Here is a 288,358-nt window from a genome sequence, read left to right on the forward strand (position 1 = left end):
ATGGACTAAACCTCTGAACCCAATTAAAATGTTTTCCTTTCTAAGAGTTTCCATGGTCATGGTGTCTCATTGCAGCAATAGAAACCCAAGAATGTGAATTTGAGGCCACTCATACAAAGGGTATGCTTTACAAAAAGGCAAACTAATAGGATAGTGCAGTTCACAGAAGAATCTCCAAATCCAATTTCTTAGTTTGTTAGGGTTTCTGATATTTTCTTTTGATTTTCTTTTGGAGGAGAGAGAGGGTAGAAAACATTTATTTTAGTTGCTATATTTTCAAAATATACACTGTGGCTAGAATTTCTGTTCAGAATTTGAAAAACATGAATCTGTGCATTTATTTATCTGTTTTTCCTTGTATTTTCCTTTTCTTGTATTGAAAAGTATTTGTTTCATACAATACATCCTTATTATGTTTTTCCATACCTACAACTTCTCTTCCTTTCTTCTACTCTCTCTTGAGAAGACAGACAAAAATATAAGAAAAAGCACTTAAGAAACACACACACACACTCATCCCACAAAACAGAAATCATAATATACAAGCAAAAGACCAAAAGTGCCAAACAAAGCAACATGATACCAAAAGTCTACAAAAATGCCCTTGATTTCATTTGTATTGGCCATTTGCTACTGGGCATGCAGGCTACCCTGAAGTGTGATTAACATGCTCAATGGGACTCCATGGAGAAAACTAATCCTTCTTTTACAAGCAGACATTAAGTGTAGATTGATTCTTGGTTAGAGTTTCTATCCACTTTCCCTTCCCAGTGCTTTTACCCCCTGTCTTGACTGTGAGTTCAAATGCACATTAGTCCTTTCCTTGGTGTTATCCAACCACTTAGGCTTCTGAAATCTTTCTGGCCTTTCTTCAGCATAGTTCCATGGGCTTTGGCAGGAGGGTTGACCAAGACATCTCATTTAGGACTATGCTCCAAAATCTCTCACTTTATGCATATTGCCCGGTTTGGGGTCTCTGTGTTAGTTCTCATCTATTGCAAGAGGAAGCCTCTCTGATAATGGTTGAACGAGACACTGATCTGTGAATATATCAGAATGGCATTAGAAGTCATTTTATGGATGACATTTTTAACACAACAGTAGCATTTGGTTTTTCCCTGTCCCTGGGCTATCTAGTCACAGGTTTTTGGCCATCTAGGTAGTGTCAGGCATAGATTCTATCTCATGTAGTGTGCCTTAAATCTAATCAGATATTGATTGATTACTTAAACAAATTTTGTGAGGTGATATTTTGTTTGTGTTCTAACAAAGCTTGTCTGAAGGTCAGAACGTGGAGCTAGTCATTAGTTAACCATAGAGGTCTGGAGGTCTGTATAGACAGGAGACAGGAAATAATATTGCTGGGTGGGGGGAGATGGGAGCTTGACCTATTCGGTTTGAAGATTCAGTAGAGGTCTTGCTAGTGGCTGGCTCCTCTAATCTTTCAGCATTTACCCTAGTATCTGACTCTGAGATTTTATTATGAAGACCAATTAGAATTTGCCCTACAATTTTGTGTCACTATTGCACTAGCATATGATACAGGTAGGTCATCACTGTAGATCAAATAATTTGTAGATGGCTTGGCATTTACCTTTCTCCTCCTCTGGTAACACAAAAAGTATTTCAGTACCATGAATAGACGTAAGAGGGTCTAGGTGGACACCAACAACACTTTTTCATGTTCAATGAGTTATGTAGATGTTTTCTTCAATAGTAGGGTCTTACCATCAGTTTCAGGAGACCAACTTATAGTCTTGGCAACAGCCAGGGTTGTTTGGGTTGTTTGGCCATGAGGCCCACTTGTCCAACAATTTAATTAGATGTAGCCCATTTCTGGCACTGGAGGTTTCATTTGGTGTTATGAGATGTCTAGTTGGGAATTTGTCTCTCATTATTTGGTGATTCCTTTAGGTTTCATATATACGTGTGTGTGTGTGTGTGTGTGTGTGTGTGTGTGTGTGTTTTTTAAAAAGTTTCTACTGTATAAGGTTTCCATATAACTTCAAAAGGCCCTGAATTTCTTTCCTTTCTATTCTCTTCCTTACTCCCCCTTCCACTCCTTTATCCCCACCCATCTCTCCATAACTATACATTCTATTCCCCTTTCTTTTGGAAGATTCTCACCCCCCCCCAGTTCCTTATTCTATACCTATCCTCTGTGGTTATATTGATTGTAACACACATATCAAAAGCTTAAAATTTAGCATGCTGTGGGAACTCCTTCAGCCAATAGCCTTTAAGGTACTGGCCCATTTTGAGCATAGTTTCATGTACTATAAATGAAGGTAAAAAGTGTGCATGGGCCACTTGGCTGCTGAATTTGGTTCCAGTTCCCAGCACATGCAGAGGACTGTGAATTACTACTATTTCTTGTAGTAATAAGGGCGGCGGGGCTGCGTCCCCAGCATCCCAGCTGCCTGGCTAACTTATGCCCGAAATAACAACACACAAACTGTATTCATTTATTCACTGCTTGGCGCATTTTCTATCTAGCCTCTTCTAGGCTAATTCTCACATATTAATTTAGCCCATTTCTAATCATCTGTGTAGCGCCCCTAGGTGCGCTTACCGGGAAGATTCTAGCCTATGTCCATCCTGGGTCGGAGCTTCATCACGTGCGTCTGCCTGGGAGCTGGGAGCATGGTGTCTCTCTCAGGCGTCTGCTCCCGAGAGGAGGGCTGTGGAGTCTGAGCTCACTTCCTCTTCCTCCCAGTGTTCTGTTCTGTTTACTCCTCCCACCTATCTTCTAACCAATGATGGCCAAGCAGTTTCTTTTTATTTAACCAATGACCTTCCTCCATCAATTTCTGTGAGTTTATCCCCTTTGCTATACTCCATTCTGGGCTGTTTTGGAATTCTTTTCTACACCAACACTAGTATCCCACATATTAGAGAGAAGCATACAATATTTGTCTTTTGGGGTCTGAGTTCCACATTCAGGATGATATTTTTCTAGCTCTAGCCATTTACCTGAAAATTTCATGATTTCATTTTTTATGGCTGAGTAATATTCCATTTTATAAATAAATTACATTTTTTATTCTTTCATCAATTGATAGAGATCTAGTCTGTTTTCTATTTCTGACTATGATAAATAGAGCAGCAACAAACATGGATGAGCAAGTATTTCTGCAGTAGGATATAGACTCCTTGGGGTATATGTCCAAGAGTGGTAAAGCTGAGGAACCACCACACTGCTTTCCATAGTGGTTGTACAAATTTGATCTCCCACTAACAATAGATGAGTGTTCCCCTTTCCCCACATCCTCACCAGCAAGCTGTCATTTGTTTTATTGAACTTGTTCATTCTGACTGGCATAAGATGAAATCTCAAAGTAGTTTTGATTTGCAGTTCCTTGATTAAGGATGCTGAACTTTTTGCTTCAGTGTTTCTCAGCCATTTGTCTTTTATCTTTTGAGAACTATCAGTTTAGTTTTGTACCCCATTTTTAAATAGGTTGTTTTCTTCTTCCATTTAGTTCTTTATATATTTTAGGCATTAATCCTCTGCAATCAGAGGCTTCTTGTTCATTTCCTGGCCACCCAGACCTGAATAATCACATGAAAACTATATTAATTACAACACCGCTCGTCCAATGGCTTAGGCATATTCCTGGATAGCTCTTATATCTTAAATTAACCCATTTATATTAATATGTATATCACCATAAGGCTGTGGCTTACTGGAAAGGTTCAGGCATCTTTCTCCCTTGGCAGTTACATGGCATCTCTCTGACTCTGCCTTCTTTCTCCATGCACTCAGTTTAGTTAACCTGCCTAGCTATATTCTGCCCTACTATGGGCCAAAGCAACTTCTTTATTAACCAATGGTAATAAAACATATTAACAACATACAGAGGGGAATCCCACATTAATCCTCTATTGGGTTTATAATTAATTGATAAAAGTCTTTTTTCATTCTGTAGCCTGTTGCTTTGCCCAAATTACATTTTCCTTTTCCATACAGAAGATTTTCAGTTTCATGAGGCTCCATTCATTAATTATTGGCCTTAGTGAGAAACTTCTGGATCTTTAATTATTTCTCTAGCACCGTGTCCCAATAGTACACATTGTATATTAAGGTAAGATTTGTACCTCATTCAGCATCATATCCCAAGTCCATAAAGCACATCTCATACAAAGTAGGTAGTCAGGAAATAGCTATCTAATCAGCAGTTAATAACTGGCAGTTTATAATTATCTAATCAGTATTTTAGTAACACTGGCAGCATACTACTTAGGAAAGGCAAGACTGTGAAATATTAGGGCTAAGTGTCATAAGACATCATCCTGTTCCACATTAGCAGTTTGCTTTGCTAAGGATTTAGTTAATAATTTCACTTGTTGAGCTCCGTCCTTTGACTGATGGCTATATGAATGATGATGTCTCTCACTCACACATTTCTCCAGCCTAGATCTAGCTCTGGACTAGCAGGTAACTTTAGGGATGTTATTGACATTTCTAGTTAAATATCTCATAGGTATCCAGAGACAACATTGAAATTATTCCCAGTATCTGCTGACTTTGAGAGTAATCATGAGAAAACCGGTCTATAGTATAGTTTATAAATTACATACATAATCATTGTTCCACTTTGGCTTCCAGGATAATACATGTTCAAATTACACAAGCTGGTCTATATTCTGTCTTATTTTAAACTAGTACATATTTTCTAATCTAATTTGTATTATCTAGAGCTTTTTGTTTAATTTGCCACTTGCATTTTCCTGCAAGCCTCTTTACTACCTTTGTGGAATTAAGCATAACTAAAAGAATCTTATCTTTTTTTTTTTTTACAATGTTCACTTCTTCCATCTTCTATTTCAGTTTATATAACTCTCTGTGTTGCTGGGTCTATGTTTAATGTTTTCCTTGATGTGATCCTTTTCTTTCTTCTATCTTTCTGATCCCTTGCTTATAATTGATGATATTGCCAGAAATTTTTCTAGAAGATATCCTTGTTGCTGCTTCTGTCCAGTTCTAATGTCTTCATGAATGGCTCTCTAATTTGTAGAAAATAAATCCAGACTGCATCACACTGAAGCCAACATATCCTCTAAAGATATACCTCTGCATGGGTCTATCATCTTTAGTTGTTCTGAATAGATCCTCTTGTGCTTGTCTTGAATATCCTATGCTAGTCATCATTTTCAGGCATCCTCATGAACTCTAACTCTTTTTCTTTCTGTAGAGACTTACTTTTTTTTCCTGTTTGAACCTCTTGACCTTTAGATCCTGAATGTAAGTAATAACTCCTGGGAAGTGTTTCAGTATTCATGTTCCGCTTTCCAGGTAACTATAAGCTTGTGTCAAGTTGGCAAAATACTATCCAAGACAACTAATAAGTCATTTCATTAGCCTATTGATTTTGAACTCAATGAATGTTTATGTTGTTGCTGCTGTTAACTTTTCCTCTTGAGTTATAAAACTAACTTACCAACCCCCCTTTTCAAAGTATGGTGGGTATTTTTGTTTAAGTTTTCACTAATGGGGAAATATTTGCATGTTTCTTTTTTATTTGTTGTTTTCTTTTTGAGTTTTGTTTGTTTCTTTTTATTAACATTTTTCCTTTATTTTACATACTGAACAGTTTTCTCTCCCTCCTCTCCTTCTGTTCCCTCCCCTAACTCCCATCTATCTCCCTCCCCATCCACTTCTCCCCAGTCTCCATGAAAGGGGTAGGACTCCCATGGGCTTGAACATAGCATGGCATATCAAGTTTAGGTAGGCCTGAGCTCCTCCCCCTGTATAAAGGCTGGGCAAGGTAATCTAGCATGGGAAACAGGTTCCCCAAAACCAGCTAAGCACCAGGGACGGGTCCAGATCTCAGTGCTAAGAACCTTACAAACAGACCAAGCTACACAACTGTCACACGCATGCAGAGGGCCTACGTTGGTCCCATTAAGGCTCCCTAACTATTGGTCCATAGTCTATGTGCTCCCACAAGCTCAGGTCAGCTGTGTCTATTAGGTCCTCCTTCATGACCTTTACTCCTCTGGCTTGTACAATCCCTTCTCCTTTTCTTCAGAAAGACTCCCAGAGCTCAGTCCAGTGCTGGGCTGTGGATCTCTGCTTCTGCTTCCACCAGTTATTGGATAAAGGCTCTCTGGTGACAATTAGGGTGGTCGCCAATCTGATTTCAGTAGTTGGCCAGATCAGTCATCCTACCCACTATTGTTAGGGGGTCTTAGCTGGGGTCGTACTTGTGGGTTCCTGGGAGTTTCCCTGATACCAGGTTTCTCCCTAGCCCTCCATCCTTCCCGCCTCGCCTGAAATGCTTCCTCCACCCAGCCTGCCCAAATCACTTCCTCATTTCCCATCCCCCACTCCTTGCCCAGAGTTTACCCAGTATATCTTTTCTATTTCCTTTTTCCAGAAAATCCAAGAGGCTCTTTGAGAGCCTCTTTGTTGTCTAGCCTCTCTGTATCTGTAGATTGTAGGTTGCTTATCCCACTGTACATTCCTCTAATAACCACCTATGAGTGAGTACATACCATGATTGTCTTTCTGGGTCTGGGTTACCTCACTCTGGGTGATTTTTTTTTCTAGTTCCATCCATTTGCCTGCAAGGTTACTGTGGTCATTACTTTTGACATCTGAGTAGTACTCCATTGTGTAAATGTAACACATTTTCTTTATCCATTTTTGGTTGAGAGGCATGTAGGTTATTTGCAGGTTCTGGCTATTATGAATAATTCTGCTACGAACATAGTTGAACAAGTGGTATGATTGAGCATTTTTTGAGTATATGCAAAATATTGGTATAACATAAGTCTTGAGGTAGGTTGATTCGCAATTTTCTGAGAAACTATCATATTGATTTCCAAAGGGGCTGTACCAGTATGCACTCCCACCAGCAGCAGAGGAGCCTTCCTTTTACTCCATATCCTCTCCAGCATAGTCTGTCATCGGTGTTTGTGATCTTAGCCATTCTGACAAGTGTAAGAACTCTGTCTGATGTGGCATTAGTGAAGATCTTTTCCCACTCTGTAGGCTGCCTTTTTGTCTTATTAACTGTGTCCTTTGCCTCACAGAGCATCTCAGTTTTAGGAGGTCCCATTTATTAATTGTTGCTCTCAGTGTCTGTGCAACTAGGGTTATATTTAGGGAGTGGTATCCTGTGCCAATGCATTCAAGACTACTTCCCACTTTCTCTTCTATGAGGTTCAGTGTGGCTGGATTTATATTGAGGTCTTTAATCCATTTGGATTTGAGTTTTGTGCATGGCGATAGATATGGATCTATTTGCATTCTTCTACATGTTGACATCCAGTTATGCCAGCACCATTTGCTGGAGAAGCTTTCTTTTTTCCACTGTATAATTTTGACTTCTTGTTAAAAATCAGGTGTTTATAGGTGTGTGAACATATCAGGGTCTTGGATTCTATTCCGTTCATCTGAATGTGTTTTTATGCCAAAAACCAAGCTGTTTTTTCTTATTGTAGCTCTATAATAGAGCTTGAAGTCAGGAATGGTGATACTTCCAGAAGTTTCTTTATTGTACAGAATTGTTTTAGCTATCCTTAGTCTTTTGCTTTTCCATATGAATTTGAATATTGTTCTTTTGAGGTCTATGAAGAATTGCATTGTGATTTTGTTGGGGATTGAATTGAATCTGTAGATTGTTTTTGTTAAGATTGCCATTTTTACTATGTTGATCCTACCTATCCATGGACATGAGAGATCTTTCCATTTTCTGGTGTCTTCTTCAATTTCTTTCATCAAAGACTTAATGTTCTTGTCATATAGGTCTTTCACTTGTTTGATTAGAGTTACCCCAAGTTATTTTATATTTTTGAAGCTATTGTAAAGGGTGTTGCTTCTCTGGTTTCTTTTTCAGCACATTTATCATTTGTATATAGAGGGGCTACTGATTTTTTTGAGTTAATCTTGTATCTTGCCACTTTACTGAAGGTGTTTATCAGCTATAGGAGTTCCCTTGTAGATTTTTTGGGTCACTTATGTATACTCTCATATCTTCTTAAAATACTGAAAGTTTGACTTTTTCCTACTCAATTTGTATCTCTTTGATCTCCTTTTGTTTTCATACTGCTCTAGCTAGAACTTTGAATACTATATTGAGTATATATATGGAGAGAGTGGATGGCTTTGTCTTGCTCCTCATTTTACTTTGTGTTTCTCTCTGTTTAAGTTGATGTTAGCTGTTCGCTTGCTGGTTTTTATTATGTTTAAGTATGTTCTTTATTTTATTTTATTTTTTAGCATAAAGGTAAAATATTTATTACAGAGAGGGAGAGAGGGAGAGAGAGAGAGAGGAGGAGAGATCTAAGTAAGTTCTTTTTATCCCTCATCTCTCCAATAATTTTATTATTAAAGAGTGTTGGATTTTGTCAAAGAATTTTTCAGCATCTAGTGAGATGAAAATAATTTTTCTTTTAGTTTGTTTATTTAGTGATTTATATTGACAGATTTTTGTGTGTTGTATGCATCTCTGGGATGAAGCCTACTTGGTCATGGTGGATGATTTTTTAAAAATATGTTCTTGGATTCAGTTTGCCAGTATTTTATTGAGTATTTTTGTATCAGTGTTCACGAGAGATATTGGCCTATAATTCTCTTTCTTTGTTGCATCTTTGTGTGGTTTGGTTTCAGAATAACTATCTGTAGTCTCATAAAAAGAAGCTGGCAGTGTTCCTTCTGTTTCTATTGTGTGGAACAACTTGAAGAGTATTAGTATTATTTTGTCTTTGAAATTCTTCACTGAACATCAGGCCCTGAGCTTTTTCTTTCTTGGGGGGGATGGTTAATGACTGCTTCTATTTCCTTAGGGATTATGTGTCTATTTAAATTGTTTATCTGGTCTTGATTTAATTTTGGTATGTTGTACCTATCAAGAAAAAATGTTTATTTTCAATTTTGTAGAATACAGGTTTTTGAAGTATGACCTAGTGATTCTTTAGATTCTCCCATTGTCTGTTGTTCTGTCCCTTTTCATTTCTGATTTTGTTAATTTGGATGTTCTCTCTCTGCCTTCTGGATAGTCTGGATAAGGGTTTGCCTGTCTTGTTTGATTTTCCTAAAGAACCAATTCTTTGTTTTACTGATTCATTATTTGCTTCTATTCTGTTGATTTCAGTCATGAGTTTTTTTCCTGCCAACTACTTTTCCTGGTTCAGTTTGTTTCTTTTTGTTCTAGAGATTTCAGGTGTGCTTTTGCATTGCTAGTTTGAGTGTATCTCCAAAGTATTTATGTAGGGACTTAGTGCTAAGAACTTTCCTCTTAGTGCTACTTTCATAGCATCCCATAAGTTTGAGTACTATGTGCATTCATTTTTATTAAATTCTTGAAAGTCTTTATTTTTTATTTCTTCCTTGAATTCGGTTGAGAATTGTTCAGTTTGTAGGTTTTCTGTAGGTATTTTTTTGAACTTCAGCTTTAACCCATGGTGATCTGATAGGATACAGGAAGCTATTAAATTATTTTGTATATGGTGAGCCTTGCTTTGTGACTGAGTATGTGTTCAGTTTGGGAGAAGGCTCCATGAGAAGAAGGTATACATTGTTTTACAAATGTGGGTGCCCTTGTATTTGGAGCATAAATGTTCAGAATTGAGACTTCATCTTGATGAATTTTTCCTTTAATGAATATGAAATGTCTTTCTCCATCTCTTTTGATTTATTTTAGATTGAAGTCTGTTTTATTAGGTATTAGGAAAGTTACACTAGTTTGATTCTTAGGTCTACTTAGTTGGAAAATCTTTTCCCAACCATTTACTCTGAGGTAATTTGTGTCTTTGAGGTTGAGGTGTGTTTCTTGTATGCAGCAGAAGGATGGATCCTGTTGACGTACCCACTGTGTTAGTCTGTGTCTTTGTAGAGGCAAATTGAGTCCATTGATATTAAGAGATATTAATGACTGGTGATTGTTAATTCTGGTTACTGTTGGTTTGTTGGTGGTTGTGATAATGTTTGTATGTTTCCCTTTTGGGGGGTTTGTTGGTGTGAAGTTATCTATTGCCTGTGTTTTCATGGGTGCAGCTAACTTTCTTGGGTTGGAGTTTTCTTTCTAGTACTTTCTGTAGGGCTGGATTTGTAGATAGATATTGTTTAAATCTGGTTTTGTCATGGAATATATTCTTTTCTCCATTGATGGTGATTGAAAGCTTTGCTGGGTGTAGTAGTCTGGGCTGGCATCCATAGTCTCTTAGTGTCTGCAAAATGTCTGTTCAGGACTTTCTAGCTTTTAGAGACTCCATTAAAATATTGGGTATGATTCTGATACATCTGCCTTTATATGTTACTTGGCCTTTTTTCCTTTGCAGCTCTTAATATTATTTCTTTATTCTGTATGTTTATTGCTTTGAATATTATGTGATGAGGGGACTGTTTTTTGGTCCAATTTATTTGGTGTTCTGTAAGTTTCTTGTACCTTTATAAGCTTGACTTTCTTTAGGTTGGCAAAGATTTTTCTATGAGTTTGTTGAATATTTTTTCTGTGCCTCTGAGCCTCTATCATCTTCATACAATTATTTTTAAGAAGGTTATTTTCTTATGCTTCATCTTCATTGGGATGTTCAAGTCTTGGTGTTGTAAGACCACTGGGTTCTAGTGGTGCCATTTTGCCCTGTATGTTGTTGAATGTATTCTTATACTGGCATTTACCAATCTCTTCTTACAACTCTTGTAGGTGGCATTTGTGCCTATAGGTACTGCTTTTCTTCCAATTAGTATAGGTGTCACTTGTGCCTATAGGATCTGCTGATGTTGCCAGAGAGGGCTGTCTGCAGGGAAGATGCTGGGGTAGGTATGGTGGGTGGCTGAGTGGGTCTTGTGGGAACAGAGTCCCATGGAGTTCCACCAGGTTTGGGGGTAGGACCAAGCTGCCTTGCTGGAGCTGAGGTGGGAGGGCAAGGGGCACATGGTGTACCTAGGGTTTCAGATCTAGAGATTTGGGCAATTTAACTGGGAGACCACTCATTCACCTGTTCTTCCAACTGGTATAGGTAGAGCTTGTGTGTATCAGGGTGGTTGATATTGCAGGAAAGGGCTATTTCTGGGGAGAAGAAGAGGGTAGGTGTGGTCGGGTAGCATAGTGGGTCTTGTGGGAACCAAGTCTAGAAGGTGGTAGTAGCGCTGGTGCAGCCTGGCTGAAGGGCTCTCACTTGCTGGTTTGCTTCTGATGTCTTCACCAAAGAAGTGGGATTCCACCAGGTTTGGTGGCAGGGCCCAAATGCCTTACTAGTGCTGAGATGGGATGGGGAGGAGTAGAGGATGTGCCCTGGGGCTCAAGGCCTAAAGATTAGGGCAGTTTAGTCACTCATCTCTGCATGTTCCCTTTTATTCAGATTATATGAAAATCAGAGGCATTAATTTGACAAAGTACAAATAAATTACTGTTCTACAATTTTAATTGCATGGCTTCAGAAAAGTGTGTTAATATATCTGTATTTCATTAAATTTTACTTTAAATAAAATTATCAAATGGGAATTTGCCTTTAATAATTTCTAAAGTGGAAGAGATAGGCAAGTGGATGGGGCTACATTGCCAAGTGACTGCTTTCAGAAAACAGGTCAGGAAAATGTTATTACTTTGCAAATCAGACCATCTTTTAAAAATCATCCTGTTTCAGTTTTCCATTTTACTGTTATGTGAGTTCTAAATGTAAGATTTTTATAAGATAAGTGAGTAAAGCATTATTAGAACCATATGAAATTGCTTAGTTTCAAAATAACCACTTAATGTTTTGGTGTGATCTTTCTAATATTTTTTCAATGAAAACATTCATTTTAAAGCTACAGTCATACTACAGTTACCATTTTAATAAGATTTTAATTTCTATACTTTGAATACTTTTATTTAGGTAAGTATGGACTTGAGTCATCAATTCTGCTGAATCCATGGAGTGTATGTTTTGGACACATGTAGCACCAAAGTGTTAGATAACAATTTACTATTGCAGAGCATTCTGGTGATTTTTTTTTTGTTTTAAATTCTTCACTATTTATAAACACTGCTATCCATATCTTTATGTATACGTTTTATGCCTTTTCTTATTAATATTTTCACTTTATTTCCTGTTGATGTAATAAAATGCTCTGTTGAAAAAAAGCTCAAGGTTGAAGCGGTGTGTTTGACTCACCTGTTCCAGGCTAAACTCCATCGTTGTGGGAAAGTAAAAGGAGTCGGAAATTGGATACGATCTTCATATTTCACTCATAGTTAAGAGCAGAGAGAAATAAATGAAGCTATACATGCTGGTAATCAAATTACTTTTTCTACCTTTCCACACTACAATACCACCTGTCTAGGGAATGATGCCACCCACGGATGGTGTGCGTGTCTTCCTAGCTCATTTATTGATGCTATGATAACCCCTCGAAGAGATTTTTGGAGGCTAAACTTTATCTAGGAAAACCCCTCACAGGTATGTCGGGTGGTCTGTCTCCTAGGTGTCAGGTTGACAATGTGATAGTTCTAGCATAGTTACTAAAAACCACTTTCTCCACATAGGGTTGCCAGATTAAAAAGTATGAAGTTAATGTGAATATGGGAAATCTGGCCCCACCACGCGTTGGTCATATGGTGGTGTGGGCAGGAGAGAGATGATACCCCTCTCCCCACTCTTGCTGCGTGTGGTGGGTGGGAGAGCTGTCGCTGCTCTCCCCAACTGCAGTATTTGGGAGAGTGGCCCCTGCACTTCACCTGGGCAACACAGTAGTGCTGGCCCTGAAGGTGTAGGTGCTGGTGGTGAGCTGAGCCTGAGGGTACGAAATCAAGAGAACCAGTCTTGCCCCTTGCTCATCCTGCAAAGGGTGAATCAGTAGGGGCAATGCAGGAGAGCTCACCCTGGTGGAGAGGACAGGGGAGAGCTGGTGGGCTGACCAACCCTGAATCAATAGGGGCAATGCAGGAGAGCTCACCCTGGTGGAGAGGACAGGGGAGAGCTGGTGGGCTGACCAAACCTGTAACAACCTAGGCCCAGAACCAGGGTTATGAGTTGGTCCACACCAACACTCATCCCATCTATGATGTGCTGGAGCATGTGAAAGAAGCAAATCTTGCTGTTTCAAATCTGCAGAATCTCCCCAACATAGGGCAACAACAGAATACCCAAGAGGAGCCCCAGTGGGGCCCCAGCATTGATGGTGTAACAGAAACCAGAGGCCTTGAACCAAACGAAGGACTCTTTGCAATGAACACTTGGAAATAGATCTGTGGATGTAAGGGTGTGCTGTGAGACTCGCTGTTACACTACAGATTCCATGACAAGACTTCTCTTTTCTTAAATTTCTCTTAAATTTTATTGTGTTTTATTTTGGAGGTTGCAAGGGTAGAGGGCAGGTATGAAGAAACAGGGAGATGAATGGGATGGAGCTGCATGATGTGCAAGACACAAAGAATATATAAAAAGAAAGTTTTTTTTTGTTGTTTTTTTTTTGTTTGTTTTTTTTTTTAAGCGTGAAGTTACCTGATCTGAGAAGCGCATACTTTTATTCCCAGCTAGCCTGGGCAACTTAATGAAACCATGTCTCAAAACAAAAGGTAACCAACAAAAATTATCCAAAAGTTGATTAAAGATATAGGTCAATGGCAGAGTTCTTATCAACCATCACTTTGCCCTATGTTTAATTACTAAAATACAAAAATATTTCAGAAAACTTGTTAGATTATAAAACACAAATGATTATGTCATATGTTGTAATTAACGTCAAAGATAAAATGATTAGTTTGACCTGTAGACCGGAGAGATCCAAAGGAATTGGGTGGCTTCACTTCATTAAAAGCAAGTTTTTTCATGGCCCAAGGGAAAACTCTCATAATCTAAAAGATTGGATGGTGTCTTTTACAGCACAGAATTACAATCCTGCGGAGAAACCTAAGGATTAGAGCGTTCTGAAGTTACCATGGAGACAAGAATGCAAAGGTTGGGTGACAGCATAAAAGCAGGGCCTTTACAGGGCCAGTTCAAGCAGCTTCGAAAAGGAAATGTAATCCAAAGTAAATGATGAATGTTCCAAACTTCTTATGCTAATCGGACATAAAGACTATACAGTTTTCAGGTGACCATTTTTGACCAAGATGCTGGATATTATAAGCAAAACAAAACTACTACACATAAGAAAAGACTCTAGTGGTTTTTAAAGTGATCGAGTCATGGCCAATGGAATACGAATAGAAGGGATGTATGCTACATCTATCCTAGTTCTTAAATCTTCCTATAACTTCCCGTGTTTTGTCTTTTTCAAAAAACATTATTTTATTTCTGTGAGTGTTTTGCAAGCAAGTGTGTTTCATGTGCGCTTGGTGCCCAAGGAAGCTAGATGAGTACAATTGAGCCCTGGAACTGGAGTTACAAATGGCTGCAAGTCATTACACGGGAAGAGCAGTCAGTGCTCTTAACCTCTGAACCATCTCTCCAACCACTCTCTCGTTCTTTTTGTTTTAATGGAAACATCATATGATTAAGAATCCTGAATTTTTAAGTATTAATAACTCTATGAAATATAATCTTCTGACAAATATGCTCTAGGTCTTTTATTGAGTCTTTTTTTTTTGCAGTTGGTTTGGTCGTTGAGCTATCCTAACATACTTATACTTCAAATAACTCAAGTATCTCTCTCCTAGTTAAGGCTACTCTGATGGTCTCAGTTTGGCTTTCTACCTCTAGGATAAAACACCATGACCAAAGCAACTTGAGGGAAAAGGGTTTATTTCAGCTTCCAGTTTGTAGTTCATCACCAAAGGAAGTCAGGATAGGATTTGAAACAGAACAGGAACCTGGAGGCAGGAGCTGATGCAAGGCCATGGAGGGATATAGAACCCAGGACCATCAGTCCAGGGATGGTACCACTTACAGTGGACTGGACACTCTGCCATTGATCACTAATTAAGAAAGTGTCTTCCAGTGGGATCTCATGAAGGCATTTCCTCAACTGAAGCTCCCTCCTCTCCAACTTAACATAAAATTAGCCTGCAGGTGGTTGGCTCTTTATTGGGTCCTGTTGGCTAGTTGGCCTCACAGTGCACCTTGAAGAGGAATTTCTTAGTGAAATAGTCAGCTCTGTCTTGAGTTAAAAAACGGTGACATGCTAAAGATGGAAGTGCTTTTAAGCGTAGCTCCACCAGACACTCCCTGACCTCCTCTTTGACTAGGAGGACTACAAATATTTGGTTATTTCCTCTCTAGTTACCCACAGTTGTACTGTGATTCCATAGAAATATAATTTAGGGATCGGGTTCACTAAGTTCCTCCACTCTCATCTAGTCCTCTCTCAAAATGAGTCAGTAATAAGACAGAGAAACATAATGCAGTAGAAAGAATAGTGTGTATTTGGGTGTTCAATTGGTTTTGTTTCTTTGTTTGCTTTTACAGCTTTTTGCCTTGGGCAAGTCACTTAGCACCTCTCTGAGACACAATTGCATTAAGTCAGTAGAATGAGGATAATAATAACTTCTTGGAGTACTTCATATGGCTGCTCTGAGAATGAAAGGAGGTAATGAGCATCACACCTTGTGGACATCATTAAAGGACTGTGCAAATGCAGGTGCAGGGTGTTATAGCAAACACAGATTGTTATTACTACCGAGCTCCTCTCAATGTAACTCCTTGGGTTGGTGCTTGGGTGCAGGAATGGAATTAATGGGAAACAGAAAGATAAAACACGGTAGTCATAACGGTTCTTATTCTTTGCTGACTTTCTGAAATACCTATGATGTCTTGTTAAAGGTCATGCAGCTATCTCTTCTACTCCAGGGCTATACATTGTTCGGTTTGCTGCATGTGAAGACAGAGTGGAGGGACATAAATATAGAGCATAGCAAAATGCTTTCCAATTTCTGTGTGTCAGATTTACCTACGAACTTTGAGAAGAGTTCATGCTGCCATCCTGTTGTACCCACTCTGAAACTCCCAGTTCAGAATGTGTGAATGAGATCTGGGAATTTGCCTTATTGGTTAATTCCATTGGTGATGTTGATATAAGGTGCTACATGATCCCAATGAGCAAGTTATTTATAGTCCTTGAGGATGGCATTGTTAAGGGGGCATCATCAGTTCTTTAGTAGGCCTGCTCTTGAGAGGTTCTTGATTATGTCAGAATTATTTTCTAGTTTGATACTAAAGCCACTACTTAGGCTTTTAATCAACTCTTCCTCCCAGTCACATGTCATCATGAAGGACTATAAATTATTTGCTCATCTGGATCATATATCACCTTATATCAACATTACTGTGGGATTAAGGCAACACTTTTTGAGTCTTTACAATATTGGTTTATGAGAGTATTTTTAATGCCATTAGTTTTAATTGTGTTTAGGTGTGTGTGTGCGTGCGTGTGTGTGTGTAGGTATACACATGTGAGTGCAGATGATGGTAGAAGTCAGTGGTGTATATTGCTCTGGAGAGAGAATTGTCAGCTACTTGACATGGGTGCTGGAAATAGAACTTGGGTCCTCTGGAAAAGCATCTGGGACTCTGAACCTCGGAGACATCTCTCCAGCCTGTATGGTTTTAATTTTAAAAATACAATGGAATTAGCTAGAAGTCTGAACAAAAGGTCAAAGGTTATAAACCAGTCAATATGTCTGGGAGAATTTATTTTTCATTCAGTTAATATGCTTCAGTTCAGAGAGAATACTTTCGGCTGCTGTTGGTTACAACTTAGAACAGTTCCTGTGGGTATTATGTTATAGTTATGTCCACTCTGAAAATAGATGCCCTTCATATTACTAATTAGAATAGGTTTCTTCGGTCTTCATTAGCTAGCAATGACATTTCGGACTTGAGTTCATTTCAGTTGTTGGCTTCACCCCTAAAGAAAAGAAATGGGTCAAATGTGCTAGTTTCCTCTGCATACAGACACGAGATTCATCCAGAGGATCCCTCACACTCTGGGCCGGCTTGTGGCCTCTTCCGCAATGATTCCGGTATATCAATAGTAGAGAAATGTTTTCTTCAAGCAAGTTTTCTTTATTATTCTGCTTTCAAAACTGCTTTATTAAAGAAATAATTATAAAATTACATACTTCATAACATGCACAATAAATGGCTCTTACTATTATTAGCATGTTTATGTGTCCACAACAATGATCAATGTTTATGCCTTTGATTACTTTAAATTCCCCAATCCCCTACAGTGCTAGCCATTAGGAATTTCCTTATACTTGTGTGGATTTCCTATTCTGGTCATTTCATATACATGGAATTACAAAAGAAGTGATTCTTGGTGATTAGTTTCTTTTATTTAGCAAAGATTTTCAAGGCATATCCATATTGCCACAAGTTCCAATGCTTCATTTTACACACACACACACACACACACACACACACACACACACACAAATATATATAAAGTATAGTCATATTAACTGTATTATGGACTTCACTGAAAGTTCCACATCCATATAATGATTTGTTCATATTCCTCCCCCATACTACTTTTCTTGCCTTTGCCTTTTACTCCCTTCTCTAATTGTCCTTCTTTTGCTTTCAAGTCATATTTTTGCAGCTTCAACACATTAAAAATTGATGCAATGCTTGTCTTTGTGAGCCTGGCTCATTCCACTTAGTTATTTCCATTTATTTTTTTCTGCAAATGACATGATCATATCATATTCTTTATGGACGAATAACACTCTATTGTGTATACACGCCACATTTCGTCTGTCAATTTTTTCTATTGACAGACACCCAGGCTGTCTATATTTTGGCTACTGTGAGATAGTGTGGCAATAAACGTGGGCGTACAGGTACCTCTGTTGTATTTTTACTTTTCCTTTGGTTGTGTATTCAGACACGAGATAGCTAGATTGTACAAAAGCTCTATTTTAGCTTTGTTGAGGAATCTCCACACTGTTTTCTGAAGTGATTGGTGTACTTTATGTCCATGCCAACAATGTAGATGGTTTCTTTTCTGCCACATTCTTGCCAGCATTCTTATTTGTTTTTATAATAACCACTCTGACTGTTGTGATACAGACTTTCAACATAGCTTTGGTTTGTATTTCTCTCGTGCCTATGACTTCTGTATAGTTCTTTTCATAAATTTGCATCTGTTTGCATGTGTTACTTATTATTGATTGAATGACTTATTATTTTGCCAGCTTTTGAGTTCTTTGTATAGTTCGAATATTAATACTTTGTCAGATGAATATCTGATAAAATATTCTGCCATTCTTTCGGCTGTCTTTTCACTATGATAATCATTTTCCTGGCTGCTTTAAAGCCTCTGAATTTTATATAATCCCATTTATCAATTCTTATTTTTCTTCCTGTTTTCAAGTCCTCTGTAGGACTTTCCTGCTACAATATCTTCAAGTATTTTCTATATGCATTCTTCTAGTAATTTCAGAGTTTCAGGTCTTAGATTCTGAGTTGACTGTTGTATAGGGTGAGAGAAACAATCCAGTTTTGGACTTCAACATGGGACAATCCAGTCTTTTTAGCATCATTTGTTAAAGAGGCTGTCCTTCCTTCATTGTAGATTTTTAGGAACCTTTGTCCAGAATCACTTGGCTATAACTAACTGTGTAGGACTACTTTTGGGTCTTCTATTCTGCTTCACTGATGGCTCCATGTCTGTCTTTGTATGACTGCAATATCTTTTGATTACTATAGCTCTGTAATAATTCAAACCAGGTATTGTAATACCTACAATACTGTTTTTATCTGATCTGGTTTGCTTTGGCTATTTCGGAGACTTATGTGCCTCCACATGAATATTGGAATTTGCATTCTGTTTTTTGTGTATTTCTGTGAATTTTGATTGTAATTGTATTGAATCTCTACATTTATTCAGGTAATATAGACATTTTCATTATATTAATTCTGAAGTCCTCAAAACTGAAAAGTCTTCCATATTCTAGTTGTATCTTTGTTTCCTCTCTTTAGTATTTTAAAGTACAGACTGTATGTGGTGCTGGCCTGGGTCTGAAAAAGCCTAGGATAAAACCAGACTCACTGAACATAGCGGACAATGAGGACTACTGAGAACTCAAGAACAATGGCAATGGGTTTTTGATCCTACTGCACGTAATGGCTTTGTGGGAGCCTAGGCAGTTTGGTTGCTCACCTTACTAGTCCTGGATGGAGGTGGGGGGTCCTTGGACTTCCCACAGGTCAGAGAACCCTGATTGCTCTTTGGGTTGACGAGGGAGGGGGAGTTCATTGGGGGAAGGGAAGGGAAATGGGAGGTGGTGGCGGGGAGGAGGCATAAATCTATAATAAATAAATAAATTAATAAAAAATAAATAAAGTACAACTGAAGGGCAGAAATGATAAATCATATAATAAATTCGTTTATACACTTGAGGGTCTATCTGAATGGTTCTAAAGTGGTTGCATCAGTTGACATTCCTACTTCTAGTATATGGGCAACCCATTGCCAACACTGGTTATTAAACTTCTTTATAGTAGAGACAATCTGGTGAGTATAACATGAATCTTGATATAATCTTGGGTATAATTCACATTTCTCTGATGATTACTGTTTTCATGTTTTATTGGACAATTACATATCTTTTTACAGAAATAGCTACCAAGATTTTAATAAGGTTATTTATCTTTTGCTCCTGGGTTCTAAGTGTTCTTTAGACATTGCAAATGAAAGTTGTCTATGAGATATATGATGTATAAGGCACTCTTCTATCCTGTGAGTTATAGCCTCACTTTCTTCAGAGAATTCTTTGGAGCATGGATGTTTCTAATTTTTATGCTATTTGATCTATATTTTTCTTTTGTTCCTTCTGATTTTGATATTATATTTGCCTAATATAAAATTATTCATGTCTAAGTTTTCTTTCAATAATTTTATAGCTCTAAATCATATATTATATATATGTGTGTATGTGTGTATGTCACACACACATATATAAACAGACACATATATTTATATAAATGTTATATATATATGTATATATATGGACAGAGAATGTGTTGGTGTCCCAGTTCTATTCTTTTGTATGTGGATTATTCAGTGTGTCTCTCTGTGTGTCTCCGAATGATTTTTTAAAAGTCTACTTTTCCTTTTGAATCATATTGTCATTCTTATGGAAAATCAGATGATAATGCATGTGAGAAATTATTTCTAGACATGCAATTCTATCCCATTGATCTGTCTAAGGATCTATCTATCCTTAGTCTAGGACCACATTTTGCTCATTATTGTTGCTCTGTAATAAAATATCTTGGCTTCAGGAACTGAGTCATCCAATTATATTATTTTTCAAGATTGTTTTGGTTATTCTGAGACCTTTGTTTTGCCACATAAATTTTAGGATAAGCTTATTAAATTCTCACAAAAAAATCAGCTGGGATTCTGTTATGAATTACATTGATTCTGTAGATGAATTTTGAATGTGTTGTTCTCTTAATAATATTATACCTTCTGTTATGAAATATCATTGCATTCATTTTGTCTTTCTTTAATTTCTTTAAACAATATTTAAAGAGAATAAATTTTAAAACACCTTTTAAAATTTGTTTTAGACAGCATCTCACTATGCAGCCCTAGCTGACCTAGAACTCACTATGAGACTTGGCCACCCTCAAACTTACAGAGTATATCCACCTCTTCCTCTTGAGTGCTGGGATTAAAGACCACCATGCCTGGTCCAATTTTAGACTTTTGCTAAACATTTTCCTTTTTATTCATTTTTATAATATTATAAATGGAATTGGGGTTTTTTCAGTCTTAATTTTAATGTAACATTTCACAAATGGCCTTTTGTTTGAACTTCAGCTTGGAAATTTGAAAATCACAAATGATTACAAACACATAAAATGTCCCAGTTCTGTTTCAGAGTGTTCTTCAGATAGGGCAATGTCCTTTCACATCTCAAGGCTAAGAATGTGGCTAACAACAATATTGTTTCACAACAACTAATCTTCAGATTCAGAAAGCAGGTAAAGTCTGTTTTCAGAGCCGCATCAGAGCTCACCAGAATTGTCTTAAGGCATGCCAGCCTATTTGTGGCAATCAATGGATGGGAAAACAGCAGTACCAGTAAACAAGGTAGTTTGTGGCTTGAAGAAAGGGTAGAAGTCAGTCCCGGAGCCAGGAAAAAGTCAATAGAAAGAGAACTGAAATGAAATGAAGTCTGAGATGTTCCTTAATTGCTACCAGTTCAACTAGGAGACCTTCCAGTTTCTTGAGGGACCCAGGTTTCTAGGATCTGGCAGTATTTGATGAGAAAAGTAGACTCATTAGGTGATGTTTAGCCCTGTGTAGCCACACTCTGTTTGGCCTCTGTTTCTTTCTATCTCTAGCTACATCAGTTTAGTCATAGTAGCAAATAACCATGCTGAGGAATTACAGGAATTTGACATCATACAATTTGTGGAAATAGATTAAATAGCACATATATGACTACTGCTTCTGAGTCTGATACTGGAATTTGAACTCTAGAGGCTGGAAATCAGCAATCAAAAAAAAAAAAAAAAACCATGGAAAGAAACATAAATTAAAACCTGCCAAGATTGAACTGGAATTGCGAAGATGGGCTGTAACCATCCAGAGCTTTCTCTAAAAACTATACAATACAACCCCACTATTGATGGCAGGGAGATTCTGTAAGAACTGGTATTGTTTGTCACAGGGATAAATGCTTATTTGTTGTGGGAGTTGAATCTTTCATACTTCCCACCATGAAGATGAGGCAGCAGATGGAGGTAAAAGTTGAAAAATGTCTTATACCCTATATGGATGATTCAAGAGGAAGATGACTACTTCATCTATATTGTCTTCAGTTTTAAAACAGGTCTGTGGTCCAAATCTACACAGGGAAGGAAATTCAAAGAAGTGTGGTTTCCAGTTTAGCTAAATTGACTCAGAACAAAAGCTATGTTGCTTTTGTATTAGCTTTCCATTCCTATAATACACATCTGAGCTAATTAGCTTGTGAATAAAAGTGGTTTGTTTTGGTTCAGTTTTAGAGGGTCCATTCTATGATACCATTGTTTGGGTGCCTGCCATGTGGGGCCATGCTTCCCTGCTATGATGGACTCTTCCCCCTCTGGAATCATAAGTCATAATAAATTCTTCCATAGTTGATTTTGGTCATTGTTTTTATTAGAGCAACAGATAATAACACAAATAATAATAATACAAAGAAGTAGAGTCCAACACAAAATCCAATACAAAGCAGTAGGATCCAATACAAAGTAGAAGGATCCAATAAAAAGTAGTGGGATCCTGCTCTAGGACACTGGTCTTGTATCCTGTCACTTGTATTATTTTAATAAAATACTGACTAGCCAGTAGCCAGGCAGGAAGTTTAGGCAGGGTGACCAGGCAGGAAGTAGAGGCAGGGTGACCAGAACAGGAGAATTCTGGAAAGATGAAACAGTCAGTTTGCAGTTGTCACAGAGGAAGCCACACACGGAGGAAGCAAAATGAGAATGCCTCCGTGATGAAAGGTACCAAGCCACGTGGCTATCACAGACAAGAATTATGGGTTAATATTAATTATAAGAGTTATAAGAAGCCTGAGCTATTATGCCAACTAGTTTATAATTAATGTAAGCCTCTGTGTGTTTCTTTGGGACTGAATGGCTTTGGGACTGGGCAGGATAGAAACCTCTGTCAACAGGATACAATACAAAGTAGTAAGATCTAAGACAAAGTAGAGGGATCCAATACAAAGTAGAGGAATCCAATACAAAGTAATGGGATTCAATACAAAGTAGTGGGATTCAATACAAAGTAGTAGAATCCAACAAGACCCTCCTAGGTTATGACTTCAATGACCTTCAGACTTTCCACTAGACACTCTTCTTAAAGGCCCTGCCTCTTCTTAGTAGCTCAACCTAGGGCCCAAGGATTTAGCACTTGTCTTTAGGGACAATTCAAGATCCAAATACAGCCACTTGTCAAAATAGATCATAACTCTCGATGAAGAAATTATCTTTCAAGTAGCAGTTGATGTAATCAATGATGTAAAAAACAAACAAACCAAAAACCAATCTCGACTCTGTAAGGTTCCTGTTCCCGAGAAATGGCTAAGAGCAGAGCAGCATCGAGCCTTTCTTGCTTCCACGTGCCTCTTTATAGCTGAGATCTCAACTGCAGCTCGAAAATGCAGTTCTAGCTTAATGAGATACCCTAAATAATTAAAGAAATAAAGCTGAAATAATGCAATTTCTCAGTTCAATGACATAAAATAGGTCTATAACTCATGAGACTAACCCTTTATGTTTTCATGGATTGTGGTACAGATTCATACATTTTTACTACAAACAGTTCTCCTGTGAAAATTTCCCCTTAAGTAATGGGAAATGGAGAAAATAAAAAGGGAGAGAATTGCTTTGCATAAAAACTGGTCTTCCTTCACGGATATAACACCAACTTTCTAAATTGGACTAACAGAGCAAACAAGCATGGGATTACTGCTACTCATCTTAAGGCAGCTTCCTTAAGGTGGTAACTTAGGAAATATGTATACTGAAAAAAATGAATGTACTCAACATTACCTTTCTCATTTCCTTGTTTCTTTTCTTTGTGGTCATTGTTAATGAATAGCAATATAAAATACCACCACAGCAAAAATTAAAAGTATATAGCCCTGGTTTTGGATGATTATATAAAACTAGTGTAGGGTTTGAAAGGATTCCAAGAATGAAAAGAATTATAGGCTAGCCTTGCAAATTGTCAGATGCCTTAGGCCAAACATGATTTATAAGTGCAGCCGAGGATTCAGAATTCAGTTTATTTCTTATTCTACCCTAGGATTCCATCTCTCTTCTAGTAGCTGATACAGCCTCCTTCCATACACACAAAATCTTCTCTGTCACCAATAAGTTTAAAAGAGAAAGGCAGAACTTTACAAAGCTTAAATTCAAGAAATATTTTAGGCTTATTTCCATGAAACAGCCTGGAAGAGTTTTCTCAACAATCAATCCAAGCCTATCTTGATGTTTGTCAGAGTGAAAAACACAAGTAAAATCATAATTTACTGATTTAAAAACAAATATATATTCTTCACTAAAATCTATAACAACATAAAATCTAATTCAATATCCTTGGATAAAACTGATGCTTTATTTTCTACAATAATATTTTCTCAAGTACCAATTTGTTCTTAGTAATACAAAATAACTTAAAACCAGAACTTTGTTTTATCCTTTTACTGAATGGACATTTAAAACATTTAAACATTTAACCAGTGGTTAAACTTTAGTTTTATATGTTTTCCCATTGGACAAAGCTTCTACATTTTTGGATATTAAGTTGTTACTTTAACCATGAAAATCTGTTTAGAAAGTTATGCCTATTTAGAATGTTTCTACTGAATTGTAAGACTTCTTTTAATGAACAACTATTTAAATATGTTTACTAAATTTGGTCTCCTAAGTTAAAACACACACACACACACACACACACACACACACACACACACACACACACAGAGAGAGAGAGAGAGAGAGAGAGAGAGAGAGAGAGAGAGAGAGAGAGAGAGAGCTTTGTAAAAGACTTTTAACTATGATGACTAAAATTCAAAATTAGTTACAAAGACTTTCTCAGAGGATAAAGAACAGATGATTTTATCAATTTTTTAAAAAAATGTATCACATCAAAGATTCCATTCTAATTGAAAGATTAGGACTGTATCTGATCTGGACAGTATCCAGGCACTTCTAACTCCCTCCTACGTGATGAAAGTTAAGGCAGTGAACTTTCTCACTTCCTCACATTATCTGATCCCATGTGCATGGACTTTGAAAAAGCTGGATGATATTCATCTTCAATGCCACGGATGACAAGTAACCTCAACATTTGTGCTTCTTAAATATTTTTTAATTAGATTTAATTTGTTTATGGTATATTTTGAAGTGATAAAATAATAGTAATTTCCATTTTAATGAAGTTATAAATGAAGATATTATGTTCTTTTGTTTGATCATGTACTCTTGGGTTTTTGTCTTGTTTTGATTGGTTGATCATGCCCTTTTGTTCTGACTGTTTGCTGATCCATTCGAAACTAGTGTTTAAAAGATTCAAGTGTTTTCCACCTGGCCTGAGCTAATGGAGTTCACTGACTCCAGACTGACAGCAGGGGAGCCTGCATAGGCCCAAACTAGGCCCTCTGAATATGGGGGACAGGTGTGTGGCTTGCCCATTGGCATTGGGACCAGGACTTACCCCCAGTGCTTGAACTAGTTTTTTGGAGCCCATTCTCTTTTCAGGAATACCTTGCCCAGCCTAGATATAGGGAGGAGGGCCTTGGTCCTGCTTTAAAGTTATGTGATAGATTTTGTTGACTCCCCATGGGCAGCCTTACCCTCTCTGAGGCATGAATGGGGGCTGGGTGGGGGGAAGGGTGGGAGGAGGGGAGGGAGTGGGAACTGGGATTAGTACATAAAATGAAAAAAGATTGTTGTAAAATAAAAAAGATTCAGGTGTTTTCATAGTGTGTGTATTTATGTATGTGTATATACAGTATATACACATTCATATATATATATATATTCTGATTATTCGGTATAATTTGGATAAAACAAAAAATATAATTTTTAAATAGCCAAAGATTTGGGCTAACTTTCATCCAAATTATACAAAACACATCAATATTTAAAACAACATTTATGATATTTTATACCTTAAGCACTGGTGTTTATTAATTAATTAGTATCCAAAATGCCCTATAGTGCAACTAGCAGTGATTAATAATTAATTAAATAATCTTACTAATAGAAAAGGGTGTGACAATACTAAAGTGATTCCTTCAAAAGTTCCATTTTTAACCATTTAAATTAAATTAATTTTAACCAATTAAAGCAAGACAGTTCATAGAGTACAAATAACTGTAAATATTGGGAGAAAACATATAGTCAATCCAGTAAAAATATGTAAATTTTGGTTCTTTTAAATATGTTTTTCTTTCATCTGTTTCCTTCACTCCATTTAGGGCCACACTGTGTTCTTGATTGCTTAATTTTAGGTTTAGTATGTGTCATATGTAAATGTTATGTCCGATACATAATGATAAAAACATTTAGACCTAGGTCATGATGGCGAGTAGTTTTGATATGATCCAAGAATTTCATTCTTGATGGCCTTTACCAGTGTCCTCTCTCCTGAAGACTGTTGTCCTGACCACCATGCAGCATCTGCTACATCAGATTTTAGAAAATGAGCCCTCCTAGCTATGAGGGAACAAATCATATTTTATAAATAATACATCCCATCTCCATGCACAGAATGTGGCACTTGTCCTACTGGAAAAGCAGTGAATGGCACCTACTGGAAAGACTGTGTGCCTGCAGACACGGAATGACTAATTAGAACTGCAGCACTGTGGAGAAGTTGGAACATTGCAGGTCCAGTGGCTGTTTATGTTGGGTTAGTTCTAGCCCTACAGAATGGCCATTTCTTGCCCATCTATGTCACAACTAATATCCTGTGGCTAATAGATAAAAGTCTTTGGAATTTATTAACTTAGCAAACCCAGTGGCTTCCACCAACCTAAAAGCTAAGAATATCATCAAATAGCATCTTTGTCTATAGAAAAATTTCCCCATCTTGCTCTCTGATGTACACACCAATGTATCTTAAACTTCCTTAACTTATGACTTTCTTTATTCTGTAAAACTATACCATTTCATGACAGTGTTTCCCCATTGGAACATGGAATTTGGGGTAATAATTCCTGGGTCATGGTCACTCGAAATGACTCCAGAACAAATTATATATTATTCCCTTAAAATTATAACATACACTTCTCAGGCGTAAATATTTAGTCTAACTGAATATTTCATTTTTTTTAAAATGAGGTTTGGTTTTCAGTTTAAAGATCAAATTTGAGTCAAAAATAAAATTAATCTGCTAATCACATTGCTAGGGTAATATTCCTAACATTTGTCCATGTTCATGTTACCATCATCAAGATCAGTAGTGACTGGATTTGAGTTTTCTTGTGGCTGTAAATCATTTTTAAAAGTTCAATTTAAAGGAAGTTTCAGTTGATAGCATAGATTTTTTTAGAATTTAATTTTATATTGATAGAGCAAGACAGAGAGAGATGGGGAGGGAGAAAGCGAGAGAGGGAGGGAGGGAGGGAGAGAGAGAGAGAGAGAGAGAGAGAGAGAGAGAGAGAGAGAGAGAGACTCATGTGTGCAAGAGCTCACAGAAGCCAGAGGAGGGCGTTGCATCCTCTGGAACTGGAGTTACAGGCAGGCGGCTGGTCCTCTGCAAATATAGTAAGTGCTCTTAACTGCAGAAACCTCTTTCTAGTCCCGTAGATACTTTTTAAATGATTAATTTAAAAAAAATAATATGAGAACAAGAAGGTAATGCTCCCTGTTTGCTTTGACATTGCAAGGAAGAGAAATAAACTAAAACATGGTCTGAGTGCAAATTTAATCTCAGGTTCAAGTTTTCAGGCTTAGTTGTGTGACTAACTAGTCACAACCTTATATAATCCAAAGTCTGTCACTGAGTTTTCTCATCTGGAAAATATGAGATGGTTACTGTCTTAACAAAATTTCTATGTTCTTATGGCCCAGGGAAGGATAAGAATGTTCTTTGCCAGTGACCAAGCATCATTTAAAGGGGAAGCTTTAAAGTGTGAGGCTGACCACGGATGGCAAAGTCATGGAGAATAGAGGATATCATGGTGAGCAATTCTCCTTGCATGGTTTTCTTTAATCCAATAGTTCTCCACTGTAGCTGCAGAATGTGGAGTCTAAATATATGATGCCTAATCCCCTCTATAAGTTGCTCTCACGTCATTTGTCCAGGCCTGTGCAGCTTGCAGCCCACACTCTGCCTGCATCCCAGGACAGCTATCAGTTCAGCTAAGAATGGTTCTTGGGAGGGGTTTTGATCTAGTCTTGTTACCTCACAGCTGCTTTTCTCCTTTCAGATGACAACCTCATACTGTAAGATCAAAAGGTTGCACACCTTGACAGAATGTGGCTTGTGTTCCTAAGTTTCGAAATGCTTCTTGTGACTCTAAAGGGATGCTAAACTCAGGAAAGACTACAAGGTATCATGAGTAAGGACTTTTGCACGTGTGCCTTCTGCTTATGTCTTAGGATACTTGTGTAGGCTAAATGCTGACTGGTAAAGATGTCACCCCTAAAACTTAAGTAAACCCAATAACAGGAGGGGAAGGATTTAAAATAGGACTGGATAACCTGAATGTAAATCTAAGCTATATCACCCTTATGCTACATGACATTAGGCAGTTCATGTCTATGTCAATGTCCGGAACAATATGAGAGCCATCATTTTTATGCACTGACTGTAGACTACTAATTATACATTGTCCAGCTATCTAGCACATAATAACAACCTAAGGTAGACACAATTATACTGTCTCACAGCAAAGGAGACAATGCTGGGGAAAACCCCTGAGCTTTTAGCTTTGGATGGAATTGAATTTCCATCTCAGTTTTGTCCTCCTAACAATACGGTCACCTTAAGCAGTTTACTTAGCATCATATTAAACCATACAATGGAACTATTATCATCTCTTTCTGTAGGATTGTTGTGGATTACAGATAATGGACTTGAAGAGCTGGCATAACTTCTGACATTACAGCTTAATAAAAGCAGCCACTGCCATTTTCAGCCATTCACATCTCAACCGATTGTGCTTCCTGCTATTAAGATTAAGCACTATTGAACTTGGAACTTAGCATTATTACGATACGCTCAAGATTCAGTATAAGGTCTGTCTTATTAAAAAATGTAATTTTCACCTTGAAGTCTATTGATAAATATCCTAGACAGGATTCAGGCAACCTCCCTCTGGGCACTGGCTCAGCAACTAGCATGGACAGGTCAATTAACTTTTCTCGGTTTCAGTTGTCTGCAAATGCGAGATTTGAAAAAGACGATGTGTAAGTTCTCCTCTGGCTCAGACATGTGATAATTGTATAAAGCTTGGTTCTGAAAAGAAGATTGCTGTATTTTCCATTATAGAAAATAACAGTTTTTTTTTTTTCTGCTTTGGGTACTTTATCCTGACTTAGTAAAAATCAACTCAGTCTTTCTCAAAAGGAAAATCATGAATGCAGTGGAGGGAGGTGCTGATAAAGATGGCCTTAAAACAGGAGAGAAAGAGTCACAGTAGATAGTCAGGTTTGTGATTCCTTTCTTTTCTCCCTCTGCCTTCACACTGTCCTATTTATTTTTTTAGGGCAAGAGATGAAAGTAGGTTGGACAAGGAGCGGATGGGCAAAGGGGCATCCTGCAGCTGTCATTTCCTTTCATGGCCCCCTTAAACCTAATGACAGAATGAAGGAAAATCCAAGAGAGGTGGGGAGACTGCCTGTGCCTGAGGGTCCTAAGCCCTTTCATCTTTTCTTTCCCTCTGCTGAAAAAATCTGCATAGTGACAAACACTAATACTACAATCCTGAGCAGGCTACTCGGAGCAGGCTCTACTCAAAACCCATGATTTTTAATCTCTGAGGCTTGCAGGAGTTTGTGTATGTGTATGTGTATGTGAGGGAGGGAGGGAGGGAGGGAGGGAGGGAGGGAGGGGGAGGGAGGGAGGGAGGGAGGGAGGGAGGGAGGGAGGGAGAGGGGGAGAGAGAATGTTTCCTAAAAGAGATAGCAATTGCAGTCCCTGAGGGATGCACTATGGGACTGTCTGAACTAGTCCCAGAAAGTTCAAATGGCATTCCCTCCTTCAACAGTTTCTTTGAAGGCCTGAAGCTCTGTCATACAAGACAATATTCTGCCAACTGAATGTCCAGTTGAAGTGGCAAAGAAATCGCTGGGTTCCTTAGCAGGCCAGAGTTTGCTTTTGTTTAAGCACTGACCAGTCAGCCACCTAGCTTCTCTCTGGGTTATGTGGACTTGGGTCTGTGTTTTGTTTTGTTTTGATACTGAATGCGGTAAACGGGAATGCTCTTTGAAAGGGGCCCCCAGAGCTCCCAGTTTCTTTATTACTTTGTGAAGCTTGTGAACTGGAGACTCTAGCAAGTAGGTGGCTCTGGTCATTTGGAATAACATCCACTGCAAATGATTACCCTTGACCTCTTTGCCCCAGACTGGACTGGCAGTTCAGTGCTAGCAAAGTACTTTTTCAAAGCTCAGTTTCCCTGCAATTAAAAAATGTGGCATCGAAAGAGCTGTGAAGTAAACAGCAAAGCCAACTGGCAGATTCTCCCCCTCCCCAGCACCATTTCTCTCTATAGGGCTCTTGGGACTTGTCTTCCCAGTCCCTTCACAGGCCCCTGACCAATTTTCTTAACTTTCATCATTTTATTTTTTTTTCAATTTTAGATAGGTATGAAATTCACATGCTAACAGCATGGAAAAGTTGTAAGAGTGTTTGGTGTAGAGTCTACCTTTTATTCTTATCCTCTAGCCTCTGTGAGTTCCCCTCTAGAAGTTCCCAATGCCACTGGTTCCTTATAAATGCTCCTCAACATACCACACACTTATACAAGCAGATATGTATATGGGTTATATTTTTTACTCCTTCATAAACCTTACTGGCAACTTATTATACATAGCTGGGCCCTGTACATGATTGATTTATGTGTCTCAGAACTTTTTCAATTGTTAATACTTTGGATGGATTTCATTGCTTTTTATACCCGCGCAGTACCTCATGTGTTCAGAGATGTCCCTCTCAATGTTCCCACTATGTCACTATGTTTTACCAGCTATGAGGAAGGATAGCTTTAAGTTTGAGAAATTTGCTTGTAAGACATTGCTGCAAGGAGAAGCATCACTGTGGTTTCCTCTTAACCTGCTCAGGTAACTAATATGATATCTGTGCCGTGTCCCAGGGGCCCTAAATTTGGTGCTGACCTCCCTATAGCCTGAAGCCTGCACGCCCCTCACTTCTCTGCCACCAAACTCTTGATGCCTGGGATCCATTTTATTTCCTCTGGTGAGACGGCTGTATTTCTAACCTCTTAACCTAGAATATTTTATTAGCAATACATACCTTTATATAGTTCGAGCACTATGCTCTGGGAATGATACAAATCTGTTTTATCATTTCTAGGTCACTAAGACTGTGGCATCTCACTAGGTTGGAACAGCAAATAATTGCCACGCTATCCTATTCCCCAGTGTCATGCATGTGTGTCATCTTGCATCTGTGTTATACCAGAAACACATCGCAGATTATAGGAAAATTCTGGTGAGAGAACATACATTTATTCTAGGAGCTGGGATAATGCCATTTATTGTATGCAACTGTGCATATTGGGAGCTTAGCATGTATACTGGGGCCCAGCCTGAGCTTCGCAGGGCAGGAACCATCTGTCTTATTTATCTTGTTTTCTTCAGTGCCTGCCACAGTGATTGGCATCTGGTAAACATTCGCTTGACACTAAAAGATTAGAACATTTGAAAAAAAATGTTATATTCTATCAAAGAAGCAAAATCATAAGCAATTATGCAAAATAATGAATTTATTGCAGAAATTTCACCTCACACAATCTGGGAAGCTTGTGAAGCAGTTTTTGTACAGCTATTTATGGCTGGTAATAGGTCTGAAGTCATCAGGAAAGGTAATTGGGAAGGAGAGGTGAGAAGTAGGGGAGAACAGGGACAAACTGGAATTCAAAAGGACAAGCCAGAGATCTGATATGCATCACAGCAGCTCCAAAGCCCTCAAGTTTATTTTTCTTTGTGACACTGAAGATTGAAACTAGGGCCTGGAGTCGAATAGGCAAGCGCTCAGTCACTGAGCGACATTTCCACTCCTTCCAAAGAATTCCATTTCAGTGATACAGCGATGTGGAGGAGAACTTGGGGTCCTTCACACAAAGCTCAACTCAGAATGGGTGGGGAACACAGCTGCAGCCAAGAGACTGCAGATTTGACTGCTATTCCAGAAGCTACCCGTGATTTCACAAGAGTCAGAGAAGCTTTAAAGAATCTAGAAAGAAGCCGGGCAGTGGTGGCGCATGCCTTTAATCCCAGTACTCGGGAGGCAGAGGCAGGCGGATCTCTGTGAGTTCGAGGCCAGCCTGGTTTATAAGAGCTAGTTCCAGGACAGGCTCCAAAACTACAGAGAAACCCTGTCTCGAAAAACCAAAAAACAAAAAAAGAATCTAGAAGGAGCCAGAGAAACTCTGGGCTACCCAACAAAGGAGTATGCAGCCCTGTATTGTTTTCCCTGCCACATCTTATCCAAAATATCTAGAGTAATTCAAGGTAACAAAACAGTATGCAGGAGGGTGAATGCCGGGAAACATGGGCCCAGGTTGGCTAAGTTGACACCTATCTACTATTGGATAATGTTAACTTTCTTTAGCTATCACTCAAAATTGGGAGTTCTGAAAGGAAACATTCACAGACTGTAAATTAGCCTCCCAAATAATCTTTAGTATCTACAGGAACACAAAGACGAATACTATTTCTACTACTCCCTAAAGATAGTATTTTTAGTCTCATAGGAAACCCATGAATTTTCTTGGAATATGATAAAACACTTCCCCTGGAAGAATCTATTTCATAAAGTACAAGTATTCGTTTCAAGATTCTATCACAGAGTTCAGTTCACGTAGGAGGGAAAAAAAGACATGTTTCTCAAGTAGCTGTTCTTCTCAGTTCAGAACTTCCCCCCATCTCAATGAACAAAGTTAAAAAGAAATGTTATAGATGAATTAGTTTCTGAATTTACATTTATATTAATCTTAAATATTCTAAAAACTCTAGAATAGTCAGATCTCAGAGACTGTAAATACTTTTAAATGGAGCTATTTTTCATCTATTCCAAAGTTGCTCAGCTCCCTTCTATTCTGACATGTTGACAGAAACAGCAGTAGCTAGTTCTGAGTCCATTCCTAAAAGAGCCTTGTATCTTTTATTTGCCCACTGACACTCTGCCATCCTATGAAAAGAGCTATTCTGGGTAGTGTGACCCTTTGCTCTGGGTCCTACTGTAATTAAACATGGGATAGAACTGTTTCAAATGGCCGAAAGATATGCACAGAGAAATTAAAACCAATGAATTTTCACATAATTTGTTGCATAATACTTTTGGGTAAGTATCTATTTCAATTGCATTTTGCTATGGAATAGAGATAATTTGTGTCAGGAAGGCGTCGATTTCACAGAATCTAGAATCACCTGAGAGATGGGCCTTTGGGCATGCTGGTGGGGATCATCTTGATTACATTGACCGAGGTAGGAAGACCTGGCCATGGTGGGCCACACCAATCCCTGGCTGGCATCTTGGACTATATAAATGGTGAAAGAGAACTAAGTAGCAACATGCACTCCTCCCTCTCTGTTTCCTGATTGTAGATGTGAGCCAATTTCCTTCTGCTTTGACTTCCTTGCCACAGAAGACTGCACTTTGAACTGCAACCTAAAATCCACCCTTTCTCCCTTAAGTTGTCTTTGTCAGAGTATTTATTACAGCAGTAGCAAAAGAAGCTAAAGTAGCAACTATCACCATTAAAAAACCACAAGACAAAATGACATTTTATAATTTGCAATAAGAATTTGTTTCCCATAGTCCAATAAATAAAGAAGTTCAATAGGAAAGCCTCATCTCTCCTGTGCATGGTACAGCTGCAAAGGTAATGGAAGTTCCAGTTCCAAGACAGCTCACCCATTTGACTGGCAATTTGCATCTGGCTAGCAGCTGGAGCTCACTAGGATCTTTCTATAGGGACCTCTTTTTAGGTTGCTAGTTTCCTCACACATGCTGGCTGGGTTCCAAGAAGGAACATCTTAAAAACAGGAAATAGGAAGTTACCTTTAATGCATTATATCAATTAAACACTCACTGTTTTCAGGGGCAGCAGAGAATATAGAGTCCCTTTGAAGAATGTATTCTCAAACTGCTACAGTGTTTAACTAATACAGATACCCTTCTGGTCTAAACCTTTCTCCCAGCTGTGAAACATGTGTTTCAAAGGAGAGGAAAAAAACAGACCATGAGAAAGGCATACAGGGTTTGAAGAAACACTGTTGTATTGGTTACTTTTCTATTGGTGTAACAACACACGATTGCCAAGGAAACATGTAAAAAGGGGGGGGGGGTTCTTTGGGGCTTAGGGGTTTAGAGAGTCAGATTCCATGATGTTGAAACAAAGACTGAGAACTCACATCTTGACCTGCAAGTAGGAGTCAAAGAGAGGGAATATTGAGAATGGAGTGAGTCTTTTGAAACCGTAAAGCCCATCTGCAGTAACACATCTCTTCCAACAAGACCACACCTCCTAATCTTTCCCCAATACTTCCAGCAACTTGGAAACAAGTGTTCAAACATAGCCTATGGACATAATACTCATTCAAACCACCAAAATTACAAATCTCACATCTATCTTCTTCAGAGTTTCCCGGTGTCTAATATGGGAACAAAGCAAACCCAAGACCATTGCATGAAAAGAACTTTGGAGTTAAGAAAGTAGGAATTTGAAAATCTGGGTCATTGTGATGTCATAGACAGAAAAATAACTTTAATCAGGTAATCTGGCTATGCCCCTATTTCTCACTGCCTTACTATGACTTCTAGCACCTTTCTTAACTTCTCTGTGACTGAGGTCCCTCATCAGTAAAATGAAGTGAACAGGGTGGTACTTAAGATTTCTTTTTGTCCTGACACTTTATGAATCATTGTCTTTTTTATGATTCTGACATCTAGATGATGGCCTGGACTTTCTATATTTAACTTTCCAGAATCTATTTTTGCTGCATGTCCTCGATAATGAATGGGATTCCTTAGTAAAACTAAACCTTACAAGGTCTGAACAATAATGAATTTCAGAATAACAGCGGCCAAGCTGACTGGGACAGCGATCCTAGTGACTATTCAATTCTCCCTGTGATTAAAAGAAAATGGAAACCTTTTCTACTTCCACTTGAGCATGGAATATAAAGCTAATATTTTCAAAAAGAATTTTACTAAAATCTGGGAAACAAAACAGATGAAAGTGCCTCCCCCCTCAAAGCAGTGTAATTAATACTCCACTTCCCAAATTACAGGAAATAAAAGCAATGAATTATTTTACTGTGCTGAAGTCTTTTGTTTTTTAGGGGTCTTTTTTGCTGTAATCTTCTTACGCTAAGTAGCTACCTCCTGTCCCTGTGGTCCAGTGTGTTCAATGTGATCAGGCCTAGGTTCAAATACCATATCTGCCTTTTTAAACTATGGCATGGGCTGTTAGCTAAGCCTTGTTTTAATTTTAAAAGATGAGAATAATGATATACATTATTCACAGCTGTTGGGGTTAAATTAAATGGTGTAGGCAAAACAATGGGCTTGGGAGCTCCTCAAAAATAGACCCATGTTTGTTGAGGGAGTGCAGAAAATATAGGGAGGAAATTGAGGAAGTAAGAAAAGACAAAGTAGCCAAGATGGTGAGAGACTATTAAGACTGCTGCTGCAGCGAGGCAAGTTGAATGACTTTGAGAAGCTCTGGGAACTCATAAACAATCACAGTTGATATGGGATGCCCCTCTGTATGCTGTGAATATGGTTTATTACCATTGGTTAATAAAGAAGCTTCTTTGGCCTATGGCAGGGCAGAATAGAGCTAGGTGGGAAAACTAAACTGCATGCAGGGAGAAAGAAGGCAGAGTTAAGCAGACGCACCATGTAGTCACCCAAGAAGCAAGATATGAGCAAACCACGAGCATCGTGGTAAAATATAAAAGAATAGAAATGGGTTAATTTAAGATGTAAGAGCTAGCTAGGAATATGCCTAAGCCATTGACCAAACAGTGTTGTAATTAATGCAGTTTCTGTGTGATTATTCAGGTCTGGGCAATGAAAGCACAGCCTCCATTTACGCACAATCCAGGACAAAAGTATATGCCCATGTCTGTGAGTCATGATCAGGGGCTACTCTTGGGATTAACAGTTCCCCAATCATTACAACACACCATGAGAAGTAGAAGGGCTCTCTGGACAAAACTATCAGGTTGAGCTTATCCGGAGCATGTTAATTCACAAAGTCTAAAGAGTGAGATTGGTGCATGGACAGAATCTGTTATAAAAATTCTCATCAAATATCAATTCGTGGTTCCTAATACACATTGGGAGCACTAAGCTTGATATCCATTATTGCATTACTTGCATGCTTTCTGCTCAGAGAGATAGCCCCATTTCACAATTTAAAAGTCAATGGTGACTAACATAAATTTGTTGAACTTGGTTTTGCTTCTGTCCTACTACCCCAGTCCCAGGGTCATGAGCCTGATACAGCTGAGCTAAACCTGAAGACTGACTCAATAAATCCACACAAAGCACTCCAAGGCACAGTTCTGATAAATACCCAAGAGTTCTATGTACTTTTTCCATCGGTTTGTTTTTGAAACAGGCGTCCTCATGCACCCCAGGCTGATCTGGAAAGCATAACTCTCTTGCCTCAGTCTCCTGAGTGCTGTGGTCAGAAACATGACATACCATGCCTGGCCAAGAATTTCGCTTCCAATGCTAAGCAGTGGGAAGTGTACCATGGCTGCTCTCTTGTCCATGTGAACTTCCAAATGCCTCTGTGGACCCCCATTCTTGCCTGTGCTCCCCTTATACATTCTTTTCTGCTCTCTCTCCCTTGGTCTTCATAAAAGCCATGCAGCCTACTACTACTATGACCTCCTGGTGGTCAAGGTACAAATATCAAATAGATGTCTGGTACAAGGACTCAGTAGCTCAAGGTGCTTGCCATGCAAGCTTGGCAACGTGTGTTTGATCCCTGGATGCACATGAAGTTAGATAGTGAGAAGTAACTGCACAAAGTTGTCCTCTGACCTCCATATGCACTGGACAGCATGCCCCCCTCCACACACACTGTGTGTGGAGAATAGATCCTCAGCTTAACTCTAACAGTTTGCTGGGTCTTCCTGGTCCATGGCATTTTTTTTTCGTGAATGTTAATTTTTTCATACTCCCGACTTTTTCCTGGACCATTATTCTCAGCAAATAATTTTGCTTTCAAATTTACAAAGAAATAATAGGCCACTGATCAAAACTTTGTCATATGTCTTGTCTTCAATGCAGTCTTCATCCATTTTCCAGATGTGCTGAAGGAGGCTATCAGTTGTGTCTCCCTATTGTCTGGATCCGTCCTTTCTGACCTCAAGAATCTTACTTCTTAACCCTGTCTTCTTTCTCCTAATTTGAAGCTTTCCATGACCATTTATCTGCAAGCATGCCCCAAACCTAAATCATTCGAAGAAGATAAATAAACATACAACAAAATGGTATCTCAATCCCACCGCTTGGTATTTGGCCTTTTAATAGTAAAGTCTGGCCTTTGTCCCTGCCTTCTGGGAAGTAAGCTCTAAACCACTGGAATTTCTGGAGTGACAGGAATGTCTTTGCTGTGAGAGGTAGGTCCCTGAAAAGAACTTCCAAGGTGGGAGAAACTGGAAAATGATTTCAACCATGTGCACAATCAATCAACCAATCACACCTCAATAATGAAGCCCTAATACAAACTCTGAACACCACAGCTTGGTTAGTTTCCCAGTGGGCAACACTCTAAATATTTTTACACATAAATACTGGGAAGGCAACACGCCCTAAAGCAGCTGAAACTTCACAGTTAGAAATTGCCTGTCCCTGAGTCACTCCTCTCTCTCTCTCTCTCTCTCTCTCTCTCTCTCTCTCTCTCTCTCTCTCTCTCTCTCTCTCTCTCTCTCTCTCTCCCTCCCTCTCTCTCTCTCTCTCTCTCTCTCTCTCTCTCTCTCTCTCACACACACACACACACAACTTTGGTTTATTTAAATTTAAATTCTTTCTAGATAATGAACCATAGCTGAATATAATAGGTATCAGTGAGTTTTGCTAGCTTTTCCAGTGAATATTTGAAACTCCAGGATTCTTTTGGGAATCCTCTAAACTTGCAGTTGGCACTGGATCACCTATGAACTCTTCCCATGAAATCTGCAGTTCAAGGGAGTCTGCTCTTTGCACTCAGATTCAATGTTATCCTCACATCTACTCTGAAGTGTTTCCTCTCATTAATTTTCTTTCTTGTTATGTAACTTCAGTTTCTCCTCAAATTTTCGCCCTTTTCTTCCAAGCTTATAAAGCCTTAGTGCCTGCAAATGGAACTGTTCCTCCAAATGCAGAAAAGCTTCACTGACTTACTAAAGAAGCTTGAGTTCCTTCACATTTAAACTTCTGCTGACATTAAATTCCCTGTGCAACAACTATTCAGCTCTTGCTGACCTTTGGAGAACTCATTGTTTATACTTTGCCCCTTTCAACTCATTGCTCATCGCTCCTCTAGTCTGTCTCTCAGTGTCTCTCTTCTGCAGTTATCCAGATCAATACAGACTCCTGATAGCTCTTACTGTCCTTATGATGATAAAATTATTCTTTCAACAGTAGCCCCTACATTCAGTTATCAACTACTGCTACACTGGCATCAGCATCTTTTTTCTTTTGCTATCCAAACATCTATATTGCTACTTCTCTGGTTTGAGCTTTTACTATTTCTCAGCTGGAGATTCTGAGTCTTATGCTGTCTTCTAGCTTTCAGTATTGCAGTGTTAAAAACGCACTCAGTCTTCCACCACACCTGAAAGTGTTATCTATCATTACATCTGACCAACTATCTCCCCTGTGCATGGAAAATAAAGTTTGAGCTTCTGAGTATGGCATATAAAGTCCCGTATGATCCAACCCTTGCCTGTCATAAAACCTTTCATCATTTCCTACCTCATACTTTGTTCTTTAAAAAGCTTGGAGGCACATATATACAAAACACACAGTCTATGACTTTTAACTATATACCTTTAAGAATACTGTTTCTCCTGTCATCAACCTTTTTCCCTTCTTACTTCACTTAAGGATGCTTTTCTCAAGATTTAACAATACTCTGACAATATCCCCAGATATTATTATGTTCCATCTTATTGAAATTACCCATCTACTTTCCTCTGCCCCCACTAGATTATAAAATCTATAAAATCTTTAAGGACAGGTATCCTGTCGGAACAGTTAGAAAAGTACCTGAGGTCTATTGAGGCCCTAACTTTTAGGAAAATGATTATGGAGAAATTGTATCTCTAATAGTCATTTAGTTATTCTTAAGTGGTGACTCTTACCCTCACAAAAGGGTCCTGCTACAATAGGACTGAGATAATGCAGTTCACTGTGGTGGCGGGTGATTTCCATCTCAAATGGCTTTATTGTGAAATGCCTTATAGTGCTTTCACTCTAAATTGATATTATTTTGGCAGGAACTGGTTTAGGAATGTATGTTCATATGCATTTAAATTTTATTGCTTAAATGTTTAGTTTTTATTCCTAGCAATGTCTTTTTGAGAAAAAGTGTCTCAAAAATTTAACCAAAAATATGAAAAACAATTTATTACATAGTAATAGTCACCATGAAAATATTCACAATATAAGAAAGCTTAAATAATTGTTAAGTAAACTATATTGCACATATGAAACTTCTTAGGTTATGCCATTTTCAGTAAAAATTTAAGATATAAAATTTTCTTCAAATTCCATATAATCTTAACTAAACAAAAATCTTTCAGTAAAAGCACAGGAAAGAAATGGTGGTTAACTGTGGTTATAATCTTCTCATTTTATTGTTCAAATTTTCTACAGTTAGCACACATTTTTTATAAGAATAATTGCAGCTTTTGTTTTGCTCTGATTTTTGTTTGGCTGTCATTATTGTTGCTTTAAAAAACTACCTTTCTCATATGAAATAAGAGGTAGGATGAACTCATTTAATTTCAGTAAATCAGTTTCAAGCAAATGTGAACTGGGTTTTATCCAAGAGTTGAAATGAAGCTGCAGATAGAATGGATGTACTGAGGTGTCTACCAAGACAAGCGAATATCACAGAAACTACACAGAAGGATCCGAACTTCAGAAACTAGTTCATCAGGAAGACTCACCCTCCGAACATATTTCCATTTCTTCACTGTAGAGGTGATGACAACAGAAACACAAGACTCACTCCGACTTGAACCGTTTGCATTTCTCATAATAACCCTTTGTTTTTATCATTGGCTTGTTAGTCCTTGACATCTACATTCCCTTGATTTACAGTGACTCACCTCTCTTTCCTACCACTTACTTCATTTCTCTCTTAAGCATGACCCAGTGGATCCAATCTACTTTTTTTCTAAGACTGGGGAATGGTGAGTTTGTTAGCATATATGCATAGACATATGCTTGGGGTTGCCCATCGAGTCCAGAAGAGTATGTCAGACATTCTGGAGCTGGAGTCATGGAGTTATAGTCAGTCCTGAGTGTAGTTTTCTATGTATTCTATTCTCTCCTCTCCCCTCATTTCCCTTCTTCTCTCCCCTCTGCTCCCTCCCTCTCCTCTCTTTCCCTTCTTGCTGGTAAGCTGTGTGCCTGTGAGTGTGGGAATATGGGTGACAATCAATGCAGCTGAAGTCAGGGAACAACCTCAAGTGTTCATTGTTGACTTTCACCTTATTTGCGACAGGGTCTCTTGCTCACACTAGGACCGAGGGGCCGCCAGCTTCTGGGACTTTGCCTCCTGTCTTCCCCTAGAAGTACCAGGATGAGAGATGAGTACCATCACACTTAGCTTTACATGGATCAGAACTCACCTCCGCAGGCTTTACACACTGAACCATCTCCCAGCCCAATTGCTTACATCTTTTTTGTCTCATGCCTTGTCATACTTGCCTCATTTGAATTTGGAGCATATCAGCCCCATTTCTTCTATGAATGAAAATACATAGTTTTTGTTGTTTTTTACCTTATAAACAGATATGGGTAAATTACAGTCCCCACTCTAAAGGTTCATAATAAGAAAAGCCAGTCAATATATATCCAAGATGAGAAGACAGTGGAGCCTAATGTTCTTCTGGGACATCAGAAAGGCTTCTCTGTAGAACTAGCAAAGGGATACCTCCTCTGTCATGATTTACAGAATTCTATTGTTTTGCTAATATAGAACTATGAGGAGTTAAGAGAACACTTTTAACCCACCGTCTTAATTTATAGGTGGGGACATGGAGCTACTCGGAACATCCATGATACACTCAAGGTTTCATAATGAATTTGTCAGAGGCTCAGAACTAAAACTCAGGCCTTATTAATACCATAGCAACAGTTTCTAGCATCTACAACTCAATTTGCTAAAGAGAAGACAGCTGTTTTCTTAAGAGTTTAAGTGCTACAAGATCTCCAACTTCAACTAATGAAACCAGGTTCTGTTTTGGAGAAAGATTTAGGGACCCTGAGAACTACTTTGACCCTGAGGTTATTCCCAAAGGATGTGTTGGAAAAGCAAATAAGAGTCAATTACTATTTTGACTTAAATTAGCTGGGGAAAAATTGAAACCATTGCCTCCTTTCATCTCTTAAATGCTGTTGACGAAAGGAGAAGCTGATTAGAGCTCTTAGTCTGGAATGCTGAGCAGCTCTGGGCAAGAATCCTGCATTCCAAGCTGACCCTGCCCCACCAGGAACAACAGGGTATAAACAGGCATTGATCACACATTCCCAAGTCTTTACTACCCCTTGGCAAACAGAGTGTGTTTACTAAGATCGCTATAAAAGGTATTTATCTAATTAGAGAGTGTTTCCCCTTTTTACTAGTGAGCAATTAGACCATACTTTAGTACATTAAGGAGTTTTTGTAAATCCAACTGCAAGCATATAAATTCTGTAATTGTGTAATTGTACATTGGGCACAAAACCATGTTTTCTCTTCTATTTTGGCTTGACCATTTTTAAAAGCAATTTAGGGTTTTCTAAGCTAATGCTTATGTAGTGAGTGTTTTTAAAGCTTGGGGTAATACATATAATTTAGCCATTCTTCGGTCTTAAATCTGAACCACAAAATGACATAAATTCTGCACAAACATATCAGCTACTTATTCTGTCCTTTATCTCAAAGCCTGGAGATAATTCGTTTGTTTTGTAATTTTTTAAAGTATGGCAGCAATATCATATTATTCATTAGCATAGAAAGCATAAAACTATTATGACCAAATAATTTCACACACCTTCATTTAAGCTGCATACAATTGAATTTATCTTAATTAAATTATGTTTGTGCTACATGAATGGTGAAGAAAAGTAAAGATCATGAAAAACTCTATATTCAATAAAAATAGTTAAAGAAAATAAAAAATATTCTAAGATGAATCAAAGCAAATAAATGAATGTGAAATATAAAAAGGAAAGTTCATATCAGTTTGAATATCAGATTGTTAAGCTAAATATGGTAGTGGGTCCAATCATATGCTATTGCCAATATTTGGCCTTCTTTTTTTCTTACTTAAAGGTAGAATTGTAAGCACATGGAATGACAACAAAGGGAGAAAAGAGGGGAGAGGAATAAGAAACAGAAACTGAGAGCATGATCACAAAGTACCCTAGCAACATTTTGTAATTCTTTACTTCATACAAGTAACATGTGCTAATAAAACGTAATGCCCAGTTAAAAAAGAAAGGACTAATAACTCAGTGAAATTTTCCTAAATTGAATCATACATAAAAAGTAACAAGAAACTTTATCCATTACATAATTGACATGCTTTATTATTTGTTTTACTACTTATTCCAATAGCTAAAACTCTCCTTTTTCTTCTGAGACAAATAGGTGTGCTAAATTGTAATTCAAATTTTAAAAAATAGAAATACATAAAACTACTGACTTTTCATATACTCTAAGAAATATTTAACTGCACTGAACTAGACAATAACGAACCCACCCCCTGTTCGATCAGATGATAATAACACCACCAAGAACGTTACCACTGATTGAGTATATATCATGAGTCACCCATTTAACCCATTTTACACAGACAGGATCTCAATTGATTTGTATACCATAGACATAAGCAGTGATGTGCTAGTAATTGACTTATGAAGAACTACTTTAGAAGGCAAAATGTCCTAATTTGTCATGTTTTATGGTCTCTGCAGTGTAAATATTTTTGCCTTAGTTGAGATCCAGCTACTAACTAGGAAGAGACATGTAACAGTCTGCTACTATGTAGTACTTCCGCTGTTCCAGCTACGTTAGACAGAAATCTAAATCATTTCAAACACAGATTATAGTAAAATAATTCAAAAGTGACAAGTATTGAATGATTATTATTTTTATTTTAATAGAATTTTTCAGTGGAATTTTTATAACTATATTTGTAATAGTGGCTAGGTTTAAAAGCTAGTTCACAAAATTGCTGAACATTTACCTTTTCATGGGTCCTACCATATATGAGACTGACTTTGCTGTCTATTTTCACTGTAAAAAGAGGACTATTCATACACAAACGTTAAGTAACTTGTAAAAGTTATATGGCAATAAATTTAAGTTATGATTTGCCAGACTAGAAACTTTAGTCCTCAACTTTGAAAATAGCTTTCATATAATCTAAAAAGCGCATTTTTAATTGTAGATAAATTGGTTCCAAGCAAGGCTAACAGTAAAAATCAGTTTGTATATTTAAAGTTATGTCTTTTGGGAGAGGGCTGGCTGGGAGAAAAAAGGCAGATCCTTGGTGGAAGGTTTCTGTTTCATGACATTGTCTAAGATCGGAGGAACTAGTGATTGAAAAGGAACAAGTCAGAACATGAACACACTAATCTATTCTTAGACATCAGCCAGGCTCACTGAAGGGTGAAAGCCCTATGGGAGGGCCTTACCAGTTCAGAACATTCGAGGAATGTTCTGTCTTCTTGATCTGTCTGCAGAGGAGTCCCTGGAGACTGTGACAGGTATGACAGACCACACATTCTCCCAATTGTTTTTTTTTTTTCAGGTAAAGGAAGTAAAACCCTCTATGATCCCTAGATAATTGCGCTCTCTCTCCCTCTCTCTCTCTCTCTCTCTCTCTCTCTCTCTCTCTCTCTCTCTCTCTCTCTCTCTCTCTTTTCTTTCTTTCGGTCTCAGCATGGATGAACATAAGAGGACAACTTGCAAGAGTCTTTTCTTGCCTTCCACATTGCTGAGATAGGGTCTCTCTTATTTCTGCTGCTCTCTGTACTCTCAGGCTAATGGGCCCATGAGTTCTGGGCAATTTCTTGCCTCTACTTCCCATTTTCTCATAGGAGTGCTGGGAATACAGATCTGCACCACTGCATCAGGATTCTTATGTGGGTTCTGAGAATTGAACTTGAGTCTTCAGGCCTTTATGGATGGGGCTTTTAAACACTTAGTCATCTTCCTGACCCAATAGCTATATTCTTATTACAGAACAGCTGTGTGTCTGTTTCCCAGGGCAGAGTTCAAAGCAATTTTTTATTCTGAAAATGATTTCTTTGGAAATAACTTCTATTATCAATTCTTGTTTTATAATGGGCTTCAAAAAATTCATTATGATACTTTTTCAGTATTTACATATTGCATATTACACATTCAATATTTACATATTCAGTATTATATAAACTATAAGCTAAACTGTTGAACTATTTTAGAATTGAAAAATAGAAATAGCCTTTTGCATAATAGACAATAAAATAGTAAGTAGCCTAGGGAAATTGTCCTTAGAGTTTTTGCTTCAAACTGAGAGACCTTTCAGATATACATGGTATTTTACTATTATGTTTTATGGTTACCCCTTATAACTTGTTATTATATATAAGAACATATTACAATTTGATAATTCTATCAAATTCATGTGTGTCCATCCAGAATTTTCTTATTTTTATTTTTGTATGTCATATGCATACATATGTGTTCATATTTATGCAAATGTGTGTGCTGTTGCTCACAGCTGTATATGTTTATGGATGCCACAGATTGATGACAGAGCTGAGATCAGGTCTTTCTGTATGCTACTGAGCCATCTCGCCAGCCCTGACAATTTTAACTTTGCAAGCATATACTTTCTGATCTTTACAGCATCATAGTACATAGTAGCCACTTCAGATAACATCCTTTTAGAGCTGGTAAAGGCTCTTAGGTTCACTTAACATAAACTACAAAGGGCTGGGCAGTGGTGGTGCATGCCTTTAATCCCAGCTACAGAGAAACCCTGTCTCAAAAGACCAAAAACTCAAACCGAAGCAAACAAACAAAAACCAAAAACTACAGAGAAATCCAGGATCAAAATGAGGTTAATACCTTACACATAAACTTCTTAGTAATTTTGAACATGACATTTATATGGTATGTGAAATATCACCTATTTGTAACATAAACAATGTTCTTGTGGGCAATTTAAGCCTCCTAGAAATAATTTTTCAACCTGGCAAAAGAAATGACATCAGTGAAATAGTCATGTTCTCTTGATAGGTGGCAAAGCCTTAGGTGGGTGGAGACCCACCGATGAGACAAAATGAGAAAGCACAGGAGCTTCTAGCTACATATGTATACTTTAAATTTTAGGTTACCTAAACATCCAGTTAAAATTTATTTCTTCAATTCTGCTTTTTATATTTCATATTTTCTTTTTTCTTTTTGGATTTTCAAGACAGGGTTCTCTGTAGTTTTTGGTGCCTGTCCTGAAACTAGCTCTTGTAGACCAGGCTGACCTTGAACTCACTGAGATCTGCCTGCCTCTGCCTCTTGAGTGCTGGGATTAAAGGCGTGCACCACCATCGCCCGGCATTTATTTATTTATTTATTTATTTATTTATTTATTTATTTATTTATATTTCGTGTTTTCAATAGCCACATATGACTGTCATCTTAGAGAGCAGAGAATACATAGATACAATTTTTCTATCCTCTCCGATTATTTTTGGATGCCACTGGAAGGTATTTTGTTTTGTTGTTTCTTTGATGCTGGAATCAAACTCAAAACCTGGTATATGCTGAACAAGCTTTCTATCACTATATCTCAACATCCAGACTCAAAAGACTGTTAAGTCCATTTGCTTCATTGTCTTCCAGTTTCGTTAGTCTTCTCAACGATTAAGATCCTTTCTTCAGTCTTCATTGAAATATGCGTGGGTATTTCAAGGATGAGTAAATGCTTTCGCCATTAACAGTTTGTTCAGTTCTTACATTGCACCATTGCATCCTTACAGAAAGTTAGTCTATTTGTCTCTGCTCCGAGCCTATATCATTCTCGTTCTGTTTGGGGAGTCAATATGCAGGAAAAGCATGAAGGAGAAAAGCCCCGGATTTTGCATTTCGATACCAATATCTTAAACTTTCATATTTTTGCTTAACTTTCAACTTGTGAATCCTATTTTTTATCACCAACTCCCCAATTATTCCACTTGGGCAGTTGAGAATAGGGAACCTGAAATGACCCTATCCTTGAACAATACTGACGAATATCTTGCATATCATCATAGAACCTTCATCTGGTGATAGATGGAGATAGAGACAGAGACCCACACTGGAGCACTGGACTGAGCTCCCAAAGTCCCAATGAGGAGCAGAAGGAGGGAGAACATGAGCAAAGAAGTCGGGACCACGAGGGATGCACCCACCCACTGAGACAGTGGAGCTGATCTATTGAGAGCTCACCAAGACCAGCTGGACTGTGACTGAAAAAGCATGGGATAAAACTGGACTCTCTGAACATGGCAAACTATGAGGGCTGATGAGACGCAAAGGACAATGGCACGGGGGTTTGATCCTACGTAATGTGATGGCTTTGTGGGAGCCCAGCCAGTTTGGATGTTCACCTTCCTAGATATGGACGGAGGTGGGAGGTCCTAGGTCTTACCACAGGGCAGAAAACCCTGACTGCTCTTTGGACTGGAGAGGGAGGGGGAAAGGAGTGGGGGGAGGGGGAGAAGGGTGGGAGGAGGGGGCGTAGGGGGGGAGGAGGGGGAGGGAAATGGGAGGCTGGGAGGAGGTGGAAACTTGTTTTTTTTTTTCTCCTTTTCTCAATAAAAAAAAAAAAAAGGTATAGCTTTGATGAACTCAAGCCCTTCCCTTTTTCTCTCTCCCTAATGTCCTAGCCAGGGTTTTTTTTTTTTTTTTTTTGAAAGATTTAGGAAGAAGAGGTATATGAAGGCAGGAAACTTCTTCAAGCTTGATGAGGTCCTCAGCATATTCATCTTAACCAGAAGGAAACAACAATAATCACGACCATTTTAAAGTCTTTTTTTTCCCTCCAGGAGCCCTTTTCATTTTGACTACTTTGGCCTGAAGGACCAAGGTTAGGCTTGGCCATCTAAATGCCACAGTGCTTCACTCTGAAGCAGTCAGCCCTTTCTCACCCTATAGTGAAACACCAGTAGAGTTTACAAGAAGGGACTGGTGAGTTAGTGGGGCAGGCTTACTAGAACTATTGAGATTTCAAAACCAATCTCTATGGCTTCCTTCTCCTGCCCCCTTCCATGCTCCCACTCTTTACTGTGCAGTAAAACTGTAAAGTTCGAACCGACTGATTTAGAAGTTCCTCCTTAGTGCTCAAATTGTTTGGCTTGCTCATTCCAGGGGACAATAATGCTTTCAGCTCAAAGGAAAGCGAACCCAGGCAGTTAGCTGAATCAACTGGTCTCTCCTGGTAGTAAAAGTGCCTTGTGACTTTCAACTGCACTCTCCTTCAAATTGCAGTCTTCTTTATTGTCTTTCCCTCCTTGTTTATGTAGCTGTCAGACTTAAAAGAGGAAAGGGTTATGTTTTGTTTGTTAAAATATGGATCCTGTGTCTAGGGCTGCAGCTAGGTTGATTGCTTGCTTAGTATATATGAGGTCTTGTGTTTGATTCCCAGCATAACCAACCAAACAAACAAACAAACAAGGATTTTGAAAGCACATGAGGAATTCTTAAGGAATGTGGAGTTTTTTTTGGGGGGGCGGTATGGAGAGTTTATTTAGTGATTATTGGGAGGTCATGGGAAGGTAGGGATATGGGATAAAGACAGAGACAGAGACAGAGGAAAGAGGAGGGGGCAGGAGGGAGGCAGAGGCTGCATCTTCAGCAGAAGATGGACGGAGAGAGAGAAAAGAACAGTATGATTCTTTACAAACCTCCAGCTCATAGAAATTTCATAGAAACACTTGACACCCCAAGTGTTTCTCTCAATAACAATAAAAGCTGTCTTTTACTGCATGACCGTTTCATGCCAGACATATCTACATGACTCATTATACACATTATCTCACTTACTTCAACTCTGAGACTGTCTCCAGTCAAATGCTGAAAGGGCCCAGAGAGTCCCTAGTAATTTGCACTGACTCATACAGCCAATATTTTAGAGCCAGGATTAGCACAAGACTTCATCGATTGCTTCAGTCCATCTGTTTTACACTATGTCATTAATTTTCAAATTATGTTCCAAAGGAATCCTAAATGTCTCCGGGAGCTGATCATTATCTTGAGGAGGGGGAGGCAAGAAGGAACAAGTATAGATGATGGGCTGTACCCCTGTTTGTCTCTTCTTCATTCTATTCACCTGCCAGTTTTAAGTCTTGATGCCATTTCTTTAGTTATTTTATGTTCTGGGATTCTGTGAGGCCATTCTGACACCACTACAGCCACAGAACTTCTGTGTATGGGAATTGACCATGCAACCAAAGACTGGCTAACAAAAAGCAAATCATTTTGCATCATTATGTTGTCCGGGCTATATAGACTCAGAAATGTTCTGGTAGAAGCTGATTATTCAGAGGCTTGGGAAGGAGAATCATACCGAAAATGAAATAAATAAATAAATAAATAAAGCTATCTGGACCACGCTCCTGCTTGCTTCCTCTCAAAAAGTGAATTAGGTTTAGACAAGATGATCATTTGATGTGTGATGGCCCTAGGCTGAACAAAATATCTTCTTTCATTTCCTTCCAAAAGGATCATTTTCTCAATCAAAGGTAACAGGCCTGACTTTCAAAGAGAGGATTATTCACCTTTTTCTCATTTATTAAGAACCTAGAGAATTCACAGCTGCTTTTTTTTTCTATTAGGTATAACTACTTAGAAACCTGAACAGAGATCAGTTTCAATTTGTATTTTTTTTTTATTTCCTACAGTGTTCTTTAAAAGAAGTGAAGACATTCCTTAAAAGATTTTTTTTACTTTTCTCACACATTCTTTAAGAGTTACATGTGCCCCCCATCATTGGAACAGTTAAAGAGAACTCTGGAAGATATGACCTCCAGTGTTTTAGAGACTACCATCCTGGAACAACTGCCGTTGTGATGGGATTCAGAGCATGTCACCAGAAATGTTTCACCTCTGCATATTGAATAGTTTGAACGGAAAGAACTAGTAAAAACCACTGAAGCTTCCGCTGATGTTTCTTGTCCCCTTCTGAAGCGGCTTCTAATAGCTGGGAGAGGTTTTCTGGCTTTCCCCTAAAGGAAACCAAAAGATATTCTTGTGAGATGTGGTTTCCTTATACTCAGAAGAGAGCAGTGTCCTTATTGATGGATGGTCATGGAGGAAGAATCTGAACAAGAAGGTCTTCCTAATTTTTCTTAGTCTATCAATCATACCGTTCTTAGCCTGGTATACACACCCACAACATCAAATCCAGTAGAAAAGCCACTATAATTTAACTCTTTCGTTGAGTCGTCACATCTTTATAAAGTTTCCCAAGTCACACAAGGTAATATTCATAAATTTTTAGGTTTTCTATTGTTGATCTGTCTTTCGTTCTACAGATGTCAATCATGAATATAAGACTGGCAGATAAAAGAATTATTTTTCTCCCTTACAATTGCCAAGTGACTTAGAGCAAGTTGCCTTTGGGGAATCTGCTTGTTCAATCCATTTACTAAGTAACAATCATGATATTAATCCAAAGTCTTTTATGGATAACAAGAGAGGAAATTAGAGATACTCAAAAAATTGAATGATTTCTTGGCAAAGACATTATAAAACAGATTCCAGCACAGAATATGAAATCATAGCTTTAGAAAGTTAGACTCCTGTTGATTTTGGCATCCTGTATTAGACAACCTAAGATTTGGATACCACCCAGTAATACCCAGAGAGAAGATGAGATGAGACATTTAGCTCACGGGAGTAGTTGGCTGTTTGTTTAGGAGTGACTCTGACCGGTATATTCAGGAATTTATTAAGAGCAGAAAGCTACCAAATAGAGGGATCTATAGGGTTTTGTGTGGTGTGAGATTCTCAATCTTATGTGAAACTGAAAATACATTTTGAAGAGACAGGGATATAATTTATGTAATGTGTGTTCATGGTGATTTTGCGGGATGGTTATTTCAAAATTCCCTCTAGGGAAAGAGGGAGGGAAAATGGCGAGGCACTCTGGAGGGAATGAGTGGTCACTGAAGAAAGTCATCAGCCTGGCAACCTAGTTTGTCAGTACTGTCATAGGAATATCAAAGAGACAACCTTGCAGTGTTGCCTGCTTCCAAAGATGCTCTGAGAACATCATAAGGCAGGGAACTGACAGACTATAAAAGCAGCAACACTCCTTTCTTTGAACGACACTTTGTAGGGCACATTTTTAAAAGCTATGTGAAACCTGGTTGTAAGACTAGAGCAGTAGGTGTGTATATGCTTTCCCGTATGCAGGAGTGTGTGTGTGTGTGGGGGGGGGGTACTCAATGCCACAGAAATAGTGATATAAAGTCTTGCCACTTGTCTTTTCAGTAACAGGTTAGCTAAATGACTGAGCAAAATTAGACACCAGTGCCAATGAATGAGTATACTTCAGTGTGGAATATTGTGGATAATGAACACAGGTTCACTTACACTGACTACTTATAGTTTTCATCTGATCCTCAAAAGAAGTCTCACAAGGTAGAAAAAAACCCCTCAAATTTCTGAAGATAGAGTTACTTGCTCATACTGACCAGCTTGGGATTACAATTGAACACGTAAATGTCTGGATCCATATTTCAGAACCTCTATTATTTTATTAATAACCTTGGAATATCAAGGAGGGAAGACATAGGAAAGTTGGTAGTAAAGCTAAAATGCATGGTGGCATAGGAAAGTTGGTAGTAAAGCTAAAATGCATGGTGGCATCAAAAAGTATAAGGTTTCCTTTGCTTTAGTACTACAGAATTTGAAAATTGTTCTAAGGCATTCCCTCATTTACCATCAGAAAAGAAAAATAGGTTTTATTTATAGGCCTACAAAAAGTATTAATTTTATTGAAAATTAAAATCCATATTTAATAATCATAACCTATAATGAAGATTTGACTTTCAGATAATTATTCTTTGCTTAACCCTGGCTAAAGAATCAATATTCCCCCTGCGCGAAGGGGCAAGGAAAGCAAAATCATCAAGAACCAGCAGCAACTTAATTTAATATCGTTTCTATTTCAGTACAAAACACTCACTTTGCCCAGTTTTTAATTTAAGTTCAGAGAACATTTTCTTCATGAGAACAAAGAGTACTTTAACTCCTTTTGAAGACCGGGAAGGTATCTGATACAGTAGAAAGACTGTTTGAAAATGGACAGAACTGACCCGTATTTGACAAGTTCTCAGTGAGCTGTACTTCATCCTCAGCTCTGGCTTATCTTCAGGAGTCTGAGAAAACTATATGGCAGAAAAACCTAAAAAGAAAATGGAGGGTTTGTGCTTTGAGAGTTCTGCCTTATGGATAAGGAAGTGAAGTTCCTCTCAGAGGAAGTGACTTGCTGGCTATTATGCAAGGACTGAGGAATTAGGACTGCCTCATTCCTTCCTCACCCGACTCCTCCTAGCACCTCTCTATATGAAAGCCAGGTCCATAACATCGTGAAAGAGCACTTGGTTTAGAGATTGACATCCCAGGTTTCAGTATCCTTCTCCAAGAACTATACATGGACTCAGGTGAAACAAAGGCTCTTAAGAATCTCTGATTTTACAAATTGTAATTAAAATTCTCATACCTGCTATATCATAAGGGTGCTGAAACTAGTAAAACAGCACATAGGCAAATGCTTTGAAAACTTGAAGTTCATCAGGAGACTAAAGCAGCTGTGATAAATGGTGATGATAATAGTGATGATTAAGTCCCACTTGCTTTAAAGTTCTAGTTGAAAGAAAGAGCCTCCATTGGAAGAAGGGTTACAAGTTGTGAAATGATGAGATGTGAGCTTTGATGCATTTTAAAAGATAAAGGCATAGTTGGCAGAGCTGTAGACTATGATAGGATGCCCAGTTAAATTCAAATTCCATGTAAATAGAAGATAGTATAAACACATTCCAAATATTACAGGAGACATATTTTATGCTGGCAAAGGATTTGGAGTTTATATTCCAGTGGGCATTCACAATTTTTACTAACTCTACCATAGAACCCCAACAATGGGAGAACATCTTGGTTTCGTTTGTGTTGTCAGAACAAAAAATGCCATGAAGTCATTTATAAGCATCAAAAACTATTATAGGTAATTGTGGAGTCTGAGACGGCCAAGACCAAAGTGCCAAGAGCTTTAGTGTCTGTTGAGGGCCCAGTCTGTGAGTTCAAGATTGTGTTTCTTTTTGTGTTCTCATGAGGTAGAAGAAGCGAACAAATCCCTTACACTTTTTTTTAAAGTGTCATTTAAGATAGCTCTGAACCCATGTTTTACTGATTTCTCTCGAGGTTCTACCTAATACTGTCATACCAGTGGCTGAGTTTAATACACGGATTTTAGGGGGTAGGAGATACATTAAGATTACAGGAAGGGAATTCTGAGAAGTATAGAAAAAGGTATGTGAACAAAGGCTTAAAGTAATTTATTAGCCTTTATTGTAAGCTATGTGGGACTGTTAAGAAGCAAAAGCAAGAAGACTATTTTAATGTGAGATGCCTTAGAAAACAGAACCTATAAAATAAACTACTGCTTTTAAGGCAATTATCTCCCTGTATGGTGGCAAATGCCTATATTCCCAAGAGTTGTGAAGGTGGATCAGCAGTTCAAGACTAGCTTTGATTAAATAAAGAGTTCAAGGCTAGCTAAAATCATATGAGACCCTGTCTTGAGAAGAATTAAAGAAAGCAATGAAAGAAGTAACGAAGAAAGGAAGGGATGAAAGGAGGGAGGATGGGAGGGATGGACAAACAAGCAGTAATTTGTGGAGGATTTGAGGTCAATTAGTTTGGTGGGCAAAGGAAGACATTGAGAGATACTAGTTTCACTGACACCCCTATACCATATCTCCTAGAAGAGAGGGAAGGACCATTTATCCTACAGCTTTCAGCCTTATACCCATTAAGAGTTGTCCCTGGAGAGGGGAGTAAAGTTTATTACAATCTGCCATTCCAATTTGAGAATTTAATATAATTCAAAAAGCAGTCCATAAAGAGAAAAGTTCTCTCCCCACCTTTTTGTTAGGCTAAAATCAGGGCATAACCCCCCCCCCCCCCATTTGAAGGTGCTTCCCCTCCCCTCTCTCCTAGCAGGAAGAAAAGACTCTTAATCATAGGATTGTTAATCACCAAGATAACTCAAGGCTCTTATCAGCTCAAAAATAACATGCAAAACAAACCTTACTAAATAACCTTTATCTTTCAATAGGCCTTGGTATTTGTCTTTGCACAATTTACCAAGTCTAGATACTCAAGTCCTTTCCCTTTGTCTTGTCACTGCTCCTCAAACTCATTACCTTTTGTTCAAATTATATTTAAGCCCGTGTGTTTGACTGCCTCTTTGTGGTTTTCAGTTCCTTTTCTATGAGATCTTTATGCCATGTAAAAATATTAACATCAAATAAAAAGTGTCTTTTCTTCTATTAATCTGTCTTTTGTCTGCTGAAATTGCAGGGCCCTGTGTGTGAAGCATAAAAAGGTAGAGGAAAGGGGTTTTTACCTACCCCACAGTCTTATTAACTAACACTCACACACTGAAGCTACAAACCCTCTTCAGATGAACTATTTCTGAAAGCTTCAGAAAAAGCTCAGAGGCAGTAAGAGAAGCTCAGAGCCCCTTATATGTAATGCGGTGGCAAAACTATGATCCCTCACTTGCTACAGATGGTCTAAGAAAGGGATAAAAGAGATGGATGAGTTGTGATGTCAGGTACCCCCAGCATCTACAAAGAAGGTCACTCCATGAAGCCACTGGCATGGTACAGAAATGATATACTCATCTTAGAATAGGATAAACTATTATCCATTGGCTCCAAATGACTTATATTGAGCCTTGTGGCTCTAAAAGAATGGTGCAGCTCCTGCTACCTAGAATGTAGTGTTTAACCGCTATTACATGGGTGTACTTAGAATAATACCAAATGGGCCAGTGAGATGGCTCAGAGAGTAAATGTACTTCTTGCCAAATTTGATGACCCGAGTTTGATCCCTGGACCCACATGGTGAAAGGAGAGAACTAACTCTCTCATATTGCCCTCTGACTTACATACGCACAAACACACACACACACACACACACACACACACACACACACACACACACACACACACACACACTGTGGCTTGGCCATCACCACCATACACATAATAAACAAACAAGCCAAACAAATGTAATAAAACACTACCAAAATAAGGATAAGTACCAAAAAAAATAAAAATAAGAAAGAACAAATAAATCAACTGGAAAACAAAACCAGGAGTTCATAAGCATCTTCAAGAACAACCAATGGGTGGCAGGACATGCAGGCAACTAGGTAAATCCAGGAAACATTCGCAGATGAAAATCATGGGACCAACTCATGTATCTGCTATATGCAAACGCTATGTGCAAGGTTTTACTTGAGAAATTTAGTCAATGATAGTTTTACTAAGATGAATGTGGGGAGAGGAAACTGATCCCCTGGGATATCTGAGGTCTAGAGGAAAACAAACCTCACTTCCATTGTGAAACTTCTTAGTACCAAACATGACCTGTTTGGATTAGTTACAGTAACTATAAGGCAGTTGAGATAAGAAGCTTGAGATACCTCTAGTATCTCAAACTTTGTGAGTAATTCCTAAAAATTATTTATTAGCCTTCCTAAGGTAGTCAAAATATCTTTAGTGCCTGAGTCTACTCCTATGTAATTCACTTGACAGATGGTATAGACTTATTTGCTCCTCGCATGAGGTAACATGACATCCATTTATCTCTATATTAGAATTCTTACAGACAAATAACTGGTCTTTCTTGCTTCCTCAGAATTTGATACAGTACTATGTAGGAAGCCTTTAGTAAACATTTGTAGTTGATGAAACGTCTAGTGTCTACAAGTATCGTCAAGTTCTGAAAATGCTATTAAACAGGATTAATGCTTTTTTAAAATTGACTAGCCAGTCAAATTAGATCAATCAAGAATTGTGTCCTGTCTTTCACAGCTGACAAGCAAATGGGAACCCAAGTTTTTGAATGAGGACAACTAAAGGGTAACAGAATAAAAATATAACTAGAAAGTCAGAAGTAAGTTTGCTTCAGAAAGAATGATAAAGAAATGTTTCTAGATGGTCTTAAGTTGGATGCAGTCAGGTCCTCCAAAAATATCTAGAGGTCCTGGAAGATGAAGAGCTGATGTTTGGTGTAAACACTGCTACCAGAAGTAGTCTGAGAATCTAGGAAGCTTAGAAGAAAGTCAGAACACGGCAGGGCATGGTATTTATACAAACCCAAGGCAGCATCACCAACTTAGAGAATACCCGTGACTCAAGACTAAGAGTGAGCAAAATGACAGGAAAGGGGACTGAGATGAGAATCGGATGTGAATGAGAAGCTGATGGAAGAGTTTTAAGAGGCAGAAAGTCTTGGAAGTTCAGCTGATTCTTTAGTAAACACCAAACCAGCTTGATGACATTAAACATGGCAGGTAAAGCGTATGAGTGATACATGGGTGTTAATAAGTTTAATAGCAGAATATGACAATTCAGTTATTAGCCCTCAGCAATCAGCAAAGGGAAGTTAAGTAAAAGCAAACATGGCAAAAATACATGGGTGGAATCACCAGTATAAGCTGCTGACTACCGGAAGTTATCAGTCTCCAAGCTGTATTTTATATGGGTATAGGGCAGACATCTGGTCTTTGAATGGTTCCAGTAACCATGTGTAATAGATTCTGCGATGTACCCTACCATCCAGCTTCTCTCTAATGAAGAGCTTCTCTCGGTTGCTGAGAGTGCTGTCGGTGTCAGGGTTTGTCTAAGCTTTTCAAGGTCATGTTATACCCAAAGAGACACATTCCAGTGACTTAAAAAGATGAAGGCATTAAAAATTCTGGTTCTCTTGGTCCACCTTTTGACCCCTGGCTCTCACATTGCTTAGTTTACAGTTTCACTTCTACCTGGATCTGCTTCTTTCCTCTGTCTTCTCCAACATACTTCTTAAGAAACCTCCCGTGAACCAAACTCCCTCCTAGTATCTGCCTCTCAGAAAAATCTTTCTGTGGCCTCACACAGTCTACATCATCAGTTAACTGTCTGTAAGTTGCAGACAGATGCATGGATCTCAACAGCTTCGACAAGGGCCCATTGTAATCTCACATTCCATAAAAGTCGAAAACTTTTAGGACTAGTTCGACCTGAGTCTCAGGGTTTTTCTCTTTCTGCTCTGCCATCCTCAACATGGTGGCTTGGGGGCTGATCTTGGTACTTTTCATAGTCACAAGATAACATCATGTGTTGGAGTGAAAATATCCTGCAGAAGAAAAAAGATACACTTCTCATGTGGATCCCTTTTAAGAGCCAGACACCCTTCCTCAGAAGCCATCTGGCCAACCTTTCCTTAGTTATTGGCCAGAGCTGATGCTCACACTTCTCTCCAAACAAGGCACTGGAAAGGAAGTGAGATATTTGAGATTTTCAGATACCATTTAGAATCTGCTCTTGAATCCTCTGAAGGATGGATGTAGCCTTAAAGAATTCAGGGTAACTATATCGCCCCAACCCTACAATGTGTTTATTCAACATTTTCCTTCCAAGCAAATCATTTTATATAACCTAAAATCTAGGTTAGGTAGCTGGAGGGAACTGTTATTTTTATATAAAGCACCTGGATGGGCCTTCTGTGAATCTTCTCGCAAGGACAATGAAATGATGTGCTTTGGCCACAGGGTGTGAGATGTGTGTTCTTGTTCTCTAACCACCGGTGAACTGAGCACTGGGCACCGGGCATGTGTGTAGTCTCACTAGGGCTTGAACTCAGTACAAACCAGCAGTACCTCACATGCCACATTAATTTAATTGACTTGAGAAAACACAGTTGTGATGGCCGATTTCAAAACCAGCCAGTCACAACAGGACACAGACTGTATGTAGTTATACTTCTCTGAGGGACCTGGAGCAGTGGGCTTGGGTTTTCTGGAGAAGGAATTAGAATGGTAGCTGTGAGGCACTGGGGTAGGATGATTAAGTAAGAAGCAACTAATAGGCTCAGGATTTCAGTTTTGGAAGATTAAGAAAAAGTTCTGTGTGATGGTAATAGTTGCACAATGGTGTGATGGTTCTTAAGCACTGCTGAATTGTACCTTTAAATGGGGAAAGTAGTAAAACTTATCTACTTTTTTTAAAAATCAGGATGAGAAGAAGCAGGGACAGGTGATGTAGCTCAGTGGAAGATCGCTTGACTAACACATGCAAGGCTGGGTTCGAGCTCCAGGACTTAGAAGAAGTATTTTTAGAGAATGACTATGGGAAGAAGACCCCAATAGCTTGGACTTATGGCAGTTTTTACAAATGGAAATATAATTATACCTTTTCCTTCCTCCCTCTCCTTCCCCTAGCCCTCCTCTCTGACTCATCTCAGATTCATGACCTGTTTTTTTTTTGCTCCAGTTATAATTGTTGAATACACACACACACACACACACACACACACACAAATAAATAAATGAAACATCAATCTGCTGAGTGTGCGTAGCACTGCTTGCACATATATGATCTCAGGGCTTACCACTGGTATTAAATAACCAATTAGGAGGCTTGTCCCTGGAAGCATCTCTTTGCAGCATACAAAGACCATTATAGAAAGCCATAGTTTGTCAAAATGTAGTCATTTTTAATCACCCACTAGAATTCCTTTGGCTTATAAATATTTACTTCCAGAATATTACACTGTATTATTTTTGTAAAATAACTTCGAATCTTTTTAAAAGGTTATTTTATTTTATTTTTTGTGTTTGCCTGCATGTATGTATATACACCACATGTATTCCTGGTGCCCACTGAAGTCAGGAGAGGATGTAAAATCCCCTGGAACTTGAACTAACAATGGCTGTGGGTCACCGTGTGGGTGCTGGGACCCAAACTCATGTTTTCTACCAGAGCAACAAGTGCTCCTAACCATTGATTTTAATCACAATATTAAATGGCTGTGGCTCTAGCTCAATATATAGCAACATTACTTCTAACAAGAAATTTGATTTGAAATGGTCAACTATTTTCTAAATGGTGATTGCCTTAATAAGAATTGGACCAATTCTAGTTGAGAAAACAAGATGCATGGCTACTTTTCTTTTTTTTTAAATTTATTTATTTATTAAGGATTTCTGCCTCGTCCCCGCAACTGCTTCCCATTCCCCCCCCTCCCCCGATCAAGTCCCCCTCCCTCATCTGCTCGAAGAGCAATCAGGGTTCCCTGACCTGTGGCACGAGCAAGGAACTCAGGACCACGAGGGGTGCACCCACACACTGAGACAATGGGGATGTTCTATTGGGAACTCACCAAGGCCAGCTGGCCTAGGTCTGAAAAAGCATGGGATAAATCCGGACTAGCTGAACATAGCAGACAACGAGGAATACTGAGAACTCAAGAACAATCGCAGTGGGTTTTTGATCCTACTGCATGTACTGGCTTTGGGGGAGCCTAGGCAGTTTGCATGGCTACTTTTCTAAGTTGATATCTTACCTATATACAGATTTGTGTTATTTTCTGATTTAGGAGAGTTAATAAACTGTGTTGGGGCAGTAGCGATCAAAATTGTATGTGCATATTAATGTATTTTGATAGCTTGACAAAGAATAACACAAATCACATCCCTAACCAAAGCATTCCAGCTTGTCTCCTGTTAAACAAAGAATATTCCCCTGAAATATTTTTAGTTACTTAAAGCCCAAACTTAATGTTAATTTATTAATGTTGAAAAAAACTTACATTGGGGAGAGAGTGTGTAAGACTATATAAAGGTAATTTCCAAGGACATTTTTTAACTTCATGATTCTATGGTATGCTGGATATCTGAAAATGACTCATTAACAAAGCATGTAGAGATGCATCTTAAGGAAATTTCAACACCATTGTGATTCATATCAATACATTATTTCTCACCAGCTATAAATTCAGAGTTCATTATTGTGAAGTCAAATGTCCCTATAAAAGTGATCTGTCACACTTATTTCCTTTATCCCCAAATGACACCTCTGGAACACCTGAAATGCGACATGACCTGCACAGTAAATTTCATTGGTGCCCATTCATATCTTTTTGTATTAAGTATTCACATCAGTAATGTCGTATGGCAAGTGCATGGGATCTTCTGCTGGAGGGCTTCCCCCAAGTTGCAAGAATGTGCCCATCTCTTGCATGGGGCAGACTGAGAGTGCCAAATAATTACGATTCCTACTCTTCACCAATGATGATTGGAGGTGGCGAATAAATATCTTAGCTTCCATTCTCCTGGAGTAGCTGACTCTTAGCTGTCCTTTATCCTATATCCCAGAGGCTCCCACTATGAATGAGCTCTGTTGCCTATATCAGGAATATCCTCACTAACACTGAAATATTTTTTAATCTTCTTTCTCTCATTTCTCCACTCCCTTACTAGGATGTGCTGGCATAATCTCCCAAATAATTCACTTTTATGCAAATCTGTGTCCTTAGGTCTGCTCTAAGGGGGCTGGGTAGAATTCATACATGATAATAAGTAATATAGAAATGGTATCATTGGAGTCCAAGAAAATGTACACTGGAATGAGACTTGGTATCACAGTAAGTGAGATCTCGGAAGTATTCACTATGAATTTCCATTACGCAAAGCTTGTTGGTTTTCTCTGTGAGCTTCTTCTACTTCCTCAAAATTATGGTAATTCCTCATTACCTCATCTGTAGATCTTGACTCGGATTTGGAAATCCAACTTCTTCATAAATTTGAATTACTCATAAGGTTGATTCATCCATGGCCTATCATGACCCTCCCACTCCTCTCTTCTTCATGAATTTTTCAGTCTCAAGGTTCTCTGTTAATCATAGAAGCCTAATTTTATTTTCTGCTCTAATGGGGAGAGTGAAGATTTTACTCTATTCAATTTTTGAGCAGACAGTAAGTGAGTGATACATAGTTAGATATCATCTAATGCAAGGTAAGACATACGACACTAAGAGGGGGAACTATTAATAATTCAACTACGGCATGGCTAGAAATGTGGCTCGGGGCAGGGCACTTGTCTAACAGATGCAAAGCCCTGGGTTCAATCTGAAGCTCAAAGTAAAATAAACTTGGAAAATATAAGTTACTGCTATTCTGGAAAATTTATGCTGGCTTCACTGATATTGGATTCATTAGGAGTCTAATAAGACATGGCCTCTAAGTATGTGCATGGGTAGGAATAGTAGCTGTCATATGATTTGTCCATATAGGAGTCTGGTGGTTTGTTAAGGAAATGAAATGAAAATATGGCCCTTGTTAAGTTATAAAACACTCCCATTGTAGGACTTCAAAAATTCTTTTAATTATCAGTAATCATGGTAAGCCCCTAAAACTCAACATGCCAGAGATCAAATCATTAATCTCCTATAATCAAATGGCTTCTTACTATACTCCTTATTCTAGTGAATGACATAGTATACTTTCAGAAATCCTCAGAAACAGATATTATCCTAGACATCTAGTTTCTGACTTAAATTTGTCCTTACTGTCATACTCTATAAATTTGATCTTCTAATATACCCTCAATTGTTTTCCTTCTCTCTGTCTATCCTAGGACCAAGATAGACCAGACTGTACTCATTTCTTTCCTGGATTATGGTACAAATTTTCTGTCCTCTCTCTATTTCTTGAAATCTTTTAATCCATTCTCCATAGTTAAAACACATTTATATTTTTTAAAGCTAAATATGGCTTTCTTATTTATAAATAAATATTTATAATAAGTAGTAAAAATATTGTAACTAGTAAAAATATTTCAGACTATATTATCCTCTGGATAAAAAATAAACTACTTTGCATGGCCTGCGATGCCCTATGTGTTTGGTCATTTCCTAATTCCTTCTCTAATCCCATGACATCTCAGATACTCTTCTTAGAAATTTAGTTACCATGTTTTACCATAACATGACTTTTGGTTGTGCTGGTAAATTTGTTTGAAACACACTTTCTGTCTAAAACAACTTTTTTGGTTAGTAATTGATTATCTTTCAGGCAGTTGTTCAAGAGTTGGTTCTGTCCAGAAACTAAACAATTCTTATTCTAGACCACCTCCTTCTTCTCCTCCTCTTGCTCCTCCTCCATTTCTTCTTCTGGAACTAGTTTCATGTAACATTCTTTTATAATTTTTTCCTTTTGTTGAAAGTGGATTCTTTTCTCATACAATATATCCTGATTATAATTTTCCCTTCCTCTACTCTTCGACATTCCTCCCCCATCCCTTCCTCTCCAACTCCTCTCCTTTTATGTCACTCATTAGAAAAGAACCAAACATGACAATATAAAACATAATAAGCTAAAGAAAAAAATCTATCACATCGAAGATGAACATGGCAGTCCAACAAAAGGAAGAGTCCTAAGAGCAGGAACAAGACTCAAAGATCAACTCATTCTCACAGTAATGAGTCCCATAAAAATAATAAGCTATCAGTTACAATATATACACATAGGACCTGATGTAGACCCATGTAGGCTCTGTACTTCCTGCGTCAGTTTTTGTGAGCTCATATGCACTTTGCTTCGTTGATTCAGAGGGCCTCATTCTCCTGGTGTCCTCCATCCCTTTTGGCTCTTAATATCTTTCCACCACCTCTTCCAAAGGATTCTCTAAGACCTGATGAGAAGGATTTGATGTAGACATCCCATTTAGACTCTCTCCACATTATGTCCGGCTGTGGGTCTCTGCATCTCTGTTACCATCTGCTACAGGAGGAAACCTCTCTAGTGATGACTGGATAAGACACAGACCTATGAGTATAGCAGAATATCATTAGCAGTCACTTTATTGATACCTTTTTTGTAGTGTTTGATTTTTACCTAGGTTTCTGGGCAATCTATGTCTCTAGTTCTCGGTTACCCAAGCAGTTAAATTTTGTAAGCAGAGGTTGCTCATTCATTTCCGGTTGCCCACACATGAGGAATAATCACACAGAAACTATATTAATTGAAACACTGCTTGACTTATAAGCTTGAGATTATTATTAACTCTTACATCTTAAAATTAACCCATTCCTATTATTTTATATTTTACCACCAGGCTTGTGGTTTACTGGTAAGATTCCAGGGTATCTGCCTTCTTTGGCAGCTACATGGCTTCTCCTAGACTCCACCTTCTCTCTCTCTCTCTCTCTCTCTCTCTCTCTCTCTCTCTCTCTCTCTCTCTCTCTCTCTCTCTCTCTCTCTGTATATATTTGGATTTCCTGCCTGGCTTATACTGCTAAGCCATTGACTGAAACAGCTTTATGTATTAATCAATAAAAGTAACACATATACAGAAGGGCATCCCACATCAGTTCCAGGTATGAGTTGTTTCTCATGGAGTGAGCCTTAATCAAATAAGATATTGATTGGTTACTCCCACAAGTTCTGTGCCACCATTTCCCTAGCATATTTTGAAAAGCAGAACAGATTGTAGGTCAAAGGTTTTGTGACTGGATTGGGGTCCAAATTTTTCTTTCATGTTATCACTTTTTTTAACAGCTGAGTAAAGTCCACTGTATAAATTTACCACATATTCTTTATCTAGTCTTCTGTTGAGGGACATCTAGGTCATTTCCAGTTTCTAGCCATTATGAATAAAGCCTAAATGAACAAGGTTGAACAAGTGTACTTTGGGTGTATGACCAAGAGTTGTATAGCTGGACCTTGAGGTAGACTGATTCTCAAGTTGCTAAAGAATTGCCACATTGATTTCCATAGTGGCTGCACAAGTTTTCACTCCTACCAACAATAGAGGAGTGTTCCCCTTGCTTCATATCCTTGCCAACATGAGCTGTCACTTATGATTTTTGATCTTAGCCATTCTGACAGGTGTAAGATGGAATCTCAAAATAGTTTTTATTCACATTTCCCTGAAGGCTAAAGATGTTAAACATTTCTTTAAGTATTTCTAGGCAATTTGAGTTTCCTCTATTGAGAACTCTGTTTTGATCTACTGTACTCCATTTCTCAATTGGATTGTTTGGTCTTTTGATATCTAGTTCTTGAATTCTTTGTATATGTTGGATATTAGTCAGCCATTGGATGTGGAGCTGGTAAAAGTCTTTTCCTATTCTGTAGGCTGATGTTTTGTCCTATTAATGGTGTGTTGGGCCTTGCAGAAGCTTTTCAGTTTCATAAGGTCCCATTTATTGATTGTTGATTTTAGTGCCTCCACTATTGGTATTCTGTTCAGGAAGATGTTTCCTGTATTAATGATTTCAAGGCTATTCCCCACTTTTTTTTTCTATGAAGTTCAGTGTAACTGAATTTATGTTGAGGTTTTTGACCCACTTGTACTTGAGTTATGTGCAGAGTGATAAGCATGGATCTATTTGCATTCTTCTACATGCAGACATCCAGTCTGACCAGCATCATTTATTGAAGATGCTTTTTTCCACTGGTTTTTTTTTTGGCTTCTTTATTTAAAAAAAAAACAGGTGTCCATAAGTGTGTGAAAATATGTCTGGGTCTTCAATTCAATTCCATTGATCAAGGTGTCTGATTTTGTGCCAATATCATACAGTTTTTTATTACTACAGCTCTGTAGTACATCTTGAAATCAGTGATGCTGATATTTCCAATAGTTCTTTTATTGTCCAGTACTGTTTTAGCTATCCTGGATTTTTTTTTTGTTTTAGGATTACTTACATATACTGTGATATCATCTACAAATAACAATATTTTGACTTTTTCTTGTTCAATTCATATCCCCCTGATTTCCTTCAGTTGTCTTATTGTCTTATTCAAATACTATATTGAATAGATATGAATAGAGTACACAATCTTGTTTTGTTCCTGATTTTAGTGATATTGCTTTGTGTTTCTCTCCATTTAATTTGATATTGGCTATAGATTATAGTAAATTGCCTTTATTATGTTTAGGTATGTTCCTTACATCCCTAATCACTCCAAGTCTTTTACCATGAAGAGGCGTTTGGTCTTGTTAAATGCCTTTTCTGCATCTAATGTGATGATCATGTGTTTTTTTCTTTTAGTTTATTTATTTAGTCAACTACATTTGCTGATTTTCATATACTGAAACCATTCCTGCATCTCTGGAATGAAGCCCACTTGATACAGAGAAAAATCTTTTTATGTGCTCCTGGATTCGGTTTGTAAGTATTTTATTGAATAATTTTGCGGCTATGTTCATGAAGGAAATTGCTCTGTGATTCTGTTTCTTTGTTGAGTTTTTGTATGGTTTTGGTATCAGGATGACTGGCCTCATACAATAAATCTGGCAGTGTTCCTTCTGTTTCTATTTAGTGGAATATTTTGAGGAGTATTGGTGCTAACTGTTCTTTAAAAGTCTGGTAGAATTCTGTGCTAAATATCTTGAGCCAGATTCTTTTATTTGTACTTTTTAACAATAGTGTTTTCCTTTATCAGCTGAAATCATTCTTCTGTATGTCTGTTATACTACTTGAATGCCCCAGTAATTCTAATCTCTGTGAGAATGAGGTCATGGAAAATTTTTATTTTCCAAAGATAATAGCAACAATACCTTTTATCTTACGTAGTTTTCTATACTGTAACCTTGTGACTTTCCCCATCACGAGGTAGATGCTGATTTCTGACTGCTTTGGCTAATAGAACATATCAAAAGTGACATTCTGTGACTTCCAAGACTGTAATAAAATCAGAACTACTGCCTCTTTCTTCACTAGTGCATTTGCACATTTTTTTACTTTGAACATTGAATTTTAATGTTATAAAAAAAATAAGCTAACCCAAGGATTCTAAGCTGTAATGAAGTTCAGGTATAGGTGATAGCAGATTTGGTCTTCATGTTATTCCAGCCAGGCACCTCCTCATGTTAGCATGTTTTGTTTTTAAAAAAAAAAAAAAAGAAAAGAAAATCTGCCTTGTCTTCATTTCTGGCTGTTCTAATTAAATGCTGAATGATAATGTGTATAAAAGAAGTTAAGGCAAAGAAAACTTCCAAACCCAATAGGGGCAATTCAGCAGTGGTTCACTGTGTAATAGCTCAATCTGAGGAAAGAAAAGGTCAGGCTGAATTGGAGCAGGTCTTTGTGAAGTATGGAGGAAACCAATCTGACAGGAAACGAAGATCTTGGGGAAGGTCATCAGTAAAGCAATAAGCTCTCACCTGAAAGCAATTTAGGAAATACCTTTGTTATGTGGTATAATTGTGTGGCTATCACATATAGAGAAATGACTGTGGAAGTCTAGTCATCTTCTATACACAAAATTAAGGGAAATTCTAGAAATTAAAGTCTACCTTCTGCTTTTTAATGCAGTTTGCTTTATTCTTTCTAGATTATGAGTCTATTTAAAAATGAAACACTCAATATTTATTACTGAATTGTGTTGTAGCTGGGTTTCCTATATGCTACCCCCACAAATAATCATATGGAAACTGCTACAGAAAATGACAGTGGGGTTTGCAAAATCATTCAAGAAACAAGAGGCTGCCACATATTCTTGTCTTTTTATCTTTGGCTCCACATTTTTTTTCCATTTTTCTCTAGACATGTTTCTTGTCAATTGCTTTCCAACATGAGAAGCTATCTAGCTGGAGATACTGATAGAGGCTTGGGTGTTAAAAGGAGGGAGGAAAGTTCCCATTCTTTTTCTAGTTTGTTCATTTCCTTTGGCATCAGATAATTTTCCTTCTGTGGTTCTGGGTCCTTTCAGCAATTTTCTCACTCCCTGGTCTCATATGTCCCCATCACGGATGGCCATCAATAACCTGTTTCCAGTTTCTGCTGGATTTCTATGACTCCTGACCTCTGGCAGGCAGTACCATTTCTGCCCTGGCCTCTACTAACACTGCCATTCTTCAGCAAAAATCTCTTGAGTTAGCTCCTCTTCTTTTGTTTGCTTCCTTGCATGTTGATCAGTTCTGTGGAAAAAACTCCCGAAATTGAATTCTTCTTATTTGAAATGGCTAATATTGTTTGTATTTTCTTTTTCATGAGACTTTCTGATACAGGTCTTAACAGAGGAGCAGCCCCATAAAATGAATCCTCAAAAAGAAACACCCAGGTTAAACATAATACTCCTCCCTAGGAACAAAAACGGAGTGAGCTTTGATCCTGGTTATCATGACACAGCCAGAACTTTAAGGAAAATCTGTTGCTACTTGAAATGATAAAGTTCAGAAATATACTTGATGCCATAGACTAGGTGTGAGTATATTTGTGTGTTATCTATTTTAAATGAGCTTTTAGTTTATACTGCATTAAGGCAACTCATAAATGCTTGGTCTTTTATTTTCTTCTTAAACTAAAGAGATTTTTTTAGGTGAAAAATGATAGTATTAGGAGGACTTTATTTTTAGAACACTTACGGCCTATTCTTTATTCCTATTTTTACATGAGAAAAATCCTGGCCCCTATATCTCAGACATGAGCTGTAAGAGGTATATAAGAATAGGGAAAGAACCAGCACGGAGGCCTGATCTTTCGGCGCCAGGAGACCCAGCATTGGGGTGAGTTTCTGGCCCACGGCGCCAGCCTGGGACGGGGAGCTCGGGGGTTTCTTGGCCCCCTGTCCTGCTTGGGCTCTCTGCAGGGCCTCTACTCCCCGGGTGCTGCCTCTTTCTTCCTGGCCCACCCAGCTTCCGTCCAGAGCCCTCCCCACTTCGCCCCCACTACCCTCTTTTGGCGCGTGGCATCGCCCAGCGCAGCCTATCTGGGCGCTGGGTCCGAGTACCCGGGGCTCCCGGGCGGGCAGCAGTTCCTTTGTTTCTGTGGCCTGCCTGCACCAAGCGGGGTAGGCGCTTTGTCTGCGAGCTGCCCAACCAGCACGGAGGCCTGATCTTTCGGCGCCAGGAGACCCAGCATTGGGGTGAGTTTCTGGCCCACGGCGCCAGCCTGGGACGGGGAGCTCGGGGGTTTCTTGGCCCCCTGTCCTGCTTGGGCTCTCTGCAGGGCCTCTACTCCCCGGGTGCTGCCTCTTTCTTCCTGGCCCACCCAGCTTCCGTCCAGAGCCCTCCCCACTTCACCCCCACTACCCTCTTTTGGCGCGTGGCATCGCCCAGCGCAGCCTATCTGGGCGCTGGGTCCGAGTACCCGGGGCTCCCGGGCGGGCAGCAGTTCCTTTGTTTCTGTGGCCTGCCTGCACCAAGCGGGGTAGGCGCTTTGTCTGCGAGCTGCCCAACCAGCACGGAGGCCTGATCTTTCGGCGCCAGGAGACCCAGCATTGGGGTGAGTTTCTGGCCCACGGCGCCAGCCTGGGACGGGGAGCTCGGGGGTTTCTTGGCCCCCTGTCCTGCTTGGGCTCTCTGCAGGGCCTCTACTCCCCGGGTGCTGCCTCTTTCTTCCTGGCCCACCCAGCTTCCGTCCAGAGCCCTCCCCACTTCGCCCCCACTTCCCTCTTTTGGCGCGTGGCATCGCCCAGCCCAGCCTATCTGGGCGCTGAGTCCGAGTACCCGGGGCTCCCGGGGGGCAGCAGTTCCTTTGTTTCTGTGGCCTGCCTGCACCAAGCGGGGTAGGCGCTTTGTCTGCGAGCTGCCCAACCAGCACGGAGGCCTGATCTTTCGGCGCCAGGAGACCCAGCATTGGGAGAGTCAACATTGGGGAGAGACAGCGTTTGGTAGGCAAGGAGACCTAATCCGGTAAAAGAAGATCCATAGGGAGCATTTGGAAGAAGAGATGGGCCTACGTCAAGGCAAGAATTCGCCCAACAAGCTGAAAAGCAACATGAAGCTACCAGAAACAAGCGACCTCACAACGGGAGGACAAGAACCCCTTAATCAAGAGGAAGGAGAAAAGATTGACTTCATGAAAGTGATTGACACCCTTAAACAGCATGTAAAAAACGCCCTTATAGAAATGGATGAGAAATATAACAGAAAGTTTGAAGAATTGAATAAATCAGTGAATGATACCCTAGAAAACCAAGGAAAAACAATCAAACAGATAATGGAAACAGTTCAAGACCTGAAAACTGAAATGGAGGCAAAGAAGAAAACACAAACAGAGGGCCGTCTGGACATGGAAAATCTAGGTAAACGAATAGAGACTACAGAAACGAGCATAACCAGCAGAATACTAGAGATAGAAGAAAGACTCTCGGATTCTGAAGATACCATAGAGAAAATAAACACACTGATCAAAGAAAACAGCAAGTCCAACAAACTCTCATCACAAAACATTCAGGAAATATGGGACACAATAAAGAGACCAAACCTAAGAATAATAGGAGTAGAAGAAGGAGAAGAAGTGCAGCTCAATGGTCCAGAAAATCTATTTAATAAAATTATAGAAGAAAACTTTCCCAACCTAAGGAAAGATTTTCCTATGAAGGTGCAAGAAGCATACAGAACACCGAATAGGCTGGATCAAAAAAAAACATCCCCTCGCCATATAATTATCAAAACACAAAGCATACAGAATAAGGAAAGAATATTAAGAGCTGCAAAGGAAAAAGGCCAAATTACTTATAAAGGTAAACCTATCAGACTTACACCTGACTTCTCCATGGAAACCATGAAAGCCAGAAGGTCCTGGATAGATGTACTGCAGAAACTGAGAGACCATGGGTGCAAGCCCAGATTACTATACCCAGCCAAGCTTTCATTCACTATAAATGGAGAAAATAAAATTTTCCAGGATAAAAACAAATTTAAACAATACGCAGCCACAAATCCAGCCTTACAGAAAGTAATTGAAGGAAAATCACTAACCAAGGAGTCCAACAATGACCACAATAACTCAGACATCTAGAGACCCTTCACCAACACAAAACAAAGAAGGGAAACACACAAACTCTACGACTAAAAAAAAATGACCGGAGTTAACAACCACTGGTCATTAATATCACTTAATGTCAATGGACTCAACTCACCTATAAAAAGGCACAGGCTAAGAGATTGGATAAGAAAACAGGATCCAACATTCTGCTGTTTACAAGAAACACACCTCAACCACAAAGACAGGCACCTACTCAGAGTAAAGGGCTGGGAAAAGGCCTATCAAGCAAATGGACCTAAGAAACAGGCAGGTGTGGCCATACTAATCTCTAACAAAGTTGACTTTAAACTTAAATCAATCAGAAGAGATGGAGAGGGGCATTTTATACTCATAACAGGAACAGTTCATCAGGATGAAGTCTCAATCCTGAACATCTATGCCCCTAATATAAAAGCACCCACGTACATAAAAGAAACATTGCTAAAATTCAAGGCCGCCATCAAACCGCACACACTAATAGTAGGAGACTTCAACACTCCTCTCTCACCAATGGACAGGTCAATCAGACAGGAACCTAACAGAGAAATAAGAGAATTAGTGGAGGTAATGAATCAAATGGACTTAACAGACATCTATAGAACATTCCATCCAAATAGGAAAGAATATACCTTCTTCTCTGCAGCTCATGGAACCTTCTCGAAAATCGACCACATAGTCGGTAACAAAGCAAACATCCACAGTTACAAAAAAATATTAGTAACCACCTGTGTCTTATCAGATCACCATGGATTAAAGTTAGAATTCAACAATAATGCTACCCCCAGAAAGCATACAAAGTCATGGAAACTGAACAGTCAACTATTGAACCATAGCTGGATTAAGGAAGAAATAAAGAAAGAAATTAAAGTCTTCCTGGAATTCAATGAAAATAAAGAAACAACATACTCAAACTTATGGGACACTATGAAAGCAGTCCTAAGAGGAAAGTTCATAGCACTAAGTGCCCACTTAAAGAAAACAGAGAAAGCTCACATTGGAGACTTAACAGCCCACCTGAAAGCTCTAGAAAAAAAAGAAGCAGACTCACCTAGGAGGAGTAGAAGACTGGAAATAATCAAAATGAGGGCTGAAATCAACAAAATAGAAACACAGAAAATAATACAAAAAATCAATGAAACAAAAAGCTGGTTCCTGGAGAAAATCAACAAGATTGACAAACCACTATCCAAGCTAATCAAACGGCAGAGAGAAATTGCAAATTAATAAGATCAGAAATGAAAAGGGGGACATAACCACAGACACAGAGGAAATTCAGAGAATCATTAGATCTTACTACAAAAGCCTATATGCCACAAAATTGGAAAATGTAAAGGAAATGGATACTTTTTTAGATAAATATCATATACCAAAGTTAAATCAGGACCTGGTGAACAATCTAAATAGACCTGTTAGTCGCGAAGAATTAGAAGAGGTTATCAAAAACCTCCCTACCAAAAAAAGCCCAGGACCAGATGGTTTCAATGCGGAATTCTACCAGATCTTCCAAGAAGATCTAATACCTATACTCCTTAATGTATTCCACAAGATAGAAACAGAAGGGTCATTACCAAACTCCTTTTATGAAGCCACAATTACTCTGATACCAAAACCACTCAAAGACTCAACCAGGAAAGAGAACTACAGGCCAATCTCACTCATGAATATCGACGCAAAAATCCTCAACAAAATACTGGCAAATCGAATCCAAGAACACATCCGAAAAATTATCCATTATGATCAAGTAGGCTTCATTCCTGAGATGCAGGGCTGGTTCAACATACGAAAATCTATCAATGTAATCCAGCATATAAATAAACTGAAAGAAAAAAACCATATGATCATTTCATTAGATGCTGAAAAAGCATTTGACAAAATTCAACATCCATTTATGTTAAAAGTCTTGGAGAGATTAGGGATACAAGGGTCATACCTAAATATAATAAAAGCTATATACAGCAAGCCGACAGCTAACATCAAATTAAACGGAGAGAAACTCAAAGCCATCCCACTTAACTCAGGAACACGACAAGGCTGTCCACTCTCCCCATACCTCTTCAATATAGTGCTTGAAGTTCTAGCAATAGCAATAAGACAACATAATGGAATCAAGGGGATTCGAATTGGAAAGGAAGAAGTTAAACTTTCGTTATTTGCAGATGATATGATAGTGTACATAAGCGACCCCCAAAACTCCACCAAAGAACTCCTACAGCTGATAAACAGCTTTAGTAATGTGGCAGGATACAAGATCAACTCCAAAAAATCAGTCGCCCTCTTATACACAAAGGATATGGAAGCAGAGAGGGAAATCAGAGAAGCTTCACCATTCACAATAGCCAAAAACAGCATAAAATATCTTGGGGTACATCTAACCAAGGAAGTGAAAGATCTATTTGACAAGAACTTTAAGTCATTGAAGAAAGAAATTGAAGAGGATACCAAAAGATGGATGGACCTCCCTTGCTCTTGGATTGGTAGGATCAACATAGTAAAAATGGCAATTCTACCAAAGGCTATTTATAGATTCAATGCAATCCCCATCAAGATCCCATCAAAATTCTTCACAGATCTGGAGAGGACAATAATCAACTTTATATGGAAAAACAAAAAACCCAGGATAGCCAAAACAATCCTATACAATAAAGGATCTTCTGGAGGCATTACCATCCCTGACTTCAAACTCTATTACAGAGCTACAGTAATGAAAACAGTGTGGTACTGGCATAAAAACAGAGAAGTCGACCAATGGAATCGTATAGAAGACCCGGATTTTATCCCACAAACCTATGAACACCTGATTTTCGATAAAGGAGTTAAAAGTATAAAATGGAAGAAAGAAAGCATCTTCAACAAATGGTGCTGGCACAACTGGATGTCATCTTGTAGAAGAATGAAAATAGACCCTTATCTATCACCGTGCACAAAACTCAAGTCCAAATGGATTAAAGACCTCAATATCAGCCCGAACACACTGAACCTGATAGAAGAGAAAGTGGGAAGTACCCTACAGGAGCTGGGCACAGGAGATCGCTTCCTATGTATAACCCCAGAAGCACAGACATTAAGGGCAACATTGAATAAATGGGACCTACTTAAACTGAGAAGCTTCTGTAAAGCAAAGGACATAGTCAATAAGACACAAAGGCAACCTACTGATTGGGAGAAGATCTTCACCAACCCCACAACAGACAAAGGTCTGATCTCCAAAATATATAAGGAACTCAAGAAACTAGACTTTAAAATGCTAATTAACCCAATTAAAAAATGGGGCACTGAACTGAACAGAGAATTCTCAGCAGAGGAAGTTCAAATGGCCAAAAGACACTTAAAGTCGTGCTCAACTTCCTTAGCAATCAGGGAAATGCAAATCAAAACAACTTTGAGATATCATCTTACACCTGTCAGAATGGCTAAAGTCAAAAACACCAAGGATAACCTTTGCTGGAGAGGCTGTGGAGGAACGGGTACCCTCATCCATTGCTGGTGGGAATGCCATCTTGTGCAACCACTGTGGAAGTCAGTGTTTCGGTTTCTCAGGAAATTCGGGATCAACTTACCCCTGGACCCAGCAATACCACTCCTGGGAATATACCCAAGAGATGCTCTATCATATGACAAAAGCATTTGTTCAACTATGTTCATAGCAGTATTATTTGTAATAGCCAGAACCTGGAAACAACCTAGATGCCCTTCAATGGAAGAATGGATGAAGAAAGTATGGAATATATACACGCTAGAGTACTACGCTGCGGTAAAAAACAATGACTTCTCGAATTTTGCAGGCAAATGGATGGAAATAGAAAACACTATCCTGAGTGAGGTGTCCCAGACCCAAAAAGATGAACATGGGATGTACTCGCTCATAATTGGTTTCTAGCCATAAATTAGCGCCACGGAGTCTACAATAGGTGAACCTAAAGAAGCTAAGTAAGAAGGTGAACCCAAGGAAAAACATATAGTTATCCTCTTGGCTAAGGGAAGTAGACCCAATTGCCAGGGAGAAAATTAGGAGCTTGGGGGTGGGGTGGGATGGGGGTAAGGGGAGATGGGGAGAGAAAAGGTAGAAGGGAAGGAGGGGGGATTTGGGGAATCAGGAGAATTGGGATAAAGGAAAGGTGGATAGGGGAGCACGGAACCACAATTCTTAGTTAAGGGAACCACTTTAGGGTGAGCAAGAGATTTGACCCTAGAGGGGCTCCCAAGTGCCCAACATGAGGTTCCCAGTTAGTTCCTTGGGTAGCTGAGGATTGGGAACCTGAAATGACCCTATCCGAGAGCAATACTGACGAATATCTTGCATATCATCATAGAACCTTCATCTGGTGATGGATGGAGACAGAGACAGAGACCCACACTGGAGCACTGGACTGAGCTCCCAAGGTCCCAATGAGGAGCAGAAGGAGGGAGAACATGAGCAAAAAAGTCGGGACCACGAGGCGTGCACCCACCCACTGAGACAGTGGAGCTGATCTACTGGGAGCTCACCAAGGCCAGCTGGACTGTGACCGAAAAAGCATGGGATAAAACCGGACTCTCTGAACATGGCGAACAATGAGGGCTGATGAGACGCCAAGGACAATGGCACGGGGCTTTGATCCTACTTAATGTGCTGGCTTTGTGGAAGCCTAGCCAGTTTGGATGTTCACCTTCCTAGATATGGACGGAGGGGGGAGGACCTAGGACTTACCACAGGGCAGGGAACCTGGACTGCTCTGTGGACTGGAGAGGGAGGGGGAGAGGAGTGGGGGGAGGGGTAGAAGGGTGGGAGGAGGGGGAGAAGGGTGGGAGGAGGGGGAGGGAAATGGGAGGCTGGGAGGAGGTGGAAACTTGTTTTTTGTTTATGTTTTTTTTTCTTCTTTTCTTAATAAAAAAATTATTTAAAAAAAAAAAGAATAGGGAAAAAATGTACTAACATAGCATGAACATCTTTATTTGAAGCCCCATGTTTTGTCACCTTATTACATTAAAGAAGTCTCTTTTACCTACATGCCTTTTAAATGTAGGAATGCAGAGTGAACAGCTTTTCAGCTGAATCAGTGAAATAACTAGTTTTGAGAACTATATTCATGGCCAAGTGTCATGGCTCATGCCAATAATCCAAGAGGTTCTCTGGAATAAAGCAAACAGGAAAACTATATCCATGTGGTCCTAGATGATAATATAGTTACAAAATGTTCGCTAAAGAACAATATCCAGTGGATAGGTTTTTTTTTCAAATTAAAGGGTTAAATATTTAGACATACCCAAATCAGGTTTCTTGAGCATATGATAAAATGGTATCCTTTATATCAGGAATAGGGCATCTTTTCCCATCATTGGGCCTCAGTTATCAATTCTGAGTCATGACAAATTATTTCACTTTTATTGCAAAATGACTTATAAACAACCTAGATCCCAGAAGATTGTTTTTGCCAGCTACTTTAAGTTCATTTAGCTATCTTCCTTATTTAATAAAATCACTATCTATATGGGCCTTAAGAAAAATCCCTTCCCAAACAGGTAATGTTGGCCAATAGCCCATGAAATTGGAGCATTTGTAATGTATTACATGACAGAATTTGTTTTTAGTATGGCTCAGAGTTTTGTTCAACTGTAACTGCCTCTAGTTTCCTTAATCTTCTCTTTGAAAAATCAGACTACAGGTATGCTGGGGTGTAGGAATCAATGAAAATGTCCTGTGGACTATTCTTAGATTAGTCACTAATGTTATTTAATAGAGGATGAGGGTACAGTGTAAAATTATATTTTATGTGCTGTAATATTAAATATTTATGTATGTGCAGGAGTCTTTCATACCTCAGATAAGAGCAGCAATAGGAAGTTCCTATCAATCTATTGCCTTCAAGGTTAATGAGAAGGAGAAAGGAAAGGGAAGCCTGCTTCTCTGTTTGCTAAAGGTGATGTGTTATTTAAAGTTTGAACATTCAGTATCAGATTTACAAATACGAGAAAAGCTAACAAGGCTCAGTGTGGGGTTTGAATGAGAATGAGAATGTCCTCCAAAGGCTAATATAGGAAGAATTAGGAGGTGTGGTCTTGTTGGAGATGTGTCACTGCAGATAGGTTTTGAAGTTTCAAATGCCGATGCTATGCCCGGTCTGTCTTTGTCTCTCTCTCTTTTCTCTGTCTCCTGCCTGCAGATCTGAATGTAAGTTCTCAGCTACTACCCCAACACCACACCTGCCTGCCTGCCGTCATGCTTCCCATACGGATGGTCATGGACTCACCCTCTGAAACTGTAAGGAAGCCCCCACATAAATGTTTTCTTTTATAAATTGCCTTGGTAATGGTGTCTTATCACAGTAATAGAACAATAACCAAGATACTGAATGTATGTTGAGAAACTGACAACTGCCCTAAATGACAATTTGATGTCTAAAAACAATCTTGAGGGTTTTATCATAAAAATAATCTTACAAATATGATAGACCCTCAAATATTTAGCACATCATTAATAAGACACCAGTTAAATTAAATATGGTAACTTATTTCTAATTTAGATCCTCCAAATCTATGCTGAATAAAATTGTGGTCACTCAACACATATAGCTAGTAAACAGTGAAAGGTGCCTTTACCTCCTATTTCCTCTATCCCTACATGGCCATACATACCTGATTTTGAAGATATAATAAGAAGAAAATGTAAAATATTCTATTGATAATTTTATTTGGTCCTATATTGAATGACATTTTATATACAAGGTTAAATTAAATATATTATTGAAATTAATTAATTAATTTTTTTTTTTTACTTTTCACGTGCGCATGTGTGCATGCAGGTGCCTATGTGCACGCACTTGAGGAGGCCAGGGGATGATATAGAATCTCTCTCTCTATCACTCTCCACCTTATGTTTTGAGACAGATTTTCTTACTGAACTTGGAGCTTGCCGATTTGGCTAGACTGGCTAGTCAGTCAGCCTTGGGGTCCTCCTGTTTCCACCTTCCAATACTGGGATTACAGACGTGGACTGCCGGACCCTGTTTTTGACATGGGTGCTAGGGAGCTCAGGTCTTCATACTTGCACAACAAACACAACTTGCGCATAATACCCATGGAGCCATCACTGCAGCCCTTCTTCTATCTTTTGCTGTGACCAATAAAAGATTTTAAATTATATACACAGCTCATGTTTTTGCCTTGTATTTTATTTCTAGCGATAGCACTGCTTGAGAACTAAAGCTTGGGGAAAAGATCTGTATGCCATTGATTTATTGAAAGAAAACTTTCTAGAAAAACCACTGATAAAAGACTGGGAAGAGAAGGATAGGAACCGGAGGCAGGGGAATGATTCAAATGATGGCTCAGTCTCAGCTTGGTCACACGAGACCTTTTTATTTCAGAGTTTGTCCCATGTTGAGGCTAATGTAACTGGGTTTTCAGCTCGTTCTCTTTGTGAATCGGTCTTTGGCTACAGGGATATCCAAGAGCACACACAACACTGGGCATTCTAACTCTTCTGTACATTGGTGAAGTAATTCCAGTAGCCTGATAGCTGGATACCCCACCAAAGAGTACAAGTTCAAACCATTGGAAGTAAAACATACAGGAAGTTATAGGGATCTAAGGGAATGAATACAGTCTATTCACAGTATAGTTATGCTTTATGTGAGAAAGCACTATATGATGGTTTTGTAGATTTGGACATAACATACAGTAGTTGAAACAACAATTTTATTAGATGTCACAGACAGTGTGATACTAGTTCATCCAAAATTGAACACATATTTGTATCTATAAGGCTGTTAAGAAAATCTCATCCTAGAGCATTTAGGTTTTCTAAATTTTGAATTATGTGTATGTGTGTGCATCTCTGTATCAATATGTATATGCTAACGCAGTGCCTATGGAGGCTAAAGGAATCAGATCCCCTGGAGCTGAAGTTACAGGTAGTTGTGAGCTGCCTCATTCTGATACTTGGAGAGCAATAAGCTCCCTTCCATGCTCAGCCATCTCGCCAGTCCTAGTGTTAGTTTTCTGAGGGACCTCCATGTAGATCTTACTTTCCTAGTCACTGGATTAATTTATATTCCCACCAACAGTACATGAATCCTGGCCAGCATTTGTTGTCTTCTTTATAATAGCCTTTCTGACAGGCAAGATAGAACCTCAGTGTATTTTTGAATTGCATGTCACTGACTGCCAAAGGTGTTGAACCATATATATATATATATATATATATATATATATATATCATTTGCTTTTTAACCTTTGACAACTGTATGTTTCTTTCCCCAATTATTGGTTAGATTATTTACTCTTTTAGTGTTTAAATTTTTAATATTGTTGTATAGTCTAGACATTAATCCCATGTCAAATGAAGAGCTGGTAAAATTTTCTTCTATCCTGCCTCATTTTACTGATTATTTCCTCTGCACTACAGAAGAAGCTTTGTAATTTCATGCAATTCCATCTACCAGTTCTTGCGATGACCTTATAAAAACAATAATAAAATTTAAATTTATATTGTAAAGGCTGGAGAACAATGACTACTCTTCCAAAGGACCAGAGTTCACTTCCTAGCACCCACATGATGGCTCACAACAGCCTATAACTCCATTCTCAGGGGAATTTGATGCCACCCTTTCCTTGTTTCTCCAAGAACTGCCTGCATGTGATACAGAAACCAACATGCAGGAAAAATATACATACACATAAAATAATAAAGTATTTAAAATTAAAAAAATAAATCTAGATTGTAACATTTTAGTGTTGTTTTGTTCTTTGTATTTTAAATTGAGTGAAATGTCTCTATAGGTATTTAAATGATCATATTTGTTCTTTGATTGTGTTGAGACATAAGGACTTCCAGACCTGTTAGAAACCATTGACAGAGCAATAAATAATTTTGCTGTCTTAAAGATAAAGTAAATATACAGTCATATGTATATCAACAGTGAGAAATCAAAAGTGAAAAACATCAAAAAGAAAAGCTGTTCATAGAGACCTAAAAGTGATTTTGTTTTTTTAAGAGCTAGTGGTCATGAACTATAGTAAAGTAACTAGAGCAAAAGGTCTTTGCTAGAAATTCTAAAAGTCATTCCTGATTCTGTGACATCTGTGACATCTTGCATTAAGAGTGATAAAAATAAAAAAATCAAATGTCAGGGCATTTTTGTTATTGTTTATGATTTTGTTTTCACCCAGATATCTAAGTTCCCTAAATATGGAGTAGGCTGAGAATTTTAATATATTGCAATTTGCTGATCGCACTACCTCACTAGGTCTCACAAATACTTCTTGCATAAAATCCTTTCCTTAAATAGTTCAAACAATCAGTGTTAAAAATAGAACAGGGCGAGGATGAAAGTTGTCTCTATATGCTGACTTGCTCTTAAAAACTTTGTTAAACTTTATGCAGCTATACAATAGTTATATCCCAATATTTTTATGTCATTTCCACTCAATTTTATAAGAATGCATATTTCAAAGCTGTTTTTCTAATGTAGATTCTAGAACTTAAGTAGATCCTTTGTTCTAAATAATAGCAATTTGTTCCTTTGTTTACAAACAGAATTCAATAGAGCTGATTAGTCATGTAGGAAGTAATTTAGAATATATATTGTTTCTCCACAGCAGAAATAAAAGAAATGTTTAGTTACATTTGTGATCTTTGTTTTTGTGTTATGATCTTAAAGGGACTAATTTTGAATTATGTAACTCTTAGAGCAAAACAATGATTATATACCTATTTAACAAGATCAGTACAGCATGAGTGCTAAATGACACTTGGAAATAACATTTATTGGGTGACTCATTTTAACATTGCTCATTTCGAAGTTGAAAAGAACTTACACAAGAGAAAATGAGCTCTGTAACAGATGCAATTGATGTTCAGAATCCTGGCCTTTAGCACATATTTTCTGTGAGTGCCAAGGCCTAGCCAGTGACAAACAAGAGCTGGAAAATGACCTAGCTTCTTTGCTCTATGGGGGTGGAATAGAAAGTAGGCAGCTTGGAGGATTATTCTACATTGGCTTTAGAAGCTCCTTGGTGGATGTGAACGCCACAGTTCTTGAACGACAACTTGTTTGATAAAGAACCCTGCATCCACCTCTCTCCCTTCTTTGCGTCAATTCTCACTCTCCTAGTATGGCTTCCGGATTTTCTCTCACACTATATGATAACCTTGAACAACTGATACAGTCTTTTCTTGATAGGATCGCAAACTGAGACCACCTCCCAAAGGAAAATCAATAAAAAAAACAAATCTCGTAATGAGTTCAGATGGATCACTCTACAGCTTCCCAGAGCTTATGTGATAAAGTTTTCCCAGGACATCCATTTCCCGTGAGCTCTGCTGTCTCTTATCCAAACATAAAAAGATAAAGAATAAAAATATTATAGATTTTCTTTCTTTCTTTCTTTCTTTCTTTCTTTCTTTCTTTCTTTCTTTCTTTCTTTCTTTCTTTCTTTCTTTCTTTCTTTCTTTCTTTCTTTCTTTCTTTCTTCCCAAAGCTCTCGGTACTTGAAAGCTCTCCAGTTTAGGAGTACATAATCTTGATTTTTAAAAATTTAAGCACATACTTTAAAAAGTGAGTAATTTTGAAGTAAAGTTCTCAATACCTTTGCCAAACAACAGCTTGATGACTCAGTTTTGACAAATAAAAAGATACTCTGCAATCCAAGTGTGTACATTCACAATAAACAATTGCATAGCTCAGGAAGGAGGAGGTGTTTTTTTTTTTTTTTAACAAATGAACAGGCCCACTTAAATGAGTGTGTTAACAGTCATTAGTAACCTTTGGCATTTCATTTGAACTTACATATGTTTGTCAGTGGGACTGCATTAATATTTGAACATCACATTAGACAAATGTGGATGCAACATACTGGGGAACAAAGTAGAAGAACTATCATTGGCTGTGTCTCAGTAAATCAGGAATGCCAAAGAGTCTAGATACGTCTGTGTCCTTCCTCAGTTACAGCACACAAATGAAACTCATTGTTGTGAAAAAAAGAGATCTATGCAGACCCCAAATTGATCCCTTCAATTCCTTTCTTTGAATTTGAATGGCCCACCCATATCCCCCCCTTCATTGTTTTTGCAACATTCACCACTGGAAATATAGGGTATTATTCATATGTCATCCTAAGTATACTTTAATCATACCATAAAATAACAGGTGTTATGAACATGAGAATTCTCTCATGGTAGCAAAAAAAAAAATCCATCAGTGACCTAAATATCTATCACAAAGTAAATCACGGTCTATACATGCAATGAACTGGTACACACAATGAAATAGTATGTCATAAATAAATGCCAAAAACACTGCTTTAAGGGAAAGAATTCAGATGTAAAAGGTTGTATACTGCCTGTTCTATTTAAACAAAATTCTAGAAAAGGAGGATCTAATCAATAATAGAAACACATCAGTGGTTGCCAAGTGTCAGGGGAGGATTAATTGTAAAGAGTCATGAGAGAAAATGCTGATATGTTAATTGTGATTTTGCTTACATAAGCTAACATATGTCCACTTTCATTGAACTTGGTATTGGAGTTAGCACATTTGATTGCATGAAAATCAATTTCCAATAAAGTGCATTTAATACAAAACTTTTCTGAATGTTCAATCACAGTTTTATTTAACAATCAATTATTGCTTTGAAGTAAGTGGGACATAAAAACAGAAAGAATTGAAAAGTTATATTTTGTCAGGATTTAGACAGAATTGAGTGCTTGTTTGCATAAGAGAGACCTAGAGAAGGCCTGAGAATTAAGAGATAATTGATACTAGAAAGAATGAATTTGGAATAAAAGATAAAAAACAAGATGGGTATGAGGGAATGAGCAGAAAGGAGGTGAGGAAAGCAAAAGTACATTTAACCTACCACAGAAGTTTGCCTTATAACAAACTATCCTCTGTTATCACTGTATGGCTATACCCAAGGAAATCACTCTACCTTGTATGGATAAGTGAAGAAGGGCAAAGGTATCAAAACATGTCTCAGTAAATCAGGAATGCCAAAGAGTCTAGATATGTCTGTGTCCTTCCTCAGTTACAGCACACAAATGAAACTCATTGCTGTGAAAAACAAGATCTATGCAGAGCCCAAATTGATCCATTCAAATCCTTTCTTTGAATTTTAGTTGTATGTTTAGGTCCATTTTTTTCTTTTGCTGGGGGTGGTAGAGCTAAGCTATACCAGTATTTGCCAAATATCAATGGACATTGGAATCACCCACACAATTAATAAATAAGCAGATACCTTGGCCTCACTGTAAGAATCTTGATTCAGGGATTAAGGAACTGAAATCCTGCATTTCCAACCAGCTTATCACATGGAGCATACTGATGTCAAGAAGCCATGCTTTGAGTAGGCCCTATTTAAATTTCTAGCAGGATTCCCAATCAAAGACCAATGTCCAGACTTAGTTATTGCTGAAGTTAGTTTTGTTTTCATAACTAGACCATGAAGGTTCATGAGTTTTGTAGTAAAGAGCTTCAAAGTCTAAATTCAAGTGATTTTTGAATTTGTCCCTTGTTCCAAATTTGGACTGTCTTGAAAGAAAACCCCTAATGATTTGTTCATGAGAAAATGTAAATGAGCATGTGAAAATATATCTTGCTCGCATATCATTTCAATCTTAGAAATTTCCCAGTGTCATCTGGCAGGGTGGTTAGCCCCCTCTAATCTTGTATGTAGTCAGAATATGAGCTGACTGAGCCCTTTCAGATGTAAGTTAATGGTTTAGCAGTCTTAAGAATATGCAATTAATGAGTTTACCATAGTGACATTTTTAATGTTAACATTACCAACAACAGATGGGAAATGTCTGTATTGGGTGTCTGTTTCCAATTAAGATCTTTAATTTATGATAAATGAATACATTTCAATCACGTCTGCCTTGCATTCAATGTCTGCTTGGTTGATCAACAAGAACTTCTGGGAATGTTTTGGTACATAATGAGAGACTGAGTCAGTCCACAGCAACAAGGTTTACTGTTTTAATAATTTCTTAAGCATTAGCAGTAAGCCAAAAAGGAACTCAGTAAAAGGTAACACCTGCTTTATTTCTATGTGTGTATGTAAAAATTTGGGAAAATAATGAGCAAAAATATCTAAAGATATTGCCATGTTTACACAAACTTCATGAGCATTTACATGCTTTCTTCTTGTCTCCGAATCATGCATAGAATCATTTAGATGGAATTATTGCACAACGACGCCTAGTTTTTTTCACTTTTGCCGTCCTAAGCTCTATTTTCCTTGTTTTCATCTAGTCTTCTTCAGCTAAACTAATGCTTCATATCACGTCATCTCAAAATTTAGTGACTTAAAACAAGAAGATTCATTTTGTTTACCAACCTGCAGTTTTGGCAAGACTTGTCAGGGACAGCTGGACTCTTCCTCTCAGCACTAATTGGGGCATTTCAATGACTGGAGGCTGGAGTCATCTGATGCCTTGCTCACTCAAATGGCTCCTGATCCATGCTGCTTGCTGGCTGAGACTCCAGTTTAGGCTGTTAGTAGAAACATCACATGTGACTTTTCCCTGTGGCCTGGACTTCCCCAAACTGTGATGACTGAATTTCCAAGTATAGATGGCTCCTAAAAGTAAGTGAGTGGGATCGGTATAGCATATTATAATCTATCTTCAGAAGTCACATAGCATAACTTCTCCCACTTAAAAAAATAGTTGTGTAATAGTCTATCAAGTGAATATAATAAGTTTAACATTTAACCTATGCTTCCATTTAGCTTGTTTGTATTGTTAGACTGTCATCAATGGTTTTATTTTATAAAACCTACAGAAATTGCTATATATTGTATTCCACCAGCTTGTTTCCAAATGAGAATTTGTGTTAATGCATATAGCATCTTGTAAAGGTCCTTTGATTTTTAAAGGTCTGATATAAATAGACCTTAATGGGGAAAAAAGCTTTACAATAAATAGGGCTGCCTTAACAAATGATATAGAGATGAGGAAGCATTTGAAAATTGACTTCCAATGGCTCCCTCAAAGGCTGTTATTAAGCTTCACCAATGATGTCCATGCTCGCAAGTCCTGCCAAAGTATGTGGTTAAATATGAATGATAACTCATTTTCGGATAGAATAAACTCCTCTGTCAGATATTAATAGATGCAGAACAATTCATATTCCAAACATGTCTTTTCTTGCATCTTTTAGTCTGTAATTGCTACAAAGGATGCTCCAGCAGAAGGAGAGCAGAGAGAATATCTGATTCTTGATCTGCCCCAGAACAGACTGCTGATTCCAGTAAGTTCCGGCTACCAGGAGGCCTTTTAAAAAGTTTATAAGGTTGGGGATAATAAAGTTAGTAAAGTGCTTGCCATGAAGGCAGGAACACACACACACACATACATGAACATGCACACACAGACAGAGAGAGAGAGAGAGAGAGAGAGAGAGAGAGAGAGAGAGAGAGAGAGAGAGAGAGAGAGAAATTCAAAAGCACTGGGTCTCTGGGCATGGAAGCCTTTAGCAGGGGCTCAAACATCCAGGCTTAATAATAGTACTAAACATACCACAGTTGAGAAAACGTTCAAGAATTCCCACAGAAGTAGTCTCCATAAAGACATTCAGATTAGAAGAGTCATTAGCAATCAGTGAGGTAGTTTCAAAACTGTTCCAACGTCTAATCTCTGTGGATTTTCATGACAGCTGATCCTCAATCATCTCTCCTGATATAGTAGTAGCATTTGAAATAATTTACCAATATTTCTATCTAAAACATTTCCTTTACATTGATTTCGGATCACTAAACTCACCTAGTTTAGCTCTTAAGTTCTGACTGATCTTTTTCTGACTCCCATATCCACTGCTTTTCAAGGCTTCTAGCCCTTGTAATCCCCCAAACTCAGACTTTACTGTTTGCTCTCACCTCTCTCAAATTGTCTAGTGTCACAGACTTAAATACCATTTAAAGGCTTTTGACTTTCATATTCATGTTTCTATTCAAGATGTCTTGCCTGAACTTCAGAAGCACATACCCTGCTTACTTAGCTGTCATCTCCAGGTGAATGGCTAAGAATACATCTTATTATACCTAGTGGTCCAATACCATTCAATCCTATCTAAATTCCATCTATTTACAGTATCCCCAGTTTATTTGATGACTGCACCGTTTCTCCAGGTGCCGAGCAGGGATACTTTAACACCATAGTTTACTTTTCTTTTTCTGGCCTTCTGTAGCTAGCTCAAAGTGACACAATTAAAGTTAATGGTATACATCTTTACCAACTGTGTACTCAGTGATGTTACAATATAGATTGACATTAGCTATGATAGGAGTGTGTGCATCATGGAAATCGATGAACTTTACACATTACATATTAGAATATCTACACTCGGTATTGCCAATCTGATTGGTAAATATTTCTAAGACACTAATGCATAAATATCCCACCTAATTCCTCAACAAAGCCTGCTTGATCTGACTTCTCCCAAATATATTCACATACATAAACTAGTGCCTATCTCCCATAGATATCACTCTGTATGGAGTCAAACAAACTTCCATGCATAATTAACATATAATATCCAAAATGGTTTCTCCACTTGTGCTCTTTCCCCAACAGTGTATACTCCACATGATAATGTGATTGATTTTGCTAAAATGAAAGACAAATCATCACTGTGTAGTCAAACACTTCTTATACACAAGGCTAGGAACATATAGGAAAAATGGGTTTATGAAGCTCATATTTAGGGAAACTGGAATATCAAACAGATTAAAGGCATGAACCACCACTGCCTGGCTCATATTTAGATCTTTTCTGACATTTTCCTAAAGCTGTAATCCAATACACACACACACACACACACACACACACACACACACACACACACACAAACACACACACACATGCCCAAACACAAACACAGTGTACCTGTAGAACTCAGAGACAAGCTCGAAGATAATGTATGGAAAAAATATCTCAAAATGAGTATATAATGGCAAAAGAGGAAGTCAAAGGGGCACTGTTTGAAATTGCCATCATTTTCTGACAATGGGTTCCATTTTAGCAAGTGTACTTCCCTGTGTGATGTTTTGTGTATTGTATTTCAAATATAATTCGATTTGCTAAAATGTGCATTGCATGAGCAACAGTAGTAGTAGTAATGGTAAAGTATGAAACACGCCATTCCAATCCTATACTCTAATTTCATGTATGGTAGAAACAGAATAACCTAGGTGAAGTGGCATGCCTAAAGTTTCACAATTGAACCTCATACCTCCCAAGACTAATCTCTAATGTAGCCTAAGCAGAGAGGAAGGAGGGGGAGAGCATCAATAGCTGTAGTTGGGATAGCACTAAGTACTCTGCCATTGGTATCCCAGTGGGATGAAGAATTTGGTACGAAATAAACTTCTTGAGAGAAATGTTAATACAACTCCCAAATTATAATTAATGGCATGATTAGGAGCACGGAAATAGGCCTATTGCTCAATGCTAATTAGATGAAAATATCTGACTCCTCTAATTAAGAAGACAGAACAGTAACCGACTATGTAAGTAAACAAAATTTTACAAGGATTTTAAATTTTAAAAGTTTTAGCCGGGTGGTGGTGGCACACAATTTTAATCTTAGTACTCCGGATGCAGAGGCAAGAGCATCTCTGTGAGTTCAAGGCCAGACTGGTCTACAAGAGCTAGTTCCAGGACAGCTAGGTTGTTACTCAGAGAAACCCTGTCTCAAAACACAAACAAAATTTAAAATGAAGTATATTACTATGTTGTATGACTGGAAAGAAATGGTTATATGAATAAGGATCAACATGACACATCTTTAGTGATCAGATAATTCAGACAAAATGAGAAAGTCAATGGATCCTCTAAGCTTTGTACAATGTCTTTCATTTTGCAGTGAATTATAGCACTGGTCAATTAGTGATGATACTCTCTAATTTGCCTAAAAACCTAAAAATTAGTTGTTTTATGGCACATCTTACCTATAAGTCAGTTATTTCACAAGATGAATTCTTAAAAAGATCTCTTAGTGCCTGTGATGCAGAGGCAGGTGGATCTCTGTGAGTTCAAGGTCAGCCTAGTCTGCATAGTGAGTTCCAGGTCAGCCAGGAATACAAAATAGGACCCTGTCTCAAAAAAGAAAAACAAAGACATAAACAAAAAAGATAGGTTTTATAAAAATATTTAAAAGTTACTAATGACTGGTTTGGTTTGTATCCTAATGATTTCTCTTAATTCTTTTTTTTTTTAGTTTTAAAAGATGATTGAACTTACAGTTATAAAAGTATATGAGTTTTTTTCAATATAATAATCAAATTCTCCTACTCTTCACATATTTATTATTACTTTCAAGAAACCTCTTAAAGAAAAAAATTGCTTGTTTAACTCTTTCACATTAACTTCAGTTTAACTTTTTACAATATTCAATTAAAACCACAGTTAATTTCCAGGCAAACTACTACCAATTGTCTCTGTATGGCAGAATTGGGAATGATATTAATTTTTTTTTCATTTCTCAAAATTTCTTAATACTGATCAATATTCCAATCAGTGTTTCTTATTTTAAATAACTTAAATTAACATAAAAAGCCAATTCATGGGCCAGTGTGGTGGTACTGCAGGTAAAGGTGCTTTCTGCTAAGCAGAAATCCCTGGGACTCACACGATAGTGTAGGCTGAGACTGCTCATTCATTTTGTTTCCCGGATGCCCAGACCAGAATAAACACACAGAAACTATTAATTACAACATTGTTCAGCCTATTAGCTCAAGCTTCTTATTAAGTAGCTCTTACACCTTAAATTAACCCATTTCTATTAATCTATGTATCACCATGAGTCTGTGGCTTACCAGGTAAGGTTCCAGCATGTCCTTCTCCTTAGGCAGATACATAGCATCTCCTTGATTCCGCCTACTTTCTCTATATATCTCTATTTGGATTTTCTGCCTGACTTTGCTCTTCTAAGCCATTAGCCAAAACAGCTTTATTCACTAACCAATGGTAGTAAAACATTCACAGCATATAGAGGGGAATCCCACATCACGATGGAAGTGATTGAAGCAGAGAATCAACTCTGCAAGTTGACCTCATTCCCGGCAGGCACTGCATGTGTACACACACACACACACACACACACACACACACGATGTGGGATTCGCCTCTGTATGCTATGAATATGTTTTATGACCACTGAATAATAAGCTGCTTTGGCCTATGGAAGGACAGAACATATGTAGACAGGAAATCTAAACTGAATACAGGGAGAAAGAAGGCACAGTTAGGGAGACACCAGGCAGCTGCTGAAGAAGAAAGATGCCAAAATCTTTTTGGTAAGCCACAGCCTTGTGGTGATACACATATAAATAGAAATGGGTTGCTTTAGGATATAAGAACTAGCTAGAAATATGCCTAAGTCATTGGCCAAACAGTGGTGTAATTAATATTGTTTTGTGTGATTATTCACATCTGGGTAGCCAGAAAATGAAGAACACTCTCTGTTTACAAATGGCACCCAAACATTTGACAAGAATATCCACATAAAGCCTAAGAGAACTTAAAAAAAAAAGGGCCTCTAGACTCACAGAAATAGAGACAATTGGAGCTTCTTCATAGGTGCATTTTTTTCAGATAGGCTCTACTTGCTGGTGGTGAGCAGAGGCATGAGTCCTTTAAGAGTAAGTTTTCTAACTCAGCCTTAGCAGCAAAAACTGTTTGGCTCTATTCGATTCCGTTGGTCGACTTCTCTGTTTTTATGCCAATACCAAGCTGTTTTCAATACTGTAGCTCTGTAATAGAGTTTGAAGTCAGGGATGGTAATGCCTCCAGACAAACCTTTATTGTATAAGATTGTTTTGGCTATCCTGGGTTTTTTGTTTTTCCATATAAAGTTGATTATTGTCTTCTCCAGATCTGTGAAGAATTTTGATGGGATTTTGATGGGGATTGCATTGAATCTATAGATTGCTTTTGGTAGAATTGCCATTTTTACTATGTTGGTCCTCCCAATCCAAGAGCAAGGGAGGTCTTTCCATTACAGAGCTACAGTATTGAAAACAGCTTGGTATTGGCATAAAAACAGAGAAGTCGACCAATGGAATCGAATAGAAGACCCTGACATTAACCCACAAACCTATGAACACCTGATCTTCGATAAAGGAGCTAAAAGTATACAATGGAAAAAAGAGAGCATCTTCAACAAATGGTGCTGGCAAAACTGGATGTCAATCTGTAGAAGAATGAAAATAGATCCATATCTATCACCATGCACAAAACTCAAATCCAAATGGATTAAAGACCTCAATATCAGTCCGAACACACTGAACCTGATAGAAGAGAAAGTGGGAAGTACTCTACAGCACATGGGCACAGGAGACCACTTCCTATGTATAACCCCAGCAGCACAGACACTAAGGGCATCATTGAATAAATGGGACTTCCTGAGGCTGAGAAGCTTCTGTAAAGCAAAGGACACTGTCACTAAGACAAAAAGACAACCCACTGACTGGGAGAAGATCTTCACCAACCCTGCAACTGACAAAGGTTTGATCTCCAAAATATATAAAGAACTCAAGAAACTAGACCGTAAAAGGCTAATCAACCCAATTATAAAATGGGGCACTGATCTGAACAGGGAATTCTCAACAGAAGAACTTCAATTGGCCAAAAGACACTTAAGGTCATGCTCAACTTCCTTAGCGATCAGGGAAATGCAAATCAAGACAACTTTAAGATACCACCTTACACCTGTCAGAATGGCTAAAATAAAAAACACCAATGATAGCCTTTGCTGGAGAGGTTGTGGAGAAAGGGGTACACTCACCCATTGCTGGTGGGAATGCAAACTTGTGCAACCACTCTGGAAAGCAGTGTTTCGGTTTCTCAGGAAATTCGGGATCAACCTACCCCTGGATCCAGCAATACCACTCTTGGGAATATACCCAAGAGAGGCCCTATCATACAACAAAAGTATATGCTCAACTATGTTCATGGCAGCATTGTTTGTAATAGCCAGAACCTGGAAACAACCTAGATGCCCTTCAACGGAAGAATGGATGAAGAAAGTATGGAATATATACATATTAGAGTATTACTCAGCAGTAAAAAACAAGGACTTCTTGAATTTTGCATACAAATGGATGGAAATAGAAAACACTATCCTGAGTGAGGTAAGCCAGACCCAAAAAGAGGAACATGGGATGTACTCACTCATATTTGGTTTCTAGCCATAAATAAAGGACATTGAGCCTATAATTCATGTTCCTAGAGAAGCTAAATAAGGTAAATCCAAAGACAAACACATAGGCATCCTCAGGAATATTAACCTTCATCAGGCGATGAAAGGAGACAGAGACAGAGACCCACACGGGAGCACCGGACAGAAATCTCAAGGTCCAAATCAGGAGCAGAAGGAGACGGAGCACGAGCAAGGAACTCAGGACCACGAGGGGTGCACCCACACACTAAGACAATGGGGATGTTCTATTGGGATCTCACCAAGGCCAGCTGGCCTAGGTCTGAAAAAGCATGGGATAAATCCGGACTAGCTGAACATAGCGGACAATGAGGAATACTGAGAATTCAAGAACAATTGCAGTGGGTTTTTGATCCTACGGCACGTACTGGCTTTGTGGGAGCCTAGGCAGTTTGAATGCTCACCTTAGGAGACCTGGATAGAGGTGGGCAGTCCTTGGGCTTCCCACAGGTCAGGGAACCCTGATTGCTCTTCGAGCAGATGAGGGGGGGGGACTTGATCGGGGGAGGGGGAGGGAAATGGGAAGCGGTTGTGGGGACGAGGCAGAAATCCTTAATAAATAAATAAATTAAAAAAAAACAAAACAAAAAAAAACAAAATAAAAAAACAAAACAAAAAAAAAAACTGTTTGGCTCCTTTATGAGACAGCTTCCTGGTTTGTATTGGTGGCACAAATGGCTCTAGCTCTTTCTGGAGGTTTTGCTCCAAAGTATTTATGGGGTTTGTGAGCAGCATGAAGCAAGTTGCTTAATGGTGACAACATAGACTTTCTGGGTCCCTGGAGCTGGGACAGTGAACATGGCTCACAGAGCTGGTGGTAAACCATACCTCCACCATGTTGAAAGGCTGAGAGAGGCAGAGTCAGCATCCAGTGCTACAGCAACCACACTGCTTACCATTTTTAAAAAATGCTCCTTGTCAGAAAAGGATTTCAGATACACAATAGGACAGATTCAGACATAAAAGACCTTTAAAGGAGATACAGTGTGTTTAAAGAATATATATATATATATATATATATATATATATATATATATATATATATGTTTGAGAGAGAAAGAGGGAAAAGAATATAGGCATTTATAAAAAGAAATAAGCAGTTTAAAAGAACAAAGTTTTCAGAGAGACAGTAAAAATACTATAAAACAAATAAATCACATAAAAAGGAAAATACACAGTCTGGATTATGCATATTATTGCGTTCCCTTTGAATTTTTTTAACTGAGGAGAGACACTTGATTCTGGGGCTGCTAAGCTAAACCAACATAAAAGTACCTTGACTTCAAATTTTGAATCTAAGGATATGTTACTTTGAAAAAGAAATTTTGCTTTTGTTTCTACAGAAGATGAGAACTTATGGATTTCTTGCAAGCTAATGTGGTTTGATAGAACAAGACTCCTTGAAAAGTCTCTTTGAACCCTAAAAGTACTTCACCCAACAAACAGCAGGAAGCTGTTTTTGGAAAACTATGCCCAAATTCCCCAAAATGATTATTTATAAATATTTATTTTCATTTTAAAATGGTTGGTTATAAATGATTAATGGTCACAGTCAATATCTAAAAAAATAAAAAAGAAGGAGGATATGATGTAGAAATGAATACTTTGCATTGGTATGGATTTTTGTCTATTAGTAAAATATATCTTTCTACTCTTGTTTAAAAAGTAATGTATAATTAAGAAATACAGATTAATAGATAGTCATCTATAATAATAAAACTTTTAATTATGTTAGCTAGCTTTTCTAGATATACAGAGATATATTTCAGTTAGATAGATAATCTTCAACGCTTCAAAAATCTACAGAATATGACATTTAAAAGGTTTTAAGAATTTAGACTTTTCTCGACAGTGAGACATGTCTGCTTCTGGCAGCACCAATTACTTCAGAGATGTTGAAGGGCATCAAAGAAACTCATTATGGAATTTGCCTTCAAAATGACAAGGCTAGGCATTTGGGCAAGAAACTTCCCTTGTCTGGACTGCTTAATGGTATGCTGGATGAACTGGACATATAGGACCCACATAAAAATGCTGAAGTTGCCTAAAGAAAGTGAGACAGGTCTTCAGGGTTCCTGCTACAGGAAAGAGTCTGCGAGACATTCTGCAGGACACAGAAGAAAGTGATTGACAAACTTCCAATGTAGGCAGAACTGTCTTTGAAATTTCCTGCTTTGTGGAAAAGTCTGCTGAATACTATGAGTCTGTGGGCTAAAGATTGGATGCCCCAATGATACAGAAGAATTCTGGGTGACTGTCCAGACAGCAAGATGTCTCTGTCAATTCTAGAGTTTTGGAAGATGCTTACACTGTACATCCTATTTACTTAGGTAATATTATATCCTTCTAGGGTCTTTGATAGAGTTGAAAACAGATAGTTATAGTTTTCCTTAGTTATGATAAAAGATAAATTAGATAAGAAATTTTAGACTCACAAAGAAATATTGCAACTGTAATTCTTGCTTGATACCTGTTTTGTTATTTGCAATTTTCTGATGTTAAAGTTAAAATCTTCCTTTATATTTAGACAGAAAGGGGAGATGATGTGGGATTCCTCATCTGTATACTATGAATATGTTTTTATTATCATTAGTTAGTAAAGAATCTGCTTTGGCCTATGGCAGTACAGAATATAAGTAGGCAGAAAAACTAAACTGAATGCATGGAGAAAGAAGGCAGAGTCAGGCAGATGCCATGTAGCTGCCTAAAGAGAAAAACGCCAAAACCTTACTGGTAAGCCACAGCCTCATGGCAATACACAGATTAATAAAAATGGGTTAATTTAAGATATAAGAGCTAGCCAGAAATACACCTAAGCTGTTGGTCAAACAGTGTTGTAATCATTATAGTTTTGTATGGTTACTCAGGTCTCGGCAGCCAGAAAATGAAAGAACAGTCTCTATCTCCATTAATACACACACATATACTTCAAAATAAGTAAATGAGTAAATGAATAAATATCAAAACATCAATTAAATTAAACAAAAATATCAGGATGGACTGAAGAGATGGCCCAGTGGTTAAGAGCACTTGTTTACTGGTGGAAAAAATAAATCTGCAGTTCCTAGCACCCACATGGTGGCTCACAACCATCCATAACTCCAGTTACAAGGGTTCCAACATCTCTTCTAACCTCCTTAGGCACCAGGCTCATAAGTGGTATACATATATAAACATAGGCAAAATGTTTAATACATATAAAATTTAATAAATCTAAAAAATATTTTAAAATATTGGCATATATGTGCACGTCAATATGAAAATGAATTTTAATATTGTTTGCCACTTCAGGTTTTATTTGACAAATAAAATCTACCCTTCAGATAGTAATATAGATAGTAACAGAAAGCAGTATGTGTGGGGTAGGGATGCTTTCCTTTGTTAAGAAAGCTTAGTGATGTGGGAATGATTTCTTATTAATAAAGAAACTGCCTAGACCCATTTGATAGGCCAACCCTTAGGTGGGTGGAGTAAAGAGAACAGAATGCTGGGAGAAAGAAGCTGAGTCAAGGAGTCGCCATGATTCTCCCACTCCAGACAGACGCAGGTTAAGATCATTCCTGGTAAGCCAGCTCGTGGGCTACACAGATTAATAGAAATGGGTTAGATCAATATGTAAAAGCTAGCCAATAAGAAACTGAAACTAATGGGTCAGGCAGTGTTTAAAAGAATACAGTTTCCGTGTAATTATTTCGGGTAAAGCTAGCCGGGTGGCGGGACACAGCCCGCCGCTCCGTATTTCACCAGAGTGGCGCCCAACCAGAGTGGCTCCCAACGTGCTAATGAACTCCACGTAAAACCTGAGAGAGCTTAATTTTTATCACAGAAAAAAACAGAGTTTAACACAGCTTTTGGCTGTTTGTTGGTGGCTTGCTGTAGAGAGAGTTCCTGAATCAGCAACAACAGCAGAAAAAAAGCTGCGTCATTTTAAAGTGTGACTTTCTGGGCTGTGCCACCAATGCGATCTCTGTCTGGATCCTGCGGGAGACAGAGCTTTTGAATGGAGCATTTGGAGTAATGTGCTAAGGCTTGCTTGATGGCAGTGTGGCCTGCTGTGTGCCTGGAACTGTGTGTGGCTCAGGGGCACCAAATGGCTCTGAGGCAGGAGCTGCTCGGCTCCGCCATGATGAACTGTGCTGGTCTCAGGCAGGAACTACCGTAATTACCATAAAAACAGCTCAGTTAAGGTTTAGACTGGGCAGGAAACAGGCTGTACCTTATTACCGTATTACCTGTACATGGTGCAACTTAAGTTTTTAAGAACTGCTTAACATTTTAAGAAATGCTCCTGGATAGTAAAAAAAAAAAATTACAGATTCACAATAAAACAGATTCAGACATAAAAGACCACACTGTTGGATGAATGTACGTAGACTTGGGAGAGAGAAGAAAGAGAATATAGAAAATAAAGTTAATGTTTTTTTTTAAAAAAGGTAAAGTCTTTAAAGAGACAGAGTACAGATAGTTAAGAGATTAAAAGAAATAAAGAAAAATAAGCCATGTAAAAATGGAAAATTCACAGAGAGTTTGGATTATGTATATTGTGTTTTCTTTAAAATTTTTGACTGTGAAGGAGCTAAGTACAGAGAGACATTTCATTACATGGGCTGCTAAGATAAACCAGAATGGATATAAGGGTATTACGATTTCAAAATTTGGGTTTAAGAATATGATGCTTTGGAGAGGGTCTTCTTTTGTTTTCACAGAGGACCAAACCCTGTGGATTTCTTCTATTACAATTTGGTATGATAGACCACGCCCTCCTGAAAGGTTGTTGTGAACATCTTCAAAAAATTACTTCGCTCAACTGCCAACTGAGATGAAACTAGCACACAGGTTATACCATGAAAGACCTCATTAACGACGCCCCCATTCAGCAGGAAGCAGTTTGGAGAGAAAAAACTGTGCCCATGTTCCCAAAATATTGTTTATAAATGTTCTTTTACATTTAAAGGGGGAAATGATATAGGTATGAATAATTTGAATTGGTGTGGATTTTAAGGTCAATTTTGTTATATGTATATGTATTTCTGATATTGATTAAGGTATTGTGATTGTGTAGTTCTTTTAAAATGTAATGTATAATAGGAAATATAGGTTGCTAATGGATAATCATCGATGATAGTAAAGTTTGTAGTCATGTTACTTAGATTTTCTAGATATATAGAGATATATTTCAGATAGGCATTCTTCATATCTCTCAAAGGCTACAGAATATGGCATTTAAAATATTTTAATAACTTAGGACTTTTCATGACAATGAGACATATCTGCTCCTGGCGGCACCAATCTACTTCGAGAGGAAGATGGGCATCAAAAAGGATCCTTATGGAGTTTGATAGCCATTTGGGCAAGAAACTGCTCTTGCCTGGACTGTTGCATAAACCGGACACAGAGAACCTGCAGAGAGAGGACTGCTGAACTTGCCTAAAGGTGAGATGGTCTTTCGGGGTTCCTGACTCATGAAAGAGTCTGCGAGACATTCTGCAGGATACAGCAGAAAGTGACTGAACTGTCTTTGGAATTTCCTGCTTCATGAAAATGTCTGCTGGATACTATGGGCCTGAAGGCTGAAGATGGATGCCCCAACGGTACAAAAGAACTTTGGGTGACTGTCCAGGCAGCGAGATGTCTCTGTCATTTCTAGAGTTTTCTTATTTCTTGTTTACTTAGGTAGTATTATATCCTTCTGGAGTCTTTGATGGAGTTGAAGAATGAATAGATAGTTATAGTTTTCCTTAGTTATGATAAAAGATAAAATAGATATAAATATTGTAACTGTAATTCTTGCTTGATAACTGTTTTGCTATATGTAATTTTACTATGTTAAAGTTAAAGCCTTTCTTTTTTGTTTAAACAGAAAAAGGGGAAATGATGTGGGAATGATTTCTTATTAATAAAGAAACTGCCTAGACCCATTTGATAGGCCAACCCTTAGGTGGGTGGAGTAAAGAGAACAGAATGCTGGGAGAAAGAAGCTGAGTCAAGGAGTCGCCATGATTCTCCCACTCCAGACAGACGCAGGTTAAGATCATTCCTGGTAAGCCAGCTCGTGGGCTACACAGATTAATAGAAATGGGTTAGATCAATATGTAAAAGCTAGCCAATAAGAAACTGAAACTAATGGGTCAGGCAGTTTCTTTATTAATAAGAAATCATTCCCACATCAGCTTAGAACTTTCCTTTCCTGCCTAAAAAATCTATTAAGATCAGTGCTGTGATGAGCTCATTTGCCTTAATAGCCACAAGATTGGAGGAAACAAAAGCAGCAACAGCTTCAGGGACTACTAATGCCACAATGAAGCGAAGAATGCCATGGACTGTCCCAGCTCTCTTGTACAGACCTATACTTGATGAGAAATTCTCAGGGAGCGCCTGATTTCAGCAAAGCAAGCTTAAAGGGCTGATACTGATTCCCAAAGAGATTCACCTAGCATTTCTCTTTTTTGTTGTTTATACGGGGCCAGGAATTGTCCCCAGGTGCATGGGCTGACTTTTTGGAGCCCATTCCCTATGGTGGGATGCCTTACTCAACTTTGATGCAGAGAGGAGGCACTTGGTCCTGGTCCTGCCTCAACTTGGTACCACAGACATTGTTGACTCCTCATGGAAGGTCTTATCCCCTCTGAGGAGTGGATGGGGAGGGGTGGAGGAGAAGGGGAGGGATAGGGAATTGGGACTGGTACATAAAATTTTTAAAAATTTAAATAAAAAAAATGAATACATGAAAAAAGTAATTTATGGCCTGCTAACAGCAGAGAATGGACTTAAGATGTATGTTTCAATAAGAAACTATGGAAGACCAGAAACCCCAGAGCCTTAAATGAATGCCCTTTAAAAGAAGAAATTTTTGGTATAGTAGTCCACATATGAGGAAGGTATCCTGCGATAGCTATGTTACATAGGCAGTTATTGAACTTACGCTGTTACTATTTTTAAAGAAATATAAGAATTTGTTGAAAAATCATCACAGAAAAGTAGAGCAAAAAACACAGAACCATTAAGTACATTGTTTGATCTCCAACATGCCCACCATACAGCCTTACCTTTGCCTTGATCTTCAGGAGTTTTGTTTGTTATTACTTCTATGTTTGGTTTTGGCATTTAATGCTTTATAAATAATTTATTTTTCTTTTTTGCTTTGCTTTTAATCTTGTTCCCTTGCTGTTATCTTTAAGGATCACACAAGTCTATGTCTGACACTTCCGATTACTAATAACAATATATTTCAAGGTTTTGAAGACTGACAGACAGAAGTAAAACACTTTTTAACAAAAGCATAGGAGATAAAAGGAAAATTGGTAAACTGGCTTTCACCAAAATAAACCTTTCTTCTGGTTAAGGTGCTTTCTTTTGCTTTGTGCATTGATGCCATATTTTGCAAGAATGATTTTGCTGCAAAGTTGATCTTTCTTCCTCTGTTAAATTGTTTTTAAACCTCTGACTTCTGTCAAAATTCAATAGAATATATTCGTATTTGTTGTATATCTACTTTGTTCCATGTTTTATCTCTGCTCTTTGTTACTATCTACCCTTAACATCACAGAAGGCAAAGATTCTCCATTAGACAAAATCAAATTAAAGCTCAGTTTCTTATTGATATATATATATATGTATATATATATATATATTTGTGATTTTTGTTTAACTGAGTGTTTGTTTGTTTGTTTGTTTTTTCGAGACAAGGTTTCTCTGTAGCTTTGGTGCCTGTCCTGGAACTAGCTCTTGTAGACCAGGCTGGCCTCGAACTCACAGAGATCCACCTGCCTCTGCCTCCCGAGTGCTGGGATTAAAGGCGTGCGCCACCACCGCCTGGCTAATTGAGTTACTTTTACTTACTAGCATGTTACTTGAAATTATGTCAGATATGAAATTATATAGGCTAATAAATTTCTTGATTATAAAATTAATAAGTTAAGTGGTGAGTATGTGTCTATTATTCTACTAGCACCGCAATGTTTGGTTACTGTAGCAAGCTTTAACACTAGGGAGAGTTAGTGTTCATACTTTGCTCTTTTTAAAAAAGTTAGTCTATTGAAGTCTATTACTTTGCCCTGTAAATTTTACAATAGCCTTGTCTGTTTCTGTAAGAATAAAATACTTGCTGGGATTCTGCTAGAAATTTCATTAAACTCAAGTGTTTGTTCAAGAATTGACATTCTCCCTATGTTGAGTCTTTCAGTTCATGAACATGGTAAGTTTTTTCCCTCATTTCAAAGGTCCTATTTGATTCATTTCACTAAAATTTTATAATTTTAAGGATACAAATGCTCTAGGTTTTGGTAACTTTATAACTAAATATTTTATATTCATGAAATAGTTGTAAATGCCATTTGATTTTTTTAAATTTCATCTTTTGTGTTGATCCTTTGTCCTGTAGCCTTTCTATAATTGCTAATTATTCTATGTGGGGCTTAAGTTTGGGATATATATAAATATATATGTTGTAATTGGAGCAGCAGGGCTACATTCCTGGCACCTGGTGCCAGCATGGCTAGCTTTACCCGAAATAATTACACGGAAACTGTATTCTTTTAATCACTGCTTGTCCCATTAGTTCCAGCCTCTTATTGGCTAGCTCTTACATATTGATCTAACCCATTTCTAATAATCTGTGTAGCCCACGAGGTGGCTTACCAGGGAAGATCTTAACCTGCGTCTGTCTGGAGTGGGAGAACCATGGTGACTGACTTGACTCAGCTTCTTTCTCCCAGCATTCTGTTCTGTCTACTCTGCCTACCTAATTTTCTGTCCTATCAGAGGCCAAGCAGCTTCTTTATGACTTAACCAATGAAACAATAGATAGAAAGATGACCCTCCTCCATCATATATATATATATAATATATTATATATATAATAATATATATATTATTGGAAATTCCTTAAGTAGTTATAACATCTATGAAGAAGGATAGCTGGATTTCTTTCTCTTCATTTTACTTCAAACTTATGAGAAACAATAATCCTCACTTCCTAATAAGAGCAATAGAGACTTAGAATATCAAAGGGAAAACAATGGGCATCAATCAGCCTACAATGGCTGGTTCCAGACTGAGCCTGTTATAGAACAGTCTTTAAACCCCAATGCATTACCCTTCCTCTCTTTCCTCTTTCTGAGTAATCTTATGTGCCATCTAGGACTTACCTTTCCCTCTGTAACTTACACATGTCTTTTTATCAACAAAAATACATGTGTAGTTTCATTCTATATTATTTTGCATATAATGTTTATTTTAAGGCTTTTCAGGCATGTGACCCTTCAGGCAAGTTTGACTATTGATGGATTTCTACTCTAAACTTCTAGTTTTTGGGGGGTACCTTAGCAGAATTGGGGGAAAGGCACCTAAACTAACAGGCATTAGCAGGGGTCTGTTGCTTTCTAACTAATCTGTAGCTGAATTTAACCTGGCTCCAAAAACTTCATAAATGAACCATCAAATTATATTTCTTACAATATTCTTGAACAAAACCTAGAACTGTTTTTAATATGGTAGTTTTCAGTATTTTCAGTACAATTCTATGTAGTATGAAGAGAGGCTGCTTGTTGGTTCCCAGCCACTTAGCCCCAAAATAATCACACAGAAACTATATTTTTTTAAACACTGCTTGGTCAATTACTTAAGCATATTGCTAGCAAGCTCTTACATCTCGAAATAATTCATGTCCATTATTTTACAGTTTATCATGAGGCGTGTGGCCTACCAGCGGTTTCTAGCATCTGTCTCTGGCAGAGCTACATGGCTTCTCTTTGACTCCACCTCCTTTCTTCCAGCATTCCATTTAGTTTTCCCTGCCTACCTAAGTTCTCCCATATCAACAGACCAAGGCAGTTTCTTTATTCATTAATTGTAATCACAGCATACAGAGGGAAATCCAACATCAATTCTAACTGCATTTTCAAAACTTATCTTTATACCCACAGATAAGTATAGCTTTTATCCCTCACCAAAGAAACTTCTTCTTTGGAACAGATGCAGATTATTATTGAAAACCACAACTTGTTTAAAAAAAAAAAGAGAGGACAAGTATCATGAAGTGCCCAGACCCAAAGAATACAACTCCTTCACCTAAGGCTCAGGGAAAATGTATAGGGCAGAAAGATTGTAAGAGCCAGAAGACCCAGAAATCACCAATGAGAATGTGTCTCCTAGATATGACAGGCAACTATACCCCTGGTACCTCACTCAACAATGTGACTGTCTAAACAAGACCTGAACAAAGATGACACCAACAGACATGCTAACCTGGAAGAGGGAAATCTCAAGACAAAGAATTACAGGCATCTAAAGAATGCTGAGAGTGGATGAATAGTCTCCTCCCCCTCTCCCAAATTGGTTATATAACACTAAATGGTCACCCTTGAAATCGTATACATACAAGTAATACCAAACATTAAACAGACTTGGCAGTATTTATTTATTTATATATTTAGGGGTGTATGTGTAAAAGCCATGATTTCAAGAGGGAACAAGAAAGGTACGTGGGAGGGATTAGAAGGAGGAAATAGAAAAATGGCATATTGTTGTAGTGTTTAATTTAAAAAAAAACACATATATACATATATATTTCAAATATAGAGAGAGAAGTAATCAAAATGTATAGCTGCTTACAACATGGTTAAGTAGAAAAATAAAAATGTAAGTTTTCCTTTTTTCTCTTCTTTTAAATTAAACTTGACATTTTCATACATGTTTACAGTGCATCCTATCTCCTTCTACTTTCCTACCCTCCCTGTCTCCCTCCCTCTTAAATAAACCCCTTCTCCTCCCTAGTAATTCCTCTTTAAACTAGTTTTTTCCTAATAATTTTTTATTACTTTATAAATAATACCATTCAAAATTTCCACTTCCTCCCCCCCTTCCACTCTCCTACTCACCTTCCCCACCCCAGTCCTAAGAGAGGGCAGGGTACCCTGCCCTGTGGGAAGTCCAAGGCCCTCCCCACTGAATCCATGCTTAGGAAGGTATGCATCCAAATAGAATAAAAACCCAAAAAGCCAGTATGTGCAGTAGAGACAAATCCCAGTGCCATTATCATTCGCTTCTCAGTGTGCCCCAATTGTCAGCCACATTCAGAGGGTCCAGTTTGATCCCATGCTCGTTCAGTAATCCCTCTTTCATATTCATGTATTAAGTATTTGATCCCCTATTGCTGAATTCCTCTGCCAATGATGCAATAAGCCAAATCAGACTGAATCAGTAAGTCCAGATTTAATAAACAGGGCAAGGCAAAGCACTCCCAGGTGCCCTCAAGAAGGCAGGGGACCCGTACACAGGGCTCACACAGCAGATCTATGGGGCGCATCTTAAATAGACAGTAGGCGTGGTCTGGAGTAGCCCTGGGAAGGGACTAACTCATGGGGAGTTAGCGGCCTCAAGAGGCCGCTGTTTGGTGAGCTTTCTGAGGGGGCAGTTTCTGGGGCAGAGAGAAAAGTGGGGCTTCCACCCAGTCGTCATGGTTTTATTTTGTTTCGAGATTCAGTGGGGTTAACAGGACTATCTGTGTGAATGTAGGTTTGAAATGTTCCATTGGAGCTTTATGACGCAAGCATAATCGCTCAGCTGATAGTAGTGACTCCCAGTTCCCAGCATCTCTCAGGAGCCATTAGTTCAACGGGAGTAGGACTTCTTGAGCGCCTCCCCCACCCATGGTTGGCTGTTGAAAGAACTATTATTATGTGTTTCCCTGCTCCCCTATCCAACCCTCCTATATCCCAATCATCCCATTTCCCCAAGTTCCCCCCATCCTCCCCTTCTCACTTTTCTCTCCCCCTCTCCCCTTACCCCCATCCCGCCCCACCACCAAGATCCCAGTTTTTTGCCCAGCAATCTTGTCTACTTCCCACAGCCAGGAGGGTAACTATATGTTTCTCTTTGGGTTCACCTTCTAATTTAGCTTCTTTAGGATCACAAATTACAGACTCAGTGACCTTTATTTATGGCTAGAGACCAATTATGAGTGAGTACATCCCATGTTCATCTTTTTGGGTCTGGGTTACCTCACTCAGGATAGTGTTTTCTATTTCCATCCATTTGCATGCAAAATTCGAGAAGTCATTGTTTTTTTACCGCAGAGTAGTACTCTAATGTGTATATATTCCACACTTTCTTCATCCATTCTTCCATTGAAGGACATCGGGTTGGCAAGAGTCTCGAACCTAGAGTGGATCCCAGATGCCCTGGGCGATGTCCCCAGTTAGCTCCTTGGGCAGCTGAGGATAGGGAACCTGAAATGACCCTATCCTATAGCCATACTGATAAATATCTTGCATATCACCATAGAACCTTCATCTGGTGATGGATGGAAATAGAGACAGAGACCCACACTGGAGCACCAGACTGAGCTCCAAAGGTCCCAATGAGGAGCGGAAGGAGGGAGAACATGAGCAAGGAAGTCAGGACTACGAGGGGTGCACCCACCCACTGACACAAGTGGGGCTGATCTATTGGGAGCTCACCAAGGCCAGCTGGTCTGTGACTGAAAAAGCATGGGATAAAACCGGACTCTCTGAACATGGCGGACAATGAGGGATGATGAGAAGCCAAGGACAATGGCACTGGGTTTTGATCCTACTTCATGTTCTGGCTTTGTGGGAGCCTAACCAGTTTGGATGTTCACCTTCCTAGACCTGGATGGAGGGGGGAGGACCTTGGATTTTCCATGGAGCAGGGAACCCTGACTGCTCTTCGGACTGGAGAGGGAAGAGGAGAAAAGTGGGGGCAGGGGGAGAGGGGCGGGAGGAGGGGGAGGGAAATGGGAGGCTGGGAGGAGGCATGATGGAGGAAGGTCAATGGCTAATAAAGGCACTGCCCTGGCCCATTTTATTGGTTAGAGGATAGGTGGGAGGAGAAAACAGGACAGAACGCTGGGAGGAAGAGGAAGTGAGGTCAGAGACTCGACAGCTCTCCTCTCGGGAGCCGACGCCTCAGGGAGACGCCATGCTCCGCTCCCGGGATGAAGCTCCGACCCAGGATGGACTAGGCTAGAATCTCCCCGGTAAGCGCACCTTGGGGTGCTACACACAGATGATTGGAAATGGGCTAAATTAATATGTGAGAATTAGCCTAGAAGAGAATGGGTCAAGCAGTGATTAAAAGAATACAGTGTCCGTGTAATTATTTCGGGGCATAAGCTAGCCGAGCAGGCGGCTGGGGTGCTGGGAACGCAGGCCCGCCACTCTTATTACTTCACAGGCGGAAATTTTTTTTTCCTTTTCAATAAAAAAAAAAAAAGACCTATTCTTGTACAGGTTTAATGCAGGCAATCCAATGCTCTTTGTCATGTCAAAACCTAGCATTTCTTAGCTCTTTCTATCTTCTGGCTCTGAGATTTCTTTTTCTTTTTCGTTTTTTCCCCCCAAGACTGGGTTTCTCCGTGTAACAATTCTGGCTGTCCTGAAACTCGCTTTGTAGACCAGGCTGGTGTCAAATTCAGAGACCTGCCTGCCTGCCTCTACCTCCCATGTGCTGGGATTAAAGACGTGCACTACCAATGCTCAGCCAGTTACGGAAACCCTTAATCAGGTCCCAACTCTGGCATTCTTATTCAGCAGTGGTGAGATAACAGATTAGAAGATGCTAGCCATTCAAAAGACGGTTTCTAGTAACAGATCCACTAGGAGGGTACAGAATACATGGAAGGCAGGGCACATGGAGATTTGCAGTAATCTCTCAGGAGGTGAAGTAAGAAAGGACACAAGCCAAATGCCTTTATTGTGCTTTACACAAAAAGGAACGAGCAAAGCATAGAAGACAAGTTTAGGATTGAGTGGATGTTTGGGTTGGCTCGGGTGCATAAAGATTGGTCCTAGTCCTCTGATGCTTGTCTGAAGAATGATTAAGGTAGTGTATTCTTGAGTCTAGTAAGAGTGTGGCTGGGACTGCAGTTAGTTTGCATGCAAAAGAAATCTTTCACTAGCTCTCCATATTGGCTAACCACGTTAGTGCTCCCAGAGTCAGCGAATCCCCAAGGTTAGGGAGATAGAAGACAGAAACTAGAAAGTACAGTTGTTTCCAGCAGCTCCAGCATGAGTTGTGAATGTAGAGATTATCCTTGCCTTGTTTTTGATCTACAGAGTGGTAGACTTGCAGATACTCTTTTATGAAGGAAGTTTCTCTCTCTCTCTCTCTCTCTCTCTCTCTCTCTCTCTCTCTCTCTCTCTCTCTTGTTTAATGGTTCTCAAGCTTCCTAATGCTGTGGCCTTTTATGCAGTTCCTCATGTTGTGGTGACCCCTAACAATACATTTATTTTGCTGCTACTTCATGCCTGTCATTTTGCTAACGCCGCGAATCATAATGTAACTATCTAATATGCAAGGCATCCAATATGTGGAGGTTGCAACTGACAGACTGAGAATCACTGTTCTAGTTGGTTGTGGATTAAGTATGAATGGATGCTAGAGTTTGTTGAATATTTCTCTGCAAAAATTAACATGATAATCTTTACCTTGTTAACAAAGTGGATTCCATTGTCTGAATTTTGAATGTTGAAAGACACAAAGAAACATCAACATTTGAAATAAATCCCTTTTTACACATATCTGAATTCAATTTATTGATGTTTTATTAAGGATGTTGCCTAAATTTTCTTAAGAATTATTTGTCTATAGGCTTTTTTTTCCCCTCACCTTTCTACACTGTGACTGGTTTTGATGTCACAGTAATCCTAGGCATGAAACATGAGTTGTAAAATGTTCCATTCTTTAGAAGAGATTATATAAATTGGCATTAATTCCTCTTTAAATATTTGCTAAAATTCTCTAGTGAAACCATCTGGCTTGGAGATTTCTTTTTTGGAAGATTTTTAATAATTAATTCGCTTTCTTCCATGTTTATTAAATGAATCAAATTCTCTGTTTTATCTTGCTTGATTTTGATCATTTGTAGTTTTTGAAGAACTGGTCCATTTCCTTCTAGGTTTTAGAATTCTTTTGTGGTCATAAAATTTTTAATAATATTCTCTGCTGGATATATAATAATATCTCCTTTCTTTTCTTATGTTGGTGAGTTTTGCTTTCCTTCTTTTATTTATTATGTGTCTTGAATTTTGTTAATCTTTTTCTAAGAAATAGCCCTGTAAACTTTAAATTTATTCTTATTATACTGTTTGCTTATATGTGATTGTGCATGTATAAATGTTCAAGAAGTATCTTTACAGATGTACATGTTACTGTGCAGATATGGAGGACAGAGGATAACTTGTAGAGTTGGCTCTCTACTTCCACTTTTACGTAGATTCCAGGGATTGAACTTAGGTTATCAGGCTTGTGCAGAAAGTGCGTCTACCTGCTGAATCATCTCACTCGCCCCAGGCTTTATTTTAATTTTCTGTGTTATATTCAATTTCATTCACTAATGCATCTGTAATTATTACTTACCTCTACACACTTTGGGTTTATTTTACTCTATTTTTATGGTTCCTTGAGGTAAAATGTTAGGTTATTGATTTGAAACATTCCCTCTTTTCTAATGTAAGTATGTGTTTCTGAGCACTGATTTAGCTGTATTCCCAAACATGACCTTATGTTACCTTTTTACTCACATTATACTAATGTTACATTACCTTTTATGTAATATTAAGCAATATTATGTATGCATAGAGCGTTTTGGCTATAGTAGACAACCTCAGAGTAATAAGGTTTTTTTTAATTTTTATTTTTATTTTTATTTTTTAAATTTATTTATTTATTAAGGATTTCTGCCTCGTCCCCGCAACCGCTTCCCATTTCCCTCCCCCTCCCCCAATCAAGTCCCCCTCCCTCATCTGCTCGAAGAGCAATCAGGGTTCCCTGACCTGTGGGAAGCCCAAGGACTGCCCACCTCTATCCAGGTCTCCTAAGGTGAGCATCCAAACTGCCTAGGCTCCCACAAAGCCAGTATGTGCAGTAGGATCAAAAACCCACTGCAATTGTTCTTGAATTCTCAGTATTCCTCATTGTCCGCTATGTTCAGCTAGTCCGGATTTATCCCATGCTTTTTCAGACCTAGGCCAGCTGGCCTTGGTGAGTTCCCAATAGAACATCCCCATTGTCTTAGTGTGTGGGTGCACCCCTCGTGGTCCTGAGTTCCTTGCTCGTGCTCCGTCTCCTTCTGATCGTGATTTGGACCTTGAGATTTCTGTCCGGTGCTCCAATGTAGGTCTCTGTCTCCTTTCATCGCCTGATGAAGGTTAATATTCATGAGGATGCCTATGTGTTTGTCTTTGGATTCACCTTCTTATTTAGCTTCTCTAGGAACATGAATTATAAGCTCAATGTCCTTTATTTATGGCTAGAAACCAAATATGAGTGAGTACATCCCATGTTTTTATATATGAAAATTTAGAAACTACTGCTGAAGTATATTTCTTGTGAAGTGTTTCCTATGTACAGATTTTAAGATATTTTACTTAAGTGATTTTATTCAACAGTATGTATTGGCTTTGAATGATTATTTACTATGATATACAATGTTTTAATTCTGTCACAATCTTCTTATGTATGTAATTTTAATGACTAATTAGAACATCCTAGTGTTGCATAAGATATTCTAGTTTTTACATTATTATAGTTAATGTTATAATGATTGTACATGTATTTTGTTTTTCTATAATTCAAGTTGTTTCATTAACTTCCATTCACATAAATTAAATTACCAAATCAAGGCACAAACATTTTAAATCAGTCAAGCATGAAATTTGGCATGTGGGATGGCTAGTCATGGTTGTGAACTTAACTACATCTGGAATTAACTAAAACTCAAATGACTGGGCACACCTATGAAGGATCATTTTTTCTTAATTAAATCATTTGAAGTGGGAAGAACCACTTCTAATCCAGATCTCTGAGGTGGGAAGTCACACCTTTAATCTAGATAGTTGAGGTGGGAAGATCTGGGCCACACCTTCTGCTGGCAGTCTATATAAAGGACGTGGAAGAAGGAAGCTTCCTCTCTCTTTGCCTGCTTGCACATACCTTGCTAACAAATCATTCCTCCACTGGCATTTGAGCCTATTTCTTTAGGATTCCAGTGTATATTGAAGACCAATTGAGACATCCAGCCTCATGGATTGAGCAACTATTGGATTCCTGAACTTTTCATTTTTAGCTAGCCATTGTTGGATTGGATGAAGCATAGCCTATAAATCATTTTAATAAATCCCCTTTCTATAGAGAGATTCATTCTATAAGTCCTGTTACTCTAGAAAATACTGACTAATATGGTCTTTGTTTTTGTTTGTTTGTTTTGTTTTTGACAAGAGATAGCACCTTTCTCATATAAAGATTTTATCTGAACTTAAATTTAAATGGTTCTCCTTAACTGAGGGAAAAAAAAGTATTTTACATCAAGTATACTAAAAAAGCTGATATGAAATTAAAATTTAGAAATATATCTTAATCTACAGGGATCATGGTATCATTTTAAAAAGTGGGGAGGGGCCAATGTATGACTACTTTGAGATGCTTAGAAAATTTGTCTAATAAGTTTTTTGAAATAACACAGGGCCATCAACATATGAAGCCACATATGGAAGTGTTCCTCATAGTAGCAGTTAGCAAGGATACAAAGGGAATTGACTTATGAAAACTGGGTTTGCTAGACAAAGAGGTTGCTTGGTATCATTTCTGATCTGTGATCCAAATGGCACCTAAAATTCACAGCTAGTCTCATGTCACCAAATAAAGCAGGTTCTGCCCTATCCCTAGCATGTACTGTCTCATGTTTCTCCAAAGGCCTAACTACAGCTGATTCTTACTCATTTTAGCAGCTTGAATCTGCCCATCTAGTTTTCTATCATATTTTAGGTCCTAGTGAAGGAAACAGAAAGAACAGAATAAAGACAGGAAGGCAAAAAGACCAGGTAGAGAGTGTCCTGCAGATTCAAAGAAACAATTATTTTGCATCTAAAACACCTAGGACCTACCTACCATGCAAATTCCACAAATGTGCAGGACATAAAACCAACACAATGACTCACTTGCATTTTTATACATTTGCAACTAAGCAATATCAAATTTAATAATCAGATTTAAGCTGTGAGATAACCCCTCTGTATGCTGTGAACATGTTTTTTTTTTTACCATTAGTTCATAAAGAAGCTACTTTGATCTATAGCAAGGCAGGATAGAGCCAGGAGGGAAATCCAAACAGGGATACAGGAAGAAGAAGGAAAGAGTCAGGGGAAGATGCTAGCCAGCTGCCCAAGATGCAAGATGCCAGCAGGTCATTAATAGAAATGAGTTAATTTAAGTGTAAGAGCTAGTTAGTAATAAACCTGAGCAATAGGCCAAACAATTCATAGTTGATATTAAGCTTTTGAGTGATTATTTTAAAAGCAACTGAGGGACTGGGCAGGACAAAAAGTCTCCATTTACAGATCTAAATTATAATTTACAAATAAAATACTTAATAATTAAGCCATCTAGGAAAAATATCTCTTCACTGAAGAACAAGGCGAACACTCAACTATTGCTGGTGGCAAGCCAGCCACAAAGCCTTTGTTCTACAACTGTGTCCTGCCTTTGATATATACTAGTGCAATGGTGGCACAAGGCTTGTGAAAGTAACCAAACAATATCTGATTAGATTTAGAGCCTACTCCATGAGATGGAAATCAATCCTGACACCCTTTGGGTGACTAAGACCCTAAAACTAGCTATCCCAGGGATCTCAGACAAAACCAAATACTACTGTTCTGGAAAAATAAAGTAGCAATAAAATGATGCCAAATGACATTCTGCTAGATCAGTACCTCACTCAGCCATCATTAGAGAACCTTCCTCCTTCAGTAAATGAGATCAAACACAGAGACCTACAAGCAAACATTATACAAAGAACATGTAGCCCTAAATGGGATATCTCTATCTAATTCCTCCCTTAAAAGTCAAGAGAACCCCAAGGAAGAGGAGACAGAAGGAGTGCAAGATTAGAAGGGAAGGAGGACACCAGGAGAACAAGGCCCTCTGAATCAATTCAGCAAAGTCCATATGAACTAAGGCAGCATGCACGGCATTTACATGGGTCTATACCAGTCCTTTGTGTATATTATGGATTCCAGCTCAGTGTTTATGGGAATCCTAAGTATGTGAATAACTGGGTCTCTGATTCTTGTACCTTCTCTTAGACTCTTTCCTCCTTCTGTCCATTTTTTTTTCAAATGTGATGTGTTAGTTTTTGTCTTATACTATTATATTATGTTTTTATTATTATCCCTTAGCAACCTGTTTGTTTTCAATGAGAGACAGAAAAGGAACAGTTCCAGATGGAAGGGGAAGTGTGTGGGTGGGGGACCTGGGAGAAGTAGAGAGAATGGAAACTGTAATCAGGATATATTATGTGAGAAAAAAACTACTTTCAATAAAAGGAAAAAATAGTCCTCCATGGAAGTTAGAAAACAGTTACAAAATTATAACTCTAAATGATTCCAATAAATAGAGAAGGAGGTTGAGGAAGAAAGATCGTGAGTTTGAGGCTAAGACAGCCAGGTCTACAGAACACAGAAACCAAACCTGTATAGGATAGGTGTGAGGTGTGGTGGTTTCAATGGAAATAGCCCCCATAGACCCATAGGGAATGGCACTAATTGTAAGGATTAAAAGGTATGGCCTTGTTGGAGGAAGTTTGTCACTAGGAATGGGCTTTGGGGTTTCAAACATTCCAACCAGACCCATTCTCTCTCTCTCTCTCTCTCTCTCTCTCTCTCTCTCTCTCTCTCTCTCTCTCTCTCTCTCTCTCTTTCTGCTGACTTCAGATCCATATGTAGAACACTCAAGCTATTTCTCCAGCACCATGTCTGCCTGAATGCCACTATGCTTCCCACCATGATGAGAAAGTGACAAAGGACTAAACCTCTGAAATGTAAGTAAGCCCCAGTTAGATTATTTCCTTTGTAAGAGTTTCCATGATCATGGTATCTCTTCAAAGCAATAGAAGGATAGGGCAGGACAGGACATGACAAGACAAGACAGGACAGGACAGGATAGGATAAACTATGTCCATGTGTACATTTTAACAATATCCAATGTCAGTTGTCTTAGAGTTTTCATTGTTTTGATAAAAAACACCATGGCCAAAGTCAACTTGAGGAAGAAAGAAAGAGTTTACTCCATCTTACAGACAGTCCATCATGGAAGAAAGTCAGGGCAAAACTCAAGGCAGGAACCTAGAGGCAGAAAATGATGCAGAAGCCATGGAGAAGTAATGCTTACTGGCTTACTCCTTATGGTTTGCTCACCTACCTTTCTTATATGACTCAGAACCAACTACTCAGCTCTGTTCACAGTAGGCAGGGGCCTCCCATATGTCATCAATTAAGAAAATTAAACATGGGCTTTCCCACAGGCCAGTCCATGGAGGAGTTTTCTAAAGTGGTATTCTCTTTCTCCAAATGAGTTTGGCTTGTGTGAAGCTACCATACAACTAGCCAGCACAACACTTTTCATTAAAATAGAAAGAAAATCTCAAATACAAATTTATCATTTTAAAATTTTCATATTAGGTCATATAGTACTTAACTTTCTGTGCTGGATTTGTTTAGCTTAATATAATGTTCACCAGGTTCATTCATGTTGTCACAAATAACAAGATTTCCTCCTTTTTAGAGACTGATGGAAAAATATTCCATTGTTTGCATATTATACATTTATCTTATCCATTTATTTGTTGATAGGCACTTGAGTGACTACCTTGGCTATGGTGAATGCTCCAGCAAATGTCTAAGACACTGGTGTCATTTCCTTTCTATATATACCCAGTGGCTGATGAGTTTCAGTCGGTAAAAATGTGAGCCAGCAAGCCTGATACCTGAGTTCAATCCCTGGGATCCACATGGTGGAAGAAGAGAGCCAATTCCTGCAAACTATGGCATGCACATGCCCACAAGCATACAAACAAACAAATGTTTTTCAAAAGTCAAGTAGAATTGTTTTAAATAATATAAATATTATTTTTAAGGGTAAAGTAGATACATAGCCAGAGAAGGGGTTGTGCAACAATATAGTAGTACGAATTTGAATTCTTGGGGAATTTTTGTGTATTTTCCATAAATGTAGTAACAATGTATATTTCAATTAATGATGTAGCAATGTTGCCTTTTAGCTACATCATTGCCAGATCTTGTCTTTCTTCTCTTTTTGAGAACAGTTATCCTACCTTAAGTGAGGTGATTGAGATGTAATTGGCTTTAATTTGAATTTTCTTGATGATTAGTGATTCTGAACACTGTGTAGCTTGAAGCTGCTTCCTCTGCTTCCTGCCCTGAGGCTACCATGTAAGAAAAGTCACGTTGTCTACTAGAAGATGAATGTCTCTGTGGAGTAGGAGAGGTTAGCACCAACTGCCAGGCATATGGCTAAAATACTCCTGTCCGGCCAACCTTCCATTCGAATGCTGCTTCAGGAGTGAGTCCAAGCAAGACCAGCTGGACAGTCCAACAGATTCATCCAAGAAATATGAAGAGACAAATGTCATTTTATGTCAAAAGGAAAAGAGACTTCCATTACTTGTCCTTTGGCTGTTGCATTTAATGAAGAGATCCAAGCATATTAGTCATCTTTTCTAAGGTCCACTGGGATATGGTTCATTCTAATATAGACCCTGAGAGGTTCAAAATAAAGCTTGCACTCTACATCTAATCGTTGGTAAATCTTGCTCTTTTTCCTTAAAGAACAACTGGAAAACATGGATAGTTGTTTAGGCTGCTGTCACCACTCACATAATTTTAAAAATTCAAATAAAACAGCTGTCAGTGTGCCAAACAGCTGCCTATGCAGAGTCTGGAAAAGGGGGTCTATCTTACGCAGGGTGTGTTTGACTTGAGAATTCATAGGGAACTGTGCTGGGGCATGTAGAACACGCTTTTAGAGCTATGTGCCATAAGCTATTACCAACAGCTGCCTTAGCTGCGGTGTTTGTTACAATACATGAGCGAGTGAGTGAAAGAGTGATAAGGACACAGAGGGAGAGGCACAGATTGAGATTTTAAAATGTTTCCACAGACAGAGGATTGCTGGTTGATATTTGTTTGAGGATTATCTTAGGCAGTGAGTGTATCCAGCCTATCTTTTGAAAAAGGGGATCATGTGGTAAGCATCCTATGTGCCACTGTCTTCTGCTATAGCGTATCCATTTGCAGGAGTAGGTTTCATGCAATATGTTTTCTTTTTTAGGCTATGTCAAGATATAGCCCATTTGAAAAGGAAGAGAAAGGATGCTCTAGTGAATAATCAAAGGCTTCATGGTTTGTTCGGTACCACTGTTGTATTCCCCTATCAGTTACTGTCTTACAGCTAAGACCACATGCACAGGTGTGGTTACTCAATGCCACGTTTGCTCTCAGAGATGTTGCTGTGAAGGGTTTATTGAAGAATGACTTGGAAATGAAACCGTCGAGTGAATTTCCCCAAATTTCTTTCTCTCTTCATTTTTAGTAATCAAATCCATCACAAAATTTGCTCACCCAAAGAATAATTTATATGGAAAACAGAAGAATCAACAATCTTATATTCCCTGGAATTATCATTATATATGTATACACATTTGTTTACAGCCACCAGTCCATAAACCCACAACGTCGGTTTTTCTACTCCACCTTTTTGTGATATATTCTTTTTGTTTGTTTACTTGTTTTGTGGCCTCAAAAGAAATGTCATGAACTGGTTCACAAATCTGTAGTACTAGACAAAATCTCAACAGCTTTAAGTCCATTTTGCCAACTTCTGCATGTCTGTAGTTTCCTTTCTGATCATGACGGGCAGTGCAGTCTGCAAGTGGGCTCATTTGAGATATATTACATGATCCTTCCATGCTGCTCGACAGCCTAGGTTCCTTCTCTACACTCAAATAATTCTCCCATTATTTAAGGTGTTTATGACACTCCATTGCTCCCGACTCCAAAGTTTGTATTTTCTCTGCTCATCATTTGTCTGATAATCTGACTTCTTATTGCATTCACAAACCATCAGAATGTGTTCTACCAGATCCTTAACTGCCACATTTTCCGGCAGATATCTGCACTCATATACTTTGTCTTCTCTGTAGGTAAAGCCACAACTGCCTGGTTTTATATAAGACCAAATTCCCATAACATCAGTTCAAAAATGATACTTTTTAGCTATTCTCTTTTTCTCCTTGTAGTGTCTATTTTGCTATCATTTCACTAACAAACATGCCAGAATAATTCCAATTTTAAAATATTCTTTTCTTTTAATATTCACTCAAATTTTTGTTATTCTGTATTACAATGAAAATCTGAAGGCATAGACTATTCAACCATGACTTCTTCCCTCAAACTATTCCTTGAATTTACTACAACATGATTTAAATAATCAATGTTGCATTGAAATTTGGATCATTGGGTCTTCTTTAGTTTGCCTAATCCAATACCAGTTTTCCATTTGCATACTCCTGGGTCAGTCAATACCATTCATCAAAAATTGACAATTTTCTCCCATGAAATGCTATTTTCATTTGGTTTCCAAGGCTGGCTTTCCTTCCCCTCATTGTTACTATTTTAGTGTCTTCTAAATTTGTTTTGTCCCATGTTTCTATACATTATAATGTCTAAAGATTAATCCTTAGATACCTACTTCTTTTTTATTGAGCTATCCATTTTTCTCTGCTCCCTTCCCTTTCTCCCTGTCGCCTTCTACCCTCTTCCATGGCCCCCATGCTCCCAATTTACTCAGGAGATCTTGTCTTTTTCTACTTCCCATGTAGATTAGATCTATGTATGTCTCTCTTAGGATCCTCTTTGTTGTCTAGGCTTTCTGGGACTGTAAACTATAGATGTTTTTCTTTGCTTCATGTCTAAAAGCCACTTATGAGTGAGTACATATATATATTTGTCTTTCTGGGTCTGGGTTACCTCACTCAATATGGTTTTTCTCTAGATCTATCCATTTGCCTGCAAATTTCAAGATGTTGTTTTTTTAAAACCTCTAAGTAATACTTCATTGTGTAAACGTACCACATTTTCCTTATCCATTCTTCGGTCAAGGGGCATCTAGGTTGTTTCTAGGTTCTGGCTATGACAAATAAAGCTGTTATGAAGATAGTTGAGCACACGTTTTTGTTGTATGACTGAGCATCCTTTGGGTATATACCCAAAAGTAGTATAGCTGGGTCTTAACCAGGTGCCAACATTTAGTATAAGGTATAGAATTCAGATTTCTGTCACTATAACAAAATGACTGAAATAACCAAGTTAAAAGGATGAAGGGTTTATTGTGGCTCACAATTTCTTTTCCTAATTAATTTTCCCTAGCCTGATTACATTTTCCTTCTTCCCTCCCTCCTCTCCTCCAAGTCTCTCCTCCAATCACTCCATCTCCTCCTCTGTGTCTCTTCACAAAAGGGCAGTCTTCCCATAGATACCAGCCAGCCATGATATAGCAAGTTGCAGTGAGCCTAGGCACCCCCTCTCCTGTTAAGGCTGGATGAGGCAAGCCAGTATAAGGAATAGGTCCCAAAAGCAAAGCAGGCAACAGAGTCAGAGACAGCCTTTTCTCCCACTCTTAGGAGACCCACAAGAAGACCAAACTAAGTAACTGTAACATGTGAGATACCTACTTCTTTTTGTTTATCCCCTCACTTAGCTGATTTCCTTATTTAAACACAGTATAAGCAACATCAGTGAATGCTTCAACTGTCTATCTTATCACCTGACCTTATGTTTCAAGCAAAGTTCTTAAAATTAGCATGCCCCAAATTAAGCTCCAGTTTTCCCACCCCCTCAAGCCTTCTCCTTCAGTGCTTCCCATTTAATAAGTGGTAAAAATATTCATATATTAGCTAAAATCATAACAATTTGAGGAATCTCCACGTTGATTTCCATAGTGACTACACCAGTTTTTACTCCCACCAACAGTGAATAAATATTTCTCTTTTCCCACATTCTTACCAGAATCTATTGTAATTTTTAAAAAATTTTAGCCATTGTGACTAGGGTAAAAGGAAATCTCAAATTACTTTTAATTCGCACTTTTCCTAATCGCTAAGAATGTTGAAAAAGTTTTGAAATATTTCTCAGCCATTTATATTTCTTCCTTTAAAAATTCTCTGTTTCATTCCATATCCCAATTTTGAATGGAGGTTTTCTTTTTTTGGTGTTTAATGTTGAAAAAACTATTTGTTTTTGATTATTTGTTAATCTAGGCACAAACCCTCTGTCAGATGAACGTCTGGTTAAAGGTTTTTCCCATTATGAAAGCTGTCTTTTCACTCCAATGATAATATCCTTTACTATATAGAAGCTTTATAATTTGATAAGGTCCCATTTGTCGATTCTTAATGCCTGTACTATGGAGAATTCTGTTCAGAAAGTCTGTTCTTGAGCCTGTAACTTAAAGCTTATCGCTACTTTGTCCTCTAACAGATTCTGAGCCTCAAGTCTTATGCTGAAGTCCTTGATCCACTTGCAGATAAAGAAGGGGCTTGTTTCTTGCAAAATGCAAGTTATCCAGTTTGGCTAGCACCACTTATTGAAGATGTTATCTTATCTTTAATTTTTGGCCTCTTTGTCAAAAATCAGATGATTATATGTGCATCTGGATCCTCAATTCTTTTTCATTGATCAATGTATTGTTTTGTGCCAGTTTCATAGTTTATAGCTTTGAAATATTACTTGAAATAAGGGATGGCGAGACCTCCAGCAGTGTTTTAATTGATCAGAATTATTTTGGCGTGTGTGTGTGTGTGTGTGTGTGTGTGTGTGTGTGTGTGTGTGTGCTTTTCCAAATGTAATGAAATTTAAGCTTATTTTTTCAATTGTTATAAATAATTGTATTGCAATTGTGATGTGATGGGGAATTGCACTGAGTCCATAGATTGGTTTTGGTAGGATATCATTTTTGTAGTATTAATCTTATTATCCCATGACCACAGGAGGTCTTTCCATCTTCTGGTGTTTTCTCAATTTCTTTCATCAGTGTCTTCAAGTGTTCATTGTAAAAGTCTTTCACTTCCTCAATAATATTTATTCCAAGGTTTATTTGAGACTATTGTAAGTGGTATTGCTCCCCTAATTTCTTTCTTGGTATGTTTTTCATTGGTACATAGGAAGGATACTGCTTTTCATTGTTTACTTTTGTATGGTGCTAATTTGCTGAATGTATTTATTAGATCTAGAAATTTTTCTTGTTGGAGTCTTTGGGGTCTTTTATATATAAAATCATCCTATCTGCAAATAAGGATACCTTGACTTATTTCTTTTCTATTCGTGTCCCTTTTATCTCCTCTTATTGGCATAAGACTCCTAGTACTATATTGAATGGAGAAGGATTAGACATCCTGGTATCATTTCTGATTTTAGTAGAAATATTTTGAGTTTTTCTCCATTTAGCTTGATGTTGCTTGTAGGCTTGCTGTATTCTTCATTATGTTGAAGTATGTCCTCTGTATCCTTAGATTTTTCAGGACTATTAACATAAAAGAATGTAAAACATAAAACTATTAACATAAAAGAACTTTGTCAAAAGGCCTTTTCAGCATCAAATGAGATGATCCTGTACTTTCTGCCTTTGAGTCTATTTATATAGCAGATTAAATTTTATTGATTTATGTATTTTGAGCCATCCATGTCTCTCTGGGTTGAAGTTGAATAATTCATGGTAGAAAATTTTTCTTACATGTTCTTGAATTTAGTTTGTGAATATTTTACCGAGAAAACTTTTTGTCTATGCTCATCAGGGAGATGGGCTTATAATTTGCCTTTGGGGGGGGTGTTTGTCTCTTTTTGATATCAGGGTAATACTAGAATCATAAAAAGATTGTTGAACTGTGTCTTCCCTTTCTATTATATAGGATAATTTGATGAATATTAGTATTCTTCCTTAAAAAATCTAGTAGAATTCTGTCTGTGCTTAATCCACAAGGAAGAAGGAAGCTACTTCTTTGACTGCTTCCTCTAGCCTTGCTAGAAAATCCATTCCTCCAATGAAATTGAAGCCTATTTCTTTGGGATTCAAGAGAATACTGAAAACAAACTGAGAAATTCAGCTTCATGGACTGATTAACTACTGAATTATTGGACTTTCCCTCTGTAGCTAGCCATTGTTGGACTGCAGCTTGTAAGTCATTAAAATAAATCCCTGTTATATATATATATATATATATATATAACAGGGATTTATTATTTATATATATATAGAGAGAGAGAGAGAGAGAAATTTATTCTATAAGTTTTGTTACTCTAGAGAACATTGACTAATACATTCTACATCTTGATTTAACTTCAGTAGGTTATATGCATCTAGAAATTCATCTATTTCTTTTGAATTACCCAGTTTAGTTAAATCTAAATTTTAATAATATATCCTTATGACTCTGAGTTTCATCAATGTCTATTGTAATATCTCACTTTTATCTACAATTTTTATTAATTTGTGTTTCCTCTCCCTTTCTTTCGGTTAATCTTAATAACCTTCTCAAAGAACCAACTCTTTATTTCATTCATTTAAAAAATTTTTTCATTAATTCCTGTCCTGATTTTAATATTTTCCTGTCTAATGTGGGGTGTTGTTTGGAAGAACTTTCAGACAAAGTATGTTTAAACAACATAAAGAAGACATGAATATACTCTAAAAGAACGAATAAATGAATTAAAAAAGAAAATAAATCTAAGATATAAAAATAGACATCAACAAAGAGATAGAATTGCTAAAGAGAAGCCAAACTGAAAAGATGATACAAATTAAATACTATATAAGCCAAATAAAAACCTTAGTGGAAATCCTCATCAATATGATTGATTAGATGGAAAACAGAATCACAGGTTAATATGGGAGAACTCTGATACAACATGAAAGAACTTGACCTTTGGAATATGAGCAAAGAAAGAGAAGAATACTATCATGAATACAGATAGAATATTTTCAGTAAAAGTCAAAGAATAAAATTGTCTCAGAGATGCCCAGTCAGGTACAAGTGGCCTACAGATAGACAAGAACAGAAGAAACTCTCCATGACATATCATAGTTAAAATGTTAAAAACACAGAACGACAAAAGGGTATTAAAAGTTGTAAGCGAGAAAGGTCACATCACTTATAAAGACAGACCCATTAGAATAATATCTCATTACCTGACAGAGGCTTTTAAAGCCAGCAGGGCATGGAAAGATGAATTCCAAGGTCTGAAAGTCGGAGTTGTCAACCAAGACTATTATACACAGTAAAACTATATGTTAATGTTGAAGTATAAATAGAAAAACTTTTCACAATGAAAAGAAAAACAGAATAAATAAATTTATTACATGTAAGTTTGATATATACAGGATGCTGGAAAGGATACTTTCAGATACAGGACGTTGGAAGGGATATTTTCATCTGAATACAAGAATTAACAGTCCAAAGAAGACATGGAATTAATAAACAATTCCAGAACAGTTTAATTAAAAATGGGGTCTAAGCTGGGCCATGTGGTGCATGCCTTTAATCCCAGCACTTGAGAGGCAGAGGCAAGCAGATCTCTGTGAGTTCAAGGCTAGTCTGATCTACAAGAGCTAGTTCCAGGGCAGGCTCCAAAGCTACAGATATCCTGTCTCAAAAAAGGTGGGGTCTAAGAAAAGACCACAGAACAGCAAAAAGGGACAAGAATTAATATATGTTTCAATAATAGCTCAATATAAATGGTCTCAATTCCCCCAATAAAATGGCACAGACTAACAGAAATCAGGCTCTATATCTTTACTGCTTCCAAGAAACATACCTATCAATGATAGGTACCACCTTAGTTAAAAGGATGAAAAAACGTATCCTATCCCATCTGAGTTAAGAAATAAGCAGGTATATAAATTCAAATACACAGCAAATAGACTTTAAACCGAAGCTAGTCAGAAGAAAGAAGGAAAGTCACTTCATACTCATTGAAAGAATAATCTAAACAAATGTACCAAACACAGAGGCACCCAATTAAAAAACTACTATTAGATCTAAGAACTGCAGATTAGCCCTATCATAGTGATGGGGGTGACTGTAACACCCCATTCTCACCCTTAAACTGGTCATATGGAGAAAAAAAAACTAAACAGACACACTGGAGTTAAATAATATCATAAATAAAATGGACCTAAAGGACAACTCCAGAGCATTCCACCCAAACACTAAACAATACACTTTTTTTTCAGCAGCTCATTGAATTTTCTCTGAAATTTACCACGTATTAGAATACAAAGTCTTAACAAATACTTAAAAAGGAACTAATATCCTGTACTCTATCTTATCACAATAGAATAAATCTAGATGTCAAAGGCAATAGAAAATAAAGGAAGAACACAAATTTATGGAGACTGAACAGCATACTAGTGAATTATAATTGGGTAAAGGGAGAACTCAAGAAGCCATTTACAAGTTCATAGGTATGAATGAAAGTGAAAACACAATATACCAAAATCTATGGGACCCAATGAAGGTACCTGTCGAGAGGAAAACAGCATTAAATGCTAGCATCAGAACGTGAGAGACCACAAATGAATAATGATGCACCTGAAGGCTTTGGAACAAATCAAAATAAAGACTATAGCTTATACCCTCCTATGTCACCACTGCCGCCAGTCCACTTCAGGTTTTAGCCACAGTGAGCTTATTTAGATGATCATGAAAGCCTCCCGCCCTCTTTTTCCCTTTCATATTTACTCCTGTATAATTCTTTCTTTTTATAGTTCTCAGGAAGAACAATCTAAACTAAGTATATGCCATCCCCATATTTAAAATTTTCCAATGGTTTCCCGTCACATTCAAAAGAATACATACAGTTATACAGTCTTTGTTGTGGCCTTCATAGTCCCTGACCTTATGTTTTTGGGACTGTTTCTCTGACCTCATTCAGTAGCACTGACATTTATTTTTAAACTAAACATAAGCTGCACACTGGCCTCCTATTTTTCTTCTAGTACAACAAAGACATTCCCACCTCAGAGACTTTGCATTCTGTTTTTGCAACGTTTTCAGAGCTGAGTTCATTCAGATATCAGTTTAAATGTCACCTCCTTATTGAATCATTCACTGAAAACTTTATCTTCAGTGGATTTAACCAAAATTCTATTCTCATAAACTGATGGATTTACTTTTCATAGCATTCCTAAAACTAAACTACCATCTACTAATCACCTTTGTTTATTTTGTTCACTCTGCATCCATTGTCTAGAATTATAACTAAGTACATAGTTAATAAATATTGCTGAATTAATTAATCAATAGCCTCCTGAAATTTTTTGAGAAAAAGGGCTGACTACTATGGTCTTAATAGGCCTCAGACAGTATGTAGGGAATGGAGTGTACGTTTTCTTCTAATCCTAAATTGACCTTTTTAAGTCACAACGAAAATTTCAGAATATCAGCAAGGGCATATTTTAATCTTTGTAAATAAAGGCATATAAATAAAATTTAGAATTCCTTAGGATTAGCACAATGAGAAGCAGTTCATATGATTCCCATTTGACACAAGTTGTTACTTGAATGAGAAATATGGTTGACAATTTTCAACTTAGTTCAAAAGATATGAATATTTCTAATAGTTCCTGATTTGAATTTTTAAAATGTAGCTATATCTTTAAAGTAAGAAAATTTTGATCTAATAGCTATTTTGATCTAATAAGGAGGTTCATACCCAAAGTGCAGGAACTTTTTAAAGAGCTGACATTTTGATGAAATGTACAGGCATGTTTAAAGTTGCTGTCGTTCTATGAGCAGAGCCTCTGGGTCATTCTTTTCAAGTACGTGCTAGTCATTTAAGTGAGAGATTACTTTTTCCATCGGACCAATTGAAAATCTTTTAGTAAATGCCAAAGCTGATGGTCCTTTCTTGGTTCATGATTGAAAAAGTTAGGCTAACACATGGGAACTTTTAGTCTTAGAATCCCATCACTGAACTTTCCCCACAGTGGCTGCTAGTAGGTAACAAAATGATTGAAGTGGCAGGAAGTAAAGACTAGTATCATTTATAATTCTTTCATGCGCATGTGTGGCTGGGGTTGAATATGACATAGATATGCAACATTTTCTTTGAGTGAAACTCTTCCTGGCTCACAGGATTAAGTTATGTGTCAGAATTTCATGGTGTTTCTCCAAGGGCTCTGATTCCCAGATGCTTCATCATCTAAACCAGATGGACAATCTTCCCGCACAGAGAAATAAACCAAAATTTACTCTAAGAATACATTGTCCTATTTTTTTTTTAAAAAAATCATCTTTTAAACTTCCATCAGATTTTTAAAATTTTGATCCAATATGACTAAAAATGACATGGGTGTTTACAACTGTAAGTTAGAAATTCATAATTCACCAAGTTGACCATTGTGGCTCTTTTTTAATATATAATTTTAAAATTTGAGGTTCTTATATATTTATATTCATGTCAGTATTTCAAATTTTACCTTATATAGGGGATAATGCTCCTTCCAAGAGCCATAGGCTACAAATTTGAAAGCCTAGCATCAGATGTAATATATTTCCACATGAGTCAGTGATCAGAAGTGTCCCAGAGTTCCACAAAACAATATGTCCTATTGCCATTAATTTTTGTTGACCACCAGAACTTGATGATAAAATTCTATCGCTGAAGAAAACAGACCCTTTGCTCACAGGGTAAGGACAAATCAAGTCGATATTGACAAGAAAGCTTCCTCGTTGTTGGCTAGTTTTTGTATTACTAGAAGGTGGAGGTTGCTGCTGGAGAAAACAGTCAACAATAGACTTACACAACCATGAATCCTATGAGCTACAATAATGACCAGTGTGGCAAGACAGGCCCATGGGTGCAATATTGTAGGGGAATGTTGACTGGATTGATCTTATTCAAGACTTGTGAAAACAATTACATCTTTTTGAGGTCTTGAATACATAGGTCATGGGACTTCTGGAAGACCCTATTTTGACCTGGTTCTCTCCCACTTCTGGTTATTACAATCTTTTTATACCGTCCTCCACAATGGATTTTAAATTCAATGAGAAAGAGATTTACTATCCACTTAATTATTGCCAGCAGACAACTTCTGGGGGGAAGACGGTTTCTTTAGGTGTAAGGCTCCTGGTAGGTTGACTGTGCTCCAGTGTATGGCCCAATACTCATATGAATATAGGCAACACAAATTGGACACTGTGGGTTATTGAAAACAATAAAAAAGAGACACAAATTTGGGAGAGGGTAGGAATGTGGAAGATGGATCTGAGTTAGTGGGGGGGTGAGAAGGTGAATATAATAAAAACACATTATATTAAATTACAAAAGACTCAATAAAATAATACATAATTTTTAACATCTAATTGGGAATTTGGATTTGTAAGATTAATATATTTATTTTATGACAACGCATTCTCATTTAAAAGTGTAATAAATCATTTTTATTTTGTTTTACTTTAAACAGCAAAACTATCAATGTGGTAGAGTTTATTTCTTATGTAGGCATGACAACTGTAATATACAGCAGTTCATAGAATAGTAAATTACTTTGCAGAGAATCAGTGATTAAGACAGATGTATAGAGGTTTGTCACTGTTACACTGTCTAAGTCAGCATTCTATTTCTGTGAAGAAGCACCATGCTCATTGCAACTCTTATAAAGGAAAGCATCAAACTGGGGCTTGCTTACAGTTTCAGGTTCAGGGGTTTAGTCTGTTGTCATCATGGCAGGAAGCATGGTGGTACACAGGCAGACATGGTGCTGGAGAAGTAGCTGAGAGTTCTACATCTCAATCTGAAGGCAATAGGGAAAGACACAGGGCTTGGAAATTATCTTAAGATGTAAGAGCTAGATAGAAATATGCCTGAGCCATTGGCCAAACAGTGTTGTAATTAATATAGCTTTTGTGTGATTATTTGAGTTTGGGTGGCCGGGAAACAAAAGCACAGTCTCTGTTTACAAAGGAACATAGATTAAAATAGAGCATTTCTTCACACTTTTGCCCTGTTCTCATTCTTAATAATTTTTAAATTCCTTATGACAATAACGTTTCAGAAATATAAAAATCAAGGGTTAAGAATAACAAAGTATTTGCTTCAGTTTACATGGGAGTAAGCAATAGAGAACACAGTATGAAATCAAATGCATATGGGTAAATAGCTATTCAAGTCTTGCATTTTGTGATTATGATTTGTCATTCTAACACTAACATCATACACTCAGTACTCTTTCTAGGCATAATATTTCAAAAAGACAAAAAAAAAAGAGAATATAATTAAGAACTGTGCATCAGCTACTACCTTCAAATATAAATAGATAGATAGATAGATAGATAGATAGATAGATAGATAAATAGATAGATAGATAGATAGATAGATAGATAGATAGATAGATAGATAGATAGATAGATAGATAGATAGATAGATAACATATATCTCCAGAAACCTTTGTTTGTCTCTCCTTGTATTCTCCCTACTTCTACATTTGTTACCAACATATAGAAATACAATAGATTTTTTCACATAATGGTTCTGTATTTAGTAAATTTTGTGAACATTCTTATGAATATTTTCTATAGAGCCAGGTTTAGCCAACCTGTGACCCTTGGGATGCATATAGCCAAGGAGAGTTAGTAAAAATAATTAAAGGACACACGAATAGAGAATATTTTGTAGTTATGGATTGAATAATATTAGAATGTTTATAATACCTAAAACGATATATAAATTCAATGCCATTTTGATGGAGGAAGGTCATTGGCTAATAAAGGCACTGCCCTGGCCCATTTTATTGGTTAGAGGATAGGTGGGAGGAGAAAACAGGACAGAACGCTGGGAGGAAGAGGAAGTGAGGTCAGAGACGCGACAGCTCTCCTCCTGGGAGCAGACGCCTGAGAGAGACGCCATGCTCCTGGCTCCTGGGCAGACGCACGCGATGAAGCAAGCCGCCAGGTTAGACATGCTGAACCTTTCCCGGTAAGACCGGTTCTCACAGATTATTAGAGATGGGTTGATCGGGATGTGAGAATTAGCCTGTAAGTGCTAGAGCTAAAGGGCCAAGCAGTGCTTAAAAGAATACAGTGTCTGTATAATTATTTTGGGGCATAAGCTAGCTGGGCAGGCGGCCGGGGTGTTGGGGACGCAGCCCCGCCGCCGCCCTTATTACAACACCATTTCTAGAAAAAAATTCAATGAAATAGTTGTTGAAATAGGAAAAAATCCTATGGCACATAGCAAAAGACAAAAGATCCAGAAAAGCTAAGTCAACCATTTTCTTTAAATTGTTTGAAAACTTTATACAATAAATTTATTTTATCATATTCTTTCATATCCCACAAATTTTCCCACCCTACCTAACTTCATGGGTTTTTTCACTCCTAAAGTAACTATTAAAAAGAAAAGGAGTCCATTTTGCATTGATCAGCTGTCATTGAGCAGAGGGCCTGTTGTAATATTAGCGGCGGGCTACATTCCTGGCACCCGGCTGCCCGCACGGCTAGCTTTATACCCAAAATAATTACACGGAAACTGTATTCTTTTAAACACTGCCTGGCCCATTAGTTTTAACCTCTTATTGGCTAGCTCTTACATATTGATCTAACCCATTTCTAATAATCTGTGTAGCACCATGAGCTGGTGCCTTACCAGGGAGGATCTTAACCTGTGTCTGTGTCAGGCGGGAGAATCATGGCGACTGCCTGACTCGGCTTCTTTCTCCCAGCATTCTGTTCTGTTTACTCCACCTACCTAAGGGCTGGCCGATCAAATGGGCCAAGGCAGTTTCTTTATTAATTAACCAATGAAAGCAACAGATTAGAAAGAAGTCATTCCCACATCAAGGGCCTGCCCTGAAATGTCATTGCTATGCCAGAGATATTCCTTTGGGGAAAACCAATTCTCCCTTTGTAGCAACTATCAATTGGCTAGGAGTGGGACTTTGAGTTCACCTCCCTTCCTCTGTGCTAGGATTTTTATCTGGCTTGAGTTTATTCAGTCTTATACCTGCTGCCACAGTCTCTATGAGTTCACATATGTGTCTGCCCTGTTGTATCTGGAAAACTCTGCTTCCTTAAATTTATCTACAACCTTTGACTCTTACATTTTTTCCTTCCCCTCTTCCACATAGAACGCTGAGCCCTGAGGGGAAGGATGTGATAAAGACATCCCATTTAGAGGTAGAACTCCAGTCTCTTACTTGATGCATATTGTCCATGTGTAGTATATGCTAATTACCGTGAGAAGAAGTTTCTCTGATGAGGCTTAAGCATTGTACTGACCTATGGGTATAGCAATATGTCATTAGGAGTTGTTTAATTGCTATGTAGCTAAGACAATCACAAGCAATAAGAGAAAAGCTGCAAGCTATACACTACCTGGCTTAGAATACACTGCAAAGCTCTCCTGATTAAGCTTCATAATACCGGCATATAAACAAACATAGACATCAAAGGAAAAGAATAAGGAGCCCAGAAATAAATCCATGAATTTATGCTCAATCATTTTCTGACAAAGTTGCCAAGAACACATAATGGAGAAATTACATGTCTTCTGTACATTGTGTCAGGAACGCTGGATACCCACATGCAGAGGAATGAAACTGAACCTTTATTTCAAAGTGCATAAAAATCAACTTGAAAAGAATAAAGACTTAAATATGAAACCAGAATCTATACAATTACTAGTAGAAAAACTTAGAGGCAAAATTCCATGACAATTATCCAGGTAACACTTTCTTTTTGGTGTAGAATGATGGCTGGTTTATGACTCCAAAAACAGATAACAAAGGGGAAAGTAGATAAAGAGGACTATTGAAAACTTAAGAGTTTCTGCACAGCAAGTGAAAAAAAACCAAACTGATGTAACAACTTAGGAATGGGAGAAAATATTTGAAAGTAGAATATTTGATAAAGAGCTATTATGCAAAATGTACAAAACCTCAAATAACTTAATAAATAAACAATGAACTTGAGTTTAAAACTGGGCAAAGGACCAGCACAGACATTTCTTTAAGGATGCCAAACAGATAATGAAAAAAAAAGTCAGCATGATTAAGGAAACAGCAAATAAAATGTTATCAGATCATAATCTTGTGTCTGTTACAATGGCTATTATAAAGGGTAAAAAGAAACAGTCATTCGTGAAAGTGTAGAGAACAGGAGAAGCTTGTATAGTGCTGATAGGAATGAATGTTAATGAGGCCACTGTGGAAACACTAGGTAGTATGGTGAAAACTTTAAAACTAACCTAAATGCCCCTTGACCAAAGAATGGATAAGGAAATTGTGGTACATTTACACAATGGAGTACTACACAGCCGAAAAAAATAATGACAGTTTGAATTTTGCAGGAAAATGAATGGAGCGAGAAAACTCCATTTTGAGTGAGGTAACCCAGGCACAGAAAGACAATTATCACATGTACTCACTCATAGGTGGTTTTTAAACACAAAGCAAAGAAAGCCAGCCTACAAACCACAATCCCAGAGAACTTAAACAACAATGAGGACACTATGAGGGACTTACATTAGATCTAATCTACTACAGGGGAAGTAGAAAATTGGGAGCATGGGGACCTTGGAGGAGGGTTGAAGAGGTGAGGGGAGAGGCAGGGAGGGGAGCAGAGAAAAATGTAGAGCTCAATAAAAGTCAATAAAAAAATAGAAAATAAAAACCTAGCCAGGCAGTGGTGGTGCACACCTTTAATCCCAGAATTTGGGAAGCAGAGAGGAGTCGATTTCTGTTAGTTCAAGGTCAGCTTGGTGTACCGAGTGAGTTCCAGGACAGGCTCCAAACCTACACAGAGAAACCCTGTCTCGAAAAACAAAACAAAATTAATCAAGACCTTTAAAACTACGGATCTGATGAGATGGGTCAGTGGCTAAGAGTACTTTCTACTCTTTTTTTTTTTTTTTTTTTTTTTTTTTTTTTTTGGTTTTTCGAGACAGGATTTCTCTGTGGTTTTGGAGCCTGTCCTGGAACTAGCTCTGTAGACCAGGCTGGTCTCAAATTCACAGAAATTCGCCTGCCTCTGCCTCCCAAGTGCTGGGATTAAAGGCGTGCGCCACCACCGCCCGGCTACTTTCTACTCTTGAAGAGAACCTGAGTTCAGTTCCCAGTATCCATATCAAGTGGCTCACAGCTGCTTATGAATCCAGATCCAGCCCTTTATGAGCAGCTGCACTCGTGTGCACAACCCCTCCACAGATACATACACACATGAGATTTAAAATAATATAAATAAATAAGTTTAAAACTACACTTGTCATATGATCTATCAGTGCTACTAACACTGATTTCACAGCTGAAAGAAACAAAATTAATATGTCAAAATGATACCCTCAAAAGTTCATCATATTACTCTCAATAGTCAAGAAAAGGAATCAATAAAAGTGCTTATCAACAGATGAATGAATAAAAGATGTTTGTATAAATAATATAACATACTGATCCTTATAAAACAAAATCCTGGCATTTACAGCATGGGCGCACTGAGTGTATGTTATGCCAAATGAAATAAGTCATACACATACATATATACATACACACACACACACACACACGCAAATGCTACATGGTATCACTCACATGTTGAAGCTAAAAATGTTGAACTCAGAATAGAATAGTGATTCTTATCAAAGAATATAAAATTTTAATGAAAATAAGTTTGGGAACTGAAGAGAGATGGTTCCGTGGTTAAGAGGGCTTTCTGCCTAATCAGAGGACTAGAGGATCAAACAACCACACACCAATCTGGGTGTCCCACAAACTCCTGCAACTACAGCCCCCAAGATATCTAGCACCTTCTTTGTGTTTCTGTGCATGTATAGACATGCACATCTATAGACACATAACCACATTGACTAATTGACACACACACACAAATATGCAAATACACAAATAAATATGCCAAAAAATAAATCTTCAAAAAGATAAAGAAAGTCAACCCATCTATTTGTACAACATGGTGACTATGTAGCCCTGGCTGTTCTAGAACTTATTATGAAGATCAGACTGTCCTCAAATTCAGAAGTCCACCTGCTTCTGCCTCCTGGGTGCTGGGATTAAAGGTGTGCACCATTATGCTTAACTCTGATGGTTTCTTAATAAGACTGAGAATTGATTTTCTACTGCTAGGAAGTTTGTTAAAAGGTTTGTATTTTTTATCAAATTATTATTCTAATTCCATTAAGATAGGAATACATTTTTCTTCTTTGTTTATTAAGTTGAATGGCACTGGTAGAATTGATATTAGTAGACTATCATAGTGAAAGATGATTTTTAAAAGGTTTTTAGTTTTCATTTTAGAAATATGGGTTAAAAATACCACATTCCTGGGAGATGTGAGAGCGCCATATTACAAACTGGTTGTGTAGCTGTTAGCTGACTGGAAAGTGTCGCCTTTAACAAGAGCTAGCAAGTTTAAGAAATGGCCTGAAAATTAGCTGAATGATTGGGAGGACATTTTGTTAGTTTGAAGTCTTCTTAGTTGACCTTAATTCTAGGGAAAAGAGCTTTACAGAAACTACTTAAATGCAAATAACTTGTCGTCCAAAAATCAGGAAACACAATATACTGGTTTGCCACACTTCTTGGTAAATATGAGGGACAGAATGGTCCCTTTCTTCCCACTAAACTACCCCACCAAAAAAAAAATTTAAACATTTGCAGGACCCAGACAATGTTAATGGTGGTTCATAGCAATAGTATGAAAAACGCACCTTTCTTTCTCTTGCCTGTCCTCTTTTGTCCAACTCAGAAACCCTTATAAGAAAAAATAGCAGCAGGGAATTAGAAACACTTTCTAGGAAAAGTGATGAGCTACTGTCTACATCCCCTTTCCTAGTTTTTCAGCCACTGCAGGCCTGAAATGAAAGGTGGAAGCCTGAACTTTAAAGAAGCATTAGAGCTTGAATTACTGCTGATATTTTAATCAAACTGAGACTCTTCTATGATAAAACATAACCGAAACACACAAGAGTCATGGCGACTGCCTTAGTTCTGATCCAAGGGATAAATATGGGCAGTAACAACTAGCAATAGAAACATCAGTTATTTTCTAATCATACCTCCGGTATTCAACAATATATTCTCCAATTTATTGCTTATATTTCCCCTAAATTTAACCTAATGAGATTATATTACATATTTTAAATACTTTTGAGTTCATATTCTGTATTTTGACTATATGCACTCCCCACTCCTCCCTCTAATTCCTTCCAGATCCACTCCACCCCTTCCTACTCTCTTCCAACTCAGTGTCCTCTCTTTTTCCATTCAGTAATCCATCAAGTTCAATTTGTGCTAAGTGTATATTCCTAGGTGTGAGGACCATTTGCTGGTGTGTGATCATCCTACCATGGGCCACATCAGAAAAACAACTGAATCTCCCTCATCTAGAAGTTATTAATTTTCATAGCTCCTCACTTGGGGATGGGAGCTCATGAACTCCTCTTCCATGCTAAGATACTAATCAGCTTGATTTTGTGCAGGTCTTATACAGGTAGCCATAGCAGCTGTGTGTTTATGAGTCATGTCTCTGTCATGTCCAGAAGATGCTGTTTTGCTCTGTTCCTCCCTGACCTCTGCCTCTTAAAATTCATCCACCCCCTGTGCTGTTGTGGTCCATGAGACATTCAGAGTGGAAGGCTGTGATATAGATGTCCCATTTGTGACAAAGCATTCACTCTCTTTTATTCTCTACACTTTGACCAGTTGTGAGTTTTCATTTTAATTGCTGTGAACTACACAAAGAAAATTCTCTGATGAGGTCTGGGAGCTGCACTAATCTATGGATATAGAGATGTGAATTTAAATGGCAGCTTGATATTATGTCCATTTAGCAGAAAAATATTAGTATGTTTACCCCTGGGGCTTGAGAGTTCCTCAAGGGGAATAATAGGAAAGAAGGTTTAGATGGGGACAGATATGGGAGACTTGGACAGAGGAGGGGATAGGAAGGGATACCTAACACTAAGGTGTTTTTAAAACCTTATAATAATGTAAGGTTAGCACAAAGTGGACTTGATAAAGGGTAAAAGAGAGGTCATGGAGTTGGAATAGAGTGGGAAGGGGTGGAGGTAGACCTAGAAACAGTTAATGGGAGTAGTAGGGTGTGGATATGAACAAAATGCAGTATTTATAGATATAAAAATCCATATATATATATATATATATATGTCCATATATAAGAGTTTGATGGAAGTTATCCTGTACAGGAGATAATGTGCCTCTCAGAAGTCACAGATTACAGATTGCTAAATGAAAAATCCAAGGGCATGGGACACTCCCCTTCAATTGCTGATCAGAGGTCTTCCTGAGACCCACAAAAACCAGACATTTGCCATTGCTTTGGTTTGCCCACTAGAACTTGATGATAAGATCATATTGCTGAAGGAACCACACATTTTGTTCACAGGATATGTGCAAATCAGGTTGATACTGGCCAGGAAACTTCCTCACTGTTGGCTACTTTTCATGGTCCTAAATGGTTCTGTGTAGGCTCCTGGGAGAAAGTTAACAGTCTTATACAGTTTTATACCTTGTGAAACATTATGACCACAGGAGTGAGATAGCCAACTGCTTTCTGATTTGGCTACAGGGGAAAGCACATGCCTGGCACAAAAAGTCTGGCTATTATACGTATTTTGAATGTTAAAAATACAATTATCACAAGCAAAATTTTATTGAGAGAATTTTGATACCTATTAAATTACTAAAACCTTAAAATTTGGAATGTTAAAATTTATATTACTCAGTCATTAGCAGTTTTACTCCCTTAAAACATCCCTGCAAGATTTGGCATCAAAATAACAGAAACCTGGAGAATCTACAGATTATTGGAGTTCAGTGTTGCTTGAATAGTTCGTAGAATTTGCCCGTAAGTTCACTTAGGCCTATTGTTTTGTGCTTACATAAGAGGGAATTTTTAGCTATTGACTCAGGTTCTTCAAAGCTTGTTTACTCAGATGTCTTTTCAGTCAGGTTTAATAAGTTATATTTCCTAAGGAATTTTATTTGTAAATTTCAAGTGCCTGGACCCTAAGGCTGATCATAAACAACATATTATTTTTAAAGTTTCTGATTTACTTAGTCATTTATGTTTTCTACATTTTTACTCCTGATATTGTTTAATAGTGTTTTTACACAACCCCCAACACACACACACACACACACACACACACACACACATTTTTTCTTTTTCTTTTTTTTTTTTTTTTTGCTGTGCTGTTTGTTTTGTTTTTGTTTTTTGTTTGTTTGCTTTTCTTTTTTGGTTTTCCGAGACAGGGTTTCTCTGTAGCTTTTGGAGCCTGTCCTGGCACTAGCTCTTATACACCAAGTTGGTCTTGAACTCACAAAGATCTGCCTGTCTCTGCCTCCCAAATGCTGAGATTAAAGGTGTGTGCCACCACTGCCCGGCTGCTGCTTGGTTTTTAATTAACACAGTAAATAGTAGATTTCATTAGGGCATTTTCACACACGTCTTCCTTGATTCGCCTCAACTGTTTCTCCCATTCCCTTGTTTATCCTGCATGTGCATGCACCTTGCATCCCAAGTAGTCCCAGTTCTACTTCCATGCCATTATCTTTCTATTGCCCTCTCTCCCCACCTCTAAACTGTCTTGTTACTATCTCCAAACAGCTTGGGCTAGCATGAGCAGCAAAATGCACCTAAGCAAACTCAAACTTTCCTAATTTGTGCAGAAACAAATAAGAGTAGTTGCTGCTTTCCTACTCTTTCCCATGTCTCTGAAGAGACAGAGAACTGGCAACTCTAACTCTGCTTTGGGTGGAGGGCAGTATGTTTTTAGAAATTGCACAATGAGCTTTCTTTTCACCACATTCAGAAACTGCAATCAAATTGATTGTAATTTGGACACCAAGGAGCTTAGCTGTTGCAATAGGTCTATCATTCTCTGAATGTTTTTTTTTTAACCACTCAAAGAATTTTGTAATAATGTCCTGAATAGAACCACAGTATAGTTCTCTTGTGGTTGCAAACCGAGACGTTACAAATACTTCCTAAATTTGCTTATTTAATGTTAGAATTCTAAACGAAGGTTAATTGTCAATTTCTCTCTCACTTTAAAAGACATCAGAATGTAAGATTGCCTATTATCTTGTTACTCCCCTGTGTTATTGTAGAATAGAAAATTGCAGAATAGTTTCCCAGGATCTAAACTTGAAAGCCATCCATGATACTTTCCTCTCACTACATTCCTTGCAAACATCTTTTTACTACTTCTTCATTCATATTATCTCATATATAGGCCCTTCTTTTCCAAATTCACTGCCTGGTTTTGCAGCATACAAGGAATAGTGTTCAAATACATAAGCACTATACCTACACTTATTCTCTAGAATACCTTGTGATTTATTATTCACACAGAACATAGAGCTATATTTCTAGGAGTCATCATTTCAGTCCCATATTCATAAAGCCTCAATGGTTGCCAACTAAAATATAAAGTTCTATATTTCTGTTCTATAATATAAAGCTAAAAATAATGCAAAAGAGTTTCTTGGCTAACTCCCATAATTTATAGGCAGTCAACATTTCAACACTCTCAAGCCATGCCAGCTATCTTTTGAAAGGAAAATAACTATAAATAATATTCTGGCAAAGGAAATTCTAATTTCACACACAGTGAAATTATCTGATTTTTCCAGGTTTAGGAAGATTAAAAAGAACTTAAGCTTAAGCAGAAATATTTCTCAAATCCTTTATTAGTCAGTCTATGACATACTTCAATTGTTTTCATATGGAATTCTCAAAGTATAATTTAAATGAACTAATACTGCATTCTCCCCCTATTCATAGGAGATAGGTCTTAAGACACTCATCAGATGCCTAAAACAGCTGATAGTACCCAACCATATGGACACTGTTTCTTCATATATCTCAGACAGACTTTGCAATATCATTCGCGTTACTATGCAGTACCACAGTTAATCCATCATTCCATGTTTTATACCTTACTGGGTTTTGTTGTTATCGTTGTTCACTGTTGTTGTTGTTTGAGGATTACTCAAAGAGAAGCCCTATAATACCAATACGGTAAATCTAACAACCAAGAGAACTATTAAGGAGTCACTTATAATAATTACTGTACACAGTATGAATATGCTAGATGAGGAATTATTGATGTGAGATGGAGTAGGATGATTTGAAATCTCATCATGCTTCTGGGAGTGTAATTGAAAATATTCTAATTGTTTATTTCTAGAGTTTTGCACTTGGGAATTTTGAGCTACAAGTGACTGAAGTTAACTAAAGGTGCAGAAAGTAAAATGTTAAATAGGAGGCTCCTACTGTATGTGCATAGCACTTAAACTTGTGGCACACAGAAATCTTTATTCAAATGTTTACGATGATTACCACGTGACAATTAATAGAAAGCGAGTGATGTCTGTATAAAGACAGACATGGATTTGGATTCTATGTCTGGGATCAGTGTTTGGAAGTATAGGACAAATCATTACATCCTCCTTGGCCTTGGTTTCTTCTTTTGCAAGACAGAGATAATAATAACTACCTTGAAGAACTGGAAAACGAAAGATAATGAAATGAAAATAGCCTGTACGATAGGCACCAGACTTGGTGCATAGCGAGTACTCCATAAATTTTTACTATTATTATTCATTGCTATACATTTCTCTCTCTGTTCCCTAGACTGAAATATCTATCACTTTCATCACTCTGTCCTTATTTGAACTCTATTTACTTTCCTGAGAAACACAGCAGTTTCGTCTTCCCTCACACCCTAGAATTTACCTGTTTAATTTACACATGCAAAGTATCTGCAGTAGAACACTATTTCAAAACAATATTATAAAGATATAAGCCATCTACCATAATTTGTTCATTTAGGAGATGTTATGTTCAGTGTGGAATCTCAGACACAGAAAGACAAATATCACATGTTCTCTTTTATCTCTGGTTCCTCTGTCCAAATTTTCAGATCTGAGTATGTGACCTGGTGTAACTACAAAAATCAGGAAAGTAAAAATTGATCATGGTGGAAAGGGCATAGAGAATGCAATAGCAAGATATGAGTGATATGAAAGGAAAGATGAGAAAATTGAGGAAGAAGAGGGCTTTAATTTGGAAGAAGAGGGTAAGGTCAACACAGAAGGAAGTGGAAAGAAGAACAAAGGACACTACTGATGGTTGAAAGTCTGTATATATAATTTTTGAATTAAATAAAATTTAAAATTATATATATGTATATATATATATATATATGTTTGTGTCTGTGTTAAAGGAAATATACTATTTGGACTAACAATGGTTTCACCAAAAGCCATAAGCCATGTGCTGGTTTGAATGAGAAGCCCCCAATAAGTCCATATATTTGCATGCTTTCTTCTTAGTTGTTTGAACTGTTAGGTAAAGATTAGGAGGTGTGGCCTTAGTGAAGAAGGTCTGTCAATGGGCGACAGCTTTGAGGTTTCAAAAGATTATGCCAGGCCCAGTATCTTTCAACCTGCTGACTATGGATCAGGATGTAAAGCTGTCTGCTACTGTGCCATCACCATGCCTGTTTACTTCCTACCATGATGATCAGGGACTAGTCCTATAAAACTGTAAGCAAAACACCAATTAAGTGCTTTATAAAAGACTGGGTTATTGCTATGACAGGCCTGACCATGCTATTGTTTGGAGTAATATGGAAGACTTGGGAATTTGGGGCATGCATGTTTTAAGTGAGGCTTAATGGGACATCGTAGCACAAGCATGAACGGCAGTAGTATTAGGGCAATTGAACTATGGGAGCCCAGCTCAAGAGGTTTCATAGGGAAAGAAAGTTATTGGCTGCTCTTAGAGATCATTTTTGTGATATTTTGGCAAATAATGTTGTAGGCTAAAAGGGTCGGCCAAAAGAACCTAACCGGGCCCTAAAACTAGAGCCAGTGAAAGAAACACACCCTGACCCTGAAACTAGAACCAGTAAAGAAACCAATCCTGGCCCCTGAAACCAAAGCTAGTGAAAGAAACACACCTGACCCTAAAACCGGAGCCAGTAAAAGAAACATACCCTGGCCCTTGAAACCAGAGCCAGTGAAAGAAACATTGAACACAAAACCAACCAATCCCTGAGTAGGAACGCCAACCAAACCCTGGGCACAAAATCTAGCACTTTGACCTTGAATCCAGAGTCAGTGAAAGACACACTTTAGCCCTGAACCCAGAACCTAAGAAACACACAATGACCCTGAAGCCAGAGCCAAAGGAAAATACTTTGGCCCTAGAACCAGAGTCAGTGAAAGAAATATGCCATGGCCCTAAAAATAGAGCCAAAAAGCAAAAAAGGGGCCAGTGAAAGAAACACAATTTGGCCCTGAAACTAAAGCCAAATCTGCCCCTTACCAACTAAACCAACCAATCCCTAAGCAGGAAATCTAACCAATTCCTGAGCAGAAAATCTTCCCCCTGGAAAATTCAGCCCCTAAGAAGCCCTATATAAGTCCCTCTGCCTGTTCAGTTGTCAGCTGTCCTTTCCCACCCTGGTAGAGGCAGCCACTCTTCTAGACTCCTTATTCCCAAATAAATCTCTTTCTTAAAAGTGTTTTTGGGGTTTACTTTGCTGAGGTATTCCCTTAGGGGACTGAGCAGAAGAAGTAACAACTTCTCACCAGAGCCAGGGAAGATTTCTCCATTTCTGCAAGGGTTTCCCCTTTAGCAGAGTGAAGCAGGAGTAACATCTTGGGCTGGAGTTGAGAAGAAATGGATACCTCTGCTGGAAAGCTTCCTTTAAGGAGGGACAAAGCTCAGCTATAACAGCTATCTCTCAGAGTGAAGCAGGATTACTATAACCTGTGGGGAGAACATCCCCACCACACCCCAGCTGCAGGTATAACCTAACTTCCCACCAGGTCAGCATATCTTTCCCTCCAGAGCTGTCCCTTTGTAGCTTCAGGTACAGTCTAACTTACTGACAATCAGGATATCTTTTCCTCCAGAGCTGTAACACTCACAAATGTAGCTACTTTTTGCCCTGTGCAAATAGACATGGCTCAATTGAAGACTTTTGGATTAATGTCGGCGGAAATTTCAAAACTGTGTCACATGATCATCAGTGATCATTCTTAGGCAGTTCTATAATGAAAGCAAGTTGAATAAAAAAGTTATACAAAATGTATAGTTTGTAAAGAGAAAGAGAACAAAGAAGTGTAATATTGAAGTTCTGTGTTCAAGTAAATAAAAGGTTTAAAGAAAGGCCTGATTCTGAATAGCATAAAGAGAGTGGTAACCTCAGAGCAAAACCCCACCCAGTTACTGGTCAGGGAAGTCCAAATTATTCCTTTTTCCCCTTGGCTGCTTCCCAAAGGTTGAACATATGTCTCTATTGCTGAAGATATTGTAGTATGAAGACAAGATATGACGTGGAAGCTTTGAGTTGGGTCTGACCTAAAAGGCTTCACCCTAAAGACTAGCTTTTATATACCAGAAGGTGCTTTACAAACTGCCATTGGGGGTTGATCAACAGTTCTACCCAACTATGACACCTAATAACCACAATAATAGTGAACAAGGCAAGATATCCCTAAAGATGTAATAGTGGCAAAAATACTTTGGGGATAACTAACACCTGTTTAATTGAACTTAAGTCCTCCTCAACAGGAGGAAAGTCATGCCTGGTACCAGAAACCTATCCAACTACCAAGTGCCAGTGAGGTTATGAATCTTAGAAGAGAACCTACTATTCTTTACTAGAATGGCAAAAATCCTAACTGCATTCTAAATATTTATCTTATCCTTATGCCCATACATAAACATAACTCTCACCCCTCATGAAAAGCTTTTCATTGCAATAGAGGGCACTGTAATAATCTATCCTGTCCCTTTAAGAGACTAGCCATGCCTCCTTCCACAACAGTAAGTCAGTCAATCGTCTGTCTCTTTCCCAGAGAGGTAGCTGCTGCTGTGACTCCTCTACTGCCACCTTTGTCTCTCTCTGTCTCTCTCTGTCTCTCTCTGTCTCTCTCTCTCTCTCTCTCTCTCTCTCTGTCACTCTCTCCACTTCTCCCCTTCTCCCATTTCCCTTCCATAACCCACTAAATGAATATCCAACCTCAATCTTCATGGCATGCCTATCCATGTCTCTGTCTCTCACCCACTACATGGCTCCCTGCCTGGGACCAGCCACCTGTGAAGACCTGTGGCATGGTCTTGTGGTGTGCCCATCTGTCTCTTCTCGTGAGACTGGCTTCCGCATCGAGGTCTCTCACCCATCAAGCAGCTCCCTGCCTGGGACTCACTGCCCCTCGTGGCCCACTGCAGTCACTTAGGGAACTGCACCATCCCTACCTGGGACTGGCTGCTCTCTGGACCCACTGCCTGCTGTCTGCTGCCACTTTGGAGATCTGCAGCATGGTCTCATGGCCCACTGCCTGCTGCAACCACTCAAAGACCTGCAGGATTTTTACTTAAACCATAACAGGCACTACAGAAAACCACTACAGGTCAATATACAGATAACTGACAGTGGGGTTCCAAGCCTCAACGAGTGCATCTACAATACAACTCTTGTACTTAAGATTCAGGGAACATCTTAGAACAGGAAAAAAAAAGATTGTAAGAGCAAGAGGACCAGGAAGTCTACTGTATAATTGTGTCCTAGAAGTGACAGCAAAGCTTCATTAAGAATACCATAACAATGGGCTTCCTAAACAAAACCCAAGCAATGACAATACTAACAGACATGCTGTCACAGAAGGGAGAGATCTCATGGAGCCTCCCCTAGACAAAGGAACAAATGACTTCTGAGAAAGAAACAGTCTTCCCCAGGGATGAGCCTCCTAACTGGTTATACAATACCAAGTAGTCAGCCCTGAACAACACTAAATGGATGCAGCAGGTTGTAGTTATACACATGTGCAACAATCATAATCAAAGAAAAATAGGCCATGAACTTTAGAGAGAGCATGGAATGAGTTAGAAGGAGAGGAAACAGGAGAGGTTTTACAGAGGAAAGGAAAAAGGGTAAATAATGTAATTATATTTTAATTTAAAATATTAAGAAAAAATAAAGTGTGACTCAATGGATTTTCACACAGTGCAGACTTCTGCATGTCAGAATTTAAAAAAAAAAAATTCATGCCCATTATCCCTGCCTCCGACACCGGCAGGCTTTCCCTGGGAACATCCCAGTCAAGCAGGCCAGGGAAATAGGTAAACTAATGGAGGACATTCACCACTCCCTCCTCTCCAGATCCAATTTCCCAGTCTCATCTCTTGCTCTGCAACAGAACACCAGTTAGAACCTTCCTCCCATAATGTCCACATACACCTCCTGTGGATCCCACAGACCTTCTTCTCCTTGCCTCCATCACTTGACTCTAACTTTATCCCCCAACTCCAGCAGGTACTCCCTATTTATCCACAGGAAATCAGGTAGGCTGACTATAGTTATTCAGCTCTCCCTCTGTTCCTCCAGCTCCAATTCCCTAGTCTTATCCCCATCTCTGTATCAGAATGCCTGTTGCATCCTCTCCCAACCCTATTTCTAGTGGATCCCACAGATCTTCCCCTCCTAACTTTGCTCCCTCTACTTGTTGTTTATCCCAGCCCCCTAATTTCAACTCCTCCTCACCAATCCATAGGCCACTCCTGCCAGGAAAGCAAGGAGACTGAATGCAGATCCAATACCCCCGTCTCATTCTCAGCTCTATAGCAAACCTTCTGGGGTGATCTCTCTTCACTCTCTCCCCCCATTCCAAGGAGACTACTGCTTTCCTCCAAATGGAGCAAACACTTCAGCATCAAACCATTAAACTGAACCTGATAAGAAGAGAAAGTGGAAAATAGCTTTGAACTCATTGTCACAGAAGATCACTTTATGAACAGAACATAGATAGCACAATTACAAAGATCAACAATAAATAAATGGGACCTCATGAAACTGAATATATTCTGTCAAACAAAGGACACTGTCATTTGGACAAAGCAGCAGGCCTACAGAATTGGAAAGACTTTTCACAACTCCACATTTGCTTGAGGACTAATATCCAAAATATATAAAGAAATCAAGAAACTAAATATCAAAAACATCTATTTAAAAATCGGGGACGAGGCAGAAATCCTTAATAAATAAATAAATTTAAATAAAAAAAGATAAAAAATAATAAAAAAAAATAAAAATGGGATACAGATATAAAGAGAACCCTCAATGGAGGAAACTATGCTGAGAAACACTTAAAGAAATGTACATCATTAGTTATCAGGGAAATGCAAATAAAAACTACTTTGAGATTCCACCTTACAATGACACCTGTCAGAATGAATGGCTAAGATCAATAATATAAGGAACAGTGCATTCTGGTAAGGATGTGGAGCAAGGAGAACACTCCTCCATTGCTGGCTGGGAGTACAAACTTGTATAGCAACTATGGAAATCAGTGTGGCAATTCCTTAGAAATATGTGAATAATTCCAAGATCTAGGTGCGCACTCCTGGGCATATATACCCATAGGATGCTCCATTCTACCACAAAGACACTTGATCAGCCATGTTTCTTGCTTCTTATTCATAATAGCCAGAAATGGGAAACAATCTAGATGTCCCTCAACATAAGAACAGATAAAAATGTACATTTACACAATGAAATATTACTTAGCTGTTAAAAAATTAAATCATGATATTTGTAAGCAAATGGATGGAACTAGAAAAATCATCTTTAGTTAGGGTTTCTATTCCTGTGAAGAGACACCATGACCATGACAACTCTAAGAAAGGAAAGTATCTAATTAGGGCTGGTTAACAGTTCAGAGGTTTAGTCCATTATCACCATTGTAGGAAGCATGGTGGCAGACATGGTGTTGTAGAGGTAGAGAGTTCTACATCTGGATTGGCAGGCATCAAGAAGAGACACTGAGCCTGGCTTTAGCTCCTGAAACCTCAAAGCTCACTCACTCCTAGTGACACAATTCCTCCAATAAGGCCACACCTACTCCCATAAGGCCACCTCTCCTAATAGTGCCACTCACGATGGGCCTATGGGGCTATTTTCATTCAAACCACCACAGTCACCCAGACCCAAAAATAGAAATATATACAATATTCACTTATATGTGGATATTAGTCATTAAATAAATGATAACAAAGCTATGGTCCATACACCCAGAGAGGTTAGGTATAGAGAAAAAGACTAAGGGGAACACATGGGTCTCCCTGGGAGAAGGACATAAAATAGATTTTATTGGTAGATGGGGGGGCGGGGGGTGGGAACAGGAAGATCTGGTAGAGAGGAAGAGGGCAGATAGAGTTAAGGGGGGAACTTAGGGAGAAGACAGATAGAATTGGGGGGCATTTGAGGGGTGGTATTGTCACAGACAAGCCTCAACCAAAACACCTCTTGCCAGGGTAGGGGCATGGGGATTTAGAATATCAGTAAAGAATATGAAGACGCGTGTGAAAATAATAAAACAGAAAAACATAGAATAGTACTGGGAGGGAGTTCCAGTGAATATTGAAATTGGCCATGTTTAATTTCCAATTGCTTAAAATACCCTCACCCTAAGAGGTAGGAGTAAGATTTAAAAAAACTGCATTAACATGATAGAAGGAAATGAATCGACCAGCTGAAGGTTGCAGGTTACATCCACAGTTAAACATTTTGTTGCTAGGACATAACAAGTCACGCTCACACCTTAGACCAAAACATTCCGAAGGCAAACATTTCCTGGGTAGAATCCAATGTTATCTTCTTAAGGGAACTGGAACCTCAGTTGGATCCTTAGACTTTTGTTTGAGGTAGAAATATATCTACTCTATTTCTGACGCACAAGGTCTGGATATTAGCCACACCTGTTGACAATAACCTTGAGAGAGCAGAACTCTCTGACGTGAATCTAGGTGGGACCTTTGTTTGAGATAGAAACACAGTAACCTTGAAGGAATAGAGGTAAGTTCCAACTCTCTGACCTTTGGTCAAGGTGGAAATAAACTCACATTTTTGGGCCTCCACGTGATATAGGAATCTAGTAGAGTAGAAACTTTCCAAAGAATATGAAGGGGACCCTAATGAAGTCTCCAAATTATAGGGGAGACAGAGTTCCAACCGGCCATTTCATGCCACTGAAATAAGCTTTCAGTACCACGGATTGGTGGCATAAATTTGAGTTGTTGGCCAAAGGGTTCCGTGGAGATCCCCAAATAATCCATGCTGTTGCCAAGACAATAGATTGCTCTCCACAAACTGACAGCAAGGCCCCATTGCTGAAGACTGTTGTTTGTGTGGGTGTTCCCACACAAACTCATGAACATGGAAAGGCCAAGCTGGAGCCTACGTAGATCCTTCATCCCTATAGGCTAGTGTCTTTGGTGTAGGACGGTACTCTGCAGGCTACCAGAAGAGTAAAATAAACACCAACCCAGACACAAACTCTCTTTGAACTGTAATGTAGTAGTGCCTGAAAATTATACTAGGGCAACAGTGTTACAAAGCTTGTAGGAGTAACCAACCAATGTCTGATTTGACTAAAGGCCCCCTCCACAAAATGGAACCCATTTCTGTCACTGCTTGGGTGACCAGGAACCACAAACTAGATAGCCCAGTTATCTAGGGTAAAAGCAAATACTACTGGTCTTTTTTTTAAAGTAGTGATAAAATGACTCCTAATAATATTTTGCTATATTCATAGATCAGTGCCTTAGTCAACGATTATCACAGAACATTCTTCCTACAGCAGATGGAAACAAATACAGAGATCCACAGCCAGACATTACACACAGAAAAAGAGACCTTGGAACACACAGTTCTCAATGTAATGCCTCCATCAAATCCCTCCCCCTCAGAGCTCAGGGAAACCCTAGGAAGAGGAGGCAGAAAGAGTTTCAGAGTCAGAGGGGACAGCTAACACCAGTAGACTAAGTCCCTCTAAATCAACTGAGCAAACTTCATAAGAACTAACAGAGACTGAAGCAGCAAGCACAAGGCCTACATGTGTCTGTACCAGGTCAAAACTTTCTGTACCCCAATAAGCCCCTCCGTCAATGCAATAATCCAAATCAGACCAAATAAACCGAATTAGAAAGCACCCAGGTTTAATGGATACAAATGTTCCCTGATGGCTTTCCAGCTCCCCAGAGAGGAGACAGGGAAAGAAGACCTGAAAACCATGTGTTTGTTCTCTGGGAGGCAGTTTAAATACCCTATGGGGAGTAGTCTTGAGCATCTGTGGAGAAGGGTCATCGTTTAGCAGGCTTTCTTGGGGGAGTGGAATCTGTACTGAGGCAACTCCCAGGGGAAGGGGTTTGGGATGGAACTTCCATTCGAACATTCTAGACTCCTTGGATATATGGATGCCAGTGACTGGGCTGAAGCCTGAACCCAAACATTCCAAACTCTTTGGGTATATGGATGCCAGAGGTTGGGGTGACACTTCTACCCAAACATCCCTGACTCTGGATATATGGATGCCAGGGGCTAGGGTCATGCTTCCACCCAAACACCAGGTCCTCTGCATATATGGTATATGGTATAGCTTTCAGTTTAGTATTTTTATGAGACTCTTGAGTATGTGAACAAATGGGTCTGTGATTCTTGTGCCTTCTCTTGGGACTCTTTCTTCTGTTAGATTGCCTTGTCTAACTTCAGTGTGATAATGGCTTTTGTTTTTATCTTGTTACTTTTTATTTTGTTAATTTTGTTATTATCTCTTAGAAACCTATTTTCTAATGAGAGACAGAAAGGTAGTGGTTCTGTAGGGGAGGGGGAAATAGGAGCAGCAGAGTTCGAAGCATTGGGGTTCTTCCAATTGAGAAAAGTGAAGCTCAGAATGTTGGGGGACTTGCCCAGTACCATATAGTAAGTGACCAAGCTGAGAACTCTCCCTTCTAAGACCAATTTCTTTCCCTTTGAGTTTCATAGAGAAGCTGATTACTCTGTGTATTCTTACTGTTTTGACTCACAATGGCTCTAATTAAATTTAAATAAGGGCTCAACTTCTCCTGTTCGAATCACAAGCTTCAGCTTCTTATACCTTCTCCCTGGGTAGAAATTTTCCAAGGATGAGGCGGACCAGAGAAAAGAAGATGAGGTTGGAGGGGTGATAAAATTTTAATGACAAAGTCTGCCTCCCCTTTTCTGAGGTCAGTATGCTATACTTGACTGTTACCTCAGTTGTCCTGCAGATTTGAGGCAGCTTACAGAGCCCGCTGCACTGATGAAAACACTGAGCTTGCATCTCTTACTGATGCTCCTCACATCAGTTATTTTTCTGAAATGCAGAACTGGTAACTCCATTCCTTCTGCTTCAGATCCTTCAGTGTCTTTCTCTACAAGGAGTAGAAGCCGGTTTCCTAGGGAAGGCTTGATAAGCCCGCATCAGCGACATGTTCTCCATTAGCCCCATCACTGTATCTGCTTTCACTACCTCTATCACACTGACTGCCACTGCTTAGTGAGCCTTCCCACCACAGCACGTGTGCCCTGTTCACTTCGTATCTAGAGGCCTTTGACCATGCTGCTTCTGCCCTGAGTTCTCTTTTACATTTCTGCTTGTTGTAACAAGTGATGCCATGTCTGTGCAGTCATTTGTTTACAAGGTATCTTCGGCATCCCTTCCCAATGTCAGAAGGAAAGTTTATTGTTGCCCTTCTAACTACTCCGCTGGATTTTGAGCTCTTAATGGACAAGAATTGTGTCTTATTCTTTTCGTTTTCTATGGAACGCAGTTCGGAAACAGGCATGTGGTAGTAACTGAAAGGGTGTTGAATGAATGAGTAATGGAAGCGACTGGCAGGCTGGCAAGAAGCAAGAGCCTTGAATAATATTTTAATGGATTCTCATCTGCCACTGGCTCAACCATGCTTCTTCCAATCTGATTGATATTTTATCTTATCTGGAGCCTCTGGTGGGACCCTATAAATGAAGCACAGCAGTGGCCCTTGGTATTTTGGAGCTATCATATGCAGATAACTCTACAAATGTATTCTCCCTTTGAGATAAAGTTCTTGGCCTGCTACAAATCCTTAGTGGTAACTGAACAATTAACAGTGGATAACCAAGTTACCATATGATCTAAGCTGCTGCTGATGTTTTCTGACCCATTATATCATAAATAGGATTCACACAATAGCTACTGCAGAAATATTATGTTTATGATCAGTCCACAAGTCCTAAAGACACAAATAAGTAATAAAAAGTAGCCTAAATGACTATAGTCCCATACTAATGCTGCAATGCATTCTATCCCCAAGCAGAAGCTATTGGGTAATGCATTATGACTGATTTGCTAATGAATAGAACACTATTTATAGTGTTGATAGATTGCTTTGTAATTTATGCATGCACAGATAGAGTGGATAGTTTCAATATTATAATACCTTTCTGGGACTACCCTGAAGGACAGTGGTGAAAGAAAACCTTGCGGTGGGCATAATTTCAGACAGGCACATGATGATCCACTTTGCTTGGAAAGAAAAATGACCAGATGCGTGATTATATAATGACTCACAAGGCTGTAGCCAATGTTTTGGCTGGATGATTGCAGAAATGGAAGGGATGTGATTGGAAATTGGCTGAAAAGACATTTGTGGAAGGACTATGTAGATAAGATTTTTCAAAATTAACAAAGAATATATTCCATATAAATGCTTGCCAAAAGGTTTCTTAGCAGAGAAGGATTTAAATAATCAAATAGATAGGTATTTTTTCTTTGTTTGTCTTTTTACTCTTTGCTCTTTGGGGGTCCTCTGCCCAGTTCCCAAATAAATACATAGAGACTTATTTTTATATATGAATGCTCAGCCTTAGCTTAGTTTATTTTTAGCCATTTTTTACCTTTTGCCTCTGGGCTTTTACCTTTTTCTCCTCTATATTCTTTTCTTTCCTTCTTACTCCATAGTTGTCTGAATGACTGTGTGATTGCCCTCTGGTATCTTCTCTCCTTTTCTTACTCCTCCCTCTTCTCTTTTTCTCCTATTTATTCTCTCTGCCTGGCAGCCCTGCCTATCCCTCTCCTGCCTAGATGCTGGTCATTTATCTCTTTATTAGACCAATAAGATGTTTTAAACAGGTGAAGTAACAGCAGCTTCAGAGAATTAAACAAATGCAACATATCTTTGCATCATTAAAGAAATATTCAACAGCATAAACAAATGTGACATATCTTAAACTAATATTCCACAACAGATAGATTTATCTATTCTATAAACATCAGCTGGATTCTTTCCATGTCCTTTCTTGTCATTGCTCAATGGACTTGTGAATGAATAAAGGGGCAATCTTTGCAAGAATATAGGCTATGCATGAGCTTTTTCTCACTACGGCTGACCTGGTAGTCTTGAGCCAAGAGTCATGCAAACATTTCAAAGACCTACAGAATGTGGTATCTAATATGTTTAATGATAGTCTTTTCATGACAGTAAGACACATCTGATCTTGGCAGCACCAATTTACTTCAAAGATAATGGGTATAGAAGAAACTCCACATGGAATTTGCTTCCTTTATGGCAAAAGCTAACCATGTGAGCAAAGAAACTGTCCTTGCCTCAATTGCTGACAGTTTCTGTCCAAACTGGACTAGCAGGATGCAAGAAAGGGGACTGTCAAACTTGGTCAAGACAATGTATGAGAGTCCTTCAAAATTCCCTGCTTCACAGGAAAGTGTCAGATATGCTAGGCCTGTAGGACAGAGTTGGATGCCCCAACATTACAGAGGAATTTTGAGTGACTATCCAGGAAGCCTAATGTCACTGTTACTAGTTAAAATTTCATTCTTTTGGAATTAAAGACTAAATAGTTATAGATTTTCTTAGTTATGATAGAAGATAAATGAGGTACAAAACTTTGGAGTCACAAAGATAGATAATGGAATATTTTATCTGATTTTGTCAAGTACAGATGGCCTAGATATTGTAACTGCAGTTCTCACTTGATAACTATTTTGTTATATATAATCTTACTATGTTAAAGTTAAAACCTTCTTTTTTAATTAGACATAAAGAGGGAAATGCTGTGAAATAATCCTTTTGTATACTGTGAAGATTTGTCACTGTGATTGATTTAATAAAAAGCTGATTGGCCAATAGCCAGGCAGGAATTATAGGTAGGACAACCAAACTAGGAGAATGATGTGAGCAAGGGCAGAGTCGGAGGAGATGCTATCCAGCTGCCAAGGAAGCAGGACATGTAGAAAATTAAGTAACAAGCCCTGAGTCACGTGGCAAAGCACAGATAAGAAATATGGGTCAGTTTAAATGTAAGAGTTAGGTAGTAACAAGCCTGAGCTATCAACCAAGCATTTATAATTTATATTATTTATATTAAGTCTCTGAGTCAGTAATTTGGGAAGTGACTGGCAGTTGTTTGGGATCAAGCAGTTGGGACAGGAAACTTCTCCCAACACAAGAGTCTAGCACATGTTACAATGTTATCAAGGACCATTTGTCTAGATTACCAGAGGGAAATTCTACTACTATTCCACAAGGAAGTAATGAAGAATCTGTCTGGAATGCCACCTCTAAGTTACCATGGCTTGTGATTAAGGCCATCGGAAAACTACAACAATTCAATTCAAGCAGGATGATGAATATTCTAGACTCTTCAGGAATAAAAATGTGGATAACCTCTCCAAGCAATGAACTAAGACTTGCTGAGATACTTGCTGAGGTGGGAGAAAATAAAGAAGATTGTAGTCATCAGGTCTTTCCATCAGGACATAGGCTCTCCAATAATGACTGCTATTAATTTTAAGAGCTTGGTCAATAGCCTAGGCTTGTTTCTAACTTGCTCTTATAACTTAAATTAATCCATATCTTTTAATATATGTTCTTTTATGTGGGCAGATTACCTTTACTTTGTATTACCTATGCTGCTTGCTCTGTCCTCTGGTGTCTCCTCATGACTCCTTCTTCTTCCTAGTGTCCTCTATGCCTGAAAATCCTGCCTAGCTATTGGCTGTTAGGCTTTTTATTAAACCAATCAGACTAACACTTCTTCACAGTATACAAAATGATTGTTCCACAATACAAGATTCTCTCCAAAACTATTATTTCAATGTGAACAACTGTTAAATTTTTAAATGATGGGAAATAATCAAAAAAATCGTATTTGTAAAGCACGACTATTATATGATATTCAAATTGTTGTGTCCATAAACAGAATTTTATTGGGCTACAGGTATGATTGCCTGTTTACATACTTTATAACTGCCTTCACACCACAGAATAGAGTAGTTGTGACAGAAAGCACAGGATTTATAAAACCTAAAATATAAAAAAGCACCCTAGCTTATAAGACCCATTAAAAATGCAGGTAATAAAGCATTTTTAATCAGTAGGAATAATCCAATAGTTAGGAGAGGAGCTATAGAAAAATATGTGAATGTCAAGTATATATATATTCAAATGTTGTTGTCATCTTTCACAACCACCTATGTTTTCAAGCAAAACTTAACCACAGACTGCTAGTTTACTGCTTAGTTTAATAGGTATAAAAGGCAGTGTGAGACTATAATCATTAATTAGTTTAAACAATTTTGAACACTTCCTGTCTTAATTTGGGTTCCCTGTGAATAGTCCTTGAGACAAGAATTTGCATGTAAATGGTTTATTTGGAAGGCGATCCCAGGAAAGTGAGGAAATGAGACAGGGAAAAGCAGGCAGCTAATACAAGATATGTGTTTCAAAAAGTGGCACTTTGGGCCACTATAGTTTAATTGCACTAGGAAAGTTAGTGTAGAATGTTCACCTCAGAGTTAAGCCAAAATGGTAAGGGAAAGCAAGAGCTTTAACCCACCAACTCCTGTCAGTCTGCCATGTTACGGGTTCTTCCAAGAGACTGCTAATCCTTTGTCCTTCTGGTCTCTAATGTGTTGCAGTCCAGAATAGGCTGTAGTAGTAGTAGTAGTCAAATTAATCCCTCAGGTAAAGAGATGCAACCACTGGTTAAACTGGTGTGTTCTCAAGGGGTGGGACAGAGAGGGCAGATGTGGGGGAATGGAGCCTGTTGCATTTCCTATCTGAACACTCAGACAAAATGCAGCAAAGAAATAAATATTGACTAGATGTTTGCTCTGTCCCAAATAGTATTCTAAGCCCCGAGAATACAGCTGTGAACAACACATGAACATCCCTGCCCTGGGGTAATTTATATTCAGGTGGGAGAGAAATAGTAACCAGTACGAAACAACTCCAGAGTTTCTGTGAAGAGCTGTGGGCTAAGGAAGCAGGGGGCAGCTTCATCCAGAAGGTGGTCAATGGGAGAATGATGCCTGAATAGAGAGCTCAGGGTTCTTGTTATATTCTCCATTCTCCCCTTAAAGCTGCTGTGAGAGAATCATTAAGTTTGAAGGAGGCATTTAAAAATCAATTCCAGTTCTGCATCCTTGAGGAAGGAGTTCCTATTAACATTCAAAGACTCCTAACAAATCAACATATGAAATAGAGATGCAAGGGAAATGCTACAAAGGGCAAGGGGAGGATAATTATAGCCAAGGCTTGAAGCTGGAAGGCAAACCCTTCCTCCCATTCCCACCTATTTCTATTTTTTTATTAGTCAAAAGCACATCTTCAGTGTGGCCTCTGCATAGACACTGCTCATTCCCAAGCTGCTTCAGGGAGCCAAGGGGACTAACAAAGCGACACGTTTCAGGAGCTCCTCAACAAAGGGAAGAATTCCTTAGGGTACACAGAAACCATAGCAGAACAGCCTTTGTTCCTCTCCTCTCACACAGTATATTTGTTTCTGGCCCTAAGGGACATGTTCTTATGACTCCTAAATCTGCAGTGTGTGGGTTTGTATACTTGTACAGATAATACACACTGATAATAGTTTCAAAATATAATCAAAAAGACTGGAGAGTCAGCTTAGTTGGTAAAGTACTTGCGTTCCATGCAGGAGGGAGTGAGTTCAATCTTTAATACTATATTCTAGTTTCAAAAACAACAAAAAAATTAAAGAGTATTTTACATTAAAAATGCTGGGCATAATGAGATATTTTGAATAAACGGGTTGTTTTGTGCTCATATTACAAAGACCTGAGTTACATCTGATAGAAAAATGCAATCGAGATAATGGAGTAAAGTGAAAAGAGCTACAGAAATGAGTTTGGGGCAATATCAAAGCTTTTCATAAGTTCTATCAACCTCAACCTCACAAAATACATGCCTTTGCCCTAAGATTCTTCATTTCCATACAATACTCATATTTAAATATATCTGTTATTATATATAAATATGTATTTCAGGTCAACAATTGATTTTCAGTTTTCTTTCACTCGCTAAAGTACAATACAATTCCAAATATCAAGAGCACGGTTCCAGATTTGAAAACATTTAGAACAAAGTTGAGGCTAAATGATATATTGACAATATCAGATTGTCAGCAAAGGCTAGACTGAAACATAAAATACTAGAAATGAAAGACCTCATAAACATGGAGATGTTTAACAACTATGCTTATGACCCAGACTAACTATCATCTGTCTGTTCTGTATAAATCAACGATTTGGGAATGCATAGCTTATATATGCAACTGCTTGGGTTCAGACTTCGCCCTAGCCCCTGGCATCCATATATCCAAAGAGTCTGGAATGTTTGGGTAGAAGTTCCATCCCAAGCCCCTGGGAGTTGCCTCAGTCCAAACTCCACCTCCAAGAAAGCCTGTCAAATGGTGACCCCTCCTCAGAGATGCTCAAGATCACTCCCACAGGGTATTTAAATTGTACCCCACAGAACAAACATGTGGTTTTCCGGTCTTCTTTCCCTGTCTCCTCTCTGGGCAGCTGGAAGGCCACCTGGGAGCATTGGTATCCATTGAACCTGGACTTTTTCTAACTTGGTGATTTGATCTGATTTGGATTATTGCATCGGCAGAGAGGTATATTGGGGCGCAAAAACTTTTCATTTGGAGGTTCCACCGAGGGACTGTTTTTCTCACCGACAAAGGACCATGTGATAAAAAGAACTACCCTCCCTTGCACCTGCTCAGCGCCAGGCAAAGATGGGCTTTGTCTGGGTAAGTTCTGATTTCCAAGTCATTGCCTTAGAGGCCTAGGGCCTCGTGCGGTTTTCAGGCTGTCTTGTGGAAGATGCGGCTGTACCAGGTATCCTTTGTCAGAAAACATCTTGTTCTAGGTATTTCTCACACCCTTCTGTTTTCTTGACCCAATGTCTACCACAATGGATGCATTGGGCTAGGCTATGTATCCTGGCATAGAATTGCAAAATGGGTACCTACAATTTGAGGCCTGATCTCCAAATGTCCTTGGGCTGCCTTTTACAAAATCTTTTTAAATTGGGGCTCTCTGACACCATATGTTCTTAACGCCTAAAATTTTTTGCCGGTGTGAGAACAAGTAAATAAACTCCTCTTATGCCCATGGTTTCTGGATGCTGTGCTCCTGCTCCCCCCTCCTTAAATCCCCTCCCTGCTTCTCTTGCTGTTTGTCTGCATTCCTGGCATGTGATCTGGTCACGTTGGGATTCTCCCTACAATGAATCCCTTCTCCCTTCCTTCCACTCTGAACTGCATAGGTATTCTGAAATTACCTAGTGCGAGTGAGAAGGAAACCATGGAACACACAACAGAGCCGCTTAGGAGTTTATTAGAGGGGGCATGTACAGGCCTGGGGAAGTCGCTGTGCAGAGAGAGAGAGACAGGAAGATGGCACGTTCAGCTTCTAAAAGCTACCTTACGCATGGGCACAGGGGGGTTGACATGGCTACGTCATACGCAGATGATGGGGCTCAGGCATGTGCGCAAGGGCTTAGCTGAGTCATAGGAGATGAGGTAATTCACGCCGCACAAGGGGGGGGGGGGCTTTAACATTCCCTGGGAGGGGGGGCATTAGGCACTTCTTCCTGAGGGCGTGTCTGCACCTGCATGACCCCTAGAACCAGGAAGTATGAGCCTTATGTGGCGGAAATTATTGCATATTCAGTCTCCTTTACAGCCTCTGCTGATCAGGCTCTCAAAGGGATCACCTGTGCTCACCTGACTTCTGCAGCCTGCTCCAGGATTTTTAAGTTGTTCAGCTGAGAGTTTCCTGGAAAAACAAGTTTTGTTTGTCAGTCTATTAATGTATATGTAAATAATGTGGTATCAGCATGCTTGTTTTATGTCTCTCTGTGTGTATGTGCTCGGTTTAAAATCTGTAAAATTTGTAACTCCAGATTACAACAGCTCTGGAAAAATGCAAACACGTGGGTAGCCGCCGTTTTTGGTTAAGGTCAAAGTGTAAACCTCAGCGCCATCTTTGGTAAAAGTACCCAAGTGTGCTGGCTCTACCGAGAAGACAGTCTGTCTCCTCATACCAAATTAATGCAGTTTTTTTTTTTTAATCTTACTCCTACCTCTTAGGGTCAGGGTATTTTAAACAATTGGAAATTAAACATGGCCAATTTCAGTATTCACTGGAACTCCCTCCCAGTACTAGTCTATGTTTTTCTGTTTTATTATTTTCACACGCGTCTTCATATTCTTTACTGATATTTCTAAATTCTCACGCCCCTACCCTGGCAAGAGGTGTTTTTGTCGAAGCTGGTAACCCCTCAAATGCCCCCCAATTCTGTCTTCTCCCTAAGTTCCCCCCTTAACCCTATCTGCCCTCTTCCTCCCTACCAGATCTTCCTGTTCCCACCCCCTGCCCCCATCTACCCATAAAATCTATTTTATGCCCCTCTCCCAGGGAGACCCATGTGTTCCCCTTAGTCTTTTTCTCTATACCTAACCTCTCTGGGTGTATGGACCATAGCTTTGTTATCATTTATTTAATAACTAATATCCACATATAAGTGAATATTGTATATATTTCTATTTTGGGGTCTGGGTTACTGTGGTGGTTTGAATGAAAATAGCCCTATAGGCCCATCGTGAGTGGCACTATTAGGAGAGGTGGCCTTATGGGAGTAGGTGTGGCCTTATTGGAGGAATTGTGTCACTAGGAGTGAGTGAGCTTTGAGGTTTCAGGAGCTAAAGCCAGGCTCAGTGTCTCTTCTCGATGCCTACCAATCCAGATGTAGAACTCTCAACTACCTCTTCAGCACCACATCTGATAATTGATTACTTTTTTATTGGTGTTTTATTTTGAGACATGCCTTCTCTGTGTAACAGCCCTGGATTTCTTGAACTCACTATGGAGACCCAGGATGGTCTTGAATATGGCGATTCTCCTGCCTCTGCCTCCCAAGTGCTGGGACTAAAGATGTGGCACCCCATTGCTAGCATTATTTGCTACTCTTAAAGATTTACTTTTGACTGGATCCACACTTGCATCAGCAAGTCTTCTGTGGCCCTGCACTTCTCCCAGAAAGTGCAAAGCTTGAGTTCATTGTCCACTTGATTTTCTCACAGCTGGGAGCTACAAAGGCGATATTCAGCTTCATCTTGCTATAGCCAGCAACCTAGGTAAAAGTAGAAACTCTCTGTGATGGCAGCCTACATCTCTTGACAATCTATTCCTGGCCTTTTTCTTTGGCTTCCTTCATTCTCTTGGCTAAAGTTTATCATATTCTGCAGTCTCCACATTTGTTTCTTTAGAGCAATAGGTGAGCTTTTTTTTTAGGGGGGGGGACACCTGGAGTAATAAGATTTTGAATCTTAGGTGCTTTGATCCTGGGCTTCTTACTGTCTTTGTGTAAAGGCTTTCTGACAACATATTGGCAGTCATCTTCATTAGAGATACTGGAAATTTTCTGGAGTCTGCTAGCCCATTTGTGAAGCAACCACTTAGGAATAGTAGTATCTTTCAGTCTAGGAATAACCTTTCCTTCTTCGTTTTGTTTTTAACTTTATTATTTTACAATAACCAAGTTGAGAACACTCATATTGGATCCACAATGCATCTGCAAACAGATCTGCACTTCCTCTTTCCCTTTCTCCTTGATCTGTAACAAGAAGCTTTTATTCAACAATAGGCACTCTGCTGTGGGTCAGGAAGCCTTGCTTCATGGAAAAACCTTGTTTGTCATTGCCACTACAACTTCGAAACTTGCAGTCCACTCTTCACCCAGAGCATCAGCAAGTACTTCTGTGGCCCTGCACTTCTCCCAGAAAGTGCAAAGCTTGAGTTCATTGTCCACTTGATTTTCTCACAGCTGGGAGCTACAAAGGCGATATTAGCTTCATCTTGCTATAGCCAGCAACCTAGGTAACCTAAGCTGTGCCATGACAAAGAGCTAATGACAATAATTTAGATTTTGCAGAACATACAAGTTATCTTTCTCACCTTCTACTTTGCCTTGTAAGCAGTGTTTTAAAATATGAAAGCATTTCTTATATAAAAAATAGGTCACAGACCAGAACTGGAATATAAATGACAGTTTGTCAACTTCTGTCCTAGACTGCAAGCTACCTAGTATATTAGTCATTATTGAACATAATATTATATATAACAGACCACCCCCAAATTTCATGCTATACAGCAACAAATCTTTTCCTTTTAGTGACATATCTATAGATCATCTAAGAGAGATCTCCTTACTTCTCACCCTGACATGCATACCTTACTGATGTGGGATTCCCCTCTATATGCTATGAGTATGTCTTATTACCATTAGCTATTAAGAAGATATTTTGGCCATTGAGTTAGTAGAGGAAAGCCAGGCAGGAAATCTAATCAGAGATATAGAGAGAAAGAAGATGGATTCAGGGAGATGCCAAGTAGCTGTCAAAGGAGAAAGATGCCAGTCGCCAGCCAAAATCTTACCAGTAGGCCACAGCCTTGTGGTGATACACAGATTAATAGAAATGGGTTAATTTGAGAAGTAAGAGTTAGTTAGAAATATGTCTAAGCTAATGACTAAACAGTATTGTAATTAATATAGTTTCCATGTTATTATTCAGGTCTGGGAGGCCTGGAAATGAATGAGCAGTCTCTGCCTGCACCCTACACACACGCACACACACACACACACACACACACACACACACACACACACACACAAAACACATCAGTGTGGGGCCTCTATTTTGAGTATGTATATGTGTGTTTGTGTGTGTTGTATGTACATGTGGGAGGAGGCCAGAAGTCATGGGTGCTGAGTATATCTCTTGATCACCTCTGAATATTATTTTTTGAAACATGTTTTTTTTTAACTGAACCTGGAACTCATGTATTCTGCTAGCCTGGCTAGCCAGTGAGCTCCAAAGATCTGCCTGTCTCTGCCTTTGACCTAGCCCTGGGGTTACAGACATACATTTTCATCCTCAGCTTTTATTTGGTGATAGATATCCAAATCTCAGCCTGGATAACCTTTTTTAATGGAATTTAAACCTGAGAACTATTTCTCTTTATGGGAAATGCATTCTTGGTTTCAAAGTTATGCCAGCAAGCTGTCTCTAATCATATAATAGTAGCACTTTAATCTTGGAAGTAACTAACAGTTATCTAATTGGCTATAAGGGCCATGAAATCAAAGGGTGCTGTTGAAGGAGCTGCGGGTTGCATTCCTGCCACCCAGCTCCTGGTCGCCTGGCTAGCTTATACCACGAAATAACAACACACAAATTGTATTCTTTTAAACACTGCTTGGCCCATTAGCTCTAGCCCTTACTGGATAATTCTGATATCCCGATCAACCCATCTCTAATAATCTGTGTAGCACCGGTCTTACCAGGAAAGATTCTGACCTGGCAGCTTGCTTCATCGTGTCTGCCTGGGTGAGGGGAGCATGGCGTCTGAGCTCACTTTCTCTTTCTCCCAGCATTCTGTTCTGTTTACTACTCCCCCCTATGTTTTAACCTATGAGGGCCAAGCAGTTTCTTTATTATAATTAACCAATGACCTTCCTCTATCAGAGTGCTAAAAACTTAGCCAACTGACAGTGACTAGAGAGGGCATGGACCCTAAAGAACAACCTATTACATGATATTTTCCTAAGCCAATATAGTTGCTAACTATATTCTAAATATATATCCTTATGTCTACAGATAAGCATAACTCTCACCCCTCATCAAATGAGTTTCTTTCTGAATAATTTGGAGACCATTACAGAGATTAACAACTGATCAAAATTCAGAGAATAAGTGGCTATGGGGTACCTAATTGGTATATCTACAGTGTAACTAAACTAAACAGAAGAAGGGCAGAAGAATCTAAGTGCCAGATGTCCAGGATGCCTGTTGCTAGATGGTCTTCTATATATGTCAGGGAAGCTGTACCCATGAAATCTCAAAAATATGGTTGCCCAAACAAGACTTGCACAATGACAGTGCCAACTAAAAACACCAATGTAAATGGCCTCACCTTTAGATGAAGAACTACAGGCAATTAGTCTTTGCTAACATAGAAAGAATCAGTTTTTTTCTAAGGACTAACACTCTGATAAGTTATCCAGTCCTAAATGATCAGCCCTAAACACATAATAAATATGAGAAGTACTAATGATTAAATAACAATAATAATTATGAAGGAAGTTGACATAAATTTGAGAGAGGGCTAATAGAAGAAATTGGAGGAAGAGGATGGTTGGTGGGAATGAAGTAAATATAATAATTATGCATGAATTTATTTAACAATGAAATTTAAAAAGAAAAAAATCTCTCAAATGTGGGTGAGGGTTGTAAAATGGGAACTCTTACACACTGTTGATAGGATTATAAATTAGTATCACCTTTATGAAAAACAACACAAACTTTACAAAATATAGAAAGAAGATACCCTGCTAGTCAAATTTATTCAATACATGCCATATGATTTATGAAAAAAATTAACTTGTATTAGCACATGTTATGTGCCAGAAACTATTCTAAGCCCTATAAACATAACGATATGTTCAGTCCTTGAAACTATTATTCCTAAATGAAGGCCATCGCCCAAAGTTGTATTTATAGGAAATTAAAGAATATGTTAATGGCAGGCTATATTTCCTTTCATGATTTTTTTCTCAGTCCCTGTGGCATTTAAACTGTGCAGAACAACAAGATAAAAATAGGAGTCTGTATTCAGATTTTAAATCTTGAAATTTCTTTTTCTTAGAAATAGCAATCTTGGAATGCAAGGTATGTATTCTCATAATTTAAACTTACCTTTTTATAAATGTTCATATCCTGAGTTCATTTTGTAAAGCTTTTGAATGACTTGAACAAAAGATTGACTATGTAATCACTAACCATTTTTGTTATGCTAACCAATCAGACCAATGGGGGCTGATCATTTTAGACACACACGTGTTGAACATTTAAGCACATCTGGCTTTGCTATTTGAATGCAAATGACTTAAGGAAAATTGTTTCTATGTTTTTATGACCATCTACATTGGAGTAGTTTTCTCTGAGATATAATAGACATAAAGTTAACTCTTAAAGTACACGAACCCTAACTGTGAAGTCTGGTAACTTTTAACATATAAGTACACAACCTTCTCTGCAAACTCCTCTTCCCTATAACCACCACTCAAATCAAGATATAGAATATTTCCAATACCTTCTCAAGTTTCCTCCTTTACTTTCTTAGTATATACTCATTATGATGCAACAAACAATTGAGTTTTGGTTCTGATTACTAATATTGGCAAATGTTTGACTACTTGTTGATTTAAAATGAATCTCTCAAAACCTTTTATTAAATTTGTTTATACTTATATTTAATAATCAGTTTTCTAGGCCCAAGAACTAAACTTCTACTAGAATATTCCTGTACAATCTGTTGGTCAGAGATGGCACATATCTGTGCTTTAGTAATATTGTGGAAATAAAAGAGGGAAACACCAGAAGTAAGACAGCATCCTGTTTAGCTAAAGAGCAAAGTTTCTTGCTATTGTTGAATTGAACGTGGAAACTGTCCTGGCCTAAGTTGTGGGATACTTGACCTTCCCTCAGGGTCAAGTTGTTTTTCAAGATAGACTATCTGGCTTATGTCATCCTAAGTTATAAAAAGGAAGATGTGGGCAAAAGTCAGTACCTGGCAGGAGATTTCTTCTAGAGAGGAAGCAAAGGCTATATTAGGCAGAGCAACCAGGAAGGTCAGGTGTAAAAATCTGTTCCTACCTGAGTGGTATTGAATGATGGTTTCTTTTGTCTTTCTCTACTAGAAACCGTGTTTATAAATAAGTCATCTGGTTTAGCTTTGGTCCTCCTCTTCTCTAAAAGCTTGTTTTATAGTTGAGCCCACCTTCCATGATGGATTCATGAAAGAACCACATCCTAGACTCAGCTGAGAGCCAGGATCCTTAGGAAACAATTCTAGTTCTCTTCTCTTCTCTTTTATTTTATTTTTTTTCATATTAGTTACAACACTCTTTGGCCAATGACTTAGCCATATCCCTAGCTAGCTCTTACATCTTAAATTAACCAATTTTTATTAATCTGTGTATCACCATGAGGCTGTGGCCTACCAGTAAAGTTCTGGCATCCTTCTCCTTCAGCAGCTACATGGCATTTCTCTGATTCTGCCTATTCTCTCTATATAGCTCTGTTAAGATTTCCTGCCTGGCTTTACTCTGCTAAGTCATTGGCCAAAAAAGCTTTATTCATCAACCAATAAAAACAACACATATACAGAAGGACATCCCACATCATCTTCCCATTTCTGTCCAAATAAAAAGAAAGGTTTTAACCTAGGCATAGTAAAATTACCTATATAAATTTATCAAACAAGAATTATAGTTACAATATTTAGTCCATTTACATTTGGCAAATTAAGGAAAATACTTTATCATCTATCCTATTTTTGTGACTCTAAAGTTTTATATCTAATTTATCTTTTATCATAACTAAGGAAAACTATAACTACAGCTATCAGTCTTCAATTCCATCAAAGACCTCAGAAGGATATGAAAATATCTAAGCAAACAGGAAGTGCATTATAAACAACTTCCAAGACTGTAGAATTGACAGAGACATCTCGCTGCCTGGACAGTCACCCAAAGTTCTTCTGTAATGTTGGGGCATCCCTCTTCAGCCTACAGGCCCATAGTATCCAGCAGACATTTCCACAAAGCAGGAAATTTGAAAATCTGTTTTGCCGTGTAATGGCAAAATTCATCAGTTACTTTCTTCTATGTCCTTCCAAATGTCTGGCAGTTTCTTCTGTGATGCAGGAACCATGAAGGACCGACCATTCTATCTCTTGGAAAGTTCAGCAGTCACTTTTCTGTGGGTCCTGCATGCCCAGTTCATACACCATATCATCAAGCAGTCCAGGCAAAGAGAAGTTTCTTACCCAAATGGTTAGCCTTGTCACATTGAAGGCAAATTCTAGAGCAAGTTTCTTCAGTTCCCCTCAACCTCTCTTAAGTAGTTCGTGCTACCAGAAGCAGACATGCCACTGTCAAGAAAAGTCTAAGTTTTGAAACCTTTTAAATGACATATTCTGTAGATCTCTGAAGTTCTGAAGATTATGTAACTGAAATATATCTCTGTATATTTAGAAAACTTAACATGACTCTAAGTTTGACTATTATTTAATTATACATTATATTTTAAATGAACTGCATAAACATAATACTTTAAAAAAGAGCAGAAATATACATATAACAAAATTGACCTTAAATTTGTATCAGTAAACCAAAGCCCATACAAATCTTAAGTATTCATTTCGATATCATATCCCCCTTTATTTCTTTCTTTAAAAAATACCAATCCAAATTCCCACTCCCACTACACACCCTTCCACTCCATCCCCTCCAATCCTAAGAGAGGGCAAGGCACCCTGCCCTGTGGAAAGTCCAAGGCCCTTTCTACTACATCTAGGCTGAGCAAGGTATACATCCAAAGAGAATAGGATCCCAAAAGCCAGTACATGCAGCAGAGACAAATCCCTGTGCCACTGTTGGTGGCCCCTCAGTCTGCTCCAACTGTCAACCACATTCAGAGGGACTAGTTTCATCCCATGCCTGTTCAGTCCCAGTCTAGTTGGAGTTGATGAGCTCCCATTAGCTCAGGCAAACTGTCTCAGTGGGTAAACCCCTCATGGTCTTGACCCCCTTCCTCATATTCTCACTCCTTCCACTATTCAACTGGACCTTGGGAGCTCAGTCCAGTGCTCCGGTGTGGTTCTCTGCCTCTGTTTCCAGCTGTTGTTGCAAGAAGGTTCTACGGTGATATTTAAGGTAATCATCAGTTTGATTATAGGGCACGGCCAGTTCAGGCACCCTCTCCTCTATTGCTTAGGGTTATAGCTGGGGTCATCCTTGTGAATTCCTGGGAATTTTTCTAGAGCCAGGTTTCTTGCTAACCACATAATGGTTCCCTCAATCAAGATATCTCTTTCTTGCTCTCATATGTGTCCTTCCTCTATCTTGACTATCCCATTGCCTCAAGTTCTCCTTAACCCTCCCATTCTCACCTTCCTTCTACCCCCAACCACCATTCTCCCAATTTTGTCAGGAGATCTTGTCTGTTTCCAATTTCCAGGTGGGTCTATATATGTTTTTCTTTGGGTTCACCTTATTACATAACTTCTCTAAAATCATGAACTATAGGCTCAATATCCTTTGTTTATGACTAGTATCCACTTATGAGTGATAATTCATTTTTTTTTTGGTTCTGGGTTACCTCACTGAGGATAGTGTTTTCTAATTCCATCCATTAGTATGCAAAATTCAAGATGTCATTGCTTTTTACCACTGAGTATTACTCTAATGTGTAAATGTGCCACACGTTCTTTATCCATTCTTTTTTTTTTTTTTTTGATTTTTTGAGACAGGGTTTCTCCGTAGCTTTTGGTTCCTGTCCTGGAACTAGCTCTTGTAGACCAGGCTGGCCTCGAACTCACAGAGATCCGCCTGCCTCTGCCTCCCGAGTGCTGGGATTAAAGGCGTGCGCCACCACCGCCCGGCATCTTTATCCATTCTTCATTTGAGGGGCATCTAGGTTGTTTTCAGGTTCTGGCTATTACAAATAATGCTGCTATGAACATAGTTGAGCAAATGCTTTTGTAGTATGATTGGACATCCTTTGGGTATATTCCCAAGAGTGGTATTGCTGGATCCTGAGGTAGGTTGATTCCCAATTTTCTAAGAAACCGTCATACAGATTTCCAAAGTGGTTGCACAAGTTTGCATTTCCACCAGTAATGAATGAGTATTCCCCTTACTCCACATCCTCTCCAGCATAAACTATCATTAGTGTTTTTGATCTTAGCCATACTGACAGGTGTTAATAGTATCTCAGAGTTATTTTGATTTGCATTTCCCAGATAGCTAAGGAAGTTGAACATGTCCTTAAGTATCTTTTGGCCATTTGAAATTCTTCTGTTGAGAATTCTCTGTTTAGTTCAGTACTCCATTTTTTTAATTGGGTTATTTAGAGTTTTGATGTTTAATTTTTTTGTGTTCTTTATATATTTTGGAGATCAGTCTTTTGTCTCATGTGGGATTGGTGAAATCTTTTCCCATTCAGTAGGCTGCCTTTTTGTCTTATTGACTGTGTCCTTTGCTCTTGGATAGGAAGGATCAACATTGTAAAAATGGAAATCCTTGCTGGGCAGTGGTGGTGCACGCCTTTAATCCCAGCACTCGGGAGGCAGAGGCAGGCGGATCTCTGTGAGTTCGAGGCCAGCCTGGTCTACAAGAGCTAGTTCCAGGACAGGAACCAAAAAGCTACAGAGAAACCCCGTCTCGAAAAATCAAAAAAAAAAAAAAAAAGGAAATCCTACCAAAAGCAATTTATAGATTCAGTGTAATCCCTATCAATATCCCAACACAATTCTTCACAGACATTGAAAGAACAATAATCAACTTTATATGGAAAAACAAAAAAACCTAGGATAGCCAAAACAATCCTATACAATGAAGGAACTTCTGGAGGCATTACCATCCCTGACTTCAAGCTCTATTACAGAGCTACAGTAATGAAAACAGCTTGGTAATGGCATAAAAACAGAAAGGTTGACCAATGGAATTGAATTGAAGACCCAGATATTAATGCACACACTTATGAACACCTGATTTTTGACAAAGAAGATAAAATTATACAATGGAAAAAAGAAAGCATCTTCAACAAATGGTGCTGTCATAACTGGATGTCAACCTGTAGAAGAATGGAAATGGATCCATATCTATCGCTATGCACCAAACTCAAGTCCATATGGATTAAAGACCTCAATATAAATCTGACCACATTGAACCTCATAGAAGAGAAAGTGGGAACTAGCCTTTAATGCATGGGCACAGGAGACCACTTCCTAAATATAATCCAGGTATCTCAGACAATAAGAGCAACAATAAATAAATGGGACCTCCTGAAACTGAGAAGCTTCTGTAAAGCAAAGGACACAGTCTAGTTCTCTTTTCTCTGTCATGTCTAATTTACTGATAATTTTAATTGAATTTCTGTCGCTATTATAACTCCATATTTTTCTTTCTTCAACTGATACCATGACCAACATTAGCTAAATAATTTGAATTTTCTCAAAAACAAGATGAGATGACTATGAAGGTGATGGAGAATCTGCTAGCCTACTTTAGGTCACCTGGAAGTATGAAGATGATTGGAGAGAACAGAGAGCAACATTTGGGTTTGGCCAACCAATGTTACACTCCTGATCTGAAAAGTCTGCAAACCTGTAGGTTAGGTTAGGACACACTTGAGGAGAGCAGCTACTAGGGAATAATTCCCTAGACTAAGCAGAAGATCAAAAATCAATGTCCCAGTCTATTCAACTTTATAATAGTGCTAGTGAGACTTGGGATTTTTATGTGTAATAATGCCCTGAAATATGCTGTAGAGTGGCAAAGAGTATTAATATGGCAATGTCAAAAGTAAGTAATATATTTCAGGAGTACCAGCAAAATGAAAATAAATGTCAATAGCAAAGATGATGATAGAGTATCCTAGCAGAAAAGGCAGTGAGAAGTCTTTCTTAAACACTCTTGTTGATATTTCTTCTCCGTGAATTACTAAAAATAAATGAAATAAGCTACATGCTGTGAAATAAAGACTCATAAACGAGAATAATACTTCTTAAATAAAATGTAGTTTTATTATAAACCAGGATATATTGGCAGGGGAGGAAGAAATGAGAAAGGGAAAGATGGTTATTAATAACTCTGTAGAAGTAGGCAACTAAGGCTAGGCAGAATCAGAAGACCCTCCAATTTTTCCACTTGAGCTTTCAGGGAGCTAAGGTGTTTATAAATAAACAGCAGAGGGCTGTTTGCTGAAGGCTGCTTCTGGGTGCTAGTTCCCCCCCCCTTTTTAGCTTGCCCTGTGCACCTGTAACTTCAGAGGAAGCCTTTAATTAAAGAGTAACCGTTATCAGTACCTGAAAACAGGACTGAATGCAACAGTGAAAAAAAATGCCGCACTTAAATCACTAGGTCAAAAATTCACTAAAATCTTACGAACTTCCTCTTTGTGGGTCATCTTTCTACAGTGGGCTTTCTTTTAAGTGTTGATTAACGTAATGGAGTGTCTAATTGTTATATCCTGAGAGGGTAACTTGCAGTATTTTGGCTCTGGTGTTATAATGTGGGGATAATTAATTTCTGTCATCCTTAGGTTTGGAACTTTATTGAAAATTCAGTCAGGATCACCCCTATCAGTATTACTCAGATAAAACTATCAAAGAAAAGCGTGTTACAAAGGAAAAGACAGTAAAAACTATGTTTGGTGGAATAGCACTATTAGTCATTTGAAAATTGAAATGCAAATGACTTCTATAATTACCAGTAAAGGTAAATAATTACTATGTATCCACAGTAGTAATATGTCAAGTATGCAATACTTTCAGGAAGTGAGGTGAATGTATTGGACATGTTTCTAAGCAAAGCATACAATAATAGGTGAGAAAATAGAATATAAAGTTGAAAATAGAAACTATGCATTATGGTACGTGCTTATAGTCCCAGCACTTAGGAGGCTGAAGATGGATAATCAAAAATGTAAAGCCAGCCTGGGCTACAGAGTGAGACCTTGACTCAAAAAAAATAAAGCAAAACAAAGGTATACAATATAGGATAAGTTTATGATGACCTCTCGTATCTACTTATTTTTTTAATTTATTTATTTATTATGTATACAATATTCTCTGTGTGTGTATGCCTGCAGGCCAGAAGAGGACACCAAACCTCATTACAGATGGTTGTGAGCCACCATGTGATTACTGGGAATTGAACTCAGGACCTTTGGAACAGCAGGCAATGCTCTTAACCTTTGAGCCATCTCTCCAGCCCCTCTACTTATTATTTTAACATGTAATGAGCATAAATATGTAATCCATTATCTCCTCTCCTCTCCCCAAAATCTCTCCAAGCTTTTACCCTTTTTAGCAGAACATTTATTTATTTATATCAAATCCTGGATTGTTATAATTTTTCTTTAGACATGATAGGCAGAGATGTCAAGAGAAGTTTAAAGACTGTCATTTCATTCACATTAAGCAGAGTACAAAGTGTGGCACTACCTGGGGAAAGAAGGAAGTGAGTGAGTGAGTTGTGTTTTTTAACACACATTGAACTAGAAGTGAAGATAAATAGGTATGCAGAGAGATAGATACATAGATAGATAATACATGACTTTGAGGGAGAAAATTGTTTACAGATGATTTTGGGGAAATTTTGTTCTTTTTCTCTCTGTCTATGTGTATATTGAGAATATAAAAATGCTACTCAATACTCTCACTCTCTGCTCACCAAGTTTCAATAAAATTATATATCATAGTCAAAGCTTTAGAAAGCTAAATCGGGATTTCTTTCAGATTCAATACTGTGATAAGATCAGCTGTGCATAGCGGCAAAAAAAGGCCTATGTAAAATTTGCAGGACATTAAAGTATATATGCATTGAGAAATATGAAATATTCTATCTATGCTATATCTTATATTATGTATCATATATGGTTAGGGTTATATTTTCAACTTTTACACCTATTTTATATGCACAGAAAATATCTTGAGAAACATGCAAAAACTTTAATAGGCAGAAGTAGATATTTGTGATAACCATATTGGATTCCGATATTAGACATTAATAAAGTCTTAAGTTTTCATACTATATATTTCTCCTGTACAAAGTTAATTTTTCAAGGCAAGGTTAAGTTCTTTTTATAATGAAAACAGTAAAACATTAACAGAAAAATGCATGACCTGTTCTTCAATTAGTTAGCTAAGAGTCATATAAGGTATGGATATTAAGATCATAAAGTCCATAAGATGAAAAACTGTTTTGGAAATGAGACTACCTAAAATGGCTGGCTAAAAACAAGCATACCTTCTCCTCCTCACCAGGGACTTGTAATCTCTAACCCTTTTGGTAACAAATGATCTTTTTGCCTTAAATAACTTGATGAGAGTTATGGCTTCCCTAGAAAACAAACCATATCTTTACAATCATTTCCACATATTTAACTTATTAGCCTTTTTAACTTCACTTGTTTTATTTTTGGATTCCACCAGCTTTTCTAATTAGTTACCTTATGGATATATTAACTTTTCAGAGGCCTGAATAAATTGACCTGTGAAGTAAATTCTTTGGAAACTGTAAAGTACTTGTCATTTGTAGTAATTTTACTGTTGTTATTATTATAAGCCTCCTTTAATTTATTGTTTATATTTGAATAATCACTTGTGGATTCATTTCTGGGATGCCAGTTATAACTATATTGTGTAACTTCTCATAAAGCTTTCTGTATACTCCTTTTGGTATCTCTCAGTTTAGCTTCTCATTCCAATTAAAGTTGTCAAAGTTTTAAATAACAATTCTATCAACATCTGTTTTTTTAAACACCTGTACATGCAGATATATTTCTGAGTTACATTCTTATAATTGTAAAATCTTACTATAGTTTTTTATCATTATCCATTGCAGGATATATCTCTGAGTTACATTCTAATAATTGCAAAATCTTACTATAGTTTTTTATCATTATCCATTGCTGAAGAGTAGTAATTTTATCAGAAGGAAGGAGGATGCACAAATACTAGACAGAACTTTCTGATATTTGCTATCAGAGATTTGTACCAGGAGAAAGAAGGAAATAAATCAAACCACTAACTCTTTTAAAGAAAGAAAGGCAGGAACTTATTTAAGAAGATGCTGTTTCCCTCTGGTTTAATGAGAATTTGTTTTACCATCAATTAAATCCAACTTCAATATTCACTGCATGGTACATACAGAGGCTCACACTAGATAATAAGTTTGAAAAGTAATTGAATTTGCTGGATTCTCCTGGCAAAAATCTCATTCAGTATTAACATTTTGGAGAAAAGGCAGGTGAAATTTTCTCATAGAGATATTAGTGACAACATTTGGGGCCTTATTTATGTTTCTAGGCACACTGAAGTCGGGGATCCCTGGTTAGCCTAATGATTGACTATGCATGTGTGCTCTTTGAGTTTTGTTGAAAGCTAGCAAAGATTTTTCCATTTATAAATTTTCTTCATCAAAACTCTGTTTATGATTATATCAATCTCTTCAAAAATCATTTGAAATTGTGACTGTCATATTTAATATATTTAATATATGTCAATGTAATCTTCAAAGTATTCAGAGGTATAAAATTTGAATAATGAATAATCTTTAAAGGGAAACTGAGTGGAATAAATAGGAGGTGAAATTTATGGGTGCAATGTTTTCTGGAAGGCTAAAGAATAAAAATACTGAGTTTATTAAAACATACATAAGAAAACAAAATTTGGCAGGTTTCCATTTGAGGACATATGTTAGAACATATAGCATGAACTACCCTTTCTATTGAAATACTAAACTCCTGGGAAAAGTAGAAAGGGCATTGGGGTGGTTTGAAAGAAAATGACCCTCAAAGGGAGTGGCACTATTAAGAGGTATGCGACTTTGTTCAAGCAGCTGTGGCCTTGTTGGAGGAAGCATGTCATCGTAAGAGTGGGTTTTGAGGTCTCTTTTGCTCAAGTTTCCCTTAGTATGACTGTCAGTGAACTTCCTGTTTCCTGCAAGATATAGGACTCTCAGCTCCTCTAGCACCATATCTGCCTGCATGCCACCATGCTCCCCATCATGATGATAATGGATGGAACCTCTGAAACTGTTAAGTGAGCCACCGTAATTAAATGTTTTCTTTATTAGAGTTGCCATGGTCATGGTACCTCTTCACAGCAATAAAAACACAAATTAAGACAGAAGTTGAAGGAATTTGGACTTTGGTACTTGGGGTTAGTAGAATTAGCAGTAGAATACATTAAGCATTGCTTAATGGGACATACTAGTAGGAGCATGGAAGATGGGTGCCGAGAGTTATGTTAACTGTTAGGGGCTCACTCAAGAGGTTTCAGAAGAAAAGAACTGTAGTATGTTGGAAGTATGTAATCTGCTTTTTTATTTTGATTTTATAGGTGATTGCAGTTAAGAGATTACATGAATCTCATAAGAGAATATGGACTTAAAAGTTTGGGACTGCTATTGACTATGGGGACTTCTGAATTCAATTGGACTGAATGCATTTTTTTCCTTATGATATGGCTATAACCTTTGGGGAAAAGGAGTGGAATGTGGTGAGTTGAAAGAAAATGGCCCCCAAAGGGAGTCACTATTAGGAGGTTTGGCCTTGTTGAGGAAGTGTATCACCATGGGGCAGGCTTTGAGGTCTCTTTTGCTCAAGCTTCCCTCAGTGTGACTGTCAGTTGACTTCCTGTTGCCTCTGAGTAAAGATGTAGAACTCTCAGCTACTCTAGCACATCTATCTGCATGCTATCATACTCTCCACCATGATGATAATGGACTGGACCTCTGAAATTTTAAGTAAGACCTCTCAATTAAATGTTTTCATTCATATGAATTGCTGTTATCATGGTGTCTCTTTATAGCAATAAAAACTCTCAGACAGACATCATCATTGTAGGGTTGCATAAAAGTAGAGAATCAGTGAAAACATTTTTTTGTCTTTTTAAAGAAAAGTCAAATAAAGAATTCATGACAGAGGAGGAATGGGGCAAGTGCCAAATGTAACTTTGAACATTGGGGTTTTGCAAAGCCATGAAGTTGTTGACATTCTTTTAAGCCTGTACATAGTGTGGATAAAAGAACTGTAGCCAGTCTAAATGGAGTCTGTTATAATTCATCATCTTCCCTCACTTTTTCTCTTTATGTGAGGATCTAAAGGTCCATACCCACCACACTCATGAAATAGGAAAAATGGAAAAATGAAACCACAGTGAAGAAGGATATAGAAAACTTGCCTATCATAACATATTACTCATATAAGCACATAAAGTGGTCTTTAAAGATCCATATTATTTATATAGTCAAAAACTCAATTGAAAACTAATTTAATGATAGCCACAGCAGGCTGGAGAAGCAAACAGAAACGTGCTCAAAAGAACTAGACTTTTAATCCAGACTTTGAAGATTTTTTTTTAATTATAATAAAAATTATCATCTGGGTTTAAAAATTACAATATACCAATAACAAAGCATGGTGAAAGAGAAATTGAAAATCTAATAGCCATAGAACAAGCACATAAAACTTAAGACATTAAAAGTGTCAGGTATGAGGCAAAATATTTATAGCAGGCCTGGAAAGATGACTCTGTATAAAAGCACTCTCTAATCTTTCAGAGGACTTGAGTTCAGTTTTTAGTACACATGTTTGGCAGCTCACAGCTGAAACTCCAGCAACAAGGATGTGGCACTGCTGGCTCCACAGACACAAGCCCGATCCCAAGATACATACAGATAATTAAACTTTTCAAATAAAGCTTACAAAAGAAAATAAACAGACTAGGATGAGAACACATATGAAAATAATCAAGTAGAACACCTAGAAAACAGTAATATGGATTTTTTAAACTTTAAATTTGTAATCATTATAGAATCACAGAGTTGCAAAGGTAGTATAAATAGGTTCTATGACCCTTTTACCCAATTTCATACCAAAATTATACCTCATAATTATAATTTAATGGTAAAATCAAGAAACCAACATTGTTGGGGCTGTAGGTCAATGTCAGAGCACTTGCCTTACACAGTCAAGGTGGTAAATTCAATCCCCAGCAAACACACACACAGTAAATAATTGACATCAGTATAAAATATAGTATATCTAGTTCTGTCAATTTATCAAATGTCATTTTTGTTTTTATGGTTGAGTTTTGAGTGTTATTAATGTATTATAGGTATGAGTCCTTTTGGGATATTATAATTTTAAATATTTTCTCAAAAAAATCTCATGTTAAAAACGTCTGTCCTTTAGAACTCTATTTTAAGAAAAAGGGAGAAAAATACATTTGCATACACATAATGTTATCATAATTGAGAAGCTTCCTTATCTTTTACAGGGCTAATTTATGGAGGTAACAGATTTTGTAGTAACAGTAATGAATGTTAAATATTTGGCAATAGAAAAACGGTCAGGAATAACAAACACTTGTTTCATTAAAACCGTTAGCTATAGCCATTTGACAAAACACTCTCAAAACCAGAAACTAAGAAAGTTTGCCAAGCAAATCTATACCAAAAATATACTTTAAGGAGAAGAAAATAAAACCATAACGAATGTTTGAAGAATAAAGAGTAATGATGGGTAAGTATGGATATATAAGTGTATATAATAAAATTCATTTCTAAAATAAACATAATCATGTATAAATTGATGAACTAAAAAAATTGCAAAGATAAATTACTAGAAAATAATATCAATTAGATTAGGAAGGATATGGTAAAATTTAACTTTAAAAGTTCTATTTATTATTCAAAAGGAGAAATATTGAAAGGTGCCAGGAAAGACTTTAGCAAAGAAGGTTTCTGGGTGTTTCTATGAAGATGTTTCCAGAGATTATTAAATAAGGATGGGAGACTAGAGTATAGGCATCACCATTCTACAGGTTCCTGAATGAAATAAAAGGAGAAGAAGGGAGTCTTTAATTTAGATGTTTTCCCTCAGCTAAAGCTCAGAAATATGGAGCTCAAGTTGTTGTTTCAAATGCAAGGTAAAATTTCCAAAGTAGCTTCCAAAAGAATAAGAGATAGAGAATAAAAACGATAAAAAAGAAACCAAATAGAAAGAATTACCTAATTGTATTTTATCAAAAAAACAAGCCAGACTTTTTAAAACATTGTTCAAGTAGTATAGAAGACAATAACATGGCATCTCCAAAATACTATTTTAGATGAAGGATTTTTCTGAGATTAAGGCAATTTAAGAAGTGTAGAAAATACTTTTTACTCCACATCTGATTAAAATAGACACAAATTACAAAGGAAAAAATGGTTTGTTATGATTGGCTATGCAATGTCCTCCAATGACTCATATATTAAAAACTTGTTCCTTGTGCAGCAGTGTTCAGCATCAGAGCCTTCATTTGTAGTGGGATCATGAGAGCTCTAATGCCATTAATAGATAAATTTAATGGGATAATAGAAAATGGGTCTTAGTTGAAGGACAGGGACCACTGGAGAATTATAGACTGATTCTTGTGTGCTATACTTTAGGGAATAAGGTGGTTTGAGGGGAAATTGGCCCCCATAAGGAGAGACACTATTAGGTGTGTGGCCTTGTTGGAGGAGGTGTTACCTTGTTGGAGGAAATATGCCATTGTGGGGGTGGGCTTTGAGATTTCCTATGCTCAAGCTATGCCCACTGTGGAACACAGTTCACTTTCTGTTGCTTACAGATCAAAATGTAGAACTCCCAGCTCCCTCTCCAAACCATGTCAGCCTGCATGCTGCTATGTTTCTCACCATGATGCTAATGAACTAAACCCCTAAAACTGCAACCCAGCCCCTAAGAAATGTTTTCTTTATAAGAGTTGCCATGGTCATGGTGTCTCTTCACAGCAATAGAAACTCTAAGACTGGGAACTTTAAACTGTGGGATTTTATGAAACGCTTAATGTTTATGTGGGGGAAACTTCTCAAAGACACACCCCTAGAATGAAGAGCTACAGGTAATCAATGACTTCAGAAAGAGGAAGAATCAGTTTTCTCTGGGGATGAACTTCCTAATACTTCATCCAATGCAAGTGTTCAGTTCTGAAGACTTAATTTTATAAGCAACACTAAATAAACTCAGAAGGTTGTATGCATGTGCAAATGTATAAATATGAATTATAATTTATAACGGAGAAGTCATGAAGTTGAGGAGGGTCATAGAAGAAGTTGGATGGGTGGAAATGATGTAAATATAATACTTGTGTATGAAAGTCTCAAAAAGTTAATAATTGAAAAAATGCTTTTTCAAGAAATGTAGACATAGTTGTCTTTAAATAATCAATGTCCAGATTCTCAATTTTTAACATTTGTTTAACAAAAAGTACTTTTATACTTTTAATTATTGAATCATACTTTTCCCACTTTCACAGAAAGAAGCCATTATTTATCAACTCTCTTGAACCTGACTATTGGGCCTAGATTTCTCTAGATATACACACTTCCTAGTATCAAACAGTAGAGCAATTTAAAATATTGACTTCAACCCTGAGCCTTCAGCAGAATTAACTGAGTGCTTAATCAAGTTGTTGGTAGACACATCAGTAACAGTTTGTGATGATGTTACCTGTTTCTTTTCAGTGTAGAACTCATATAAAACATTCAATGACACTGCTGCAATGAACTCTTTTGTATTGATTTCTTTTTATATGTGAATAAGTTTGTTAATTACTCACATACAGAATATTTAAAACTGAGAAAGAATTGGTGGTGAATCCTCTGTCATTCTAGCCATAAGTGATAATCATTCCTAAGTACACGAGCAAACTTTCATTTTCATCACTAAGTGGCTCATTATCATTGACATTTTATATTTGATGTTTGATGGTTGTCATGATATGCTAGGCCTCCCACAATATAGGGCATGACTCAGACTATTTTACTTAAGTAGTTAATGGAAACTAATTTTCCACATTTGAAGACTTTGTGCTATACAACTACAGGGATTTCATGAACCTTTTAAATGAAATTACTTATTTATACTTTAATAAGTGATGTCATTTTTACATTTGATGATGATTATAGATATAAAATTTCATTATTTTTAAGTACCTATATATTCTCATTTTCAAAAATGTTACCATGGTGACTGAAAAGATGGCTTAGCGGATAAAAGCATTTATTGCTCCTTCTAAGGCCCTGCATTCAGTTTCCAGCACCCACTTTGCACTTTGAGTGACTCACAACTGCCTTGTCACTGCAGCACCAGGACCAGGGGACCCAAAGCATTTGGTCTTTTGGAACACATGCATTCATGTGCACATATTTGCATACAGCCATATATATATATATAGATAGATAGATAGATAGATAGATAGATAGATAGATAGATAAAAATTAATCTTAAAAATGTTACTGTCTTTACAAGCAATCTGTACTGTCATAAGTGCAAAGGTGTTCCAAGATCTCTCTGAACTGTCATAGAGACAGAGAAAATTTCCCTCCAGTTCCTATAACACAGTATCTTTTATAGGAGAGAAATAACAACACCCAATAAAACATCACCATAGGTTGGATTGGACCTAATCTGACCCCTCCGTGCCTTGAAGTAGCAGGTATTAGAAAAAATGACATGGTAAGGTTAGCCTTAGTTCTATATAAAGCTATTAAATATGAATACTGCTTTCCTCTCCCTAACTCGGGCTTGGATATCATTGTAAGTAGTATCTGTTAAAAGAAAAAACACAAAACAAACAAAACAATAGTGTTTGCCCTTGAAAAGTTCTTCAACTTACTCTCAAAATACTAGTGAATTTGCTGATGAAGATTGGAGGAAGATGTAAGAAAAAAAAACAGTGAAATTGCATTTGATGTAATGCCCTCCAGAAAATGAAAAAGATTAAGTGTAGAATTATTCGATTATAACTATGGTTCAAACAACATATATGGAAATTTATCCCTGGATAATGCCTTCCAAGTCATTTGGCCCACCTTCCCTTCTTCACATGCATCCCTGTCTGGGCTGAACAATAAGCTTTGCTGCTTGAAGCAAACATGGAGTGGAGAAGTGGAAGAGAATCAGTTTTTACTGTTTGAATATTATTTTCTTACACCTAATCTCTAAGGGAGTACCTCGAAGATGGAATATTACATTTTCTTTAAGCTACTAGAGTGAAAAATACATTTTTTAGTTTTAAAACATTATTCCATTATCACTAAAATATGTGTTTGAAACTTCACTAGAGTTTTGAGCTGGCATTATTTTACTATATAATTATATTGAGGATGCTGATGGTGCCATATATTGATTTATCCTTGTCTCGTTTTGTCTACTTTCCATGATAATTTGTATTTCTTTATCAATTCTTTTGCCTTATCCTTCTCGAGACTGACTACTCCCTCATGTTCCATCATCCTAGAAAACTATATAATAACCGACAGCATGACATCCATCCTCAGAAATGGGGCAAGGAAATGTGTGTGGGTGTGCGTGCGCGCGCGTGTGTTGTATGTTCACATCTGCTTTTTAAATTCCACTAACATTTTTGTGGTTTTTTGGGCTTTTAGTTTGAACAAAAGAAAATGATTATAACATCCAATTTTTAGTGGGAAATGGCACCTTCACATTGTTGCTTCAGTGCTCAAGGAAGGCTGGCACCACTCTCAGTCTCTGGTTAAATTGATCAGTCCAAACACTAACCCATCCTATTCAGTGACCCGCAAATACGATTAGAATGGAAAATGTTGTGATAGGTAGTATGTGATGGAGATAGAGACAGAGACCCACATTGGAGCACTGGACTGAGCTCCCAAGGTCCAACTGAGGAGCAGAAGGACAGAGAACATGAGCAAGGAAGTCAGGACCGCGAGGGGTGTGTCCACCCACTGTGATGGTGGAGTTGATCTAATGGGAATTCACCAAGGCCAGCTGGACTGGGACTGATGGAGCTTGTGATCAAACCGACTCTCTGAACGTGGCTGACAATGAGTGCTGACTGAGAAGCCAAGGACAATGGCGCTGGGTTTTGATTCTATTCCATGTACTGGCTTTGTGGGAGCCTAGCTTGTTTGGATACTCACCTTCCTAGACCTGGATGGAGGGGGGAGGTCCTTTGACTTCCCACAGGGCAGGGAACCCTGACTGTTGTTTGGACTGGAGAGGGCGGGGGGGGGGGGGGAATAGGGGGAGGGAGAAGGAAATGGGAGGAGGGTAGGAGGTGAAAATTTGTAATAATAATAAAAAAATAAAAAAAACAAATGTTTCTTAACTCCTAAAAACAGAAACAAAAATACCTGTTTTTTTTTTTTTCTTCCTCTAAATTTCTGTGTGCCGAAAGATAGGGGTATAATTCTACAGTCATCATATAACCTTGAAGGGAACTACTATATAGAACATTAAAAACCTGGTTCCCAGGGAAAAACATCACAAAAAGGAATGAATGAATGTATCTTTTCCCTCTAATGGTTGTTGACTGATGTGCCATTGTCAGTAGTAAATACAATGTTGCTTAAGTCCTGCTAATTTAGGTTTTCTCCTACTTGTAGCCTTTACCATTCAAAGGGATATGAAGATGTAGCTCATAATGGAAAACCGATGCTGGTTGTCATGCTCTCTGTGAACTATTAAATTACATTAAATTACACTAAATTGCTTCTGTTTTTCAAAATTGTCTTAAGAAAAGTTTGGCCATAAAATAGACAAGCTAGTACACAAAGCTTACAAACTTTTAAGATCATGAAAAAATTTTCTTCTCTCTCCATCAGTTTAGCAGTCTTATTTTGTTTCTTGTTCTAACCTCTTTTCCATTTCTCCCCCATAACTGAAATTTAGGTTAACTCCTGGGCTACTTTATCTCTAGGTTTTTTTTTTAATCAAAGACCTATTTGCTAAGAGACTCATGAGAACTGTAGCAAACATGGCATGATCAACCTAAGAAATGGTGGTAGCAATAGGCACTGTTTAGATACTTTCCAGGAAACCTAATATAGAGAATCAAGGATGACTATTGGGAGAGTTGAAGGATAATAAAGCATGACTCAGCCAAAATTTCATGTAACATCTGAGCTTTCCCCTCGGAGAGTCATTTTTACTAGCTAAAATTTCAGCAAAAAGAAAAAAATGTACAAAGAGCTCAGAGTAAACTATTTAAGACTTACGGATGCTTTAAAACTTGTCCTTGGAGGAACAAGTCATTTTGGGTAAGAAAAATATTTATAATTGAGTCATTCCTTCACCTCTACAGATTTATTTCAATTCAGAAAGCTTTCAATGGGAGCCGAACATAAGCTCAGTCCTGCACTGACTGGCTTGAGCAGAGAAATATGAAAAAAATTGTTCTCTTCACGAAAGCATCTCACACCTGACTCTTCTTCTAGCTAAAACTGTGCCAAATTGAGATATAAATATGGCTCTTTGTAAGCAACAAGGGTAAATTTCCAGTGCTAAATGGAGTACCTGGTGGGCATTGCACAAAATACGTAGGATTTGAACTATATCATAAAGGATGAGGAAGATTCATAGGAAAGAAGAGACCCCAGATGAGTAGATTGGAGTAGGGAAAAGACACTTCTGAATTGACAATGGAGCTGCAACTAAGTTGTATATTCTTTATGACTTTATCTTTGAATGTTAGCTAAACAGCAAGAATCATTTTCCCATCTTCCTTTTCCTGACCTGCCAGGTGTTAGGATTTCTCCATCTTTGGCTATTGTTCAGCTCCTCGGTTTGAGCACTGCAATTTTAGGCATAACGTCTGCTCTTTGTGTGACAGTTCTTGCATAAAACACATTCTCAGTGTTTTCTGTGATACTTATTCTTGATGCAAGGAACAGATGGCAAATCCAAAGTCATTTCTCTTTATAGACCATTCAAGATGTAAGTGACGGACCTGGATGCTGTGGTATAGGATGGCTACAGATCTTTTATGCTCTGTTCAGTTAAATGGTCTGATTGTTTTAAAGAAGCAATAACCATTCCTCATGTGTGCATTTAAATAGTGGGAATTTATGTTTATTTTCAATCCTTCATTAATTTTTCACAGATTTTAAATGCAATTGCTCAATTTAAATATGTAACACAAATGCAGTGTCCACGTTATAATATCCTTCAGCATTTGCTCGGTGTTAGTGAGCAAGTTGGGGAGGAAAGGGTTTATTTGGCTTACACTTCCATATTGCTAGGTATCATTGAAGGAAGTCAGGACAGGAATCCAAACAGGGCTGGAACCTGGATGCAGGAGCTGATGCAGAGGCCAGAGAGGGATGCTGCTTACTGGCTTGCTCACCATGGCTTGCTCAGTCTGCATTCTTACAGAACCCACGGCCATCAGACCAGGGACACTACCCAGAGTGGGCTGGACCCTCCACCATCAATCAAGAAAACGCCTTACAGCTGAATCCTATTGAAGCATTTTTTCAATTGAGAGTCCCTCCTTTCAAATAACTCTGGCTATGTCAAGTTGACATAAGGCTAGCCAGCACAGTTGGCTTCACAGGTCCTAGTCTTTTAAACACACAATATACATATGTGAACATACGTTCAGTCTAAGAAATACAACAGTGACTGTTAAAAAAGAACAGTCATTAAGTGTATAAATCCAAGCAAAATTTTGATAATGTACTGAGAGTTCAGATTGAAGAACCATTACTTGGTACCAGTAATCCTGTGTAATTTACTGCAACTCTTTTCATGTTAATCCTGTATTATTGCATTTATGGATACTAATATTCAGGTTTTTTGAAATATTTCTATTCTTTAAGATTTTCATATGTTGTATTTTGGTCATAATTACTTCCTCCTCCATCTCTTCCTCGAGTCATCCTCCATCCCATTGTGGTCCAATTTTGTGCCCATTCACTTCTTTAAAAAATATCCTTCAAGGCCAATTAATGCTGCCTATGCACTCTTGGGTGTGTGGCCTCCCACTGAAGTGTGTTACTTGCCAGGGGCCGTGCACTTGGAGAAAAATGACTGGTCTCCCACCAGCTTTCAAATGACAATAGCTTCTAAACCTAAAGGTGGAACTTCCTGCTCCATGCTCACCATCCTCCTCTAGGCTAGGATTGTATCTGACTGAGCTCCCATATGTATGAGACTCCCATACTGCCACAACTACTATGAGTTCATATGCGCAACTGCACTATTTCTGTTCAGAAAGCAGTTTCTTTGTACTCATCCACAGCTTCTTGGCTCTTGCAATCTTTCTGGCTCCCTCGTGTACAATGATCTCTGAGCCTTGGGAGGAGGAAGTGTGATACAGATGTCTTATTAGGACTGAGAACTCCACAGTACTCAATTCCCTAAGGTAGTGTATGTAAGAAAAATGACAGTTTTTCTTCATCACAGAATAAATGATGTTATACTTACTATACTCGTCATACATGGAGTACTGCATTGATAATGTGGCCTGAAAAATAAGGAAATTGTTACTGGCATTGTCTAGAAAAATAAAGAGGATTATCTAGAAGATAGAGACATAAAAGATCATGAATAAAAGGAGTGCCACGTGAAAAGGAATGAGGACAAAGTGTTGCTTCAGGTCATTTTAAGGGAGGCAGAGGCAGGCGGATCTCTGTGAGTTCGAGACCAGCCTGGTCTACAAGAGCTAGTTCCAGGACAGGCTCCAAAACCACAGAGAAACCCTGTCTCGAAAAACCAAAAAAAAAAAAAAAAAAAAAAAAGAATCAAAAGTATTTTGATGTTACAAATCTAAAGTAAATACAAAAGAAAGATAGGCAGCGCAGAGGCATAGGTAGATGAAACAAAAGAAGTAAGTTACTGGCTCAATATGCTTTTCTATGCCATTATGAAATACCTGGTGCTTAACTTGTTTCTGATCAATAATAAATTGTATTTAGTATTAAAAAATCACTTTTACATATCAAACTGACAGATCATGTGCTAATTTTGGATTAAGCTAGCAATTGTAGTGGCATGGAAAGTTATATACTAGACACTATAATATGGTTATTTCAATAAGTTAAGATACAACCGGAGATTTACATGAGGAAATATAATGATGACAATAAAGTTTAGCAAAGACTTTATTGCAATAGGAAGGAGCATAGAGGGGGTGAGAAGAAAAAAAATCTCCAAAATATCTCCCATGTTTCGAACTTAGAAAACTAGGTGGATTTAGAGGTCATTCGCTAAGCTGAAATAAGAATTCAGTTTTGAATCGACTGGGCTTATCCGACATCTAAGTATCAGCCTGAAAATTGTATCATTTAGAAGCCATGGATGGTGGGCTAAAGCTATAGATTTCAAAATTCATATAGAGTCTAAATCAAAATGATTTAAGAAGCAATAAAGAGTTCAGTTCTACTTTTGTGGCCTGATTGATGAAAGCTTGTAAACCTTACCACATTCTCTCTCACTGATTCTGAGAAAAAAAAAATGATAAGAAAGCTTGAATATTCTCTACTTTAGTACCAGGAGGAAGTTCAGTTCATTCAAGACCAAACCTACCCATGCAAGGAAACACTGATCCTTGCTTTACAATCTAACCATAGTAAAGTCCAAATCAATTGCCATACCCTACTTTATTGAGTAAAGTATTGGCTTGTTTAAAAGCCCACATTGTTTTGCCTAAACAGTTTTACTATTGTCTTAGGGTTTCTATTGCTGTGATGAAACACCATGAACAAAAGCAACTTGGCGAGGAAAGGGTTTATTTGACTTACACTTCCACCTTGCAGCTCATTATCAAAGGAAGTCAGGACAGGAATTCAAACAGGGCAGGAACCTGGAGGCAGGAGGTGATGCAGTGGCAATGGAGGAGGGCTGTTTATTGGCTTGCCTCCCCTGGGTTGCTCGGCCTGTTTTCTTATAGAACCCAGGGCTACCAGCCCAGAGATGGCATCACTCACAATAGGATGGGCCCCATCAATCACTAATTAAAAAAAATACTCCCACAGCCTTGCATATAGCTTGATCTTATGGAGGTATTTTCTTAACTGATGTCCCTTCCTCTCAGGTGATGCTAGCTTGTGTCAAGTTGACATAAAACTATCCAGCATGACTACGTGAGTAATCTCTTCATTCATACTAGGTACATGTGTAATATAACCAGAAAAATTTTAGATATGTGTAGAGAATACATTCTTCCTCTCTGTATGATAAAAATAGATTTAAATTATGTCCATATATAAATTTCCAATGATGTGTATCTTTCTCATAATAATACATACTTTTGTGTAATTAAGTGATTATGATCTTGGCACAGGAATCATTCTAGTTTGACCTGTATAATGTGTACCTATAAAGCCAAACGTGGTCACGGCATGGAGCATTACAGGATAAAATCAGTATTTAAACATCAGGCATAAGAAGAGGAGCTCATGAAAGAGTCTGAAAAAGACTTGGCAGAAAATGAGAATAGGAGGAAGTCCAGCAAGAAGAGCCTTTTACGACAGAAAAAGAATTTCTTATAGTCAAATATTTAACAGGATTCAAATTAGATTTGAAAGATACTACTGGTTTAGTAATTAGGATGCCAAGAATAAAATATTGTTTGATTTATAGAACATCTATGTGAAGAAGAACTATCTCTCAAAGTTTTGCTCATTACTATCTTTGATTTATTTTTAGAGAATCAGTCATGGGATTATTTCATGTTAACTCCTTGGATAAACATCAATACCTACTTCTCTTCATAAAAAAAATCATAGACTAATTAGATACATGCTATAAGCCAGATTTTACTGCAAGTCTATGGACAATATATAAAGTAATGTGAAACTATAAATGCGTGTTTCAAATGTATATATATAAAATCTGGTGGCCAAACCCAGACTAATTCCTGTCCTAAATTGAATTCTGTCATTGAGTACTCAATGTGAATTTAGTATATACCAGGAAGACATCATCACTCCTAAAATTCTAGAATTTTTAAAGTCAGATCAGATTTTCACCAGAGTTAATACTTGTTTCATGATCAGAGCTTCATGTCATATGTGTATCTGTTAACTCAAGTTTTATGCTATGTTCCAACCTTACTTAGTAGCTGTGATTGCCTGAAGCTCTAAGTAAAAAAAAAATCTAATATCTCAATGGAGTTTGGTGTCATTTCTGACCATAAATTTTATAGTGCATAGAGATTTGTTCTATAGTCTGATGAGTGCCCATCATCGTGTCTTACAGTACTTTCCAGTTCATTTCTCTGTCATTATACCTTATATTCTGTTGAGCCCAGTTTCACAATTACAAGATCCATCTCAGTTACAGCCCCAAATAAGTATATAGTTTATGGTTTTTGCACAAAATTCATTTTCACACATTTCCAAACCATTTAGGACACTGGCAAAATAAGCAAGCACTGTCAAACATATAGATTATGATTGGGTCAAAGCATAGGTTCACAACTGCTTCTTTATTTTTATTAGAAGTTATAATAGTTATTTTATTTAGTGGTTTGGGAAGCATTGTCCATGGCAGTGGTTCTCAACCTATGGGTCACTACCTCCTTAGGAACTGCATAGCATGTGTTTACATTACAATTCATAGTAGTATAGCAAAGCTAGAGTTATGAAGTACCAACAGAATAAATTTATGGTTGAGAGTTACCACAACATAAAGATCACACCTTTAGAAAGGTTGAAAACAACTGGTCTATGGAATTAGTCTTTTGTACATATCTGTTTCACCACACCCAAGACATAGAATTCTGAAATATTTAAGTTTTGTTTGTATGAGCCTTAATCTCTCCATATATTAAATGTAGGCTTTAACAATACCTAACTCACAGTGTTTCTGAGGGTATGTATATGTATGTTTATGTGTACAGAATTGCTTATTGAAACATGCCACAGAGAAAATTTTCATAATTTATAAACATAATTATTATAGCATGTAAAACATGCATGTTAGCAAGTATCATTTACTAGACCCTAGTTATAGATTAAAATTCTAAGCTATAAGATTAATGTACATCAGCAAGTATAACTATCCATAACCATCCAACCAGGACAGTTGAGATTCTTAACTATCTCATTTCTCTTGAGGAAAACACTGTCTTCTGGATATGACATAGTCCTTGCACACATGAAATTTAGCTGTAGTTACTTGCACAAATCAAAACTTGAGAGGGGATAATAGAGGGGGCTTACAAGAACCCAGTTCTATCTGAGAAGTTTTTGGCAGTTGATAGCTTCGAGGACGGGAGAACCTTTGGAGGTGTGCTCCCTGGTAGATTGCCCATGCTCTGGTAGATGGCCCCATATTCAAACAAATTAATTGTACTCAGTGCTTCACCTCAGTTGTGGGGAAGAGGAGGAGAAGGAGGAGATAAAGTTGGGAGGGGACATGTTTTAGAGGGCTCCAAAAAAGTTGAAATGGAAGACTGGGATAGATAAGGCTAAAACATATTATACACATGTAAAAGAAAGAAAATGAAAGAATAGGTACAATATAGCCTACCATGATGTAGAATAAAGAATTTTGATGACTATTATGTGTCTATATAAGTTTTATATATATATACATATACATACACACACATATATATACATATACATACACACACATACATATATGTGTATGTGTGTGTGTGTGTGTGTGTGTGTGTGTGTGTGTGTGTGTGTGTTGGTTTTTCGAGGCAGGGTTTCTCTGCGGTTTTGGTGCCTGTCCTGGAACTAGCTCTTGTAGACCAGGCTGGTCTCGAACTCACAGAGATCTGCCTGCCTCTGCCTCCCAAGTGCTGGGATTAAAGGTGTGCGCCACCACCTCCCGGCAAGTTTGTTATATTTAACAAAAGAGCCAATTCAATTTTTGAGGGGTTGTTGACAAGTAGACCATGTTGTACTTATGTGGGGATGGGGGTGGTTATGAGAAATCTCTACCGCCTCCTTTTCTGTTCTTTCTTTGACAAGAGAAGATAAAGCCATGATTATAGTGACATACAGAGTATTTTCTCTGCCTTGAAAATCTTCTGCGTCCCATCTATTTATCCCTATATTCCCTCATTCCAGCCTACAGCAAACACTTTTCCAAAAAACACTGTCGTGTCAAATTGTTTAAGAATGTCATTTTCCTTAAATGGCTACATCCTTAAGTAACATACTTGACATTTCATAGTTAACTTTTGGGGGAAGCTGATATTTCTTATGATTTTTCCTCTTATTCAGAATCACACAGAGGTCATATTTCTCTTCCTTTTCAATTTCTGTAAGAACACTTATGTAATAAAGCCCCGTGAATAATGTTTATTTGAACATTAGAATTATCTTGAGAATATGGTGATGAGTTCAGGCCAAGTTTTAATTATTTACAAACTGAATGGTAGGTGAGGGTGTCCAGGAGCTTTTTCTATATGGTAGTTGAAAATTCTGGGCCATTGAACAAGCTCTCCTGAAAGGCTGTTCTTGCTCTTCATTGGTTAGTGTATAACTGAATCTGCAAAATGCACCTGAGCCAAACTTGTATAAACAAAATATAATTAAATTAAATTAAGGATTTACATAAATAAAAACACCAAAGGAAGAGCTTGTTATAGGCACAATTGGATTCAGTGCTCAAGAGGTGTCGCTGAGACTTGATTTCTCTCTGTCACTGGTCTTTGGCCTCTTATTTTATATTCTCATTCTCATCCTTCATGCACTATCCATGTGAGGACAGTAGCATTAATGTAGTGCCAGCCTCTTACATTCAAGCAAAGCAGTAAAAGGACTCATTTCCCCAGAGACCTTGTAAAAGGCTCTTTGTGCTAAATAGGCTTGTATAAGATTGCGGGATCATCACTGAACAAATCGCCATGTCCTGAAAAACGCAACGTACTAATTAGCTTAATCTCATCCATGATCTCCATCCCAATTTTGCCTTCAGTTTCATGGGATGTAAACAGAGATCTTTACATATAGGATGAATAAATAGCCTCCGCCTCACAGAGCTACATCTGTACCCTTACATCATCTCCACCTTCCTATGAATATTTCGATGCATCAATCCCCTAAAGGGCACCATGAAGGAGAACAGTTTATCTCTTTATTTAATTTCTGCTAATAGGTACTCTTTAAGAAAAACAAACAAACAAACCTAAGTAGCAGCTTCCAGAATATATACTGTAGGGTTGGCTAACAGGCTTCTTCTGTATTCTTCTGCCACCTGTCCTGTTGGGACCTCTCACCATTCATTATCCAGTAGCAGGCCTTTATTGTGCAGATGGAAAAATCACCCCAGAGGGAAGAGAGCTGTTCCACTCTACCCCCCTTCTGCTTGCACTTCTGTGCAATGCTAATTTAATCAGGCACATGATTCACTCATTCACCTTAAGCTCAAGCCAGACCTTATTCTATTTTAAATGTTTTAGTTTTATTATTCATCCACAAATGTATCCTTCTTAGCTATGGTATATTTCTGAGCAGTCAGAAATTTAAGCGGAAGGAAGGGGAAGGTCTTTTTTTAATCACTCCTATTCTGGTCCTCTTTGAGTCATTCCCAATGCATTACTTTGACCAATGTATATGTGCTGTGAGAACATTAGAAATTTACACTGAGGTAAGAATTATCGTTGATAGCATACAGATTGGGAATCAAGTGGACAACTAAATGGTTCTTCCTAAAAACTCCATTGGAAAATGTGGGCCAAACAGGTGGGCAAATGCAAACAAATTCATATGAGACAAGGTTGGTATGCTTGGAACATCCAGAAACTAAAAATCTTTAGTTCTATTATCAGATTTCTTATGATCAACCTCAGAGTCCACAAAGGGTAATGAGCCTGGAGAAATGGTAGCAGGAGAAAGGCCGGTGGTAAAAGGCAAGGGGCCATAATTGCTGCTATTGGATAATAGAAGTTCCAAAATAAAAAACTTAGAAGGAGAGCTGTGAAACTAAAATGTGAATTGACACAGAGATGTATTTAACTAAAGTATCATACAGCTAATTAAAATTCCTTTTGCTACAATAGTGGCTGTGGGTTGTTGGAAGCTTTAAGGTACTGCTGCTAATTAGCCTTTAAAACTTGGCCAGTAGCACATGAGTCACCTCTCTTAATACCAAACTGTATGTGACTCAATTATAAAGAAACACCTAGTTATACTAGAGAAATAGAAAATATATAGATCCAGCCTCCCGTTTGATTTTCAACTTGAAGTTAAAACACAGAAAAATCTATAAAGAATGTTTGCTGAGATACGCCTAAATGTGTTATACATCTTCAGATTATCCTCACAATGTTCTAATTTGTATGAGTAAAAGAAAAAGATTTTCATTTTACCAGCAAAATTAACAGGAGACACTATCATGTACACAGCATTCTGTTGATATTTCTCTTGCATAATACATACTACAATGCAGAATTAATGACTAGTTAAGTACACAAGTTATTTTAGGTATGTAGGAAAAATGAACTCAGACTCTCTTTTTGTGCTCTCAAGAACATTTCCAAGAGGACATGTGGGAATAAGCGAGCAAGCAAGCAATTCTGTGGTGTGTACAAGTTGGATGTCCTCTAATTAAATTAGATTCTCACATAATGTATCTGGAGATAATGTAGGAATCACAGTTTAAGGGCTTGGTAGTCCCACAAGATTGCTTGCACATTTGAATCAAATTGTAAGTAATAGGATGTCATCTATACTACTGATCAGCTATAAATTGAGGGTTTTACTATTCCCTCATCAAGTTCGATTAACATGCTATAGCAGCTCACAAAACTTGGGGAAGCAGTTGATTTACATTTACTGGTTTGTTACAAAGGTGTACTCAAAAGGATACAAATGAAGTGTGGAATGAAATGAATTATAGAAAAGGGGATGTGGAGAGTTAATGTTTTCTGTGAGCTCATGTTACCCTCCAGGAATATACCTGTGTTTAGCTATCTGAAATCTCTTCCGAACTGTTCTTTGGGGCTTTGTTACTGGGTCATGCTTGATTATCGTTCAACTTAACCTTCAGCCCATCTGCCTTCCCAGATGTTGGAGGTGGGACTAAATGTTCCAACTTTTAATCATGCTTCCTACTTTCTTGGTACTGGCTTCTAACCCTAAGTAATGGAAATGTTGTCAGCCACCAGTAACTCACTATTATACTAAAAGACTTGCATGTCTGTTGATTCCAAAGATCTGGGCAATGGTATGCCAAGAAACAAGGGCAAAGACCAAAGTACATAGTTGACAATATCACCACTTGCTCTGAGACTCCTTTGAGCTCTCGGAAATGTTCAGTGCTGCAAGTAATATGTAATGCCATTTAGTGTGTGTTTTATGTATTGACTAACTGTGAATGTTTTATTTTTTAAGAATGAAGTAGAATACCCTGAAGATATTAAGTAACTATATTTAAAACATCTCACTATAATTTTTTCACAAATGAAAATAGTAACTAAATTTATGTCTGGGTATTTTATCTGCATATATATCCATGTACTACTCCTGTGCCTGGTGCTCACAGAAACCAGAAAAGAGCACCGGATCCTTTGGAACTGGAGTTACAGACAGCTGTGAGGTAACATATGAATGTTGAGAATTAAACCTGGATCCTCTGAAGGAGTGGCCAGTGCTCTTAACCACTGAGTCATCTCTCCAGGTCCTGAACATAGTGATTTTTAAGTCTTGATCCTTATTTGCAATAAATTTTCCTTTTTGTGAAGTTTTAGTAATCATGAAAAATACGATTAATTTTTTTAGTATCTTAAGCTGCTCACCACATAGCTTTGAATTACATTCATGTACATTATTTTTCTCATTCAATTAAACCAGCATGATTTGGAAAACAAATCATTAGAGGCTTTGGAATCTACAAGAGTAGTCTAGATAGTTATAAATTATTGCAAGATAATAGACAGTTGCAAAAGTAACACAAGACCACAGTACAGTAGAAATACCATTATTTTAAAACTAAAGCAGTGCAATTGATATTGCCATATTGGAAGTAATTATTAAATGTTTTTTTTAGTTGATCATTAATATTGTCACATGTCACTGACAACAAGAAAAGAACTCTGGAAGCTCTTAAAAGTAAATTAATAGAGCGACTTCCACAGTACCAGACCCTAGCCAGTGACCTCTGCCAGAGCAGGCCCAAGACAGTGAAATTCATGTGACCAGGACCAGGCCAGCGACCTTCACAGGAGCAAGCACAAGATAGATATGGACACCTGTGGGAGCAGGCATGAGCCAGCAACCTCTGTAGAAGCAGGTACAAGGGAGCAACCTTTGAGGGAGCAGGCCTGAGCCAGCAACCTCTGTGGGACCAGGCTGAGCTAGCGACCTCTGCCAGAGAAGGTCAGAATCAGCTACCTCCAGAGGAGCAGCCCTGAGCCAGCGACCTTCACAGGAGCAGGTACTAGGGAGTGACCTCTGAGGGAACAGGCCTGAACTAGAAACCTCTGTGGAACTGCACCTGAGCCAGCAACCTCCCTGAAAGCAGGCCTGAACCAGTGATCTCTGGAGGAACAGGCCTGAGCAAGAGACCTCTGATGTCCACAGACCAGCAACATCCACAGTTCCAGGCCTAAGTCAGGGACATCCACAGGAGCAGGCCTGAGCCAGCAATCTCTGCTGGAACAGGCCTAAGAGAGCAACCTCCATTGGACCAGGTCCAAGCAAGCAACCTCTGCCAGAGCAGACCCGAGCCAGCAATTTCCTCTGAAGGAGGCCTGAGCCAGTAACCTCCACAGGAGCAGGTCTGAGGCAACAAGCTCTGCAGGACCAGGCCAAAACCAGTGACCTCTGCTAGGGCAGGCCTGAGGCAGCTACATCAATGGAAGCAGGCCCAGCCAGTGACCACCTCAGGAGCAGGCCCAAGCAAGAAACCTCCACGAGAGTAGGCCCAAACGACCTCCAGGATTGCAGAGTGACCTCCAGGAGCACCAAGCAACATCCTGGAGTGCCGAATGACTTCCAGCATGACTGAAACCATGGCCCTGACTCAACCATCTGAGCCTTGGATACACTGGCACCTGGAAGCCCCAACTACACCAATCAGAGGAAAAGATGTGTAGACAAGGTAAGAACACACTAAACACCACAAAGAGCAACATGACACCAACAAAAGCTAGTGGCTCTACAACAGTAAGACTTGAACACCCCAATACAGATGAAGCGAAGAAAATGACCTAAAAATAACTTTAGAAGAATGTTTGAAGCCCTTAAAAAGGAAATAAAAAATTCTCTCAAAGAAGCTGAACCTAAAGAATAACATATAGTTATCCTCCTAAATATTGGATGTGGACAAGATTGCTGGGCAGGGATTGGGAGCACAGGGGTAGTGGTGGGGTGGGGATAAGAGGAGATGGGGAGAGAGAAGGGAGAAGGGGAGGATGGAGAGACCTTGAGGAAATGTGATGGTTGGGATGGAGGAGGGGTGGATGTGGGAGCAGGACAGAAGATATCTTAATTAAAACAGCCATTTTAGGTTTGGCAAGAGACTTGACTCTGGAGCAGTTCCCAGGTGTCCAAGGAGATGTCCCCAGCTTGTTTCTTGGGCAGCAGAGGAGAGGGTGCCTGAACTGGCCTTATCCTATAGCCACACTAATGAATATGTTGCATATCACCATAGAACCTTCATCTGGTGATGGATGGAGATAGAGACAGAGACCCACATTGGAGCACAGGACTGAGCTCCCAAGGTCCATATGAAGAGCAGAAGGAGGGAGAACATGAGCAAGGAAGTCAGGACCACAAGTGGTGTGTCCACCCACTGAGACAGTGGGACTGATCTAATGGGAGATCACCAAGGCCACTTGGACTGGAACTAATGGAACATGTGATCAAACCGGACTCTCTAAATGTGGCTGACGGTGGAGGCTGATGGAGAAGCCAAGGACAATGGTGCTGGGTTTGATTCTACTGCATGGACGGGCTTTGTGGGAGCCTAGTCTGTTTGGATGCTCACCTTCCTGGACCTGGGGGTAGCAGGGAGGACCTTGGACTTCCCATAGGGTAGGAGACCCTGACTGCTCCTTGGACTGAAGAGGGAGGGGGAAGGGAGTGGGGGGAGGGGAGGGAAGTAGGAGGAGGGGAGGAGGTGGAAATTTTCAATAAAAAAAGTAAATAAAAAATAACAAACAAAAAAACAGAAATGGAAGAAAAGACAAATAAAAAAATTTGGAAGAAATCAACAAATCTTAAAGAAAACCAAGAAAAAGCAATCAAATCAGACAGGTGAAAGTAACAATTCAAGACTTGAGAACCAAAATAGAGACAATAAAAAAAAACATAAACTGAGAGAATTCTGGAAATGGAAAATGTGGAAAAGAATCAAGGAAATACAAATGCAAAAATAAACAGCAGAATACAAGAGATAGAAGAGAGAATCACAAGCGCTGAATACACAATAGAAGAAATAGACTTATCAGTCAAAGAAAACATTAAATCTAACAAAAGCTTAACACAAAATATCCAGAAAATATGGGACACCATGAAAAGACCAAAGATAAGAATAATAGGAGCAGAAGAAGAAGAATTCCAACTAAAAACACAGAAAATATATTCAACAACATCATAGAAGAAAACTTTACCAACCTAAAGAAAGATATGCATATGAAGATACAAGAAGCTTACAGAACACCAAATAGACTAGACCAAAAAAAATTCCCCTTGCTACATAATAACCAAAACATTAACATATAGAATAAAGAAAGAATATTAAGAGTGGCAAATGAAAGAGACCAAGTAGCATATAAAGGCAGACATATCAGAATTACACCCAACTTCTCAATGGAAACAATAAAAGACAGAGGGTCCGATCAAAAATTATGCAGACATTAAGAGATCAAAGATGCCAGACAAGACTACTATACCCAGCAAAACCTTCAATTAACATAAATGGACAAAACAAAATATTCCATGACAGAACCAGATTTAACCAAAACCTAGCCACAAACCCAGGCCTACACAAAGTACTAGAAGAAAAACTCCAACCCAAGGAAATTAGCTAAATCTACAAAAACATAGACAATAGATAATCTCACAGCATCAAATCCCAAAGAAGGAAAAAACACACAAAATAACATTACTAAGAACAAAAACTAAAATAACAGGAATTAGCAGTCTTACTGGTCATTAATATCCCTTAATGTAAATGGACTCAACTAACCTATAAAAAATCACAGGCTAACAGATTAAATACAAAAGCAGAACAGAATCCATCCTTTTGCTCTGAACAAGAAACACAACTCAACCTCAAAGACAGACATTATCTCAGAGTAAAGGGGTTGGAAAAAATTTCCAATCTAATGGACCTATAAAGTTATCCTCATATCTAACAAAATAGACTTCAAACTAAAATCAATTAAAATCAGTATAGCACTTTCTCAGAAGATAGGAAACAACCTACCTCAAGACCCAGCAATACCACTTTTGGGTATACATGCAAAGGATGGTCAATCATACCATAAGGACATGTGTTCAAGTGTATTCATAGCAGCATTATTCGTCATAGCCAGAACCTGGAAACAACCTAATGTCTCTTGACAGAAGCATGGATAAAGAAGATGTGGTACATTTACACAATGGAGTACTAGACAGTGGAAAAAATTAACGACATCTTGAAATTTGCAGGCAAGTGCAAGTGGATGTATCTAGAAACATTGAGTGACGTAACCCAGACCCAGAAAGACAAATATCATATATATTCACTCATAAGTGACTTTTAGACATAAAGCAAAGAAAAACTAGTCTATAATTCACAATCCTAGAGAAATTAGACAACAAAGAGGACACTAAGAGACACATACGTAGATCTAATCTTCATGGGATGGAGAAAAAGACAAGATCTCCTGAGAAAATTGGGAGCATGGGGACAATGGGAGAGGGTTGAAGGGGAGGGGAGAGGGAGGGAGGGAAGCAGAGAAAAATATATAGCTAAATAAGAACAATAAAAAAGTAAATTAGTATGGAGTTTGACCCCTAGACAAAGAATTATAGGCAACAAGAGCTATTGAGAGAGCAAGATTTAGTTGTCCCCAGAGATGAACCCCATACTTGGTTATTTAATTCCAAACAGTCAGTCCTAAAATCATATACATATTAGCAACATTAAACAGGCTCAGTTGGTTAAATTTATATATTTATGCATTGGTACATATAGTTGCAATAATATTTACAGAAAGAGAAGACTTTCATTCAAAAGGAAGTATAAAGGAGGAAAGGGATAGAGAGAAATTATGTAATTATTCTACTGTTTTTATTTATTTATTTATTTATTTATTTATTTATTTTGGTTTTTCAAGACAGGGTTTCTCTGTGGCTTTGGAGCCTGTCCTGGAACTAGGTCTTGTAGACCAGGCTAGTCTCGAACTCACAGAGATCCGCCTAACTCTGCCTCCCAAGTGCTGGGATTAAAGGCGTGTGCCACCACCACCCGGATTCTACTGTTTTTAAAGATAAAATAAAATTTAAAAAGTAAATTGGCAGCCAGGCAGTGATGGCGCATTCCTTTAATCCCAGCTCTCAGGAAGCAGAGGCAGGCGGGTCTCTGTGAGTTCGAGGCCAGCCTGGTTTATAAGAGCTAGTTTCAGGACAGGCTCCAAAGCTACAGAGAAACCCTATCTGGTTAAAAAAAAAAAAAGTAAATTGGCTTAACAGCATAATATAACATAACATAATATTATAATATAACAGTTATCAAATATGAGTGTGTTAGAGAGAATACCTTGAAACAAAATGTTAGGCCACCTCCCAAAGTTCCTCAGTCAATAGCTTTCAGTTAAAATCCAGTAGTATGCCTTTCTAACAACTCACCAAGTGATGTTACTCCCAGGATTACACATTAAGAGACACTAGGGGATTTGGATTCTAGGGATAGACAATCCAAGGCTTACAATTTACTTGTGCAAAATCCTTGGAGACAGCCATATCTGTCCAGCCTCATCTGGAAAATGTGTATAATGGAAGCATGGTGGTTGAATCCCCCAACCAGTTACCATATCCTTCACTTCTTCCTGGTCCTCAGCTAAATATCTTTTTTCAGATTTCCTTGATGTTAGGTGTGGATCTGTGCCTGGGAGGCAAGGAATGTGAGCAAAAGTATCCACTCTCAGGCTTCCCTGGAAACAACCAGCACACCTGTCTGCAGTGACCTTTTCATCACTGTGGCTTCTGGCAGATGAGTATGCTAAGCTTCACAAGTGAACATAGGAGAGTCACAGAGTTCCTGACATCAACTATGCTGAGATAGAGGTACTCAATAAACAATGTTTTAACAGTTTAAAAACTTGAATGAATCTGTCTCCTACCAGACATGATTAAAGATATGAAACTCCACATCATCACGAAGTAGTTTAGACAGTTACAAGTGGAGGCCTACATAAAATGTATCTCTTTATAGTTAGATTTAGTAAAGTCCAATAAGATAAGGGGATGCTTCTTAGTGTAATACTCTTTAGTATTATGCTATAAATTTATATGACTACAATGTAGCTTTTTGAGGAGCTATAAATTCCTCTTTAGCTGCAATGCATTCCACTACTTTTGTTTCTTTTTTAAGAATCATCGCATCTTTCTTTGTTAATTCATCAACCAGCTTTCAGAAAGGCCTAAAATACACCCAGCACCCTATCCACAAGGTGTTTGCTATCCAGTTAAGGAGACACATTTGAAACAATTAGTGAGCAATGTGGGAAAACAGAAGTTCTTTCGATTGTGAAATGTGTACCTTAAAAGCATATCAGCACAATGGATAGGAAATTTCAAAGCTGAAATGTCACACTTGGTTGTTCTGCTAATAAGCAGTACAGATGTGGGAAAACCATTTAAGTTCTTCTTTCTCGTCTGGAAAATAAAAATAACAATTCTATCTAATTTGCTAGGGAGCAGAGTGTGAAATAATTTGCAATTAGAAAGCATGATTCTTTAGAATAGAATGCTTTATTTTGGAAGCTTATGTTCTAATTCAGCTGTATTCATAGTGTTTTATTTCTACATATCAGGCTGATTGTTAGTGATATGTTATGATAGTTCCTTCATTCCACCTCAGTGTAGGATCAAGAAAATGGGCTCTAACTGTGTCTTACTTGTTTCCAATTATTTTGTTTTTAATTGAGAAAGCCAGTAGGCTTCCTCTGCTTCTTCATAACAAGAACATGCCATTGGCATTCTCTGCTGTAGACTTCTGAGCTCTTTCTGTAACCATTTATCACAACTCCTACTTACCTTTTGAATTCTCAAATTAAGGGCGGAGACAGGAAACTCAAGCACTTTAGCAGAACACTTGTTTGGTCAGCTGATAATAACCAACTTTGACATTACATTTAAGGACTGTTATTTTATCGTGTGGCAAATAGATAAAATAGCCTTTCATATTTGAAAAGATGTCAAAGAAAGATCATAAAAAGAACATTTAATGTTTTTCTAAATGCCATAATATAATAATAATTGATGTAAAATCGGGCAAGTTTGCCCTGACTAGCTAAACTTCCCTGCCAGCTGTAAATGCTGCCTCCAGCTGTGTTCGAGTTTTGTGCATTTTATCAGACTCATTTTAAAACCATTTCCAAAATGTTTTTCTCTAGTTCTGTTTTGAAGATTTTTGCATCTGTAATATATTTCTTAGATATTTTCCTCCAATTAGGCCCTTTGAAATGGAAATGAATGAAAAGTTCCATTTCAGCTTTTCTACAAGTTTTGCTCCAACTCAAGATCGCCTCCTCAAGCTCCGTGGGCCATGTTTTTGAGCAGTTTGACAGTCTGCACTACTTCTAATAATCTCATCACCTTCGCCTGAGGGGTAGAAATCTTCAATTAAAAACAAAATAATCGGGTGCCAATAACACGTTCTGTGTTTAAAAATGGTTTACAAAAGGTACTATGCTTGATGCTTTCTGAATTACATACAAAATGGAACTATGCTTCATGATTTTATTTTTCTTTCTGAGACAGGGTTTTCCTATGAGACCCTGAATGTTCTTGCAATTGTGGCAGTTCCCATGTCTCTGCCTTCCAAGTGCTGGGATGCCATTCACGCTGTCATGCCTTATTCATAATGCTTTCTTGCATTGATTTTGTAACCTATATGATATGTAGTAAGAAAAAGCTGTATTAATGTTTGAATTAATTGAGCATTGATAAGGTTAACAGATTGTGAATTATATTTTCTCTTTGAATGTCTTGGTTGAGAGAGCAACATAATATTTCTTCAATTATTAGTGTAGACAATCTATATGCATAAATTGTGTTATACTATTTTATGTTACCATGATAGTTGTTAAGCTATCTATGTTTTTAGATTTGTTTCTTTCCATTTAGCTATTTCTATTTTGTTTCATGTATATTTAAAATTTTATTATTAGTTATGTAGGACTCATTAGATTTTCCTGGTGGACTGACCCGTTTATAAAGTCACTTTCTTTGGTATTATTTCTTTTTTCCTCTTTATCAGTATTCTATTGCTGTGGAGAGACACCATAACCATGGAAACTCTTATAAAGGAAAACATTTAATTGGGGTTTGCTTACAGTTTCAGAGATTTAGTCTATTGTCATCATGGCAGGGAACATGGTAACATGCAGGCAGGCAAGGAGAAGTAGTTGAGAATTCTACATCTGGATCTGTAGGCAACAGGAGGAGAGGGCCACTGGCTCTGGCTTAGGCTTCTGAAACCTAGTCCACACCTAGTGACACACTTGCTTTAACAAGGCCGTGACCTACCCACCCCCAAAAGGCCACCATGTCCTTATCCTAAGTAGTGCCACTCCCAGATGACTAAGCATTCAAATATATGAGCCTCTGGGGGTCATTCTTATTCAAACCACCACACTTCTTGAAGCCTATGTGCTTGACATTAGTATAGAAACACCACAATCCTGCCCTTTATGGTTAATGTTTGTAGATTATATTCTATCCTTTAAATTTCAACATTTCTGTATCTATTTGTTTGTTTTTCTATTAATGAAAATGTTGTTGTTTCTTTAATGAATGTGTTTTATAAATGGTTTATTGTTGGAATTTTTTCCTCTTCTACCCAGTTAAACAATTTGATTTAATTTTTCATAATAACTAGATTATGTATTACTTAGAGTTCTCTAGAAGAACTTAACCAACTATAGATAGATAGATAGATAGATAGATAGATAGATAGATAGATAGATAGATAGATAGATAGATAGATAGATATCATAAACCAGAGAGCTTGAGAACCTGGTTTCTTGGTATTTGAGACTTTTTCTCAGCTGTTGACATAGAATCATAATAGAGAGGCCAAGAACCCAGTAACTGCTCAGTTCATGAGACTGGGTGCCTCAGTAATCCTAATCTGAATCCCAAAACCTGGAGCACTGGTCCTTGGTCAATGACAGAAGCCTGGAAATGCTGGTTGTGCTTTCAGTGAAGGAACCAGCAACAGTAGCAGCAGAGTTAGCTAACTTGGTGGCAAGAGGGAAGTACAAACAAGTGAAAGACCAATAATCTTTGGATCATGCCCTTTTTTATCTCCCACCAAAACATGCTGCCCACATTTGAAGGTGAGCCTTTCCACATCATTTAAGGCAATTAGGACAGTACATCAGTTGAGGGTTCCTTCTCAAGGTGATTCTAATTTGTAGCAAGTTGACATTAAAACAATGATGAGAATTTGGCTTACTTTCACTGTATATAATTATTGCTGGGTTTGTATTAAAAAAAAAAAACCTACCACATTGGTATATTTTTTTTTCTGCTCTTGGTTCTTTAGTCTTTTGCTGAATAATTGTAATTTCAATTCCACTGTTGCTACAAAATTATCCAAGAATAGAGTCTTGGTTAAGAAAATTAATATTTCAATGCTCTGTGTTTTTAACTTAAAAATAGAAGATGGACTTTCCCCAAAATACAGTCATTCATTGACTCTACTTTAGTGTATATTAATAGTGCAAGACAATGGATTTGAGTTTTCACTTCTTTTACTGGTGTGTATTCATTTGTACATAGTGATGACTTTTATATAAACACATTTTCCTTTAAGTATATCTTGTACTTTTGTCATACACCTTCTCCTTTCTTCCTCTACCCACTCCCAGTAGTTTATTTTCCTAAGGTTTGCTTCTACTTTCATGTCACACATACATATATTCATACATACATACATACATACATACATACATACATACATAGAACCACAAACACACCGATAGTTGTGGTTTTATATAATTGTGGAAACTATGATATATAAATGAGGGAAACGTAATTGCCTGAGTCTGCGATGTTTTCCTTAATACGATGACCAGTTGCATTCATTTTCCTGAAAGCAACATAACTTCAATCTTTGTTATGGCTGGATAAGGCTTCTTTTATACACACGCCACATATTCCTTATATGTGTTTTTTATTGTGTCTTTAATGAATGTTTTTTGTAAAGTATTTTGTTCCCTGTTGGGTTTTGTTTCTTTTTGCACCCAGTTTGATAATTAAATTCTCATTAAAACACCTAGAAGGAATCTTTAACTTAGTTAATTGTGAATAGTGTCCTTCAGGTGTATATCCCAGGATGTTTTACTGAATCTATAGGCCACTTTAGATAGTATTAACTAGGTAATTAATTAATTATACCAATCCAGCAAAATGGGAGACCTTTCTATCTTCTAGTATATACTTTGATTTGTATTTTCAGTGTTTTGAAAATTTCGCTATAGTGATCTTTCACTTTCTTGGTTAGTTTTATTCTTAGGTATATTTTAAGCCATTGTAAGTAGAATTCTTTCTATTATTTCTTTTATTTAGTTACTTTTGTGTCTTATACTGTATCTCTTCCTGTACTGGAACTCCCTATGTAGACAAGGCTAGCCTTGAACTCATAGAGATACACTTGCTTCTGCTGGGATTAAAGGCATGCACCACAGTGCTTGGCTTATTCATAATTTCTTTTACAGAATGTTCATTACTGGTATATAGTAAAGTTTCTGACTTTTAAATGCCATTTTTTTATTCTACTACTTTGCTTCTTTTTGAAAATATTTATTAGTTTTAAGAGTTTTCTGATGTTATCTTTAGCGCTCCTTGAATATAATATTATATCATCTTCAAAAAGTGATATTTTGATTTCATACTTTCCTATTTGTGTCCCTTTTATTTTTTCCTATGTCTTATTACTCTAGATAAGCAGTTTCCTGACTAACAATGATAAGAGTTGAAATATTTATCTTGTTCTTGATTTTAGAGGAAACACTTTGAATTTTTCCCTATTTAGATAATATTGGTTAGTTATAGGCTTAACACATATAGTCTGTATTGCACTGAGATATGTTCTTTTTATGCCTAGTTTCTTTGGGACATTTTTTTTTATGAATGCTCAGCCTTAGTTTAGGCTTGTTTCTAGCTTGCTTTTTTTTAAAAAAAAATTATTTATTTATTAAGGATTTCTGCCTCCTCCCCGCCACCGCCTCCCATTTCCCTCCCCCTCCCCCCGATCAAGTCCCCCTCCCTCATCTGCTCAAAGAGCAATCAGGGTTCCCTGACCTGTGGGAAGCCCACGGACCGCCCACCTCTATCCAGGTCTAGTAAGGTGAGCATCCAAACTGCCTAGGCTCCCACAAAGCCAGTATGTGCAGTAGAATCAAAAACCCACTGCCATTGTTCTTGAGTTCTCAGTAGTCCTCATTGTCCGCTATGTTCAGTGAGTCCGGTTTTATCCCATGCTTTTTCAGACCCAAGCCAGCTGGCCTTGGTGAGTTCCCGATAGAACATCCCCATTGTCTCAGTGTGTGGGTGCACCCCTCGCGGTCCTGCACTATCCTGAGTGAGGTAAGCCAGACCCAAAAAGAGGAACATGGGATGTACTCACTCATATATGGTTTCTAGCCATAAATAAAGGACATTGAGCTTATAATTCATGTTCCAAGAGAAGCTAAATAAGAAGGTGAATCCAAAGACAAACACATAGGCATCCTCCTGAATATTAACCTTCATCAGGCGATGAAAGGAGACAAAGACAGAGACCCACATTGGAGCACCGGACAGAAATCTCAAGGTCCAAATCAGGAGCAGGAGAGGGAGCACAAGCAAGGAACTCAGTACCGCGAGGGGTGCACTCTTTGGGACATTTTTGAAGAGATGCTAGACTTTATCTAATGTTTTCTATATCTATTAAGATAATCATGTGATTTCTGTCCTTAAGTCTCTGTGTTATTATTGCACTTACTGATTTGAATATGTTTAGCCATTCTTGTATCCATGGAATGAAACCAAGTTGATTTTGGTCAATGATGTTTTTAATATGTTGTTGAATTTTGTTTGCAAATGTTTTATTGAGAATTCTTTTTAAGATTTATATATTCTTACTTTATATATATGAGTGTTTTCCTGAAGAGATGGATGTGTACTATGTGTGTGCCTAGTATTCATGGAGGCCAGAAGAGGATGTCGGATCCCCTAAAACTGATGTCACAGATGGTTGGGAATCATCATGTAGGTACTAGGAACTGAATCCCTCCAAGAGCAGCCTGTGTTCTTATCTGCTGACCCATCTTTCTATCTCCTATTGAGAAATTTTGTATTCATGTTCGTCAGAGAGATCAGCTTATAATTTTTATGTGTCCTTATTTGGTTTCCAGATAATATTGGCTTCATAAAATGAGGTTTGAAGCATTCTTTCTCCTTATATTTTATGGATCATCTGAAGAGCGCTCGTGTTGGTTCCTCTTTAAAAGTCTGACAGAATTCAACAACAAGCCCATTTATGCCTAAGCTTTTATTAGTTGCAACATTTTCTTAGATCTTAATGGTGTTGGTCCAAAGCTCTAAGTTTCATCATCTTTCATTATTCATTATGTCATTGCCTAGCCATTTCAGCTTCCACCTGCATTTCAGTAAAACTTAGAAAGAGAACTCGTGTTATCAGTTTCTTTCCAGAACTCTTCAGAAAGATAAAGAGAATTAGTTTAAAATATCTTTAAAAACTTTTTTTTCATAAAAATAAAAGTGGAGTAACACCAAATAAAAAGGTGTCTTAGTAAGATTGGCTCCAAAATACAGGAGATTCAACTAAGGAAAAAAGTCTATTTTGTATGGCATGTATAAATACAGTAACTAAAATATTATTTGATGTTGTGGTCTAAAATTCTATTTAGTTTTTATTGGTACAATCTCTGGGTGAATCCTACTCCCCAGGGTACCAATACATATCCTTTACTCAGGATGTTTTGCTTCCTATTGACATTATTCTTCTTTACTAAGGCTTAAATGATTGGCTAATCTATGAATACAGAGATAAATAATTTAGAAGACACTGATAATGAGTCTTTTTAGTAAGATACTAGTGGTAGGTTCTCCTCTAGGACTTATGACCTCTCTAGATTTACAGTACCAGGCACTAGTTTTATACCATGGAGAAAGTCTTGGTTATTCAATAACATTCATGGCACTATTGCACCAGTGGACATATTTTTTGATGTTCATCCTTATTTTAGCTCTTTGATGTGGCTTGATAAAGCAGCTGATGACTCTACTATCACCCTGACCTAAACTACTGGTGCCTTCATAATTTTTAATTTAAAACCTTGTTGGTCCCTCTTTCTTAATTTTGTAATCTTTTTTATGAAGTTCATGGATTGATAAAGGTGAGTATACTTAGTGTTTCAAACTGTTACATAAACATTGAGAGATACTTTTCTGCAGTCCCTGGTGATATCAGACTTCCATCTTCACAGAAATCATTCCTGTGCTCTATTGCACAATAGGAAGACTATAGTTAAAACCAAAGTCTTGTATATACCGAAATACTCAAACGAGATGATTTCTCCATTACTGCAACAGAGAAATGATACATATTTGAGAAGATAAACATACAAATTGCCTTGACTCAATTATTACAAATTTAAACTAGTATCAAGATATTATGTTGCAACATGTATACATACAAGTATTGTGAGTCATTTGAAAACTTCAAAGTAGCCATTGAATAATTTATGGGCCGATCCCAGTTTAATAATGGAAGTACATTCCATAGTCACTGCAAGAACCTAGTAAAAGTAAATTATCCCTAGATAGCCATGTTGTTCTTCTTGTTGTTGTTGTTGTTGTAATAAATGAGTGGCCAAAATAACAAAACAGTTGTAATAAACAGTTGAACTTGAAGAAAGCTGATGATTCTACCTAATACTTCTCCCAATTCTCTTTCATTCTCTCAGATTTTGCTTGACACCATCACTTGATCAAGTTCTGTGCTATTTCTGATTTTAAAGGCCTAGTGGCCAGTGAAGCATTCTGACATAACACATGCTTGGCAAGTTTGCTAGTTGATTGGATATGTTACACATATGGTAGCTCATTATTTAAAGCCCTTTTCACCTTTCCTGACTCACTGAGCAAGCAGAAAAAAAATACACACTGACATTTAGACACATATGTGCACTGTAAAACTCAAGTGAGTAATACATTTGTTTTTATTAGAATAAATGATGAAGGCATTTATTTTTATTAAACGTATGACTATCAACAGCACTGAAATGACTTCTCATACTTAACAGAATGTCTTATATATTTGCTCCAACTAGAGTTTAACCAATAAGAAATTTTTTTTCTAACTTAAAACTAAAAAAAAAAATGAGTCCTACTTATCTAATTTTGAAAGTTTTAGTGCTTGGGAACCATTTTATTTGTGGTGAACTCTGTGGATCCCTCTGCAGTAATGACCTCCTTCCTAAGCTGCTGGGAGTACTGTTGTTAAGCGGATTTCAACTGTCCTCTTCTTGGTTTCTTAACGGGACTTCTAATGCTATAGCTCTTACTCAGTGACCCACCTCCAGTGACCAGTGAACACAAGGATTGGAAATGTTGACCCAACTTGGAACACTTAGGGGCCTTTCTAGTTTTGGGGCTATCTGTAGAGCCACCCATGGATATGGTTGGGTCTGCCTTTTACCTTAAATTTCCCCCTCTTTCAAAGCTTTGTTTTTTCACCTCATAATTCAAGAGGACTTTGTTGTTTTTATATGTTAGTTAGTTTGTTTATATGTATATGGGTGTTTTCCTTGCATGCATGTTTGATGCCTATGAAGACAGAAGAGTGCATCAGACACACTGAGACTGGAGTTCCAGACAGTTGTGAGCTGTCACATGGGGCTGAGAATTAAATCTGGGTCTTTGGGAAGAGAATCCAGTGCTCCTAACCACTGAGCCATATCTCCAACTCCTTCGGTGATACTTTAGAATAAGTAATTTACATGCTAAACTTCTTCTTAGTCCGCTTCTTTTGTGAGCTCAACTTACAATAAAATTATTTCCATCCTCATCTTATCTAAAACAGGGAAAATTTTTTTAAGTACCCAAATGAGGGTAAATTGCTGCATTTTGTGTAGTCTACTCTCTGAAAGGGCACTTTTACTGGGTCAGAGCTGCTTGACAAAAATTCATGTTGCCAAGGTTACTGGTTGCTAATACAATTCTATTTCATTACTGTGTCAGTGGCCCAGAGAAGCGGTCTGGGAGTCTCATTGCCATACATAATTTCCTATACTGAAAAGTGTCTCTGGTAAGAATTTTTTAACCCCTTATACAACGGGGTTACAGTCAGTGAAATGGTTGTCAAGTTGACTTTCTGTGTTGCAGAACTTTCTCTTTATTCCCAACTATATGATAGCGAGGAACACGTGACTTTGGAAAATAAGCCTTAACAGTTCTCTCTAGATTGACAAGTCACTGCCTCACCAGTGCTTCTGAGGCTCTAGCCTACTTGCTTTGTATTCTCCCCCACCTCAATTTACTTCTCTATCTGTTTATATTCTGTCCTGATGATGTTAGTCAGAATCAGGCTAAAGAGAGGTCTCTATGGTGAGATTTTTTCTGGTTGTCGCCATGGTGATCCCTGCATCGCTAATAAATCCACAAGTTAGTTTATTTCTTATCTTGAAATTACCACTGCCTTCAGCTTTATGATACACACATGGGAGAAGCTATTGGGACTTATACAGCAATATGTGAAGCGGATAGTACCTAACTTCATTAGAGGCTTACTCTCTTTTCTATTTCTTTTATTCCTTTTTCTAGAAATCCAATCTCCCAAGTTTTATACCTTATCTCTTCCCCACTCCTTCATTATAAGAAAGAAACTAAGGTATAAATAAATGATACAGCAGTATATTACATCCCATAAGGAATACATGGCTATTAATACAGAACCAGGAGAATGAATCTCTAATTATGGAATGTCAGACATTGAGAAATATGTGCATAGAAAATAAACAAGAATAGGAGCTATGCATTGATTGCTCTGCGATATCTTTCCCTATCTATAAAGGGTAGGAATAATATTCTCTACCTCTGGGAATCCTCATGTGGACTTAATGAGATATGGCATGCAAAGTGTTTAGAGCAGTACTTGACATAAGTGTTTTTACTTTTTTATGAAAATGCATTTTTTACTCATAAGAACAAATTAGGAAAAGTTCCCTTTTAGTCATTAAGCTGAGATATTAAATTACTTGAAGCCTGTTTTTCACTCTTACAGGGAAACAGTAAAACCTTGTTATTTAAGCCATTATCTAGAAGTATTAGCCACAGCCAGGACCTTTTTAAAAAGGAAAAAAAAAATCTCAAGGCCTGCTCTGGTCTTAACTAAAAGGAATTTGCATTTTAATGAGATTCCTAAACAATTTGTACATACATTAAAGTTTGAGGAACCTGGCTACAAGTATGTTTTTTTGAAACAGAGGCTTTCAGAAAGACCTAAATAGAAGTTCACTAGATAAGGAAACATGAGCAAGCTGTTTGCCCTGAGTCTCGGATCCCTCAGTAGGGTCTAGGGTAACCACATCTGTTTAGGAGAGCTTTTGAAGGATTAAGTGGAAAGAACTTATTGACACATCTGCTGGGCAAATACCATATGTTTGATAAATTGTGGTTATAGTTGCAATTGCTTCCCTTAATTCACCATTTTACTCTATACATTTCCATTTACTCACAGTCAAGTGAGGTCTAAAATTTTTAATTGAATAATCCAGAAATAATTAATTCTTAAGTCTTATATTGCATGGTATTCTGAATTTAATCATGAACTCTTCATCATTGTGCTCTATACCAAATAGAACACTAATCATTTTTTTTCTAGTGTATCCGTGCTATATAAGTTCCCTCCTAAGTCACTTAGTAGTTCATCTATCGCCGTGCTCGTGCTCCATTAATTCTTATTCAAATTGATTAAGAGCCCCGGAGTTCAAACATAGTGATGCTGGCTGGAAATTTGGATCTGTCAAAGAGAACCTGTAAAGTGGTTTCTTTAAGTGAAAAGATAAAAGTTCTTTATGAAAGAAAAATTCATGTCAAGGTAGCTATGATCTATAGAACCTATTTCTTAGAGAGAGAGCATATTTACATAAATTTTATTATTGTGCATTGTCATACTAGTTTTGTCTATTGTCAATTTGTTCCTGCGCCTAATTTATAAATTAAACTTTAACTTAGTTGCATCTATTCTTCCCCAAAGAGAAATATATATATATATATATATATATATATATATTCATATATATTCAATATATATATTCAATATTAGCTGCAATTTAAGGCATCCACTAGGGTCTTAAAACACATTCGTCACAGACGAGGAGTATAGAAAGGGCTACTATATTCTCAAAATAACCTCTGAGCCTCTGGAACATGCAACTTAAAACTCTCAAGCACAGATAGCTTGACAACTTTCAATGCAGAATTGTTCATAAAATACACATGGAATTCTAGCATCATTTATAAATTTGAAGTGGGAAAAGTGTAGTAGTTTTAGTTTGTATTGGAGGGAATAGGCTGATGGCAAAAGGATTTGCCTTTATGACTGTTTCAATCTTCTGCTGCCCAGCTGAATATGATTCATTTAGGTAATACTTGACAAATATTTATAGTATGTGGAGGAGATGCAGCAGGTCCAATCAAACCTTTGAGTGTTTTAAACATTTTCCCTGCCAGTGAGGGTGACCAGCTTTGTTCTGATGTGTGAATGGAAATGCTGTGTTCCTAAGAAGCTTCTGGAGACTGGATTGTAAGTTGTTTTTAACTTGGATTGGTAATTCCCAAATTTGCATTCTCCATCTCATTGCACACTTATGTCATGACTGAGAGCAGAGCTCAGGAACTAATTCACTAGAGTTCAAACTTTGTCATTCATGAAATTGGGATTTCTTCCCTCTGTCGATGGTTAGAAGTTATTAAGATAACACATATAATCATTTTACAAAAGTTACTTGTTCCTAGTGAACTCTCAAATATAAGTTTCCATTATTGCTGATAGAACATCATACTTATGAAACACCTTCTTCCCTCAAATCCCGTATTTAGCATGTTTTTTATCTCCAGCCTACTTTTTATCTCAGTGCTTATTTGTAGTAGCCAGCCTCTAAATAGACCTATTAATAATTCTGGAAGAATTACAATTAAGATACATATCAATGAAAGGTGAACCTATGTAGTAGAATATATTCAGAATGGCATTTTCTAGATGAATGAGCATTCAGGAAGGAATGTTGTTCAAATGCTGTGCTATGAGTCTTTCAGTCATTTTCATACTTTTAATAAGTTCCCAAAGGATAAATGAAAGTTTACCAACCAAGAACACCAATTCCCAGTACCTATATTCTTTGTCTTCAGTCGCCAGTGCTCTAAAGGATACCCAACGGTATCCTTTGCAACAGAATGCAATCCCATTTGGAAATATTATGGAATGAACAACATCAGAACTTGAGCAATATATCAATGGCATTTCCTGAAATAGAACATGCTAAGCTTGTGGGAGACTTCAGGTACCTTAAGTAATCAATCTAAACTGGGACAAATTATAGGTTTTGGAGGAGCTTCCAAAGCCCAACCTCAAGTATAACTAATAGTGGACATCAGAAGAAGCTGACCTTAGCCTGGATAGTTAACTACTTTTCATATGATAGTTTCTTAGCAATAAAAGCCCTCCATAAAAGGGTTGGGACATATTTAAAATTTTTACTACACTTGTTAAATCATTTTCCAAAGAATTATTACTGAAGCCACCATTGTTACTACTTTTAATCACTTTTTTTTTAATTTCATGGTCAAAACCTTTATTGCCTCATTATACTTTTAATTAATGCAGGATATAATTTCATAATAAACGTATTGATTATTTGTTATTTTCTCTCATTTGTCATTTATTTATACCTGTACTTACTTTGTTCTATTAGATAGACTTTTTTAGATTTATTAGTATCATTATATATTAAAAAATTGGTCTTGTTGCATTTTTCTCAACTTATACTTTAGCATCCATTCTTATTTATCGTGCATTTTATTGTAATCACTGTATAGAAATTAGAAATTTTGTTCAGTCAAATCTATTATTTCCTTTCTAATATTTTGGCATTATTTTTATCATAAAGCTTTTGTAATTGGGAAAACAAGTGACTACCTGCGCTTTTTCTTAACCAGCATGCCAATATTTATTAAATGTCAAAAATGCTTATTTGAAAACAAAATGTAGCCAGTATGATTTAACTTTATTCATGATAACTAAAGTATTCATAAGCCACTTACAAATTTAGAGGTACTCATGAATAGACATAATCGTCGCAGGACTGAAAACTATCTTTTAAACCTTTGCATAGAGTACTTGAGAAAAGAGTAAAAATGTCAGTGAAGATAGTAACTCATAAAGGTGAAGTTGTACCTCAGTCTTTTAGGGAAGTTACTTAGTTCTGATTCATTGATGGGAACAGTATTATGTTATCTGTATCCTGATTTAACTTGTTTCATTTGGAACAAATATTTAATAAGCACTCAAGTTTTCAGGTATCATTGAAGCATATTAGGAACATTTCCTTGATGTTGATTGACTCTGTGAAGGTCTGAATAAATTTTATGATAATTTAAATTTTCTTTAGCATTTAAATAATCTTTAAAGTCTTTCTCTACCATTTAAGACTTTAATATCTCATTGACTTTTGAATTTAGCTTCTTTGATATCTGAGCAACAATATTTAAATTAAAATATTAAGATTTATTTTTATATTTATCTTATTTCCATTATAGATATGGAAAGATACAGAAAGACAGAGGGAAGGCACACATATTCCACAGCACATGTATGGAGCTCAGAGGACAGCTTTCACCTTCCACTTTGTTGATGCTTCATCTTTCTCATTGTTTCTGCTGCTATACTGTATTCTTCAGGATAGCTGCCTTATAAGATAAGTTTCCTGATCATTCTACTTTCACTTTTCAGCTCACTGTTGGAATGCCACAATTGCAAAGTCATGCCAGCACATCCTGCTTTTTTACATGGACTCTGAGGATCAAATTAAGGTCATCAGGTCCCCGTGAGGTATCTCACAGCTGACCCAAAGTATATGATTTTTAGTTCACTCTATTAGTTAAATATTTTAAATTTGTTGTCTTAATTAATTTAAACAACTACATGTGAAGTACTTATATCATCTCTGTCTTGCTTATAAGAAACAGAGGGCTGGTGAGATAGCTCAGTGGGTTAGGAAAATGGCTACCAAGCCAGGAGACCTGAGTTTGATCCCTGGGACCCACATGGTGGAAGAAGAGAAACAACTCCCACAAATTGTCCTCTAATTTCCATACATGCTCCATGACACACATAGACATGCACCACTAAATAAATAAATATAAGAAGCAGAACCAAAGAGACTACATAAGTTTCTAAGTACATAGTATCAAGAGAAAGAAGTAAGAATCAATTTCTGCTAAGTATAACTCTATATCTAATGTTCTATAGCTATGGCAGATATCATGATGCACGTCTACCAACTACCATGCACCCTGTGCTGACTAGTTTTATGTCAAATTGACACAAGCTAAAGTTATCTGAGAAGAGAGTACTTCATTTGAGAAAAGTGCCTCCAGAAGATTGAGTTGTAGGCAGGCCTGTAGGGCATTTTTTTAAAATTACTGGTTGATGAGAAAAGGCCCAGGCCATTGTGGGTACTTCCATCTCTAGGCTGGTGGCCTTGGGTTCTGCAAGAAAGCAGTCTGAGCAAGTCATGGGGAGCAAGCTAGTACGCAGCACCACTCCATGGCCTCTGCATCAGCTCCTGCCTCCAGGTTTCTGCCCTGTATAAGTTCTTGTCCTGACTTCCTTTGATGATGAACAGTGATGTGGAAGCTTAGCCAAATAAACCCTTTCCTCCCCAACTTGCCTTGTGAATGGTGTTTCATCACAAGCATAATAACCCTAAGGTTAAACTCATATCAGCATAGTGGGTTATTGCTATGACAGATGGGGCCATGTTGTTTTGAGGAGGATTGTGGAGGTATTTTGGACCTTTGGGTCGAAAAGTCATTGAACGTTGAGAGCTCAGTGGACTATTTTGTAGATGCTTAGAAGATAAGAATTTGAGAGCAGTGCAGACAATGAAGTTTGTGAAGTTTCAGAGTGAAGCAAAGACTCTTCCTTGTCATTTTAAATCATGATATTCCTTCCATATCTTGTAAAGTTTGATACTCAGAAGGCAAAAAGCATTTAGTCCTTCTCTCAAAGACCCCAAGTCTTAATAGTTTCAACACTGTTCAAAAGTCCAAAGTCTTGGTCAGGCAGTGGTTGTCCATGTCCTTAATCTCAGCACTCCAGAGGCAGAGGTAGGATCTGAGTTCAAGGCCAGCCTGGTCTACAGAGTTAGTTCCATGAGAGCCGGGGATACACAAAAAAGCCCTGTCTCATAAAACAGAAATCAAGAGAATAGCAACAACAACAAGAAATGGGTACTGGGATCTGAACCTGGGTCTTCATGCTCAAAAGTCCAAAGTCTCTTCTGAGACTCAAGGCAATCTCTTAACTGTGAGCTTTTATAAAGTAAACATTAGGTTGCATAAATCCAGTACAGAATAGCAAAGAGCAAACATTCTTTTTCCAATGGGGAAGAAGGTAAGTATAGCAAGGAAAAATTAAGACTAAAGCAATGTGGAAACCAAGCAGGGCAAACACCAAATGCCTAATATCTGGTAATCTTGATAACATCATCTTTGCAGCAAACCATCTTAGATAGCACTTGTAGCGCTCATGGTCTCTTACTTGGGCCGGCTTCTGCAAACATTCCACAGTCTTAACATCCCCAAGATCTCTTGAGTCTCCACTACAATTGATACTTTTCCTTCAGTTTCACATAATGGCATCTCAGGGCCTCTTTACAGAGATTGTGACTCTGCCACACATTTCTTGGCCTTACTAGCTTTTTCGAACCTCAGTACAAGCCACCATGACTCCATAACTTGTGTGTGTGTGTGTGAGTGTGTGTGTGTGTTTCCATAAGCTTATGTAGGTATGCATACCTCTCTGGAAATATCCTAAAAACACATGCACAGATGTGTCTTGTAGGTGATTACAAATCTAGTATAATTGACAATTAAGAGTAATCATCACAACCTATAAATAATTTTTAATAGTTACCTGATATAGTCTCCTTTCTTAAACCAAGGTCATATGCCAGTGTTCAAAGATAGATGGTGAAGCTATGTAAATCTATTCTCATTTTTTTTGCATTTTCCTCTGACCACTGCCTAGATTCATATTATTCTTTTTTTTGAACCTACCTGTGACTCTATTTATTAATTATAAAGTAGAAAAAGAAAGCTTATAGATGGCATAGCAAGTCACAGTAAAATATTGAAATCTGTTTTTGTGGAATTTTCAATTTTAAGCCTTAACAATGATAAAAAGCACTCGGGTTCTGAAGGGGGAAAAAGAATGTGATTACTATCTAATGCTGTTATATTCCAAGAGTAGAAAAATGTATCTTTTTCCTGTGGGGAAAAAAGCTTCCTATATTTGAAGAATTTGAAATTAACATAAAACTACTTATTTCATAAGTGTTGGCATTATCAGTGTTCAAAAAATAAACTATTTTTATCATTATGTATAAATTTACAGCGCTATGTAAATGCCATATATCCATCTCTAAATGTTTTTTCAACAAATTCATCTTTTATTCATCTAGTAGCTGTATACTAAGTATTTTGTGCCATATCTACGAATTATTTAGGAAAAGGATGTCTTAAGAATTTATGTATTTTTCCAGGCTTTCCATTAAGGTTCTGAAAAAGTATTGGAAATACCTAATGTATCTGCAAATTATTCTTAGCATTAACATTTCTTGCCCCCATCCTTTCTCTGTCTGCCTGTCTGTCTCTTTGGACTACTCAAACATCCCCTATTTTAAAAACAAATTATTGGCCTTTTAGTAAGCTCAGCCATTATCGGGATTCTGAAAAAGATAACAATTTTTTTCATTCATGTTTAGAAATGTCTTTCCCTTTCTCTGTCATTGGAGATCATGTACTTTCTTTCTTATTGTGTACTCACTTGCTCTCAATAACTTTTGATAAATTGTATATACACAAAATATATTAAAATTCATAAAAGAAATGTCTTTACTTCTGATGAATTAAAAAGGCTTATCTAAATGTGTATTTGTAAAACCAATCTGAAAGTATGACAGCTATTTGGACATAGAGATGCTTTTCTGATGTTCTTAAACAGTCACCTACACAGAATGTAGATCCTCCCGGTAAACCTCTGCTTTTGGTCTGTATGCATCAGGAACATGGTGATGTAAAAAATTCCAAAGCTCTGAGATACATCCATGAATATTCTAAGGATGTAAGTCTAGCAAGTGGGGTAGAGGAAGGAAAGGAAATGAGGTAGGTAAGTGAAAATCAAGAAATGAATCCAGACACATAGTTGGGCTACACTATAGTCCTGTTCAAATATATTAAAAAAAAAGTCATAACAAGTGTTCCTATCTAGACATGGGAGAGGAGTAAAAGAATTATATGTAGATTAGATAAAGCAAAGCACAATGTTGCCCCAAGACGGTTATCATTACAAGTCCAGTGGTCCATATTTAAAATTTGAGAATTCATCGCTTTAACATATCATTTAATTAAGATCCTGAGCACAGGTTTTAGTTTTCATTCTTCCCAGGCATACATTGGCTGGGCTTTCTCTGGATCTTCATATCACATGGACTAGTTAAAGAGCTTTTGTTAAAGTGCGGTCCAGATGCACTTAGACATATCTAGGAGCTTGTAAATCAGCTTTTAGTACCGAGCAAAAGAAGACTTTTCTGTAAGAGTTCTGAGGCTTCAACCTTCTGCTGTTTAGAATCTTTTCCTTCCTTAACTCGCTGCTCCTGCCGAGCAGTATACCCAGGTGTATGTGGAAATATTTAACCGTAATCTTCTGATTAGGGGCTTCCCATGATCAAAGTCCTGTTTGTGTATATGAAATTCAAGCTATCCCACTTCTTACCCCAGGGAGAATGTTCCCCTGCACTGATTAGTAAGCGACTTTTACAAATGTACTCTGTGGTATGCTACATCCTTCCTCCTCTTCCTTGCCCATATTTTCCTTCGCTTCTTTCTTCTTCACCCACTTGTGATTCTACTATGTCTTATTTTCCTGACATTCTCATCCCATAGCCCAGGCATACCTCCTTGTTCTTCAAACACCCCTACAAACATACCTCACATCTCCATATAACTAAACTTTCTTCTTTGACCTTCAAATTTCCTTTTTTAAAAACAAAAAAAAGAAAGAAAAACAACATCCACAGTGCTGTTTTGATACTCTCTAATTTTCAGTTTTCCCCGCAAACAGCTCATATAGGAACTTGTAATAATCTTGTTCTGTGTAATTTAGTCATACTTCAATTTCAGGGAGAAAAAAATCCATTATTCTGTCTTGTTTCCTTTCTTTCTTCTCCCACATCTTTCATTAACTCAGAAAGCATTTTAGAGCCTCCTTCTACTTTCCAATATTATAAACACTGGGGAAGGGGGTTACAGGGAGTTTTTTACCCCTCCTTTAAAAAAATCCTGGGCTGATAGCATTAGAGATTCAGTCTAATTTAAACTCTATTGAAAGTACAGTGTAGGCTTGTGATGTTCTAGAAATAACAGGCACATTTGCTAAAGCTGTCCATGGTTTATGGAGGACCCCAATTCAACTCAAAACAGTTGAAGCAATGAGCCTGACAAAGAAAATACATGTGTAGTGCTTTAGGCAGGTTAGGGCATGGAATAAATCAAATTCTAATTTCTGTAAGGTCATTGAGCTTCCATGTTTTGTTGCGATCGAGTGCTGAATAATAAATTCAATTGATTTTACACAATCATCTAAATGAGTCTTTTATTCTACAGGTGACTGGTTGGAAGTTTTGGATGAGAACACGCATTTAGAGAAATCCGACCTAAATCAAATCTCATCTCCCTAGCCTCGTATTCTGCCATCTCTTCTTTATTTAATAATCAAGCTCAACTGCCTCTATAAAAGATCGTATAGATTTCAGGATATTTTATTAGAGCCTGTATCAAACCTTATGCTAACTGTCCACCTTTCAGTCCTCTGATATATCTAGATTAGTGGTCAAGATTGTGGGAGATAACATTGTAGAAGACACAGTAAACTTGATGTCCACAGGCAGCTTTTTATTCCAATTTGCCAAGAGTAGTGGCACAAATAACGGAGAAAAATACAGTGGTGGTGAAAAAATAACCTGCAAATGAACTCCATCTAGAACATTCCTTAGCTAGCTAGGATAGTCCCATTTAATGAAGTGTTCTGATTTAAGTACTTACTTCCAAATCAATAGTCAGCATTCTTTTTAAACTGTCTCTTAATCTACATTTGGTGAGAGGAGTTAAATTCTGCTTTTTGTTTCTTTGTTTTGTTTCAAGACAGAGTTTCTCTGTGTAGTCCTGGCTATCCTGGAACTCACTCTGTAGACCAGGTTGGCCTTGAACTCACAGAGATCCACCTGCCTCTGCCTCCCAAGTGCTGAGGTTAAAGACATGTGCCACCACCGGCCAGATCTAGGAGTTAAATTCTTATGCCTTTTGTGGGGATTAGGTAAGAAAACTGTCTATGAATTAGCTTTGTCCAGCTATGTTTCTCTGAGCTATGTCCTATATGATGAAGACCATGTGAACTGCTCTTCCACTTCAGAATGTAGGATTTAGATTTCATAAGATGCACTCACACATTCTTTCTCCCCTCCAACATAACCATCTCTTCTTCTATTTGTTTCATCATATCTCATATCTATATACAAAGTTAGCCAAAATGAATATCTACAATACTGGGAATAAAGTGCTGGAGATACTAAAATCTGAATCATTTCATTCTGTGTGACTGCTAGCACCGTGCTACCCAGACTACTGCCCTTCACAGGCTAGTTTTTAATCCTACACTATTCTTTCAGGAAACAAACAAAACAACAAAAACAAACAACCAAACATGGGGAACTTTGCAAATCTGGCTTTAAACTTAACAGCAGATTTTCTAAGATGACACGGTCAGTTCCTACTACCCATTACTATTAATACACAGTCTCCTCTAGTAATGTCCATTTTGTCAATTAATTCACAATCATTTGAACATATACCTGAAAGAAAGGTGTCTTCAAATCCATCTGAGATAAAGAACAAAAAAAGAACAAAAAAAGAAAGAAAGAAAGAAAGAAAGAAAGAAAGAAAGAAAGAAAGAAAGAAAGAAAGAAAGAAAGAAAGAAACTCAATACTGTGTATGTGAAACTTACTGGATAAGTTGTTTCTATGTATTTACTGTGCAAAGTTTTCCCAACATATTTAGCCAGTGAATATCATTACAGTCAGAGACACCTAGCCCTCTACATTCATTTCTATTATTTCTTGAATTTGTCTCATCTAATTGTGCCTATCCCTTTAATTTTGTTTCCATTTATGTACTGAGCTTTTCCTCATTCTATTTATCTTGCAAAAATCAGCATTAATCATTCATCTATTCAAGTACCTTATGAGGTAACGGGAATCTATTACTGCTTTCAACTTCCTTTTGAAACATTCATTTCCTTTCTTACTGTTTAAAACTGTGAAACATTCCTGGCGTACATATTTAGCCCAATGTAGATGAATGCTGTTCTATAGAACAAAACAACAGGGTATGTGACATTTCTGGAAACAAAAAGAATAAAGTCATTTCAATGAACTCTCTTAGAAGTCTATTAATCTTCCATTCATATCTGTTGAATATGCTATCTAAACCACAGTGCACTGCTGATGTAATCTCTGGACTGCTTCATTCTTTAATGATCAAAAGCTAAAGGAGGAGACAAAATATGATATTGAAAGCATAGTTTTTCATTTTTTCCCGGCATTGAGAAATTGCTTCGCTATTATAAAAGTGTCTCTTAATTCATTTATTTATTCAAATTTTATTAAGTCCCAATCTGTGCCCTCAGTATACACAAAGGCACAGATGCTAGAGGGTGAACTTTAGGGGAGCCTCTATCCCCCAGGGATGCTTGGGACTGTAATTGGTGTACGTGCCTCAGGCTTTCCTAACTATTGTGATATAAACAATATAAAACAAAACACTAACTAGAGCTTCTATTGTCATTATATAGGAATCATTTTAAACCTTTAGTTTGGATTACAAAGGTTCTTGTTTGAGAATATATGTAATGATTATAAACAAGAAAGTAACTTATCCTATACAGAAGTTTCAAAGTATCAATCAATGTTAAGGAGAAATGATACATTCTTTAGAAAACCTGTCAAAGACCACTGTCTTACAGGAGTGGCCCACCAAAATTACCTGGAAGCCTTTTTTGTTTTTTTTTTTTTAAAGACACAATCTTTAAACTAATTTTTAAGTTAGCATGTAGACTAGTGGGTTTCACTATGAAACCTGCATATATGTATTGTTCTTATTCATGCTCTTCTTAAACTGTCCTCCCCAGTGTTCCCTCTGTCCCTCTTGTTGGTTTCCTTCTTCCCCCAAATAGTCCCTATTTCTACTTTCATGTCACACACATCACCCTCTCTTTTTTATGTACATTCCCTGAAGGTCTCGTCCTCTCCTCTCTTGTTCCTCTTTCTAATTTTATCACACACACACACCCCACATACACATATACACACACATCTGCACACGCACACATATACACACCTTGTAAAACCACACATTTTGGGGATAATCAGATTTGGGTAAGGGCTAAGTCTCTGATCCCCTTTCTAATTCTCTCTCTCTCTCTCTCTTTCTCTCTCTCTCTCTCTCTCTCTCTCTCTCTCTCTCTCTCTCTCTCACACACACACACACACACACACACACACACACACACTTTACAAAACCCTTGAACTGGATTTTCTGGTTAGTCGGGTTTGGGGTAAGGGCCAAGTATTTCCATTTCCATTACTAACAAGTTCCCAGGTGAAGTTTCCCATTGGGGAAACAATGGTTTAAAAGGGTTTTTTTTTTTTTTAAGACACTACAGTTACAGAACTGAAAATATCAAATCTTATATGTTAAACATAAATCAGAGTTTAATACTACCAAAACAGCAGATTGTGCCTACAGAATTTTCTAACTGAGGCCTAGGGACCTAAAAATCTCTAGCCTATTTCATTCACTCCCTAGGCCCCTATGTCCTTAGCTTTGCCCTCTGGGCATCAGAAAGCAATGTGTTTAAATAATTTATTCACAAACTAAAAGCCTTCTTTGGGGGAAACACGCTCTTTCTTTTACTCTGGTGCTTTCTGAAATGCTCTGTTATATAAGGAACAAATTACTCCCAAATTTAAGCAGATGTCAACAACTATTACCCTAGTGAAAGCTGATTGTGAACAGTGTGGAAGAGAGCTCTTCAGTGTTTTCTCTTTCTGATGAAAGGGGAGTCAGGCAAAATCGATATTAATATCAGCGCCCAGATTCTTACAGTTGAATTTAAATAATGAAATAAAATGTCAACCTTTCGTTTTACAAAATCCTTGTGTGTGTGTGTGTGTGTGTGTGTGTGTGTGTGTGTGTGTGTGTGTGTTTGTCCCAAAATCTATATGATGTTTTAGCTAGATGAGTTTTGGCTAATGCATTCCCTGAATACATTCGTAGAACCCTTCCAGTGAACTAAGGCGCCTCTGGTTTTCTAAATGACAAAATGACTGTGGCTAAACAAAATATAAGCAGGGAAGTTTCATTTTCACTCAGAAAAGCCTGTTCTCCACATGGACTGTTATGAAATCGTGCTGGCTGAGGGAGCCTCCGGTACAATGACTCCGCAGTTATTTTAAATATCAGTGTGGGAGGGATGGGGGATAGAATGGCCACAAGTTTGATGAATTCCTTTTCCCCACCTCTGGAGAAGAGTTACTCTGGGCAAGAGGCTGTTTTATTTACACAAGGAAACACATTTGTGGAATAGATCAGGCTGATGGCAATAGGGGAAAAGGAAAAAGAGACTATTAACTGAAAAAGATCTCTATTTACTCCTAATTTTGAAGCAAAACCACACAGCAACTAATAGGATGAATTTTTTTTAAAAAATATGAAGGATATATTACCGTTCATTCATCGTTTTATTGTTTCATTGTTCTTAACATTCTGAGCTGGAAAGTCTGCATAGCTTTTATCCTCTGGGGGAAATTTAGTCTGTCAGAATCATAATCAAGAGCAGCCTAAACTAAGCAGATTGTTTTGGTGAGGTAATTTCTCCCAGGATACCTGCCCGTTCCTGGAATTTTTTCTATATCTGACCATTTAAATATGGAATCTCCCCTTTCTCCATTATGGTTGTGTGATACTGAAAGACCCCAGTGGTGGGCAGTCTTTCAGGCTGAGGAGACCCTCCCAAGGAGCAGCGAGTCACTCTTCGGATGCAAATAGCAAGAGGCTTTATTTAGTACACAGGTACCTGGGGCGACTTAGTCTCTCGGAAGACAAGCGCGCCTGCAGACTGGGGGAAGGTCTTTTTATAGGAAAGAGGGCAGCAGAAGCAGATTACAGAAGCAAATGCATTGTTAGTGGTCAGTTGGAATGGGGCAAGGGGCACAGGGGGTTTTTCCTTTTCCCAGCACAGATGTATGGGAACAGACATCCTGTTAATTGATGTCCTGTCCGAATCTATGGATATAAATATCCTGTTTTGCAGCCAGGGACCCTGACCTTACTCTGCACTTACAGTCGTTCGTCAAAAGCTTTGTGAAATGACGTTACAGCAGCCAAGCTGGGATCTTTCATAGGGGGAGTTGTCTCTTCTGTGAATTACTGATATTCTAAGTTGGGCACATGTGCTGACTATAGGCATCCTGTTTCCCTAAGCAAACGGGATGTTCTCATGAGAGCCGGCTAGCTGCAGGTCCTGAGAGGGTCCTGAGGGTCTTAAGCGAACAGGATGTTCTCATGGGAGCAGGCCAGCTGCGGGTTCTGGGAGGGGGGGGGTGTCCAGAGGGTCTTTCAATACTTTAAATCAAAAGAAAGGATCCCTTATAATTGTTTCTGAATCTCCTTCCAAAATAACATCTCAGAAAAGAAAGGAAATAACTGCCCCCATCCCCCAAAAGCAAATGAGATAAACATCCTCATTTATGTCAGGATGTGATCTTGCAATTTAAATGTAGCCTAATAAATCCTAGGTCTAAACCATTAATTACCTGAAGAATAGCATATAAATGCTACAATAGTTAAATAAAATCTCTCTACAGAACATGGAGAGATGACTCAGCAGTTAAGGTGCTTGCTGATCTTCCAGAGGATGAGTTTGATTCCTAGCATCCACATCCAGAGGCTTACAATTGCCTCTAACTCCAGCACCAGGGGATCTAATGCTTTCTTCTGACTTCTGATAGGCATCTGCACACATAGGAAATACACTCACATAGATACATAGATAGACAGAAATAAAAGTAAATGCAACTTTAAAGAAAATCTCTCTGAAAGCAGAGAAGATACTTATCAAATTCATAAGCATTAAAAACAAATGAACACAATTTCTAAAATAAAAGATGAGGGAATACTTCTAGTAGAGAAGGGATGCTGTATATTCCAGTATCTGATTGAAACTATAGTCTTCAGCATTTACTATTACAAGCAATATCGCCATATGTTGTATACTGACTGATTTTGGCCAGAGTTTCAGCTGCTTTGATTATTTGCCATCTTGAACCTGAGTTCTGAAAGATAGGCAATGCCATTTTTTCATACTTCATATTTTTCTCAGATAAAATTCACAAAATCTAAAAATTCCATTATATATCATCATTCTCCGAAGAAATGTTATACTTAATAGCAATCAGTCATAATTCCTAGCAATCATGACTATACATTTTGTCTATGGATGTGTGATTTCTGTACATTTCATATAAGTGGGCAGGATAGTTAATATTCAAAAACACAATAGCAGTACTTATGTGCAATAATGGAATTTAGCGTGAGGTTTTTACAGGCATACTTTGATTATATTCACACTTCACCCTCTTTTGTGCATTTCCCCTCCCCACTCCTGCTGGTCCCACTTTTCTTACAATAGGACTCCTTCTACTTTAATGTCTGTTAGTTTTTCTAAACCTAGATTATGTGCAAGAGAAAGAAATAGATAATATTTGTCTTCCCACGCCTGCATATTTTGCTTACATCAAGAGCTTCAGTTCTGTTTTCCACATTTCCCTACAAGTAACACAATTTTACCCTTCTTTGTGACTGGATAATACTCCATTGTGTGTGTGTATGTAAAATTTTCTTTATCCATTCATTTGTTAATGAACACATAGCCTGATTTCATAAGGGCTATTGTGAATAGTGTGTCAATGAACATGTGTATAAAAATATCCCTATTGTATCTAATCTTATTTCCTCCAAGTTCATATTTAAGGTTGGTAAATCAGAATAATTTTATAATCATTTTATTTATTTTACATTGTTGCATGAATTGTTAAGTTTCATTATCACATTTTTCAAACAAAATTTGCCTTTGTTGTTTTTCATTCAATCTTCTTCTCCCCCATCCTCTCTCCTTCCCTTCTCCATTCTATCCCAGTACCTTTCTTTATGCTTTTCATGTTATACATGTTCTTTTTGCCATTCTTCATTCCTACTGTAATACCTCTGGCTCTCCACTCTCTCCTGGTCTCCTAGCTAGGCTTCCAAACCTACATCCACTTTTATACCCCCTTTTAACATACATATAAACATCAAAATTTAGGATCCACATATAAGAATAAACATGTAATTTTTGTCTTTCTGATTCTAGGTCACTTAAAATAATTTTCTGATTCATTCAATTTCCCTGTAACTTTCACAATTTCATTCTTCTTTCAACTAAGTAAAATCCATTGTTTATATATGCAATATTTTCACTATTCATCCATCTGTTAAAATTAATGCTAAGGGAGAAAACAAATATAGGAACAAGCAGAGACTAGAGGGAGGAAGAAATTGTCATCATTTGTGGGAAAGGGTGAAACAAGAACACTCAGTGTTTTAATTATGGTTGCTACAGCTGTGATAAAACACCATTTTGTAAGATATTTATACACTGTATGAAGATATATTTCTGGGATTGGTTTGATAAAGAGCTGAATGGCCAATAGCCAGGCAGGAGGTATAGATGGGACTTCCAGGCAGAGAAAGAGGAAGTAAGAGATGATTAATCTAGGCAGAGAGAGATGCAGAATGAGTCGGACACACATAATGGGATAGAGGTAAAATTCACGTGGTAGAACGTAGATTAATAAAAATATTCATTAATTTAAGTTATAAGTTGGTTTAAAAAAGAGCCTAACCTAAAGGCCAAGCTTTCATAATTAATAATAAGTTTTTGTGTTGTTATTTGGGATTTGGCTGTCAAGACAGAGAAAGACTCCTTACAACACCATGACCAAAAGAAAAAAAAAAACAGTTGGGGAGGAAAGAGTTTTTCAACCTATACTTCCACATCACAATTCTTTCTCAAAGGAAGTCAGGACAGGCACTCAAATAGGACAAGAACCTGGCAGCAGGAGCTGATGCAGTGACCATGGAACAGTGCTGCTTACTGGCTTGGTCCTCATGGCTTGCTCAGCCTGTTCTCTTATAAAATCCAGGATCACCACTCTACCATGCTCTGAGCGGGTCTCCCCCTTTGATGACCAATTAATAAAATGCCCTACAGTCCTGCCTACAGCCAGATCTTCTAGAAGAATTCTCTCACTTAAGAATCCTTCCTCTCTGATTACTCTAACTTGTGTCAAATTGACATAAAACTAGCCAGTATACTCAGCATATTTGACAAAATGAAAATAGAAATCAGAGTGATAAAACATGTTTACATACAAATTAAATCATTTAATATTTATAAAAGTGAATTGGGTATTGCTATCCTGACTTTTTGATGAAGAAAATGAGGTATGTTGTTATTAAATTAAGTTTCTTTTTTTGTTGTTTTTTTCCAGATATATGAATCTATTTCTTTTTTTATTTTTTTTTTAATTTATTTATTTATTAAAGATTTCTGCCTCCTCGCTGCCACTGCCGGATGAGAAGTATGAATTAAGTTTCTAAAAGTTATAACTACTAAGTAGTATAACCAGGATGCAAGACAATATCTGATTTTAAAACTAGGAAAAGAGACAGAAACCAAGAATTTTGCAACCCTGGTCATAATTTCTAGTCACCTTGAGAGACATGGAAACTGTTCCCCTCTTCTGTTAAAATTAGTTTAAGGAAAGACTTTGGATTGGGGACTTTAAAGAGCTTCATAGGTGTTTCCAATATATAGTCGTGGATGGAAATCAGCAATATAGGTGATAAATAAAAGATTTGAAAGACACATTGCTGGTCGAGACTGGTCTGGACCGGTTAGGACCCGTTCAAGACCTGTCTGGACTGGTCTAGTCTGGTCGAGACCGGTCTGGTCTGGTCAGGGCCGGTGGAGACCGGTCTGGTCTGGTTGAGACAGGTCCGGACTGGTCTGGTTCGGTCGAGACCGGTCTGTCCAGTCAGGACAAGTCAAGACCCATCTAGTCTGGTTGAGACCGGTCTGGACCGGTATGGTCCAGTCTGGTCTGGTTGGGAATGGTCTGGACCGGTCGACATGGGTCTGGTCCGATCTGGACCTGTCGAGACTGGTCTGATCTGGTAGAGACTAGTCTGGTTTGGTCAAGACCCGTCTGATCCTGTCTAAAGCAGTCTGGCCCAGTCTAGTCTGGTCAAGACCGATCTGTTCTGTTCTAAACTGGTCCGATCCAGTTGGGACTGGTCTGGTCCAGTCTGGTTTGGTTGAGACCGGTCTGGTCTAGTTTGGTCTGGTAGAGACTGGTCTGTTCTGGTCCGGACTGGTCGAAATCGGTATGGACTGGTCTGCACTGGTCGAGACCGGTCAGGACCTGTTTGGTCTGGTCAAGACAGGTCTGTTCCGGTCTGAACTGGTCCGGTCCACTCAAAACCAGACTGGTTGAGACTGGTCTCGTCTGGTCTGGTCGAGACCAGTCTAGAGCAGTCTGTACCAGTCAGAACCAGTCTGGTCTGATCAAGACTGGTTAGGACCAGTCTGGTGTGGTCGAGAATGGTCTGGTGTGGTCGAAACTGGTTTGTTCCAATCCGAACTGGTCTTGTCCTGTCTAAACCGGTACAAACCAGTCTCGAACGGTCCAGACCGGACCATACTGGTTTAGACTGGTCCCGACTGGTCCAGACCTATTTAGGGCGGTACAGACCAGTACAGACCACACCATACCAGTCTCAAATGGTTCAGACTGGACCAAACTGTTCTTGACTGGTTCAGACCTGACCATACTGGTTTAAACTGGTCTTGACTGGTCCAGACTGGACCAGACCAGTCTCAAACGTTCCAGACTGGACAAGACCAATACAGACCGGTTTAGGCCAGTACAGATTGGACCAGACTGGACCAGACTGGTGTCGACCAGTTCAGACCGGACCAGACCGGTTTAGACTGTACCAGTCAATACCAGTCTGGTCCTGTCTGTTCCAGTCGATACCGGTCTAGTCCAGTCAGTACTGTTCTGGTCTGGTAGAATCCGGTCAAGAGCAATCTGTTCAGGTCTAGACTGGTCGGGTCTGGTCTTTTCCAGTCTGGTCCAGTGTGGTCTGGACCAGTCTGGACCAGTATATTCTTGTCTGGTCCAGTCTTGTCCAGTCTGTTCTGATTGAGACTGGTCTCGTCAAGATCAGTCTGGACCAGTCTGGTCTGGTTGAGACTGATCTGGACTGGTCCTGTCTTGTCTGGTCCTGTTTGGTCTTGTCTGGCCCAGTCAAAACAAGTCTTTTCCTGTCTGTTCCATTTGATACTGGTCTGGTCTGGTCAAGACTCTTCTGGTCTGGTAGAATCTGGTCAAGCACAGTCTGCTCTCGTCAGGTCAAGTCTGGTCTTGTCTGAACCAGTCACAACAAGTCTAGTCCTGTCTGTTCTGGTTGATACTGGTCTGGTCCAGTCAAGACTGGTCTGGTCTGGTAGAATCTAGTCAAGAACAGTCTGCTCGGGTCTAGACCGGTAGGGCCTGGTCCTGTCCGTTCTGGTCCAGTCTGGTCTGGACTGGTCTGAACCAGTATATTCTTTTCTGGTCCAGTCTGTTCTGGTTGAGACTGGCCTGGTTTGGACTGATCTGGTAGAGACCAGTCTAGACCAGGTTGGTCTGGTGAAACTGGCCTGGTCCAGTCTGGTTTAGTCAGGTCTGGTCTTGTCTGGATCAGTCAATACCAGTCTGGTCCTGTCTTTTCTGGTTGATACCAGTCTGGTCCTGTCTATTCCAGTCTGGTCCAGTCTGGTCTGGTCTGTACAGGTCTGGTTTGGCCTGGACCATTCTGGACGAGTATATTCCTGTCTGGTCTGGACTGTTCTGATTGAGACTGACTAGATGAGTGAGTGGGAAATTATTCTCCAGAGGCACTAAAAGCTGAGTGAATGATAATTGGGAGTGAGCAGGCCAGTGAAGAGGAGTAGATTTGAAGGATACATTGAGGGGCTCAAAAAGTGAGTTGGAGATGGACACAGCACAAAGAGAATAATAGGTTCTTCTCACAGTAACTACAGAGGTGAAGGGAGCCTGGTGATAGTCCGTAGAAACATAGTTACATAGTCCACAAAAAGTGAGACTTGGAGGATAAAAGGGCCGAAAGATTGTTTCATATTGGTAAAGACTAATTAAGATAGATATTAAGATAATAAAATAATGGAATTGTAATACTTTGAACAGGGAATTGAATAAAAGAACCAAAAGAGCAAAATAGTATTCACTTGAGATTACATCAAAACAATTTTTTCAGTATAGTTAATTATCAGTAATACATGATTTTCTGAAACAATAATTAAGAATTAAATATAGGCAAGAAAATATGTAATAGAGTTTACTAACATCCAGAGATTGCACAGGTTAATTAAGTGATAGGGCAAAGAGCTGAACTTGTAGTTTGCTAATGAGATCACATAGAGATACACATTAGAAATCTAAGCAAGACCATTTCACATGAAATTGAATATACTGAAATTTACATGAGACTCTGATTTGAAGCTAAAATAAATGAAATCCAAAATTTATGTTTATATTCAAATGCATTAAGTGGCAGATAATGACAAAATTAATAGAGGAAGAAGCTATGGTTTCAAATCAAGAAATAATGAGCAGTGATTACTCTAGTGACCAGAGTCTAAATAATTGATTTGCAGCTTTTTTTTCTTGATTTCAGGCAGACTACATTTCAGACATGGGTTATACATAAAATGAGCAGACTACAGAGTTGTAGTTCTAGCAATTATGCCTTTTGAAAATTCAACCAGGTAAGGAGTTTCTTCATTGTTCAAACCAATATATCTGTCCCTTTATTTTAATTTAGATTTCTGAGTGCTCTACCTCCCTAATTTTAAAACCTCATAACAGGTACAAAATATTTTATCGATAACACCATTTTTGAGAACTGTTCTTCTAAAGAACTATGTACTGAGTTTTGTACTTTCTTTTTTACTTTTATTATTTAAAATAATTTTTAGGCTTAAATATATTTTGATCACATTTGTGCCCTTCCCCAAGTCCTTCTAGATCCTCTCTTTCTCCCTACCCACTCTACTTTAAATTTTCTCAAAAAACAAACTCCAATAAAACAATCCCCACAAAATCCAAGAAGACAAAATCAAACGTCACCCCAAAATAAACACATAAACACACACACAAGAAATAAAAAGTGGAGTCCATTATATGTTGGTCAACTATTCCTGAACATGAGGCCTACCCTGGAGTAATTGATAAATACAATATCACTCTATTAGAGAAAACTGATTTTCTCTCACACAAGTAAAATGACATTTCAATTGTTAACCTTTGCCCAGTGGCTAGGTTTTCATTCATTCATTAAAAAAATATATAATATAATAATATAAAACAAAACTATTATATCAAAGTTCAACAAAACTAATAAACGGAAGGAAAAGCACCCAAGAGAAGGCACAAGAATCAAGAAACCCACTGGTTTGGACACTCAGGAACCTCATAAAAGTGCAAAAGTGGAAATCATAATATAAACGCAGATGACCTGGTGCAGACCTGTGCATGCCCTGTGCATGCTGCTCTAGTCTTTGTGAGATTGTATAAGCTTTGCGCATGTTGATTTAGAGGTTTGTTGTTTTCTTGGTGTCCTTCCTCCCCTCTGGTTGACTCTTCCCCCTCCCCTTCCTTGGGGTTCTCTGAGCTCTGAAGGGAGGGATTTGGTGGAGATATCCCATCTAGGGTAACGTGTTCTAAGGCCTCTCACTCACTGAATGATGTCAGGATGTGGGTCTCTATTTGTTTCCATCTTCTGCAGAAGACAGTTTCTCTGATGATGGCTGAGCAAGGCATTAATCTACTAATATATCAAAATAACAGTCCTTTTATCACCATATTTTTGACCTGTACCTTAAGTTCCAGGGCTATATCTAGTCTCAAATACTTTTTTTTTTTTGAAAAGGAAAAAAACAAATTTCCGCCTCCTCCCAGCCTCCCATTTCCCTCCCCCTCCTCCCACCCTTCTCCCCCTCCCCCTCCTCCTTTCCCCCTCCCTCTCCAGTCCAAAGAGCAGTCAGGGTTCCCTGCCCTGTGGGAAGTCCAAGGTCCTCCCCTCTCCGTCCATATCTAGGAAGGTGAACATCCAAACTGGCTAGGCTCCCACAAAGCCAGAACATGAAGTAGGATCAAAACCCCGTGCCATTGTCCTTGGCTTCTCATCAGCCCTCATTGTTCGCCATGTTCAGAGAGTCCAGTTTTATCCCATGCTTTTTCAGTCACAGTCCAGCTGGCCTTGGTGAGCTCCCAATAGATCAGCTCCACTGTCTCAGTGGGTGGGTGCACCCCTCGTGGTCCCGACTTCTTTGCTCATGTTCTCCCTCCTTCTGCTCCTCATTAAGACCTTGGGAGCTCAGACCAGTGATCCAGTGTGGGTCTCTGTCTCTATCTCCATCCATCACCAGATGGAGGTTCTATGATGATATGCAAGATATTCGTCAGTATTGCTATAGGATAGGGTCATTTCAGGTTCCCTATCCTCAGCTGCCCAAGGAACTAACTGGGGACATCGCCTTGGGCTCCTGGGAGCCACTCTAGGTTCAAGTCTTTTGCCAACCCTAAGGTGGCTCCCATAACTAAGAATTGTGCTTCCGTGCTTTCCTATCCAACTTTCCTTTATCCCAATCATATGACAAGAGCATTTGTTCAACTATATTCATAGCAGTATTATTTGTAATAGCCAGAACCTGGAAACAACCTAGATGCCCTTCAATGGAAGAATGGATGAAGAAAGTATGGAATATATACACATTAGAGTTCTACTCTGCGGTAAAAAACAATGACTTCTCGAATTTTGCATGCAAATGGATGGAAATAGAAAACACTATCCTGACTGAGGTAACCCAGACCCAAAAAGATGAACATGGGATGTACTCACTCATAATTGCTTTCTAGCCATAAATAAGGGTCACGGAGTCTACAATTGGTGATCCTAAAGAAGCTAAGTAATAAGGTGAACCCAAGGAAAAACATATAGTTATCCTCTTGGCTATGGGAAGACTCAAATTCTTGGTCACCCAAGCAGTGTCAGGTATGGGTTCTCTCTTGTAGAGTGGGCCTTAAGTCAAATCAGGTTACTGGTTGGTTACTTCCACAAGCAAACCCAGAAAGACAAATACAGTATGTATTTAGTTATGTGTGGATATTAGCTGTTAAGTCACTGACAAGTTACAGTTCATAGAACCACAGAGGGTAGGTATTGTGTATGGGACTAGAGGGAACAGATAGATTTCCTTAAGAAAGCTAAACAGAATGGATAGATAATGATAGAGGAGGCTGGAATGTGAGGATTAAGTGGGGAGGGAATAGAGAGAGAGGTTGTGGGAGGGAAAATGAGAAGAGACAGCTAAAATTAAGGGGCTTTGAAGGATTGTATTGAAATGTAATACAGTAGAAGCCTGTTAAACTATATAAATATATCAAGGCAATCTAAATAAAATGGGCAAATAATGGGGTAGTCAGAGCCCAAATTGGCTATCTTTTGTCACCAAATGAAGCTTCCACTATTTGGATTAGATTATATTTAATTGAGTTGTTGGCCAAAGAAATCTTTTGGGAATCCCCTAAACAACCCATGCTGTTGCCAAGATGATAGATTATTCTCCCCAAACAGACCATAAGTCCTCATTGCTTAAGACAACACCTACGCAGCTCATGGAGGAGAATGGAAAAGTTGAGCTAGAACCTACGTAGCGCCTTCACCCCTAAGTTCCAGTGTCTTTGGTACAGGAAGATACTCTGTACACTATCAAAAGAGAAACCTAAACACAAAGCCAGTCACAAATCCTTTAGTTACAATTGTGTGCTACCTGTAAGATATGCTAGGACAGTAAGTCATTCTTTCTGTTCTTTGAAATATTTTTATAACTTGGTATGTTGCATAAAGATTCCTTCTACCAAGGATTCTCTCCCTTTATTTTTATTCTTTACTACTAACCCTCTTTCCTTCTCTCTTTAGATTAAAAATCTTAAGACCCACCTAGGTATGTTTTTTTTTCTAGAATCTTATGTCTGTAATACTTTGATTCTAGTTGGTATTCATACCAATCATCCCAGTTGCTATTACTTATCCAGATTCTATCTGCTGTAGTAATAGGAGCGGCGGGGCTGCCTCCCCGGCACCCTGGCCGCCTGCTCGGCTATCTTATGCCCCGAAATAACAACACACAAACTGTATTCATTTAAACACTGCTTGTCCCTTTAGCTCTAGCCTTTACAGGCTAATTCTCACATCCCAATCAACCCATCTCCAATAATCTGTGAGCACCGGTCTTACCGGGAAAGGTTCAGCATGTCTAACCTGGCGGCTTGCTTCATCGCATGCTTCTGCCCAGGAGAGCGGAGCATGGCATCTCTCTGAGGCGTCTGCTCCTGAGAGGAGAGCTGTGGAGTCTCTGCTCACTTCCTCTTCCTCCCAGCGTTCTGTTCTGTTTACTCCTCCCACCTATCTTCTAACCAATGAGGGCCAAGCAGTTTCTTTTTATTTAACCAATGACCTTCCTCCATCAATCTGCAAGCTATTTGTTCTGTCAGGTGAGAACCATGCCTGATAGGTTACAGTTGTTCAACAAACATGTTTTTTTGTCTGAATAGGTATTCAAATGATAATAGAAAATGGATTATATGGAGGACAAACAAAGGAGGATAAGGTCATGTAGAATGACTACATATTTAATAGATAAAACTAACTCTACCTCTATCTCCATCCCAATTTTTACGGATGTTGGATGCAAGTTCGCTTTTCCCCCAATATCTGACACCTTCATTGCTTGAGCTGAAGCTAATGAAATCTACTTTACTTCTCTTGAGACTTATTTCCTGAACAGACTGCTAGAATCCTTCCTTTTTCTTTAGCTGGGGGAAGCAAAAAGGACCTATGATGGTATTTCCCTTTAGGAACAGATTTTAGCTACCAATCAACTATTGGAAAGCTATAAATAATCTTCTTAGCATAGTTCATAAAAAGGCACAACTATGGACTGTTTTCACACATGTAAGTGACAAGCTATAAAGCAAAGTAAAGAAATGATAAGGACAAAATTTGTGATAGTATTCATCTCTGTGAGGAGGAAAGGGGAGAAGATACGATTAGAGGGACAGATTAAAAGTTGGGTATGCCAAAATCAAGGTCCAAGTTAGTGTCTCATGGTCATGTTGCTGCTGGGGGCAGTGGTGGTATCCAGACACAACTGCTGGTAGTGACCATGTTGGGGTTCACAGTTCTATCTTGGCTAGAGATCTGACCTGAGGTCAGAGTCCTGCATTGCCACTAATAGTCATGTAGATGCCCAGGGTTGGGGATGCATCCTGAGGCCATGGTGGTGTCCAGCAACCATACGGCTGCTGGAACCATTCCCACCTCGGTGGCTGTTCCTTCCATCTAGAGTCAGGATGTCATCAAGGCCTAAGATGCTGCCTAGGGCCATGTCTGTGCCCATGATCCAGCCACAGCTGGGGTCTTTGTTAGTGTCTGTGGCCAGTGTCACCTCAGGAGGCCTTAGGAATCATGTGAGATGAAATCAGAGGGCTATACTGAGCCGCTTCTGCACTTTACTTCCTTGAGAAATTTGGCCTTGCCTCTCACTGGCCATTGCAGCAAGAGAGCTGGGCCCTGAACTCAGGAGAGAGGGCTCCCACCCCTCACCACAGATGAGGATGAACCTATCCTGAGGACATGCGTGTAGGGGAGCTGACTCGGCCACCGCACCAAAGGCAGTTGGCCCCAGTGGCTCAATCTGACCTGCCTGGCTAACACCCAGGCCTACAACTGGGTCTCCAGCTGACCCACCCTAGCATTTATTCCATCTAGGCCCTGCTGGAGCTCGTGAAGGAACTGGTCCTGGGAAATGTTAATCACAAGATCTCCAAGACACAGGATACTGTAGAAGATCCAGTGAGGCTGGTGTACCAAAAATCAGAGGCCTTGAACCAGACCAATGACTCATTGCAAGTCAAGCTGATGGAACAAAGAGGTATACTATATGATACATTGAAGCCTCCAATGCCACTAGGGTAGACGAAGAGGTGATGGAGTCAGGAGAGAAGGAGAAGTAGAGATTGTTCTGTTTCAGGTGTGGTTTTTACTCTGTCTTGGTTTATTGTTTTTTTTTTTTTGTTGTTGTTGTGTTTGCTTTTGTTTGTTTGCTTATTTACTTTGTCTTGATTTATAGAGGGGATGCAACAGAGATGAGGGGGGAGTACGGAGGCACTGGGAGGTAAACAAAATTGGGTTTCATGATATGAAACTCCTAAATATTCAATAAAGAAATTTTTAGAAAGTTGGCTGTGTTTGTTTACTCCTTTAACATCAGCACTGGGGCATGGAGGTAGTGGATCTCTGAAAGTCACTGGGAAGCTTGTCTAGGCAAATGAATGGGCTTCAAGTTCAGTAGGAGACCCTGCCTCAGAAACTAAATATGGAAAGAGATGAAGGAAAGACATCTGATGTAGACTTCAGGCTTTCACACGAACTCACACACAGATGGATAAGCACCTCCACTCCACACACATGTGCCCCCACACATATTAGCAAGTGTTTATCACACATACAACAACACACACACACACACACATTCAAATACAGTAACTAACTAAACTAAGTAACTAATAATTAATTAAGATCACCATGGGGATCCTTTTGCCCCCTGAGAGATATACAATAATCCAAGGAATATAGCATCTCTATCCTATTCTTGAATATTTACATTGCACTATTTCAAAATCATTGATTGTAATAATCTCTAACGGTTGAGAAGACACTATAATTTATGTTCTTCTAACATTTTTTGTGTTTTCCTAAAGTTATTTTATTTGAATGTAAGTTTCTTTTGTGTTTCAACTTTTTTAACTTTTACTTTTAGTAACCTAAAATTATGCTAAAGTTAAGGCATTTTTGGTTTTAGTAAACAAAAAGACAAACTAGCAAAGGATGTGGAGAAAGGCAAGCTCTCATATATTATTGGTTGGAATCTAAATTAGTACAACCACTGTGGAAACAGTAAGGGAAAATAATCAGAAATAGAATTGCCATGTGATTCAGTCATCCAACTACTGGGTACATATTGAAAGGAAATTAAAACATGTACCAGCAGATGCATTTTTACTGCAGTGCTATTCACAATCTCCAAGGCACAGAATCAATTGAAGTATCCATTGACAGAGGGGTGGATAGGGAGAATATAGTATATATTGTATATTCAATGAAGTATCGTTGAGCAAAATCCTATAGTTGTGATCACATAAGTATCTGTTTAGTGAAATAAGCCAGGTCCAGAAAAAATAATACTATATTATATCACTCATTTGTGTAATCTAAAAAGATTGGACTCCTAAAAGTATAGAGCATAACAGTAGTTACCAGAAGCCAAAAGGGCAGATAAAGGGAGAGGTACTAAGTCACAATCACATAGGAATATAAAGTTAACTTTTCCTATTGTATAGAGGATGATTATAATTAACAATATCACAGCATACAATTCAAAATAGCCAAAATAGATGATTTTGAATATTCTCAGCATAAATAAATGATACATGTTTAAGATGAATGTTAATCAAATAGTTTATGTTGATAAGTATACAATGTATAAGCATACCAAAGCATCACCACTAAACCTTACAAACACATACACACACACACACAATTATGTACTATCCATAAAAATAGAAAAAATCATATTGCTTTCCATAAGGATAAATAGATGTAAGTTTCCATCACCAAAACTGGTGCTTGAACTTCAAACTATTATCATAATAGTTTCAGGCATGAAGCTACAGTTCTCAGATTCATTTTTGAATGATTGCTATCGTTATAAAGTTCTTCATTAAATAAACACTAAAGGGTTCCTCCCTGAAAGTTCCACCACTGATTCTATTTCTATTCCCTCAAACAACATAGAATATCCACGAGTATAAGTTCTCTCTCGGTAATTGACCTTATTTTTCTCATATAAAGTGAGTTAAAATGACTCATTTCGACATTAATATATTTACAGATATTGCACATGACTCACCAGGAGCAGATCTAGTTTCTCACAGCCGAAGCTCAATAAATTGTGCCTTCTAAACGTTATAGTCAAGGAAACATTGAGATGGCTCAATAACTAAAGGTGCTTGCAGCCATGCCCCGGGATCTAAGATCTATCCCCAAGACCTCATGGTAAAAGAAATAACTGACTCCTACAATTTGTTCTCTGACCTCTACTTGCATAACATGCATTCCTATAGTAATACACACAAACAATAAATACAATTTTAAATTTTAAAAATTATTTTAAAGGTATAGTTTCTCTTTCATCATCCAACTCCAAGTCAAACCCTCCAATTACTTTAAACTGTTGTCTATATGGCAATGCCTCCAGACATTTCAGGATCTTATATTTTGTGTTCTTGAAAAGACAGGGATCATATCTCTCCTGTTCCCTGCATTGACAACTACTAGATGTTCACCACCAAACACAGTGATATAGAGAAACACATAGAGAAACATTCTTAAGATATGTTTTTAAATTAAATGAGGGACAAGAAGTTTGATGTTCTCAATATGAATACAACTTCCAAGTTAGACATAGTAGTTCATGTGTATAAACTCAGTACTCATGAGGCTAAGGAAGAATTGCCCATGTGTTCAGGACCAGCTTGCCCTATATACTGAGTTACCAATCAGTCTAGGCTACAGACTGAAATCTTGTCAAAGCACACACAACCAAACAGAACTGCTTAATGATTAGTAAAAGAATAGATATTTATGAAGTTAGAGTCTGAGACCAAGTCCCATATTTATCCACCACTCCAGAATGCAACAAAAAGAGTTCTCATATATCTCATCTTCTTGAACTAAGTGGGAGTTTTAGGGAGGAGAGGAAGAAGATTAATTTTTCTTCTCATCACTATCAATGCTATATCAAGGACTTACTGCTTTTTAGACTTCAATCTAAAGGCATTAAGTAGAGTATTTCACTTAAAGTCTTGAAATACTTTCAACTCCTTTCCAATTCTTCACTCATAATGAAGAAATTAGGTTTGTAGTTGCTTAATGAAGCAAATAAAACATAAAATAAGAATCAAATTTGGGATTCCACACTGTGTTTGATTCCTTATTTTTAACTCAAAGCAAGAACTTTAATTCTTCTTTTCCAATGAACCACAAGGTAGTCATCCCAATGTAGTGTGTCTACTCCTAGAGTACCATCTTCAGGGATGTATTAATTTGTTAGAGATATTATAACAAACTATCACATTCTGGGTAGCCTAACAGAAATTTTCTTATTATTCTGGAGGGAGAGGCAGGCAGATCTCTGAATTTGAGGCCAGACTGGTCCCAGAGTGAGTTCGGGGACAGCCAGGCTACACAGAGAAACCCTGTTTAAAAAAAAAAGACTTTTTAAGCTTGGCCTAGGGTACTAGAATTTTTTACTATCAGGGATCTATGAATAAGACTTTTACAAACATAAATCAGATAAAACAAATATTTTACAAACTTTAATTGAAATTCATTATTTTCCTCTAAATATGAGTCTAGAAAATGCATACTAGCATTAAGTATGCCCATAAACTCATCATCATCTGAAATCAGATATTTTGTTATGTCATATTATAGTTGTTAGAGGTATTTCCAACAGTTGTGCTCATCATTGCTCTGAGCTTATGACAGTTTGTAGACCCACTTCTGGACCTGGCTTGTAACATAACTAATAAAGAAACTGTATACCATAAACTTATTTCTATTCATCTTGATAAGTGTATAATGCGAGATTCCCCTCTGTATGCTGTGATTACCATTGATTAATAAAGAAACTGCTTTGGACCTTTAGCAGGGCAGAACAGAGGTAGGCGGGGAAAACTAAACTGAATGCTGGGAGGAAGAAGGCCTGGAGTGGGAAGTCATGGAGCTTCCTCCAGAGACAGACATGCTGAAACTTTGCCAATAAGCCACAGCCATGTGGCGATACACAGATAAATGTAGATGGGTTAATTTAAGATATGAGAGTTAGCCAGAAATACACTTAAGCTATTGACCAAACAGTATTGCAAATAATATAGTTTCTGTGTGGTTATTTCTGATCTGAGCAGCCAGGAATAAACAAGCGGTCTCCATACAGCAAGTGTACTTCAGTAGAATCGGTTCTTTGCAGTCATAAATATTTATTTTACATATTTTAAAGAATTCTGAGAAATGGAACAATAGGCATCATTATATATCAAAGACTCACGGAACACGTATGAAAAACCATGTATGATGGATCTCATGACAGATGGTAGTTTATTCAGAGATTAACTAAGCCAATTCAGTCATGGAAAGGTAAGTTGACAATGTTTTGAATCTTTCCTATAATGTGTAATTTATTTATAATTTATTATAAGGGACTCTAGTTGTATTTATTTTGTTTCTCAGAACAAAAGCACAAAAATTCATATTTGAAAAATATCTTAGTTGGGACTCGGCTACTTTAAAATCTTCCCTTCAGGAAATAAATTTATGGAATATTGTTCTAAGTACAAAATGGCAATTTTAGATAGAAAGAAAATGTTAAAAGCTAAGTATTACTTATCTATAAGTATTGATATTTGAATAATTGTTACTTTCTTTCTTATTCTTTTGTATATGTTCCATTTTTACAATATACATATATTAGTATTAAAATTATAAAACATTAATAAAAATAACCTGTATCTGAAAAAATATATACAAGTTGTGAAAAAAATACAAGTTCAAATGCGCTTCACTGCTACTATTGAGTAAGAAGGCTAAGACTTCACTGGCACGTTCCTGGAGAAAGGTTTGCTACAATGTAGAAAAGGCCTTTTTACGAGGAAAGTAGATGGGAACAGCTTACTTTTATAAAGTGGTAAAAGAACTGGCAAATGTAGTCTGATTCCACCACCCTGTTTGCTTTTAAAATTCTGCGTCATTTGTGTTGACTATTCATGTTTGGTTGACAAATCAAGGAACATCCTTCAGATTCTCAGATGGCAAGAACATAGATGGTAATTTCAGTCCTTAACAGATGGAAACTGCTGCTGGTACAGAAAGTCGCTCTAAATATTAGTGGCTTTATATCCATAGAGCTATGAAGAGAGAAAAGAGATTACATCCCTGCTGTAAGACAGTCATTCTAAAAAACTTCTATCACTAAATTCAAAAGACAAAAACACATGTAAAGACAGACATTAAATTAAATCACCCAGAAAAGATCATCAGGACCATTGTTAGAGAATGGTAGCCAGATGGAGAGATAAAGAAGACAAGGAATGTTTCCATGTACTTAAAATATCAGATGCCACAGAGATAAAATATACCCTAATAAAAGCATACTGTACTGTTGCTGTTAGGAATTCTGAACCTTAAGTGGTTCAATATTCAATTAAATGGAGAAAAGTTTAAAACATTTGGTGCACAATATACAAAATGTTCAAATTTATCAGTGTAAAATTCTTTAGAAATGAATTTTGGTTTTGTTTTTTTTTTTTTAAGATTGAAGTCATGCCAAGTTTTATAGGAAAAAAATTGAATGGGTACTTCAGCTGTGAAGTTAAAATAAGAAAATTGTTTTCTAAATCTTAATAAGATGACAAGATCTATATAAGTAAAAAGTTAGGCAAGAAAGGCAAATTGAATCTTGAATGCATAAAACAAGCTGGGCTCTAAAGATCGTCGTTCATGTTTTCCCCTTATCATTCGATGAATTTAATGAAAATTTTTGTTTTTTCATATATCCATCATTCTAAAGGCCTCAAAATGTGTTTCATTCTAGAAGGTTATCAGTAGCAATATAATCAGAAAAATGTTGAATAAGAAGTTGTATAGAGTCTGCGAATGGCAAAAGTAACAAAAAAATAATTTAAAATTTAAATCATTTAAATTATAGTTTTTAGCATAGAAACAATCTATTAGCAATAATTTTGCTAAATAAAGCTGAAAGATACATTAAGAAATAAAATAGACATGATTTTTCTTGCTCATAAAATATTTTTTACAATAGGTAAAGTGTTAGGGGGAACTGTACAGAATGGAAAAATAATTAAAACATTTTTTGTTTCAGTAAAAAGACTAATCTTAAGCTTTAATCCATTTATACAGAAAATCTTAGCTATAGGTATACTTTTGGGACTATATTCCAAAACTAGTTCAAAAGTTGGAACTTCCAAACCATGCAAACAATTATATGACTGCTAGCTAATTTTATGTTAACTTCGTAGGGCAGGAGGATAAATAGCTAGTAAAGCATTATTTCTGCATGTACTGCAGCAATGTATCTGAAAGACACTAATACTTTAACCAACAGAGTGAGCAAGGAAGATCTGCTTTTACTTATTTGGACAGGCTTCATCTTATCTGTTATGGGCCAGAAGTCAACAAAAGACAGAGGAAGAGCAAAACTGTCCTTTTGAGCTGGGACAGGTATATTCTCTATACTATTCTGAGGCCTTTGTTCTTGGACCCATCAACTATGTTTCTCAGACCTTTGATCTTGACTAAACTATACCACCGACTTTCCTTGTTCTCCTATAAGGGCAGCTCATAGGCTCTCTGGAGTTCTAAAACTGCATAAACCCATTACAATAATGGAAATATATATATTTATATATTATATATATATAATTATGTATATATAAAATTATACATATAAACACCAAAATGATGTTTCATTTTATTAGCTATTTTTTTTTACTAATTAATCCTTAACTTAATATGTCATCCTTTTCCATAGATGATTTGGGCCAATCAGTGTAATATTTTCTTGAGCATTAAAATTGAGTCTGTATTAATGCGATAAGAAATGGGTGGTAGTGACACATGCCTTTAATGTCAGCACTTGGAAGGCAGAGGCAGGTAGATCTCTGTGATTTTGAGACCAACCTGATCTATAAAGCAAGTTCCAGGACAGCCAGAGATGTTACACAGAGAAACCCTGTCCAAAAAAAAAAAAAAAAAAAAAAAAAAAAAAAAAAAAGAAAAGGAAAGAAATGATGGATGTTTAAACAAAATGAACATGGAAAATCACACCTGGAGTCAACAACTTAGTAATTAAGTCATAATCACGTTCACGCTGCTACTTAAGAGCAGCCAAGAATCATGGCAGGTGATCTATAAACAGAATTAAGAAAAATAAGTGATGATCCAAAGGAAGAACTTATATAAATTTTTTTGGCTTTGGAAGAGATATATAGAAAAATTGGATCTATGATTTTCAGGTTCTGGTTCCCATGGAATGGGCTCTGCTCTTATTCGTCTCTCAACATTACAAAGTTACTGAGAGGCCTGTTGTGTTCTTGCAGTAAACGCCCTTCAGTCAGTTGATGGAATCGAGACTTCAAAGTCTCCTAAACTAAGGTAGTACTGGATACCTACAAATCATTTTGAGGACAAAGAAGTAGTAGATCTAATTCTGTTCATTTGCATGCAAACCTCTTCCATCATCTTCTCATTAATCCCAAATAAAACTTCCTATCATTCAAAAAGCATCGCAGACTTTCCTCGGTGACCATTCTGGAAGAGGTTATTTCTCAGCAGCTCCAATAGTGGTGGTTATGTTTATCAAGTTTTTGACAAAATCTTAAACAGCTTAAGGAAGAAATGATAACTTTCAGTTCATAATTTCAGAGCTTCCCAACATAGTCATTAGCTCCATTGATTCTGACATGTGGTTATATTATGGAAGCAGGATCATGTGGCAAGTGCTGCTCACTTTCCAGCTGATACGAAACGGAGAGAACAGAAGAGAATGGGGACAAGATATCACTCCCAAGACGACTCGTAGTAAACGCTTTCCTCTAGCTAGTCTCTACCTAATAACAGAACCTTTAATAAATGAGCCTTTGGGGGGGGGGAGTGCACAGTGTGTATGTCTGCGTGGATGTGTGTGTATTTATATTTTCATTATCCTACTTGTGTAGATAACAAAATTATCATCAATACTTCATATGTAAAAAGAATTGAGGCTGAAAAGGTGAGATATCTTGTCTACTAAATAATGAAGAAGTACTTAAGGTCATGTATGTTAGGCTTTATCTAAATCTCATCTTTTTTTTTTTTTTGGTTTTTCAAAACAGGGTTTCACTGTATCTGTGGCAGTCCTGGAATTCACTTTGTAGATCAGGTTGGTCTCACTTTTACAGAGATCTACCTGCCTTTGCTTCCCTGAGTGCTGGGATTAAAGATGTGCTCCACCACCACCTGGCTCTAATCTCATCTTTATAAGTTTATAGCAACAAGGTTATACAGGTATTGTTAACCCAATTTTGAATATAAAATAGCTGAGACTTAGAGAGTTTGAAGACATTATTCAAAAAAGCCAGTACATGCAGTAGAGACAAATCCCAGTGCCATTATCATTGGCTTCTCAGTTGGCCCCAATTGTCAGCCACATTCAGAGTCCAGTTTAATCCCATGCTCGTTCAGTCCCAGTCCAACTGGATTTGGTGAGCTCCCATTAGATCAGGCACACTGTCTCAGTGGGTGGACCAACGCCTAGTGGTCCTGACTTCCTTGCTCATATTCTCCCTCCTTTTGCTCTTCAACTGGACCTTGAGAGCTCAGTCGGGTGCTCTGATGTGAGTCTCTGTCTCTATCTCCATCTGTTGCTGAAGGAAGGTTCTGTGGTGATATTCAAGATAGTCATCAGTCTGACTACAGGACAAGGCCAGTTCAGGCCCCCTCTCCTATACTGCCCAGGGTCCTAGCTGGGATCATCCCCATGGACACCTGGGAACCCCTCTAGAGTCAAGCCTCTTGCTAACCCCAAAATGGCTCCCTTAATTAAGATATATTCTTCCCTGTTCCCATATCTGTCCTTCCTCCATCTCAACCATTCCACTCCCCCAAGCTCTCTCCAACCCTCCCCTTCTCCCTTCTCTCTCCTCTTCTCCCCTTCCTCCATCTTACCTCCATCCTTATGCTCCTAATTTTGCATACCTTCCTAAGCCTGGATGGAGGGGGAAGGCCTTGGACTTCCCACGGGACAGGGTACCCTGCCCTGCCCTCTCTTAGGACTGGAGGGGGAGGTTGAGAAGGGGAGCAAGAGGGAAGTGGGAGGAGGGGAGGAAGTGGAAATTTTGAATGGTATTATTTATAAAGTAATAAAAAATTATTAGAAAAAAGACATTATTCAAGGTTACATGGAGAGTATGCAGCACTATCAAAACTAAAACCAAAGCCTGAGCCTGTGATGTCTTAGCTATTAAGTACTAGATTACTCCCAGGTCTAGAAGACCAGGGCTACATATTATCGGTTTGGACTAAGTATGCACAAATGATTCAATAAATATAAACTTGTTCTGAAAACATTGTAATAAGTGGCCTAAAAATGTGGGAACAAGTTAACCAAAATTGTAACTAATTTTTTGTTTATGATAAAAATAAAAAGTATGCTTATCGCCTGGCGATGGTGGCGCATGCCTTTAATCCCAGCACTCGGGAGGCAGAGGCAGGCGGATCTCTGTGAGTTCGAGGCCAGCATGGTCTACAAGAGCTAGTTCCAGGACAGGCTCCAAAACCACAGAGAAACCCTGTCTCGAAAAACCAAAAAAAAAAAAAAAAGTATGCTTATCTCCGAAACTATAAGCCACAAAAGTGTTAAATGACTCATGTTAACATTTTGATGCATCTCTACACTTCTAAATCAAACAACAAGTTAATATTGCATCAGATATTCTGTTTCTGGTAAGATTAGGAAGGGTAACAACAACCTCAAGGTTTTATAGCTTTGAAATTTTTCTAGTGCAACATTTTGCAGTTTTGTTTCTTAGCTAATTTCAACCAGAACAGGAGAGGAATGATTATTGTGTGGGTGGGGGTTTTGTCTCATTTTCTCATAGCAATAGAACTATATTTTATCCACCTATCGAGATTTGAAAAGCTTTGGCTTGGGAAAGGAAGTAAACACAACTAATTTTCAATAGAAAGAGAACAGATCAAGTTATATTTGGCATTTAAGGCACCCAGGGGAGATTAGCTGTCACCAATTAAAACAAAATTGAATCTTATGTTTTTGTTGTTGTTGTTCTACTTCTTCCCAGGTAAGTTTTAAAAATGAAGTTTCCAAGCCCTGTGTCTTCTTGATGAATGATGCTAATATCATTTGTCAAGAAGATTGCTAATTGCTAATATCCCAGGATGAATGGAAATGGAAATCTGGGCTGGAAAGAAAACTTGGCAGTCATTTTTGCTGAATTATCTTACACAATATTCCCCACAATTGATCATTGCTTATGTTTAAAAGCATTCCAGGGAATGCTTGGATTTCAGAGCTGACTCGTCATCTATGAATAGCTTTTGTCATATTAGATTAACACATATCTCTAGTCTTTCCATAATAATAAATTATTTCTTGAAGATTATCATAACTAGATTTTACTACATCATATTTGCTGCTCTGTTATATATTTAAACAATATTATAGTATATATCTACTGAAATTATTGAACAAATATTTCCACACTTATAAAATTGTGATAATAGGTACTATCTATTGAATAGGTACAAAAGTTGGTAAATACTAACTATTCTTGTTGTACTAATATTGATTACTTAGGGTATCTGTGAAGCATAGTACTAACCACACTACAGATAATGACTCATAGAATCCTCAAAATCAAATTATAAAGTAGATGCCATTATTTTGTAATGCAGATGACAAAATTGAAACTCAAATCAGTGTCTTCTGAAGAAAAAAACTTAGGTCACATTCCTTCAAAAACTAAAAGTTAAAAACAATTTGGATCACTTCACAGATCATACCTTACTTCATTCGAGGTAAAATTTCTGTTCATTGAATCAGATCTATTCATAAGACTTTACATAATATTGCATAGATTACTTCTATGAATTAGCTTGTATATGCATGCTAGAAATCACTAAAGAAGAATGTCCTGTTCACACCATATTGGCAAGACAAGAAAATGTCACAAATTTAATGGTCTTAGTGACTTCTCTTTGTGTCAGCTCAAGCACCCACTGAATCACTCTTTTCATTTTCTCTGTGCCACAAGGTAGATGAACATTGATTTGACATGAAGCCAACCTAATACATCCAGCCAGAGTGACATGTTGCCTGAGCATCACAAACAGAAAATAGTATCTAAAGCAAAAGCAACCAGAGAAAACTTAGGCTTTGCCTGGTACTATACATACTTACGTTAAATTTTGTGCTAGATTTTTAAATACAACTGAATATGTACTGGACTATTTTGATGTTATTTCAGGATCCTTCCATTCTCTATGATCATACATTTGCCTCGATGGGAATCATGTACTCCAACAAATGCTTACTCAACAAGCCTTTAGGGTCTTAAGTCAATTTTTCAAAATATGATTGCTTACTGTGATACCGTGCTAGAGCTTCTCTAGAAAGCTTTGTTGTCTGTTATGCTTGTTTTCTTTAAAAAGAGTTATAATTACAAGTCTATTACATTGTATAGTCTTTGGCTCTGGGTAATGTTGGTGTGGGATTTCTTTATTCCCAAGTTATTTTTTTTTATTGAGAAAAGGAGAAAAAAAAACAAGTTTCCTCCTCCTCCCAGCCTCCCATTTCCCTCCCCTTCCCCCTCCCCCCACTCCTCTCCCCCTCCCTCTCCAGTCCAAAGAGCAGTCAGGGTTCCCTGCCCTGTGGTAAGTCCTAGGTCCTCTCCCCTCCGTCCATTTCTAGGAAGGTGAACATCCAAACTGGCTAGGCTCCCACAAAGCCAGCACATTACGTAGTTATTTTATACTAATGTGGAAAATAAAGAATACTTTTCAGTTTTCCTGGTGTTCACTTCCTATTCTCTTAATCAGTGGTTATTAAAAAATTATTTGTACAGTAGTTACCAGAAAAGATTACTGTTTAGTTAAAGGCAGATATTTGGGCCAACCACAAGAAGACCTAGAGTTTGCTCAAGGAATCTGGGTTTTAAAATTAAACAAGTGAGCAAACAAATACCACTTAGGGTAATCTACACTCTGACTAGCATGGAAAATCAGATAATAAAAAAATCTTCATTTCCTAAATGTAACTACTTATATTTTAATTTTATTTTTATTGGTTTCATTACAGTTTTTAATGCAGCTAAGTCAGTTTCTTTATATGACAATTATTGATTCACAGTGCAGAATAAAATCTTTAGCTAAAAGCATTTTTGTCTCTATCTTTTGTTTCTCTTCAACCTGTGTCTTTATTATTTCTATGTTTCAATGAAATTACCCTGACAATAAAGATACTTGGATAAGTGGAGAGGCCTAGTCTAAGCAGACAAAACAAATCTTCTAGGAATGCAGAATGTCACAAATCCGGCAATTAGAAGTAAACATTCTTCAGAAACTATATGATCTTTGCTACAGGATGATTATGATGTTGTTATTCAGGTTTTATCAATTACTAAAAAAAAAAAAATCCAAGGAAAACTATATACAGGAAAGTTCTAACTTAGATACAAGGCATTAATGCATGGTTTAATTTTAAGCATTTGATAAAATATAAGAAAACCAATTAGACCTTCCAATTAGAGTAGTGTCAAACATATTGGTACAAGAGGTTTTGTGATATAAAGTTACTTGTTTTCTTTTTTATATAATCATGCTCCTCGACTCACAGAAAGTACATTTTTACTAATCATATCAGTATGGCTATATTCACAGTACTTTTATTGTCTGTGACCTCCCACTAACTCAGGTCAGCTGTCCCTGTGGGTATCCCCATCATGATCTTGACCCCTTTGCTCAGATTATTGTTCCTCCCTCTCTTTGACTGGACTTTTGGAGTTCAGCCCATGCTTGGCTGTGGATCTCTGCTTCTGCTTACATCAGTTGCTGGATGAAGGTTCTATGAGGACAATTAAGGTAGTCATCAATGCTAGCATATCTTGAAGGCAACATACCATTGTAGATCAAAGCATTCATGGCTCGGTTAATATTTACATTTCTCCTCTGATAGCATGCAGAGTACTTTACTGTACCAAAGACATTAGCAGGTAGTGGCAAAGTGTTGTGGGAGGTCCTCCCACTCCTCCAGCCTATCACTGCTGAGATACCAGCCCATTGGGGCGTGGTCTCTCTCCCTTTAAAAAAGCAGCCACTTCCCTCTCCTCTCTCTCTTCACTTCCTGCTCTGCCGGCGACTAGACTCCTTTCCTGGTTGCGTAGAGGGCTGTTGCCTGGGACAGTGATCTGTAAGTTTTTTCCCCTTTAATAAATACCACCCTATTAATCGTAATCCCAAATTGGTGTGGCATTGTTTGTGACTTACGCCTTCATTTTGGTGCCCAACGTGGGGCTCGAACCCACGACCCTGAGATTAAGAGTCTCATGCTCTACTGACTGAGCTAGCCGGGCAGGCGGCTGGGGTGTTGGGGACGCAGCCCCGCCGCTCATAATACTACAGCAAAGGTTGTTTGTAGGCACCAGCTTGATGCCTCCATGTTCAATGAGTTGTATGGGTGTGATTACAGCAATAAGGCTGAGCTGTCAGTTTGTGGTGAACAACCTATTCTCTTTGCAACAGCCTAAATTGTAAATTGCTTGGGGATTTCCATTGGACCCCTATGGCCAACATAGGAGATGTAACCCAGTATTTTTTGTTGAAGGCTTTGCTTGGTGACAAGAATTGGTCTCGAGACTTCATTAAGATCATTTTCATATATTTTAGGAAGTTTCCACTGCACTAGGTTTCCATACCATCCCTCGAATGCCCCTCATTCTAGCTGTTTCTATGTCCCTTCCCTCAATCCCATCTCCTCTCTCTCTCCCTACCTGATTTTCCTGTTCTTGCCCCCAAGTCCACCCATAAAATCTATTCTATTTTCACTTCCCAGAGATATCTATGTGCCCCCCCAACTTCTTTGCTCTATGCCTATTGTCTCTGAGTCTTTGGATTACAGCATTGTTATCATTTACGTAATTGCTCATAGCTACATATAAGTGAATACATACCATATTTATCTTTCTGGATCTAGATTACCTCCTTCCGGATTATTTTTTCTAGGTCCATTCACTTGCCTGCAAATTTTATGGTGTTATTTTTGAAAGAGCTGAGTAATATTCCATCGTGTAAATGTACCACATTTTCTTTATCCAGTCTTCTGCTGAGGGACATCTAGGTTATTACCCATTTCTTGCTATTATGAACAGAGTAGCAATAAATATGTTTGAGGAAGTGTCCTTGTGATAGGATGAAGCATCCTTTGGGTATATGCCCAAAAGCATAACTGATATTAGAATTTTTATATACTTAATTGCTTTTTACCAAATGGTAAGGATGAAGTAAACTGGCCAAAAAGAAATGTCAAGAATAATCAAAGATAATAATGAAGAAATAAATACTGTATGTCCTAGAAAAATACATCACACATTGTAAGAGCTCATTGAAGGTTAACTCTTATTAACACCAAGATACTAGTAATACAATCTGTTTAAGAATGTCACTAGAAGAAATGAGAAAGATTATGGGACTGTTCTTAACATTCTTTCAAGGAAGTAAAACAAGAGCAGTTATCCCAATAGTGTTCGATTTATATTCTCCCACTCAAATCCCATTCTATAACACATTTCTCAGTTTGCATGCTTTAAATTGAGCAACATGTACAAATTATGTGGGAAAACATTTTATCTTATTAGCAGGTGGCATGAGAACATCATTGTAGAGAAAAAAACAGTATTATTAAGGGGCTTTCATTTCTGCACTGCTGGTAGAAATAAATCATAGATTGCTCAAGTTTCATCAGAAATGAGGGAGGGACACTGTATATTAAATGATAACAGTTTTTATAATTTCCGAAGGAAAATAATCCAGGAGAGGAACCTCCTGACTGTTGGAGGACCTAAAGAAAGATTTTAGAAAGATTCAAAAAATTGGTTAGAGATTTTTTTAATGTCTACAATATTTTATAGATAAAACATCATCCCTGTAAGCATTCTTTGAATTTTTGATACAAGTTTTTCAATGCTAATCATTTTATGTGAACAGTATTTCCATTTAGGAGAGCTCAAAAAGAATTACTAAGGGAAGGTTGTGTGCCTGACGGCAGCAATATTCTTCCTCGTCCGGAGTTGTACTGGCTAGTTTTGTCAATGTAAAACAAATTAGAGTCCTAGAGTCCCTGGAAAGAGGAAACTCAGTTGAAAAACTGTCTCCGTAAATTGGCCTGTGGGCATGTCTATAGGTCATTGTTTTGATTAATGATAGATGTGGGATGGCCAGTCTACTGTGGGTGATGTCACCCCTGCTAGGGTGCTGGATTGTATAAGAAAGCAGACTGTGTAAGCCAAGGGGAGCAAGCCTGTAAACAGTGTTCCTCCATGGCCTTTGCATTGGTTCATGCCTCCAGGTTCTTGCCTTAAGTTCCTACCCTCGATGATGGACTATGACTTCTCTTCCTGGGTTACTTTTGGCCATCATTTGATCACAGCAACAGAGAAGCAAACCAGAAAAGGGGTAAAGGCAGTGAAAGGGCCCACGAGTTGTCCCAGCCTGAGGGATCCAGCAACAGCAGAAGTGAATTGTAAGAACAAAGGCATTAGTGAACATCTTCCTGGACCTGAAATCAAATCAGTGGGTCACTGGGTATAGGTCAGATTACCCAAGAAGGAGAACTAACAGAGGAGTCTGGGAATAAAGCATGAAGACCATTCAGCACCCCCAAAAATAAATTTTATGTAGGTGACAGTGATTTGGTTGGTAGTGTATTGTTTAACATTACAAAAAGATATTTACTAAAACATTTTGGTAATGCTTTTGAGGGAAGCAAGGCCAACGGCAGACCAAGAGACTAAAGTATAGACTATTTAGGACCTCACTGCAAGAGGGATGAACAAATGGACAAAAGAAAGGGCAAGCTTGGCTAAGATCTGCAAGCTGTAAGACAGAATTGGCTAACTTAGAAATATCAGTGTATTTCTCACGTATAATAAGCTGTAGTACAGAACAGACCCAAATACATATGATAGATTGACCAAAATAAAAATTTCTTCCACATATAGCTGTCCAAGTAAAATGTCCCTTGTCGTTGCAGGTTTTTTTTTTTTTTTTTTTTTTTTTGGTGTTTCAAGAACTTGGCATCCTTGCATTTTACAATTTCACCATCCATTAAAACTTTCTGATGGGTCTCTGTCTCCTTTCATCGCCTGATGAAGGTTAATATTCATGAGGATGCCTATGTGTTTGTCTTTGGATTCACCTTCTTATTTAGCTTCTCTAGAAACATGAATTATAAGCTCAATGTCCTTTATGGCTAGAAACCAAATATGAGTGAGTACATCCCATGTTCCTCTTTTTGGAGCAACGGATAGAAATCTCAAGGTCCAAATCAGGAGCAGAAGGAGACGGAGCACGAGCAAGGAACTCAGGGCCACGAGGGGTGCACCCACACACTGAGACAATGGGGATGTTCTATCGGGAACTCACCAAGGCCAGCTGGCCTAGGTCTGAAAAAGCATGGGATAAATCCGGACTAGCTGAACATAGCGGACAATGAGGACTGCTGAGAACTCAAGAACTATCACAGGTGGTTTTTGATCCTACTGCAAGTACTGGCTTTGGGGGAGCCTAGGCAGTTTGGATGCTCACCTTACTAGACCTGGATAGAGGTGGGCGGTCCTTGGGCTTCCCACAGGTCAGGGAACCCTGATTGCTCTTTGAGCAGATGAGGGAGGGGGACTTGATCGGGGGAGGGGGAAGGAAATGGGAAGCGGTTGGGGGGAGGAGGCAGAAATCCTTAATAAATAAATAAATTAAAAAAAAAAAACTTTCTGATGGTCCCAGGAAGGAGGCAATGTTAAAGGAACAGTTCCTCATTTTAAAAATCTTGGTAAAGAAATATCTATACCATTCCTGTATGTATTCTATTTTCTAGTACTTATTATCATGACCACATTTACTGGCGGATGTCAGGCAAGGCTGTCTAGCTCTAAGTCCAGAAAGAATAATAGAAAGTAGATTTGGGAAACAGCTGAAAGTTTAGGCATTATGGAGAGAAAGAATTTTGAACTAATTCCTAATATTTGTGACAGTTTTCTAGGAGAATGAATTAGTTAGGAATATAAATTTGTGTCAAAGAGATATAGGATAATGGGTTTATTGTGTGACTTTTCTTTGAGATAAGCTCTCATTATGTAATCCAGACTGACCTCGAACTAATGATCCTCTCTCAATCTCTGATATTCTGGGATTATAAGCATTCACCATCATGTCCTACAGTTTGTGAAATCTTGAGTTAAAGTTATCTAGGAAATACCTGTGGAGGCATCTGCACACGTGCACACACACAGACACACAAATATATATATATATATACTTAAGAATTAATGATCTATATAACTTGCTCGTGGTATTAAGTTTATAACATTTATATGTTTTCTCAACATGTATCAAAATATAGAGTATTTGAGTTAAATCTCTGCAGTGGTTTGAATGGGTATGACTCCCAGTGTGTGGATGATTAGCCCATAGGGAGTGGCACTATTAGGAGGTATAGCCTCAAGGGAGAAGATATGGCCTTGTGGGAGGAAGTGTGTTACTGTGGAGGCAAGCTTTGAGGTCTTATAAGTTCAAGTCTGGCCAGGTGGCAATTCACTTCTTGCTGCTTCCATCAGCTCCTTCTCCAGCACCATGACTGCTCGCACACTGCCATGCTTTCCACCACGACAATAATGGGCTAAACCTCAGAAACTATAAGTCAGCCCCAATTAAATGTTTTCATTTTCAAGAGTTGCCATGGTCATAATGTCTCATCACAGCAATAGAAACCTAACTAAGATAGGATATTTTTTGAGTGAAATCTTCATTGGCTTATATCCATAGGCACAGATGGGAAAAACATAACTACATTAGTATTTCCAGGTAAGAAAGAAATTGAATTTTCATGAAGATTAAATGATACGTACAACATACACCTGAATCATCAAATAGTGCATAGCCTTCCATAATAAACAAAATAATATTTAGACAGCATCATCCTGGTGTGCCTGTGCCTGGTTTCAAATTGTGGAGGATTAGCTGAAACCAAGTTTCATTTCTTTGTGTTTTATACATCTGTTTTAAAAAATATGCTCCCACAACTGAAAGAGGTGACAATTTCTGACCGAGATACCCAATGCTTAAGAATAGGCTTACTTTACTTCTAATTCCCTCTGGGCAAATTGCCCCAACATGAAATCAATGCTTCGTCTTTCAAGCAGCTATATGCCTCTTGTCTATTAACCAGCCTTTATGGCCAATCTGAGTCTTCCTTAGGAGGCCTGGGTAAGTCACTAAGATTTTGGTTGCATTCCGGTCTGAATGTGCCTTGTCACTTCCAAGACAGAAGTCTTCCAACAGATTTCATGAATAGACAATTGAATGAATTAAAATGCTTCCTTTTATTTTTAAGAAAATGATATTTTAACTGTTTACAAACCTAGAAAAGGATCATATTTTTGGACTTTTTTATGTCAAACTTTGCCCGAGTGTTGTGTGATAAGAGTGTAGGGATGAACAAGTGGTAAGAACATTAAATGAAATCATCAAGAATCAGACTGTTAAGTGATGTGACACATTTTAATATATGTAGGAAGGGTTACCTGCAAACATGCTTAAGGATATGTCCAAAATATTTTCATGCTAAATACAAGTCAACAGGGTGAATTTTGAATTATAAAGTAAAAATACTAAGCTGCATATAACAAATTAGACAGAAGCAGTTGTAGATAAAGATAGACAGCCAGAAACATACACACACAGAGGGGGGGTAGGGTGTGCATATGTATGCAAATACTTCTTGCCCTTATTTTTGTATTTTTTTTACTTTTTTTTTTTTTTTTTTACTTTTTGCCCTTGTAAGAAAAAAATTCTGGCAATATAATTGTTTCAGTGATAGAAAAAAGCCCCAGCAAACTGGCAAAATAAAAACAATGAAATGGTCCTCTTACTTTTCTTTACACAGCAAATGTTCTTCTACTTGTACCAATGAAAACCCATATACGACTCCGTTAGCCAATCTGTGTTTAGTCAATCTGTGTTTACTTCCCTCTGTTACGTAACCTGTCTTTCTTTTAAATCTCATATGCCACAGGAGAATCAGAAATCTACAAACAGTCTAAGATGAAATAATCATTATCATGCCTTTTTCATGCCAAGTTGTGGTTTGATCCCCCACTTCTAAAAGCTAAACCCAAAGAGGAAAAATAAATGATTAGTGAAAGCTCTTTGCCACTCAAACTCTGGGAATATAATTAGAAGACTTCTCTCCTGACTAACCCCCTCCATGGAAAGCTAGTGCCAGATTCGCTATCACTGTAAGACATAAGGTTGCATGGAATACCTCTTTACATGAATGCCAGATGGAACTGTCAGTGGGGAAAAATGACTAGGTCTTGAATTTGTACTTGATTTAGGGTCTGAGGGAAAAAGAAAAAAATCATATGTTCATAGCATGCCCACAGTTCTTGTTTTTCTCTCTCATTGGGAATTCAAAGATTCAATTAGTGTTTGCTTCAATTAAACTCAAGTATCCATAATGACTTGGGCTCTGCTGTGGAAGGTGTGTGTGGGGGGGGTGGGGGATAAAGACATTCATTTCTAATATGGAATATATTCATCACTATGAAAATTTCTACCACCTTCACTGACCTGAATGTCTGGTCTTTATGAACTTTTTATAGGTAACTATTGAGCCATCTGCCTTATATTGGCATACATAACCCTAAAGGAATACAATTGTGAGTAAGAAGTACATCTGCCTGGTAGATCTGCATTCACCTGTGCCAAGTGCCCCCCTTTTTTATAGAGCCCCTGTAAGAATGGCTTTAGAAAATGTTAACAAACCACAGTCTTAACTCTATGGGGGTCAGGTTTTGCATTTAATTTTCCTTTGAAAAGAAAAAAAGAAATAAAATTGTTGACACACAGTATATATTAGGCAGTTAGTTTTAGGCTAATCTGTTTACTGCCTTAAGAAAGAAAAGAATTAAGAGATGACCCACTGTACAAAACTGAGGTAGAGGATTTACAAAAGTGAACTGATGACAATTTTCCGTTGCTGTTGCTCTGAAATGTATTGTTCATTATTTTTCAGTATCAAGCAGTCACTGCTAAGTGGTTTCCATGCACACATCCTAAGGAAAACTTGTCAAATCTTGTTCATAGGCTACCTTTGGAGCTGTTTATATATTCCAAATAAAGAAGCACTTTACCTATGGTTTCTGCAATTAGAAACATGCTCACTGATAGCTAGACATAAAAATTGCTATTTAAATCCATAGAAGGCATGACACACTTTTAAGTCTATTTGAACTACTTAAATTATTAGTTCTGGTTTGAAGAAAGTAACAAAAATCATTTTGTCTCCACAGGAAATTAATTTTGTTACTGTTCTTAGTAATAAAAGCAGAATCCTTTTAGGTACGGTTTTTTTTTTTGTTGGTACCTTTTGAAATGTCCATTGTTTGTTTTATTTGCCTCATATTGAAAACAAAAGGTTCAGGTTACCAATAGCTCCTCATTCAAGTTAATATAAGTCAATTTGATTTACATGGAATATAATTGTATTCCACACTAGAATAGTTACCATCTTAACAAAGGATTCTAACTTTTCTAACTGGGTTGTAACTAAGTCATTTCATGATATTTGTGACTTCAAAAGCTTTTAAAAAATGATTTTTAGTAGAACTGCAGTATTTGGTTTTGCCCTAAGTCCATGGCTACCTAGTCTTAAGTTCTTCATTACCCAAGCAATGTCCGATATGGGTTCCATCTCATGGAGTAGACCTGAAGTCAGTAAGGCCATCTTAACAAATAAGATATTGGTTGGTTACTTCCGCAAGCTCTAGGCCACCATTGGACTAGCATATCTTGCAGGCAGGGTACCACTGTAGATCAAACGGCTTGTAGCTGGGTTGATGTTTATGCTTCTCCTTTGGTAGCATTCAGGGTGCCTTACTATACCAAAGATGCCAACATATGTAACAGTAAAGGTTCTATGTCGTTGTGTAAGTGTTGTCTTCAGCAATAGGGCCTTGTTGTATTAGGTTTCCATACTACCCCTCAAATGTCCCTCAATTCGAGCTGCCTCTCCCCATATTTCCTCCTTTAATCCCTATGTCCCCTCTTGTCCTCACTTCATCCTCCCATTCCAGTTCCCCCCATCACCCATCATCCATGATTATTTATTGTTTTCCTTTCTTGGAGAGATCCTACCCCCATCCCTTATTCTATACCTAACCTCTGTGGTTTTATGGATTGTAGCTTGGTTATCATAACTTTAGTTATGGCTTTTATTGCTGTGAAGAGACACCATGACCATGGCAACTCTCATAAAAAAAAAAAAACATTTAATCAGGGTGGCTTGCTTACAGTTTTAGAGGTTCAATTCATTATCATCATGTCAGGAAGCACGGCAGCACACATATAGACATGGTGCTGGAATAGAGAGAGCTGTATCTTGAAGACAATAGGAAGTTGACTGTGACACTCAAAGCCTGCCCCCACAGTGACGCACTTCCTCCATAAGAACAAGGCCACACCTACTCCAACAAAGCCGTACTTCCCAATAGTGCCACTTCCTTTGGAAGTCATTTTGTTTCAAAACACCACATTCCACTCCATGGCCCCAAAAGCTTGTAGCCATATCATAATGCAAAAAAGGTACTGTCCAACTTCAAAAGTCCCCATAGTCTAAAACAGCCTCAACAGTGTTTAAACATCCAAAGTTCAAAGTCTCTTCTGAGATTCATGCAATCTCTTAACTGTGTACCCCTATAAAACCAAAAAGCATACTTCCAGCATATAATGGCGCAGGAAATACGTTATCATTCCAAGATTCAGGGAAGGGACCATAGTGAGGAGATGCTGGACCAAAGTAAGACCAAAACCAGCTGGACAAACACCAAACTCTGTGTCTCCATGTCTAATCAAAGCACTCTCCACCTCTCCAACTCTGTTCAGCTTTGTTGAATGCAACATATTTCTTTCTCGGCCAGGTTTCACTCCCTACTAGCAGCTCGCCTCATCAGGTATCACATGACTGGCATCTCTAACATCTTGGGTTCTACAAGGCAATCCAGGTTTCAACTTCATAGCTTCGTGAAATAGCCTCTCTCCTAGGACTCCATTCAGGGAGACCCCTGACACATGCCTGACTTCCATGACTTTATTCCATAACTCCTCTCTTCTGTCCTTAACTCTAAACCTAGAACCATGTGGCCAAAGCTGCTAAGTTCTGCTGCTTGTTGGGGTTGGAACATGGCCCCTCATTCAATGACATCTTCACCACATTTCTGTCTTTCTTTTTTTTTATTTATTTATCAAAGATTTCTGCCTCCTCCCCGCCACTGCCTCCCATTTCCCTTCCCCTCCCCCGATCAAGTCCCCCTCCCCCAACCAAGTCACTGCCTAAGCTTGACTGTCCTGAAACCGGCTCTGTAGACCAGGCTGGCCTCAGACTCAGAGATCCACAAGCCTCTAATCTCCCAGTGTTGGGATTAAAGGTGTGCCACCGCACCTGGCTCTAAACTTTTCTTTAGTTCCTTTTCACAAGTTAGAAACTTAGCTGGGGGGATTGTGCCCTGAGGTTACCACTCCCTTTATTATATTTCTTAATCCCTTCATCTCTTTGAACACAGAATTTAGTTCTACTCCACTTCCTGGTGTCCCTTTTCTCCTCAAAATTTTCATTTTGAAATTTACCCTACTCAGCATGCTCCTTTCCAGTATAAATCTTTATAAGTATGGACTTTAGTAGCCACACCACAGAGCCTATACTAGGCTGTTTTGAGATTTCTTCTGCCAATGGAATTAATTCAAACTTCTTCACTTTAGCCTCATGCAGACTCTTCAGGCAAGGGTGAAAAGCAGCCACTTTCTTCACTAAAATATCACAAGAATTGTTTCTATGCAACATACTACAATTCTCATCTGAAACCTCTTGAATGAGCACCCAACAGTTCAAATCACACTTAGATTCACTTTCTTCCATGTTCCTATTAGTATGGCCCATTAATCAGTGCTTAAAACATTCCACTGCTTTAATAGCACAAAGTAGCAAATTCGAAATTCCTCCAAACAAACATATGGTCAGGCCTATCAGAGTCATGCCCCAGGCCCTGATACCAACTTCTGTTTTCGTTAATATTTTTATTGCTGTGAAGATTCACCATGACCACAGAAACTCTTTTAAAGAAAACTCTTAATGAGGGTGCCTTGCTTACAATTTCAGAAATTCAGTCCATTATCATCATATCAGAGAGCATGGCAGCATGCAGTCAGATATAGTATTGGAGTAGCTGAGAATGTTGTATCTGTCACACAACAGAAAGTTGGCTGTGACACTGAGTTAAGCTTAAGCAAAAGACTTCAATGCCTGCCTCCACAGTGACACACTTCCTCCACAAAGCCACACCTACTCCAGCAAAGCCACACCTCCCAATGGTGTCACTCCCTTTGGGAGCCATTTTCTTTCAAACCACCACATCATTGACTTACCTTCTAATATCCACATATAAGCAAATACATACTATATTTGTCTTTCTAGGTCTGGGTTATCTCACTAGGGATTGGTTTTTTTTTTCTAGTTCCATCCATTTACCTGTACATTTCATGGTTTCATTTTGATGACTGAGTAATATTCCATTGTGTAAATGTACCCAATTTTCTTCATTCATTCATCTATTCAGAGACATCTAAGTTGTTTTTAAACATCAGTGTCTTGATCAACCACCACTGGAGAAGATTTCTTTTTTTTTTTTTTTTTAATGTTTATTTATTTATTTATTATGTATACAATATTCTGTCGGTATGCCTGAAGGCCAGAAGAGGGCGCCAGACCTCTTTACAGATGGTTGTTCGCCACTATGTGGTTGCTGGGAATTGAACTCAGGACCTTTGGAAGAGCAGGCAATGCTCTTAACCACTGAGCCATCTCTCCAGCCCCTGGAGAAGATTTCTGCTACAGCAGAGGGTACCAAATACACAGACTCACTGGCAGATATTATATAGAAAGTGAGAAATCTCAGAATTTTATGGCCTAAACAGACGTTTTCATCAAATCCCTGGGCTCTGGAACCTTGCAGAAGAGGAGGCAGAAAAAGTGTAAGAGCCAGAGGGGATAGAGGACACCAAGAAAATAAGGATATCTAAAGCGACATGAGCAATACACATACACACTCACAAAGACTAAGGCAGCATGCACAGGCCCTACTTGGGTCTGTACCAGATGGGATCCTTGAGCCAAAAGGAGGAGTGGACACATAACCCCATTCCTAACCCAGAAGCAATCTCCAATTGATAACCACTTACAAATGAAAATTTAGTTTTCTCCAACTGAGTCTCACTGGAGAAACAAACTACTCTTAAGGGTAGACTACATTCCCAGCCATAGATGAGCAGCAGAAAATGAACTCATGGGTATATCTGGAGGACCCTTGCCTCATAATATAATATATAATATACTATAAATATAATAATTTAAATAAATTAAAAATTCAATCAATTATCTATGTTATAATTGATTAAGATGCATTACTGCATGATTGAAAATTTAACATTCTAGTAATATGATTGTTCAGTTAAGCTCATACAGCTATTTCCCAATAATGTACAGAATAGGAACAAAATAAAATCTTCTATAAGAGACTAATGTGAATTTCTGATTTGATATTAAGATGCTTTGAGAGACATAACTATATGTGGTATATTTGTGACTAATACTTATCCTTCTGATTTACTTCCCCAAAGTTCACATATATACCTAGTAACTGTATTTTAGTTAATACATTATTCACATCAACAGAACTAGTTTAGTTCTGAATATGAAAAACTGTCCCAATTGAAAAGAAATGTTCATTCAACTCTAGAGCATAGAAATATACTGCAGTCATTTCCTAATATAAATAATCTCAAACACTGTCTTGATTTTTTTATTTCATGCCTTTTGTAGCCAGCATGTTCAACTAAGTCATAATATCTAGATTCACTAACTTCTTGGTTCCTGTTCTCTCTCATATATTTCTTGAGGCATCTCTGGGAGAATAATATTTTGAACTACTCAGTTTTTCACTTTTACTATCTCTTGATTCTCGTTCCCTCTAGGAAGACTGATGGGGGATCTTGTGGTCTGAGTATAAAATGTTTACCCCAAAAGGCTCTTATAGTGATGCTGGTGATCGTATTTTGTGAGGGTCTAGAAACTTTAGAAGGTAAAGCTTAGCTAGAAGAAATAGGCCATGGTATATTTGTCCCTGGCAATGGCATCTTGGCCCTGCCCCTTTCCTACCACTTTCTCTACTTCCTGCACACCGTTCAGTAAACAGCTTCTTCCTCCATATGATGCTTTGCCTCATGTGTGCCAGAAACAACAGAGTCAGCCACAGTAGACTATGATCTCTGAAATCATAAGCCAAAATAATTCCTCCCTTAAGTTATTGCTATTAGATATTTAGTCACAAAACAAAGTAACTAGTATAAGCCTCCACCAAGAAAAAGGGCTAGCCATCCCTTGCAATCATGTTCATTGTATTAAATTCTTCAGGATTCTCTGAACAATGCTAACTCTTCAAATACTCCTCAAATAGAATACTTGCCTGCCAGTGTTATATTACATAGGGTGTCTTTACTGGCCAACCAGAAAGCTAAGTCTCCTGAATGATTAATTCTGCCAACCTACCACCAAAACTGCTCATCGCAATCTCTTCGTGCACTGAAGCACATCCCAGATCCTAGGCAGAGGGCTAGAGTTTTGTACAGCTATTAAAAACACTTTTAGGGCTGGCAAGATGATTCAGCACATGCCTGCTGCTAAGTCCAGTGACCTGAGTTCAATTCTTGGGACCCACATGGTGAAATAAGAGAAATAACTCCCACTAGCTCTCCTCTGACTTTCACATGCATGTTATAGTGTGTGCATGTGTTTGTGTGTACACATGTGTAATTGCAAGTCATTTAGACACCTATTTCCTTTTTGCTGTTTTGAGACAGGGTCTCTCTCTCTGTGTAGTCCTGGCTGCCCTGGAACCTACTATATAGACCACCAGGCTGGCCTCAAACTCAGAGTTCCACCTGATTCTGCTCCCTGACTGCTGGGATTAAAGGCATGTGCCACTATGCCTGACAAGATACATATTTTTTGTTTGTTTGTTTGTTTGTTTTAGAGATAGGGTTTCCCTATGCAGCCCTTGCTGTCCGGGATCTCGCTATGTAGATCAGGTCTCGAACTCACAGAGAGCTCTCTGCCTCTGTCTCCTGAGCACTGGGATTAAAGGTGTGTGTTAGCATTGCCCAGCTAAAATTCCTATGTTTTTAAAGCCCTAGAAATCAGTTTTAGTTTCTTGGACATGATAACGCTCCTCTGAGAAACTAATCTCTAAAATATAGGCTAACTTGGGCCTTCAAAACTACACGATACTGGTTTCCTGGATTTTTACAATATTTGGAGGCTAAAGGGGAAGAGCGAAGGATAACACAGTGGATAACAAAGGCAACCAAAGTATTACCATGATTTTGACTTGAGAATCTAATCAACCAATGAATAAATCCATCAATCGATAAAGAGACTGACTGTGATCTAAATATGTGTGGCTATGTAGATAAGAAAGAGCCAAGAGATACACACCTTTTTTAATGTATCAATTCTTTAAACATGTAATTTGTATGCTTAGGCCATATTCTGATGTACCTTATATATTTCCCCTAAATTTGAGCCATAATAGCACTAAGACTTTGTTCTCTGGAAGACATTTCTGAATAATTATTTTCTATGTATAGGTATAGTTACAAAAAAATGGTCAAAAAGAATCACAAAAAATGCAATAAAAGCTGAAGCTTAGCTGTTTTACTAATGATTCAATAAAAGAAAAGCATGGTCTGCTTTCTAAACAGAAGTGTCTAGGTTTGATGCCAACTCAAAGAAAGAGTAATTACTGCAGTAGTAATGCAATTCCCTTCATTTCTAGTTTCAGTAATACAAATATCCCTATTAATGCCGGCTTGGTCACCATAGTGTTGTACCCACGCAAGATACAAGAGAATGCCTCTTAATGAAGGTCAAATTAAAAGTCCTTTATTTCTTTTATTTGTTGGCAGTCAAGAGCAGGCTCACAACAAAAAGAGCTCTCTATCCCAGCCAAGAAAGAGAGAGAGCAAGGTTTATTAAAATACACACAAACACACACACAGTTACATCATACCTAAGACAGGCCAGGGAGCAGAAGTTTCAAGTTTCAGTTCAGTTTATTTGTTTATGTGTAAAACAATGGACCTCCCCAAGCTGCAAGTACCCCTGCATGAGAATGTTCTACTCAGCAGGATGTGGTCAGTAAGGGAAGGGGGCAGTTGGGAGAAGTTAGCTAAAACTAGGAAAAAATGGAGTTACTTTGGGCAGTTTTATAATAACAATTTCTTCCCCAACCTGAATTTCAAATGAATAACAGCACTTGGTATATAAAATCATGTCCTCAGAACGTGATTTCCAAACACAGGTCTGCTAACCTTTTACATCATAATTACCTACATAGTTTGTCAGAAATACAGACTCAATGTCTCTGATCAGAATTACTGGAAGAGAATTTTCAGAAGTGAGCCCAAAGACCAACAGTGTGATTTGTAGAAGCTCTTCGCTTGATTCTGATTCACAGGGAGATTTGGAGGGCATTGTGGGATAGTTGAAACCATTTTTGTTGAAGCAGAAAAGCTCTAAATGGTTTTCTAACTCATACTTTCTTAGTCACTAAGTGTGACCTTATGTCTGGCATTGATAATTGCACTGGCCGCACCTTCTCTGTATGTTTTCCAACTGCCCCTAATGCTTGGATTCCGTTGTCCAAATTGCTTAGGGGTTCCACTATTAGTCTTCTTTTTGTATATTTTTTCAGTTCCATTGCTTTACAAAATTTCTTTTCTCTTTCATTTTAGATTTTTACTCTATGTATCTGAAAGATATCAAATTGTTTCAATCCATTCATTACCATTCCTGATACGTGATGTTCACACAGATTACCTCCTGTGGCTGTTTAAGAGATGAGTGTTCCCTCTAGTCTTATCTGTAGTACCCAGGGATACTAGGTCACATGATACCATACAGGGTCATTTAAGTATCTCTTGCTTTGCCTTTCTTCCCAAGCACTTAGTATCTCAAGTCAAATGTTTCAACCAGCTTTGATACAAACTTTAGAACAGGTCTGTGAATTCATTCTAAGTATAGTAGACACTGTGTTGTGCCATCCAAATCCATCTTTAGGAGCAAAGGACTCATTCCTCCGGCTTCTGGGAATGTAGCCATGAGACAGTCTTTAGCTGTCAGCCTCCCACATAAATTCTCCTCGGTTGCAAATGGTTGCTTTGTTAAAGGCTATCTATCTTTCCCAGGGGCAAACTGTATCCAATGAGCATTAGAGAATAGTATAAAGATAGTGATAGCCTATGTTCTATAAAGTAAGGCAACCTTGAATGTGAGTCCCTACATCAGAGCTTCTTATGGGGTTGTTTGACACCTGTTTTGAAACTGCGTTAGCATTCAACTACAGCTTGGTTCTACTTCCTTTCCTTAGGTTCTGGTAATGATTTTCTGAAAACACCCCAGTAAACCTCTTACACATGTTGCTCTCTCTGTGTGCTTCTTCAAGAAACACAGCCTCTTGAGTCCCTGGACCAGTCAGTCTGATTATTGACTATGTCCAGCTTATCACTACCTTATCTACACAAACACCTTGTTTTACTGGCAGTCTTGAATAAAAGCAAGTCCTTTATATTTTCCCCTAGAAATTATAAGAATTGTGCCTAATATTCATTTCCATAGGCAATGCATGATAAAATTTCGAAAGGGTATGAGAACAATTTGAAAATATTCTTACAAATGAATTGGAGCAGAAAACTATCAAAGAGGAGAGAGGTGAAGAACGTGAGTCTCTGAGTTGTATGAAAGTTTAGAAAGGGACATCTACAATGTCCTTAAGTAGAATAAAGATTGGGTACTTTCCACCATATATATTAAGACAGGGCTTTCACTGAACTTTGGGGTTGTCTGGCTAACTTGCTCCTACATTCCCTCCACACAATGTTACCACATACAAGCTATCATTCCTGCTCAGCTTTTAGGTGGATTCTATTCCAGGGATCCAACTCTGGCCCTAGTTTATGTGGCAAATGATTTATTAAAGCATATCCCCAGTCACAACTTTTCAACTTTCATATCATCTGCTAAGGAAGACAGAATCATAATGGGCTACAGACTATTTCATATCTATATGAAGACTGTATTTTTTAATCCTAATGTTAAGATTTACTCACCAGGTGGTAGTGGCACACTCCTTTAATCCCAGCACTTGGGAGGCAGAGGTAGGCAGAGCTCTGTGAGTTTGAGGCCAGCCTGGTCTACAAGAGCTAGCTCCAGGCCATACAGAGCTGTATGGCTCAGAGGTTAAGAGCATTGCCTGCTCTTCCAAAGGTCCTGAGTTCAATTCCCAGCAACCACATGGTGGCTCACAACCATCTGTAATGAGTTCTTGTGCCCTCTTCTGGCCTTTGGGCATACAGACAAAATATTGTATACATAATAAATAAATAAATAAATATTTAAAAAAAAAAGAAAAAAAAGAAAAACCAGAAGAAAAAAAGACCCACTGGTATATGTGCTGCTTCCTGATTAAAAAAATAAGAGTCTGGGAAGCACTTAGAGATATTGACCTTTTGATAGTTAATGAATGGTCAAGACAAAGAATATAAAGCCATAACTATTCAGAAAATTCATTCTGTGCTTATCCGTACTTAGAGGATGTAATAGAGAACTATCCATTTCTAAACATCACTATATTCCTCTTTGTCCTTCTTATCTTTGGTATATCTACTTTCTTGATTCATCTACAAGGCCATTTTGAGAGTCACTTTAATGCCTGTCAAGGGTTTTATGTACGTTATCATTTAATCCTCTGTGGTGCTGCCAGTCATTTGCAACACCAAATAGAGCAATTAAATAGCAATGCTGTATTGTTGCTTTAAATATTCATTTGCACAGCCAAGCCTAAGAAAATGTAATGTATCAAATCAATGTTCTGCAACTTCTAAGGCCATTAAAATAGTATTAAATAATCTGTATTAAGTGTAAATTTACATAATATATTAATCAAATATTGAATAAAACTCTATGTATATAAAAAGATGAGGAAATATTAAATATTGACAGGAGTGAGATAGAGGAAGCTATCAAGAGAGCAAAACACAGGAAGACCCCACTGTAGAGGAGCTGGAGGTAGCTACAATAGGCTCAGGAGACAAGGCGTTTCTCAGACTCTTCAGAGAGATACGGGAACATGAAGTGATTCCCACAGAATGAAAGCATTCGGCTATAATTCCCATATATAAGAAGAAGGATAAACTGGACTGCTCAAATTACCAGGGCATTAGTTTGTTGTGCCCTAACAGCAAGATCTTCTCCTCCATTATCCTGCAAAGGATCAAGGGCAGAAGAGAGGAAATCCTAGCAGAGACCTAGTGAGGATTCACAGCTAACAGGAGCACAAATGGTCAGATCTTCACTTTGAGGCAACCAGCAGAAAAATACAAATAATTATATGTCTGTTAACTTAGATGTCTGTTACATCGACTTTGGGAAGGCATTCGATAGCATTTTTAAGACAATCATAGGAGTGTTGCAGGGATGCATCCTCTCACCACTACTTTTTAATATATTTCTGGAATTAATAGTAGCAACAGCCCTGGAGGATGAGGAGATAAGCGTGCAGATTGGTGGTGTGAGAATCAATAACGTGTTTTGCCGACAATATAGCACTACTTGCTGTCCAAAGGAGCTGCAGGCCATGGTAAATAGAGTGATGGAAATAAGCGAAAATTACTGGAATGAGAAGACGAAGATACAACACGTGGGAAGGGCGCACAAGGAGTTTAACATTGTAATAAAGAAGCAGAACCTCAAGCAAACAGTCAGCTTTGTCTATCTGGGAGGAAACTTCAGTTCAAAGGACATCAAGAGGTGGTTAGGGGTAGCAGAGGCTGTATTCCAGACACTAGGAAAGATCTGGTCGGCAAAAGACATAACAACAGCAAAATTATATGAGACACTTCCTTGTCTTGAGTCATCTTCTTTACAACTCTGAAACATGAACAATGAAATGCTCCACAGAACAGCATCTGAATGTGTTTGAGATGGCATGTCTCAGGAGAATTCTAGGCATCGCAGAAGAGATAGGCTGCACAATGACGACATTAAGAAACATCTCTATCTACAGAAGGACGTAAACTACAGGATACGGCAACGGCGCTTGAGATACTTCGGCCATGTTATAAGAATGAATGACAGCAGACACCCAAAGACAACACTGCTTTGAGGAGTGCATGGGATAAGGTGAAGAAGAAGGCCCCCAAAACACTGGATAGACAGCATAGAGGAAGACTGTGGAACCTGGGTATATCAATAACACAAGCATCTAGGACTGCCCATGATAGAAACAACTGGAGAATAGCCATTAACAGGTTGCCCACACATCCTTAAGTATTGCCAGGGCACAAATGATGATGCTATAAAATGATACCTTTTTTCAATTACATGTGTTCATTGAAAGAAGTATCAACACCTCTTTGAGATGCTGTGCTACGTATGTCTCAGTTTGGCAATGAGATGGGATGGCTTCCATTTCAGAATATGTGTCTTGCATGAAGAAGACACAGAAGAATACAGGAGAAAGAGATTTAACCTAGACATTAAGACTTGTAAAGGTTTTATAAGTAAATGTAAGGAGGAAGAATTTCACCCAAACCCACAGGTAGCTGCAATTCAGGCTGTAGAAGGAAAACATTGTTAGTAAGAAAGTGGTTTAGCATACTCATTAAGGAAAACTGGATGAAAGTTGCTAAAAAAAAAAAAGAATAGTACTACCATATAACCCAGCAAACCCACTAATGCTATGTACATAAAAGAAATATAAACAGTATGTTGAAAGGATAGCTTCACTCCTATGTTCATTGAAGATTTATCTAAAAGAGCCAAAATATTGAATCAAACTGAATGTTCATCAACAGATAAATTAATTAAAATTAACAATAAGTTAATTAAAATGTGCTTATGTATATACACATAACAATACATAATTTTTATTTGATAGCCAATGATATCTAGGAGGCATTACCCCCACCCATTACAGGGTAGCTGCATTTAAATTATTTTATATATGTATATGTCTGTGTTGTAAAGAAGCTTCTACAATAGAGAGATTATAAAATCCAGATGTGGGGAATGACTTCAAGGAAACAGTATTTTCCAGACACAACTCACCGAGATTTTGACAGCATGCACAACATCTGTGCAAGCTCAAGCTAGAAAGAATTCTAGCACAGAGGAAGGGAGGTGGGCATGAAGTCCTCCCCCTAACTGAGGAAAATATTGGCATTTATTTGCTGCTGTGAGAAAGAAAATCAGTTTTCTTAAATTAAGTGATACCGGCTATATTGACCACACTCTAGGGAAGGTCCCACATCCAGCACAGTTGGCCAATGCCAATAATGACTCAATTGATTTTGAGAGAAAGGAAGAGAGAGAGAGAAAGAGAGAGAGAGAGAGAGAGAGAGAGAGAGAGAGAGAGAGAGAGAGAGAGAGAGAAAATTACACACACACACAAAAAAATCGCAAACAGTAAAATATATTGGAAAGTAGCATTGTAGTCACACAAAGACAGATGTGTAGATTAATGGAGCAGAATTGAAGACCTAGTTATAAATACATGCACGCATCTATAGGCATATGACTTCAGAAAACACTAATTAAAAAATCGAAAACCTCGCCGGGCGATGGTGGCACACGCCTTTAACCCCAGCACTCGGGAGGCAGAGGCAGGCAGATCTCTGTGAGTTCGAGACCAGCCTGGTCTACAAGAGCTAGTTCCAGGACAGGCTCCAAAACCACAGAAAAACCCTGTCTCGAAAAACCAAAAAAAAAAAAAAAATAGAAAACCTCTTTAATAAATAGTGCTTGAAAAACTGGATACACAGCTAAGTGTAAAAGATTGAATCTAGATCTCTATCTCTCACCACACACAAGAGTCAATTCCAAATGGATCAAAGACTTTAACAAAAGACCTGAAATGCTGAACCTTCTACAGTGATTCTTAACATTCCTAATGCCACAGCCCTTCAATACAGTTCATGCTGTGGTGACCCCCAACTATAACATTATTTTCATTGCTACTTCATAACTGTAATTTTGTTACTGTTAGGATTCATAATGTAAGTATCTGATATGCAAGGTATCTTATATGTGACTCCTGTGAAAAGTTCGGCTGACCCCAAAAGAATTTGCGACCTACAGGTTGAGAACGGCTGAATCTAGAAGAAAGAATATGGACCAGATTTCAGCATCAGGAAAGGGCTTTCTGAATAGGATTCCAGTTGTTTAGAAAATAAGACCAATAATTTATAAAGGGGGCTTCATGAAATTAAAAACTATGTACAAAGAAAAACTTATAACTTAGTGAAGAGGTAGTCTACAGAGTGGGAGAAAAATCACTTCCAGCGATATATCTGACAAATGATTAATATCTAGGATACACAAAGAACTATAATCAGTAACTGTCAATAAAACAAACATCCTTTTTATGATATTAGAGGAAATCAGAGTATCAAACTGTATGTGTCATCTGTAATATAAAATTGTCCAGAGACCTGCTGAAAAGGGAGAAATACATATGGATACAACAAAAGATTCCTTTAGAGATATGTGTTCTGTGGTATAAATACATGTTTATGGACATGTGTATATATGTGTCTATATTGAATATGCATTTTTTATACAACTGTGCTGATATTCTTTTTTTGAGATTTTTTTTATTTATTGAGAAAAGAAGAAAAAAAACATAAACAAAAAAACAAGTTTCCACCTCCTCCCAGCCTCCCATTTCCCTCCCCCTCCTCCCACCCTTCTCCCCCTCCCTGTGCTGATATTCTTCATCCTCTTCTTTAAATTCCCTCAGTATTCTCTTCCACTTGTTTGGTAGTTTAGGAAACTGAAACATAAGAAATGTATCAATGAATTTCCTTGAGCTTTGACGTCCTGGTGAACTCAGACAAGAAGAAGAACATCAGCAAAATATCAGAGGGCAACAGCAAGAAAAAGGTTGGAATATTTATTTTGAGTTTCCTTGTGGAATCACTATAATGGGAAATTCTCAACTGAGAACCATAGTTTCTATCAACTCTTTTGCTCCAGGTTCCAGTTATTACATTCCCCTTTCCCTTCAGTGGTGATGGCTTCTTGCTGTGACTATCTCTTGGGATACCTGCTTAACTTTGTAGTCCCTGTGCCTTGCCCATATATTGCAAAGTATGTCCTCATTAAATTATAAGCACATTACAAAATCTGATAGTCAACTCACAAGGATTAGTAGTGTTTTCCTAGTCTGTTGAAATATCCTACACTGTTGACAATCATATTTTATTGATAATTAACTAAGACACTAAACTCCAAGGTCCTCGAGAGCTAAGATCATACCATGCACATTGTTGTGACACTTGCAGGCCTGAATCTCTGTTACCCTAGAGTTGGCCCTCAATAATTATTCTGAGGAAGTGAATTGAACCAAAGCACAACATAGCTATTCCTAGGCTATGATCTTGAATGAACAAGATAAACATTATCTTAATCATGCCATAAAAATCACGTGTTCCTAAAGAGTTTAGAGATGTTAACTTGCTGAACATAACACCCATTTTAATGTCTTCTTCATGCAGAAATAAATGGTGTTTAAGGGTATTATACAGCTTGCTGTGTAATTACATTAATCAGAGAGTGACTTTTCTGTTGGTTCCTTTGCTGTTGCCATGGTAGCAACCACATGCTTGCAAGTAAAGAGCACACATAGAACCCATTCTTAATTACACGTGTAGCACGACATTTCAGAGAACACAATAAATCTGGAGGTCATGGAGCATATGGAAAGAAGATATGATGAATAAAGATTTTCTCTCCAGCTTCTCTGTCTCTTGGCTATTACCAAACCCTTCATTAATATATTCTGACTCCTATTACCCTTTTTCTTTCATGGCAGTAAAAAGGCCTCTGCAGCCACCCACCAAATTATAATCCTCTGCTCCTAAAATGACCGAGAAATGTGCCAGAGAAAAGACAGTAGTAAATTAGGTCCTGTCATAACAAAAATACAGTGGAATAGAAATGTCTACTGACATTTTTCAGAAAAAGAAAGAACTAGATTGACGCCACTCTCCATCATTTCTCATATCATGGCAGACCATCAAGGTCTTCCTTTGTAAGAACTAAGAGTTTATGTTACTAAGAGTTCTTATTTATGCTTAAATACCTTACCCAGTGTGCAAAATAGGTAGCAGTTCTTACAATTCACAAGGCTATTGCTAAGATTAGCTAATTATTGGACATTTGAAAAATAACTCAGAAAGTATAATATCAAGGCTAAAATAAATGTTCAAATCGAAGGTTTTTTATTAAGTCAAAACAATGTAATGATTACTCTTACTCTCTCTCCTGCTGTTTTTCAGATATTATTTAAGGAAAGTAATGCACTCTTTAGAGAAATAAAAAATGGTCATTACTTAATTTTAATTAAGCCTTTTCAAGAAAGAGCCATATGTCTGTTCAATCTACTTAAATTGGTTCTTTACTTTAAATGCTCTCATATGCTAATCACATTTGGCATTATTTTTGTCCAAGAAAAATTAATCTTATACTAGTAGTAAAGTATAGTTTTATAACAACACATTTGTTTCTGCCTCCTTTTGGCTTCGTTTCACCAATGTTGATCATTTACCTACTTCTCGTTTCTATTAGTACTTGCTATCTACTTGCTACACACCTAACAATTTATAAGACTCAAAGGATATGAAAATAAACATCCCTGACCTTTCAGATGCTTAGGTGTAGTGGATGATAGAGACATGCAATCAACTGGCAAGGAGAACAGCCTTTGAAAACCTAATGGAAATTGCTTTTCTCTGCTCTGACAGCCCCTGCGATCACAGAAAATAAAAGAATAAGAACTACTCAAGGTTTCTTGAGCTCTAAGCTTTAGGCTGACTCACTAAAACATCCTACTGAAACCTATTGACAAGACCAAATCACAAGACAAATGATATTCATAGGGGAAGGTTATATGCTCCACTTCTGAATGGTAGCAACTTCAAAATAACAATATAGAAGGTGTGAATATGAGGATGGATCAAAGATTGCTGGCATTTTTGCAATTCTCATGGAATCAAATTCATAATAAAACAAAACAAAAGATCTAACTCAGTTGGAATCAGAAAAGATAGAATAGTCTTGAAAGATGAGTAGAAAATTTATACAGTAATGTGTAATAAAATCAAATAAAAATTTATATTGACAGTATGAAACAAGGAATATAAAATATACAATTGAATAATAACCCTAAGTCAAGTGTTTCCCTAGTTACATATTGTACTTAGCTATACTGCTAAAAAAATATTCTTTCTGAGCTTTGGTTAGATTTAATCTGACTAGAATCCATGTAAATTCTCTGTTTTCAATGCTGGTCCAGTACTTAACTCCCAACAATTCCTAGAAAATCACAAAGACTATTTTATTAATAAATGTTCCATAAGAATTTTCTTGCTGAATAAGTGAACAAATTAATAAATTAAATGACAAAATTAAGTAAGTTTAAAAGTCTAGATATCAGGATACCCTGACAGTACGAGTTCCTTAGGTGTTTCTTTTGTGTGATAACACCATGACCAAAATATATCAAAAATCAATTATGAATTGAAAAACTGGATATAATGAAGAAATATTTATAAAACATAAATTGAAAATATGAGCAAGGAAGTCAAGACCGCGAGGGGGCACCTACCCACTGAGACGGTGGAGCTGATCTATTGGGAGCTCGCCAAGGCCAGCTGGACTGGCACTGAAAAAGCATGTGATCAAACCGGACTCTCTGAATATGGTGAACAATGAGGGCTGTTGAGAAGCCAAGGACAATGGCACTGGGTTTTGATCCTACTGTATGTACTGGCTTTGTGGGAGCCTAGTCTGTTTGGATGCTCACCTTCCTAGACCTGGATGGAGGGGGGAGGACCTTGGACTTCCCACAGGGCAAGGAACCCTGACTGCTCTTAGGGCTGATGAGGGAAGGGGAGGGGAGTGGGGCGTGGGGAGTGGGGGAGAGGGAGGGAAAAGGGAGGCGGGGAGGAGGTGGAAATTTTTAATAAAATAATAAAATTAAATAGAATTAAAAAAGAAGAAAAAGAAAGTATGAAACAGTTATAAAAATCACAGTGAGAAAATTTTTAGAAATCACCTTATAGAGTAAGCTCAGTGGTAAAGTGGACAGGACTTAGTAAATAAGAGATGACTTGGGAAAATTCCACAAGCTCTCACCATAGATGAATAGCTACAGGTGGTCAATGACTGCTGAGAGAGAGAGAGAGAGAGAGAGAGAGAGAGAGAGAGAGAGAGAGAGACTCAGTTTCCTCCGGCGACTAGCTTCCCCATAGATTGTCCAGCCCCATGTGGTTATTTCTGAAGACATGTACATAAGAATAGTGCAAAATGGACTCAGTATATTGTAAACAAATGCACCATATATAAGCTATATAATGTAAATATGTGTAACAATAATAATTAAAGAAGACATTATGAGTTTGGGAAGGGTGATGGGAGTAGAAGCAGGAGTAATGTAGATACAGTGCTCATGGGTGAACTTCTCAAAAAATATTTTAAAAATGATTACCAAAAAAAGGAAAATAATCAATGAACTGGAAGACAAGTTGGCACAATCTACAAAATCTTAAGACCAGAGAGAAAATTTGAGTGATCAAATTAAAAGAACTTGAAAAATCTGTGAGGCCATGGGAAGAGGTCTAATACTCTAGTTGTAGAGAGGGAGGAGGTAAATAATGGAATGTAACAGTCAGAAAAGAAATGATGAGAAAACTTCACAAATTTGTCAAAAACAAACCTACAGACTTAGGAACCAGAGTAAATCTGAACTAATACACATTTCTGAAAATGAGGCACAGAGAAAAACCCTTAACTTGTATGATAAAAACTTTAACACATTGAAGAAAGAAATTAAAGCAGATGTACAAATTCAATGTAATCCTCATCGAAATTCCAACACAATTATTCACAGAGCTTGAAAGGACAATTTTTAGCTTCATATGGAAAAGCACACACACACACACACACACACACACACACACACACACACACACACACACATAAGATCCCTAAAACAATCCTGAATAATGAAAGAACTGCTGGAAGTATCTCAATCCCCGATGTCAAACTACTACAGAGCTATGGTAATTTAAAAACAAAAGCATGGTATTGGCACAAAAAGACACAGATCAATGGAGCTGAACTAGAGACCAAGACATAACTCCACACATGTACGTTGATTCTTTTCAATTAAAAAGAAAAGGCCAAAATGCACACTGGAGAAAAGATAGCCTCTTTAACAAATGGTGCTAGTCAAATTGGAAGGCTGCTTGTAGAAGAACACAAATAGATCCATACTTGTTATCCTGCACAAATCGCAACTCCAAATGAACCAAAGCACAAATCATAAGGCCAGATACAAGGAATCTGATAAAAGAGAAAGTAAGGAATTTATTGGCACAGGAAAACATTTTTTGAACAGTATACTGTTAACATGGGCATTAAGACAAATTATTAATAAATGAGACCACATGAAACTGTAAAGCTTCCGTAAGGTAAAGGACAATATCATTTGGACAAAGCATAGCTTACAGGATGGGGAAAGTTTTTTTAACCTACTACACATATGACAGAGAGCTGATCTCCATCATATACTCTCACAAAACAGCACGTCAAGAAAACAAGCAGCCCAGTTAAAAATGGGGCACAGATCTAAATAGAGAATTCCGAAAAGAAGAAACTCAAATATCTGAGAAACATTTAAAGAACTGTTCAACCTCCTTAGTTATCAGGGAAATGCAAGTCAAAACTACTTTGAGATTTCATTTTATACCAGTCATAATGGTACAAAACAAATCTAAAAATAAAAATTAAGTAAAGCACACAATTACCACATAAGCTACCAAATGTACTCTTGGACATTCAGCTCAGAAAAAAAAAATGTTTATAAAACTACCTCTTCCTAAGTATTTACTCCTTTACAAAATGAAATAAAGTTTTAAAGTATTGCAAATTCAAAGTAACAGTAATAAATAAAAAAATATTTTCAAATCCTATGACAGATTAGAAGATGGAGAAATTGATGGTCTAAATTCAGTACCCATCCCTTAACAAAATATAAAACGTTCAAGCAACTGATTAGAAAGAACTTTTAATGAATAGAAAGCATTTTAAGATAATTTGATTTAATGGTTGCAATCTCAAAAAAAAATGAGTTAAAAAAATGAAAAGTCATAGACTTAGGATCCTGTACTTTAGTACCAAATCTTCTCTGTGCAAGTTGGTGCAGAACAAGTCTATCCTTCTGTATCTCAATTTCTGGGGGGGAATGAAAACTAAATACCAAATTGAAGGGTACTTTTCATCTTGAAAATAGTCCCTAATCCTAATAAATTTAAACTGTTGATGAAGGTGTAGCTGATGGACTTTCATGCCATTCCTTCATTAGACTGAATTTAATAAGGTTCTTCATGGTGACTTCAATTGGCAATCCAAGCAGTCCCTTCAGCTGTGTAAATGATGCCCCTCATTCTAGCATGACTGTGCAGGTTGCATTACCACATCTCTAAGTGCTAATTAACTTCAAAGCAGCTCTTCAATATAGGTTCCATTACAATTCATACCTCACTGCTTCTAGCTGTTGCATCTTTTTCTAAAGTTTCTAAGATTCTTAGAATATCATTTTACTGCTATTTCAAATTGGTTTTTGTTTCCTGATTTTCAGTTGTTTTACTTTTGGAATAAATTTTAAAGAGGGGAGACATTGGGCAGGGCACCAGTTGTGTGATTCCTTCAAAACATTTTAGCTGAAAACATTTGTGAAGAAAACTTGCCCAACATTCTGTTAGAGTTCAGATCTCCCAGTGCTCAAAATAAGACTCACCATTGATATAGAGCAATTTTTTTGCCATCTTATATTTGTATTGCTTAGAGAACACTGGATTATTTTGAAAAAAAAATCAAACCTAGGAAAATTCCCTGTGGTTGTCATCACTTCATATCACCTGAGTTCTCACCACTATTCCAATCCTAAGCATCTTTACTTCTTTCAAAATCAGAACCTCTTTCCCAAAGAGTACATCTAGTTATTAGTCAGGACTTGAGCAGTTGTGTTTTAATTACCTCATGATATTGGATCAGCAATCCATTACATTATATCATTTATATGGTCTATATTAACACTACATAACAATAACCCTCCAAACTCTAGCCCACCAACTTTTAGTGACTTAAAGGTACAAATATTTCTTTTTCTCATAGGCACATTTGTCAAATTAATTAGACTGGGATTGCCAGACTTAGCTTCTGGCTAGAGTTCACAACATATCTTCTTTGGACACCCCTTCATCCTGACACCAATAGCTGCCCAACAGTTAATTTTCTTCTTCTGATAGAGAATATGTCTGCAAGAATACCAGTGGAAACTTTTGGTGTTTTTGTGAGGCTTGTAATTTAAAATTCTCATAATCAGAATTTTGATCACAATTGTTTCACCAAAGCAAACAATATGACATCCGTTGGACTGGGAGTATATTAAGAATTCATGGCAAGGGCAGGGAGAAAAAGAAAAGTTATAAATAAATAAATCCACTTATCATGCATGCTTGTTAATATAAAGAGAAAAAAAGAAATTGGAATTAGCACTTCCCTGATACAAGCCAAAGGCATTTTATGGTTTAGCCTTCCTGTTGGAGACTGAAAATCCTGGAACTGTGTTCTTAATTCTAGTGATTTCCATTTTTTTCTCTCTAAGTAGAACAAGAGAGTCTCAACAAATGGCCTGTGCTGACATCCCCCTGCTTTAAAGGTGTAAAGTGAGGAGAAGTTCTGATTTGGAGATTTAGTAAGTGTGCTGAAGTGTTTGATCATGAGATGAGTACTTAGCTTATGGAACTGAGAACCACTTTTTCTCGTTTTGATTTTAACAATGATCAGGTGGCCTTACCAAGTAAGAGTAACGTGAAAAAGAAAACGTTGCATTGTGTAAAGGGTAACTCTTAAAATGAGAGGGGTCTGAACTCCAGAATAATGTTGGTAAGCATCTCCCCAAAGAACTAACAGCTAAGTAAGATATCATTAAGCTCCTATATAATTGACATCCTCCCCAGCCTTTCTGCACCTTAAAGTGAAAAGTAGCTCCTAGTCTGGGTCTCTACCCTTTAATAGAAATAGAGAATATTAAGTTTGGAAGTACCACAAGCAATACTAATTCCCTATATTTGTGGCTGATGCACAACACTAATCAGAGAAGCCACTAAGTAACACTTTCAAAATGGAAGAGAAAATTTCTAATTTCCAAAATGATTTTGCCATGATCTTTGCACTTGTTACGACAAATACAACAAATATCCTACAATGAACAGGGCACTGACATACAACATATGTTTCATATCTCAAGAGTTTGGATGTCTTGACCCACAATCAAGCAGAAAAAATCCTACTTATAAGTATTTACACCTAGAAACTTGGACCATTACCAGAAAAGCAGTCTTTGTGAGATATTACAACTGTACTACATTTTCTAGAAATACAACTACTATGCAAAAATTAAAGGAGATCATATTTTAATTCATGATCTTTTCGGAAAATTTTCCAAGAGTTTACTTTGCAGGAAAGTCACATCTCAAAGGCAATGCTGCATGTATGTTTGATATAAATTCCTCTGTGTCAGACTGGAGATATGAGCATTCATACTGATTAGAATAATGAATACAACATTATTGTATGGTGTTAAGACATTAAGTATTAAACTGATATCATGCCTAAACACATGTTGTAATATGTTATAAATTACCCATATATGTAACTTGTTATACATGTTAAAACATATTCTTTTTTTATTAAAATTTTTTTAATTAAAAATTTCTGCCTCCTCCCTGCCTCCCATTTTCCCTCCCCCTCCCCCCACTCCCCATGCCCCACTCCTCTCCCCCTCCCTCTCCAGTCCAAAGAGCAGTAAAGGGTTCCCTGCCTTGTGGAAAGTCCAAGGTCCTCCCCCCTCCATCCATGTCTAGGAAGGTGAACATCCAAACCACCTAGGCTCCCACAAAGCCAGTACATGCAGTAGGGTCAAAACCCCGTGCCATTGTCCTTGGGTTCTCAGCAGCCCTCATTGTCCACCATATTCAGAGAGTCTGGTTTTATCCCATGCATTTTTCAGTCCCAGTCCAGCTGGCCTTGGTGATCTCCCAATAGATCAGCTCCACCGTAACGGATGGAAATAGAAAACACTATCCTGAGTGAGGTAACCTAGACCCAAAAAGATGAACATGGGATGTGCTCACTCATAATTGGTTTTTTAGCCATAAATATAGGACATTGAGCCTATAATTCACGATTCTAGAGAAGCTAAATAAGAAGGTGAACCCAAAGAAAAACATACAGTTATCCTCCTGGATATTGGAAGTAGACAAGATTGCTGGGCAAAAATTGGGAACTGGGGCGTGGGGTGGGATGGGGGAAAGGGGAGATGGGGAGAGACAAGTGAAAAGGGGAGGATAGGGAGAGCTTGGGGGAATGGGATGGTTGGGATAATGGAAGGGTGGATATGGGAGCAGGGAAGTATATATCTTAATTAAGGGAGCCATTTTAGGGTTGGCAAGAGACTTGACTCTAGAGGAGCTCCCAGGGGTCCAGAGAGATGTACCCAACTAGGTCCTTGGGCAGCTGAGGAGAGAGAGCCTGAAATGGCCTGATCCTATAGCCATACTAATCAATATCTTGCATATCACCATATAATCTTCATTTGGTGATGGATGGAGATAGAGACAGAGATCCACACTGGAGCAATGGACTGAGCTCCCAAGTTCCAGATGAGGAACGGAAGGAGGGAGAACATGAGCAAGGAAGTCAAGACCGCAAGGGGGCACCCACCCACTAAAACATATTCTTGAAAAACATTAAGCGTTTTTAACCACATCAAGGCTTGGTTATTATAAAACACATTCTTTTTATTTTTCCTTTCTATTACAATTTAGGTATGTCAAGCTTTTTAAAAACATATCTACGAGCATATTATATTGTATATGACTTACATTTCAAGGTAGTAGAGAGAGAGTTTCACAATTCACAAGAAAACTGACTTTCAAAGGTTTCAGAATCCTTCTGTATTTCATTGCCTATTTATTATAGATATATTATATTTATATATTATTAAAAAAGAAAACAAACTATCCTTTTTCACTATACATACCAATCCAAGTTCCTGCTCCCTCCCCTCCCCTACTCCCTACATATACCCTCCCACCTCACCCCCATCCAGTCCTCAGAGATAGCAAGGCACACTGTCCTGTGGAAGTTCCAAGCCCCCCCCCCCACTATACCCAGGCCAAGAAAGGCATCCATCAGAACAGAATAGGTTCCCCAAAAGCCAGTATATGCAGTAGGGATAAATTCTGGTGCCACTGCCAGTGGCCCCTCAGTCCACCCCAGCCATGAAACTGTCAGCTACTCTCAGAAGGACCAGTTTGGTCCCATGCTTGATCCTTCCCAGTCCGGCTGGAGTTTTGTGAGCTCAGGTAGACTGTTTCTGTGGGTGTACCCATCATGGTCTTCACCTCTTTGGTAACATTCTTATTCTTCCCACTCTTCAACTGGACCTCAGGAGCTCAGTCCAGTGCTTCTATGTGGGTCTCTGCCTCTATTTCCATCAGTTGCTGGATGAAGGTTCTATGGTGATATTTAAGATATTCATCAGTCTGACTACAGGGCAAGTTAAAACCAGGCTCCCTATCTTCTATTGCTTAGGGTTCTAGCTGGGGTCATCCTTGTGGATCCCTGGGAATTTCTCTAGAGCCTGGGTTCTGCTAGCCCTATAATGGCTCCCCCAATCAAGATATCTCTTTCCTTGTTCTCATCTCTGTCCTTCCTTCATCTTGACTATCCCATTCTCTCAAGTTCTCCTCACCCCTCCCATGCTCCCCTCTTCCTTCCCTTCCACCCTCCCTTTTTCCCCCACCCCCATGCTCCCAATTTTGTCAATCAATCTTGTCTGTTTCCAATTTCCAGGTGGATCTATATGTGTTTTCTTTGGGTTCACCTTATTACTTAGCTTCTCTATGATCATGAACTATAGGCTCAATAACCTTTGTTTATAGCTAGTATCCACTTATGAGTGAGTACATAACAAATTCATCTTTTTGGGTCTGGGTTACCTCACTGAGGATAGTGTTTTCTAATTCCATTCATTTGCATGGAGAATTCAAGATGTCATTGTTTTTTTACTGCTGAGTAGTACTCTAATGTGCAAATGTGCCAAATTTTGTTTATGCATTCTTTGGTTGAGGGGCATTTAGGTTGTTTCCAGATTCTGGCTATTACAAATAATGCTGCAATGAACATAATTGAACAGTTGCTCTTATGGTATGATTGAGTATCTTTTGGGTATATGCCCAAGAGTGGTATTGCTGGATCCTGAGGTAGGTTGATTCCCAATTTTCTGAGAAACTGCCATACTGATTTCCTTCAGCGATGTGGACAGATACAAGATCAACTCAAAAAAATCAGTAGCCCTCCTATACACAAATGATAAAGGAGAGGAAAATCAAAGAAACATCACCTTTCACAATAGACACAAATAACATAAACTATCTTGGGGGTAACACTAACCAAAGAAGTGAAAGACCTATTTGACAAAAACTTTAAGTCTTTGAAGAATTGAAGAAGATACTAGAAAATGGAAAAATCTCCTATGCTCTTCTATAGGTATGATCGACATAGTAAAAATGTCAATCCTACCAAAAACAATCTATAGATTCAATGCAATCCCCATCAAAATCCCAACACAATTCTTCACTAGCCTTGAAAGAACAAAAATCAATTTCATATGGAAAAACAAAAAATCCAGGATAGCCAAAATAATCTTGTACACTAAAGGAACTTCTGGAGGCATCACCATCCCTGAAATCAAGCTCTATTACAGAGCACAGTAATGAAAACAGCTTGGTACTGGCATAAAAACAGAGAGGTTGACCAATGGAATCAAAATCGAAGACCCAGATATTAATCCACACACCTTTGAAAACCTGATTTTTGACAAAAAGGCTAAAATTATACAATGGAAAAAAGAAAGTATCTTCAACAAATGGTGCTGTCATAACTGGATATCAACATGTAGAAGAGTGAAAATAGATTCATATCTATCACCATTCACAAAACTCAAGTCCAAATGGATTAAAGACATCAATAAATCTGACCACATTGAATCTGATAGAAGAGAAACTGGGTAGTAGTCTTCAATGCATGGGCACAGGAAACCTCTTCCTAAATATAACCCCGACCTCTTCCTAAATATAACCCCAGCAGCACAGGCACTGAGAGCAACAATAAATAAATGGGATCTTCTGAAACTGAGAAGCTTCTGTAAAGCAAAGGACACAGTCAATAAGACATAAAAGCAGCCTTTTGAATGGGAAAAGATCTTCACAAACCACACATCAGACAAAAGATTGGTATCCAAAATATACAAAGAACTCAAGAAATTAGACATCAAAATTCTAAATAACTCAATTAAAATGGAACTAAACAGATAATTCTCAACAGAAGAATCTCAAATGGCCAAATGATAGTTAAGGAAATGTTCAACATCCTTAGCCATCAGGGAAATGCAAATCCAAACAACTCTGAGATGATGTGGGATTCCCTTCTGTATGCTTAAATACCATTGCTAAATAACGGAATTGCTTTGAGCCTATAGCAGAGCTATAGGAGAAGAAAACTAGGCAGGGAAAACTAATCTGAATGCTGGGAGAAAGAAGGACAGAGTCAGAGAGAAGGCATGTATCCCCTGGAGACAGACCCTGAGAACTTTACATGGTAAGTCATAGCCACATGGTGATACACAGATTAGTGGAGATGGGTTAAATTAATATGTAAGAGTTAGCCAATAAGAAGCTAGAGCTCATGGGCCAAGCAGAGATTTAATTAATGTAGTTTCTGTGTGATTATTTTGGTTCTGGGCAGAACCAATGAAAATTTATTTTAGAAAGTACTTTTTGTTAATCTCAGTACTCAGGAGACAGAGGGGGGAAGAGCTCTGAGTTTAAACCCAGCCTGGTCTACAGAGAAAGTTCTAGGACAGCCAGATATACACAGAGAAACCCTGTCTTGAGAAAAATAAGTGCTTTTAGGCCTATTCCTTTTCTTATGTTTTCTCTTTCCAATATTATTATCTTTTCAATCATTACCTCAATTATTGTATGTTAAATTTTTCTTCAGAAAAAAAAGAAATAATATGTATGTGCTCCAACAGAAAACTCATTCTATAGTAATACTAGCATTTAACAGGCTCAGACTTTCTGGTATTTGACTTTATTCTTTCTATTTATCTGTTATTGTATGTTTTCTTTGACTTTATTTTCCTATTGTTAATCTCATCTTATCTCTTTTCTACTAGATATTTGGGTTTTATTAGGCTATGAATTGAGATAATTGCTTTGACGTCAAGAGGTGTAGCTCATTGGTAGGACACTTGCCTGTCATTCACAAAACCCCAAGTTCTATCTACAACACATGCATACAGAGAAAATGCTGGTGTCTTCTGTTCAATCCATCCTATATGAATTCCCCCCTAAACCATGTGTATATCAATTAAATGTATTAATATACTAGGTCAAATGTCACACTGGGAAGATACAAATTAATAAATGACATGAATCATCTCATGATGCTGTTCTCCTAGGGAGAACACATGTGTGTGTATGTACATACATACATACATACACACACAGACACACACATATATAAATACATTATAACACATATACACATTAAAAGCCCATAACCAGCATATCCAATCTTTGTTAAACTTTTAAATTTTTGGTATCTTTGTATGATTTTGATTCAGTAAATTAGTATGACCTTTAAAAGTAAAAAGGGTGAAGTGTCTTAAGTGTCTAATCCCAACCATTTTAAATGGAACTATACACTATAATCATAGTATCAAGTAGAATAAATTAAACTGATTATATGTTTAGTTCGAATTGCCATAACTTACACATTTATTTCCTGTTCAGTAATTGTATGTAAAACCAGGTCAAAGATAAAGGTTCAATTAATAACTGTTGCCTGAAAGAAACTCAATTTTGTTATAAAATAAATATAGACTTATTACCAGTAGCCAGGTTTTAGTGTATTTGGAAAGTATGCTTTAATCTCTTTTAAATACAAGAATTATGACAATTTAGCAGATGGCTAAATTTTGGTAACTAACCAAAAGAACAGGAATAATTAGAAGTGTATACATCACTTAGATTCCTATATAAGAGCATATTCAGGAAAAAGAAATGAAGAAATTTATGTAAAGTCAGAGAATTGGAAAAATCATTGTCATGCATGATTTAAATTCAGAAACTTGGTAAACACTTAAAAAACACTGGAATGTCATTACTTTTTCTAAACACTAGAACATCTACAGGGAGCTTAAAACTCTACATACTTATTCAGATTTTGCTACTTTGAGAAGTAACCAAGGTAATTGGATTACTTGAAGCTCTTCCAAAGTTTCAGAACTATTGGCAAGGCTAATGCCTACTGTACTCAACAAAATCTAGAATTCAGCTATGTTAGCGACGTGTTTAACTGGATACTTAAATGAAGAACACTTTTCTTCAAGTGAAATTTAATACTATTGGTATAATTTAATATTTTCACAGTTATATATGATCATATGCATTTTATTTCTGATAGCAATAGTAAATTTCATCAAGGTAAGTTAGGTCAAAGAATTATAATAGATATCATATCTCTATCAAACTTTTCAAAAACTATAACGTGAGCATACTTAATCAAAGGTAATAAAAACAGGTACTTCAAGTCATCAGTGAATTGCTAAAACTCCATTATTACGCAATAACTCTAAGTATGCATGTTTCTAACTGCTAAAAAATATATGAACATATTTTATTCTGAGAGCTCAGACAGACTTAGACAGTACAGCAGATGGTATCACTGCTTTCCTCAAACTGTTTAGATTACTGACAAAATAATAAAGTATCTTTCCTTTTGTCTCATCATCCAAATCTGTATATGATTAAGGATTAGTTATATTAATATCTAAGGGAAATAATCTTTATACAGAATGTCTAAAACAAAGGTCAGTGTAATAGAGGGGGTGAAATGTATTATGCATGTTAGATTCTAATTCAGTTAATGACATATCAACTCACATAAATCCATACTATTCACAATGTGATCTGATACAAAAGCATTAACTTGAAGCTTCAGAAATGCACAATCTGAAGTTCTATATAGAGCTGTAGATGCAAAACCTGCATTTCAACAAGATCTCAAATGGTGCAGATTAAGGTTCATGTGACTATTCTGGGTGGTTTCTATTGACATTTAAATTTGCAGGATCATTTTATGACATTTTATAGTTACATTGACACCATAAGTATGTCATAGGAACAGTCTTGAGTTTATACAATTAATATATACCATAACTATATTATTCTTATCAACATTTTAAGGAATGTTAAGTCAAAACCTCAGGGTCATAGATAAATATAACCTTTTTGAACCTAACTATCTTTTATCATTCATAAGAAATATGATTATAAAAAGTATCCAGAAATCTCTTAATCACATTCTCAAAGGATGGATATTAATGTATATATACACAAGTACATTCATTAACATTTTTATTTAAGCTCAAGCTATAGATTTGGGTAAATTGCTAGATCTGGCAGGTTATCAGTTTGGTTAAATGGTCATTTGGCACATTCCTCTTTAGTATATGGCATTGGGTATTGGTTTTAGTTTCATCCTCTTTTAATAGTTACTCTGTTGTGGTTAAGACATGAACCACTCCCTAAAGGGCTCAGATGTTGAGAGGTTGTTCCCTGCCTAGTGACAAATTGAAATTCATAGGGTGACAAGTTTGTTAACTTCAGTAATGAATTAACTCATTGATGGTTTTGATAGCTGAATGAGTTATTAATAGGTGATGTTGGAAGAAATAGGTAGTGAGGGTATAATTTTAAATAGTCACATGAGTCAATTGAACTTTAATATTATGTCCCCAGACTCTCTTAGTCACCACTGCCTGGCCATCAAAAGTGAACTTTTTTTTTCCAACATACCTTTCTGTCACAATATACTATCTCACCACATTAACAGAAGCAAAGCAAAAGAAAGTAAAACCTTTGAAATTATAATCCATTTAAATAATTCCTTCATATTTATCTCCAGTATTTTGACACAGGAATGGAAGGCTAACATGACTATATTTTAAAATATTTTAAAGTTCTTTTTCATGTAAGTACAAGCGAGTGTCCGCATGACTGTACGTCATATGTGTACAGGTGCCCTTGAAGGCTAGGAAGAGAGTGTTGGATCCCCTAGAACTGGCATTGCAGGTGGCTGTGAGTCACCTGATGCAGGTATTATGAACCAAACTTGTACTTTCTGGAAGAGCAGAACCCACAACTACAGTTTTTCCCATAGTATTTTTAAAATCATGAGTTGGCTTATAATATCCAGGAAATATTAGTAGAGTTAGAAAAAGACATAGGTTTGTATACTCGATCTATTTTGTGTGTTTTTATTAATTAAATTTATTCATTTATTTTATATCCTGAATGCAGTTTCACTTCCCTTCTTTCCTCTCTCTTCCCAGCTCCTCTCCATATCCCCTCAATCCACTAAACTGCTTCTGTTCAGAAAGGGGCAGGTCTCCCATGGGTGTCAACAAAGCACGGCATATTAAGTTGAGGTAGGACTAAGCTCCTCCCCTTGTATTAAAGACTGATGAGGCAACCCAGTATGAGGAATAGGTTCATAGAAGCCAGCCAAAGCGTTAGCGGCAGGCCCTGCTTCCATCACTAGGAGTCCCACAAGTAGATAAAGCTACATAACTATCACACATATATAGAGGGTCTAGGTTGGTCCCATGCAGGCTCCCTAGCTGTCAGTTCAGAGTCTATGAGCTCCTATGAGCCTGGTTAGTTGTTTCTGTGGGTTCCCTTGTGATGACCTTGACCTGCCGACTCGTACAATCCTTCCTTTCTCTCTTCAACAGGAGTCCCCAAATTCGGACCAGTACTTGGCTGTGCATCTCTGTATCTGTTTCCATCAGTCACTAGATGAAGGCTCTCTGATAGCAATTGGAGGAGTTACCGATCTGATTACAGGTGATGGCCAGTTCAGGCTACTTATCCACTTTGCTAGCAGTCTTCGTTATTTAACTCTGTAAGACAATGTATCCTCAATCCACAAGGCTATCTTGATAATAACATATAAATACCCAGTATACATTAATCATCCAATAATGAATTCTTGTTTGATCTCATTCTTGTCATTCTATGATCATGACTTTTTATTTGCTTTCAGATGAAGAAAATAAAATGAGCTAAAAATCATGCTGTTGGTCTTCATTTTATTTCTCAAAATGGAGAAATACTTTAGTTCACTACTCCAGAAACAGGTACTAGAAAACATGATTGATATGCTGAGTCTTTCATCTTGTTTTTAATTTCCTTGGCTTGTCTTTATTCCTGATGTGAATCTACTTTTCTAGGAGACTGTCATTTATGCTAGGATAAACAGGAGGATAGTGCTGTTTCACTCTTAATATGCAGCATTTTAGCAAGTAGGAGAATAAGGCCAACTAGATAACTAGTTTAAGGTGAATGATATGATGTAATTATGATTTGAGTTGAAACAATTTTTTATTTTATTATTTTGTATTTTGATTGATTATAGTTTTCTGTAGTGGATGCATCTGTTGCAAAGAGAAGCTTCATTGATGAGGTGTGAAGACAATACTTGCCTGTGATTGTTGTCAGGGATTGTGTTGGTTTAGTAAAGTAGTGGTTGTAACTTCTCTAATAGCCACGTCTTCACTAACACTGAATACGTGACTAAGATTTCAGTATCATGCATTATTCTCCTTCTCTTTTGTAAGACTAAAGTCCAATTTGAGAGCTATTGGTTACTATTATGGTATGTATGCCACTACTGAACTCTTAGTTACCATGCCATGCTAGTCAGTGATATGGTTCATAGGCATCATAGTTGCGTAGGATTATTGATTACTTTGATTCTTTGGAAGCTTGTTATGTTGACTTTTGTCACAATGAAAGCTAGTCCTCAAAAAGCAAGCATTCAAGTCAGTTCCACCTCAGGGATTTCTGGACCATGTTTCTCGAGTACACTGTGTCTTCAGGAACAGGGACTTCCCTATCCACATATGTGAGGTAACCATGGGCAAAAGCAATGTGCAATATGTTTTGGGAGTTTCTTAGACAGTCCTGACCAACAAGTAAAAAGAAATCTTCTTTTTTGTTATTGTTTTGTTTTTTGAGGCGGGGTTTTCTGTAGCTTTGGGGCCTGTCCTAGAACTAGCTCTTGTAGACCAGGCTGGCCTCAAACTCACAGAGATCCACCTGCCTCTGCCTTCCAAGTGCTGAGATTAAAGGTGTGTGCCACTACCACCCAGCAAAAGGGGGCTTCTTATCTCTGTTATGGGGGTTTTGGCTAAGCTGTCTTTGGCTCTCGAAAAGAGCACCATCTGCCCAGATTAGAAGTCATTAATACGTATTAATATATAGTAATACATATGTGTATATATATATATATTAGGTGCATTATGTTTTTTTAGATGAATAGTTGCTGGCATGATTCCTTGTGACATTTTAAGATGTTCTTCCCTCCTTCTTCTGTATTTACCTCCCTTGTCCTTCCCAACGATCCCCCCTTTCACATTTTCCTGATCGGAATACTTGTACCCTGCTATTCTCCTCTCTGCTACTCACCACCCCACCTGTCTCAGAAAAGGACCCATTTCTTCTTTCTTGTTTTTTGCAGTTACTGCAGACTATATGACGTACAAATGAGCCCTTCAAAATTTCAATGTTTGAGTCTCATGAGAGATAATTTTGGCATCTTTTGTGTTTTTAATAGAATTCAAGCAGATAAGACAACTTAAACTATTCATAGCAATATACAATACAACCAATCACAGTAAATGCTTTCTCAGATGGAAAAGGTAAAACAAGAATTTATAGGAGTCAATAACATTCTCTCTCCTGTCACATATCTAATGATATTGGAATATCAACACTATGTTTGCTTTGGTCCAGAATAAAGTATGCAGACTCAGGGAATTTCCTGGTGTATATGTTCATGCAATTCTTTTATAGTATGCTATTTCTCTGGCAGGGAAATTACCAATTTGTGCTTACTCTTAACTAGCTACTTTGTATAAGTTTTATTATCTAATCTTTATAATGAACTTGAGAGATTCTTGCTAAAAATACATTTGATTCGGGGGGCTGATAAATAACTTGTCCAGGGATATATGCAAAGCTGATGTGCAAACCCATGTACCTCTGTTTTTCAAGCCCACACCTTTGTAACATGCTATATAGTTTTCAGTACCTAAAACATATTAAAAATAAATATTGATCTTATCAAATAAGGGAGAGGTAACCTGTGGTGATATTTTATTTATGCTCTAACAAATAAAGCTTGCATGGAGATCAGAAGTTACAGCTAACCACTAGCTAACCACAGAGGCCAGGCAGTGGTGGCATACACCTTTAATCCCAGCACTTGGATCTCATGCCTTTGATACCAATACTTCAGAGACATGTGCCTTTAATCCTAGCACTAGGGAGGTGGAGACAGGAAGTGATATGACTGGACGAAGAGAGGAATAAAAACAGGAGGAGACAGAAACTCAGTCCATTTAGTCTGAGGGTTTGAAGAGACAGGAGTCCCTTTTAAGGCTGAGGGATTGCCAATGTAAGAAGTGACTGTGGCTTGATCCTTTGTCTCTCTGATCTTTCAGTTCACCCCTGTATCTGACTCTGTGTTTTTATTATTAAGGCAAATTAGAATTTGCACTACAGCAACCATTAAAAGTTTTGTCTCTTGAGTACTCAGAAGATAGCATATTAGAGATACCCAGTACTGCCTGGTATCACTTCATCCTGAAACAAATAATAAGATATATGGTTGCAAGGAGAGGTGGGCAGACTAGAAAGGCACAGGGGACAGTAGCAGAGAACAGCTTTAAAAAAACAATTCATAGAAACACTGGCTACTAGGCAATGTGCTATGAAAGGAGAAAAATTTTCCTTTTGTGGGCTTTTTAGTAAAAAAAAAAAAAAAGGAAAACCTCAGCAAGCCTAGTAGACTATAATCTGGTACCCTGCAAAAATATTAAGACAGCTACTGGGAGCTCACCAAGGCCAGCTGGACTGTGACTGAAAAAGCATGGGTTAAAACTGCACTCTCTGAACATGGCGAACAATGAGGGCTGATGAGAAGCCAAGGACAATGGGTTTTGATCCTACGCAATGTGCTGGCTTTGTGGGAGCCTAGCCAGTTTGGATGTTCACCTTCCTAGATATGGACAGAGGGGGGAGGACCTAGGACTTACCACAGGGCAGGGAACCCTGACTGCTCTTTGGACTGGAGAGGGTGGGGGAGAGGAGTGGGAGGAGAGGGAGAAGGATGGGAGGAGGTGGAGAAGGGTGGGAGGAGGGGGAGGGAAATGGGAGGCTGGGAGGAGGTGGAAACTTGTTTGTTTTTTTTTTTCTTCCTTTTCTCAATAAAAAAAAAACAAGAAAAAAAAGTAAAAAAAAATATTAAGACAGATGTCTTCAATCTGATGAGCAATGAGAAGATGCTGGAGATGCCTCCCCACCGCCCCATTCCCATTTTACACATCAGGACTGATGCACATATGAATAGTCACAGACACTGTGACAGAATGCGCAGGGCCTGCACAGCTTCAACTCTGAAAGGATCCTGGTGTTGAGAATGGGAAGTCGACTTAAGCTCCCATCCCTAACCAAGAAGTTATGTCCAATTAATATACACTTAAAAAATTATCACCAACGGAGTCTCACCGGGGATCGCAACCACACTTAATGGTGAACAGTCATATTAAGAAAGTTCTTACAATAAACCCTTTTGAACAGGAGGAAAAGAAGGCCTGTTGGGACCAATTGAGTCCTGGCCTTCAGCTGTTCTTCCCTGCTAGAGCCTTCTAATTGAAGTTACTAAAAGCTCTGCTTTGCCTGGAGGATCAGAGGATGGGATTTTCACCTGTTGGCCGTTGACTGCAGGGTATTTAAGCCTCCATGGTGCTATTAAAGGAGGCTTTTGTACCAGCGATTGAAAGTCCGTGTGTTGGTCTGTCTCTGTGTGTGTTTCCTCAACCTCCAGCCCCTTGCCCGAAGCTTGCGAACTGGGTTCTAGCGCATAGAGCACGGATGGGGGGCGGCAAAGGCCAGCATGTCTATACCTTCAAATGCCTCCATTCTTCCTGGACAAAGCAACAAGCCACCTTGAAAACTAGTGTGGGCCCAGTAAGTTATTTTCATCTTGGATACAAATCCAAGGACTCAAGAGTATATGTTAGAAATTTCTGTACTCCACCAAAGAGTACAAGTCCAGGATGGTAACATTTGGGAACTTCTGGCTGTCCTCTGGTGTGGTAGGTAGGAGGCTGCTTGTTTGTTTCCCGGCTGCCCAGATTCCCAAAATAGCCATACAGAAACTATATTAATCAAATCACTGCTTGGCCAATTACTTAAGCGTATTGCTAGCTAGCTCTTACATCTAAAATTAACCCATCTCCATTATTTTATATTTTATTATGAGATTTATGGCCTACCAGCAAGGTTCCGGCATGTCTGTCTCCAGAGGAGGCCCCATGGCTTCTCTCTTGACTCTACCTTTCTTCTCCCAGTATTCAGTTTTGTTTTCCTCTCTAGCTCTGTTCTACCCTATCAGGCCAAGCCAGTTTCTTTATTAACCAATGGTATTCACAGCATAAATAGGGGAATCCCACATCACTCTGGGAAAAGGAATGAGACAAAGTTAGTGTAGATATAATATCTATGACAAAGACCAGTGTGGCCAGGGCACAAATGATCAACCAACTTGTTCTCCATTGATTAAGGCTTTCTTTTGTTCTCCATTCTCAGAGCCCTAAAGACATTTAATTTAAATAAATTCACTGTTAAAGGTGATTTTCCATGCACACATAAGAATGAATAGAGTGCTCCTAATTCCAGTGAGCATCTAACCAGGTAGTCTGTGGGTTTAACTGGCTGAAACAGCTTGAGGATGGCTCTTATACTTGGCATATTGTCAGGCCTGCATTCAGAGACAGCTAGAAGACCACTGGCAGGAATTCAACCCAGCAGTGACCATAATAGCATGCCCCTATAGGAAAGGCAGGTTAAGAACTAGTCTGCAAATAACCCTGCCTGGTCTAACATGCTTATCTTTCAGACCTCCTTGTTTCCTACACCAAGTGAGCTACAAAATTATAGACCTGAGCAACAAACAAAAGCATCTCTAACTTCCATCACCTCACTAAGGAAGAAATATTGGCTGACTTTTTTGTCTTCTAACTTATTTTATTTTGCTTTCTCTTATCCTTCACATACCCATACCTGCTCCCCTACACTTTCCTTGTCACTCTTTCCACTTCTTTTTCCTACCCTTTTTATTAATTATTAATATGTTTACTTATACTATTTTAAAAATTTGTATCTTATCCCATAAGCAGCCCTTTTTGTATGTGTTTGTTATTTCCAACTATTTTTTTAAAATGCATTAAAATGTCTATAAATTTAAATATTTTAAAGTATTACTGTTTCTATCTGCTTTCTCATCTTTGAGCAATAATGGTGATTGTGGTCTCAAAAAGACTGTCCAATAAGAATTTAAGCATAAAAGGGAAAAAGCTACCTATCCCAACATGTACACAAATCATAATGCAATAACACTATAAATATGAGAAAGCAAGTTTTCAGTTCTTCAATACTGTATAATAATGTAAATAGTAGAAATGTCAGAAAAGGAATTCAGAAGCCTATTTTTTAAAAATAATTGATGACCTCAAGGAGTCTCCTATTTCCAAATCTTCAAAGTGGCCACAATTTTAAAGAACTCTAGAAATTATAAAAAAAACTAAGAATGTTTCTATAAGAGGAATAAATAAACAAATTAAACATTTAAAAAATCCTATTCAATGAAACTACAACAGGAAAAACCCAAATGTAGTGAAAGATTTCATATCCAAGTATGAAGACATTTAGAATCACAAATAGACCTGACCAAAAAATAAAGTGCCCCTATCCCATTATAGTTAAAAATACAGAGTAAAGAACAAAGTAGTACTGAAAGCTGCAAGAGAGTAGTGTCATATTTCTTAAAAAGGCAAACTCATCAAAATGAAGTTACACTGTCTGTAGAAACTCTAAAAGTTAGGGTATTGTAGTGATATATTTAAAACCCTAATAGCAGCAGCTAGCATTCAACATTATATCCAACTAAGTTTTTAAAAAAATACATACTAGAAATAAAGATCTGCCTTGATAAACACAAACTAACCCACTACACAGAAAATATTTAAGGAAGTCCTACCCAGAGATGAGGGAGGACATTCAAAATCACAAAAAGAATAGATGAAAAATTAGAATTAGGGAAAAAATAAAAATTCAAACTCAACAAAACCAGGAGAATTCTAGGATGAATAAAGGAGAGGGGAAAAAGAAGAGTACCCAAATCAATTGTAGCAAGCAGTCAAATGAATGAACAACAACAAAAATCAGCATAGGAATTCACACACTAACTGTATGATTAAAAGATTTGGATGAGATGGCCAGGATTCAAATAATACCCAATAAATATAAACAATATTTACAATCATTTAGTAGTGAAACATACTAGAAGGAGAAAAGACCCAACATAATAAAAGTAAGATGGAAAAGGTGGGAGTTTATAACAGATAACAATGAAATTCAGAGGATTATATGAAAAATTATATTTTAAAAGATAGAAATCCAAAAGAATGAAGAACTTGGAAATTATAGAAAATAAAAACAGATAAATTATAAACAATAATGCCAAAGAAGTAATACAAAAGAAAAAGACAGGACTGTACAGATTTACTGCTAAGACCAATGATTTAAAAATAATCTATAAAATAGAAAGGGAATAAATACTTACACATTCATTTATGAAGCTAGTATTACCCTAACATCAAAAATAGAAAAGGCCCTATGCCAAAATCAAAGATACAAAACAAATTTCTTGGTGAACACAAGCACAAAATCCACATTAAAATACTTGCAAACCAAACTCAGTTAATACATTAAAAAATTTATACCATGATTAAATAAACCTTTAATACGTTTCAGAAATTCAAGGATGGTTTAACATATGCAGCAGAGTACAGCACATATATACAAACTCAAGGACAGAAACCAAATGAATACTTCAGTAGAGGGCAAAAGAAGCCTTAAAGAAAATCCAATGCTCCTTTATGATTAAAAAAAAAAAGCCTGGAAGAAAATAAAAATAAAAGAGTAATACCTCAAATTGATTTAAAAAACAAAACTAAACAAACCAATAGCCAATTCCACATTGAATGGAAAAAACTAAACCCATTTCTTCTAAAATCAAAAATAAGACAAGAGAGTACACTCTCACTACTTTTATTCACTATATTAAATGAGATCTGGGCTAGTACAAAAATAAAAGAAAAATAAAATTAAGAATGGAAAAAGTTACATTGTCTCCATTTGAAGATGATATTATGTTCTACTTAAAATATCTTATGAAACTCTTAGTAAGTCCTTTCAACAAATAGTACAATATAAAATCAATATACAATAAACAAAATGGGAGAAAATCTCAGCATTTCATCTGACAGAAAGTTAATATCCAAACTATATAAAGAACTCCAAAAATTCTATATCAATTAACAAATAATACACCCAAACTAATAAAATTATAAAGTATAAATGTCCAATAAATGCATGAAAAAATGATCACCATCTTTAGGTATTGGAGCTATGCAAACTAAAGCCACATTGAGATCATGTCCCCTCTCCATTAGACAATATAGCCTCAAGAAAACAAAAATAAAAATATTGGGTATAAACTTCAAAAGGAATAAAAGTCTGTCATTAAGGGGAAACATGGCAAAACATAGCAGACATGGCAGCAGACACAGGAAGCTGATAAATCATATTTTCAAACCCAAGCATGAAGCAGAGAATGCAAACTGGAAAAGCTTGTCCCTAATAATACACTATCTCGTGTAAGACTGTATCATCTAAAGCTCTCCACACAGCACCACCAACTGGGAGCCTAGTGTTCAACTAGTGGGGGCATTCTCATTGAAACCACTATAAATGGATATAAAAAAAAGTACCAATTTTATAAAATGAGTTTTGCAGAACCTTTCCGATATATGGAAGTAAATCAATGCCACTAAAACATTAGTTTAAGAGACATTCTCCTAAAGTGACTGGGGCATAGATGATAAGAAGTCAGTATTATAGTTTAAATAAAGTTTAAACCTATTTTGAGAGAATTCCCTCTGTTCCTCAGACTGATCTCAAGTTCTTGAGCAGAAGTGACCCTCTTGCCTCCTTTTTCCAGAACTGAGATTGCAAACATCTGGTGTAGGAGTTCCTTCTGTTTGCGTGTTGCTTTCATTGATTAATGAATAAAAAAACTGCCTTGGCCTAGTTGATAGGGTGGAACTTAGGTAGGCGGAGAAAATAGAACTGAATGCTGGGAGGAAGAAGGGCAGAGTCAGAGAGAAAAGCCATGGATCTTCTGCCTGTGATGGATGCCAATTAGAATCTCCAGAAAGCCACTGCCATGCGGCGACACACAGATTAATGCAGATGGGTTAAACTAATATGTAAGAGTTAGCCAATAAGAAGCCAATGGGCAAGCAGTGTTTTAATTCATACAGTTTCTGTGTGGTTATTTCGGGTGTAAGCTAGCCGGGAGGACAGGACAAACAAGCAGCCCCTCCTTGTAACACTATTTGCCATTCAATCTGGGTTTGCCTATTTTTCCATACTATAATTTCATATGAGAGAAAGAGGTTCCATAAAATTAGTATGTTAATAATAATTAATCATCAAACCTTAAAAGGAAACATTTACATTTCCCAATATTGATATTTGAATTCTAGCTGCTCCATGCTTTAGAACAGATTTTCTAGAAACAAACTATGGGCTAGACATTCTCAGCTGGGTGTGTAATGCCAACTCTTGGGAGCTGGAGACCCATAGATCAGGAATTTGATCTTGGCTACATAGCAAGTTTGGGGACAGCTGGAACTACAAGATTGCCTCTGAAACCACTTAAAATAAATTCTTCTGGAAATGAGATACTAAAAGAGTGGCTTCAAAAGAACCCAACAAACAGTTGAAGGAATTTCAACAAAGCAGAGGAATTCTATGTACACACATAGTGTCAACTGGAGGGTAGATTCAGCTCCCATAAGGAGCTCCAAAACTTAAATTTCACCTTCAAATAAGATGGCCAGGTTCGGTGCCCTCACTTCAGTTAGTCATTGGCTAACTACTGTTCTCTACAACTCAGAATTGTGTTATGAACTCCTGGGCAAGGCAGTTCCCTCTGCAAGGTGAAATTCTTCCATAGGCAGATGTAGGTACATACAATTAGCAGTCAATGCTTAAGACAGCTGAGAAATTCTTGTACATGTTCAGTACGAAGTAACGCCTACTACAGTCCTTCTACCTCTGAAGCCAGACTGCAAGATGGAATGAAGGATTTAGAGTAGAAAGGACAACTTCATCATAGAAAGTATTGAGGACTCATCAATTCCAGACTCTTATTAAACCTTTGTTTAGATATTTTCTGGCCTAATTAGAACCACAATGTACTATGACATTTTATTTTTAACCACATCCCCCCAGCTTGTGCTATAGAGGCAGTTCCAATCCACAGGTATAAACTTAAAAATTATATCACAATTTGAGTCACTGTCTATAAGCCTAATCAGATGAAAAAAGAGATATTTTACATCAAGTTGTAAAAGTAAAAGTTTAATACAAATAATAGATTATCTTTCCATTAAGATATATAATTGGAAACATCTTAACGGTTCCCATTCATCTCTGCTTCTGCATATCTAAAGCCTTTTATAATCTCCCATCAAGAACAGGTAAGGCTAACTGATGTGCTTCTTATAAGTATAATATAGGAAAAGAATGGATTGTCATAACCAGCAAAACCACAGATTTTGTCTTTCCTTTTGATGTTTTTCTCATTCTCTTGCTTGCTTTGAAGAAGGATTCTGCCACACTGTGAACTACCTATTCAGTGGTTTACTTGTTATACTAGTCAAGGTTCTCTAGAGGAACAGAACTTATAGAATTAATCCTTCGAGGGGGATTTATTAGAGTGGTTTACAGGCTATGGTCTGGCTAGTCCAACAGTATCTGTCTTCTGACAGAAAATCCAATAGTTGTTCAGTCCATGAGGGGCGATGTCTCAGTTGCTCCTCAGTATACATTGAACTCCTGAAGAAGTAGACCCTAATAACAGTGAAGGAATGCCTCAGCAGCAGGACAGACAAACTATACCAGCCAGAGTGATAACATGCAAGGAAAACCCAAAAGCTTCCTTTATCTCTGTCCCTTTATATAACTGCCACCAGAAGGTATGGCCCAGATTTAGGGTGGGTTTCCAATCTCGAATTATCAAATCATGAAAAATCCCTCACATGTGTACCCAGTTGCTTTGGTTTTACTTAATTTCAGATGTAGTCAAGTTCATAACAAAGAATAACCATCAAATTTGGCATGGAGCTGAGAGCAGCTTCTGGCAAAGAGCCAGTAAGAAACTGCGAATTGTTCAATGGCCCATTAGAAAATTAATTCCGTTGCTGAATTATTTCAGTGAACTTGGAAGCCCATGCTTCCTTAGCTGAGCCTAAAGTGTTTTGCTACCATCTTGACTACATCTTTATGAGAAGCTGGGCCCAGATTCCAAACTGATAAAAATGGAGAGATAACAAATGTTTTAAGACATTAAGTTTTTAGTAATTTACTATGCACTAAATAATAACTAATGAGTAAGAATCCAATAACTTTTTTCTGTTGTGAATTTGTCTATCTGGAAAAGGTGAAGTTGGAGCCCTATTCTATATAGAGAATGATCTACAACAGCTGTACTTTCAGTTTGGAATGAGTGAATTCATCAAGCATGTAGCCAGCAAAGTAAGCGAAGAAGAAACAAGTAGCATAGCATTTACTATGTCCATAGTCTGATTGAGAAAGCAAGCCAAAGTAAACAAAATAGGCAGCAAGCCATTGATCAATAACATTAGATTGGGTGCTTACAAAATCCAGTGGAATTGGAGCACTGGACTGAGCTCCCAAGGTCCAAATGAGGAGCAGAAGGAGGGAGAACATGAGCAAGGAAGTCAGGACCGCGAAGGGTGCACCCACCCACTGAGACGGTGGGGCTGATCTAATGGGAGCCCACCAAGGCCAGCTGGACTGGGACTGATGGAGCATGTGATCAAACCGGACTCTCTGAACGTGGTGGACAAGGAGGGCTGACTGAGAAGCCAAGAACAATGGCACTGGGTTTTGATCCTACTGCATGCACTGGCTTTGTGGGAGCCTAGTCTGTTTGGATGCTCACCTTCCTAGACCTGGATGGAGGGAGGAGGACCTTGGACTTCCCACAGGGCAGGGAACCCTGACTGCTCTTTGGTCTGGAGAGGGGGGGGGAGTGGGGGAATGCGGGAGGGAAGTGGGAGGTGAGGAGGATGTGGAAATTTTTAATAATAATAATAATAATAATAATAATAATAATAATAATAATAATAATAATAAAGTTAAAAAAATCCAGTGGAGAGTATTGAGGAAACTGTGCTAAAATAATTGTGCTAGTGCTTCTGAGTGAGAGTTTTCCAAGCTCAGGAGAGTAGAGCAACTTCCCCATGGCTGAGCTCCAGGCTTTTCCACTGCAGGCATTTTTACACCGTGGGAAAAATAACAACCTCCGTTAGAAATGATTTACCTTTTATCTGTTCTCAAGGGTATGCTGTTTTACTTTGGCCATTTTCTTTTCTCCCTGTTATAGTTAGAGGGTCAGCTTACCCTAGGACAGAGAATTTTGGCGAATACTTGAAATAAATAGGCCCAAGTCCAAGATAAGAGAGAACTCTTCACTCCCAGAGTCAGCTTTTCAGTAAACTTAAACACGAACATATAATTAACCAGTATAATACACATCACAGTCCTTCACAAATATTTTCTGCAGGTGGTGCCAAGAGAACGGACCGTGGTTTATTCTCTTTTTAATTACTACCAGTAATTATTATAGGAAGCACAGGAGTCATATATAAATGGGTGAAGAAAGAACCTAGATTTGATTAAAAAAATCTCCAAAACATGAATTGAAAGCCATTTTAGCAGAAATACAGATAAAAGAAATGATCTTTTATGCCGTATTAAATTTCAATGGCTCTTTATATTATTACAAGTTTTGAGTACCAGTGATGAGGCATTCACTTTTCTCAAAGACATCTTGATGAAGCATTAAGTATTTTCACAATGGCAAAAAAGCCAAATATTGTTGAAAAAGAAAGGAAACAAAAAGAAATCTACAAGGCTAAAAGGCGAAGTGATATTAAATAGACTATTTCCAAGTCTTGTCACCCATCATTATGTTGTCTATGTCATGTGGTATTTTGAAAATTCTTTTAGTGCATGAATCATGAAACTTACCTTATTCTTAAATAACAATAATGAGGACAGATATTTTGAATTACTTTAGAAATTCTCTAATCCTGGTTTCAGTCATTAAAGAATCAGATATGGATGTATTAAACAATAGCCTCTAGCTACAGAGCTCAGACATGACTACTAGATTATTTATTCCTCTTCTTGTATATTCATTCCAAAACAACCAAACAGAAGAAAGTATCTAACCTTTAAGAAAAGGACTTCGGCCAGGTGATGGTGGCACACACCTTTCATCCCAGTACTCATGAGGCAGAAGTTGGCAGATCTCTGTGAGTTCAAGCCCAGTCTGGTCTACAGAGTAAGCTCCAGGATTGAGAGGGCTGTTCCATAGTGAAACTCTGTCTCAGAAAAAAAGGAGGGGGGAATTTCAGAATTGAAGTCCTCAAACATAAACCACCTAATTCTGGTCTTTTATGTAGTATCTTTACTGTATTTAAAATGACACATACTTATTTTAGTGATTTTTCAAATGATAAGAAATGAGTTTTATTTGGTAATATTATGATTAATTATTTCAGATTCATGTTCTAACATAAAATAAAATGATTAGCTGGGTAGGCAAGCTGGTACCATTTTACAAATTTTCTATAAATAGAGTGCTTGCTTCACTTACTCAATTAATAAGGATTCTATTTAACCCTGCTATGTTTTTGCTCTGTAATTACAAAGAAATATATTTACATAGATAACTGAGATCTTTTTAAGAATACAAAGGCACATATAAGTATGAAATAGAAGTCCTATTGAATGAGAAAATTTATACTGGAAAATATGCATTTTGGTAACGTTAGGTATTTAAATCATTTCATGAAGAGTTGATAGGAATTTTGAAAGATTTGGCCTTATCCAACCCTAAAATATGGACAAACTATGGTGCTGAGGTTATGTAAACCAAATATTTCCAGTTCTACCCAAAATTATTTTTTCAGTAACTTGATTTTTTCCTGGCAGCACTCATTACATCATAGCCTTTCAACTTTTAAGCCACATTTGGCAATGATGTGAAGAGGATTAACTCTCATGGACTCTGAACCTGGTCCAGAGAACAATCTCATACTGTGAAATGGAGGAGAGCAATGAACAATCTAATGAAGGAAAAGTAAAATGCTCCAAATTTAATGTTTGCTTATAAACATTTCTGAGTGTCTAACAATTTATTTTTATCATGAGCAAAAAAAAATTATTCGTGACCAATTGAGTGGAAAAACTGTTGAAAACATTTTTTAATTATTCATGACCTTTTAAATTTGTTTTTCTGCAGCAGAAAAAGTTGCTCACTTGTTTAAAATATTTTACCTATAGATGTTAATTCTTCAGCATTTCAAATATGCTTTCACTGTAATGTATTTGCAACTTAGCATTCTTCACAGTTTTTAATAAGAAAAGGTATCCGTATGTACTTCAATTAAAGATTATTTGATTAATAGTATGTTTTATGGAACAAAACATAAAATAGCACTAGATTTCTTTTTAATGTTAGCAATACTTACTTCCACTGAAATTGAAGCTTCCAGATGAATATTTCTGATTCTTTTTCATGAGTCCACAGTGGTTAAATTTGAAAAAAAAAACACTATTTACTCTACATTTGTTTTCTCTATTACTCTAAAATACCTAGAAT

The sequence above is a fragment of the Microtus oregoni genome, unplaced genomic scaffold (assembly GCF_018167655.1).
Source record: "Microtus oregoni isolate MIOR12 unplaced genomic scaffold, Mior012 000074F_000, whole genome shotgun sequence".
NCBI classification, from domain to species: Eukaryota; Metazoa; Chordata; class Mammalia; order Rodentia; family Cricetidae; genus Microtus; species Microtus oregoni.